We start from the raw sequence: 288,358 nt of genomic DNA on the forward strand, positions 1-288,358 counted from the left end.
TAGGCAGCCTCTAAGATGCCTCAGCAAATTTAGATAAATGAATGGGTCATCTTAGCAATCGCTGACATTATATACTATGTAAGCATGCATGAAACCATGAAATTGTTTAGTCGTTCATTTTCAGTTACCAAAATGCTTCTATAGGTACAGATTAGAGAAGGGCCCTCTTAAAAGTCTCAGAAGGAAATTTTTCACCATGATGAATGTATGTCTTGAGACCTCACTCAGAAACAGCTTTGATAAACAGCTTGATCGAATAATTTGTGCCTCTCCAAGAAGATTTAAAAAGTCAAACACACAAAAGTCGCAATTTATCTGCAATGCTAAAGCATTATATCATCCATAGATTTCCTAATGGCAGAGCCACTCCAGTCAACTGAGGCAACAGACTTAGGAGAGTCCAGGGCCCAATCCATCAAGGTACCAGCCACCTTATGTGCAAAGAGCACCACTGGTTCCAGCAGAAGTCAAAAGGACTGAAAATATCAGCTTTGCCAGAGGCTTGAAGAGTTCACAAGGTTAGGTATTTAAATAGACCAGCAGTCCCACTAGAGTAACACAAAATCAAATACAGCTGAAGGATCACATGGAACAAACCCTTAGCTGCAGTTCATGTGGGTATCTCATTCCAATGGGAAGGTACATATTAAGATCCCAAAGCCAAATGAATTCCTTATCAGTTCTGTGACTCAAGGGTTGTTACCCACATGACGTTATTTTAAAGCAGGCTTTAAAATAAAACTTCTTTGGAATAAAAATCATATAATTACAACCTGTAATTAAGATGTGACTTTAAAATGTGATAAAACGTTCCAAGAAAATATTCAATTAACAATGCATCTTCAATATCCCCAGCATCCAGCCCCACACACCTTCTGTACTTGGATGTCCTACTTTGGTCCTACACTATGGCATCTGATACCAAAATTTGCAAATTAATTTGTAATTTCACTTACAAGTAACTGAATCCAAATGAGTACTGTGCCCAGTTTTTACATTGGCTAATACCTTTCACTTAAAACTGGGCAATTAATGTTGGAGAAAAATGCAATTAACAAGGAAAAGTATCACAAAAATATAAAACTGTGCATATTTCAAATGTGTACAGCCATATACACATTCATTATTTTCCTGAGTCAGTCAGCAATTTTTGAAGCTTTTAAAAACTAGGTACGGTTTTCATTGCTGGTGCAGTTCATTATGGTTAGAAATAGGGACTGGTGAAAATGACCTGTCTGTGTATCTTGAAACTCACCCTGAAACACTGTCACTTACGTTTCACCTGCATGCCACAGCTGGCAGCGTCAGAAGAACTTGTGGGCAAAATATTACAGGAATGCCAACTCCTTTTCCCCAGAACACAACTGTACTAACGAAAAAGACACACACACACACACACACACCAAAAAAAAAAAAAAAAAAAAATACAACAAAAAACCAAACAACCCAGAAAAGAAAAATAGGTCAGCATGATCATCTTAGGCACTAACACAGTATTTTCCAGAAACTTTGTGAGAGGATGGTCAGATTTTTCTTAAAAAACAGTGCAAGCATCTCTGCTTTTTGTTCAGGCAGCTCCAGACATTCAAAAATACATCAGCGATCTTTCATTTGTATAATCACAATTTTTATTAAAAAGACCCCAAACAAAACAAAACACAGCTATTCACCAGTTCAAAGCAAGTGTAGAGGAACTTAAAACACATCTGTTTGATCAGCCGAAAATATGGAGGCTTTGTATAGATCTAAGGAGTCAGATACAAGTATTCCCTCTCTACTGAATGGGAAAAATACTGTTTGCCAGTTTAAGGTAAACATCCCTCGACCAATCTATAACATACATGTTAAAGATTTTTTTACAGTTAGTATAGCACATGTGACTACCATTTCATCTGAGAAGTTGATCAGGATGAATCACCCATTGTCTAGAGCACAGCAAGTAAAGCTGATGTCTTGCTCCATCCCTTTGTGAATTGCCCTCAGCCAGCCCTCATAGCACTCCTCTTCACACCTTCCTCCCCAATGCACAAACACCCACAGGCATGTCCATTTCAATATTCACCTCCTCCTCCTCCTAGCTCCTTTTCCCATATTAGGATTGCTGGGGAGGACCGAACCACTGCTGCGCCCTTATTAGATACCACAAGATTGCCACGGACAGACGCTCGGTTTAGACTGAAAATACAAGTTCGGTGTGCTGTGAGCTGTCGGGTTACTACACACAACTGTGATTCCTCCCTTCCAGGACCATATCCTTCCAAAGCAAGTGGGCCTTCTCGCTTGGTGAGAGGCAGACATGTCCTTTGAGCACCTCCTTAGCGTGAGCTGCACAGATGTTTGGCACTTTGGAGGCCAAAGCTTTCTACCTCTTAGGCTTTCTTGATACAGATGAGGGCACCAGTGCAGGTATGCTTGCATGCCTTCTGCTCTCCAGTGCGGTAAAGCATAAATGAGTCAGGGGAAAAGAGCCATTGCCAATAGTTTCAAGTTGTTAGCACTTTGCCTGCTCTCCTTCCTCCCTTTAGTCGCAACCCTTAGGTATGCCAGGTTATGGTACTGCTAAAGAAGCCCCTTATTTTTAAGAGGTCAGCACTGTAAAGGGCTGTGCGTGTGGAATGTGCATTTTAAGCCCTGCAATGAGTTAATCCTTCTTTCACGAAGACTTCGGAGGCCTCGGAGGGCAGGAAGCCAATAGAAAAACACCTCCAGAAACCTCCACACCTTTAAGATTATGAGAAGCAACTTCAGGCAACCTTGGTCCAATGTGAGCTGAAGGCATTGACGCAAATCCCTGGCCTGCCTGACAACAAAGGTGTGAGCATACCTGCTTGTACACCCCGTGTGTATGTGCACTTTTACAGATATAGCACTACTCATTTCTGCTCAGTTTCAAGAGGCAAGGACCGACATTTTCCCCACCTCTCTTTGTTTGAAGGATGGCCACCGCAGGAGCCGATGCCTCCACATGAACCCCACCCCTGACTTTGCCAGGCTGCCCTCTCCCACTTAATGCAGCGGGAAGCCCAGGGAGCACCGTCACTTTCCCCACGTATTAAGGTAAAAAAAAAACAACCCTAAAACCCACAGACAAACACACCAAAACAAAAGCTCTAATGGGCAAAACCCGACTGCACGACTCGCCTCAGAGGCCACCTCACCCCACCCCGCCACCAAAGCACCCCGGTCCCGCAGCACAGGAGGGCACCCCATGGGACACCCCGCGCGCACTGCCGGCGGGGGGGAGGGGGTGGTGGTGGGGAAGCACCCCCTAAGCTGTGGGGCGTCGCGCCTCTGTGTGTATGTGTGTGTGTGTGTGTATATGTGTGTGTCTGTGTCTCTGTGTGTGTGTGTCCGCGTCCGTCCCGCGGGATGGCGGCCGGCCCGTTCCCGCCGGCGGGAGGAGCGCGCGGGGCGCGCGGCGGCGGGCGGGCTCGGTGCGGCAGCCAGCCTGTGTCAGCACAACTCCGGCAGCGGCAGCGGCAGCGGCAGCGGCAGCGCCGCGCGGGGCCGGCGGGAGGCGGCCGCCGGGACGGAACAGCAAATGCTATTCAGCCCGAGCAGTTTCAAGCCGCCCATGCTGGGGAATTACTGTAGTCTAGCTACGGCTCTTAGCGCTGGCTCTGTGTGTGCGGGGTGTGGGGGGGGGTGTGGGGGGGAGTGTGTGTGTGCCTGTGCGCGCGCGCGCGGGCGTCTGTGCCCGCGTGTGTCTGTGTGTGGGGGAGTGTGTGTGGGGGTGTCTGTGCCCGCGTGTGTCTGGGTGTGGGTGTGGGTGTGGGTGTGGGGGGGTGTCTGTGCCCGTGTGCCGCGCGCCTGCCCGCGCGCGCCGGGCGGGCGGGGGAGCCGGGCGGCCGCGGGGAGTTGGGGCGCAGCCCCGCGGCCGCCTGAGGAGAGGGGCGGCGGGGGAGGGGGGGGGTTGGGATCCAACTTTTTCCCCCCTTCAAAAAACTCCCTCTTTGTGAGTGTGCACCCCCCGCCCCCTGGTAGGACTCTCCGAATTTAAAATAATAAAAAACCCAAACGTGTTTTCGGGCAGACTGACAGCCGGGGTCAAGAAACAGCTGCTGGAGTTAATGTTTCTTCCTCCCACTCCGTCTGATGGCGGTGCCCTGCCAAGACGAAGTGGGAGCGGGAGCGCGGCTCCTGCCTGCCCGGGCCTGGGGGGCGGCGGCAGCAGGCACGCACATGCTGCCCGCGCCGGTGGGCAGCGGCCGCCAGCACCGGGCCGGGGCCGGGGTCGAGCGGGGGAGGCGGGAGGGGTCGGGGGGCTGCGGGGGTGGGCACCTCCTCCTGCGGGGTTTTTAATTTTCCCCCCCCCGTTCTTCCTCCTCCAGGAACTGGCAGGCGCAGGGAAGGCACTGCGTCTGCTGGCGAGGGCTGATTCACGCTGCAGATCGCTGGCCGAGAGGGCTGCCGGGCACCCGGCCCGCCGTCGGACCCCGCCGCCAAGTTCGGGGCGGCCGCGGCGGCCTTTGGGGCGGCCGGTGGCCCCCGGGCCTGGGGCTGCCCCGGCGTCCCCGCCGCGCCCCCCGGGGCAGCTGCCGGTGGGTCACCCTCCCGGCGGGCGGCGGGTTCTCCAGGGTCCCGTCCTTCCTCACGGGCCCGCGGGGGCTGTCCCCGCGGCCTAGGGGCCCCAAGCCCGGCCCCGGCCTGGGCCCTGACCCTGGCCCTGGCCGGGCACCTGAAACCCCACCACCGGGCCCCTGCCACCGGGCCGTGGTGAGGTCTGCTTGGTCCTGGTGGACCGGGAGGTCGATGCCTGTGGATGGGCTGCAGCGCTGGCCCTCCTTGAAAGCACAGCATTTTGGGTCCCGAGAGTAATTCTCTGGACACATGCTCAGAGGTCAGTTAATCAACTGAAAAAATGACCAGTATCTAACAATTCCCACTTAGCAGCTCAGCACCTTCTGAAGACCAGGCTCCTAGGCAGGAACGTGAGGACCTACCTTTGAGCACACATTTATGAGGCATTTCATGTCAGGGAGCAGTAACGTTCCATCACTCTTGTTTTTCCCACTAAAGATGAGGCTACCCCTCCACTCACATTTTTGATCGGCATGTCAGATCAGCCCCGCTATCAGCAGAGTTAACGGTTGCCAGTAACTGCAGTATGCTGATACTTCATCACCACATCAGCCACTGCTGAATGTCATGACATGCTTTACCATGTTGTGACACAGCTTCATCATGTGAAGGTGTAGTGTCAACTGTTACAGTTTTGGACCTTGGCAACGTTTCTGCATTCACCATTGCCACAGAGATGTCTATTCATAAAAAAAATAAAAACTGCAGCATGAGCACTATTGACATCCTGCAAACATGGCTTGCAAGAGACTCATTAAAATCAGAGCTATCCAGTAAGCTCTGCTGCCTCCTGGCAAGCTGGCCTATTTCATTTCTTCCTTAATTCCCTGTCCAGGACGGTTCACTATTCCAGCCTATTGCTTTATATCATTCTGTGAACTCTGCTCTGGCTGCTGCTTTTTCCAGACTGGTCCACTTTGCTCTTCCTGCTGTACTCTCCACACAGCTCTTTGCCCAGCTCCACTACTTGCTGCTAATTAATGCCTGATTTTATTTTCTTTTTCTATCTAGCAAAGATAGCACTTTGATTTGACACACACACATATATACCAACATTAACTCTTCCCCTTTCTGTAGGGTGACATGAAATCCAGATGCTGAAATACCTGTTCAAAATTCTTATTGGGTTCAGTGAGATCAGGGATTCACATGGGGTACCTTTAACATTTGCTTTATCAAACAGATGGGTGCCCGTAACTCTAACTCAGCCTTGCTATTTCAGACTCACCCATTGCCCTAACTCAGATACACCCATTACCCTAACTCAGCCTTCCTGTTTAATCCTGATGAAACACCTGTACGTATTTTGTTTGTACTAACCAAGGGCTTTTCTGAGCCAAATCCTTGCTACTGCAACCTATACAAAACTGAATTATGTTTCTTTCTTTTTTCAAGTTTTTCTACAACCTCAGAAGAATTAATGTTTGGTCTTGCTATTTAGAGACTTACTGCAAGCGCTCAAGTTGCCGTTCATGAGAATTAGCTCCTTGGCTGTTTTCAGCCATCTTCTTTTTTTCATGCAAATAGCTTCCAAGCGTATAGCTGCTCCATGTCCAATTTTTTCTCATGCACAAATAACGTCGCACTTGGACCAGCATCTGGAGTTCAGATAGGGAAGAGTCTGATCTGGAAAATATAGGAAGCTCTCAAAGAAGATCTTCAAAGGTATTGAAGGTCATGAGAAGAAATCATTTTTAAGTCTTCATGCCACAGCACAGTGATCAAGCACATAAAACCCCTGAGTTCAGGAATCTGAGGTTGGAAAGAAAGGTTTCTCAGGCTGGGGAGACACAAGCTATGACATGCACTGCTTCAGTCATACATTTGGAGGAGCTCTTTGCAGTGGCTTTTCGGTCTGGCTATTTATGAGGAATTGGTGGACTGCATGTAGGCAGTCCTAATGCCTGATGCCAAACAATTCTTCATATTACGCATGTAGAAACTAGCATAGCACAACTGAAAAGTTACGGGGGAGCGTGGGACCCCTTTTGAATATTTTAGTGTTTTCCGGGCCTCTAAGGGTTATTCATAACTAAAAATCAATCATTTTAAGATACCGTTTCCAAAAGATATATGATCTTGTTGATGCTGTGGCAGGAGCTAGGCAGCGTTTTGGACAATTATGTCTGCACAAGGATCACTTTGTACTTACTTGCTATGCCAATGCTGATTTCATGGTTTGTTGCAGAAAAAAAATTGAGAGCTTCTGTTCCCACTGCTTGATACATAAGGACAGTGGAACAGTCACTGAAAGTGAAAGTTTACAAATTCACTACCAGCGAAATAAAACATTTTACCAAGCCATGTGATTTTAGATGGGGGAACACGTTGCCACAATAGATAACTGAGGTCAAGAATTTTACAAGCTACAAAAGAAAGCAATGTTTTTTATGAGTAGCAAGAACATTCAAAACTGTAACAGATAAACTAAAACAAACATATACAGAGGAGTTATAAAACCTCAGGTTCCAGATCATCACTCAATCTGAGAATAAACAAGTGAGATACAGACAGATACTAGGCAGATTACTGCACATCTTTGTTGATGTTCCTTGAACTTTTATTTGAAACATCTGATTCTAGCGACTACTGAAACAGATGAAAGAACAGAAGAGAATAGAGATCTGCTTCCTAAATGATACACCTATGTTTGTTTTGAACTAAGAAGAAACTTCAAATTAATGAGTTGTTTCAAACTGTGTGGTCACTTTCATCTGCTAGAAAATACCTACCATGGAGACATACTCTTTCAATTACATGTGTTGGTGCACATGACTTCGGTTTCTCAAGCTGAGAGACTAGTATTGACCCACTTTACATCCACCAAAACATTTATTCATGTAACAGATTCTGATTTTACAAACTTGGCTTTTACTTCGATGGCTAGGAAATAATTCATCTCTGTTTCGGGACAGAAACAGTCTCACCGACAGTGCTAGGCCGGGTTACCTCGGGATACGGAAGCACAAGTTACTGCAGGGTGAGTTAGGGTGTGCGTTTGCAACAGTCAGCTCCTGTGGTGGAGCTGGCTGTGTGCATGTATAAAATGAGGGTTAAGCTGCCTTGAATTACCTCACTTTTATCCCCAAGCAGAAATGTGCACACAAGCTGTTACCGTGGAGTGGCTAGCACACTCTAAATTCACAGTTATGGCTTTCACCTGTGATCAGGGCTAGGATGAGGTTTTTCCACCACACTGAAGTGCCTACCTACCACACTTCAAGGCAAAGGTTACGCACAACCTGCGTTCATTCCTCCCACCGCAGGACAGAGCAAATGGAATAGGTGGGGACGTCAGCCCATTGAAACCGGCAAGCAGAGCCATGGTAGCCTGAGATAACGCTGTACCCAACGGCCTGCCTGCCGCTGTGCACAGGACAGCAGCTACTGTCAGCTATCCTGGTCTGCAGCCTGCAGAAATTCTGCAGGCTGCCGTTGGCAGGATTGTTGACATGACTGGCTAAAGGCCAGCTGTATTTCTGCCACCGTACAGCCCGCTGCCTCCCCCATCCTGCAGTCGTTTGGCCGTCCGTTGGTCCAGCTGGTCCTGCCCACTATCGCTTGTCTTGGGTCTGCACCCTTGTGTCAGACAGATGCACAGCAGCGTTGTCAGGGAGCAGCCCAGAGTGTCTTTCTGATTTCTACCCATCTTTACACCAAGTGAAAAACAACAAGAGAGAATTGAAAACAACTAGTCCTAACAGGGTGTTTTTCAGTATATCTGACTGTGCTGCTCATATTTACGCCAATGTAGACAACAGAAATGTGCATTTTAGCACTTCTAAAAACTCAGCCCACTGCTACAGGGCACAAAGCTGTTGCTTATCCAATCTGGTTACTCATTACTGAGATTTTTGCTGTGATTACAAAGGGCGACAGGGCTACTCACCTTTTGTCACTTCACTAAACTAATGCTGTGTGCTGCATGCTCTGGTACATTTCCACCAACTCAGAGTTTGCTCTAGTGTCCATAGGAGGTTTGTCTTCTACTGGCCTTGGTTCTGTAATTTCATCCACCGGTTGAAGTTTCAGCAGTGTTCTTGGACACTAATTAATCATTGGCACGGACTGGTAAGGCAAGAATTCATGGTTGGCCATGGGGTGCTTTACCCTCCCATTCTCCTGAGGCTGCCCCCAGGAAGAGATGGGCAAAAGCGGCAGGGTCGTTGTGCTGAGTGAATGAACGGAGATAGTTTTAAAACGACCTAAGGAACTTAAGTGCTGTGCGCCACCACCACATGCATTTCCTCAGCGTTTGTAAGCAGCCCTCCCCATTCCCAACCCTTGTTCCCGTACCGTACCGCCCTGCTGCATTGTGCTGGCACAGCTGTTTCTTCGGCTGTGGGCGGCCCAGGGGCGGGAAGAAGCAGCTGGAGGGGTTTGGGGAGCTGCTTACGCTGGCATTGGCATCTCTGCCACCAAAGATCCTTCGAAGGTGCTCAGGAAGAAAGACCCTCCAGTTTTCAGTTTGCATCTGAGTCGCCCACATATTTTCTTCTGAACTTTTTGTAGGCGATAGCTGTAGTATTCCAGATGCCAGGATATGGTCATTGTTGGTAAATGCTGGCTTATTCATGGCAACTGCTATGTATCAGGTTTTATTAGAAATGTAACATAAACTGGAAGCATTGAAAAACAGCAACAGCAGCAATTATGCATGTGATCATCACAGAGAGTTTGAAAACCATGCTTCAATAAAGCCTGAGTAGAGAGAAAGCAAATTCTTCCACATGAATATGATTTGCTTTTGGTTTTACTAAGTGAAGGTAATTATCAGTGGCATTAGGACGTATTATTTTGATATTTTTCACATGATTTTGTGACAAGGAGGGTTCTGCATTATGAATAACATCTTCTGCTGATCTTAAAACCACTACCATACTCTAGCTAGTAATGTTCTGGAAAAATCCCAGAAAATGGGAACCTGTTTCCCAGATTGTTAGAAAATTTCCTGAGAAGCTTCCAAACCTAGTCTCTGTCATCTACAGGAAAAAAAAAAAAAAAAGAAAAGAAAAAAAAAGATATTAATTAATAAAAGTTCCTCTTAATATTTGATCCAGAGAAAGTGCTTAAGGCACTTTCAGAAGACAAAGATTCTCATGCAGCTGATGATTCAATGGAATCAAAATATGGGTGGTTTTTTTCTTTCTTTAAAAACATCTGGTAGAAAATGTGCTTTCACAAGATGCTGAAAGGCTCTCCTAAGTCTCCCCAAATTTTTCCTAATAGCTTCCCTAAGTATCTGTGGAGCATCAGTAACCCAGGGAATTTTAATATTGTGAAATAGCACAAATTTTCACATTTTCATTATTTCCTCAAAACTGGGCCTTATTTTAACAAGCATTTCAAAAATCACCTCTCAATTTAGCCCCTAGTTCAGCCTACTATTTTATATATTTTTCAGTAGAGTTCTTGATGACTTCTGATAACATTACATTATTTCAAAGGAATCTTTGTGATTATCTCCCCGTGCAAATATCAGAAAAACAAGAGAAAAAAAAGCATCATCCATCTTCAAAAAAGTAGAGAAAAGGCAGTGTCAGAATTTATTTTTCACGCCCCTTATGACAGTTGTGGCCAGGTCAGAATACTGCCACTGACGTGCCTTTTTGAACTGATGGTGTGGGCTGCCCTCAGAGGACTAAGTGAGCTGCCCAGGAATCAGACGAGCTACAGGTCAGTGCATTTGTACCTTTTTACTGGCTTCGGTCTACATCTGTATTGTTTTCCAGATTTGGTCTAGGTCTATATTAGTCTGGGGCTTAAGCATCTGCTTAAGTCCCCATCCTTTGTAAAGCCTACGTATTGGCTCGCTGCTGTGCTGCTAGTCTTGAAAAAGCCAGATGGCTTCTGCGTGCGGAGGAGCTCAGGTGTAGGTGCAGAATGTCTCAGGCTTTGAATCTGACTTACGCTGAGTACTGACGCATGGCGTGAGCCGCTTGGCTGTGAGACTGATGCCCGCAGCCAGGCGTGACTACAGAGGGCAGGACAGTAAGCAGTCAGTGCAACCCCAAATGTCAGGATTAATGCTTCAGCCCATCCTGGAAGAAGTCCCATTTATCCTTCTTTCAGTCGTGGCCAAGGTACTTGAACCTCCATGGAACTTAAAATTTTCCCGTTTGCTGTAGTAATATGCAGAATTCGGGAAAGAACTGCTTACTTAGCAGTGAAATAAGGTCTTTGGGGAAGAAAAGCCTCCAAAAAGTAGTTTACATACCTATTTATATTATCTAGACCTCTGACCTTCCTGGTTGTAACCCAGACATTCCTCCATGTGTCAGTCTGATTCCCTTGAACAAGAAACTTCCTCTGTATGAAGGCTCCTTTTTAAGCCTGCCAAGTTTACTTGATCTGCTGTTTTAGCCAGCCCTTCCCTTTCTTGCTTCCAGCCACCTGCAACTTAGCTGGAGAGGAGGAAGCATCTTCAAAATTAATTGTTCTGATTTGTCTTTGTTAATTGGGATGGCATAGGCTTGCAACCTCAGTTACGAGGACATTAAATTAGAAATAATGAGAATTTGTTACAAGAATCCATGTGTTTGTTAGAAAAGAAGTTCATCTCAAAGGCCTACAAGCAGAATAGCTAGGGATATTGATAACAGGGTTATAGGAGGGACAAGGAGGAGGGTGAAGGCATCTACTTAATATCTTGCGATTCTGTACAGCAAGAAGTAGGGGTATTAACAGGAAGAACTGAAAGTCTCAGGGCTTGATGAAGACTGCAAGTTAATTGGCATAGCAGGCACTTGTTCAAGTAATTTACATGACTGGAATATTAATATGGAAGGGTATAACTTGCTCTGGAAGAGTGGGGAGGGCAAAAGAGAAGTAGTGTTTCCTTGCATATGAGGATTATACAAGAATTGTTCGGAAGTGCAGGGTGGGAGATAAGATAGGTGGGTTATAAGTTTGTGGGTGAAAGTAACAGGAAAAAATGAGGGCACCATCACAGCATAGGCTTTTGTATGCCACTGAAGCAGGAAGATTAAGTGAATGATGCTTTTGTAAACTGATACAATTGTGTGAAAGCACTGGACTTGGTGAAATGCAGAAATGTAACTGCTCTGGACATCTGGTAGGAAACAAGAAAAATAGGACACAAACCAGCAAGTTCTAGAAATGCATTGAAAACAATTTTACAGAGTTGTGGGGAAAAAAAGGAAGCTCTTCTAGATGTTATTCAAGCCAACCATTGGGGACTGGTTGAGAATGTGAAGATGTAAAGCAGCTTGGGTGAGACTGACCGTAAAATGTCAGACCTCCTAGTCCTTAAGCTGGGAAGACTAAAAAAAAACAGTGGACATCAAGAAGTCATTATTCAATAAATACATGGAATTACAAAGATTTTCTGGGAAACAAGTCTGAGATATCCAATAGATTTGACAGTTCCTTTAAAAAGTTTATATTAAAGGCAGAAGCGTAAACTCTTCCAATGCAGAAGCACATTGAGAAATTAATGCAGTTAAATCAGGAGTGTTTTAATGACTTAAAACACAAGAAGAGAGTACAGGAAGTTGGAAACTAGGTTAAATTACAAAAAAAAAAAAAAAAAAAGGATAAAAACATGAGGCTAAATTGAAAGGGCTGAGACAAAACATGAGATACAACTAATGAGAAATATAAAGCATAGCAGGAGGGTATTCTAAATGCATTGTAGTAGGAAGAAAATCAATGGAGGAAGTTGGTTTGCTTCTCAAACGAAAGTAAAAGATACTGATGCTAAAAAAGCCTTTTCTTTTTTTTTTTTTCATCTTAACAGCAACAAATCCCATGATCAGACAACAGAAGCAATTAACACTAAAGATAAAGGGGTAAGAACTAAGACTACAGTTGGTAGGGAAAAAAAGTCTTGGATACCTGAAAAACATGAGCTGTATTAAAATGGGTTGCATTTGGTGAAATTCAGCCTGAGTATTATTTAGAGATCTAGCTGTGGCAATTGCAGCATTATTATTAGTTATTTCTGAAAGGGCAATGCAGGATGGTTGAGTTCCAGACTGCTGAAAAGGGGCGAACAAGTGAAAGAAGAGAAACTCACAAAAAATCAGTCAACTTCAGTCATGGGCCAATTAATTAAACTATTTATGGGCTTCTAAAAGACAGCAAAGAGATAAGTAGCAGCCAACATGCATTTGTTAAGAGTGAATAATGTCAGACCTATCTAATTTTCTTCCATGATGGAGTAACGGGCATCAAGAATAGGAAGAAGCAGTAGACATCATACATCTTTGACTTCAGTGGGCTTTTGTCACTATGCCATATCATTCTCACATGCAAGGTAGAGAAACATGGCTACATGAAACTACTAAACATCTTACTGAAAATGTATTTTGAGAGCACAGGTATCAGAGGTTCATGATTAAAGTAGAAACACATATCAAATGGGATTCCACACTGGATTTTTTTTCTGGTCCAATACTATGTAGCAGTTTTAGTAATGACTTAGATAATAGAAAAAGAAACGGAAACGTTTCTGTCATCTGAAGATAACAGCAAGTGGAAGGCACAACAGTCATGTTCAAGAACAGGGCAATAATTCAAAACTTTGTTGAAAAATAAGGAAAATTTTGAAAAACAGGTTGAAATTCAGTCAGGATAACTGCAAAATTTCACTCCCAGGAAGTACTAATCAGCTACACAGGATAGATTTTGTCCTGCAGAAGGAAATACCAGAGTTGTAGTAAAACAAAGTTTAACAAGACTCAAAAACATCAGGCTGTTGCAAAAAGATGTGGACACTATTCAGGGACATATATTTGGGAATGTCATCCTCAAAACTTGCTAAGCAATCCTTCTGCTTTACCCGGTGCTGACAAAGCCTCCCCTGGTACACTCTGCGTAAGCTTGCGCTCCACAGTTTGATAACAATCTAGAGAGAGTAAAGAGACGAGCAGGGAGAATGAGGACTAGAAAACTTCATCTGTGAGGGAGGAGCAAAGGAAATGGGGTTGTGTGGTCTACACAGAAGAAGATAGAAGCATGGTACGAAATTTCAAATGCCTACAAATTAGCTGTGGAAGAAAGGCAATGCATTATTTTCCATGTTCACTGGATTAAATTGCAGGTAGGGAGATGAAAATTAGGTATTAAGAAAATTTTTCTAACAGTAAGGCCAGAGAAACACTGGAATAGGTAGCTTAGGATGAAGTCTTCCTCACTAGAGTTTTCTAGAACAAAGTTAGGTGGACCACATATACAGAATGATGTATCTGGAACTGATTCTGCACTGAGGCAGCAGCATTGTCTAGAAGATATTCCATTTATTTCCTATGACTTGTCTGATTGAACACCTTTAAATTATTGTGGGAGAGGTGGGGCCAGTCAAGTCAGGTTGTCTTCATCTGCCTATTCTTTTTCAGTCATTTTGCTTTAGGTTAAACTAATAATGAAAAACTACAGTAACCGGATCAACATACTGAAGCTACTGCAAACCCTCTCCAAATCTGTGCAGCCCAATGACTGCTGCACGTTAAAATTTTAGAAGTTGTATACTCATTTTTCCCTCTACATAGATTCCAAGGTTTTAATAAATTTACCTGAACAAATGCAGTAGTTTTATTTAATCTGGTTATATTAGTCTCGTATGAGTGCCACAGATCTCCAGAGCTCCTTCTCATTGACCATGGTACATGTATTAATGAATGAATGAAAAGCTGATGAGCTTTGGGCCTTCTTTGCTTCCCTTCCCCTCTCCTGTCCACAACGCAGCCCGTGATCTAATAGAAACTTTACTGAGAAGCAGAAACCTCCATGTAAGTGACTGCCAGTCTGTTGCAGAGGATAGAAACATATGGCTAGGTTGCAGAGCTGTATGAGGTGCTGAAAAGAATTCCCAGGTGCAGGGAATTCACTAAAGGACAAAAGCATGTTTGCTGTTAAGAAATTTTATTCTTAATATTTGTTATTTGTGACACTTTACTGAGGTTCAGTGGCAGCCGATATTAAAATACATTTAATCACTAGTGTCTACAAAACAACATGTGACTTAAATTACATGTGCAAAGGCGTAAGCCACAAATAATTAGTCTGTTGCCTTTCTTGAATCAGGTAGTAGCTAAAGTTTATAACCCTGCAACTTGTGCCTGTGAGGAGAGAAACAGATGCAGGAGCTGGCAACTCTGGCATGATCTGGTTTGTTTGCAAAGAATACACACAAGATGAATGAAAAAAAAGAAAAAGATTTTTTTCTTCAATTTTCCTTCACACTATTCTGCAAGTATCTGATCCTGTGCCTGGTGCTTCCGTGCTGGTAGCTTCCCTGCTTTTTTGCCGGTTGCATTCATAGGCAGGAAAACAAAAATCAGAGATTTGTAATTCAAATAATGCCCAGCCTCTATACCCCCTGTGTTACAAGTACATAAGCTCCAGCCGGCAATGCAGTACAGCCTTATTACATACCTGTGTTCTTCATAGTGGCCTCCGTTTAAATTACCCGATTGAACAACAGCAATCAGGTAATTTTAACAGCTTCTTTACATTGCACCACATGGAAGATGCCTCTTAAACTGATCAGTTTTAGCTACGCTTAAATGAACCGGTAACACCGTGTGTTGCCTGTATTTAGATGCATCTAACAACTATTCACAACAATGATGGAAAAAAGTGTCCGGAATTGTGCGGGTTCGGGCAAACGTAGCTGCACTGTTCACCCTGGGCCTGATCCAAACCTCACTGAAGTCTATGGAAATATCCCCGCTGATGTCAGTGGGTTTTGGATGAGGACCAAGGCTACTCCAGCATTTGCTCAGATCTTACGCTGGTAGTTCTCCCATTGAAGTCAATGAGATTATTCCCTGGTATAATAGAGCTCACTGTCAGGAAGATTTTAATGATATTCAACCTACATTTTCCGTGTCTTCATATCACCCCATTATTCCTAGTTATGTTTCATTATCTTCTTATTTTCAGGGACCAAATCCTAACCTTCCTCAGGCAAAACTCACACTGACTTCGATTAAGGAAGCAGGATCTCACTGTCATCTTTACTATTTGGAGGCTGCTGTAATGCCCCCCCCCCCCCCCCCGATGTCATCATATAGGCAAACCATGCATGGTATTTTTGCTTGTAAAGACCACAGTACTGAGCCTATGGCAATACTGAACAGGAGAGAAAAATGAAAAGATTTGCCAGTATAATTTCAAGACATACAGCAATATGAATTTTTAAATAACATTTGATCTTATAAAAACATTTCATCATCTTTCCATCGAACATACATCCTCAAAGCTACATAAATATCTGTAGTAAAATTATTGTAAGTAGTTTCTTTGATTAAGAACTCAACATTTGTGGTTTTGAATAGCTTTATAATTTGCTGTGGACAAGACAGATAACACGATACCTCTTTCTCAACAATAATTTATTATGTATAATTTGGCCTTTCTGGATGGTTGGATTGGAATGTGTCCTAAACTACCAGAAGTTAAATACTTCCTATACATACAAAAAATGGTAATTTCCTATAGAACTGTATTTGAAGCTTGGATTTTGTTTGCAATTAAGACATCACATATCTCACATGGTCTTCATGCAAATAATTTTTTTCACACCTACAGTTCTGTTAGTTTAAAAGGCTGAACTCTGGCAGTGGAATCTCGTTATTTTCTCCTCTTGGTCTGCAGTGTGCCAAAGAAGAGTATGCAGAGTCCCTTTCCCTCCATCTGGTCATGGGTCAAAAAAGTACCAAGACTGGGGACACTACCGAGGCAAACTGGTTAAGATGGTATCTGCAGCTGATGGGCTAAAACACTACAGCACGTCAGCGTAGAGCAGCAACGAGCCCAAAATCCCCTGGTCAGGTGTCACAGCTAGCTGTAACTTTATTGGGTTTTAAGGTTCTTGGAAGAAGAGCCATTTTTTTGCCTGTGTCTTTTCATCATTGCCCCACAGCAATGGGCACTGAACGATGGGGATTCTATAGCAGTACAGCAACACTAAGGTTAATATTTATAGTAAATAAAATACCAGCTAAAAGAAAGTGTATGGACATTACACAGCACATAATGAATACTCCAAAATATGTTCCCATCCCTGATACCATGCGCTTCCCTATTCTGTTGTGAAGAAATGGTATCAGTTCCTCCATGGGGCACCCTAGTGAGGACATGATTTTTTCCAGTTAGGGATATCAGCTATACCCAAACAGTTATGGTAAATCACTTTTTCCCTACATGCTACATTTCCCCCTTTTTTTTTATCATATCCTGCTAATTAATCATTGTAGGTTTACATGTATATTCCCTTTACTATTAGATATATTAATTTTTCAGCAACTGCCCAGACATGACATACATTAAGATCAAAAATGTAAAACATTATCGTATGCTCAATGTTCATAGCCATTGTCCTTATTTGCCCTGACCACTCTAATGTTTTTCTGGTTTACAGCAAATGGAGATCCATTTGTTCAGACCTATTCCTTTAATAACATAAATCAAAACACTCTAATGCTTGTGCAGTTACGGAATTGTTCAGGAACACGGCTCTGAAATTCAGCATATTCAAGAGGCATTTACTCAGACTGAAGAAGTTTGCTTCTTTATTCCAGCCCATGTCTCCTTTTCAGATACGAGAAAGCACAGATAACTAAGATGCAGAAATGCACGCTAAAGAATGACCTGAAGAGCCCATCTGCATTATCACTTTTAGTTCAGACCAGTTTGCTTTTCAAGTGGTTCTCCTAATTATCCTTACTTGCCATTCTTCTGTTTGCATCATGAAGCATACAAATAGTTTCCTTTCAGATAAAGCTGAATCAAAAGATGCACTCTAAGAACTCATCCAATTTGTTTCAATACAGTGTTCTGTCCACGGACCAGATTTGGGTTAGCCTTAAGTGAACCCCTGCAAAAATACCTGTGGACATCAGGTACACAGCACCAGCTCTGTTGCTCTGTAGATCTTTATTGCATTGCACTAATGGGGGCATATCATTAACTGTCTATTTCAAAGAGACCAGTCCTGTAGTGCCTCTTCTACTATGTCTTTTCGGCCTCATCTCCTGGTATTTGACCTGATCCTTCTTTGACCACATACAGATGGTGCAGCTTTTTTAATAAAATAAACCAGGAAAAAAAAAAATCAGCAGATGAGGAGGAATGCTTGTCACTGGACTCCAGGCACTGTGCTAGCTTGTTTACAGAACAACCAAGAAAAAGAACAGGAATGAAATTCACCCAAGCCTGGATACCCTGTATGAGAAGGGCAATAGCAGCTTGTTCAGAAACAGCATCAGCTTGGATGCTGCGCCATTTCTAATGTCTAATTATAACTAGTGAAATTAGACAGTCACACTGATGCATTGTGTGTACATCTATTATATATTGTAGCTACGCTCTACTAAAACAATGTCCAGTTAAATTCAGATGTGTTGAAAATCATCTGATTTTGTAATCAGCGTGATAGGAGTACTGTTTTTATCTGACAATACATAGGTTTCACAGACATGAAGTGTTGGACTATCAGCATCTCCTGTTTCCGTTAACCTTTTTATCCTCATTAATAACTGACCTACAGCAATCGGATTCACCCAAGAATTCAAGCAAATAAAACCATCCAGTTCTGTAGGCCCAGTGCTTTTCCCTGCACCGAGCCTTAGCAGAGTAAGCAGCAACATGTCTGCTGGAAACTACTTACAACTCCACAGCTTTTTACTGGATTTCTTCAGTTTCACCCACTTAGCTATTCTACCCCTGATATAATAACCTAATCCATGCATACTAAAAACCCTGTTAATATTCTGGCCCTGGAAAATTAGCCAAAAATCCAAAGAAAGATAAGCATAATAGAACACAGATGATTAACACGTATACTTAGCATAACAGACCCCAGTATCAGTATCTCCTGTATATTCTTTCCGATTCAGACTTGTTTTGTAAATCTCAAGCATGAGGTTGTATCTGATGAAACAGTAAAGCTACAGTGAAGAACCAGTGCACAAAAAATATTTGTAATGTAATATGAAAATGATGTTCAGGATTTTAATACGCTGTAATTGACCACACAGATATTTTTTTTCTGTGAAAGGATATTTTGGTATTAAAATTGTGCAGTACTTAAATAATGTGATTTTGATAATGACGGTAAAATACAATTTCTGTAATGCAAGCAAATCAAACTTTTTCTTATTCAAATGAAGTGCGTAATATGTCTGACCACTGTCACTATTATGCCTTTTAAAAAGAAACCTGCCATTAACTATTATAGAATACGATTACGTTTCAAATACATCAAAAAAACTGGTGAAGTCATAATGTAAACATATTGAAATGCCACGCTGCATTTATTTGGGAAATAACGAATCCTGTGGGAGCAAGTCAAAACTTTTTTTGTAGACAGTTTTATTACAGGTTTTTTAAAGAGCTGAACTTTAGGAACTCTTTCCCCATGTTAAGTTGAAAATTGAAACTGTGATAGGTTTTGACCTTCCAAAGATAAACATTAATTCCCATGGATACTCGGGGTTCCTTCCCTTTGCTTCTTGTGCTGTATCAGGCTTCTGAGACAAAGGGGTTTAATCTGTTAAGGATCTGACAGGAGTGAAATTGCACCAGTGGTAAAAGTGCTACTTTATTTGCGGCATTCATCCCGACTTTTTTGCTGCTGTTTGTGCAAGATGGTTGCACCACTTCAAAAGAGATCTTACAGGAATTTTGATACATGTAACAGTTAGAATGAAAGAAGCTATCTGAGTAACTTCTGCAAGTTGGTTCAGTTAATTTTTTAATATACCACATTCCTGCCTGTTTTTTTTCCTCGGGGCTCCTTACTCCTCTCCTGCACAGGAGAGCTGCTTGCTCCTTCTCCCTGTACAGAACAGGCTCCATTATGAGGCTTGTGCAGTTTCCACAGTAGGCAATGCAATCTGGGGCACCGCAGCAGCACACTTTGATGTTTTTAACTTACGATGCTTCCCTCTTTACAGCTGGCAAGTGGAGTGGTGCAGATAAATCTGCTCCACATCATGGGGATCTTTGTGTAAACTGAGGTGAGTGTTGGATAGATTATGACTTGCGCTGTGCCCCCTTTGATCTGTGCGGATCACCCCTTTGCATTTGTTCCCTGCACAACACATGCAGCCATGTACGAAGCAATTCCGTCTCCTTTGTCTAAGGCTGCTAGATACTACATTGGGCATTCTCTTCTGTTTTTTTTCAAATGTATGTTTAAAGTGGAATATATATAATGTTCCCTTATGCTGCTATATTCCATTTGCAAAGATATGTTTTATATACTGTAAATTTTACTTCTTACCAAAAATACATTATCCTGGAAGCAAACGGAGTCAAGTGTTCTCAATGTGCCTGTAATTCCTTTGCAATTGTGTGAGGTGTGAAATTCACTTGACTGTTCTTACTGAAAGATCTGAAGGGTGGGAGATAAAAAATTGTTTTACTTCTGCCAAGCAAGCATGGAGAAGTATAGATTATGTATATCTTTTCTGGAAAGAAGATGGAGGAGTAGTGGTTCCAAAACACAACCTCAGAAGAAAAAGAAAAGGACCTAGGACAAATATTTTCTTCCCACCCCCCGCCCCCCCCCCCCCCCCCCCCCCCGAACATACATTTATATATATAAAGAGGCAGTAATGGTTTATTACACCAAAAGATAAAATAAATGGTTGATTGAGATAATTTAAAGTTTAAAGTAGAAAAGGTTATGCAGAATGTCCCTGGTACAGAATTCTTAAAACAAGGTGTTTCCTGAACTCATGACAGAAACCAGAAATAATATTTTGGGGGATGGATGGAATGGTCTTTTTGATTTTTTTTTAAGGGGGATTTAAGATAGTTTTTGCTCTTTATTTGAAAATTACGATCCACCCATAAAATCAGGCAGAAAATTTAATAGTAAGAAATTTACCCATTGATTAAGTGCGGGACTCACAAGAAAATACCTGTTGGCATTGGTGATGTCGTGTTTTGTCTTCTCAGTCATTACCTTAGCGTGGCACTAGGAGGCAATCTGCTATTAGAGGTGTCATCCCTCAGACATCAAAGTCTTGGAATATTGTGATTTTTCAGCATCAAACAGCACTGTTCATGGGAAGTTTTTTGTGTGTCAGATCCCAGCCTGCATTACTAAAGTGTCCTTAGTGCCTTCCATATACCTCTAGAAAATGGCAGATGGGTGATTAAGAATGCCTTCCCGAGACTCTGACCACAGGTTTAGCCAGTCATTCCGATTTCTAATATACCAGATATATAAGTGAGGTTAAGCGAAGAGATATTTAGACAGCAGGTCTTGACAGGGCTGTGATAGCCATACTGCCTGTGCTGACAAGACGTATGTGTTTCCTGGTATGCGCAGAAGCAGACCAGCGTAAATAACCTTAACAGCGAAAATTTATGCATCTCTTTCTCTGCTGTGGACATCTCTAGGGTAGAAAGCAGCCAAAAAGGAGATGGGGTCGCAAATGCATAGTTTGGATTCAGATACCCAATGGGGCAGCTAGGTAGAATTTAAGCTTTTCATGGAAATGAACATACAGAATAATAAAAATGCTAATTCGTCAGAAGAAAGAACATGGACATTCTGAAATTGTGCAACAGCATGTGTTCATTTTTAATTTCTCTTTATCTTGGTTTGCACCCCTGTTATTTTCATAGTTGTTCTCAAAATGTATTGATTAATACTTTTGTGCCGCCAGATGTTATAAAGAGACCAAAACCACAGGCAAATCTAGGAGAAAGTCAATAGTTCTGTTTTTACAATAGAGTCAAAAAATTGTAGTATGCTATACTTAAGGCTGCGGTGATATATTGAAAAATGAGGTTGAATAAATATTCATTAGCTTGTAAATCTATTCTGTGTGCTAAATTAGCAGGTGGTCTTTCAAAAAACCTAGCCTATGTACATGTCCTGCAGGATTGCATCAGCGTGCCTACCGGTAGTAACTTAAGGTTTCACAGGCAAGACTCATGCCAGCTCCTCCTGGCTGCTGAGCGTTTGACTTTACCGCCTTACATCATTCTATTGTTACAAAAGTTCTTTTGTTGCTGTTTGGGAGCAAATGTATATTTATGTATTTCGTAATTCTGTAACAAACAGTATTTAGAAGTTTTTGGAATATTTGATGCCTATCAGAGAGGGACTCTGAGACAGAGCTAGAAACACACTTTTTAAAATGCTTCCGCAAGTGTTTACTAGAGACAGAAATTTGAATTTGATTTGGTCGCGTTCACGCTCCTTTCATTTACTTTTTGTGAATATTTTAGCTAATAGGTTTACTGTTAGGATTGTTTATAGAAACAGCATATTTTAAGTAAGTATTTAGAAAATTTCTTGAATAATATATTTCAGACTGACAAATGTAAATGATCTTACTAGAAATCTGACTATAAGCTTTACTATTTTTCATGTATGCTTTATTATGTAATCATTTAATCAGGAAGTATGTCCATGCACACACATGGTTTTAGTTAGGAACCACTGACTCCTGGGTTAAATAGTGACCAGAAAGAGGGCATTGCAGACAACACTTACTTGACTCTCAAGAGCTGTAGGTATTATGCACTTTCAGCTATGTAGCATAAATCCTCAGACCTTTCCATTCCCTTAGATGCTGCCCCTTGCATAAGTCAGTCCTAAAGTCTGCATTTCGAGTTTTGGGATGTGTTGTGACATTGTTAGGCAGATCAAAGGATGCAAGAAAATAGATACTGCACAGTTTTCAAAGACAGCATAGAATTTTGAACTGGGATCATAACATATGTAACAGAGGAAAAAATTTCTAAGAGTTTCAATTTTCAGGTCTGTTTAAATGTAATTATTTATCTACAAATTCTCTTGCAGGCTTGAAATCTTATGTAGAATTTTATCTTGTTTTCTAAAACCTCTCCACATTGTAAAGAAAAAATAATTATGTTTGTGTCTCTCTAATATAAACATAATTAACATTGGTGGTATATGGAATTAATGCTGCCTGTAAGGAAAGAGCTTCATAATTAAATCACAGATTTGCTGCTGTGCAGTTCGAAGACGTGAACTTCGCTCACAAGACAATGGGTTTGTACGCCTTATTCCATAGATTCTCATTACATGTCTTGTGTCAGCAAAATTATATTAGGCAATCTCACCACTTGCATTGGTTCACATTAATATTATTTGTAAGACAAAATGAGCCTTGATATTATGCTTCTACTCATTATCAGAAATAATTTTGCTCTAAAATGTTAATATTAAAGTTTATACATGATAACGCTACTATTTGTTTTAATAATTTCCAATAAAAACAACTACTGTTTTAGTGGCTCATTTTATTTTCTTGTATATCCTGGCAAGTACTGCATGTCTTTTTAAAGAATACAAAAACAAGTTGGCTGCAGCTCAGCTGAGAGGCTGAATCCATAGCCTGTGCTTGGTGGAGGCTTCCGTTTCAACCAGGGGTCTGGATGGGGCATGCAGGGTGGGCTACCTTTTTCAGCCCCCAAATTCTGCTCTCTTGTACTGAAACACTATGAAACAACTTCATGTAAGGCTTCAAACAGCATGGAAAACTGCTAATTGCAAAACAGAGCCAGGAAAAGAGAGGAAGACTGCAAAAAGGAGGTGGAATACAATCAGCCCCATCTGGGACATGCCGTATCAACATCAGCTCATGAAATGGCAGCTCCTTGGGTGCACAGCACCATCCTAGCCATGCATCACCTACAAAACTGTTAAGCAATAACTACATAAGATAGAATGTGCTACCGACTGCAGTTTTGTTTTGTTTTGTTTTTCTCAACGAATAACACAGAATAAAAAGCAAGTTCAGATTGCATTTCGGCATAATTAAATATATTTCAATTTCAAATACAAGAACAACTTCACTGTCCGTGCATAACCAAAGCTCTCAGCGAATATAATCCATACGCATTGCCAGATCATTCCACATTACATAATATCTGAAATACTGAAGCCTATTTACAAAAAAGAAATACTGGGAAATGTAATTGTGTTGGTATATCTTGGGAAATACATTAAGTTTTGTTAGTAGTTTAAAGGAAACTGTAAACCCTGAAGTATACAAATGTAGTTCTAATTGCTACTCGATCAAGGAATTTTCAGAACAAAATTGAATTTGAAACCTTTGTAAATTATTTTTTGGCCAGTTTAACATATTTGGTACTGGTCATTGTGATTTAGTAAACATTTTCACTATTATCTCTTTTCAGAATGAAGGAAACCATTTTGGACCCAAACCCGAGGGCTGTTCTTACCCTGTTTGGATCCCAGTAAGAACGTGAAGTCTTTCTCTTTCAGCGTTGTTTGTTTCAGTGCTGTACTTTGGCTAGTCTGGTTTATATTCCCACCTAAAATGGACAAATTCTACAGTCACTGAAATCCATCCAACCCTATCGACCTCAACCATATTCTTACCCTGATTTACAGCCTCATTATGATTTTAATGATGTAAATGAAAGTAGAATTTGCTCCTAAATCTTCACTCTAAATTAAAGAGTGTGTTCACCTCTCAGTGCTCAGGATGTGGGAGTATGCGCCTCAAACAGAACACACAGCTAAAAAGTGGCAGGCAAAGTCTCGGCTAGAGGGTGGATTTTTTTTTTAAATGTTGAGCTCACTTCTCTCCTTAGATAAGCAGGCACACATTCGCATGTATCTTGTAAAATCTTTTAACAGTTCTACACATGCATGTACAAGTGGCATGCAGTTTTTACAAGACAGACAACAAGTCTTGCTCGCATATCTTTCTGATGAGAGAATCAAGTCATCGGTCTAAATGTATTTGGTTTTACTGAAGTTGCAGGACTACAGAAAGAATAGGTGCCTGCTGGCTCGTGGTTCTTTCCCGGAGTGCCTGAAGCACAAAAATAGGTGCTCCTGCACCAGAGGTCCAGTCCTAAAAATCTGCCAGCGTGTGGTGAATGAGAACGTGGTGGTGGGTGTTTTCTTTTAAATGATTTTATTTAGAAACCTTAGCCTTAAAGCCTGATCCAAAGCTCACAGAAGAAAAAGGTCTCATTAAATTCAGTGGCCTGAATCATATCCTGAAAAAGAAAATACTATGTATCCCTTTCAGTATCTTCTATAAATTGAGGCCAGAAAACCTTTATTACTTCTAACACACTGTATATTAAACAGTAGCTATGAAGGTCTTAATATTTATATTACACAAATCCCGCTGTGTTTAAATGCGTTTTACAGCACAAACTGGCAAGTACCATAAGCAGTGCATTTACTCTGCACTTAGGCTGTTTGTAACTTGGATGTATGTGTGGCTCCTAGTAGAGACCCATGTTCCCTGAAATCATCCTCCTCTCACCCTCAAGCTGCACCTATCGCCAAAGAAGGCATTTGCCAGAACTTGCTCCAGAGGAGTCATTTCCGTACAGTCTTCTCTTAAAAACAGCAGAAAAGCAGAATGACGGGAGACGGGAACGACCCTGGGCAGCCGATGCGAGACGCTGAGCCCGGAGTTCATTCAGCCATTGCCGTCTGAATGCCAATAAATTGTAAACAGCGTCACGTATGTATCGTCAGTGGAGAATGATAGCGTGGTCAGTAACACCAGTACCACGGTCGGGGGCTGCTTGGCCGGGGACACAGATTCACCACTGCAGCAAGATCATTAGCGCAAGATGAGGCTGCGTGTCATACGGACAGGTTTGAGTAATTATGCACAAGAGGAAGAAGTTAAGAATTTATTGCTTATGTTAAATTAGGGCTGTGCGGTTCTGAGTTTATTTTAAAGCATATTGAGGCTTGATTACTTTTAGTAATAGGTGAAGTACTGCAGAGTCAACAAGCAGAAGAATTTTTAAAGATCTTACATAACTCTGGTGATATTTTTAAGCATATTAATTGACAGGTGCTTCTCACAAATAAGGAGGTGACTTTCTGGAAATGTATCTGCCCCTTCAGTATAGCATGGCTTATTTTGTAGCTTTTACTAACAACAGAATTCATCACCTGTAAAAGTGGAGAAGGCTGCACGCATTTTTAGAAGGAAGTAATCGGGAGGAAGCTTTCCTTCCCAAAGCAAAATGAAGCCATGAATACACCGGACCGGGAAGGGAGCACAATCAAAACCAGGCAACTTTCAAGTTCTGCACAAGTGTTCGAGCTCCCCATACCTTCCCCCCGCTGCAACTTGTCAGTGATGGCAGGTGCTCAGGACCCCGTTCTCTCTCCTCAAAGCGATGGCCGTACCAGTAGAGGTTACTGGCACAAGCAGAGTTCGTGGGATCTGGTGGGCACATACAGGATGAGCGCTGCCCCAGCAAGCCCACCCGGGTGGGCAGCGGCAAGCCCCACTGCCCGGCTGCCTGCCTGCAGCCCGCTCAGCTGAAAAAGGCAGCTCATGGAAAGATGGGGAAAGATCTAAGTGTTTAATAACAGTGCTGTCAGTAACCGGTTTACATTCATTTTCTCTCTTTTGCCTGATACAGCTACCCTTAACACCCAGCAGAGACGAACACTCGGATCACGCTGCATACACCCGGCTGAGCAGGAGGAAGAATCGGGTGCTGTATGCCTCACCTTGAGGGTGGCAGACAGGGCGTTTTACTGTAAATGTTTATGCATTAATACACAAAAACCTGTGTTAGTAGGGTTTTTCTGGAGATCTTAATTCTGCTGATGCAAAGTCAGAGTGAAATTACAGGTGCCAGTTTGCAATGTAGAATGCTGATAAACAACTTGCCATTTTGCAGTGGCTGGTCACATCTGGAGCCTTTTGGGATGCAAAAGTACTGGAGGATTATTGCAAAACTTAGAGACACTTATGTTACCATAACTTTTGTTTTTAACCTAAATTTGCAGATTACTTTTTTTTCTTTTGGTGGATTTTACAAGTTATATTAAACTTATTTAGCTAACCAGCTAAGTCAGCAGCAAAGCAAAAAGAGTCAGACCTATACCTCTTGTCACAAAACTTCTAGTTTGACCTTACACTGAGACAGGCTAGCATAAAACCATGGATCAGTGGATTGTGTTTCATTAATTTCAGCATATTTTAAAACTCCACAGCCTACAGTTCTCAACTCTGACCTCGCGCTCTAAGTTAGTGTGCAGTGTTCAACACCACTGAACCACGTTAAAAAAACCCCTGCTTGATAAATCTGAATTTTTCTTTTTCCACCTTTAAGTGATCATAGTACTTCCATAAAATGGAAAATCAACAGACACGTATACAGAGACGGATAGATGGATCCACAACACAGACTGCGAAGGCTATGGCAGTAAGAGTCCCTTGCTCTTGCATTTTGTTATTAGCACAGATATTCCTGCACAGGCTACATTGATATAACATCCAATATGATTTTATGTACCACTGCAGTCTTCCACCATTTTCAAAGCACTCAGTTACTCTCTCTTGAAAATCCCTGCCGAAATCCGAGAGGCTGTTACGAATTAATGTCTGTTTATAATATTGTCATTTCTATCTGTTAGCATGTGTATGGAAACACAAGAAAGGCTTGAGAAGGGTTTCGGTCTTCGTGTTCCTGGTTTTACACAGTAGTGTTTCGAAATCCTTGCAAAATTTCCATCAGGTCACTGTAGTAATAATTATGCATGTATGCAGTTAATGTTCCCTGACTGCTTCTGATCCGCTATGTCTGTTCCCTTTCTGTGCGCTCCTGTTGAGATCTTACAGTCTGGATATAACACACAGCAGACTGGTCAGACCTCCACGCCCTGGCAAACTTAGAAACCCTGCTCATGGAATAAATATTCCAACCCCAAACAAAACAAAAACCTAAATGCTAATAGGCATATTCCCCACCCCCCCACCCCACCCCCAGCATTTAGCATATACTTGTTGTGTTAGAAGTATCTGAAATGGCTTTGATGTGTTTTCTGTGATTATCCACAATTTCCTGTTACGTAAGGTATCTCTCAGGAGACTTTATACTGAAGAATAGGTTGCATTGGGAATTAGAACTAAGATCTGGCCCAGTCTGTTATTTTAGCTCACCGAGCATAACTGTTGTGGAGAGCACTGCATTTTTCCTATACTGTTTAGTGTGTTTATATAAAATATTCACTCTGAAACTGAGAATGCTCCAAATTTATCCTCTTGTGGCACACGTGATCTTTCATGAGAATCCAGTTAAATATAGGTTTTTTGCTTCAGAGAAGATATTGTCAAGTTGGGTCTGGCTTTCTTCCCCCTTCTCTTTGAAGGTCAGTGATCATTTAGGACAGTTTTCTATCATGCATTTCAAATGCTAAGGCGCTGTTTGTAGCAGGATATGGGCCATAATTTATCAGTGAATCTCAACTTGTTCTTCAGCTCCTTTCTGGTAACGTGGTGCAGAGAGGCTGGTTTCATTGAATTCCCCGTTTGGTGAAGGTAAACGTCTATAATTGGGTGACTTTAGCCCTGTGACAATACCACACACGCTACTTCTGTCCCATCAAGAAGTATTCGGTTGCACGTTGATAGCTGTGGGAAGAGAAATGGTAGTTCTGCCCCTTGACCGTGTGCTGGTCGGTGGTGTCACCTTTGGTAGCTTGCGGGGGAAGAACAGTGTGGCAGACGTAACAGTAAAGTTGGACAGATGCCCCAGAGCTCAGCAGCCTTGCCACCTCCCCCATCCGAGCATATGACCATCCTTCTTCCACTTCTGTGCATTTATCATAGCATCTCCTATCTCAGCTTCATACCTGAAAGCATCCTTGACTTTCAGTGTTTTCTTCCTACTGTCCTCTTACGGCTGCTGCATTCAAAGTCCGTTCTGCTCCTAGTTTCGTCTTACTCTGCTCCTCCAGCATGAAACAGCTTTGCACAAAGTGTGTATGTGTGAGTTCGCAAAGGTAAGCGCTCTATAAAGAAGTATCAGCACGTGCAGGATTTTTTCCATTGTTTTCCATACCTAAAGCTGCCCTTTTTGCCTTTCTGGACATTTTCCATGCACAAAACATCACGAGGCAACTCCTTCACAGTTCCATGGCTCAGCGCAGAAATATCTACGGCTTTAAAATTTTGCCAGTAAAATGTTTTAAGAGATATTTAAACCGTTAAATGTGTCAGATATATTCAGGTTTTATTAACTGAGCCAGCTAATAACATACAGATTTCCTTAGTGATTTTCGCCTTACCTATCTGCAGAAAACGGGGCCTTAGTTACCCCCGTGCTTTTTGCCTTTCCTAGTCTCCATCCCTACATTCCACCACTCGAAAGGGAACAGAGAAACTTTCACATTCGGTCAAAATGCACTAAAAAGCCTGTACCTTTGGCTGAGACATACACGCTACCTTCATGCAAACGCCACAAAACCAAGAAGTGGCCTTGCTGTACCTTCAGGGGCACCAGGCATCGGTTTCGTTATGCTCTTAGCTAGCGTAACAGACCTACGCACACGATGCAGGGTCCTTAACCGCGCTGCGTAACATTACATTAGATTTTGCTTCACTGAGGAATATTTCTTGACCCTGGCTCTGATGGCGGCAATGCAAAGCCCTTCCAACAAAGCACTGGCTCAACAGTGTCCGCCGAAAGGCCCCTCAGAGCACAGCACGGATGCTCAGCGCACCATCCTGCACTGTCAGCAGGCAGAGAGCAAAAATCACAAGGATTTACAGCTCTCTGAATACTGCTGATTCATTGACAAAACCGGAATTAAATCGTACGGTATTAGTACTATTCATAGCCCTTCCACCCCTGTCGCAGGCTGTAATATTTCTAAAGACATTGCCATTGGTGACAGAAACTGAAGATCATCTGCAAAACTCCCTCACCACCACTGGATCAGAAATCACTGGTGATTTCTTACCCACAGCTTTACTCTTGTTTTTAGGTTGGGGTTTTGTAAACTACCCAGAAATGTCACTTGGGGAACTTGATAATGAGTATGACATGCAGATTTACGGATGCCTTTAAGAAAAAAAAATATAAATACTAAAGGTTGCTCTTCAGCTGGGAAGCATTATGGATTAGTGTGGTGCAGGAACAACTGCGTCCGAGTGGATGATTTCCCTATTGCTATCCACTTGAGCAGCTCTGGGACTGGATGCCTGGATGCTATACTTGACTCTCAAGTCTTTCCTAACAGTTGGCTGCAGTACTTCTACTGCACTGGTAAATGATATAATGAATATGTTTAAAAGGAAGGGGATAGAAGGGTTAATGAGCTGTTGGCATTTCTCCTCTGTTTTGTGGTCTGCTAAGTGCACAAAATAACTTCATGCCAAATTCAGCACATTCGGGAGTCCTTATTAGAAAGAATCTAAACTTGGGCAAAGAAGATTTATGATGAAATGGAGATCCCCCTAAAAAGATGTGGTTGCAAAGAATTCAGTGATAGACTGTTTGTGCAAAGGAAAAAAAAAAAAAAAAAATCTGTCTGGCTTTTAAGCTCCATCCCCAGGAGGGGAGCCCAGGACCGGGTGTCAGCCCAGGGGCTGCTGGGCGAAGCACGGAGCCCCAGACCGTAGCCAAGTTCCTGGCTGGTGACATCCCTTGGGATTGCAGTCAACAGATCTGGGGAGATCTGGAGCTTTGAACTGTGCCCACAAAACTGTTCTTCCTTCTGGTCTGGTGATGGTCTAAGAAAGCAAGCGGCAGAAAGCGTCCTGGGAGTCAGGTAGATGTCCTGATCACTAGTCTGCAGGGTCATATTCACCGTTTCTACACAATACTCCTGGAAGCTGACATATATTTCTGGGCATGTGGGGAGGTCAGTCTACCTTCCAGCTAGCTAGGTCTCTTCTGTCCCTGCAATACGCTGAAAAAATGTGGCTAGAGCTGTATTATTGGAAGGGTCTGATCCTATGTAATATATCCCTGAGAATGCTTTCCAGGGGCAGTGGAGGGAGCCTGGATGGAAAGACAGGTGGTTTCCATAGCACAGTGGAAGTTAAGGCGGGAGATGTCGAACAGGGCTATGTGGCGCCCGACAAAATGTTGAGTCAAAAAGGAACTGGCCTGTGAGCCCATAGCTGATGGCAGCTGGAAGAGGGTATCTTAGACCACAATATTCTGCTTAGCACTTCAGTCCCAAGGTATCCTTTTTTTTGGACGCCTGCATACATCCTCTACTAAACATAGCCCATCTAGTTTACATAACGTGTTGAAGAATTAAAATGCTGTGCAATTAGTATTGATACTGTGATATCTCAGGCAGGATCAGGGCTGCATTGTGCTAAGCCCTTCCAGACGGCTAGATAAAAGTCTCTGATCCATAAAGTAGACAAGGCATTAGTAGAAATACAACAGCTACAGCTGAAAAAACAAAGAAAGCTGCAACAACAGCTCACGCATTTGTCCGTGCTGAAGGGTTGACAGTCAATCTCACGTGGCGCAGAGAAGGGGACTAGGAGAGGTGGCTCTGCTTGGCCTCACAGAGCACTAACTGTTATTACAATCACTATCACAGTCAGAGGAAACTGCATCCATTTTACTGTTGAAACGTACAAAATGTCCAAAGCTTCCTTAGCATCCATTAACAGTTAAATATCTTAGAAAGTAGAGGACGTGAGCTTGCTGTCGTTCTTCAGTCTCAACTTGTATTGCTTTCAGTGGCCATTTAACCTTGATAAAGACAGAAGGATCCAGGCACAATGTTTTTTAATTACAAGTGGCATTTCTAAGCCTTCTGTGGTCAGCACCTACTCCAAAAAAGTGACTTCATTTTGGACTCTGGCAGTACGGATGTTCTGTGTAAAAGGCAGACTGCAAACTAGTTTCCATCCTGCTTTAATAATAGGTTCACAATCCAAAAAGGAACTTTAAACACTTTAATATTCAGACTTAAAGCTTTCCTTCTGTAAAGGGGTTTATAACCCAGCAATAAAAGACTGCCTTTGAAAGTTGACTTAAAAGGTCTTAGGAAAGCAGTGGATTTTTTGATTTAAGCTTCCAGTATTTAAAAAAAGATTAACCATTCAACAGGGATAAACAAATTGGAAGCTTGCATGACCAAATCTGCCCTGACTAGGTGATAGAGTTAACCTCCTTTGCACAGTCAAAACACGCAGGATGCTCCAAAGCACTTTCAGTAGCGCTTCTGGCAAAGTGAAACTGATGGAGATTGATGCTGCTGGGAAGAGGCTCTGTGGAGCACGGCACGAACCAAGCTCTTCCGCAGCTGCAGACCTGGCCCTTACCAATGAGGGCAAAGGCATGAAAAGCAAATGGGAAAGGAGAGGTGCCATGCAAGAAACTGAGAGAAAGAACTGAAATGAACGCTAAGATCTGGTTCCTACATGGCAGATAGCCAGAAGAAATATTTTTCTACTGGGTGGATAAGGGCTTGTCTTCTGCTGAGGTGTAACCAAACCCCTCTGAGACTCCTGTGAGCTTTCAAGGAATTGGCAGGGGCCAGGGGAATCCATGTGAAAAAAATGAGGTTTTATCCAAATTAGATGTAAATGTTCTGATGGATGAGCTACCTACCGTTTCCTCTGAGAATGTCATAGGACATTCACTGTTAGTTTTCCCGTTATTTCAACTACTTATTTATTTTATTGATTTCAACCCAGTTTGCCTAGTGATACCACGTTCTCCACAATCAGCTACTCTGTATAAACCCCAAGGATCCATCTTTCACTCAGGAAGCTCCTACTGGAGTCAGCTGCAGTATTCCTGAATTGACTGGTAAAGGCCATTTGTATTTGTATTGTTATGGGCTCTAAATGCTGGTACCTTGCCAAACCCCCGTGGTTGCCTTTTAGCCAAGCTATTTATGCTATATATATATATATATATATATGTGTGTGTGTGTGTGTGTGTGTATAAAGCCATAAATTCTATCACAGCAGCATCAGGACATTTTGCTTTGCTTCTTCTCTAAAATTACCTCTGTTTGTCAATATTTTTTCTTAGGATGATGCTTTCAGGATGAAATGTAAAATCACAGCAGAATATTTTATTTAATGGTGTAGTGTCTCCTTTCCTTGACACAGAGGGACAAATCAGTCTTAGGATAGTTTGTGTTCTTTCAGGATCTCTGTCTCCGTTATTTTACCTGGTAGACAAACATCCTTTTAGGGGCTCTCACCCTTTTCCCAACAAGGCAGGTGGGTTTTGCTTTCATTACCCTCTGTCCCTGCAGCCCTCTGAGCAGGACAACCACAATCTTCTCACTGACTTCCAGGAAGGTGGCACGTGACTCTCACCATGACACCAAGCCCCTGTCTCAGGTGATGGACAGGTTGCATGTCCCCTGATCACATCAGCAAGCTAAGTTCCAAGGTTTTAGCTCCTGAGATTCCACTGGCACATCTCTGCTCCTTTAGAGCCCCAACCTAACAGACACTTTGAAGACGCACAATTGCATAACAGACAACGTCTAGCATTCAAGACTCCTAAATTAGCACAGCATCTGATGAACTTCAAGACCTTGTTTGTACACTTCTCCCTATTTCATGAAAAACACTTCAAAACTTCCTTTCTAAAGATTTATAATTTTTATTTTCCTAGGCAATTGTTTTCCCCTATCAAAAGCCTCATACTTTCATTTGCTTTCCACTGAGTTGTGGAAAGCATTTCTGTTTGAATTTTTGTGTTTGCATTTTGTGTTTTTATATTCTCATTTGCTTTTATGTGTTTGAATTCGAAAAGGCTCTCTTCAGTGTCTTTAAGGCAGGTACTGCTCAGAGAAAATAATTCTTAAAACTTGTAAGGAACTTGGGCACTGAACCCAAGATTCATAAAAGGTCATATCTATAGACAAAACACCGAAGAATATAATAGTGGGGCAGAAATCAAAATTGAACTTGAAAGAGGTTTAAAGAGAGTGAATACATTGTATGCTATTGAGTGAAACAGGAGTTACCTTAAAGATGAGTCTGGTGTGTTGCTGCATGCAGCTCAATCAAGTGATCACAAAAGAAGGAAGCAAGGAAAACAGAATACCATCCTGGCAGACTAAAGCGTAAAATAACTGTTCCTTGAATATTGGCTGAACGATGCAGAAGTGCTCGGCATCCCGACTTAACATTCAAGCTGCCAAAAGGGGTGAACACGAGTGTGATGGACCCACATACTGCTTTTGTACGGGGTAAGTGCCCCGAGCTGCTGTTGCACAAGCGAGTGCAGTGAGATCGCCTGCCCACAGGTCCTCTGCTGCAGCTGAAACAGCAGCATTGCTCGCATTATGTTGCATCTATATGGCTTGTGCTGTAATTGGGGAATAGCTTGCTTTGACTAAAATGGCTTAAGCAGCACATGCTGAATCGGGTTGCCTGCCCGACCCTTGGAGGGGCTACAGCAACAGGGCACCTTGCTACGGTGCTGGTTTCTCCAGCTGGTAAAGCTGCAGCTGGAAGAGGATGTGCCCACAGCCTGCCTTACCTGCTCCTTGCAAAATGTGCTTGGTCAGCCGGGTTGGCGGCTGCTGCTTTTCTGCTAGATCCTAGGTAGTGAAGAGATGGTCTTTTCTGTGCAGTCAAGTAATTCTTCAGTGCCTTGGAGAGCCATTGCACCCATGCGCAGATACACAGGCAGTCCTTCTTTGGGAAGTAATTGTATAATGATTTCTATGGTGACAAAGAGTGAGAACATAACTTCAAGACATTTAGAATAATAATGTGCCTAAGCAAATGAATATTTTAAAATGCGTTGCTTGTGCATGAAAAGGTCCTAGGCAACTTCTGGCAGTCAGGAGAGATAGCCTGCCATAAACATCCTCACAGCAGGCAGCTACTCAGTCTGAAAATTAATTTCGAGAAAGACAACTGACCACTGAGCAATTTTAGCAGTAGTTTTTGCTGAACCTTTTGTGGTAAACAATGTTGTTAGCTGAGCACAGAGTGACTAGACTTCAAAATTAAGAGCCAGGCCTATAGGCAAGCGTAGAAATACTGCTCTGCCCACGGTATGCCAGAGCATCCTTCATCATGAGGCACACTGGACCCTGAGTTCTCACAAGTGCAGCACCCAGAAGAGTAAAACAGGCAAGTTTTATATGTGATACCCACTTACGCTCATCTGCTTGCCCAAACTGTTTCTGAAAAAATAAATCCTAAACTACGTCCAGTAAATCAGTTAAAGACATGGGCTTAAAAACCTATCTCAAAAGATTTTAACAGTTTGTGAGCAGTAAGCAAATGCTTTTGCTACCTTGGGTCTGATTGTAAGGCTTCCTTGGGAAATGCAGTTGGCCGAATTCTAGTTCAATCGCAAGACAAGAGCAAAGATACATATTTATATTCAGGGAAAGATGCATGAGGTTATTCTTGAACAGGAAAGAACGGAGTGAGTCTTGCCTTCTCCGAGTATTGTACGTGGTCCTATACGAACTGACTTTTCTCACAAGTCTTGAGAGAAAACATGATAACATGAAGAAACAGTTCAATAGCTTCAGAAGATTTAGCTAGGGAATTACACGAAACATGTTGAGTATTTCTATGCCTTTCACTTTGGCTTGGTCATTTTTAGCTCAAGTCTTGACATAGTTGGCTTCTAACGTGCACTTAAACAATGAATATAGAACATATTTTAAGCTCTGATATGCTTTTCATTATATAAGAGGTTTTCTATATTTCAGATAGCTTGGACAATGTCACTAAACTTGTCAGATTCCCCTCCTGCTTCTCATAGACTAACACAATACTGTTGAGTTAGGCTTCATAGTCATGCAGAGAAATATCCAAATCTATCCAAAAGACTGTTTACATTGACATCAGAAGGGATGGAAAACAAATCACGACATTTGTATTTGTGTTAGGAGTCAGATACTGCCAAAACCATGGAAATCCGTGGCAACACTCCATTGGATGCTAGTATTTATAAACACATTTTTTATTTTTAAGCAGGCCTGATGTGGGGATCTTGAAACAGTTTATTATTCCCTTACTGTTTTGACTTCTATCTGCCCAAGTACTTCTTGAATGAGAAGGAGATTGTTGGGTGATAGTTGTTGAAAAGGTATTTATACATGTGGTAGATTCACTGCAAGGGGTTAAGAGAAAGATTTTCTCCACACTTTCCCTCATGTCCTTCCAAAATTTTGAAGTTTGTTATTTCCTAACTCCCTAGCAATAATGCTACACCATGATCCTTCCAAAGGGAGGCTCACTCATGAACAGACAACATGATCAGACCAGCTACATCTGAATTTAACATTTCTTGTTTCCCTAGACATGACGAGCACCCATGGAGGTGAAAGGGGATTCATAAAAGACAGTGAAAGAGGAATAAAGTGAGTGGAAATAAAGGTATGTTTTAAAATTTGTTTTTAAGGAATCAGTATGTGGGGAGAAAAAGAAATGTAATCTAAAATGGACTCTCTTTATTACTGTGTGTTTCTTTGCTGGAATAATTTGTCATTCCCATTAAGATAAAAGTTACCTTTAATACTGACAACTTTTCAAAAAAGGGACTATGTTTGTCAGAATTGAATAGACCCAAACATCAGTGTCGAATCCAGAAAAATTCTCATGAGCATCCACCGACTGATGATGGAAAGTGGAGTATTTGGGAAGTCACATCAAGTGCCTACTTCTGCTTCCACTTAAGGCAATGGAGGGCCAATCTTCAAAGAATGGTAGTCTTACAAAAGAAAGATCAGGGAGCAAGCTAGCGTACGGAAATGAAATGGCTCCCTGATTCCTGAGTATTTGGGCAATTGAGATACCCTCTTCTAGTGAAACATTTTTATCCCCACAATCATATATGACATTTTTTCTATTCTGAGATGGAACACTTCAGGCTTACAAGAAATTTCAATACACTGAACAGAGGATGTCTAAAAACTGATGTATGACCCAGAGTTTTGTCAAGAATAGATAAAATAACTTAGCTTTTCAGAAACGTTAATAAATGCCTTGCTAGTCTGGCATAAGCTTGTTGAACTCAACATGCTGAAAGAGATTGAAGCTAACTAAAAATGGCATTAGAAGGACCAGATATACAGGAAAATTTAAATGGTCTGTTTCAGAAAAGGTTTGTGATAGGACAGATGTGCCAGTCTCAGGATTGCTACAAGGGTTTTGTACTGGGCAAAGAGAGTAATAAGAAACTAAAAAACTTTTGGCATTTCAACTTTATTGAAAAAGGGTACAAAGGAACCACCTCTGGATATTGTAAAACTCACAAATAAATTCTTTACAGCTGCACAAGGAAAGGTAACAATGAGAGCCCGATATTTCATTCCTAGCACAGTAAAAAATCCTATTACAGCCAATGCAGTTATGGGTGCACCAGCTGTATTCTGGGAATTCTATATAACTCCTGTCTATTTCTCAACCAAAACCCCTGAGGCCAGCTTGCAAGATTAAAAAGTCCTCCTCTTTCACATACATGCCCTTCCACATCCCTGTTTGTTTACCCATGTCTGGAATTAAGTAAGTTGTCATAATCAGAGACGATGCTCTTCCAGGCCAGGGAGGAGCTTCTCAAAGGCTGCCTTCCTACCTTGCGCTTTTGTATATTAGCAACAGTCATATGAAAAATGCACATCTTCCTTCATTCCCTGAAATCTATGCCTTGGGATGCACGAGTCAGACATACCTTGTGCTGCTGGAAGAAAGTTCTGGGGCAGGGTTTAAGTGTGGAAGATAATTAAAAAAAAAAAAAAAGAAAGAAAAGAAAAGAAAAAAAGAAAGAAAAAAGAAAAACGAAAGAAAAATAAAAGGAGATGTAAGAAATTAAAACGTCTCTGCTTCTCAAGCCCAGTTTTAAATCACCAGGGGAAAAAGGCTACCACAGGTCAGGTAAGCGTCATGAAGCTGGGCTATAAATTTTGACCTTGGGTATGAAAAACAATAAAAGAAAGATATTTTAAATAACACAAGTAATCTTAAATTTCAGGCTTCTTACTCAGATATCCTAGGAAACTACCATGCCAGCCAGACTACCAGCAGTAAGTATGTGGAGAACTCAACAGGAGAGAACAGATGGGAGAAGCCACTGTTTCTAATACAGCCCTAAGGCATCTCTGTTTCCTTGTCCAGGACTTCACTTTGTAACCTTCCCTGTTCCAGCTGCTCAGACCAGAACTTGATTCTCCTCATGGACCCACAGTATCACCCTTCACTGGACAGAAAGACTACCTGGGGGGAAAGCAAGTGGTTTCAACCATAAGAACCACTCTGCCTGCATAAACAAACCTCTCACAGGCCAAAACAAGAGGTGAGAAGAACTCATTCAGTTCAGCCACCAGACTTAGACATGGGAAGCGTAACTCAAGAAACCAGCAGAGGAATCATCAGCAAGGGTACTTATTCGAAGATACCCTTTATGTCCAGAAATGGAGAAGCAGGAAGCCTTTTTGAGCTCTCCGTTCAGTCCAGTCCCATGACTCCTGTAGGCTCTCACATCTCTTTGTGTGCAAAGAGCTCCTTTGTGCCAGAAAGCCCAAAGAAGGTTAACTTTGTGTTTGCCTTAGACCTAGCAGTCTCTGGAGACCCTGCATTGGGGTTGTCCTCTCTCATTCATCACACTGGATTTCCAGCAGTTGGCTTAAATAGGAAGGAATACAAATAAGTGTCCTTTAATCTAAAAAAAATTGTGATGTGTTAAACTTCAGCAATTAATTTCAATTTCTTGCTCAACTTGTTTGAAAGTGAAGCCAAAATAGATCTAGAAGCGAACAGCAGTGGAAGATGTGTTATCCAGAAACCTTCTTAGATACATCATTAAACTAAGGAATTCAGTGGCATCTTTAAAGATGTCCCCTGATCACATCAGCAAGCTAAGTTCCAAGGTTTTAGCTCCTGAGATTCCACTGGCACATCTGTGCCACTGTTTTAAAGTTCATTCATTTATGCCTATTCATTTTCAATAAACATTTAATATTTTTCTACCTTTAGAAGCCAGAAGTTATTATTTCCATACCTCCCTTTGGCATGGTGATGGCAGAGTATTTCAAAAGTATTTCAGAATGAAAGCCTGAAGATTCATGTAATATTAGTTTCTTAGTTGAATAAATAATTGCAGATACATCAATGAATTAGATTTTTCTCTCCTTAATATTCATAAGTTACTGTCATATGACACTCACTGACGTCAGTAAACAGGATTTTGAAAAATTGGGCTCTATTCTTGCTTTGTAGCACATCCTGGACTTCCACAAAGGCAATTTTAGGATAGGGACCTTATGGAAGAAAATGATGAAGCAGAAGTACAGAGAAGAAAGGGGCTAGAAAGGAGAAGGAGAGTTTGTTCTTTCCATTAATATTAAACTGTCCATTTCCCAGCTGCAGGCTCATAAAAAGGAGACTTCTTGTTGATTACCTAGTAATTCAAACCTTACAAACCCACCTCAGAACACACAAAGACGAGGTAAGAAAGGATTTTTTTATTTCGGTTTCATGAAATCTGATCCACAGCAGAGCTTGAAGAATTCACTAAGCTTTTGAACACATATGCAGAGTGGTATCAATTTCTTTTTTTATTTCTTCCTTACCAGATGAACAATATATATGAACAATATCGTGTGTGTGTGTGTCTGCGTGTGTAAACATGAGTAGCTTTTATAAATGGAAATGCCAAAGAATACAAGTAATAGTCTGGTTTCTATAAAAGTCTCTGTCTCAAAACAATCTGCTGCACAAACCCAGAACAAATCTCTCAAATAATATTCATGTGTTAACTTTACAGGGGATGCTTGCCTTTTACCTGTTTGCCTATTCAAAATAGAAACCAAGAAATATTGAGCCAAAGATGGACCTAAGCAGCAAATTATCTTCACAATCCCCCAGTACTGTTATCACAGAAGATATTTAGAGTCAAAGGGTTCTCCTCCCAGGCTTGTGCATCCTTGGTGCTGTGACACTGCCTATACCCCATTATAACCCTGTTCTACCCTTCTTTACCTGTAGAGAACCTAGAACAAAAAGGTTGCTATTTGGTCCCTCTGGTGTAGTTGTGCCTGTAACACACACATGTAACAGGGACTGAATTTTGCTGTAGTTCCTCATACCTCCCAGTTACCCATGAAACCAAAGCCAAAGGATATTGACAAGGTAAGTTCTGCTGTGCATATTACCTGAAAACAAGAAATAAAAAAGTTCTGTCTACTTTTGGTTCAGGGAAAGCCTGCATGAGAAATACGCAATGTTATCTTTTTTTTTTTTCTTTCTTTCTTACACTATCAATAATTTTTGATCAATTTTCCTTGTTATTTTGCTGGATTTTTTGAAAGGTTCTGTGGATTATATTCCTGTAATGGTTTTGTTCATTTATGAATCTGTAAGCTCTTGGAAGTTTAAGAGAAAAGAAACGTATATAAGTACAAGTTAATGAGTAATGCTGTGGTTTGCTTCCTTACTTTTAACACTGCTATTGGCCCACTGTTAAACAATCAGTCATATCTGATACAACTTTGATTTGGTATGTGCCAGTGTTTTTAATCATCACCACCCTCTCCTTGGGCCCCAGGTCCAAAACAGGGTGAAATATTACCAGTTTTCAATATAACTATTCTTACCTGAACATGAAAACCTCAAATAGCTCATAAAAAGCAGAAGAAGCTCAAATGCTGGTGTTGAAACCAAGTGAAGTAAGATGGTTTTCAGAGTCCGCTGGCACAGTTAGTACTTGTTGAAAAGAAGAGCAAGCCTCCATAGATATATTTTGATTTCTATGATTCTTGAGATCCAGAGAAATTAGCTCCTTTGAATATTAAGCCTGCAATACAGGCCAAAATGATCTCCATCTTCCCTCATTTATACACATCAAAGAAGGCAGAAAAGTCCCACAGAACTGCTGTATGTTTGAATGTGTTGATAGAGCATGGGTGATACGGTACACCACTGGGATGACAATTCACCAATATGTGCTCAGTAAATATGTGGAGAGAGAGAACCATTTTATTCATCTTTGTGTTAAGTATGAGCTTCTAATGTAAAGACCTACCCAGAGAATAGAACATCACATGTGTTTGTTTTAGAAGACTGTGTAAAGGTTTGCCAAAGCTGTCACAGTATGATAGCTTTGGCCATTTATTTTCCCAGATCTTCACTTCGAGTGCTCCTGCTTGCTTGGGAATCTTTGTTTTTTTGTGAACAGAATTTAATAAATGTAAAAAATCTTGAGAGTTCTGAAGAGGTTATTTGCAGTAATCATGCTTAACTGCTGGCTAAAGCCAAAGTCTTTCTACCGCTACACCTGTGCAACCCAAGGCCTGCAGCTCCAGGCCTACAGCCCACAGTATGCAACCTCATCGGTATAACTTCACAAAATTGCATTTTGACTAATCCTAAAACCACAAGAAACAAATGCGCTAAATAATCCTTTGAAGTCGACAGCAGACTGCATATGTCAAACCAACTCAGGAATTATCAGCAACTTCATACTGGGTTCAGCCTTTTTCTGTAACATATTGCTGAGTGTAGTGACCCTGAAAATAAAAGCAATTTTGATTCTGCTAACAGCAGTTTTGATTCTGCTAATGTGATTTCTGGGGTGGGTTTTTTTTTTAGCATAGCACTAAATGCTAAAACTGGCAGCTCAGGCACTACAGCAGTAAAGAATTTACTCACAAATCCCTGCACCCACATCACGCAAGGATAGATCTGCCCATGCAGAGCTTTGTGGAGGATCGGGGTCCAATTTAGCCTCACAGCCACCTATATGCCCGGTTGTCAAGCTGGTTTTCTTCTAGTTATTGGCACATACAGCACAAAGAATCACATTCCTGATGTGACACGTCTCTGAACCAGCAATGGTGACTTTCAGCTATCCTTCAAATGATTAATAACTGAGCTACATACCATTTTCTTTTCTCCCCCCCCCACTCCCCTCCCCCCCAACTGGGTTGTCTGGTAACATACTGTTTCAGTCAGATGGCTTAAAACAGCCAGTTCTAGCCATGCTAACCAAAGAACCACATGCTGTGGGTGTTTACGTGTATGTCACTCATCATTTTAACCCAGTTAAAAGTAGCGATTCCAGTTCTATAAGTGAAAATAAGTGGCTGCGGGAAGAAGGGATACTGTGTCTGAGCTATTCTATATGAGAGGCAACATGAGTTCAGCCCTTAGCCAGTACCAGGGAAGGCATGTACATAAGCATCTGTGGGTGAGAGCTAGCAAGAGAGATGTTGTGAAAGCCCCGCTGGTGGTAATAGCATCAGGGAGATCTGAAACCACATAAGACACCAGAGAATGATGTTGTAAGAGCTAATATGGAGGAAACCAGTACTCACAAACACGTTTTTTTCCATAGTATGAACTAAGATTCAGGCTCTGTGTCGCTGTGTGCCCTTTACAGATAATTTCCAATACTCTGAATTGCAAGTGTACACAAACTGCCAGCCAGACTACTTAAATGTGCAAGCGACTGTATCATTGTCAGTGAGAGCAATAAACTAATGCAAGTTTTATTCTTACCAAGTTTTATTTCTAAGCTGAACATATTCAGGTTCTTCCTGGCCCCTTCATGGACGAACTGCGTAACATGAGGCTGCAAAGCATCCTCGCTTCCTCTCTAAAGAGAGGAGGAGATTGTGGCTCTCACTGGAAAAAGAAAGTGCAGGGGGGTAGCAGGGCCGCAACTTAGGTTTCATGGGAGAATGAGAGTGAGAAAGCAAGGACAGACTGTGCTGCAGGAGTAACTTTGGCAGATTGCAAATTCCTCCAGCTGGTTTCAGCGTACAGCAGTGCCTCTCCCTATCCTGTAGCTCTGTGCTGGAACATGTCCCCAGCACTCTTCAGTGAGCTTCTCTGCATCTCACAGGACAAGTGTCCTTTAGCAGGAAACATTCAGGCAACCAAACACTGCAGAGCAGCACGGGCTCTGTGTGGTGGTGCAAACGCCATCCAGGAGCACTGCAGAAACACTGGTGAAAGGTATCACAGAGGGAAAGAGAGTGCCCTTGCCAGCAGGAGACCTGGGTGACAAACAGGTTATTGGTAAGTCTTTCTTTGAAACTTAGAATCATAGAAGTCATCAAATACCTCAAGTCGGAAGGGACCCATAAGGATCATCCCTCTCTCCCACTGAGGTATAATTACTTTTATTTCCTCCCAACTGGAAAAGAGGGACAATTAAAGCTTTTGTTTCACATTTGTGACCCATACATTCCTCCTGTCTTCATTTTCAAGTAATGACTTAGGGCTCATCTCACTCACCTGAGCAATTCTCACTCATCTGTATGTCACAGGAATCACAGAATCACAGAGGGGCTGGGGTTGGAAGGGACCTCTGGACATCACCCAGTCCAACCCCTGCTGAAGCAGGTCACCTACAGCAGGTTGCACAGGATCGCATCCAGGCAGGTTGGAATGTCCCCAGAGAAGGAGCCTGCACGGCCTCTCTGGGCAGCCTGTGCCAGCGCTCTGCCACCGCCAAGGCAAAGAAGTTCTTCCTCGTATTCAGGTGGAACTGCCTGGGTTGCAGTTTGTGCCCGTTGTCCCTTGTCCTGTCACTGGGCACCGCTGAAAAGAGCCTGGCCCCATTCTCTTGACACTCGCTCTTGAAGACATTCATAGACATTGATGAGATCCCCTCTCGGTCTCCTCCAGGCTACACAGGCCCAGCTCTCTCAGCCCGTCCTCGTAAGGGAGATGCTCTGGCCCCTCATCAGCTTCGTAGCTTCTGCTGGACCCTCTCCAGCAGTTCCATGTCTCTGGTGAACTGGGCAGCCCAGCACTGGGCACACACTCCAGATGCGGCCCCACCAGGGCGGAGCAGAGGGGGAGGGTCACCTCCCTCCACCTGCTGGCCCCGCTCCTCCTCGTGCCCCCCAGGATCCCACAGCCACCTTGGCCACACGGGCACACTGCTGGCTCATGGGCAACTTGCTGCCCACCAGCACTCCCGGGTCCTGCTCTGCAGAGCTGCCCCCCAGCAGGTCACCCCCAGCCTGTGCTGGTGCACGGGGCTGTCCCTCCCCAGGTGCAGGACCCTACACTTGTCCCTGTTGAACATCATGAGGTTCCTCCCCACCCAACTCTCCAGCCCACCCAGGTCTCGCTGAACGGCAGCGCAGGCTCCTGGTGTGTCAGCTGCTCCTCCAGTTCTGTGTCATCAGGAACCTGCTGAGGGTGCCTCTGCCCCTTCACCCAGGTCACCGATGGATAAGTTGAACAGGGCTGGACCCAGCACTGACCCCTCCAGCCAGGCTCTGTGCTGCTGGTCACAGCCCTCGGAGCTCTGCCGTCCAGCCAGCTCAACCCACCTCAGTGTCCACTTGTGTAACTCACATGTCGTGAGCTTACCTATGAGGCTGTTGTGGGAGACAGTATCAAAAGCCTTGCTGAGGTCAAGATAGACAACATCCATCTCATCTACCCAGCCAGTCTTTCCATCATAGAAGGCTATCAGGTTGGTCAGGCATTTCCCCTTGGTGAATCCATGTTGATAACTCCTGATGATCTTCTTTTCCTCCACATGCTTAAGAGACGACCCCCAGGATGCACTGATCCATGACCTTTCTGTTTTCTGTTCTGACAGCTTTCCTATATTCCTACCAAGTGGCCTGTCCCTTCTTCCATATTCTGTAAGCTTCCTTCTTGTGTTTGAATTTTGCCAGGAGCTCCTTTCTCATTCATGCAGGCCTCCTTCCCCCTTTGCTTGATTTCTTACTCATAAGGTTGGATCTGTCTTGAGCTTGGAGGAAGTGATGCTTACATATCAGCCAGTCTCAGAGCTCCCTACCTTCTAGAGCCCTGACCTATGGGATTCCTCCAAGTAAGTCCTTGAAGAGGCCAAAGTTAGCTCTCCTGAAGTCCGGGGTTGCAATCGGATTTATTGCCCTGCTTCCTCCACACAGGATCCTGAACTCCACCATCTCACGGTCACTGCAGCAAAGATGCCCCCACCCTTCACACCCCCAATCCATCCTTCCCTGGTTTTGAGTGCAAGGTCCAGCAGCACACCTTGCCTCGTTGGCTCCTCCACAACCTGTATCAAGAAGTTATCACCAGTGCTCTGCAGGAGCCTCGTTGGCTGTGTATGCCCAGCTGTATTGGCTTTCCAGCAGGTGTCAGGGTGGTTGAAGTCCTGCATGAGAACCATGTGATCAGGAGGCTACATCCACTTATCTGTGGAAGGCTTCATCGACTTCCTGAGCAGGTGGCCTGTAGCAAACACCACGACAGTGTCACCCATGCTGGCCTGCCCCTTAATCCTTACCCATAAGCTCGCGATTTGTTCTGCATCCACCGCCAGGCAGAGCTCGATACAGCCCGGTTGCCCACTCCAATGAAGAGCAACTCCACCACCTCTCCTTGCTGGCCTGTCTTTCCTGAAAAGTACGTAGCCATCCATGACAGCATTCCAGTCATGCCAGCTATCCCACCATTCCTCTGTAATTGCAGTAAGATCATGGCCCTGTGACCAGAATGAAAATCTGCAGAATGAGGTTCATAGTTAGAAACTCCACAGAAAGATTAAACATCCTACAAAAGAAAGAAGGATTCTTCAGAAAGGCTTCAAAGCTGCCTTTGTCACGTATCTGTTGAAAAAGACCAGACAAAAGCGTCTCTTTCCCATGATATCTTGTCCAAAAAATCTTTCCACCTACACAACAATAACTACGTATAAGTAGAATTAAAATAAGGTAGTACCATTTACTGACTCAATTTCCTGAATAGCTCTTTGTTAAGAGCTGTGTGAAACCTGCCAGTTAGATTAATTGATGATTTTGAAAACCAAGAGAATGGGCAGAACTATACAGTAGTTGTATATGTTACTGCAAGTGTAAGAGGAAAATCATGATTCTGTAATATGTTACATTGTTTAAGTAAGTCTTACACAGCCACACAAGTAATGTTTCACTGCAGACATTCTTAATGTTAATCCATAACGTAACTAGCTGCAGTAAGAGAGAGGGGGAAAAAAAAAAACCAACCACCCAGTTTGTAGCTATCCTATATCTCAGACAGGGTGATATAACATAACATATGTTTTAAAATGATAAAGACTTCCAAGAATAAGATGCAGTTTCCAGAAAAATATTCATACACGCCCAAACAAAAGCAAAATCCTGTAATAACTGAATAATTGCAGCTTTCTGTATCCAAGAAGTTAAAAAAAAAAAAAAAATCCAGCCCAAACCAGCCCTTTTCAGTGGCTTAGCTGGTCAACACTCATACACAAAGCCCAGTGCTCTTCCCTAAAACCTAAGAATTAATCAGCATTATGTAAGAGATTTTTATAACACTCTAAAAATACATTGTGAATTCCTTTCCAGTGTCGGACTGAGAAGCTTTAAAGTACAGCTACCCCTCATCCCCTTTCTTAACAAAGACTGAATCTTCATTTCTGATATTAGAAACTTAAATTTGTCTCAGTATTTGTACCTCAAATCTCATTAATTACACTATTGGCCTCATGAGATATAACTGCTGCTGCTAAGAGCAGTGTTTGTGGTCAAAATGATTGGAGCAAGGGCACAGATACACAGATATTATATGTGTATAAACACTTTAAGAAAGAATTAATAACACATAAAAAATCATGACTATTTGGATGTTTTCCTGTTAATTTATCCACTTACTAAGGGAACTTTTTGTATCAATGTGATAACCTTTTGTTTGTGTGGTGCTGATAGATAATACACCATGATAGCATTCCTGCAAAGGCAGTTGTAACATTAGCCTGGCAAATCTACAGCAGAGTCCTACGAGTACCCTATTCCTTTTTGTGCTCTATTTTTCATATGCATAATAAATAAGTACTAGCACTATTTCTATATTTTCCACTGAAGGATCTCTAAGCAAAATTACAAAGTCATCACCTGAATGTTAATGGTAGCTTGGGAACCAGACCTGTAAAGAGAATGAGTTTTAACACTGTTACTGGGAACAGAGCCATCCTGCTCATGTCCAAGTGTCCATCCCTACCCTCTCGAAGTTCATTCTACTCTGCCCCAAATCACAATTTGATCTATGAACATGCAAAGCATTTGCAGTCCTTCAGACGAAAATAAATCACAAGACTGCAAATAAATCACATGAAAAAGAGGAACAAAGCATTTTCGGCTGTTAAAATCTTGTCATGGAATGCATATCCAAAGGACACTACAGCAGTCTTATCGTTGCATTTTTGGGAAACACTTCAGCATTGTCCTTTTCCAGAACACAACTTTCCCCGTACAAGACTGACACAACACTGACGTAGCCATCTTCTCAAAATACCCCCCCACCCTTTAAACCACAAAGAAACAAACGAAAACTATTGAGGCAATTTTTCTCAGGGGAGAAAAAGAAGAAAATGCAAAGAAGACTGCCTTGCCCAGGGACGATTCCATCGTTACCAGTTTCAAATGAAAGTCATGCTGACGCTAGGGCTGATGGGTGGCAACACAAAGCCTTGAACAGGAGACAGTCAATGTATCTGATGATAATGGCTCTTCAACAAGGGCAAGTAAATATCTAGGTTAAAACTGTACTCTGGATTACGATGATCCCTGATCCCGTACCAAAGTGTTAACTACTCTCTTCCTTCTGTCAGCAACTCTTTTTTTAATACATTTTACCCACAACGCAAGTTCTTCTTTGTTCTCTTTCTTGATACCTTCTCTGCTGTTCTTTCTTTGTACCATTTTCTGTTACCCGTGTTCACACTGAATGCAGTCAGTCACATGCCTAGCCTCCACCTGAATTCCATGGTACAAGACACATAAGCATTATTCAGTAGGAATGAGGGCAAAATACCTCCCTCTGGTTCACGCTTCATTAACATGCCCTTCTCAGATTTCTCCCTAGTCTTTACCCCGTTTTACCACCCAAATTCACCCCATGTTGTTCTTGTACTTTGTTTCCTTTTTTTATTCTCACCCATGGTCATTTTCACCTCCTTCATTTCCTCTGTTAGCTTCTCCTACCCTTCCATTCTCCTCCCTCGTTTTCTCCTGCCATTTCCCACTTTGCTTCTTCTCCCACCATAACCCGCTGTTGCCACCTCGCCTGACGTCCTTCCCCTGGTTTCACTGGTGTAACTTGCAAGCTGGAGCCCCGGTCCTGCCTATGATGTGCAGGCCGGAGTGACTGCTGCCAGCAGGCTGCATGGAAAGCCTAATTTACTTCTTTCATTACCCACGCCAACCACTCTTTCCCACTGACCCGTTAATACAAAAAATATAGCGGGGTGAAAGCCCAAGACAGAGAAGCAACTTTGGCACGAAATGGCTTTTTTGTTGTGGTATGCTTTAATCTGATGAATTATTGCAGCAAATTGCAAAAGTGCACATCCCACACGACCCGCACCGTGATAGGGAATCGCCTATGTGCAGCTACCAGCACCTCGGACTCTTCAGCCTCTTGTTCCTTCCTGTTGTCTCTGCTACTATGTTGCTAATTTGTTCCAGTTGCTCATTAATACTCTCTTAATCCTCCCCCAACAATTTCACCTCACCAACCGTTCCCTTCACTCTAGCAGCTCGAAATCCAGAGGATGTTTTTTTCCCCTGCAGCTCCAGCAATGATAAACAGATGCTGGTGGTCTATGCCTCGTGCAACTTTCCTCCTCAAATTTTGTGTGGTGCTTATTGTTCCTGGCCTTTGCCTGCCAACACAATGGGGAGATGGGTATATTTACAACCTGGCTGGACCAAAAAAAGCGCTCCGAGGGCTTGACATTAAACACTAAAAGCTCCCTCGGCTTACACACGTGAGTAGGTTTACAAGATTAGTCATAGGTTTGTAGAGATAAGCAGGTATCAACATCTGCAAAATTCAGGATTAGACTTCAGCAGCGAAAAGAAAAAAAAACAAAATCAGAGACCTGGGTATGGGTACTTTACAAAAAGCAAGTAATAAATGTTCCCAGTGGTTGCTCTCTTCCTATCATGTCTCTAGAGCACAGAATTATTTGCAATGTACCTTTAAAAAAATCAAAGCATTTCCTTGAATTTTCTTTAGACGATTCCCCCCCCCCCCCCCCCCCCCCTTAAGCTTTTCTAAGGCACACTGTTTTGGCTCAGGAGATGTTTCCTGCCAGCCCCCAATGGCCAAAGGCTGGCCTCAGCGAGGCCCGCGAGGCCCAGGTCGCCCTCCGGCTCCCCCAGCGCGGCCGTGTCCCCGCCGGGGCGCCCCTCCGCCCGGGGCTGGCCCTCCCGTGACCGGGGAGGCTCTGCCGGCCCTGCCCGGCCCTGCCCTCGCTGGCCCTGCGCGGGGGGAACGGTTTGACCTTCGGCGCTGAGGAAACGGGGCCGCCGGGCGGGTCCCCGCGGGAGGTGCCCGGCTAGGGGTGCGGGGCGCTCGGGGGTCCCCGCGGGCCTGGCGGGTGGCCCTGAGGGGGCACGAGGCGGGGAGCGAGGCTTGGAGTCCGAGGTGACCCGTGCTGGCAGCAGCTGAGGAGAGGGCGCCAGCACGGGCGGGAGGGAGCGGGGCCGCGCTGGGGAGCCGGGAGGGTCCGGGGCGGGCGGCGGCGGGGTGTGTGTGTGTGTGTGTGTGTGTGTGTGTGTCGGCGGCCCTCAAACCGCGGGGCAGGGCGAGGGGGCGGCTGCCGCCCGACACCCCCCCCCCCCCCGAAGGCAGCGGGACGGCGTGGGGCTGGCAGAGGCGACCGCGCACCGGCTGCGCCCCCGGCCCGCGGGGGACGGTAGCGCGGCTCTGCGCTGCGCGGCCGGCTGAGGGGAGCGGGGCGGGCAGCGGGCAGGCCGCGGGCCGGCTGGCGGCGCCGGCTGCCGAAAGAGTCCGGTCCGCAGTTTGCCGCTCGCCGCCGCGCTCTCCCTCGCCGGCAGCGGCGGCGGGCGGGTGGCGGGCGCTCGGAACAGCCGGTTGTTTAAAATCCTTCTAGAACCGTTTCTAATTCCCCCTTGCGCCGGGGAAGGGAGAGAGCGGGGGGGGCGGGGGGGGAGGAGGAGCCGAGGGGGCGGGGGGGCGAGGAGGGAGCAGCCCGTCGGGGTCTCCGGCTGTCGATCACCGCGCGAGGGGCGTGTCCTCCCGCCCGGCCGGCCAATGGGATGTGTGTGTGGCAGCGTCTCCATGGTGACGGGGCTGTTCCCGGGGAGGCTGTGATGGGTTGACAGGTGCGTGACAGTCGGAGCTCTCTGCAGGCATGTACGGCAAAGGCAAGAGCAACAGCAGCGTCCCGTCCGACAGCCAGGCCAGGGAGAAGTGAGTACAGCCCGCCGGCCCGCGCCGGCGGACCGCGCCTTGCGCGGGCGCCGACCCTGCGCGCAAAGTAACTTTCCTGCGGGCGGGCGGTGCGGTGCGGGCGCGGGCGCAGCGGGAGGCCGGCCGGCCGGCGGGACCGAGGGGGCCCGGCGCCGCCCGGGCCGGCGTGAGGGGGGCAGGCGGCCGCGGCCGCGCAGCTCGGGCAGGAGGGGGCCGCGGAGGGGGGTCCCCGCGGCGGGACAGCGGCGGCTGGGCGAGGGGGCCGCGGCGGGCGCCCCCCGCCTGCCTTCCGCGCCCGGTCCTCGGCGGGGGCGGGCGGCCGAGCGGCGCCGGGATGCCCGCTCCCCCCGCCCCCAGTTCGCCCCGGTCCCCGGGGCCCTCCGCGGGGCTCGGCGACGCAGGGTGCCGGGACAACTTGGGTAACAAAGAGCCGCGGCCCGGGGACGGGGGGCACGGGGGCTGCCTCCCGCCGCGTCCCAACTCGTCGCCTCGCAACTTTTCCCCGGGACCGCGCAGCCCGGCGGCCCCGACCCCGCGGCGCATTGTTCTCCGGGGCGCACGGCGGAGGGGGGGCGCCGCGCTCCGGCTCCCGCCCCGCCGAACAAAGGTGGTGCCGGGATGGGCGCTCCCCCCAGCTTTTTTTTTTTTCGGGTGTGTTTTTGTTTTTTTTAGGGTGTACCGGTGTGCGACGGGGCTCCCTCGCACCCCACGGCCTGGAGCCGGCTGGTGCCGAAACAGCCTGCGAAAACTACTTTTTAATTATTATTATTGTTTGCTTCATTATTTGCTCGCGGATAAAATGCCCAGCTGCGCGGCGCGGGGCTCCCTTTCATCTCCCGCCGCCCTCCCCGTGTCACCGCGCGGCGGCGGGGCGCGGGCGGGGACCCGCGGCGCGGAGCGGACCCCGCTGCTGCCCGGCCGGGTGCGGAGGGGCGGCGGGCGGGCCGGGGGGCGCCGGGTGCCTCCCTCCTGGGGCCCTGCGCTGCCCTTCGGGCGGGCGGGAAAGAAGCGGGAGGAAAACGGAGTTTTTGGAATGGACGGCGTCTCTTTAAGTTGTGCGGTAGTGGCAGCTTCTTGACGTTACCGAGGCCGGTTTAGCACGGGGAGGAGGCGGCGGCGGCGGTGGAGGGGGAGGACAAGCCCGAGTGAGGGGGAGGAGAGGAGGGAGTGTATCGGGGGTGGCTTCGGGCTGGGGAGGGTCGGGGTAAGGCTGCTGAAGGAGTCCGGAGATGGAGACCTCCGGGCAGAAACCAGGTTTGCACCTATCTGCTGCAAAAAATCACATTGCTCCAGAATCGCATCCAACATCAGCCTCAATACTCCGCGCACGGCTGATGAGTTTACCTTCAGGCGGTTTGTCTTGAATCTTCACCTAAAAGTTTCTTTTTTTGTTGGGTTTGGTTTTTTGGGTCTTGGGTTTGGTTTTTTTATTATTATTTTCTACAGCAATTTAGAGACTTCCTAATTCCAGAGACTGGCACGCATGCTTCCTGGAACAGCAGCAGGCCAGGCATCTCTGTTGCTACAGAAGAGGGAGATGCTAGGGCAAATCTCAAGTGTTATGTTTGGGAGTTTCACACATAACTTTGCAATGGAAAGGTAGAGGAAGACAGGCAGCACGGGCATGGAATGTTAGTTGCTAAGATGGAGTGGGAGACACAACTTGGGCACTAAAATCTAATCAACTTGTGGCACTTCTTACTCCCAGGATAGGAATAATTTAAAAAATAATTGCTTAAGGGGTTAGTGGAAGCACTGTTTCATTTAGCAAGATTATGGAGTTGAAAGATTTTCTTGTGCTATACAGTAGCTGGTGTTTGTCAGTACACTTGGGGAGTTCCTAAAGGGCACAATGGGATCGCAGTGTGGGACTAAATAAAACAAATCTGTAGGGCTGATGTTTGTTCGATCGGATGAGGATCAGGCTCTTTTAATTCTGCTTTAGCAAAAACTACGCAACGTGAGCCACACACACAACTGCTGTGGTCCTAGCGCTGAAACTTTAAACTGTTTTCAGTCTTCTTTCATTGTAGCTAATTTTTCTTCTGGCTTCGTGGTGCGATAAAGCACATAATATTTCATGCGGTATGAAAATGCTTAATAATTTTCAGGGCAAGCCTGCCAAATTGACCTATTGCCAAGTAGCAACTGCCCTGCTAAGTAAAGTTATGGGGGGCCTGCTAGATGGTGCTGTTCCATTTAAATACACTTTGTCTCCTGCTCATTATAACTAACAGCTGGAAATTTGAATTCCTCATGTATAGATTATTTCATGCAAAACACTGAAATGGTTTGTTCTTTTAAATCATGGACTTGACAGATGGGTAACTTCTTGGTTAGTTACAGATAAACACAACTGGGAATTTAGAAACACCAGTCGTCTTTTATTTTCCCTGCCAGCAATTGTCCTTCGATGAGAAAAAAAAAAAAAAAGCAGCCTGAAGTCTTGGTTTATGATGTGGAATACCATTATATAGTCTAAATTCCAGGTTGTTTTTGTTTTTTTTTTTTAAATACATCATTTCAAATTTCCTCTTAGTAGATCGGGTCACATCATTGCCATTTTCATATGGTTTCTTTCTGACACCCAAAAAGCTGTGATTACATTTTTTTTCTCTTTCTTATGACACTGTTTTACAACTATGCAGTGCTTCTCCCAAGGTGATGCATGAATTTTTGTTCAGCTCAAAAAAGTTGCCATCAAATTAAATCTCTAAAAAAATACAGGTTTGACTTCTGCATGCGATTATATTAATTTGAAAACCACAGAGAAAATACATACATTTGACTGAAACATTAAGTACTTACTTAATCAAGAAGAGCGGGATTATAATTAGGTTTAATTTGAAAGTTTTTAGAACAGAACATGTAATTTAACTCTGTTGTGTCTCCTCAAGGTTTTAAGTATCTAAATTTTGTAGCCAGTAACTGATCTCTGAAATCCACTTGTAATAATTAAGGAAATAAACTGAGAAAAAAAAATACACTACCTCAGGTTTGGATGGCCTAATTATATGGAACATGTGTCTTCCCCATGAGGGTGTGTGCCAGTGACAGGACTAGGGTGTGAAAATGTGTGTTGTTCAGATGTTTGTAATTAAGGATGTGATATATTTTACAGATCAGTCCAGTGCCAGATATGTTTGTAACTCACTGTAGTGCTTGCCTTTGATATTTATGTGCTTTGAGGTTATGTAATTTCTATTAAAATGAGTAAGTTTGGCAAGTCATTTGTAGTAGCCCTTGGCGATTTTTCAGTTCCAAAGATGTCATTCGTTTTATGGTCTTTCTCTTTGTCCCTTCTGCCTGACCTTGGGTAAATTATCTGTATTATGTAGTTTAACAACACATACGAAGTGTGGATAGGTGGGTTTGGGAAAAATAATATGTAATTTTATGCCAGAGAAGTACAGTATGGAACAGCTAGGTAAAACGCTGAAAATGAAGGCATATGATAACCTGTGAGATGCAGAGAGGACAAAGAGAGAAAAAAATCTCAAGTGGTGTCGTGCCCCTTCCTCCAGTTCTATAACAGCTGTGACTTAATTTTGGGTGTAGGCCATTCCCATCGCATAAAGGATGGGAAAGTTGTATCAAACAGCAGCAGTCCCACCACTTGTGCTATTCTGGGGCCAAATAAGGCTCATCTACATTGTAAAAGGAAAAAGACCAAAATTTTCTAAACATCCTCTTTTGTTATCTCTTCACAGCAAATAGGTCTCCCCCCCAATGCCTTAAAATTGGATTAATTCAGATTAGGAGCTTGAACCTGCTGACATTTCATTGAATGGTGAAACTCTGTGAACTTAATCTTGGAGAAAGAAGGACCAGACTGTACAAATCTTACATAGATTCTCAAACAGGACTTTTATAGTAATTTGCAAGTGGAACTCTATATATAATGTTTTCAGTTAGAAAATATGTGTAGAAAAGTAAGTAAAAAGAATGTACATCCTAAGGAAAACTAAATTTTGAAGGGATTTACTTGTTTTGTGTTCAGTTGTGTTAATCCTTCAATGGTCTTCTAAAGTGGTCTTTTTTGCAAGGTGCCTTTGCCTTGGTGGAGCTCAGCAGACCTGCAGATTTTGCTTAAAAACTAACTGGGTGACTAGGGACTGTGATTTACTGTGATATAAAAGGATGCATGATCAAAATAACAACATAGAAGCAAGCATTAGAGTTGGTTATTGATTATTTTTCAGCTTGGTCTGGGAGAGGATGTAGAGCAAGTGAGAATTCTTGATGGCTGCTGTCATGGTATTCTTACTCCTTTTTTTTTTTTTTTTTTTTTTTGCATGACCCTAGTTGTAAATGCCACCTAAGTTTGATCTTGGCCAGTTGGTCACATGGAGGAAGATGGGCATTTTTCTTTTCCACTTTGCTGTTGCTTTGAAGAAAGAAGAGGTCTCCTTTGCAGTTTCTTCTCAATTCTGTTTTGGGTGGTTGGCCATTTGGATGTACAGCTCCTTTATATGTGGGTGCATAGACATTTCTTCCCAAAGTTGAAAGTGGAGTGAAATTTATACGTCATTTTCTTGTTGATGCCAATAGGGTTCTCTGTAAACAGAAAAAACTCACCAGTGCTTTCTGTATTTGATTCTGCTGCTGTTTAGGAAAACAGATTTCTGAGGACTTTTGGGGATTTGTGGGTTTCTAGACATATTTGTGAGGGGGTTTTTTGTTAGTTGTTTTTTTTTTTCTGTGAGGTTTTGTTTTGGTTGTTGGGGGTTTTTTTTCCAAATTTGGAAAGACAGCATTGCATGAATTGACATAGTTAAGTTACATTTTTCACTGTAATGTTTGTAAGCTACATAAAAATAAAAGGCAAATTAAAATTAATTGGCTTCAGTGATCAATTTGCTGCTTATCCCTGGGAAACGGTGAGCTAGCTTTTCAAGTTTCAGGTGGTGAAAGATACTCTGAATACAAAGGTGGTAGTGTAATCCAGCGTGTTTTACAGAATTTAGGTTTAATGTTTATACACTGATTTCATCCATCAGGTGTAACTTGTAAAAGTTGCAGGTGTGCTGCTCTGGGAGTCTATGGACGTAACACTTTGTAACCATTCTAGAAGAATATACTTTTTAATAAAGAAGAGCACAGAAGGGAACTTTCTGGAGATAGTAAGTATTTATCAGTATTTATTAATGATCACAGTGCTTCAGGTACTCCCTCATACTGCACAGTTATCTTAGACAGCATACAAAGGTGTTTCAGATAGTGTATATGCTGCAGTTCAGGCCACTAAGAATAACTACTGTTGCAGTGGAGATTTAACAGGCACTGACAGACTGAACGGTAGGTGTGGTGGACCGTGGAAATGTAACTTCAGTATAGTGGTGCCCTGAAATACATATCAAACTTAAAAGTGTACTGCTTATAGCAGGGGTGTTTGTTTCCATACAGTTAAGGACTTCATTGGACTGACAAGAATCAAGGAAAAAAAGAAGCTTCAGTTTCTGCATTGCTTCCTCTACACAGTTGGTCTGCTCACAAAAGGTTTGAGTGTTTTGTCCAGTGCTTTTTTTTCCTGGATGGTGAACTTCATGAGGTGTCTGATGCTAGCTTTTGTGGGTTCTGTAGTGCTGAGCAGACTTCTGCTGCTGAAGAGCAAGGACTTCTGGAGCCCACTGGGTACAGCAGATGCACTCTTGATGACAATGAGCATCATTCGGGCTTGCCTAAGAGGTAATTAAATCTTGCTGGAGGAGACAGTAGTCAACAGAAACCAGCATATATTAATAATTCATTTTGCTTAAATTATAGGCATATGATAGAGTTACAAGTATTACAGTAGCCAAACCAGATTTTCTTTGCCAAACTTTCAGTGTTTGGGTGGAAAAATTGTAATGGTGTATGTAAGCCTTGTGCTGGTTTATTTAATTTCTTTGTGTTAAACAGTTCAGCTGAAGTGTTTTGGCTCACTCTGAAAATTAGGCAAAGTAAAAAATGTGTTTTCCAATGTTTCAAAAGTTCTCATAACTTTTACCATGGAAGACCAATAGTACTCCTCTCCTTTGAAACACTTGAAATCTAGTTGAGAAGGGATGAGGGATTTTATTCCAGGGTTGTGTCTTTTTCTATTTGCATGACAAAGCATCTGAATTTAGCCAGGATACAAGCCTTTTCAAAAGGATCAATTTGCATATGCTTAGGGCTTACTAACTGTAATCGCTGAATGTTTCATTTTTGCTGGGAGTGCAGTAGTTACTGGGTTCAGAGGAACGGTCTGGGGAGAAGAAATGGGGCTGGGTGTTGTTGGGAAGGAGAGTGCAAGTTACAGGCCGAGCCGTTGGAGCTGCAGTTGTGAGATGCCAGGACACAGAGCTAACAGGGGGTTGGCTCTTGAAGGAGGATGAAGCGGAGTGGAAATGGCCAGTGCAGAGAGATGAGACAAAGAATTGCTCCCTGAAGGGACTGGCATTGGGATCAGAGATCTGCATGGGAGCTGGTGCATCGTGACAAGGAAAATAGACCTGGTGCAAAACAGGGAGCAGAGCCAGGACAGTGATGCCTTCAAGGAGACAGGTCAGGAAGTGAAAGATTTTTGTTAAGTTAGGAGGAACATACTGTCCCTCCAAGTGCTAGAAAATGACCGTTCCTTTGCTGGCAGCAAAGGAATGTGTGAGACCAAGGGATAAAATGATAAAACAAGATAAAATGTACAAACACGTATGAAATACTGGACTTGACTGAAATGGCAGAGAGGTTGCGGTAGTCCTAGAATCTGTAGCTCAGATGAGATGTCGGAACTTTAAGAGGGAAGGGTAGGATTTGCTGTTCAGAAGCAGCTGGAATAGTGTGTCTGTATGTGTCAGAGTGCAATGTCTGGGTGTTGTACTTGCTTTCTCAGTAACATTCTCTTGACTTGGAAAATATGGATATATACTAAGCATTGTTCTTACTTTGTCCTCATCTGCATGTTCACTAATTTTTTTTTTTTTAACTTGCGGAAAAAAACTCTTGGTTTTTTTATTGTGCAGAATAAAGCATTGTTTTCATAATTAGTAGCTATTTGATAATTTGCTATTTTGCTGCCATACGGTATGTGCCTTATGGCTGCCTTGCTGTTTCATAATACAGCTGTTCCTAGAGAAAGAATGTGTTGTTTCTTTGGTGCCCAGCACCACAGTGTCTGAATTTCACAAACCTCTAAAAATATGCATCAAGCCACTCCTGCCTGCTTGCCAGTTTTGGAAATGGCAGTAACACAAGAAAGGTAAAAAGCAAAAATACTTGCTGATTATTGGGTGCCCAGTTTGAGCTGTGTAGCCCAGGATTTTTTTTGGAGCATTATACAAACCACTGGTGTGTACATAAAACTTCCACCATCTCTTCTTCCACTAATTTTAAGGATGAGATACCATTTTATCATGTTGGGCATCTGGAAGGTTAGGAACAGAAAATGATTCATCTGCTGTGCAAAGTTTGTTTCAGCTGAGTGGCTTACGACACAGAGCCATCCTGTGGCACACTCAGAGATGGAGGACCTTTTCAGGTGGTCTCAGAAGGACCCATCTACAGCACGGTCCCTGCCACCCCAGAGTCTGCCATCTCCCCGCTACAGCACACAGCATCTGCCTCGGACAGGCTGTGATTCAGTCCAGAGCAGGATGGAAACAAGCAGTCCCATCAGTTAGAGAACAGCTGAAGCCTCATTTTCTGGACATCTCTGTTCTTGAGGTCTTGCTGCAGTGTTTCTGTGAAAGCAAATAGCTGAAGCAACTTGTAGAAATGTGTTTTTTTTTTTTTCTTTTTGAGACTACTGTCTCTTTTTTGGAGGTGGAAAATGAACTCAGAAGTTATCCAGGGTGGACAGTTGTGTACTTACTGTAACACTCAGCATGACCTCGCAAGCCTGCTTTTCTTAGGGAGGGAGACTACAAAATAAATGATTGTATAATTCAGGGTAGCATTGTAACTGGGTAGTGCCACTCCATGAACCCTCAGAGTGCAGAAGAGGGCACAGTCCTGCACTGCCTAGCATGGTACTCTGTGAGTGCACGTAATTAGCAAGTGCTCAAAACAGTTGCTTTTAAGAGTTTTCTGCAAACCTTTTTTTGGGGCACCAGCAAGAACTCACATCACAGTAGGTGATGTTTTTTCACCATAGATGTTTGGTAGCTACAACTTCAAGGCTTCCCAGCTGTCTTAGCTGATGAGGGCTACTTGGTTCCTGCTGTGTTGGTGTACATATAGGCCAGAAAGGAGTGGTGGTCTGGGTTGAGTTGAAGCTCAAGTTTCTTTTTCTGGTGTGTGCTCAGTTGAGATTGTTCAGTCCAGACTGTTGAAGTAGTGGTCAGGTCATACATAGTTGTTGTTTCAGCTCTTAAGAGAAGCTCTTCCTCAGATAGCAACAAACACATTAATTCAGAAAACTTGATGACCTCTGTGCATTCTTCTGGGCTCTAAAGTATTTCTTCCTTCCAGTCCCAGGGAAGTAACAGATGAGAACATAAGATATTCTTTACTAAGGAACTGGAAGGTGGCAGTAGTCAAGACCATAGCGTCCTAGGTTTTTGCTTTCTTGCTTCATTAAATGCAAAAATCTAAACCACAAAAATAAACTGAAATTTTTTGTCATAGGTCATTTTTCCCTTTCAAACCTTCTGTGATTCTTGCCTCTGGACTCGTTTTTTGTTTTTTCCTTATTAGTAGTGTGTCCAGATCAGAGCATGGAACTGAGCAGAATGAAATAATTACTTCTCTTTTGAGATGATATATACTAATTAGGTTTTATATATAAAATATTGCTGCTAATATTCCCTAGAACACTTGCCTGGGTTTTGTTGCTCTTGGGTTTTGTTGTTTGTTTTTCATTTTTTTTTTTTTTAAGTCATCCATTTTGCAGTCAACATGCCTTCCAGGTTCTTTTTACAATACTGTTGCCTAGCCAATTATTCCCCATTTCATATTTGTGTATTTGATTTCTTATTCCTGAGCATAGTACTCTACATTTGTCTGTATTAAATTTTCTCTTTATTTACTGCCCTTATTTTGTTTGTGTCCCCAAAAGGGCTTATAATCTTTCCCAGTTTACCATGTACACTTCCGTATTTCTACATACAACTGATTAATGAAGGTCTTTTAATGGAATTGGCTTAGGATAGCAAGAAATTTCTTGAAACTTTCTCTCATTTTTAGAAATGTACTCATAATGACTCTTCCATTATTTTTTTCATGTGACTACACCATTTTTTTGATTTCATGAAAGCTAACTGCTTACATACACGTCATATGATAGGCTAAGAATCAAAACCCTTGTATCTTAACTTCTAGTAAGCCATCCGTGTGTTCCTCCTTACCTACTGCACAGTCTCCCTTCCAGGTAAACCAAACTGAGCTGACAGGGTCTTACTCTTGACAGATAATGTTGACTCTTCCTTATCTTTGTATTCTGAAGGTGTTTATAACTTGTTTCTTAAATTTTTTTCTGTATGTTTTTTGATAGTCCAGCTGATGTCTGCATGAATTATATTTTTTTTTAATATGTGTTTCATACATGGTATGCCATGCTAAGATTTTTCGGTTTCTTGAGATTCTTTCTAGTTTTCTCCAATACCAGACCAATGTAATATGTGTAGACATGCCAAAGTATTGACTCCTGCTCATCATGTGAGTGCTTGGACAGTCAGACAGGGACGTTGCACAGCTCATTTCTGCTTGCCTGTATCTTGGTTGCTTTTCTGTGCAGTGGCACAGCTTCATCTTACACTGTTGTGGGAGTTTGAGTTTCAACTGAAGAGCTAAGTTCAGGGCCTCTTTTTTTGTGTTTTTTTTTTCTTTTTTTTTTTTTTTTCCTCAGCAGCCTAACATCTAGTTTACTGTATATCAACTTGACAAACATCTCACAGTGATGCCCTCCTTATGACTGGTCCCCAGAAGCCTTTCCTCTTCCTCTTCCCTTTGTACCTTCATTCCCAGTGACCAGAGCAGCCTGAGCCTCTTGTGTATGAGTCATCGGCTCCTCCAAACCTCAGTTTGCACACAGTTTTGACCACCCACATCTTGTTTTTAGGAAAACCAGCTTCATTTATCATAGAATCATAGAATCATTTAGGTTGGAAAAGGCCTTTAAGATCATCAGGTCCAACCATTAACCCAGGACTTTCAAGTCCATCACTAAAACATGTCGCTAAGCACCACGCCCGCATGTTTTTTAAACACCCCCAGGGACGGTGACTCCAGCAGCTCCCCGGGCAGCCTGTTCCCGTGCCTGAGCACCCCTGCAGGGCAGGCGTTTTCCCCACTACCCGAGCTACCCTCCCCGTGCAGCTCGGGGCCGTTTCCTCTGGCCCTGTCCCTTGTTCTCTGGGAGCAGAGCACGACCCCCGCTGCCCGCAGCCCCTGCCAGGCAGCTGTAGGGAGCGACCAGGTCCCCCCTGAGCCCCCTCCTGCCCAGGCCGCCCCCCCAGGCCCGGTGCCCCAGCCCCTGCCCCAGCCCCCTGCCCGTCCCTGGACACGCTCCAGCCCCTCCGCGTCCCTCCTGCAGCGAGGGGCCCAGCCCTGAGCCCAGGGCCCGAGGGGCGGCCGCACCAGTGCCCCGCGCAGGGGGACGGGCACTGCCTGGCCCTGCTGGCCACGCTGCTGCTGACACCGGCCAGGGCGCTGCTGGCCGCCTCGGCCCCCTGGGCACGCCGGGGGCTCACGCCCAGCCCCCCCAGGCTGCTGCCCAGCCCCCCCAGGCCCTTTTCCCCCGGCCCTGCCCAGCCCCCCGGCCCAGGCCTGCAGCGCTGCCTGGGGCTGGTGTGACCCGCGGGCGGGGCCCGGCACTCGGCCTCCTCGGGCCTCCTCCCGGTGGCCTCGGCCCCTGGGCCCGGCCTGCCCAGCCCCCCCCGCGGAGCCCCCTGCCCCCCGCAGGGCAGCACTGCCCCCAGCCCGGTGCCACCCGCACACTGACCGGGGGGCGCTCGGTCCCCTCGCCCAGCCCGTCGGTACAGACATTCCCCGGGGCCGGCCCCAGCACGGAGCCCTGGGGACACCCCCTGTGCCCGGCGCCAGCGGGAGGGGGCTCCAGCCACCGCCGCCCCCTGGGCCCGGCCGCCCCCAGCCCCTCACCCAGCGCAGGGCACCCCCGGCCCGGCCCGGGGCAGCCGGGTTCCCCAGGAGATGCTGTGGCAGATGGTGTCAGAGGCGTTACTAAGCTCCACACAGACAGCATCCACAGCCTTTCCGTCACTGCTGGCAGGTCACCTTGTGACGGAAGATCAGGTTTCTCAGTCAGGCCCTGCCTTGCACAACCCCACGCTGGCTGGGCCTGATGCCCCACTTGTCCTGCATGTGCCAGGTGATGGAAATCACGACAATCTGCTCCATAACCTTCCCCGGCACCGAGGTGACAGGGCTGTAGGGCCCCAGATCCTCCTTCCAGCCCTCCCTGCAGATGGGTGTCACACTGGCCAACCCCTACCCTGCTGGGACCTCCCCGGTGAGCCAGGGCTGATGATAAATGATGGAGAGTGTTTATTGTGATAAAACAGTCAAAATGTAAATGAGCAGAATGTATAGTGTCCATTTATTCTCTGTGGGGTTTCTCAGAATGCTTGTAGTCTTCAGGCAGGTATACTGGAAGTTTTGGGTTTTAGTTTCAAGCTGGACTGATGCATTGAAGAGCAGTGACTGACTGGATTTCCTTCAGAGTGACTGATAGCATGCTCTTTCCCCACCTTGTTTCCTCTGCAAATACGGTGTAAAAATCTGGATATCAGAAATCACGCTTCTGATGGCAGGTGCGCTTTGTCAGGTGTGGTTGTGGATTGTGAGGGTGGTTGTGGATTGTGAGGGTTGTCTGGCTCCTCAGTGCTTCCTAGCATTGAATTCACAGGCTGCTTGATCCCATCTTTGTCAGGGTTTTCAGTCTGCCTTTGGGCTTGTGTTTCAGCGTGAAGTTCAGTTGTTCAGGCAGAAGCATTTAACTGGGAGCAGACCATGATATAACCAATACTTTTTTGCTAAGTTTGTGTGGTTCTTCTTGAAGTACAACCCTTGATGGTAACCCCAAACTCTCGATGGGATTGATCAAGCCTAAATTGCCAATGAAAGTACTGGTTTGCTACTTCAGATTGGCTATTTTGTTTCTTTGCTGTCTTCCATTCCTAAATAAAAGACTGTCTTTGAAAGAGGGAATTTCAATCATGAAGAAGAAATTAATGTAAGAAGGTACTGACTACACAGTGTCATGTGTTTTATATTGACTTTCATTTTATTTTCAGTGCCTTGGACTTTTGGGAGAGATTTCACCTTAAAACCAAACCCATATAACTTTTCTAGAAAGAAGCCAGTGTTTTGAAAATGCAGCAGCAATAAATTACCAGTATATGTAAATTCCAGTGCATGCAGTATTTTTTTATGTTGATATTGAAAATGCCTTGTTGCTAGTAGATGCGTTTTTAAATCCATCTAGTGAGTTTGGAAAGTTAAGAATGTTCCACTGTTCAGATAAAGTATTTTTGCGTACTTAGAGGAAGGTAAAATAGTTATATTTTCTGTGGTAATCAATTTAATGCTTATTAAAAAGTCGCAGTGCTAGTCTTGGAAGCTGTTTTTATAGGTTAAAAAAAAATTACAGCAATGTCAGTGGCAGCCTGTGTTGTCACGTTGGTCTTTCCCGGGGAAGGGCTGTACTTTCTGAAGAAAATACTTGAGTGCAGAAATGGAACTATAATTCCTTAATAAATCTGTTATTCTTGACAGTCTCAGGACAAAATGGATCATATGGCTGACAGGCTGTATGATTGTGTTGTAAATATTTGTGATTTATGAGGCCAGAAGTAGGGATGCCACCTGATGCTTCTGCTATGGAAGTTGTGGTGCTTTATCACATCCTTGTAATTGCAACAGCAAGTTTTGATAAACCAGAGCCCCTTTGTTTTCTCTGTGCTAAATGTTTTATTTACTGTTCTTGTTTCCCAACTAATCCTCAAATAGTGGGGCCAGTCTTGGATGGCTCCAATTATTCCTGCTTAGGTCAGCCTTGGAATTGAAGTGGTGGTGGTGAGTTCATAGGTGCTATTTGTTGGTTGGGAATGTGGGTGAGTTAATGAAATTTTATCAGGTATCGGGAATAATGAAGCTCCCCTGTCTAGTCTGAAACTTCCCTAGAAGTGAAGGTTACAACTCCCATTGACAGTCTTCTGAACTGTTCTAGCCCTTTAATTATTTATTGTTAAAGCCCTCCTAAATCGGTATATATTGTTTAATCTGCCTTGAAATGTGAATTGCAAGTCAAAGGCCTTTGAGTAATGTAGTGAAAAGTTGTCTGAATTTATTGCATTTTCTCTAAGTGCTTCCTAAACTTTGGTAAACCAGTTTGGTAGTTTGTTCCAGCAGTCAGTCATCTTTGGTGATGGGCAGCAGAACTGCCAGTGCCTCCTGCCACCGTTCACATTAGGGGATGCGCTCCCTTCTGCAAGTCAGAAAGACTTCTGTGATGATGCCACTGTTAATAAAATATTTATAGAGTATAATAAATGGAGAGGATGTTCTAAAAACTTGAAGGCATATATTTGTGGCCTGAGGCATTAAGTTTTGTTTTCCTGTGTGTTCATATGCATGTTGTAAGGTAACATAAATGAAAGTTGATTTTCTGGGTTGGAATAGGAAAAGTAAGTGATCAACAAATAAACACTTAAAGCTTGAACACAGGACAGTATGTAAAAGAAAAAAAATCTGGAAAAGATAAAGGAGAGCTTCTAGTCAGAAGATGAAGAGCAGTGAGAAATACAGAAATATGCCACTAGTATATGGTAATATGCTTGACAAGCAGATCTGAAAGGTGCAGCATACTGGTGTATCTGACTTCTGCTGCAGCTCCTCAAATTCAGTGTCACTTTTAATTTTACTGTCTGTACATCTAATTTTTTATAAAAGAAAGATATTTACTCTTACGAGACCAGTATCTGTAGGTGTGTAACTGCAGACCTAGTTCTACATATTTTAAAATCTTTTTACAAATTAAATGAGAGACTATAATGCAGCAAAACACAAAGAAAGCTGTATCTTATGCTTTGAAGATGCAAGACTTAAATTGTCCAGCTGTAGTTGGGGAGCCTATAAAGAATGGATGAAAAAGTAATTTTGAAAGACTTTGCAGGACATATTAAATAGATGATTAAAACCAAAGTCATACTGGAATGCTGAATGCAGGTGTATTAGTATTAATTCTAGTAATTGAGAAAGTTCCTTGTAAATCTTTCACAGTATTCCCCAAACAGCCCTGTAACTCTGTAGTTCATTACTCAAAATTAGAGGAAAAAAAGTTTGGAGTTGCCTTGTGTCAGTCTCCAATTCTGTGTCTCTGATTCTCATTTTAAAAAAATAAAGGTATAATAGGGTTTTTTTGTGTCATAAAACTATAAGGTTTTTTTTCCCTTGTAAAACAATACAACTGAATTGAGCAGTATTTCATTACTGTCTAGTAAAACTCTTACGAAGCACTCCAGAAAGTTGAAAAAGGACTCGGGTTTTAATATTTAGACTGAGCCAAAAAAACGTATTGAAAATACATAGTCATGCCTACAGCAGATTGTGGGTGTTCCTGTTCCGTGTTCCAGCCTCTCCTGCAAACACTTCTGTCAAGCAGCATTGGCCAAAACCTACTGGCTGTGTCAAGGACTACAGGAAAATTGACAGTGATGCAACAGTTAGTCTTGTTTCTCCCTCTTGAATACCATCTCGATCCTTAGTAAGCTGCACTGGTAAAATACTCAAGACATCACCCAAAGCTAAAAATCTTTGTTTCCTACTTTGTTGGAGCAGCCAGCTTTGCCCATGTCATGTCAGTGCACAGTTACCCACTAGTTACGGAAGCACACTTACACCAATCTTCATTTTCATGGCTGAAGTGCTTGAAAAGCTGAAGTCCTGTAGCTGGATGTCTTTTGGCATGGTCACAGGCTTTGAAACAAGTTGGGAGTGTTCGTTAAAAGATAGCATGGGCAAAGCAAAAGAGAAGGTAGCACAGAGGGAATTCCTTGCTAGTGCAAGACTAGGGATGATGAAGTGCAGCAGAGAGAAAACACAAAATTTAGGAACATGTTTTGGTGTTAGTTTCTGTTTAATTTCTTTTTCACAGTGTATACATCCAATAGACAAAACATAATTAGAGGCTCTCTCTGGTATAGTATATTGTTACAGAGAAGAGCTTTGCCTTGTACAAAGGGTTGTGTACTTAAGTGAGCATGCTCTTCAGCACAAAATTGGATTCTGTTCTACGTGGATTGTGTCACTAATTTGGGATACAAGTGGAAAACTAATAGAGGAAAATGAAGAAACCTAACCTATGACAGTGTCATATATGCCCCAGGATTTCTAACACCTTATTTTGAAGCATTCCAATGGGGCTGTAAAGGGAAACAAGAAACCAGATTAAAGAGACCAGCGGTGTAATTTGGCAAAGTTGTTGCTGTATATTCTGCAGCATCAAAATGGAAATGTTTTCATAATCTTTTTGCCTTTGTGATTCAATTATGGATTTCAGCTAAACTTAAAACCACTTCTATGACAGTTACTTTTTAGCATGCCTGTGACTTTCTTCAAATTTCTGGTTTTCCAGTCCTATAGCATATTTAAAGAATTAACATAACCGAAGAAAGATGACCATTATATTCTCCCAGTCTGAAATTTAGTGTACTGATTTTCCATATTGCGTTGTGTGTGTTGGTGTGTGTTTGTGTGTATAGGTCTATGTACATATGCAAGCTTGGAAGGCAATCCTGTATCTTTGTCCTTAGAATGGGCAGCTGCACGTGTTGAATCACAGAAGCAGGTTGATCACAAAAAGACCCAACAACAAACTATTTTGATTCAAATACGGAATAGAATTAGAAGAGGCATTTTCAGAGTTAACAGACTCTTGGTCCACTTCCAAGCTGATTCAGTGCCATCCTTATGCTCTTGTCCGGTCTCTTGGTATAGAACATGTACTGTGTCCTACCTATGGCCTGCATATGGTCTGTTGTGTAATAACTGCGGTTACCTCACCAAGGCTGACTTTAGATTCAGCAGCTGTGATTTACTTCTCTTTGGGAGCAATGGCAGGAGTACCAACAACCGGACTTCTTAAAGCAAAGTATTTGTTTAGAGCAATGTGAAGGAGAGCATCTGAAAACAACAAAAGCAGTCTGTGTATGTGGCATTTTTTTCTGCCTAGGAATGTACAGCTCCCCTGATGCTTATCTGGTAAAACAAGCTTCTGATTCCTCCAGAAAACTTCCATCGCTCTGTCTCTTTGGATAGTCCCCCAGCAACTGACACAAGATTATCCAAAAAAAGATTTTTTTTCATGGAATTGAATAGAATTTTTGAATAGAACTTTTGAATAAAAATCTTTTTTCTTCCCTTTTGGCAGCCCAGGTGACCTGAAGAAGAAGCTTTTGTGCCCTAAAGGTTTATGCTTCTTTGTTTTTTGTGCTTTTAAGTTAGCAGCAGATATTTTAGCTAAACATAAACACTTGAAGAGGACAGGCCAGATGTTCCACTTTTTGAAACAATAAAGAATCCATCTTTAAGTATTGAGGTTGTCTTCCTTTTTGCTTCACAGCCGTATGGCTGTTAAGGATCATAAGATTAAAGTGCCGTGTATTCTACACTAATACATGTTGTGCCTGGCTACTCAGAGGTGCCCCTTGGACCAGGTTTCCCATCCCCTCTCCAACCAGCTTTTTTGCATAGGAAAATTCTCAGCTTCTCTCTGCGTGTTTTTTCATCCAACACATAAAAGTGAGAAATTAGTTCTATAAATTGTTAGAAAAGATCCTGACATTCAGTGTTGTGATTTAACCTGTGAGTTATGCTGTGACATTCCTTCAGTGAAGATGCTGAGGTATCCTTACAGAGTAGTCACGTTTTTGTTCCTTTATGTTCAAAGTTTCAAATTCAGTAAATTCATTTTCCAACCCACAGATGCTCTGCGTCTTAATATTCTGTATTTGTCATTTATGGTCCGAGAATGTCACTGCCTGAAGTGGCTGGGATATGAGTATTTCCTAGTGGCAGTTTGTAAAATTAAGTACATTTCAGTGATTTGGGCATTCATGTAAGTGATGTCAACTAGTGTCTGCTGGAGGTCAGCAGACTTGCCCTGGTACTCTCTTTCTTTTCTGAGTTTCTGTTTCTCTAAGTAGAGACATTAGTGCATGGAAGCATGCTATCCTTCTGTCAGATGCTGCGTAGAAGGAGGTACTTCAGATGGTTCTAAAAATTGCAGAAGCATTTGAGTGTCTTTAGTGTCATATGACCCAACGTGATGTACAAGTTTCAATTGTGTGATTACAAAACGGTAGGACTGTGATATGCTTTAGCAAGATCATTGCTCTTTATGCAGTTCCTCCAGTGTTTTAAGAATTTTCCATCCCGAGTGAAGTAACGTGATACCATTGGGGATTATTTACTGGTTTAGTTGTCCTGAAAGGTTGCTGTGTTTCTTCTATAGTCGACATCAGCCAATTCTTCTGGCTGCCTCTACTCAGAATTCTGAGTGTGGAAGGCTGTTAAATACAGGTGGATTGTGCTTGCTTTTCAATACCCTGCCTGCTCACAGAAATGAAATAACTGAATGATATCCATGGGCATACCTGCAAACCCCAAAACAAAGCGGGCTCATCTTGTTCTAGGTTTGCTCATTTGACTACGTCACCATCATTTTGGAAAATAAATAAGAAATAAAGAATACAGCCCGGGTCTGGAAATCTGATTGGTTAAGAGGTTAATTTGAAGTATCTATAGCCTTTCAGCTCCTGCTGTAGGTGTTAGCAGCCTTCTGGAGGAGCATCCCACTTGAGAGGGAGAGTTAACTTCCGCAGAAGGCTCCAGGAGCAGTCATTTATTCCTTCCATCATTTACCTTGCTCTGAAGACCTTCGAGTGCCACAGGTCATCCTTCAGGGCAGGAGTACTGTGCTGATTACAAAGTTGTTGCAGTCACCCTTTCACACCAGCACTGGGGGCAGGAACTGTGTGTTTCACTGGGGCAGGGAACTGGTGTTTGCATCCAGGATTTAGGTTGCATCCCCATTCCCCCACCCCGCCACTCCCTCCAGTGTGTACTGTATGTTGATAGGGGTGAGTCACCTCTTTTATTATGTTTTGAATACTTTCCTTCTAGATGTAGTTTACTTTCTGCAGGGAAGGGAAAGAATTTATGCTGTCCTGGTTCCTTATTTTTGTCAGGGCTCTGCAAACAGCTTCCAGCTTGAGGGAGTTCTTGGTATTTTTAGCCTGAGATATTTAGCTATTTGAGCCTCTTTACGTGTTTTCCCCGATATATATTACCTTTGGGGGTGGTGGTGGTGGTGGATGGATCGTTCTTGTGAGTTAACATATTCATGAGCATGCTTGCCAAATTGCCTGCACTTACTCCCAGGAATCTAAACTCTTAAGAATTGGGGGAAGTTTGAGTCCTGGTCTGAAGTATTTGTATCAGTGTCATTGCTCCATGCTCTGACTGATGCTGCTGAAGCTATGTTCTCCCTGAATCTTTCTCTTCATTTTAGGAGGTGGTGTTTGATATTGAAAAATGTATGGAATTGATGTTCTGCTTAAAACCACTCGAAAGTAAATAAACTAAAAAGAGCAGAGAATTGTAAAGTGGGAACTCGCACTAAGAAATATAAATTCTCTGAAATTGCCTTTGTTCCTCTTTTTTCCAAGTATCTTTTAGGCAGTAGAATCCTCTGTCATATTACTAATGTTGCTGTTTCATTGATTGCCTGGCTTATGGTCTGATGAAGTTCTTTAATATTCTGAATATTGAATTTGCTGGCACATCTTGCATACACAGCATTTTCAAGTTTCTGAATAACCTTACCCTTCCATGAAATTTACATGAATGTTACTTTGAAAGAAAATATTAAAAATACTTCATATTGACCTTATTGCCTTTAAGAACCACTGTAACCATAATTTCACAGATCCTACTATCATAACTCCTCCCCCCCCCCCGCCTGCCCCTGCTTTCTTAACACAATTTCAGACTAAAGATGAAAAGCTGTCTTGTTGCTTTGATGGGGCTGTTTCTTTGTATTGAAAATAATAATCTGTCTGAATAGTAATTCTGTTGGGGTCACTGGACTAATACCTTCTTTAGGCAAATAAGTCATCCAGATTTCCTTGAGAATATTGTTACTGTTAAACTTACTGGTTGTACATTGATTTGCCTTAGTGAAATATAGGGAGTCCAGCAAACACTGCAGAGGTGTCTCTGTAGGACTAGGGAAGTGGGGGTGAGAGGGGCGGATGGTGGAAATCATGCTCAGTTTAAAATGAGAATTAAATGGCGTTTCTTGTTGGGTATGAATTGTCTGTACTGCCTTTTTCTCCTTATTCCCTCCAAGATGTTTATTTTTATGTGGCAATACATTACATTACCCTACTCCTATCCACTTAGCTATTATCTGATGCAATTCTGCAGAGCAGGGAGATGACTTTGTGCCGTTGATGCAGAGTCTTTGTCTTGAGTTCTGTGGTTGCCAGTCTGGCCTGTGGCATGTTAGAGCCGCTTGAAAGGCTTGCAGGAACCACCAGGATGTATCTTATTAATTGGGACCAGCTGGATACAAGTATGTATTGGCAAGTCTACAGCAGCCCTATGCAACCCGTTACAGCAGCTCTTCACCGCTCCACTATTCCTTTAGGGACTTCAAATCTTGCAGTAGTCATTTGCGAAGCTGAAGCCTTAAGTCTGATGTCTAGTGTGGGTTTTGTTTTGGTTTTGGTCATTGTTTTCATTTTGTCTTTTTGGGTTTTTTGTTTATTTACTCCTCATTCACCTGCTCCTCCCAAGATTGGGCAGTCACCCCTCTGTAGTTAGATTAAATACCTGTTTGAGAATCCAGTTTAATACATTTTTTTTGTTTTCGCAAAGCACTTGGAAAAATGTTTGTGTCTGTACTTACTAAGCACTGTGGAGATTTTTCCCTTGATAAGCATAACCTTTTTGGAAACCTACCATTCTGAATCCGTAAATTGTGGGGCCCTTTAAGGACAGAGGTTCTGTGTTGTACCCCTAGGTGTCAGCTGCTTTCTGTGCCTTTTTGCACGGAGGGTCTCTATGCACCTTTAAAAATGTAATTTTAGGTAAGCTGCTGTTGTTTTCCTCTGTCATTCTGTCTGCTCCAAGGTGACTGATGCTGCTGAGAAGCTGTGGAGCACCACCACCGCCTCAAGTATGTTGTCTAGTCTGTGTTGGGTCTTCTCAGTGGGACTGTCAGTTTAACTATATACTAATCTTAAGCTTTTTGACACTTAGTAAGTATAGTCAAAATGTCATTACTTTCAATTGTTTTGTAACAGGCTAGTATAATTACACTGTTGGCATCTTGGTTGGGAATTTCTTGACTTTTTTTTTTTTTGCAAATCCAGTCCTAATAAGGTTTTTTTTATTTTGCTGACTGAATTTCCTGTGCAACTTCTTTTAAACTGCCATGTGAGTTGCAGGGACCCTAAATAAACTGAGCAGCTGACTCATTATTTTTGCTATTTGTACAACTGCTTTTTCCAATGGTCCTTCTTGAATTGAAAAAGCAATACAGTGAAATAGTCGGAGGGAGGGAAGATGTTACACAGAGAAGCAGCACTGAGTGACTTCAGCTCAGTGTACAGGAAGTTTCATAGTCTTGTTTCAAGCTTAGATTTGAGATCTCCTATTGTAAAAAAGACCAGGCCAACTTTTGCTTTGCTTATGAGATCTGACAAGATCACCATCCATGTGATTTCGTTTGTTGTATTCATGGCAGCCCTGGGGAGTGAAATAAGTAGAGCAGGAATGAAGCTGTGCTTCCCTGCACAATACAACACAACAGAGCTCTATAGCAACTTGACCACTACAAAAACCAGCAGAGATTTTAAATAGATAAATAAAGTTTTATGACTGTGTATTAATGTGAAATGCACAAATCACATGCAAGCATCGCCCTAACCCTTTAGCCCATGTAGAATAAATAGGAGATAGTCTCCTATCCTGGTACAGGGCAGGTCAAGCTGAACTCAAGTTTGGGGAACTGGAGTGCTTTATAAAACCAAGTGTCTCCTGTTAATACTCAGTTCCAGACCTGAAATTTAGTCTTGATGTTGTAAAGTTTGCACCTACCTGTATGAAAGTTTCTGTGCCTTGTTCAACTTGAATGAAGTGTAAAAAGCACCCAATGGGGGGCTAATATTCCCTTCTTACCTGCAAATGTGAGAGAATGCATGTGGAAGAGAAAGGCAACAGCTTAAAGGGCTGCCAGTTGGCTATGGAAAGTTGGTTTAGAATTAATGCACAAATACATGGAATAGAAGCGTTAGAGGAACCTGTTCTCTGTTTAGGGTAGTGTGCTGAATCTTTGAGTTTGAGACTGAAATCACAAACACTAATTTGAGAGTTCAATGACAGATTTTTTTTGTTGTTTGATTGTTTTTGTGTATGTATGTATGTGTTAGCTTGATTTGAGGATGGTGGTACCACTTCAGCACGTTATCATCCATGTTATGTTCAAACCCACCTAAGTTTTATAGGTCATCTAGGCATTTGATGTGCCATGTATTAAACATAGCAAACTTCAACAGTGCAGTTGTATCAAGCCTCTAACAGAGATTAGTAACTTCATGAAACAAAAATCACATAGATAATTTTAAACATTTTTTTGGGGAAGGCTTGACACATCTTGAAATGAGAAAGTGGTAACATACTCTCTTTCTGTTTCTAATGTTTTAAATGAAGTTCTTTTACAGACTTTTGAGTGGGGGAAAAAAAAACCTTGAAAGTTTCCAGACAACGGAAAGAATCATTCTGGTCTGAGGTGAATGATGAGAAATTTCAGCCTCTAGATATATGCTTGCATCCCCTTATAATTATTTCAGTAATGTCTAAGGATGAATATAAAAAGAAATTATTGTTAGCTCTTGTATTTTGCTTGCAGAATAAATGAAAATACTCTTAGTATTTCAATGTTTTAATGAAACTGTCACTGTAGAGGTGTGATCAAACTTTCATAGAGTAGCAAATGCTGCCTTCTTCTTGAATTTCATGTGAAGTTTTTCATAAGCAAGCAATGGCTTATTTTTCGTAATAGGTAAGATTACTAAAATAGAGGTACTGAGAAAACAGTTGTCTCTGTTTCAGTAAATGATCCTCCCAATGAAGTTGAGAGATGACAGTGATTTTTTTGCATAGATTTTTAAGTGTTGTATTGAAAATAACCAAATCAAGTACAAGGTTGGTTTCCTGAATACTTGCGGTCATTGTGCTGACTGAAACAGTGTTCTCAAGTAGTCATAAGAAAATGTCCAGTTTGTCTAAAAGTTGTAACGGGGCATAAGCAAACACAGGACTGGGGATAAGCCCCAGGGCTACTGGCGTACAAACACCAAGCCACCTGCAGCAATGGAGGAGAAGGCTTTATGGATAGGGCATGAGGAGCAGGTCCTTTGGCTTTTGTAGTGCTTGGCACAGGAGTGCGTAAATGATAAAAAGGAGATCAAGGCATAGCAAAAATACCAGCAGGTCTTGAGTGTGCTTGCAAAACACAGAAAACCACTTTCTGCAAAAAAAGGAGCCCTACAGCCAGCACTTTTGAAGCAGCTTGTTCCTGGTGGCCCTTGGCAGGTCTGGAAGGGAGATGAAGTGGGGGATGGCCTGTGAGTTCCCCTTCTCTTTTGGGGGAGCGTGGTCACCATACTTTGAACTTGGGCAAGGTGTAAGGGTAAGTGGAGCATGACCGATTGGATCTGGGCGATGCAGTCTGAAAGTGAACTGGCTGCGTGCTGGGTGGTTTACAGTGAGCAGCACCCCCCCGCCCCACCCCCAACCACCCGCAGGGTGCTGTCAGAGCACTGACCTGTAGGAATAAGGATGGGAATCACTCATCTTTAGTATTTGCTTTCCATGGAGCTGGGCTGTACCATCACCACTTAGCGAGTGTGGCAAAATTGTATCCCCTCCGTCAAAACTGCCACACAAGAAACCTGTGGTCCTGGTGACAACAGCCAGGATTATCTTGCTGTGCACCAGTGGGGTCTTTGCTCTCTGTGTGTGGAGGTGGGGGTTGTGTGGTGTGGGCTTTGTGAGGAGAGCCTTTCTTTCCATTGTTGGCCATAACAGATGCTGTTGATAAAAACGTTTTTTTGTGATTGTAAGGAGGTCTTGGCAAAAAGCCTAGTAGAAGGTAAACGTCGGAAGCTGAAGGTGAAGGGCCATTCAGAGTTTGCTCGCCATCAAATTTCAACACTTCGTGGGGCTTAAATCCAGCCTGATGGCTGATGCCAGTAACAAGCTACTTTGGAAAAAAAAAAATGTATTAAGAATTACCTTTCTGTTCCATGGCTGTTGCATCTGCAGGGAGAGTTAGGGAAATTGCAGGATTCCCATTGGAAGTATTACATAAAGGCAGGCTCTGTAGGGCCACAGACTTCTTTTACTTTAATCCTAGCAAGAACTGGTGTGTCTCCAACTATTTCCTTCCCACCCTCCACCCCACTCTCGATCCCTCTGCCCCATTTCCGCATTTTTAGGGATGAAGAGAGACTTCATAGTCTGGCAGAAAATACTAGAGATTAATGTGCTTCCAAGTGCATCTCTCCATCTGTTGCAGTTTCTTGACTGATGCAGTTACAGTTACCTACCTCTTGTCCCTTACACTGTTTTCAAGGGCATATAATTTTAGGTCTTGGCCCTCTGTCGTTTTCTTTGGGGCACAAGACTTCTGAGTCTTTTTTTTTGGTTTTTAAAGTCTTTTTTTTTGGTTAAAAAGTCCTTTTACCTTTTATTGTGATTATGACAGCAAGGCTTGAGGTCTCTTGGGAGAGCGAGAGCAATGAGGAACCATTGAGTAGCCATCTTCTAAAAAGCAAGCACGTTGTTTAGGTCAGAAGCACTGTGAGAGGAACACATTCCAAAATAATGAGCAGCTTTTAACTGCTGATCTGCTGGGATTGTCTTGAGTTTCACTTGGACTTGCTTTATCTCAGTTTTGCTTGTTCAGTTATTATTCCCATACACACAACTTTTTCCCCATGTATGATTGTTGTATTATAATTTAAGGACATCTTCAAAGCTAGTCAGAGCTGCATACCTCCAGGGACTGATCTTCAAAGGACTGGATAGCTGCATGATCAAGTGCTGGAAAGTTGTATTCATCACCCTGAAGAGTGCTGAAGACCTTTTTAGTGACTCGGAATTCCACCTGGAATTGGCTTGTTGACCAAGCAATAAAAAGATTACATCACCGGTATGGGTATGATCATCTGTGAATACACCAGTGTTCTCTGCATACCTATGTCTGCTGTATTAGCACTGAATTTGCCTTGGTAGAAGGAGATCAGAAGAGGTCAGCAGAGGATGTTGAGTTCCTTGCCTCCCCAGTGTTGTCATGACGTTAGTGCTGTGTTCTTTCCTGCTGCTGTAAGCTCTGTATCTGCTCTTTGAGTTCCCACCTGGTACTGCTGTCCAGCCGGTTTCGGCTGTCTTGACCTGAGGATCTTAAATGCTTCATAATGTTGTGCGTAATCCTGTGGTTATTTCTCAGTGTCTGTACTTCCCTTGTGTTTTCTTTTACCTGAATGTACATGGGTATTGTCGCCTATGTTGGTGGTTTTCCTTTTCCCTCTCATATCTTACAAAGCAAATCATTAGTCTCTCTTTGTTTATGAACTTCAGACTTTACTCTTCTGTTCCAATTATGTAGTTGTTCCTTTGTCAGCTTCCCTGTGAACTTCATATGGGCAAGAACTTGTTTTTATCTGTTTGCTTTCACATTGAGATGGTACATAAAAGGCAGAATTTAGGTCTGAAAAAGACATTATTTAAGACAGACATGTTTCATATGTACAAAGAGCAGCCTTGTGATTCGTATTTTCTCATTGACTTAAAATAGATGAGTAATCTTGAGCTGCATGAATTAATTTTACACTGCCAGCCTTAGTTTTTGTATTTTATTTTCCCTGGTGCAGTGTTTCTTTCCTGAATGAATCCAGACTGCTGGGAACAAGTTAAGAGGCCATGCTGCATTATTCCTGATATCAGGGTTGTTTGTTTGGGGTTTTTTTTGCATGTGGTCTCACTTGCAGCTGGTTGTTGTTCTTCAACAGAATTTGCTTTCAAAGGTGGGCAGCACAAGTGACACCTGTAGCACCACTGACATGTGGATTTGATGTTCCAACAGTTTGCTTAGGTCGCGTTAGATCTACTAGTGTTTTTCAGAAAGGATGTCTTCTGTAATGAAAATTCCAAGTTTAATAAAAAAAAAAACGTGCTGCAAGTCTAAGCACTGTTACAAAGCTGTGGTTGATTACTCATTTACTGAGTTGCAGAAAAAAAACAGGGAAGGGAGGTGCAAACAGTGGTCTTGAAAACTTAAGAAAGTGTTGTTCCTTGTGTCTTGCTATTAAGCAACTTTTCTTGCATTTTGCTATGCTGTATTTGCTTTAAATTCAATGCCATTCTCATGTAAGAATAACAACATTTATAGTAAAAGCAAGTCAGTGCAGTGCCAGGAGTCACAGAATGCTTTATACATACTAAAACTAATAACTGATTTTAATGCTAAAAATATATAGAATGTCAGCTACTCTGAAAGTGAAGATTGACACACGGTTAACATACAGTCCTATTTGCAAAGTCTGTGTTTAAAACCTAGAGTGGCAAAATACACCGTTTTCCTAAAATTTTCACTCCCTGTTGAGCAAGCAAGAGATCCTAGGCAGCCTCGCTGAGGCAATCCTGTTAAAAAGAGTACTGCTAAGACTGTCCAACCTGTATGTGCCTGGAGAGGTAGCAGCGTGGTTGTGCAGGCTTTCCAGCATCTAGCGTTACCTGCATGTGAGCACCCTGGTGCTGAGCCGCTGGTTCTGGAGATGGGTAGTGCCAACAGCAGGTGACCCAGAGAAGCAGGAAAGATGTCTTGAACAGTGTGGAGGAAAACAAAAGATGGTCATAGTCCAGTGTTGGGGCAATGAGGTTGTATGCGAGTTTTATAAATGATACGTGGTACGAACCTGTCATTTTAGCTGCCTACCTGAAATGATGCATGCCAATCACAGAGCTGGAGGGTGGGATATTCAGAAGAATTTGGCATATGGACACGCTCTTGCCAGGAATTTGGTATTAAAATTTGCCTTCGGTTCATTGGTGATGGAGTACGAAGGCAGCCTACCTGGATAGCACCTCCTGTCCTCACAAAACTGGGTTGTTAGTTGCCCAAGCTGAAAAAATAAATTTATTCAGTCATTGCATGACAGAGGTATGAAAAGCGTCTTTTAATTGTGCCTAAACGTGATTCTGGTTTCACTTACAGTGGCATTGTAACCAAGTCACATATGTTTTTGGGAAGTCCACTGCATATTACTGAATTCTGAGATAAATGGTAGGATATGCTATTCGGTTGTATTTCTGTATCGTAAAATGTGTATCACTGTTAAGTTCTTTGTAAGAATTTACTTCTTAATGCAGCAGTTAAAATACTGCAGACTCTTTTGGTTGTGGAAGTGAAGGCCAGGCCAGTCATGCTTTATAGTAAGGATACATTTATAAATTGTTTATAGAGGGCTAATAAATAATTAATGTCTGTTATTAAACAGGTTTACAGGCATGAAGAGTGTGCATTATATATGGCAGTAAGCACACAGTAGAAGGTGTTAAAAGACAGTGTTTTATCTAACTGCTGCACTAAAATCCGTAACAAATGACCTTTTGTTAAAATCTATATTAAACATTTAGTTTACTTAATAAGGATTTATAAATACTTTATATTTAATACTGAATATAATTCCAGGACTCCAGCCCTCTAGTAGAACTCTGCTGAGGGGCATGAAGCAGAGTTGGCTTTCTGAGGTGACAGTGAAATCCAGAGCTGTGAATGTCTGGTGCTGTGCTGACAAGCTGTCTTCTTGTAACATACTAATAAAAGGAAATTTAAAAAACTAATTTGTATGTTTTCTAAGTAGACATAGGACCAAGTTGAGCATCAATAATTTGGAAGATAAAGTAGGGTATTGTAACTTGAGTACATTTTGAGTCAGGTTGAGAGTTAAAAATGGTATTCCTAATGAAAATTAATTTCTGTATTTAAATAGGCAGTTATGTTTTGTTTATCTTTGGTTTTAATGCAGCCGGCTGCTGATGAAAATGCAAATCTTGCATTTAATGCAGTTTTGTGTATATGTGTGCTCTTTTTTGTGAGATCTATTTCTAATTTTTTTCTTTTATTCGAAGGAGGGAATCTCTTGCAGATAAATTTCAGATTGTACTACGTTAATATGACAGAGATATCATGAAGCTTTTTCTTCCAGTCGTGGGGAAGGTGGCTCTTCATAGTGCTCCTTCCTAGTCCTTTTTTCCTTAATGATAACTGATTTTTTTCATTCTGATTAGGTGTAGTCTGTCCTTTCTCTGTTTTGGTCTGTCTCTGCTGAGCGTGAGACAGATCTGAAGGATGTTAAGCACTTAGACTTTTGGGAAACCCTTTTCTAATGTGTGTTTGGGATGAGGTTTCCTCCAGCCATTCGGTGGAAGAGGAGATTTGAGTCTCTTCCCTGATGTAGTCGCACTGCTGTATCCTCTCTTCTGTAAGCTGATTTTTCTTGTCGCTGGAATGGCTCTGTAGAGAAGCATCATGTGTGATCGAAGAGATGTGTGAAGTCAAGACTCAACTGTGAATGATTGGATTTGTCGTGGAGCAGTAGGGTACTGAACAAGCTGTATGTGATGAAGTAAGAGGGAAGATGATGCAAAGGCATTCTTGGGAAACAGTTTATAAAAACATAGAGATGTTGGTCAGAGGAGGCCCGTGGAGGTCCTGTAGTCCAGTTGTTTTCCTTGAGGTGTGTCCATCATGAACAGATTAGGTCAGCCAGAGCTTTATTTAGCTTGTCTTGAAAACCTCCGATGATGGAAGTTCCTCAACCTCTACAAGTGCTACCCAACCTTTTCCGTTTTGCCTATGTGTGTGTTATACCGCTGGAAGATAACCAAGGCGAGCATACAGCTTACTCGCTCCAGAGATAAACTGGGCAGAGATTTTCCAAGTGGACTTTCTTGTCTCAGTCATCTGTGTTCAGTCTCAAGTATTTGTGGTTTATACAGGACCCCCAAGAACAAACCAAGAAGAAAGTGAACTGTTTTTGTTTGGCAGGTGGGGAGATAATTTTGTGCAGAGGTTGGTTTCTTCCTTGTGTTGCCGAATCTTACTGAAATTTAATGGTGGAAAAGAGGCAGTTTTGTTGTTAGAGACACTCTCGTGGACTTGCGGTAACTTCTCATCCAAATGATAAAGATTTTTACAAACAGTCTGTTTTGCAACCATCATTCTGCTATCATGGTACCACAAAAATACAGTGATTTGTAAGCCCACTGATTTAATCTGTTTGGTGGTTGTTTTTTTTTTTTTTTGTGAGAAGTGAAATTTTAGGGTTTTTTTACTCCCATTTAATTTCAAGGGAACAGTTAACGCAGAAACAGGAAAGTTCAGTAATGAATCACAAGTGTTGCCTGTCTTTTCCCTTTAATGCTATTCATTGCAAGTTTAATAGAATTTTCTTCACTCATAGTTTTCTTCACAGTAATTCAGAAATCTGAATTAACGTTTATTTGGAAAAAGCATGTACATGCTGAAAGAGGGTATAGTTTGTTGCATATTCTTAATTTACCATTTGAAAGTTTTATGTAACATAAAATTACAGTTTCGTACTAATTTGATCACTATGCATTGTTAAAGTGAAGTGGTTGTGTCTGAAAAATTCTGATGTGTTCAGCCTTATTTTCTGTGTATAAAACATGAAACAGGGAAGCATAAAATGATTTATTTATGTAAGCTGGTAAAAAGAAATACATGGTTGGTGTAAAGAGTGAAAGAATCTTGCTAGATTTTTTCATCCCTTGGTACTTGAAGCAACTTACGCAGTATCTTTGGAGGAGTCTTAAAGCTTCCGCTCCTCCCTTTTCCCACCCCTGGTAGTACCAACATCTCATTACAGCTTAGTAGAGATAATGCTGGTAGACTGAAGAAGACACAGTAATGAAAAGTAAGTCTCTTTTCCCTTGCTTCTTCAGGTAGTGTTGTTTAGGGTAAGGTTCAGCAAGATAGATCTCCTGCTCTCTGCTATTTGTAACTCATATGCTGAGCAGATTACTGCTTTTTACATTGGAATCCTCTCTTTAAGAGTTTCTGGAGTAATTCAAGATGTTATTTATTTTTTCCTGGTAACAAACCTAGAGAATAAAGAAAGGATGATGAAGGTAATAAATGAAGCATAGGATATCTTGCAGTGTGTGTGTGTGAGCGTAGCTTTGTGGCTTGAGATTAGATCTGTTTAAAACCATATAAATAGCTCAAGAAAATTTCAAATAGTGTGTAAACAGCATCTTAAATATAAATATTTGCTGAATATTAATATTGATATTCAAGTGAGAAATAAAAAACACGTGAAAGCTGTGCAAGTTTTTAATCAACTTTTCTGTGTTCTCAAGCAGTTTGATCAGAAATCTTTAAAATGTCACTGAAGAAATTAAAAATGCTGCTCAGGAACTCAGCAATAGGCAAAGTAGTGTTTACATTAAATAAAGCATTTTTGAGTACCTTTTAAAGGCTAATCTTTTTTTGCACTATTACTACAGAGAATGTGGTAGGTAAATGCTTTATCACTGACCATATTTTGGAAAATGTCTTCTGAAACTGTCTTTAACAAACTACCATACCTAAAGTTCTTGTGTAGAGCTCATGAGTCCACAAGTATTTTTAAATTGTAAAGCTTTGAGTCCATTAAGACATCTTCACTATCTTTTTCCTTTTGGTCACAAACTGACAGTTCTACATACTCCTTTGCTACGCTTGGTATGCCACTGATGGTAGTCCCCAAGGATCTTAGTGATTTGAATGGTGTTCCCATAACTCCCGTCCGTAGCTGGGGTCAGGTGTGGACTCATTCAGCTATGTTAATAGGTGTGCAGTGTTGGGATCCATCAGTTTATTGAAGCATAAGCCTTGATACTCATTTCTGGAAGCTTAAATTGCTCGGCTGCAAAGAACCCATCTGGATTTGGTAGTGTCCCCCACCCCGTGTCCTGACCACGGCCCCCCCTTTTTTGTTTTTCTTTCCTCCTGATCTTTGTTTTCCTTCCAGTGCCAGCTCCTGGCATCTTGAAACCTTGTCGATGGCGTGTTGAAGCCCCCCTGTTTGACTGTTTACTCTTCTACCGCAGCAATTGCATCTTGGTAGTATGACATTGACTTACATTCTGTATTTACTGACTTGCCTGCCTATGAGGTATCAATGAAGTTAACTTAAAAACTGAATCCAGTATGGGTTATCCTATTCTAGTAATACCTACTTAAAAACCTGAGAAAATGGAATTTTCTATTTTCCAGTGTGAGCCAAATGTGAGATAACCTTTTCTGAATTGAATATGTACTGTACAGAAATGCATTTGTAATTGGTAAAAGCATTGCAGCCACTGTGTAGAATTGCACATGGTAGAACTGCAGTCTTATTTTATGCTTATGTCCTTTGTATTTTAATTTAGAAATAAGAAGTGCTTAGCTAGAGATTGTATGAGAAGTTGTTTGCTTTTCCCCCCTGTTTTGATTAAGAGGAAAGACAATACTGTATGAATTTTTCCACTAGACATGAGCAGTCAGTATGGAATCAAATACTTTGAATCCCTTTTGTCCAGTATCTGGTTTCTTCCTTCCAAAGACCAGCAAGTAGAAGCAATTTTGAGATTTGCTACTGAAGTTTATTTAGACTGCTGGTCAAACATTTGGTTGTATAGCTTCACAGCTGCAGGATTTTACTGTTGCTGGGTATTTTTTTGTTGCTGTTTTTTTGTTGGTTGGTTGGGTTTTTTTTTTGGTGGAGCAACTCTTTGTTAGCCAGATTTTCAAATCTCTCCCTTCTGTTGATGAAATTCTATCTGTTTGGAAAGTATTTTCACTATAAAAAAATGAGGGAGGATGTTGAAACTATGGGGTTTTTTATGAGCTGCATTTCAAAAGAAAATATTTTGGTAACTTTCAGTTTGGAGTCTAAGCAAATTATCTGTAAAGTTGTAAAATACATGTATTTGGGTAGCAGGCTATCCTCTGGGCAGTTTGAGAGAGGACTTGAAGCTCAGCAAACCTGTCATGCATGAACTGTAGCTTGCGGGTGGGTGCTTGAGCTTATCTGGAGTTGTAGCTGAGTGGAAATGTTGAGTAAGCGGAGGGTCTTGGCTAATCCTTCTTGGCCATGATCCAGTTTGGGGAGCAGCAAGAGACTACCTCCAGCTGTCTGCTCAGCGTGTCTGTTGGCCAAGGGGAGGAGTAGCAGGCACATGCTTAAACCCTTCTAGCAGGTTAGCCAGATGTGTGAGAATTTAGCGGACAGGTGTTGCAGGGCTGGCAGCCATATGGCAGTTGGTAGGTTTGATATATCAAATTGTGTGCAGTCGTCCTGCGGGTGAACATGGCAGTGATTTGAGAAGGAGTACTGTACATGAAGTTTTGCAGGGCTGGTTTATGTGTACTGCAAATTTCTGTATGTACACTTACACCTGTACGTACAAAGACTGTCTTTTGGCTGGGGTGGTTGCTGTTGTTTTGTTTTTCTTATTAGAGAAATGCCTTGAGTTCTTCCACCCCAGTGCCCTGTGCAGAACTTCTCACCCAGCGTTACTGTCAGTCTTAAAGCCTGCTGTGATTATTACCAGGGACTAGCATCATAGCTGCCATTTTGGAAGGGAAACTTTATGGTTCAGGCAGATGTTTAGTTGCCATCTGCTGGGCCCCGAAGTTCAGAAGGGGGAAACTAATAGTATACCCTTGAAAGCTGCTTTTCCTGGCGGCCTCAGCTGTTCGATGTTGCTTGAGCCTGTACCATTCAGTGCACTGTTACGCAGGCAGGCAGCCTTCATGACCTCTGCAAAGAAACTGGCTCAGAAGGAATGAAGGAACTGCATAAAAGTTCATGTCATCGCGTCTTCTGCAGCTCTGGAATCACAAAGCATCCAAAGCAATGACCCATCCCCCAAAACAAATACAGGAAGCCATTCTGAACTGGGCGAGGAGGGGGATGGGCTTTAGAAAAAGCTTACTTTTTTCCCCCCTTCATACCTGCATTGTCAAGGTGTTCAGGAGTACGGGAGTACACGCTTCAGCTTTTGCAGAGCAGTGGCGTTGGAAAAATAATACACACTGGTGACCCCATGCTGGCAACCCAACGAACACTGCCTGGTACCAGCAAGCTGGTCGCGGCCTCTCAGTGCTGCACCAAAAGCTGCCGTGCCTGGGGCACCGCGAGGTGCAGGCACTGGATGCCTCTCTTGGCGGAGGGCAGCGCGATTTACCCCGAGGTAGCGCTCTGCGTTCCCCATGTCTCGCAGTGCTGAATCTTCTAGCAGAGAAGGGATTGGGATTTTACTGAAGTAGAATTCATGGGATCTGTTCTTGAGAAACAGAGCCAGTGTCATGTTCGTGGCTCATCTGGGCCAAAGAAGTGAAATTTATTGGTGATAAGGATTACTTCTGAGTGGGGTGTAAATCCCTGGGCCCTTTCTTTTTTTCTTTTCAAAAGACATTTGACTCTTAAGTTCTTCCAAGTTCAGAAAACATTTTGGCTCATTTCTTAGCACTCTTGAGGCCACGTGCTCCAGCCCTCTCCCTGTAGTACAGCTGTCTGGCTAAGCTGATCTTTAACCTTTTGTTTTCTCCTGCTGTGTGTATTCCTGTTGTACTTAAGTAGTAATGATTGCTTCTGCTGTTTTGTGGAGGTAGAAACAAAGCATGCACCAGGACTTCAGAGTTCTCTACCTTCTCAGTGCTTTACACACTTCTTGCATTGAATAGTGGAATTCCCGTTCTTTGGCGGTATAGGCTTCATTCTTGCTGCCTTATTAATGTTCTTGCTCACTGAAACTCATTTGGCACTTTGCCTTTCTGCATTTGTCACTTGCGTGGTTGTCTTGTTCCTTGATACTGTTATGTGCCTTTACTTTCTTCATTGTTGTTGCACCTTTTTCTTGGACCAGTGAGTTTTTTTTGATGCAGCTGGAGTAACCTCTTAAAATTTCCTGTCTGTCTTCCATTGATATTTGCCATTGAGTTTTTTAATATAGTCTGAATTACCTGATGTTTGTCTTGCACTTTTTTCCTTCAGGTTATCTTTTTTTGAAGAAACTCTACCAGTTCCCAGAATTTTTGACTTTTGAGGTGTGTTAGCTTTACCCTGATGCTTTCAGAACTACATCTCTCCAGAAGGAAATGTTACCATTTCATAGTCAGTCATATTCATTACTTTCCACCATTACTTTTTAGATAGATACTCTGGGAAATTCATCCTCAGTTTTCTCATCACATATGATTCCCGTAAGATTCATGAGGTGACTTGTTATTGCTTGTCTCTTCATCCTTGCTTTCTCCCCTTCCTGCATGAGACCAGTTCTCTGCTTCATGATTGGTTGTGGTTCCTGGAAGTCTACTGTTTTATTCTTTTGTGCTAATGTTCATTATTTCAGCTTGCCACTGAGATAACCTGCCATCCCCGGAGTGTTAGTTATACTTAGTCTTTGACTGTTTGGTTCCAACAGGAAACTTGTGATGAAGTTCAGGAAAGATTCTGTGAGTTAAGTCTGACATGGATTTCATCTAATCCGGCCACTAAACTCACATGTCTTCTCTCCAAAACCTTGAGCCTTTTACAGGAGATCTGTGGGCAGTGGAAAGCGCCACAGCTGTATGCTGCTCACTGAAGCCACATCCTTCAGCTCTTTGTTCTTTGTGGGTTGCCATATGGCTGTGCCAAAAGTCTGGGCAGGATCAGCTCGATGACCTCCCAGGGAGATGACTGGATTCATGTCTGTTACCAGTTGTCAGCCCCATCAGCTTGTAGGGACATTGATACTCATGCTGCTGTATTCATTCAGTAACATGCCAGTTTGTGAAACCTGGAAGGGAGCTCTTGGAGCGTCCTGCCAACCTCCAAGTACAGAGTTTGTTCTTAACAGAGTTTAAAAACCTAACAGGAGGAGGCAGTGAGTGGGAAGGAGCGATACAATCTTTATTTGACTAATTATCTGCAACTGGGTTTAACTGTGATGTGCTGTAAAAGAAGGGGAGGTGGGGGCGGGTGGGAATCCGGCTGACATTAATCAGGGCTCTCACAAAGGAAACCAGCAGTGTGAGACCTCCAGCCTGTCAGTGGTACTCACCGGGGTCCTCCTCTTCCACTTGTGCACTTCGTATTTCCACAAGTGAGATTCTAATCTAGTGTCTCACCCTGCAGCCTTGCAGAGAGGACTTTAGGTTTCAGTAGCAGTGATTCCTGGTAATCTTCAATGTTCCTGACCCACCCACTGTATTTAATAAGACATTAAATCTATACTTTGTGGGAAGAGCTGGGAAAGCTACTATTGAAAACGTGGGTTCATCTGGGAGCCAAATACTCAGAAATACTGTTTTCTTCATATGAATGAAAATCAAATTACATGATGTTTGATTTGTGGGGCAGCTGGGCACTGCATGTCCAGTCAGTGCGGATCTGAGACAAGTCTAACTCATCCTTGGGGAGCTACAGTCGTGCTTCCTCTTCCTTCTCAGCCTTGTCCTGGTGCTGCTGTGAACAGGGGACGTCTTCCTGCCTCAAGGTAGGCAGCTGCTTTAGGAACAGCTGTAATATTTTAAGATACTATTACTCCACTGCATGGAGCTATTACTACAACAGCGCCACGGTAACCCCTCGCTGGCATCTGTGCAAGGTAAGATGTGGCTGCAGTTGCTGCTGGAGCTGATCAGAGGTGGCCTGGCTGGCCCTGCACTGAAGCAGGCTGCCAGCACCTCCAGTACTCTGTAGTGCATCTCACTGTGGGGTGGAGGCACTTTGACACCTGAAAGACCACCACAAACTGCTGAAGCCGGTAGCACCTCTTAACTCTTGTAGCTTGAAAAGGTATCATCTGCCTGTGCTGTAGGTGAGCAGTGCTGAAGCACCAGTTGTACAGCAGCAATATTGTCAGCAGCCTGTGCGTGCTACCAAGGCGCTGGATAGGAGCCAGTCACTGTTTTTCTGTTGGTGTATAAAATACAAATGTATTTTTTTCTTCATACATGATTTTAAAACATTTCAGTCAGTGGCGGATTTTGCAAATTAAGTTATCTTTCGAGTACAGTGGGTGACAAGTGGCAAACGGTGAGCAGTGGAACCTGGTGTTTGCAGTGCCCTGGGTCAGTGTCAGCCTGGTTTCTGCTGATACAGGGTTTTAAAGCAACCTTTTGTCATATGTAAAAAGAGTTTGAAGTCTACAAGGAAATGTCGTATACTACCTGTTCATGCTGTAGTATAACTTTATATATAAAAATGCTTTAAAGTTTGCATTTTGCTAAGGACCATGTCTGTGCTTCGCTCTACCAGTGACTCTCCGTACAGTAATAGCTCTATGCTGCTAGCTCTGCTTACTGTCAGGGCAGGATGCATTGCATTAAACTCATTAACTATAGCAAATTATAAACCGGGGGAAAAAATAGGTAAAAACCTGTTAATATCCCATTGGAAGCAGCGGGGAAGACCACGGTTAGCACCTTTATTATCAGGAAGAGGTAGAATCTCATGCATTTTTATGAAAGTCTCTATCTTACACTTTAAAGCGTGTTTTGTCATGAAACTATTTTTTTAGCTGCCGTTTAGTATGTTTTATAGTTATGGTAAGTTGGATAGTTTATATGGTTTAAGCCCAAGAAACTACTTAGAGGTTACCTTAAAAATACATACATTTTCATAAAATAGGAAATTTAAGATTCTAGCTGGCAGAAGGAATTGACAGTGCAGGCAGAGCTGTGTTAGCAAGTCCAGGACTGCCAAAATAAGCATTCCAGCTTCTTGCTGCTCCTGTGTGGCTGCTGTTGCCCTTGGTAGGCTGCTTCAGCTCACTCATCGAGCAGAAAACTGTTCACTTTTTTTGGTTGGGTTAATTTTCTAATCCCTTAGCTGGGAAGGGGAGAAGAAATGAGAGAGTACTTAGAAGAGGATGGGTTTGGTCCCCGGTGTCAGTGGGGTGTTGGGTGAATTCAGCCTTCTTTTTCTGTTTTGTTTGGGAGGGAATTGGCGTATTTCAGTGTAAATAGCTTGCCCTCAATGAGGAGCAAAAAGGACAAAGGCCGCATGAGCAGCAGATTGGCTTTGCATTGGACAACCCTGAGAATTACATGATAAAGGCGTTTTACTGCCTCTGTCTCTGCAGGTCGCCAGAGCACGAAAAGAGCTTGTCTTGCTTCCTCTGTCACCAGGTGCAGGGGATAAAGGAGGGGAGACCGCATAGATAGCCCGCATAGATAGCAAAGAACTGTCTGTAATGTGACTTCAAGGAATGATATATCCAAATGGTTCAGCTTTCTAGGCTGGTGACATCAGGCTGGGGGAGGCAGGAAGGGGGAGGGGCGGCTACAGGAACAGGATCTGTTAAGCAGAGGTAAATGGCACCTGGGCAGGCTGGAGGCGTAGAGCACAGGGAAGCTCCATAAACACCGAAAATACAAAATGAATTAATTTCAGGATGTTTCAGTCTTCATTTGTATTTGTCATTTTCAAATGAAAGTACGGCAATGAAGATTGCAGCTGCTGATACATTTGTGATGTTCATCAACTTTCACATAGGAATATTGTGGGAATAATGCTGTAGCTCTAGTGGCCCAAGAGAGCTAAGGTTTGCAGGAGGGTATATTATTTTGTTACACAAGCAAATATGGCTGCAAAAATACAGACAAACTTTCAGGTGCATAAGCCTTACTTCTTTCTTAACCATGGCCTAGGAAGGCTGTGAAATTCTACTGAAAATCTTGTGAAGGAATGTATGTGCAGAACACAGGTGCAAGAAGGACAAAAGTGGTTTTTTTTGTAGGCGGGTTTGTTTGTGTGTTTGTTTTAAAACCTAGAGGTCATCAAGAAAATCTACCTTTTGATGAAGTATTTGGAAATCAGTGGAAATTATCCCATTCAAGATGGAATCTACTGAAGAGTGTTGTAATTTTGCAGTACTTTGAATCAGTAGTAATTTCTACGAGCTGAGACCCAAGACAAAAATTAGTATGAAATTCAACCAGAGTCAAATGAAAGTAAAGTGGGCAACGCTCTGCAGTGTGATGTGTTAGCACAAACCAAGACATCCTTAGCAGATGAAAATATGTAAAATCATACCGTTAAGTATGGTGGTGCACACCACCGCAGCACCTATCTGTGATCTTTTGAAAAAGCTCAGTGGGTACTGGATAACTCCTAATGTTTGGTTATATACTGGTGCACAAGTTAACGTGTTGTTGGAAGTAGTTATGCTGGTGCTTGAACTCTACAGGAGGTTTGGAAGTAAGAGCATGTGAAATTAGAACACAAAGAATTTGTGAGTTGCAAGTGTACAGATAAACTGAAAAAAAAGCCCTGCCGTAATTTCTAAAAGAGGCAAAGGGCACTTAACTAGGTTACCACTGTTTTTAACACTTGAAGCAGTATATATAATCAAGAGGATGGTGACCAGACTTAACAAGGCATACTTGCAGCCAGGCAATCAAGTGGAAGAGAGACCAGAGGTGGGTCTACCTGCCCAGAATCACGGTAGGAGAAGGCTTCTGCTATCTGTAAAACTGGAATAAACAAGGGGAAGGATCGGTGTATTCAGAAAGTACCATTAGCCTAAAAGAAGGCACTGAGGCCACTGTTCATTATAGCACCATGTATAAGGTGCAGATATTTAGGTGCATACAAGGAGAATGTTTTCTGCTGTCTACAGCGAGAGGAAGAAATAAATGGACATGAATCATATTGAACACATACCCTTTATGTTGCCTGTGTTTGCAGGGCTGTGATGGGAGCTCTCAGAAAAGGCAGTGCACATAGCTGAACAAACATAGAGTTATCTCCTTTGGGACATACAGTTTCCGCAGACCATGTTTGGGTTTCATTTAATACCCAGGTATTTCTAAGAAAACTGATCACATTGTTGATAGAATACAGAGCACAAACATTAACAAAGATTATGTTTTGAGCTGGAAAAAACCCAGTAGGCTGGCATAAAAAGAGCAGTCTGCTGGCCTCAAGCTAAACAAACCAACATGTAAATTATATGTAGGTGAAGCAGCATGCTCGGGAGAGCTGATGTGCTGTGGGTGTATATGCAGATAAATGCAATGTCGAGGCCGTTGTTAAATGTACCTGCCTAAGCAGATGAAAAAAGCATAGCTAAATTCTTGAGTATAGCTCAGGTTTGATGCTGCAGCCGGATTGATCTTCCCAGCATTCCAGGAAGCTGGGCGGAGGTACGCACCAGTTGACTCGGCCGAGTTTGGCTTTGCGCACCAAAGCACTTCTGCACCTAGCATGGCCCGTGTGGTCTCTTGTCCCAGTCCTCTCTTACCATGAATAACTGACGGCAGATGGAATTACCTAAATCTCAGATGAGATGTATAGGAAACGATTATATGTATGTACATATGTATATATGAAAAAATGTATTAAAATTTACAGGGGAAAATTATATTAGCATATAAACATATAAGGGAGGGAGAGAGGGACGGAGGGAGGAATATGACTGTCAGTATGATCAGATAGCAGTCAAAGGGTAGTTCGGCATACATGTCTTTTAAAAATATGAAACTTTCTAAAAAAATAGTTAGCTGTCCTTAGTTGAAACTTAGAAAAACTAGCTTGCCATCAAGAGCTACAGAGTAGTTTTTAAAATACTGATTTGATTGATGGATTCAAGAAAATTTGTTCAAGAAACATCAAATTTGAGACGCTTTTAGCTGTTGTATTATATTTAAAATATGGATCCAGCACTACTTTCTCCTGTTCCAGAGAATGAGGTTTATATTTGGGATATTAAATTAGTGAGATTCCTAGGAGTCTCTGGATTTGAAGTGAAGTCTATATACCTTTTCGAAACAAACAGAAAAACCACTGCTTCTCTGTATAGGTCTAAGAAGTGATTCTAGAATACTACAAGTCTCCTGAAACAGAGGAACATTTAGGATCTTTTCTATGGAGCTACTTTTACGTGTTGCTCAGCTGTTTTGCTCTTCTTCGCACAAAGTAAAAATTATGTATGGATATTGATTTACTGGGTTTCGTTGTGTTTTTTAGTTATTATTTAAAAAACCAAAAGTTAACTGGATGGTGTGTCATATGCAGAATTTTCCATACATTAATAGTTTTAAAAAATTGAGTCTTAACAATCCAAAAATGCTAGATCTATATTGGTGATGCTTAGGTCTGGAACATTCCTGTTATAGGTAATTATTTAAATTTTTTTTTATAGCATCTAGCATCAGATGTTAACAGCATAATATCTGTTGCAGGCAGAGGAGGTGGTAGCATCTAGGGGCATTTCTGTGATGTGCAGTCGTTCACCATTGTAGATTTTGTGGCGATGAGGCAGCAATTGCTTATCATAGCGGTAGGCTGACTGTCAGTGCTGCAGAAGGCAGGTACAGCACCCAGACTGTGCCTTGACACGCTGCCAGAGCTGGGGAGCTGCAGGCTCTTGCTCCATCACATTGATTTTACAGCTTTCTGGATAATGGTTATACGCCACTGTACCCACAGTGAAATTACATACATTTTTAGTTATGACATGTGGCTAATAAAACAATGAGAGCAACTGCCCTTCTTCTCAGCTGCATGAAGCTGTGTGCAATCGTTGCCTGCTTCTGGCAGGTTTACTGGGCAGCTTTCAAGAGAAAGCAGAAGCTAATTTATTGCAATTCCATACTGTTCTAAGCCCAGCTTTTGAAGTTCATGGAAAAATGTAACCATTCTCCTTTTGCTCTTTGTCTCCTTAGAAATAACAATAAACCAAACTTGGTACTTGAAGTTCAGACTTAGATGAAGAGACAAACTTTCTCAGTACATGTTGTCTTATGTAATGGAACAAAGATACTCCTCTTTTACCCTGTATAGACAAGTTGTCTTCTGAAAGACTTTTTGATAATAACTTACCTTTAGAAATATCTGTATAAATAAATATCTGTATAAATACAGGCCTATGTTCATCTGAGCAGAGATTGAGTACCCTGCATACAGTCAGTGAAGCTTGCTGGGGTTCAGCAGGGAGCGTGACTCAGTACCCAAGCTGCTGTGCACCTGGTGCTTTCGCATTTTCACTGCCTTGAATGGGAAGTTGGGTTAAGATTAATCTTTTGACTTGGAACTGGGGAAGTTTACCACCTCGTTTTCATCAGTGGACATACTGCTGCAAAGCTTTGGTTGCAATTTCTGATTAAGCTAATTGCGTCTTCCCACCTTAACCTGTAAGAAGTTTGTTTCTACAGCACAGTTAGAGCGATTACTGTTTATTACCTGTTAATATTCTGATAACTGGTTGACTAGAACCACTTAAATGGTTCTTCCTTTGGAGTTCAGTAGATACTTGCAGGATATATGAATGCATTGTCCAATTAGAGCAGAAACTTCTGGCAAAATGCACCAGGTTGGCAAAATGAGCACTGTAGCAGTAAGAGCTAGACAGTAACTTTTTTTTTTTTTTCCCCCCAGATAGAGTTAATATATCACGAGGCCATAAGTGAATGTGTGTTGTAATCGTCTTGGTGGGGAGGGGGGAACTCCGGCCTGTGGCACATCTTAACAAAAATCACTTCAGCGCTGTCACAAATTGATTTGAAATATTTCTTCCTCACATTACTGATGGGATGTCAACAAGTATGCAAATGTGAAAATTTGACATATGTCTCCTTGCTGCTTTTACATGGTTTCTCACACCAGTTTAATGAGTAAAAACTGTTGCTTAAAATGCCACTTCAGATCCAAGTCCTTTGGTGTTGAAGACCATCTCAGTATTATCTGCTTAATCTTCCGCTGAGATGTTACATAGTTTATTAATTTGTTTATTTTACGTACTTGTACTGTAGCCTAATTTTTATCTTATTCTAGTCCTAGGCTGTAGTTAAAGTTTGTGTTATCTATTAATACTCCTTGTTATACAGTGTCGCTTCTTTTTTGGGTTTCTTTGCTGTCTTTCCTCAGAGCATCAGTTTCCACTTTTGCTGCAATTAACACAGTAAAACATTAGTATCTTCCTTTTGATCTCTGTGGTAAACGCATTTATTTCTGAATGAAGCTATAATGTTGTTAACTTCTGTGAAGACTTCTTGACAGTGTAATAACTAGGGATGGACTAGTGATTTAGATCTAATAAGACCCAATCAGGTTATTTTGTGTTGTGCCTTCTGTTTCACATCTGTTTGTGGAAGGTGGTCCCAGCTTTCCTGTCACAGAAGCCAGGCAGTCCCCCTGCCAGCATGGTCCCGCTCTTCATTTATCACAGCTGGATCAACTTGGAATCCTAAACCAGGGATTTTAAAATTCTTTTTTCTGAAATCTGCCATGTTTACCTCCTCTACTTAATAAACACAGTTGTTGCACCATTTCTTTTCACTGGTAGTATGTTTAGACCAAGATGTAATAACGCATGTCAAAGATTTGGAGATCTTGTTACAGTTTTAATTACACTCGATTAACACATCCCGTGCATTTAAGTCAAAATCTGAGGGTTATCTTTTTCACAGCGTTGAAGTATCTTTGTTTTCTGGGACCAGCAAAGACAGGCACAGGGTAGCAATGTAGACTTGTGCTGGAGCATGGCTGTGTGTGCCGTGTTTTGCAGGTAGACTCCACGAGTCCTGGGATGAGACTTACAAATCTGTCTCAGTATTAAAGTATTGCGCTGTCAGTTTGAGTATCATGGTACAGTATTTGCTAAAGCTTTCAATAGATGGCAGACCTATGGAGGTTGTGAGCCTGCAGTAAAATCCGGGGTTCTGTGCTGTTTCACTTTCCTTTCTGGGGCGGAAAGGATATGATCACACAAATCCCTTTATCTGGACGGCAGGCTTCATGTTTTGATAAGAACAAAAATGGGAATCTTGGGAGACAGATGAGATACTTCAGAGTGTTACTGGGTATTCGAGTCATCTAGGCTGCTGTAAAAAAGTCCTTCCTCTCCGTCTTCTGTGTCTTAGTGTCTTAGATTTTGTCTAAAACCATTTATTGCTTAAAAATCAATGATAGTTGAACTGGGAAGAATTAAGTCAAGATGTGACTTTTTTTTTTTTTTTTTACGTGTGCAATTGTGCAAAAGCACAACTGATGAAAGGATGAGAGGCTAGAGAGTATGTGGTCCTCTCTTTCTCCACAGTGCTTAGAAAGGCACATATCCCTGTGTTCTCTCTGAGCTGCTTTCTATTAAGCGCTGGATCATACTGTGCTCCATTAGAAGAAACAAGTGCTTTCTGCTTAGCACACTGAGCTCTTCGTTTGTTGATATGGCACATTACAAACTAGTAAGTAACTTTTGGAAAATACTGGAATTAAAAAGTGCATACAGCCCTTCTCAAGTTTCAAACTAAAACTAGTCACTTGAATGATGCTTGAATATAAATACTTTTTTTAATTTAAGGAAAAAAAGTACATTTTTGCTTTTGAAGTTGGAGAGACAGTCAAGTAGTGTGTATTGCATCTACAAACATCTGGTGCAAACAATTTTTATGGAATGCCAGTCCTAGATTTTAAAATCTCACACTTAATAGGTTATTGTAATAATTACTACTCTGTCAGTGCCATGATGACAGTTATCATGTCTAATATTGCATAACATTTTGAACAGTAACAGGAAAATAGATAATCTTTGCTTCTACATTTTTTTGAATATGAATAGTAAAATGTTTCAGGTAAAAATAGTGGTGTATTGCTAAATGCATGCAAATACATTTTACTTCTTAAAAACAGTTCAGCTAGCAAATTTAAAAGAGGCACAGCCTGACTTTCTTTTCTCTTCTTGAGCTGAAATGTTTTATAGACAATTTCCAGGCATTATTATTAAATCGTCCTTTTAAATGAGCTTTCATTTTGGAAGACTTGAAACACGCAGACAGGCGGGAGCCTCTCTGGAGAGTCAGCTGAGCAATAGGAAGTGTTCCTTCTTTGTTTTTCTAATTCACATCCCGCCTAGGTAGCCTGTATCAATAGGAATTAGTTGTTGTTGCTCCTCCCCTGTTTTGGGAAGTGGAACAGGCCTTCCTAGCCCAAGTTGTGGTGGGTAGTCATTTGGGGAATGAGTCCTCTTTCTGCAGTGAGATCCTTATTCCAGCTCTTTGGACTTGGTTGGAGATGTGCCTGGGTGCTGAAGATCAGGTTTTGGGAAGCTCCTTCGGGAGCTGTGACAGTCGTTTGTAGCTCTGTTGTCATTGGAGCTCCTAGATGCACAAGTCTGAATGAATCTGAAAATCTGTTTGCACTCTGCTTGAGAGATGCGGTTGGACTGCATGCCATGGATGGATGCTGGGATTTTCCAGATGCAGCCCAGAGTCTGCATGTTCTTTGAATAAACACAGGCTATTGTTCAAGTGTGCTAACAGCTTGACACATTCCACGTGTAAAAAATACCATCTGGAAAAATAATCAGTGTTGCTTTACAAATATGTTGTATGTACAGTAAGCACAGTATAGAGTGGGCAAATACAGAGCAGCAGTAGGTCGGTTGTTACCTCACTGGGCACTTGTCCAGATATTTAAAATATTGACATTAAGTAAATTTGGGCTTTAATAGTACTCAGTTAATTACTATTTAAACACATCTGCTCAGATTGACCTACATGTCTAGTTTAAAAATTCTGGTATAGGTAATAGATTTGACATGTTCAGTGTATAGTGGTTTGTGAAGGGCGATAGAGTGCACCTCAAATTTCTGATAATCCTTTGTTTCTGAAGAAGAGGACCAAACAAATGCACAATACTAAATATTGTCATTTCTGTTTATTTTTCAGATTAGCACTGTACGTATATGAATATCTGCTCCATGTAGGAGCACAGAAATCAGCCCAGACATTTTTATCAGAGGTATGTTTCCCCATCCTTTTTTTCCTTACACAACTCTCCAGTGTGTGCAAGTGAAATAAATATACATTGGTCTAGAGTAAACAGCAGTGACAACTGTGACTATCTGTTGATCAGCATGTATTTCTGATTCTGCGGAAGCCAGTTTGCCATGTTATTTAACATGCCTTTGCGTAACTATTTTTGCTGTGGTTTGTTATTCCTCTTCTGTGATTTACTGCCACACCGGGGAAAGATTAATCTGTTTTCTGTAATAAATGTGCATGTTAGAGAATGCATCAACGGTACTCTTTTTTGATGACCGTCTAACTTATTGTTGATAACTCCAATTGTGAATAATATACTTTTCCAAAATACACAGTGATCATGTATTTTACATCCTACTGTCATATGCTTGCAGTTCTTGTTTTCTTAAGTACTGCTGATCTCCCTTTGTATTCTCATTATGCTTCTAACCACTTCTTTTCATCTGGCTAATCCATTATGACTACAACCATTTAGGTCCTGTTTCTTAAATGCTTTCAACTGCTAGTGGAATTCTTCCCTATACAAAATAGTTACTGTTTTTCATAGTCTTTGAAAGACTTTGTATACCTCTTTTGCAGATTGAGGTAAATTATGTCTCCTCCATTTTACATTACTCTGGGATACAAAAATACCTGCATGCCAAACATATTGAAGTATTTTGGATTTATTATTGTCTTTAGTCTTTCTTTGATGAGAACATTTAAGATAATAATAACAGTTGAATAGTGAGCAGAAGTGAGGAAAAAAATAGGCAAGATTTGTACTAGGTAAATTTACTGCTTCAGTTGATACTCCCTCCAAAACCTAATAATGTTACTATGCTGGTGATGACATTTTGGAGGTGAGAGAGCAGGGTATGAGAACCCGGAGCATTGTTTGTGGTGCTTTAGAAAATTCACATAGCGGAGATACGGAAAAGGGGTAGAATTGCCATAGTATCAGTTTATGTTTATACTAAAGTATGTTTTTGACAATTGTTTTTTCTCTTTGGTAAAGTAATGGAAAAATAAGAGAAAATAATGGAGAGTATCATTTCGGCTTTCCCAAAACAGCTGTCATTTTAAATAATACACTGCACAAGATTCATTTTGCTTATTTTGTTTTTATGATAAATTTGTAAAATGAGGAGTTGGCAGCAGTATAACTAGTATGACATTTGGGTTTCTAGAAAACATTCGATATAGGGTCTTGAAGCTTAGCTTTTAAAACTAATTCAGTCTTGGGTTACAGAGAAACTCTCCGGTCTGAATGAATGTAATATGAGAATACATAAAATCTTTCAGATTGAGACTCATACTAGCCAAAAGTTGGTAAACTCAGACCAAGGACAAAATAATGATTGTTACGAAGTGTCTGTTACATTTCACACAAAGCTGTGAATTTATTTACCTCATTCATTAGCAGTGCAGAAGGGTAATACTGTGCTGACACCAGAGGCGTTATCACTGATATGGAGAACCCTGAAAAAAATTGTATGTGGGCAGACAGGTTCAGCTTGAGAAAATGGTACAATAATATGGCTTGGAGGAAATAAACTAAGATAAACAAGTTAAATGGCAAGGATAAAAGCACAAACAGCTCTTTACAATGGTAAACCCCAAACAGCTGTACCCTGACTCTGTACCCAACGTGAATCAGCTGCTTTTGTTAGAGACTGCATATTGGGTTGTGGGATGAAAACAAGAGAACAGCAGTTGAGAGAAGTGCTAAAAATGTCTTCTGGCAAATTTCTGATCTAATGAAAGTTACAACAGCCTCTGTTAAGAAACAACTGCCCTGTCACAGTGAGCTTGTTGTGAGAGTACTTAAGGTGGAGGAAACACCCAGGTTACACAGGAGGAAATTTGTGTTGGTGTGGTCGCTCCTTAAGAATCATGGCTGTTTGGGTTCAGTCCCCTCTCTACAGTTTGGGTGGATTTTGTTAAAGATGAAATAGCTGGGAGTGTAGCTCTAAAACTGCATGCTGGGGTGTAAAAGTAGTAAGCATATGTAGTCTGAGCTATATAGCAGTTAGCAGTATCTATATATGTATAAATGACAAAGGTTGGGAGTCCTTCCTTAAAGATTTGCCAGGGAACGTGGCTAAGAGTAGTGGGACAAAACTAAGAAAAGGAAAATGTAAGGTTTGAATATCATGGAATCCACTCTGCTACTAAATAACTTAGAGGTGGCTGTCCCAAGTATTGCTATATTTTTGTATTTCTTTGCGTCTAGTTCGAATTTCATAGAACTGATGCACCAGGCAAAGAGCTGGAGAACCTGTGCTGTGAGGAAAGACTGAAGGAGTTCAGGTCTTTTCTCCCTGGGGAAGAGAAGGCTGGGGGTACTCATCACAGTGTTCCAGTACTTAAAGGGTGGCTATAAAGAAGGCAGAGCTTGCCCCTTTGTAAGGGAAAAAAGGGCTTTTGAAACTTTTCAGAGGTGCTGTGTATTCTTGGTGATAACACGAGTCCTTCCAGGCCATTCCCAGTGCATATGAGGAGCAGTCATGCCTCAGAGGAGTCTATTTGAAGAGTCTGTAATAACTTTGTAGTAGCTTTGGCTTTTATTTATGTTTTTAATTTTTATTAATATTTTTACCTGCTAGCAGTTAAGCAGAAGCTTTTTAAAAGATGCTTTTTGTATCTTAAACTACTGTTACATCGTGATGGCGTGGTTAAGCGTCGTGCAGTTGGTTCATTCTGCCAGCTTGACCAGAAGTGATAATGCCTCGAGGTTACCTTTTAAAAATAATTTTTAAATAGCAAAACTATTTTTGAGTAGTTGTATTTGTATAATACATCAAAATTATGCTAGGTTACTTTGTATGGAGTGCGAAGAACATTTTTAGGTGTATGAACTACATAGTCTTCTCCTGCAGGCTATTGACAGAACTTGTACCTGCTTAAATTTTTTAAGAATTGGATGTGGAAATCAAGTTGGATTCAAGAATCAACGTTTTAGTCTCTTTTGGAAAATGCCAGCTTTACCAATGCCTCTGGCAGTATGAACACTGTATCTAACTTTTATAGTAAGCTTTTATGTACTTTTATATATATATCTATCTTTAAATGCCTTTTATATTAAGGCTGTTTAAGCATTTCTCTGAAATAATCCTATTTTTGTCAGCCATTGCTTCTGTCTTAAGAGCAGAATATGGTTTGTGTTTAAACAATTTTTTTTTTTTTTTTTTTAAACAAAATTGGACAGGAAATAGTGCTGTGTGTAGTTGTAACTGGAGGAATTTGGAGTGCATGCAACGCCCTAGTTTCCACCCAGTTTTAACATGAGACATTCTTCTGTACAGTGTTATGTGGATTTCTGCAGTACCTCCAGTTACTTGCAACAGAGCTCCTTAAGCAGTTACACAGGCTTTATTCTAGTCCAAACTGTTTAATTTTGTAGTTGAGGACAAACTAATGACTGTAGCATTAATAAAACAGTTGTGTGATTGTAGTGAAGATACAATATTTGGGAAGTGCTGCAGTGAGACAGAACGCCGTCACTGTGCATTATGTTGTCTAACCGGTGATCAACGAGGAAGGTGTGAAGTCGAGGGCAGGAGTTCTTAAACTGCATTTCCTTTGAAAAGAGTGTTAAACAAACCAGGCTTCCTAGGTGGGAAAGAAGCCACAGCCAGTGTGGCTGTTCAGGAGAGGCTGCCATCACAGACAAACCGAGCCAAACCAGCGTTACGGTTTCACTGCGTGGTGGGAGACTGGGTTATAACTGATGCTGTTTGTAGTTGCCACATCACCTCTAACAGCAAAGCGCTCCTTGAGGATTATAAAACACGGGCTGGCTTTGGTTGGGAAGGAAGACTGCCACCTGCTGAATCAGTAAAATTAGTTCTGTGTCTCCCCTGTTCCCTTCAGTGCAAATTGGAAACTCTTTTAGATCATTTTAAGGGTACTTCTCAACACTTTGATTTTTTGATCATGCATTTTTGACCTTAAAATAATGCATACCTTAGTGGTGAAGTGATACAAAATATGTCGTTTATAAAATTGTATTCAAAATCTAAAAAAAATTAATATTCAAAAATGTGTGTTTTTAGAATAAGAAAAGCTTACTTTAAGTACCAGCTATATTAATAGGTTTAATAAAGTAATATGGCCCCCAAGATTGATGATGATAAAGGCATTCATAACTACAAAATCTTTTCTTCTCTTTTTGCTGTCTGCATGAATTATGTAACACTCTTTACTCACAATGATCACAAAAATACACGCCTCATTTTTATTGTTTCGTTTTAGATAAGATGGGAAAAAAACATCACACTGGGGGAGCCCCCAGGATTTTTGCATTCCTGGTGGTGGTAAGTATCAATTTTCTTTTCCTCTTATTTTCTTGACACGTTGATTGCTAGTTCCAGCAGCTGGAAGCAAGAAATTCGGGTGAACATTGTAAAGGGATGTTAGAATGAGGATCAAGAACCATTTTCTTGTTAAGGAATGAAAAAAAGGGAAAATTAGATACAGAAAAAGATACCGATATTAGACACAGGAAAACAAATATTGCATAGTGCATTGATAAGAAGACCCCTCTGAGTGAAGGTGGCCCGCATTTTTTCTTCACCATCTTCCAGTAAACTCTGCATTTAAGAGAATGTTCTACATATCTTAAATAATTGCATTTGGAAAAAAACAAACCAGTATGTATAGAGACTATAAATGTGAGCATCCTCAGCCTACAGTTGACATTCTAGTCACAGGAACGGCATGTAAAAGTAATTAGCTGAACTCAGGCTACCAGCCTTTTTGAGAGGCAGCATGCATTAGTATGGGCTTGGTGCTGCAGCGTCTACATTTACACAGTTTCTGTCATCTCAGAAGATGGTAAACATGGGCTTGACTTGTAATTTTTTATGCATGATACCATTTGCTTATATATACTGTTGTGCAGAGACACATTTGTGTGTGTAGAATTCCCAAGGAGAAAGGAGTGCTCGAAGTCATTGCTGTTTAACCGTGGTATTTATTAGTTGTCACGTGAGTTGAATAGATCCAATATGGCTGTTTTTGAAAGAATACAAAATCACAGTGGTTATGTCCGACTGGACGAGAGGAGTACAAGAATTCACAGGTTTTGAAGTCCCATTCTAACCCAGGTGATTTGTACAGCTGCATGGAAGGTGACATATTCTTCAGTGACCCTTCTCACATAGCTTTTAGCTATGTGATGGAAGCCTGGCAAGAAGAACATGTCCCTTGTATCTCTTGATGTCTACATTATCCTTAATTTTGATTGTCTGCAGCAGAGTGCTCAAATAGCCCACAATTCCTGATCATGGTGTGGGACTAAGTTACAAAAGGATTAAGTCTAAAACAATGAAGAAACACTATGAAACTAACACATTTTATTCTTTTGATTGTTCTAGCATACACATAATTTCATTTCAGAAACTTTGTGTTATAACTGTAGTTGAAATGGGCTGGGGGGAAGGCTGATGGGGCTACCATAACATATCCTTTCCATCTTTATAACCCAAGAACGTACCCGTCTATCCCACTCTTGGCCACACACCTGTTTCTCTGGGAACTTTTGTTTAAAGCACAGTATTGGACCTTGGAAGAACTCCCAGTTTTCTCTCCAGTTTCTTGTCTTTTCATGATACTGTGAATTCATCCCTTTCCATGCTTTGTGGAAGTTAATTGCAGCAGCTGCCAGAGGGATGAGGTTAAATCCAGAGCTTCAGTTACATGCTTTATACCCTTAAACCTTGTATGCTAGACTATTTTCTTGGTCTCTACTACAGTGGTATTAAAGGAATACAGCACTGCTTGCCTCAGAGAGTCACATAGTAGGACTTGATTGCTCATAGATGTTTTAATTCTTTCATAGAGGTGTTTTCATCCCTTGGCAAGGAAGTGATATGTCTGTTTCTGTCTATGAACATAGTGTGTGTGGTGTGCACGCACCATAAAATCTGGATGGGTATTACAATGATTTTCTCACCATCTCTGTAACTTCTTAACTTGCAGTGTATTTTGGGATCTCTACTGTGCAGCTCCAGAAAGACGAGAAACATGTGAACATTCAAGTGAAGCAAAAGCCTTTCATGACTATGTAAGTTTTGTATGTACCACGCTTCCATTAGTTGTATGTATAAATGTGACAGAGAAGCATTCCTGCAGTACAGTGGCTCAAAAATGCAGATGTCAGTCATATATAGGTAACCTCTCAGTTTTCTGGGGATGCCCTTAGAATTAGGACTTCCTGATTCTTTGATTACCCAGCACCACATGGATAGCTCCTGGAGGGCACCGTGAAGATCAAAGAGCTGTCCCTTGTGTTAATGCAAAATGAAGAATGTCCTTCTGTCTCCCCTGCCATGAACACATCAGGCTGGTCACAAAGGTGCAGGGCAGATGGAAGCACAGATATGTCCCGTCCAAATACCCGTATTCTGTAGGTGCTAAAGAAAAGGCTGTTCAGTAGATGGAATTAATCCCCAGGCTTCTGTCGGGATGATACTGACTTCAAGTGTGATTGTTCTTCGGATGTTTTTGTATCCTGAAGTAGGTATTTTTCATCAGCATAATAAACAATTAGGCATCATAGAATAAGTTAAATGCAAAATCACCTGGTCCAAGAATATGTCAGCTCCTCTCTATCTGGTGGTTTCATTTTTACTGACAAAATCCTTAGGAGGCTGACCCCTCTGAGTTTCTTTTTCCTTTGGGATGTTGATGTACTCTAAAGAGGGAGTATAACTCTCTCACAATACAACTCTGAAACTGTTGAATGTTTTGCGCATCTGTCTTGGAAATACTTTCTAGTTCTACAGAAAAATATTTTTACAGGTAAGATTAAAGTTAGACTGCCATAGCCCAATGTTTTTCAAACACAAATTTGGAAAAACAGAAATGAGTTAGCTAAATGTCCATTTTCCATTTTATGTTGTCATAATCTGATAATGGCTTAGTGTCCTGCAGTATATGAGCTAATGGTGATCTTGCCTTATTTCCAGTTAGTGATTTACATTGTACACGCACCATCAACACAGTTAGAACTGTTCAGCATATTTTACTTAAGAGACCAATATCACTTTAATACCCTGTTCGTAGTGGTTAGATTAGGAGGCTAACTGGTAAAGGAGCCTGGACAATTTTGCACAGTCATGTCTGAGCTACATTGATCACTAGTCGTAATTAATGAAAACAAAAGTGTGTCAGAGAGAGGAGCAAAGTTACAAGGAAGTTTTCCACCCACAGAGGTGTTAGGGTCAACCAACTTGGTAAAGCATAGTCCTCAAATTAAAAGTGATGTAACTTCCAAGTACAATTGCTGCAATATTTTTTACCTGTTCCGTTTTAAATATACAGTTGTTGAAAAATAAAATATTTAGCTGTTGTTTTCAATCCTGGGTTTTAGAACAAGGTTTAATTCCCCACTGAAGGAGAAGCAGTTTTACAGGAATAGTTTATGGCTGTAAGGAATGACATCGGTGAATTAAATTGTGGACATCAGAATCCACAGGATGAGAGTTGACTTCAGTGGGGCCATTGTGCTCTCAAAATATAACGTGTATAGCAAAACCCAAGAATTTGGAACCTGAAAATGTTGTGCTGAAATAATTTTGAAACAAAATGATCAGCAAGAGGAAATTTTCGGTGGAAAAGTACTTGGAAGTCTAAAAAGAAGCGGGTTCCACAATTCTACAAACTCATGAATGAGTTTCATTGATCAGTAAGTTCACTCTTGAGTCTAAATTTTGAGGTATACTAAGAATTTGAGTAGATGAATCAAAATAATGTCAAGTAAAAAAATTGTTGTCTTAGCATCACCTTAGCATCACATCTTCTGCAAGTCTTGGAATATTACATGGCCTTATTGCTCTGCTCTGTCTGCTTTGTAATGTGTATTGTCATAATTCAAACAACCTGAGAAAATACTCAAATGAGTTCTGTGTGTGATGCAATTTTTTAATTGTCTGAACATTTTAAGTTACTGGATAAAGTTGTGTTTGAGGAAGGAAAAATAAAATCATGGTAGGCTTCTATAAGCACATCAATCTTATGTTAAGACAGGATGAATGCTTATTTTAGAAATAAATTGGCTTATTTCAGAAATTAATTCACCAGGTGTTTCTAAAACCCATTCTCTTAATCTTTTAAGATGACAGGAAAAGCTAGCTTTTGCATTTGTGTCACAGTTGAACTCATGTAATATCTAGCAACTCATGATGCTCCTTAGCATTGTGCTTTTTGGGTAGTAAGACAGTCTACGTCATAAGTGCCTAATTTTTAAATTTTATATGTACTTGATTATTTCATGAGTGTATTGTATGGTCATATTAAAGAACATGACAAATCATTATAAAATACAGCCAAGCATATTTCACAGCAGAGGAAGATGAATATTTATTAAGTGAAATCCTGACCCATGTTGTGCTTTGCCATTGACTCCAGAGGGGTCAGAATTCCATTGTCAGTGAAGCCCATCAGAAGGCTGGTTGCTGGATTCTGGCTCCTCCACCAGCCTGGAGGGGTCTGGTAAATCAAAACCCTGCTGTCACATCTCGGGTCAAGTAATAGAGCATTTGTAGCTGTACTGTCATATCTGAAAAGTGTAATTGTAAGTACAAAAAGCACACAAGGCTTGTTTATTAATTCATGTTAGCAATTCAGAATTTTTTATTAGGTTTGTTTTCTACCTGACTAAGAAAAACCATTCTTAGTGAAGGTGCGCATGGTCTGGTTGCACCAGATGTGTCACCTTTAACACTAAGCAGGCTGTATTAGCTGAACCCGTACCTTGTCTGTCTCTGCTTTTGTGAAGAAAGTTTTAAGAACGTCTGATGGAGGAGGAAAGAACTTGCAGATGATTTAATGATTTGTGAAATATTGCTGCCTCAGTCAACATAGTTTTGAGTCGGTCTGGAACACACACAGGTTGACTCATAAAATGGATACAGAAAGATTTGGGTTTTTAAGTTTTACAGTATCTTAACTGCAAAGTTGCAAAAATAATACCATTTGATTCCCCCAACCTTCTCAGACAATGCTTTTTTGAGAGATGAGGTGTATTTCATTATTTAGTTTGCCATCATATTTCAACATGTGCTCTGCTGGTTGTTCAGTACAATTAATATCTGTAGCTGGATTTTGTACACCTGCAGTATACTTGGGTGAGAAGGTGAGCAGTATCATTCTTGGACTCAGTCTGTAGCACTGTCCCAAAAAAGAGTGCCTGCGGAGTTTCCTCTAATATTGACTCTGCCTATGAGTCTTACCCTGTGCGTGTGCCTGTCAGTCTGTGCTGCTGAGTCTGTTCGTGACTACTTGTGCAAAACAGGAAACCCAAATTCTTTTAGGTAACTGTTATTTAAGTTTTCTAATACATATGTATATGTGTGTGTGTCTACAGGTTTCTTTATTTAGTAGCATCGCTGTTCTTGCAGAGAAAGGCGTTGAAGGTACTGTTTCATTGTGTTCAGGCTGTACTCATACAGCTTCTGATTTTTATCAAGCTAGTGAGAGGAGAAGAATCTTTCATGTCTGACAGCAAGAACATGAAGTGACTGTCAAGGTGGAGGCTGTAACTGGTTGCAGAACTAACAGTGCTCATCTTGCTAAACATCCAGCAAATAGAAGACCAAAGGCCTATTCTGTCTTTAAAAAGATTGCCTGTGCTAATCCTGAGGTTAGGTATTTTCAGCGCCTCTGTATTGTCTAAAAGGGATTCTATTTTTATTTTCTATTGAGATTCACAATTGGAATGTTTTCTTCTGAGTCAACAAGGTTTTGAACTCGTTGGGTACATTTATATATAACATATTTCAGGCCTGAAAAGACAGATGCATGTCGTGAAAGTTTGTGTGCTGGATCAGGGAGATAGCTTCTGGCCTTGAAGTTTTAACATAAATGATTTAGAATTAGGAATTGTTCACATTTTGGGTAACTCAGGAAAGAAAACTTGTGCTCACTTACCTGGCCTATTAGTATGGCAGGTGTTTTGGTAGTAGTAGCTTAGTCTTCACTGTAGAGTGGGTTTTTCTTTGTTCACATTGTCTTAAGGAGAGCTCTTAATCTCTCTAGGTAAGATCCTGTTTCTCTGCGTTTTGAACTGAGGTCCTCTGTTGAGAGAGGTGGGTTCCAATGTGCATCTTGTTCCTGTCTTCCTTCTACTTCTTCACAAGCTGAAAACATACTGGGTCAAAAAGGAAAATAAAATGTAAACTTTGTGGTTCCTCAGAGAGGAATGGATTTTTAGCAGCACACCTACCAGTGAACTTCTGATTGCCACAAGTGACCGTTCTCCTCTTCCTCAGTCTTGACCATTCATTAACGTCTCTCGACCCTGGGCTTGGAGGGGTGGTACCTGAAAAGTCCTTTCTTACAAGATGATTTTTGTACGTAACAGCAAAGATCTTTTTACAGTCTAGAACTTCTGTGCCTCTCTCATCCTCCTTACAATGGAAGTTCTTCCAGGTGGTGTTGGTACAAAGAGGGTGTCCATTAATTTTCACAAGCAGCTATAGTAAAATCTTGATTATTTTCCAGGTGAGGTTTTATTAATGTCTTCTCCACAGCTCCACACTTTTGGTATGCATAAGGGTCTCTTGTTGGTTTTTATGGCTCCCAAAAGAATGCCAGGTAATCTACAGGGTGAGAAAAGGGACACGTTCATTGCCCTGGGGACTGTACAGTCTCATAAGCTGGCATTGTGTTTCCACCTGGCTTGTTAGCATGTTTTAATAGTGAGCTGTATGATGGGGAGCTTAGCTTTACCTGTTGAAGGTTGTTAAATCAGTTCTGTCCAGATTACTCCTTTCAAAGATCACGGTGATATAAATGAAGTATTTCTAGAAGTTATTTGGCATAATGTTTGGACATTAAAGATGACTGATCAATCTCTTGGTGAGTCTTTCATTAGAAAAGTTGGATCTCTGCATTTATCGCTATATTTAATGGTAAAAAAATTACTGCTTTCTTCTCTGGACCCATCTTCCTTCAGCAGAACTAGGAGGCACTTGCCTGCTCTTAGTGCCCCACCCCCCCGATTTAGCGTTAGCCGTACTCAGAATTTGAGGGGTTATGAATATTTTTACATCTTTTTTGGACTGAAAATTACCATGAAAGGCCCATAGGAAGATGTTCTCTGAAGGTGTCGTTAAATGTTTGTTGGAAGTGGTCATAAATCTCAAGCCTTATGTTCCTATAGCACAGTGAAGCTGTATTCTGCAACTAGGACTGCTTTATTCATTAAATAAAGCAGTTTCATTAAACTGCCTTTTTTTATTTGCAAAACCCACACAGAAGTGTTTTACGCGCAGATTTTTGTTGATCAAAACACATGGAAACTTACTCTGTTTCAGGGTAACTTTTGAAAATGTATTTTCTTGTATTTCTCAGGTGGTCTGGTTTCATGCCTAACAGCAGTCACCGTCTTTTTCAGGCCTCCTTCTCTGCCTTTTGTGTTATCAGGGATGGAAGAACTTGTTTTAGCTGTTGATTTTCTTGCCTTCCTAGTTCTTGCTACTGTGATCTTCTGCAGGCAGCCTAGCTCTGGGGCAGCTTGTGCCTTCTAGGGCCTGCCAGGTTCCTTGCCGAAAACTGAATTCTAGGTCTGGTTTCCAGCTGTCTGTTTCTGTGGAGAACGCATGTTAACTCCTTCTGCTGAAAAGAGAAATGGAAACAAAAGCTCCCCGTCATCCCCAGGTGTGGAAGAGCAGGAGATGACAAGTACAGCGGGTGGTGTGGGGGGAGGGATCAGACATAATCCACAAAATGCTGAATTCATTGTCACTCCTGGGACAAAAGCCAAATTGTATTGCGATGGGATCATGAGATGTGTGGGTCTGTGAATGAGATGAACATATTACAGATCTCTGAGCAATCGGTAGCCTTCCTGCAAACCCAGGAGAACCTCTCTATTGCTTTCTTCTCTGTTTTTGAGAGTCTTCATGGTCCCATGGGCTGTCATTAAAGGCAGAGGTTCCCAGGCACAGTTCTGTGGGTAGGTGTGATTTCCTTTGCCTGAGGAGCATATGCAGTACCTTGCATAGTTTGTGCTTGGCTTGCTTTGCTCAGTAATGATCAAGGACTGTTGTACCTAAAACAAAGCTTCTGGTCTGAGTCGCCTATTAATTCCTTACATGAGTTCTGCAGACTTGTGGAAGGCCCTTTACATATTTACTGGTCATCGCTGTGTCTCCAATTTCGCCTCCAGAATACGTTCTTCAGACATGTGATTCTTCCTACTAAGTAGATACTGCCTGTATCCACATGGAGAATAGGTTATTTCTTAAAACTAGCAAAACTTTTTTTAAGTGGCCATAGCATTCTTTCCATAAGAAACATGGAAGTGAAAAGCATCTTCTTCCATACCCCGCCATTGTTAAAACAATGTCCTTTGCTTTCTGTGTAAATAGTGTTAATTTTAAAGTATGAATGAAATGCCTTTACTGCTTTTTTCATTCCGCAGAGGTCATGTCTCACTTCCCGGTGTTCAGGTATATGCATAGTAAAATGTATTCTTAAGATAGGAAAGCTAAAAGCAGATGAAGGAATCATAGAGTCATTTAGGTTGGAAAAGACATTTAAGATTATCAAGGCCGACCGTTGAAGTCTGGCATTTACTTTGAAATTCCATATCTGAACACATTAAGTAAATCCATATCATTAAGATTGCACTGGTCTATTTGAAGAACAAAATGAACAATTAATATATTAGTCATATTTTGTGCAGAAAATTCTGTTAATGTGTTTCAGAAGGGGGTGAGTCCTTGGCTTTCTCATATGTGCAACCAAAAACCTGTAAACCTAAAAACCCTGATAAATGTTTAGAATTGTTATCTTTCAGTTGTCAATTGCGTAGGAACACCAGTATCAAATGAGGTGAATGTCTTCATGGGAGGAAGGTTTGGAGAGGACAGTGTGGCTCACAATCTGAGCGTCTTGTACGATGGTATTGGCAGAACTGTACGCCGCCAAGCTTAACTTTTTCAGTCTCTTCAGCTCCTTAATTTTATTGCTTAGTAGATGTTCTTTAATGCAATTGTGTGGAAAGAATTAATTGAAAGCATGCTCCAGCCCCCAGTCAGAGTAGGTATCGCCTTCTACAAAACTGCATTGACTTGTGTCGGGATTTGGTCCACATATTTATAGATGTATCTCAAAGTGTTGCGCTGTTATCTCCAAGCCTGTGGAAGTGTTTTTGTTTGCACTTCAGAAATTTTCAGACTTGAGAAATTGGTACTTTTCTTGGACTGCAGAGACCTCTTTGGCAGGAAAATACAGATTTATTTTCTTTTTGTTTCTGTTAAGAATTCCCCAACAGAATTCTCATTCTCACATTTTCCATGCATAAGGAAGATGTGGTTGTTTCTGCTCCTACCGTCCTCCTTCATTATTCTTTCCCATAAATTATTGGATAATATAATGATTAGATTTGAACTACTGTGTGTCACAAATGCTAATTTTAAGCTCTGATACAGAAATGTGTTGTTGCTTACAGTCAACATAATTTTTTCTCTTTATAGAGGTAATTTCACAGATAAATTTGTGCTGTGCTTCTCTTTTAATGTGTGGACTAAGCCATTTGTTTCAGAGAGAAGAAGCAACATTTCCTCCCCAAAATTTCAACACTTCTCTTTTGAGTGGAGATTTAATTTTCTCAGAATTTAGAAGTAAAATGGTTAATTAGTTAGAGATAAGTGGAAGCTTCTGACAGTATAAGGAATGGCATCTCCCTTGAAGGCAGTTTAGCTCCTCTTTCATGGTTCCCAGAGGGAGGCAGTGGACATGTTGAAAGAGAGCCTCTTTTCTAAGAACCGTTTTACGCTTCATTTTCATTGAAAACAATAAGAGATAACAGCCTTTCTAATGAGGGGAGGTTTTCTGGGAATGTTCTGTGCAAAAAATAGTATTTATTCAGAATAGAGCACTAAAAAGATTTATATACACTGTATGTAAAACCATGCTAAATTTATGAACTGAGACAAACCTTTGTTCTCTTTCGCTTGGAGGACAGGGGGAATATGTAAAGGTTCAACAAGTTGGCAGAGAAGTCAGTGGTTTAAGAGAGAATGTGGAGTGCACAGGATGAGGTAGAGATCAGGAGACTAAGAGAGGTAGTTGGAATGTTCAGGCTGCTTTGAAACCTTCCCGAGTAGTTTAGTTTTTACAATACACAGGTAAAATAAGGTTATTAGATTATTTTTTTTCTTTATGTTGATAGCCGTACCCTTAAATTACTAGATAATTTTGTCCCTCATAGATGTCTCCATGAGTTCACTTCTCTGCCTTCTGAAGTCTAGGGCTTTCTTGATAATTAAAATAAAACCAAGGCACATCTGCTCTAAAGTTGTGACATACATTATTGCCCGGAATAAGGCTCCACTGGAAATTTTTGATCAGTTCAATGGAAATCCCAGGATACTGCATTTTCTTTTCCTGCTTGGTTGTCCTGATGAACAGTTATTAACTTCAGCCATTTCTCACAGTGATGTTGTTAAATGTATCTTACTGTAAAAATTAATGCAACATTCCTGATGTATTTGGAATAGAATTCTGCTGATTAAAATTTTAATTTTCTTTTTTTCATCTGCTATAATGGATTATTTGTGCTACTACAGCAAAAGTTGTATTACACTTTAACTTTCAAACTTATTTTGGAGTGAACTCAAAATCAAGCTTTCAACGGAGAGAGAATATTTTTTTCTTTTACTAATGGAAGCACTTCCTATGCATATACACATTTCATGATGTGTGTTTTAATAATTTTATATTAAAAAAGTGTAAACTTTGTGGATATTCCCTCAAAAGTTGTAGAAACTTTGCTTATTTTGAATGTATTTTGCTTCTTTAGAATGAGAAGATGCACCCTACCATGAGTTTTAAGTAGCATGTATTGAGAAATGTCCTGTTTCTAAACTTTTTTCAGTAGCTGTATTTAAAAACATGGTATTTACCACTGTTGACATACTGAAGACCATTCTTATTCTTTGCATAGCATACACAGTACGTTTTTACAGTGCTCCAGAAAGTTATTAAAGGAGGTTAAGTTGTAACTTAGTAACATTGGGAATATTAAATTGATGAACAAATGCTCTGAATTTAGAGTTAAAGATGTCCTGACATTAATCTTTAACACTGATTGTGCATAATGATTTAAATAAAGTACTAAACAAAAATTTGATCAATAGGGAACAAATGTTGGATTGAAGCGTTGCAATAGCCCACTTCCTCTGCACGCTTCTCCTCGCCCTTGGTATTCTTTCTTCTGATGCTTTTCCGTATCAGGATTTTGTCTGTTGTTTATAACGCTAAATGATTTGGGTAACCTTCCATTCAGTGTTTGCATTGAGCAGTTCCAATTTAGCTCATGAGGTTTCTCTCTGAGCTAGTTATGAGAGGGTATTTTGAGAACTCTTGAAAGGTGTGTGCTGCCTTCCATGTGTGCATCTGTATGTACTGATGCGTTTGTCTCTAGAATACAGTGCAGAAGGATACAGTGCAAGCCAGTACTACACTGGTCTAAAGCACTTCTCTCTGACACCAGATTTTGGCTAGATTTGATGCACTTTGCCTAAATGTATTCTTCTTCAGCCTCATAAAAAGTAAAAGTGAAAGCGAGAGTCTTATTTTTGCACAATATGCCAAACACAGATTTTGTAATAAGCTCGACTGCTCTGTTAATACGTCTGAGTGAGTCATTTCAGACTTGCTTAACACATGCCTGGAAAAACCAAAGACTTACAACTTCCATCTGCTCTCTAATATGATGAAAGATGAATCCTGAAGATCACAAATTGTGGGAGGCATGCAGCTCTTAATAAGAACAGCTGAACAACAAATGCCTTATGAGAGATGGTGAAAAATGAAGTAATGAGGAGGAGAGGCAGGCAGGCCTCTTGAGGGAACATGGATATCCATGGATGACTAGAACTGTCACATCCAAACATTACACTAAATATGAAATGCACATTATATAACACGAGTCACAGGGAACAGATAATAGTCTTTTTGAATTTCCTACTAAATTAGTGCCTTAATATTACAAGCAATTGTGCTAACATGGGTTCTTAAGCTTGCACAGAATGTTTTACTTGACAAGAAATGTGCAGATCTGCATGTTACAATATCTGTTTTGCAAATGAGGTTTTGAAATCTTGTTTCTTGTTTTGAAATCTTTGCATTCTAATTGTGTGAACTTCACCACTGAAAATATGAAAACCTTCAATGTATACAAATAGAGCATTTAATTCTATTGTGTGGTATTGCAGAAAAAACTATATGTGTATACATGTGTACCTAGAGAAACATGGAGATTCTGGCGTAATCAAGGAGACTCAAAACTAAGCTTGCCTTAAGGTGGAAATCTGCTTTGCACTTTGGCATCGTGGGCTGTTTATCCTGACCTCTCCTTAACTTAAGTGGAAACTCCATAGGGCTGTCACGGTAACATCCACAAACTAGATCTATGCCAGTTAGTGAGGGTACCTGTAACGAAACTGAAATGTAGCAGTCTGTAACCCATCAGAGGCTAATTTACTCTGCCAAGCAGGTAGTACTCTGCATAATTTACACCGGAAGAGATGAATGACCTGTCTAGTTTACTCTGACAGAGGAGGAGGAAGACAAAGCTCTTTATAAGGTAAGGTGTATGATAAATATTATGTTCTGAGCCATACAGAATCTGGAAAACGTTTTCCAGTTGTGCTTTTGGATCCAATTTCCATAAATGTATTGCGAAACTTACATTTTAGCCTATGAAATGTTCAAAGTGTTTAACTATAAAATAGGTAAGGGAGTATAATCCATGAGGTGAGTTTTAATATCTTTTCTGTTTTGAGGGAAGCAGAGACGTATACAGATAGGATATATGCATATATTGGAGAATGATGTTATACTTCATAAATCAATTTCACATGAGTAAGATTTGCAGTGAGATTTGTAAAGGCAGACACTTGAATCCTTGTGGAGCATGACCTCACTGACTTTATCACAGGTCTACACAGATGTTGTGATCTGCCTGTACAGATCTGATGGCAGGATCAGGGACTTCAGCCCTAATCCGGAGAATAATTTCATGGTCAAGTAGCATTTTGTATGTGAATACTGTCATCAAACTCACATATATGTTTCCAGTATCAGGAGCATAGGAAATGGTGTGAATACAGTGGGTCATTCTTGTTTACTGTCCAACTTTAGAGTTATTTCTCAATACAGAAACCAGGTATTAATTTTAGTCTGTTTTTCCCTGCATGTTTGTTTGCAGAGAGACCCTTTTCCAGTTCCCTCTGTTCTGTGAAGAAAATCTCAAAATTGCTGTTTGTAGGGACAAAACTGTTGAAGAGAGGTTCCCCGGACAACTTATATATCACTGCAGAAAGCTTTTTACTTCATCATAGTGGTTAATTTAAGTACTTTGTTTATTTTCCCACTGTTTTAATGGTTTTATGCTATTCTGTGTGCAACAACATGGTGTTTTCTGACTGCCATTGTCAATTGCTTTATTTTTCGTGCTTCAGCTGCTTTCCCCCTGTTGTTATATGGTGGACATGTGTTGGATTGAGGACTGATGGATCACAAGGGTATAGCTCCTACCATTCCTGAGTCAGATCCAGCTGCTGCCTTGCCTTTCACTCATTTAGAACAGTTTACTTCCTGCTAGTTGGATAGTTTAATTCAGCATTTGCAGTAACTGCCCTCCTTCCTTGAAAGATAAAACGAAGTTAAAAATAATCAGCCTCCTACCAGCTGTTCTTTCTCTGGCTGTGTGATGGCCGTCCCTTGAGTGCTTATGGGATCTTCTGGCCTCCTGGGTGCTAGACAGAAAGAAGGTTTCCTCTCATTGTCTGCAGGTAGATCTTTTCCTCCAGCTTTAAGAGGGAAGTTACGGATCTGTCAGCACCTTGGGTTTCTGTATTCCCTTTGTTGGTGGCCTTTCTTGGTGCTTGGCTGTGGTGGTCTCTTGAAGCTGGGCTACTTCCAGTACCTAGCTGAATACTATTAATTTTTGGACAGTTAATATGGTGCATTCTCTGTGCCCCCATGAATATTTAGTCATGGCTTTGATGCAAAGCTTCTTCCTGCTCTGTCAAGTTTGAAGTTTAATCCTATGTCTTTTCAACAGCGAGACATAGGGAGAATTGTTATTTCCTTTTCCTTTTAATAGGAGAAAAGGGAGGTCCTTTACATCCCTGTGTCTTTCCTGGTAATTTGCAGAATTTCTTCTTCCTGGAACAAAATCGGTATTGTTAATCCTTTTTGCAGCACTACAGTATGTGGAGGGTTTTGTCGAAGCTTCAGTTCCCTAAATAGTTTTTCTTAAATTGCACAAGGATCTAAGCTTTCATTATTTTTCAGAAATATCTTTTTTAGTCTGCTTGATTGCTTAGAAAACATGACCTGAGTGAATGATGGAAAATTATTAGGTACCAAAAAAAGATATTTCCCTGGTGAAGTTGACATTGCTTATATTCAGTTTCCTGAAATCCAAATTACCCCAAGAATATGGTATAGGAGGTGTATCTAAGAGAGTAATTTCAAAAGAGGTCTTTAATAGGTTTTCGGTGTTCTACCTTGTTACTAGCTGTCATCTCATAGTGGTAGTTCTAGAAACTTTGTAATTAATAAATGTACATTTTTATTACCACTAAAACACACAAACAAGTGTAACTTCCAGTTTTCTTACAATATGGTAAATATTATATGAAGTGGAATCTCTAGTTTAAGATTTTTTCAAAAAGCCTATTTTTAGTTACTTAAAATTTATTTAAACTTTAGCAGTTCCAGGTGAATTGTCTGTCCAAGGTGTTTGCTTTGGGACGAACTTTTCCCCGCACCTCCCCCCCGCCCCGTACCCTTCAGCTGAAATGGCTCTCTGAGGGTTTGTAGAGATACCTCTCAATGGATGGGTAGATAGAGTGGAGGTTTGAACAGTACTGTTCCTTTTGGTGGAACTGTTGCGTTTTGTTGAGGGGGACAAAGGAAGGGATGAGCTAGCTCAACTACCATGGCCAAAGTAATCTTTGACGATGCAGTGCTTCTGCATACTGGAAGCATTATTAGAGGCTGGCACCACTGTTTTGTAAGTAGCCTAAATACTGTATTTTTAAATAGCCTAAATATTGTATTTGTAAATACTGTGCTTGCACTCATTGTGCTTCTTTCTCCCTTATCATCCTCTTGTCCTACAAAATGGAATTGGAGAAACGGGCAGCCATCTGTGGAGCGAGGTTCCCACAGAAAAAAACCCCTGTGCATGAGCTTGTAGTTACTGAGAGATTCACTGTGCTTTCAGGCCATTTGTAGGGGAAGAGCAGAGATTTGAGATCCCCAGCGGTTGTTTGAGGAAAGTGGTGGTCACCACTGCCCTTCCCATGAAGCTGAGTACAAATGTTTGTCTAGTGTAGTTCTGGGAATGACTGGTTTCTGGAGCTGTACCAAGAAAAACTACAGTCCAAGCACCGAACTGCAGTACCCCTAAAACCTGGCGCTTTTAGGAAGAAAAATGAAAGTTAAACAGCTACAATCTTGAGTTTGAGAAAAGAGGCTGAGTAGCAGTGACACATCTCTCAAGCTATGTGGTGGTAGAGCAAGGTTTTTCTGTAATGTATTTTTAATTAAATACCTATGTTCAAATATATTGTATTTAAATCCCATGATAAGCACACAAATTATGCTGTCTGGAACCTTCACATCCTTCCAGAAGACCCTCTGCAAACTCAGTTGCAGTCTTTGAAGTGGTTGTCAGTGACAGTTTGGGTTAGTCAATGCTGCTGTGGATCAGACAGCCCTAAGAAACTGTGCATTTACTGTTGAAATAAGCCTGTGACTTAAAAACTACAAAATGAATCGAAGAGGAAAAAAAACATAACTTGATATGTTCATTTTGTGCTTTCTTCTTAATTTGTCAACTACTACGTAATAAGTCAACTGTAAAAAATAAACAAAAAGGTAGCTGAATGACAGTATGTGCATTGCAGTACACTTCAGTTACCCCAGCTATTCTGTTTTTATGAGCTGCAAGGGATTGATGTTAACAAGGTTCCTGTCTCCTCTACGCGGGGAGTGGGATTTTGTGTAAGTCAGGCCCACGCTGGTTAAAAAACAGTGCTGGCAGAAAGAGCAGGGGATGATTTGTTAATAATGTTAACTGGAAATGGCCCAGTTGACGTTATTACCATAGAGCCTAGATTTGAATGATGGTTAAAACCTCTGTTTTTGTTATGTGCTTTAAAGATATGTTTAAAGAGAGCAGCAGCAGAAAGAGCTAGTAATTTGGATTCTGATTTTGACAAATTTTAATTAATTAAATCTCAGCTATGTGTGCCTAAAGATTGGTGACAAGTTCTTGCTAATAAAGGTAGTTTGTGTGTGTGTGTGTTCTTTTTTCCCTCCCTTTTCCCCCGTCCATCCTTTTTCCTCCCTTCTCTCTCATTTGTCTCCCCCGCCCCCTTTTTTTTTGTTTTCATGTTCCTTTTATTTCTTTCTCTCCCCCCTTCCCACTCCCCCCCCCCTTCAGAATCTCTGCAGTTTATAGCAGCTTTTACTGAAGTGAGATGAACCACAGGGATGCTCCAGCCATTGTAAATCAGGCTGCCTATTTAAGAGACAGAGTGCATGTATAGGCATTAGGATATTTATCCTTTTAAAGCTCGGGGCTTACTGTCTGAAGCTATGGCTCAGTCCATACATCTGTCTGTAGTATATCTTTGTGCTTCACAAATAGGTATTTTTTTGATACAGGCGTAATAGTGGATTAACCAAAAGGACTCTGTAAACCGGTCATGTAAGAGACATGGTATACCCTGTCTCTTTCAGGAACTTCCTGGTTTGGAAAAGTTACAATAAACCTGTTCTTTCTTTAGATTACTCACAGTTTTCACAGAATTTCAGGTTGAGATCAAAGGAAATATTTCAAGAAATAGATCATAAAACATTCACGTATTGGATTTCCTATTTATTAATGACAAGAAGCTGTGTCAGAATGTGTGTTCCAACTTTACTAAATGGGGCCTGGCAAATGTTGCAGTTATTTGGATGCTGCCTTGATAATAGCAGAAACGGAATTATTGTTTCTCTGTGTGTTGTAGCAGTTACACACAACCATTACCTAAACATGTATATTATGTCTTCTCCTGGAAGAATAATTCTGTCAGTGAAGATTGCATTTTTTATAGTAACTTACTTGTTTTTGCTGAATAAGCAAACCATGGAGCTATTGAAGCTGCAAAACTAAAATGTGTCCATTTTACATGTTTCTTAAAGTTCCTGCCACACCAGATGTATCCTAAAGCCTCCTCAAGTTTTCCCCATAGTTTTAGTGCTTCTTGCATTTGAGAGTGGTTCCTTAGTGTGAAAGAGAAGGAAGTTTTGAACCTGACACTCCTGATAGCCCTGTGGCTCACAAACTCCAGTAAGCATTTGGCTGCTCTGTAAAAAGATATTTCCATGCTGTTTAATTGGTATCGCACAAATTGCCAGAGTAAAATGGAGTAGCATAATTGTTGACTGTCTAAACTTGATGATACAGGTTTTAAGTCTTCTATGTGTTTACAATATTTTAGAGTAACTTTTCCAGAATCTTACTATGACTGTCTTCCAAGAGCGTGCGTGGAGCTGACTCACACAGGCCAGCTCCGTGCTCCAGAGGGACTCAGAGGATCTCCTGAGGAACCAGTTTGGATCCCTCCAGAGCTTCACTAGCGAGGCGAGGCGTTCACCAGTGTGACATCGGGAGGTCTGCACGCAGAGGAGGGGTTACACAGATTGTCACTATTTATCATGGATCAGTTTTCTCTCTTTCTACATGCAGGTTTTGTATTAAAAAAAAATATTTAAAGAAGCTGGAGGAAAAACTTTAGCAATTTACTATTTAAACGTTTCTGAAATGAAGTTGTTTCTTTGGTTATTACCTATTGTGCCGGGCTGGCCCGGCCGCCCCGCGGTGCCCGGCGCTGCCGCCCGCCGGCGCCCCCCGCGCGGTGCCGGGCAGAGCCCCTGTAACCCCCGGCTGGTGGGGCGAGGCCCGGGCAGGGAGAGCGCTCGGCAGTTCCCTCCCGGCACAGCGGGCTCCGCCGGGGGAAGCCGGGGGCCTTTGGGGCCGGCCACAGCAGGGCAGGGCGGGGAGAGATCCCCCCGGCCCTGACACACACCGTGTGCTGCCCTCCCCCGCGGGGCCCTCCCCGGGCGGGGGGCACGGCCTGCCCGGCCCTGGGCTGCCCGCGGGCTGCCCTGCCCGGCCCTGCCCGGCCCTGCCCTGCCCTGCCGGGGGGGCTCTGCTCCGGGCCGGTCCCCCCCGGCCTCCCCCTGCCCGGCCCTGCCCGGCCCTGCCGGGGGGGCTCTGCTCCGGGCCGGTCCCCCCCGGCCTCCCCCTGCCCGGCCCTGCCCGGCCCTGCCGGCGGGGCTCTGCTCCGGGCCGGTCCCCCCCGGCCTCCCCCTGCCCGGCCCTGCCCGGCCCTGCCCTGCCCTGCCCTGCCCTGCCGGCGGGGCTCTGCTCCGGGCCGGTCCCCCCCGGCCTCCCCCTGCCCGGCCCTGCCCTGCCCTGCCGGGGGGGCTCTGCTCCGGGCCGGTCCCCCCCGGCCTCCCCCTGCCCGGCCCTGCCCTGCCCTGCCGGCGGGGCTCTGCTCCGGGCCGGTCCCCCCCGGCCTCCCCCTGCCCGGCCCTGCCCGGCCCTGCCCTGCCCTGCCCTGCCCTGCCGGGGGGGCTCTGCTCCGGGCCGGTCCCCCCCGGCCTCCCCCTGCCCGGCCCTGCCCTGCCGGGGGGGCTCTGCTCCGGGCCGGTCCCCCCCGGCCTCCCCCTGCCCGGCCCGGGGGCTGCAGGGCCGCTGCTCTCAGGCAGGCTCTCTGCTCTCTCCCGCAGCTCCGTGGGCCATTTCCCCCCCTCCTCAGCCGCGCTGCCCCCGAGGGGCTCCCGCCGTGGCTGCTGGGCCGGGCCGTGGCCAGCGCCGGGCCCGTCTGGCAGCCGGCGGCCACGGGCTCCACCGGGCACGGGGGCAGCGCCCGCGGCGGGGCCCGGCGGCGCCCGGCAGCCCCGGCACCCCAGTTAGTGTAGACCTGGAGGTGTTTCATGATTTAACCTTTCCTTCTGTGAGCTGCTGAGCACATGGCACAGCTCTTTAACCCCTGAACCCCGCTGTGCCGGGGCACTTCTGCAGCTGCTGGGCTGTGTACTGCAGCCTACTCTGCCCTTGACTACTGTCACATTGACAACTTGCTTATTTTTGGCAAGCCAGTCAAATGCCTGCTTGTAGAGCTGTAATTTTTATGTTAGTTTATGGATCAAGCAGCAGGAGGTGGTAGAAATCACCTCTTACATTTAAGCTTATGAAATATAGTGTTTCCAATAACCTAGGTTCTGTCAACTTCTGATCTCTACATGTGTGGAGAAAGAACATACATTATTTGGAAATACCAGTCCATTAGCAGAGTTTTCTACTAACTTTAGCTTGGTTTAGCTTTTCATTGTATCACTTAAGGGGAAAAAAACCCTAAAATACCTAAATGTATGCATGCAAATACATTTTAATATTAAAAAATGTTGAGCAATGCACCAAGGAAAAGTTTTCATGTGTGTTAGTTTACAAGTAGTTCCAAACTTAACTTTAGCAATCTTATTTCGGGTCCATTTTACTTTCAGGAGATTATAATTTTTCACTGAGATGTCCTTTCCAATGTATGGTGGAGGAATACAAAAGAAGGCTCCATAATCACAAAAAAGCCAGTATTTTCCCTTTTCTTTGTTTTAATAATAAATGGAAAGAGATGGACTAAAGTAAAAAATTAGTCTTGCTTAGTATTGACGTTACTGTGAAAGCAACCAGTGGTAGTGTTTAAGCAAGAAGAGTATTTTGTAAAGCTCAGGAATTTAAGCTGGTAGTTCTGATTTAAGTAACTAGCTCGAGTTATACGAGTTGCTCTTGGTTCCCCCTTCACTGATTCTAGTGCAATGATTTCCTCTACAGATCAGTGAAAAAAGACTTTTAAAATAATGCTTTGGAATGCAAACATGAAGTGACCACTGTGAGCACTTTCCTTTGTGTGTGCGCATAATAAATAAGCCAAGGCACAGATTATTCTTTTCCCTGTGTTTTTCTTGCATATTTAATGATGTTAGAGCTCTGCATTTATCTACCTTTGTTTGAGATCCTAATTTTGACTTCTCTGAAACTGTTTTAAGGTAAGTGTAGGTAATACTTTTATGTTAGCTTTGCAGGGTGCAGACAGATGTCTCATCATTGTGTTGAGTGATGTAACCAACCATTTTTTTCATAAGCTGTCCTAGTATCAGCCAGATGATACCAGCTTGCACAGGCGCAACTGACCTAACTCAGATTGAACCTGTGCACATGGGGCTGTGCACAACAGGGTAAATCCCTTCAGCTTGCTGATTCTGCTTTGCTAGTTGGTATTTTGTAAAAAAATGGTAATAAAAAAAGGACTGAAGTGCTGCTTTTTCAAGCATTCTCAAACGACTGTCTGAAAACTGGCTATCAGCCTTGACAAAACATGCAGATTTTCTTGCAAGTCTTTTCTCCTCCTTCCTTTTCTCAACCCACTGTCACCATTCTTCTGGTAATCCTCCAAGTGCTAAGTAATTTTACCTTTTGAATTTTTTCCTCTTCTTTTTATTTCCCTTTTTTTTTTCCCCCTCCTTTTAATTGGAAGTTCTTTTATGTTCCCTTTTGGTTCACAACTGCTATAAGGCAAACGTACAGGCCTGTATATTTTTCACCAGAAGCCTCATGGTGTGTTGTGCCTTCCCTCCAAACCTTTTCTGGCATTACTGACTGTTTCAGAAAACAACATCAGTTCCTGACATGCCAAGACCTCTGCTTTAATTTTTAATCCTGACCTGACAGTCATTTAGATTCATTGCCTGTAACTGCACTAGAATCAACATATTGCGTATGTTTGATGAACCATAGAATTGGTTCAAGTCTCGTTTCCAGTTACTTGGTTTCTAAATGTACTCTTCTGGGAGCTGAACAGCGCTGCCAGTATTCTTTGTTCTAGGTGCCCAGCAGTTTTCAGCTTCATATTGTCGAGGGGCTTTTGTATTGCGGCAGCTGCCGAAGTTAAACCCTTGTTAAGGAATGGAAGAAATTTAGAAATGGGCCCCATATCCAGTGTCAAACTGTGGAAAATCTTTTTCTTCTCATTTCTATGCTAGTTATAGATGAAGTACAACTGTTTTGTTCATTGTTTGTTTTCATCTGTGGAGTTCTTGGTAGCTTTTTAATTAAACAGCAAACCCAAAATTTATATGTGCTGCTTAAAGTAGCTGACTTCCTCCCTGCCCCGTATTTGAGTTCTTCAAGTGTTTGTTTGGGTTTTTTTTTCCTCCTTTTATTTCCGAAGATAGGCAGTAAGCACACACTGTGTCTCTACAGTACATTTTAAATTATTTTTTTTTAGCTGCAAGGTAAAATGCTGAATTGTACTGAGTAGTTCAGATACTGCATTATTTTTGTACTGATTTCTGGAACAAAGCTTTCATCTGCTGTTTATTATAAACGCCCTTTTTGCTTGTTAAGTTGTACAATAAATGTGCATGGTCTGGTCTTGAAACAGTGTTCATAACATGAAATCTCATTTGTAAAAATGTTTAAATCTATTGCTGTCTAGCCAACTCCAGTGTCCTGTAGTGTGGCAAAATTATTGGGAATTTCAGGTAGACTAGGAAGTAAATAAGGATGTAAATTGTTAGGATTTGGTTAATTTGCATGCCTGCTAATTTAATACCACTGTAGTGGAGATTTGGAGAGTCTGCTGCAAGATTGTTTGAGGATTGGGAGGCTGCAGAAAAGACTGCAGTTTAGACTCCCAGAACAATTGATCAAGATCTAAGATAATCTTTTAAACAGGATGAGTAATGGTATTGTATAGATTTCTGCTTCAAAAAAAAAATACCATCGCTGCACCCAAACTTGAATTTTCAAGGTGATTATTGAAAAAGTAATGTTGGAGGTAGTTCTAAAGATCTTTTTTAAAAAATCCCACCCCTACACACCACACACACCCCCCAAGCCCAATATTGGCTTGACTACTAGATTGCACTACAGTAAGATTAGAATTAGATTTTCAAGTTGTCTAAACATATGTATGTAAATATCTTATGAATGCAGGCATTTTTAATCTGTATGTCTCAAAATGGAGCTGTCTCTAATTTCAGTATTTAATTGGTGAAAGAATGTCGAGTGTATATCTTCCAGTAGTACAAGTGTTAAAAACACACATGTAAATTACATGTTGCAGAATTTGTATTACATTACTGCTCCTAATGATCAGTGAAGGAGGAGGTGTGTATTTTAAGCCTGCAACTGTGTGGTTGATGTGAGCTGGAGCTGCTTGAATGTTGGCTTGCTGGTACATGAAACTGAAGACTGAAAAATCACTAGCCTTGTTGAGAACTTGTTGCAATGAGTACTGGATCAAAACCACTTTGAGGTGAAGGGACCAGTATCCTAAGCATGCAGAAATACCTCACAAGCCTCCGGTTCTGCACAGATGTGCTCTACACCATTGAGAAGCTGGGATTCCCCAAATCAAAGGGTGGATTTCCCGGAGATAATTAATATTTTAAGGTAATTAACATTTCAGCGTTCTGCATGCTCACCCATTGTCTCCTCCCCGCCCCAGCCCCCCCGCCCCTCAATCTGAGAGCAAGGCAGAGCCTGTCAAATCCCCTGCAGATTCTGCTTGGCGGGAGCAGACACTGCAGACCCTGACCTCTGTTTGTTCTGCCTCCTGGGTTTGTTCTTCTCTAACCGTGTATTTGAGCGGACCCTTTAGGTAAACTGTGCTGTCCTCAGTTTTTTCTCTCCCATCCCCACCCCCCAACTGCTGGCCCTGGAAGTCTCCCAGCATCCGCTTCCTCCAGTCCTGCTCTCATGTAGCACAGTATCTCTACTGGAAATCCTGTGACCAGCCCGACTTCCTTTTGCTACAGATTTATCTCCCTTTTTTTTCCAGCTCTGCCATCTTTGCCACTGAACAGCTTTACACTCGGAGATAAACAGATCCCATACTTGCCATCTCACTTGGCTCTTCTCTGCTTTTGGATCCTTGCTGAATTCTTGATGTCCATGTATCTCACTGACTTCTTGAAAATAATAATAGTGTAATAATGTAGTGACCTTTTCTTTCCTTTAGTTTGCCTTTCCTTGTTCGGTTTTATTCTGTCACAGATTCAGGAAGGCGTTTTAGCTCTCCTCCTGCTTGTTCCAATGTTTCAGTTCTTTTCTCTTGCATCCTTTGTGTAATTCTTTACCTTTCTCTTCTTAATCTCCATTCCCACCTGATTGTTAACTACAGTTTTTCAGTCCCTCTTACCTTTAAGAACACAAAAAAATCTTGATACTCCTTCCCTTCAGCTACATTACTGTCTGCCACCAGCTTTTCATCTCTCACTGCGTGCGGATGGGGTATCTCTCCTTCAAAGGCATGATAGACCTTCTCAGATCTAGATTTCACCTCTTAAGTTAAAGTGAAGGGGAAGTCTTGAACTGCTCGAGTCGATTCAACTGTCCCACCTTCACTGCTGTTAATCACTTGGCTATGTATTCGCCTCTTTCATCTCCTGTCTTGCCTGATGCGTTTCAGTGTTTTGAATGGTGGCCTTTCCTCATCCTTTTGCCTCCTCTTTTTCCTTTTCACCAGCTCTCTGCTCTTTTTCCTCTTGGTATATTCAACCTTCCTTCAGTTCCAAACACAAACTCAGCTACTAGCTTTACAACTCTATACCTATTTATGCCTTTAAAAACATTTTTCCCCCAAATCAATATCCTAGCTTTTCCCTTGCACCTTTCCAAGCGTTTTTTGACTGGAGACTTAAGAGTATCTTCTGTTTCTCTCTGCTGTCTTCTTCTTTCAGTGCATGGAGCTGTAGACTTTCTGCTTGGCCCCCAGGCTTTTAAAGTTGGTATCCTCTGCCTTGTCTTTCTTATTATGAACAGATACACTTTGAGATCTGCCCTATTTTCAGTTGCTGTATATATTCTCATTCTTGTCTTTCTACACAGCTAAAATTGTCTCTGTGCTTAGCCAGTGTATTGGTTATGGAATTGTGCTTTTCTCTGGCCCTGAAAAATTTGCATTTGCTAACCAGTGTTCATCCAGAATACTTGCGTAAAGATCCTTTTTCTAACTTGCTGCTCACTTTCTGTGCTACGTGCTGTTGGTTGCCAATTCTGATTCTTTTCATTCCTTTCAGAGATCACACTCTTCTGTTACCACTTAGTAATCAAAAGTTCATCACCTACCGTAATACTGGTTTTGCCCTTCCCGCAGAGATATTCAGACAGGCATTCCAGTGCTTTCACCTTGTGTTGAAGGGAAGCTCTCTGAACGTCCTCAGACTTAGCCTTGTTACCATTCTTCAGATTATTCCCTAGAACTTTAGTGTGAGACCTGTTTTTTGTTTGCCTGGGGTGGTTTGTTTTTTTTTTTTTCCTCAAGGAAATGTACTGCTGATTTGGTTTGTCTGCTGCCTAGGTGTTGATCAATATTTTCTCACATTTTTCTTGAGTTCTCCTGGTTCTCTGTATCCATCTGTTTATAGTCCTAGCTATTATGGCAGCTGAAAAACTAATACTAATAATATTTACCTGACAGTGTAATTATTTTTGTCTTCTCAGGAAGACCAGTTTTGGACTTCTTCAGAAGCAGTCGTGCTTGGAGTTGTATAGGAAGAATATGTTCTCTTTGGGGCAGTGTAGTCCTCTTTATACTTGCGATATAAATAGCAAAAAATGTCTGGTCTTGATGTGACATTATAGAGGACGACTTGACATGCAGTACTTGAACAAACTCTTTTCCCAGAACTTCTAGTCTAATTAGCTTCTGTTCCACATCATCTTCTGAGCTGCTGCCACTGTGTCCCCTGGGAACAAGCTGTACACAGATATCTCAACCTTCCCTACCATCAGAGACAGTCCTTTAAGACACTGTGGAGAGGGACAGGACTTGAAAGACAAAGAGACTTAGGGTACATGGTGCCCCAAAAAGCAGAGTAAATAGCAAAGTGCTCCCCATTTCACCATCTGAGTTACTGAGCAAGGCACAATAAATTGTTCCTTTTGTTCACTTTCCTTTGTACTTATAAACTGGCAGATAATTTTTTAAAAAAAGCATATCTGGTTTAATTTAGTAAATTTTCCCTTTTTTTCTACTCAAGCTGAAAGAAGATTTAATTACATCTGAGAAATTTGATACCAGCATCAATTCCAGCATTTGTTCTGAGATGCACCATGACTTGCGCACTCATGTATGTTATCTTGATATCTCCCAATTACAGGGCTAGCAAGGTCAGATTTAGTTGCCAGAAATGTTAGAGCAATCTGAAGGTTATTCTGTAGTGATGTGTGGGCAATTTTATTATTAAAAGTTATTTTAGTTAGTTTTTTTTCACATCTGAGCTATTCCCTGCCCGCAAAGTCTTTCTTTAACTATTAAGATATGTCAGATGTAGGTCAGATGTATAAACAACAGAGAAAAACTGATTATAGTAAAGAATGATGATTATTTAGGTACGGTCAGGCAGTAATAAGGCAAAACCTTTGGACATGAAATAGCTCTTAATATTTAAACCAGGAGAGTGCATACTGTTTTCCCATTTAGGCAGAAAAAGATGGATTTTCCTGGATATATGTAGCTTCTTTACTTGCAAACATTGCAAACATTCAGACCTTGCAACTGATAACTTCATAGGTAATAGATGGACGGGGGTGGGGTGGGGCGGGATAAGATGTGCAGAAAAAGCTGGCAACCCCAGGAGAGAGATTTTTAGACATTAATATTGCAGCTCCTTAGGCTGGAGAATGAGTAAGCCTTATGACCAAAGATGGTGCGTGGAAGATGTATGTGCCAGTAAGTTGGTTTACAATAAATCAGAGGACTCAAGGACATACCCCATTATATCAGTATATTTTTTGAAAAAATACTGAATTCCCAAACAAAAAATTTTCTAGAAGTAGAGGTTTGATCAGTAGTGTCTTTAATAATCCAAACAATGGTTTTGCAAATGAGGTAACAGTGCAATGAAAGCTTAAATTACAGGGGTAGAAGTAGGCAGCTTCGTGGAGAAGGGCTTGAGAGAATGACACAAACCCAAGTGGAGATGACTTTGAAAATATTGTTGTACTTAATGTAACTTGAGTTTGAACAGTTCTAGCTGTTACTTAATATGCTGTTTGTGTTAGGAACTTGCTTACCAATTCACTGTTGTGTGGTATGTGCTTCAAATATGGTAGAAAAATTGGTTTGGAATTTTAGATTAATTTCTGTTTGTGACTTAACCACTTTTCTGGTTTTAATACTGTTAAGTATTTTCAGACTTCTCAGAGAAAGTCTTGTTAGCATCATTAACAATGCTATTACAGAATACAAAGTTACTATTTAGTGTATTAGAGGTTTTTTTCTGAAATTTATTGCATTTGAATTCAGCAGTCTTCTTTCAGTTCATTCTTTGCAGCTGCAAGTGCCCTGATTATAAATCAGTTCAACCAGTCTTACTCTAGAGGAACAAACTGTCCTTTTGTCCTCTGAGACTTTGCCTGCCACTTTTATACCACTTCCACACAAAGGGAGTGAGGTGATCCTGTGTCTCCCAAGAACGCAAACAAACCCCCAATCAACCTCGGCCATCGCCCTTCAAACACAACTGCAGCGTGTCCAAAACTTTGCTGTGTCATAAGTCCTGGAAAATCTTAAATCTAGTTAGACTTGTCCTTACTTTCCAGCAAGGATATTGATGGGAGGACTAATACTCCTTACTTAAGAGGAGAAGTTGGAAAAGAGTATTTCTTTAAGCAGTGAAATTCCTCCTCAGGCAAGTCCAAAGATCAAAGAAAAATAAAAAAAAATACCAAACCTAAATGCGAAGAAGCAAGAGCATGTGCATCTCTTCCTCTCTCTCATCTGTAGGAGAAACAGAGTTCTCAGGACTGGATCTGGATAGATCTAAGGAAGAAATTCAGGAAGGATTATTCCCCTAGGGTGTACATGTTTGTTTTTTAAAACAATGATTGAGTTATTTTAATACCCTGGATGTTCATCCTCATGTACAGCACAGGAAAAAAAAGAATAAACAAAGAAGAAAATATTTTCTACTCAGCAGCTTTAAAAAATGTTTTTTTATCCCTCTCTATGTAGATCTGGAAGACCTTGTCTGAGTAGAGTAGCAACACAGTAATAACAGAAAAATCCTAACTTCTGTATCATTAAAAAAAATAAAATTATTTTAGTGTAGCTTTAACCTCTTCAGTTAACTATGATACAACCTGAAAGTAAATTCTCTCCCAGAGATTCAGCTAGCAGATAGTTGTGTCTGCAAAAATATTACTACATCTAAGTGATAACTTCCATATCCTCTTTGATGGTATTTTCACACTGAACAGAAGATCTCAAGAAAAGCAATTTACCTTCTTCAGGAAGGGAGATTTGAACGTATGTTTTTATTTTGTTTTCTCTTTTCTCATGACTCCCTGTGCACAGTTGCACTAGCCAGCCTGCTGCAGTCAGTTCTGTGTCCTCCTCGAGGTCAAAGGGACCTCAGTATTTAGAAAATCATCCTGTCCTAAGTGGTGCCAAGCCTGACGTGTTCAGAACAGCGAAAGAATCCCAAGCAGAACTTATGTGTGGTTTCTAAATACTCAGCTGGAGACCTATGAACTAAGCAGTAGATGGAAATTGAGCTTTTTACTCCCTTTTTTCCTAAACTGTGAAGGAGCAGACAAACAAATGCAATAGATTCTGTGCTTTCTGTTGAACTTTAAAGGTGGGCACATCTTTCTAGAGGTTGTAAAGAATAAGTAGGATGCCTCTCTGGTCCTTTGTGAGCATCCAACAACATGCACAGCTTAAAGCTTGCCATGTCTGAGAACTAAGTAGTCAAGTGAAAAACAGTGTCAGCAGTCTACTATAAAAGTATGGTCCACTGAATAAACTAAATGATAGATCTCAGGTAAAATCATATTATCACTGTATTTCAGATGAGACATTCTCAGATTTTCCTACTTCTGTGGCCATTTCTAGATACCTCTTTCCTCTGCAAAGGGAAGACCTACCTTCTCTTGCTACACTGGAGAGGGAAATAAACTCCTATGTATTCCTCTAATTACCATTCTACAACAGAAAAAAACAGTGGAGCAGCAACATTTCAGTTACATTAGTAGGACTGAATTGTACTTCTCAGTCTTTAGATAAGGCAGCAGTTAACCTGACTGTAGGGGCAGAGATGAAAATCTCTACGTAATGGTGTATATGCATGTGTAAAAGCTTGTATTTATGAATATTTTTAGAGCAAAGAGATGGGGATATCAAAGAGGTTATCTTATATAAATATGCAGATATATATTAAATGCAGTGTGCAGTCTAACGGTACCAGCTTTGCAAGACTGAAGTAGAATTCTTCTACTTCGGAGAATTCATATTGTTGTTTCTTTTACAGTAGTTAGTTCATCGGGAGGTACATCTGCGTTGAGTTACTGATGATTCACATTCCTTCTGGGATACCTGGGTTATACAAAAATATGTAAAGTCCTCTGTGAAGGTATTCTTGGCATTGCCAGCGATACAATGGTTTCCAGTTTCAAAATCGGTGCCTTTGATGTGTATGTGACCAATTCCCTTTGTAATGCACGATCAGGCCTTTAAGAATCAACAATATATGGATTTCCTATATTACAGTACATGTATTTGCCATGCAGCATACGGAATAAAGAACACAAAGTACAATTGCATTTCTAACATGTATTTAATCAAAGAGTGCAGAAATAAATTCAGACAGTGAAAAAAAGGCAGTGAAAGTTGTCTCTGGTCTTTCCAAGTAGTCTGGGTATAAGAGTTTCATTAAGTTCTATGGCAAAATAGTAAATGTTACAAGCCATAAAGGAGGGTACTCAGCTGTTGCTATGCATCATTTTCAGTTCTTGTGTATGTTGGTGAACTCCTTTTCCATCAATAAACTGCTGGTGAGAGACGTATCAATTACTTGCATCAAGGTATCATGCATACCTGTATTCTGTGTGATGATTATGTGTAATTTTTTTATGGCATTTCATTTTTTCTATGTAAAATCACCAGCATATTAGCAAAATGTTGTAGAAATACCACAAAAAACTGTTCTTGTTTTACAGAGGAGATAAACATGCGTAACTTCCTGCACACAGGCAACCCAGTTTGACTCCTTTTTTATGACAAGTTATTATGGAGCATTAAACCATTCAGTACACAGAAGACGGAGATAGAGGGAAGACTTCCAGTTACTTCATTTTATTCCTTCACTTCCACTCCAGAAAAAAAGGATATTCTTGTAGTTAAAAATGTATATATCCACATAGGTGCAAAGTGGGGAGAATTGAGGAAAATGCTGAACTTTTGACGAATTTCTGTTTGAAGATAGTTTGATTTCTCTGCCTCAGTTCGTGATCTGTACATTGGGCGTAATTGTCCTTTTCTCAGATTTCTTGTCTCTATTTAAGCTGTAAATTATTTGTGGTAAGAAATCTCCTTTGCTTTTTGTTTATATGATGTCTCCCATAGTAAAATTCTGATTTGGTTGAGTATGCTATTAAAGTGCAAACAATGAACAATAGGTAACAATAAGCACAGGATGTCATTGCAAATTAAAAAAGCCTTAAAGGAGGCTGAAATTTATTAATGAGGCAAAGATTGCCAGTGTATACAGGATTTTGGCCATATTTCCAGTTGTGGTGTGCATTTCTGTGTGGAAGTGAAAGGAGTTGAAATCACTTGTATAGTGCAAGCAATGCTTATTTTATTCAAGTTTTACTTACTTCTTTACAGATGTTGTTAGCTGGTGGATTTAAAGCCACTAGTTTTCGGTTTTTCATCCCCAACTGAAAGAAACTAAATATGCTGCGTAATCAGACATAAATCGGAAAAAAGGATACTGATTTACCAGCAGGAAGAGCTGAAGAGTGTGCAGTCTTGTCTGAATTAATGTAATAACGCAGGACTTCAGTTAGAATTAAAGTGGGTGACTAGCACAAAACTTTTGGTAGGCTTTTTAGCACTTTAAAGAACTTCTTCAGAACAGTTAGTTGGAAAGCCAACATTATTCTAAATTTAATATTAAATAGTGAACTGAAGTTAATTTAAGGCGGAATGGCTGAGCCACCAATTTAATAGTAATTGCAGTGTAATTAAATTCAGCATCCTAGGGGGAGGTACAGAACCAAAAGGCAACACAGAAGGAGGCTAAGCTTTAGAGGAAGTGATTTAAACAACATGACATAGATAGTCAGAAGGACCCTGTAAAAGGAAAAAAACCCCAAAAACTAGAGACATGGTGTGGATGTTACTTGGGAGAACACCAGCAGTTTCTTTAAAGTAAAAGGTAAGATGGGATGCTTAACCAGTAAAGTGTAAAAAGTTCTTCAAACAAAAACATATAGAAATATGACAAATTTTCATGAGGTAAATAGTAAAGAAAGTCAATTTCAGCAAGAACTGTTCAAGGGAAAAGTAGAAGCATGAGAATGGATTTTGAAGATTATGTGGGCAAAAGTAGGAAACAAATAAAAACGATTTAAGTTTACTAAAAACAGACTGCAAACTAATTAGGAGTGTTGGGAAAGCTAAACTGAGAAATACTGCATTGTTTAAAAATTAGGATTAACCAGTAAAATACTTAGCTGTCATAACGAGCTATAACAGTAGGGAAGGGGATCTGGGCCATTCCGGGTGGTTCGGTGGGGACCTCTGTACTGTGTGTTGATGTGTAACTGTGATCCAGAACATTGATGAAGGTAAAATTAAAAGCAGAAGGGAAGATTAAAGGTGTCAGTCTGCCTTCCTGGCTGTCTCAGACCATGAAGTGTCACTCACCCCTTCTGTTGGGTCAAAAGCTAGTGTTACTTCAGAGCAGTGGTCATCAGTCCCTGTCACACCCAGCCTCTCCTGCCTCAGTGACAAGGGAAGGACAAAAAGCGTGAGCCCAGCTTGTGTTCTTAATTGCTCCTGGGCTCTGCAAGGCAACCAACAGAAGCCATTAAGGATGATACTGTGTTATGACTGGTGCCACTGTGCAGGCTTACAGGTGTTGCAAGCACATTGAGGGCAGCGCAGTCCTCCCTGGGGCAAAAGAAGGAAAGAAGCAGAGGAAATCAGGCTCCAGCGCACACAAGCTAATTTTTTTTTCTCAAAGTGGAAAAGAGCCCAACTTTTTAAAAAAGCTATGGTTTCACCTTAACAGCTGCCAGCCGGTACTAAGCCCATGACCTTTCCTGGTGAGTGAGTTTAGAGTTTAATAATCCTGACTTGTAGACAATGGCATTTAGCGTTGAATACTTCTCAGTTCTAACAATATAACTTTAACCTCCGGCTGTTGGATGTTGTTATGCTCCAGTGAGACTGGTAAACCCTTTATGATCAAAGGTTTTCATGTATGTGAGTGCCTGTATCCACAGACTGAATCATTCTAAACATTTACACAGGTAGTTTTATTTCCTTTCTCAACTCGTGCTTTTCCCAAAACTGTCCTATTCCTGTATTTCGGTTTGGAGATCAGGTATTCTGCTTTCTTTGCGGAAGTAGTAACGATGTGAAACAGTGTTATCTGTTTCATAACTAATAAACTAATAAACTCTTGAAAAATCAAGAGTAAGTGGTTAAAATGAAAGATCTAATCTTGGTTACCAGAGTGTTTTCACCTATTGAGTGGTTACTGATTCGGCATAGCATCAGTCCTTCGGGTTCAGAGGGTTTAAATTTGTGAGCTTAGAGGTGGGACGAGCATTAAGTTCATCATGAATTATAATGAATGGATTTGGTTGCAAGAGGCTGTGGCTTTATGGGAGTGGCACAATGCAATAATCAGTGTTTTTCTATTAAAACTATAATTATTTTCAAGGCTATTCACAACAAAAGACCTAATGAATAAAATTTAAAAATTATGAAAGTAGAACTGATAAAAGGAAAAGATTTCTCACCATGTACGTTTAGGCTTTACGATGCTTTGCCATTTAAAGTCTGAAAGTTAGAGCTCCAGATGCCAAAAGAGGTTTGACATTTTGGGAGATAATAGCATCATCCGGAATGGTTGGTATAAAAATATTAGAAAGTTATATTTAAGTCTCGTACTTCAGAGATGAGGCAAACATGTAACATTGGAAAACCAGAATGAAGTACAATGCCACGATCAACTTTCCTCACCTCTGCCTTCAGCTTGCTTTCAAATTTTTTGTCCCCTTTAGAGACAGGATAGGTTCTAGAACGTTCTCATGTCCATTCTGTTTCCCCAGCAGCATTGATTGGCGTGCAGCAAAAGACTTAACATCTGGCTAAATACTGGTTTTTTATGAGCACAGAGATGTAAGCTTTTTGTCCTATAGACTGTATTTTGAAGGATTCTCTGTGTCTTGATCCAGCTTTTGAAACAGCACTGCTCAGTTATAAGCAAAGAAAATGTTACTTTAACAGATGTGTCTCCTCTTTCCTCTCCTTCTGTTTTCTCTCTTTTTACAGAAGGAGTTATTTCTCCTTTTCCATATTCTTCATACTTGCTGCTTGACCCTCTGTCACTGTACACGGGCTGTTGTTTCTTTTATCTCCAGCCAGCTGCATCTCTCCTCATCATAGTCCTGTATCATACCATCGTCATATCCCTCAGATGGATTATCAGGCATCCAATACTTGACAAGTATTTTTTTTGGCTACAGTCTTTCAACCACATTTCTAAGACAATGTCACAAGTACTTTGCTGCTCGATTAATTTTTCAGTACTGAAGAGATTTTTTTTTAAAAAGATCTTGGAGTATGGCACCTAAAAAAATTAACAGATACACTGGAGGCCACGTACGTTTTGTACTTCGATTATTCAAACTTAAAATTCTTTAAAAAAGCTGAATCCACTCAACAGGCATTCTGTTAATGTTATCTAAAAGTGGGTGCATGCTAGCTTTGTGTACTGTGGAAGCAGGACCTACTTCAAGATGTAGTATAACTGCACTTGTTTCGTAACAGTTAAGTTTGTTGGGTTATGATCATTGTAGTTTATTCGTGTGAAAGTGTACTGTTTTCAGACTCTGAGCGTTGTAGGTTTGAATTACCAGATATTCTTTTATAGTACAGCGAGCTCTCACTCATGAGAACGGTCTGTTTCATTTGAAAAAGAGGTACAAAACAATTGAATATATATATATAAGATCAAATAATAAATATGGATTTCAACATCAGATTGGAATAGTGTATTTGGTTTGAGTTTATTTCTATTATTGGTGTCTTACATACGAGGGCTTATTTGATAGTAAAATCAACTTTATGATAATTGTATGTATAGTTTTATTGAAGCAAATTTTAAAGGAGAATGTTGTTTAATTACATGCTAGTATTCCCCACCATTGCTGTCAATTTACATTACTTTTGCTACGGAAATAGTTTTTAAAAGTGGAGGAATAATTTAATTCTGAAAAACCATTGTGATGGAAGAATATGCCTGTTTAATTTCAAGATACACATTTATTTTTGTTTTTCCCATGCTATTAGATTTTATTTCATTCAAATATTTCATGGTCACGCCATATCAAGTCCTGTTAAAATGTCAAAATCCTAAAAAATTAATTCTGATCTTTTCTAATAAATAGCTTCTAACCTACCTATCGTACAACGTTTTATAACATGCATAGAAGTGGCATCTCTCTATGAATTCTGTAGAAAAATACGGAAATCAAATACGAAGTTTCTGCAATGAAGGAATAGAAGTTACTTTGTGGTTAGTTTCTATTCTGACAGATTTACACTAAGTAAGCAATATAAATAGTTTTGTTCACTTGCTTAATAAGCCTTTTCAGAGCTTTCAGGTTTCTCAAGAATTATAATTGGGAAGGTGCTTTCTCTTGAAAATACTGGAAAACTGCGATTTCTGGCTGGCATATGGTGTGTACAGTAAGAAATGGTGCAGAATGTGGAGCGAGGGATACCTCGGAGGTCTGTCAGTGGCAGCAGCATGTGCTCTCAGGAGCTCTCTTTTCCTTTCTCCTTCAAGGGAAGAAAAAGCCAGTACAGAGTTTCGGCATGATGAGTTTGAGTGGAAATGTTAGCTTGACATCTGACAGTAGCACTGCCTGTAACCTGCATACGGGAAGCACATTTCCCTTCTTTCAAAATCAACATTTCTGATACGGCTGTTACAAATTTTCATCCTTCCAGCTTTCTTGTACGTACCCGTATGATAACATCAAGTGGGGTTTGGATCATTCATATTTAATACAGAACCAGCTTTGGCTTGGGATTGTGTTTTCTGGGAAGGATTCTAAACAGTTGTTCCAAAGAGTGTATTTGTTATGGGAAATAATTACACAGTGAGCTAGATTTCAAATATTACATGTTACAGAGTTTGGTTTTTTTTAAGCGACAGTAATTTTGGTGTTTGTACACTAGAGGAGTAATTGTTTGGATTGTGAGTGGTGAAGGAGGAGGTTAATTTCCTAAAGACTCTACGTGCAGTTGCTTGATAATGGTGGTGGCTTAGCCTATTAAATTATTAATGGTTTGAGGTTTTGAATATGCTCAGAGTTCAAGTCTGCCTGTGTACACACAACAGGATGCTCTTCTGTGGAGAGCCTCAGCTAAGAGAAAGCACGGAAAGGTCCTGGTACTGGAGTACGGCCACCTAATTTTAGTGTAAAATTCATTTTTAACGTTCACTGTAGAAAATAAATTTTCTAGTTTTACTGTGATACAATTTTTCATTTAAACCCTTCACTGATGGTTAGCGCCAACAGTTGGTATCTCTTAAAACTTACTTTTTATAAAGATAAAATACGGTATTTTCTGATCAAATTCATTCATTGACATAATGCAGCACTGCACCACATTTTTCTTCACTGTCTGAAGAAGTGTCTGATCATTTCGTTTTTCTATGAAAACATTCATATTTTTGCATTTTAAAATACTACTCTATATTTTGCACTAGCAGCTTGCTTTGAATGGAAAAGAAAGAGATTTCTAGTCAGGGGAGGGAAATTTTTGTTGTGGTTTTTTTTGTTTTTTTTTTTAAAGGCAATATTAATGCACAGACCCTTTGCATAATTACAGTGTAATATTTAAAGTAACTGCAGGCAGCGTATTCAAGAGTAAGTCTGTTTGAGAGCAGAGGTGAGGTGGTGCCTTGTGAGTGAAGGCGAGAAAGAAAAAGTGCTTGATTATGGTTGATCATTTATGGGAAATTTGACTGTAGAACATGCTTAAATACATTAGTTCACCAGGATTTTACAGCAGGGATTTTTGCTGTTGCTAATTGTTCATACATTGTACAGTAATTCTGATATTTTTTCTTAAAATAGCAGAAGTAGACATAATTTTGTGTTTTGTGTCTCATCTTTGAGAAAGAAGTAACTATTTAATTAGACTTTATTTTCTGATAATATGTAAAATACATTTAATGTAGAATCAGTTTGTTCATGGGATTTCCAGCATTAGCTGTTACTTCTTTTTTTTTTCTTTTTTTTTTAAATTAGAAAATAACATCATAGATTTATATTGAAATTCAAGGACATTTCTGGTTTTGGAACCTCACAGTTCTTAAGTGACTCCTGTTCTCTGAAGTGGAATTTTCCACTTTTCTATATACTTTTATTACACGACTAGAAATCCTTTTGTTCTAAAATACCTTCTACTGACCTGCACCACGAGCAATCATCCTAAAATGACCAGATGCCATCTTTTAGCATTGTGGATGAAATGTGACGTCAAGATAAATTCCTCTCTATTGTTGAACATGATTGCCTTTTTTTTTTTTTTTTTTTTCCTCCCCAGTTTTGTTCAAGTATGATTTGTTCGCTTGGGTCCTTGCAACCGAGCAGAGGTTTTCAGGGATGAAAAATAATCAGCTGTCCTACATACAGGCCTGCTGCGGGTCATGACAATAAGCAAAGAGTTTCAGTCTAAAGTTTCAAGTGTTTCTGATCACTCAATCCAGTCCATATTTTGTTGCATTCTACTTCAGCGGGCATCAGCCAGCTTTTATGCATTTGCCTCTAGTGGGCTGCTCGCCAGGGCATGACCCGTGCCCCTCTGCAACACCTTGATGCAATTAATATGCTGTATGCCTTTAGCAACTGAATGTACACAGATGTAGATCTGAAAAATCTGTACGTGACTGTACATGTTTGTTACATCATGGGTGTTCAAAATTAAGTAGGAGAGGATTTGTGTGCGTTACGTAAATACAAAGATGTAAAGACACTTCCTTGAACAATGAAGCCAGGAGATTGGCATCTTCCAGTTCTTAGCCTAAAGATACTTGCATTGTGCACTCAACCTACAGTTTCAGAGGGAGTGTGATAATAAGGGTTGGGTGCGGGGCTGGGACTTCTGGGGTTCCCTCTCAGCACCTTGTGTTGCCGTTGTTCTGCCCTGTGAACTTTTTTCCCCAAACTTGCTCTGTCTTTTTTGTGCTCCTGTAAAATGGTCTGTGCCTGTTACCGCCTCTAAAGGCGCTTTGAATTTTTACTAGTCTTAAATATGAAAGAACATACATCATTAGCATTATATATATGTTACAGGTAAGCACTGAGGGAAGCAATCTAATTTCAATGCTAACTTGCAAGAAAAAGTGCTTAGGCTGTAATTTGCAAAGAAAACCTTACCTTATTTTTTGTCTCTCAGTCTTTCGTTTCTTCTCTGTTCTGCACTACTGGAACCATGATTTAACATTAATGTTTTGGAAAAGTTCTTCTTCAACCAGGGTAGCTCAGTGTAGCTTGATCAAAGTCAAAGGAAGTATAACAATATTTGCCGTTCTGTTTGCTAGGAATTTATTTGGCGTTATTTTGATCATAAGAGCCTATGACCATATTGCACAAGACTGTTACAAAATAGTGCAGTATATGAACACAGGCATGAACACCTTTAACATTTTTTCCAGCGTTTTAGGGAAGTGGCAGATACGGAGGGGATAGAATCACTCATTTTACACTTTACTGCGAAAGTATGGAAGCCAGTACAAACCTTTCAGTTAGTATGATTTTATTTCATTTCATTTTAATTGCTGATTTTGTAATACTGTTTGGGTGAACCTGTTGTCAACCCATTACCAGAAAAGAGGCTCCATGTGGAAGACTTTTAATGTTAATTTTAGTTTCATTTTACACAGATGTTTTTCTTCAAAAGATGTCAAAGTAAACAGAATATACTCCATCTGAACATGCAGCATCTTAAATTGGTTCCAGCAGTATTCCTAATGTACATTATGAAAATAGTCATGTTCAGTAAATGGCCGTATAAGCCTAATTAGATCCCCACTACCACTTAACAGCCAAACCTTTTCCCACCTTGCAGTTGTCATACCTGTTTTTCTCCAGTTCTGTTCCAGCTCATATTAATTTTATTTAGACTGATCGGTCAGAGTTTTTGGTGTCCCAAGTGGGATCTCACCAATGGCTTCTGAATTAGCAGTGTTTTCCTATGATTACCAAAATTAATTAAAATTTTGCATTTATGTTGGCTTTCATGATCTCGTAGTCATTCTTTGTTATTATGTATTTATCTTGCTGGAGATTGATAAATTTGATTCCTTAAAAATGCACATCTTGTAGGTGTGCTATTCATCTTGAGTTTACACTTGTTAAACTTAGTCCCTTTGAGGGTCATCCTATCCATCTGTTTCCTCACCAGTGACACTCCGCTCCTTCTCTTCGCTACTGAGATTTTTCAACTTCATGAAACTGCCGAATTTTACTGGTGCACTCCTATAAGAACATGATGTCCATAAATGCAGTATGAGCCCATGTATTCACAGAAACAAGCTTTAGACCATGTTTATGCACGTGCACTGTAAACCACAATGCAAAAGTTCCGCTGATTTTCCTGTTTATATTTCTTCATATGCAGACAGTGCTTTTCATAGTGGGAAATAATATGTCACTTCCCACTTCTGCCTGTTCTGTGCTGCCTGTTCTGACTTCCAGTTTCCTTGTGTTTTCAAGTTTTCAAATAAAGGGTTTGTGCAGGTTATCTCTGATGGACCTGACATGGGCTTGACCTTGTTAGGCAGGCTTGGGTAGGAAGAGTTGTGACAATTATTTAACCTTTTTAAATTTTTGTTACTTGGAAAACTTTCTGAGTTATAACTTAAATTTTTGTAGAGGTGTAGTGAATAAAAGAGATTGTAATTCTGACAGAGGCAGTGCTTAGGGCTTTCTCTCTACAGGGTCACTGAATCAGCGGCAGTTCTTCACAGCGACTTACTGCTACTCTTCAGCTTTGGGGAGCGGGGCACCACTGTCCTGTGTGACAAAGACAGCAATGCAGTGAAAGGTTCTGGTGGCAGATTGCAGTGAAGATCCTGTTAGAATGTAAATTTTTCTTTTTCTAAAATTGCCACGTTCTTCTCCTTTAGAACTCGTGGACAACTCCTAAGCGTCTCAGTAAATGTTATCCTTTAAAGCATGAGTTGTTCATGTTGTTCATAAAATATTTCATTTTATGTACTAGGGGAATCTGAATAGTATGACATTAATAATTACATATGTAGATCTATTGCCAGAAAAAAAGTTTACTATTGTGAATTTTAATTCAGTTTTGCCTAATATTTACAGATCAGAACAAAAGAAAAGTGCCATATGTAATTAATGTCTTAATTTTACAAAAATGGTAACATTTGAAGCTTCTGACATCTGTCCATCTGTCTACATGTTCATATTTAACTCTAACCTGTTTTATAGTGTCCAACTACAAGATTTTCACTCTAGATGGATTTTAGCACAAAATCAAGAGATGAAGTCTTTGCCAGGCTGACATTGAAACTTGCACTTATGTCTGTGAGGCCAGAATTTGCAAGGAATTTGTACTGAATTCTTACAGTCCTGTTCTTTTGTAATCTTAAGTCCTTAAACAAAACTAGTAAGATTAGGTTTGGAAGCTCTTTACAATAAATTTTCATGTCGGAGCCATTTAATCAGTTCCTTTCGTTTAAAGATGTAAAAACTAAAAAACCATAAATGTGCCTTTGAAGATGGTAAAAAGAAAATTCCGCTTAATGCTTGCAGATTGTGGGAGGTGTAATGGCTAGCAAGATCCCAGTGTCAGATCAGCTGCACTGACAATAGTTGTTGGGGAACAGCTGCCAAAAATTGACATATGGTAGGACAAGAGGAATCATTGCAGAGAATTCAGGCTTCTTGGGAGCATAACCACTGGAGATTTTTGTGTGCACTTGTTTTTTCTGGATAGCTTTTGTTCTTAACTTACACAAACGTACAATACCCAGAAATTTTATGTCTTTAGGTTTTGTAAAAGAAAATAAGATACTTTGGTTCAACAGTAAATTTCCTTAAGAAATCTTATTTATTAATTGTTTGATTTGGAGCTGTAAATCTTAATAGATGTTTTTACCTAGCTGTTTTCTTTCCAGTTAAATTAGATTTTAAGTTCAACTTAGATATACCTTGGATGGAATCAGTGCAGTTGAAGCCTTCTGTTAGTTTCATGAAAAACTTGAAATATATGGATGGGTTTGTTATATTTTGCAGTCTGAAACTGTCCGTCCCCTACCGTTGTGGATTAGTAAGTTTGGTATTTTATTCAAATGGCATTTAGGGAATATTAAAAAAAAAAAATCAGAATGATCTTAAACATAATTCTGCTGCTATTCTGCAGCTGAATTTGAGACTGAGATGCACAGAGTGTGGAAGATACTGTATTTTCAGGAAGGGCATCCTGCCCTGAAGGCTGTTGTGCCTGGGTGGTACCTACGACACCATCGGGTGCCCAGTCAGCGGTGGTGGTGCCTCCAGCACACTTTGCAGTTGCTGAAACCGCTGAGCTAGCTCCTGTGCTCTTTTCAGACACTTTGATTTGGGGTGTAGCAGGACTACTGAACTGCTTTTTCCTTGTTTATGTTTTCATGTCAGTTTTTTAAACTTTTTAGCTACAGCATTGGAAGTTGCATAGGGCTTTTTAAAAGGACAGAGCAAATAGCAAAGAAAAAAAAGCACTCAACTTTTTGTAGTCTTTAGTTTAGCAGTCGGAAGTAGCTGTTTTTTTCTTAAAAACTGAATAATATTGAATAAACAGAGGGAATTGTTTTTCTGCATTTCATTCATTTTTTGCCAGGAGTTTATATGACGGTTCCCAGATTCTTCATTGTACACAGCTGACTCTGTGCTCTTTGCTCATACACTTACCTGTCAACTTAAACTTATTCTTAACTTAAACTTAAATTTAAAGTCAATGTATTCACCAAATTTAAGGTTCTAGTACAATAGATCAATTTCCTCTTCTAATTGAAAAAGAAAAAAACCAAAACCATAAATGCAGTACACAGACTACGCTTCATATATAAACAGTGAAAATGAAATGGGAAAATTATTTGAAAAATCATTTCTGCTAGATGAATTGACTTAAATAAGGTCTTACTGGAACGTACAAAATACTAGGTGAAGAGAAGGAAAATTCTTTTTACACCTGTGATAAGACACCGGCACAGGTTGCCGAGAGTGTCCCGGCTGTAGTCAAACTGGTTTGAGCAGAAAGTTGAAGTAGATGACCTCCAGAGGTCTCTTCCAAACTAAATTACTTTGTGATATTATAGGAATCTAAAAATGGGGATATTTCTTCTCACTACCAATAACACTACTAGCACTGCAAGCATTGCTGGAATCAAAAATTGTATAGATTTTAAGAATAAGAAGAAAAATAATTGGAAGAAACTGGGGACATGGTTTCAAGCTGTATAGAATTTATGGAAGGAAAAGGAAGTAGTTAGGATTTATTTCCTTAAAAATAAATAAATTAAATGTGGGCCGTTCATGAAATATAGTTTGGACTTAGTAACATTCTAACCTAGGAAAAGATACAACTGGATATTGCGTTTCTTTATTTTACTGTATTTTCTTTACAGGCAAGGCAAGACAGCCTGCTTGTAAAGCAAGTATGAGTAAGGGGGTGTATCACTGGATAGATACAGTGCAGACACAGGATAATTTTTATAACTCTTTGGTCAAATTAAATATTATCTTTGTTGCTACATGTAGCCTAAAGAAAAGCAGTCCTGAAGAAGGAGCTGGTATATCGGTTCTCATCGATCACTGTTTCTGTGTAATACGTGAAGATCCATGACTCTGTTCCTTCAAGGAAGATTTATGTGGGAGCAGTCTGAGCTGTCTGCTGAATTCAAGTGACTAAATTGTACGTCCACTTTGCGCTGCAGACGCAGAGAGACAAAAAGGGCATATTCTTTCCCCATCCCTGGCCCTAATTAATTTTATTTAGATGATTTCCTTCTGTGTAATACCTGGAAGGTATTACTTTTAGTGTGCCGCATGCTCTCCTATTCTCTCAGGCTGCCTCACACTGACCAAAATACTGTTTCTGGGCTAACCTGCCTGATATTGAGGGATTTTACGTGATGTGCTTGTCAGGAAAACTCTTGACTGGGCAGCAGCGAGAGTTTGGAGCAGTAGACCTTGAAGGGGCTATCTGTCCTCAGCCCTGGGATAGCCTGCACAGGAGAGCCACTCAGCAGCAGGATAAATGGTGTTTTTGTCAGGCATCGTTCTTTGTTTCCACACAAATCTGCAATTCTTCTTACTTTGGATAAGCTTGCTAAAGAAGTTTTGGGGAATCGTATCTCAGAGAGCTCTCCTGTCTTTTTGTTGGCTGTCTTTGAACCAGTCCTTCATCTTTGACTTCCTTACATTTTATCTTACACATTAAAAACAACTACAGTGCTAAAATTTTGCCTCTGAACACTTCACAGCCAGTTGTTACCAGTTTTCAGTGTAGTGTATGCTCCTAGAAGTAAAGCATAATATTATACTGAACTGTGTCTATATGAGTGAGAGGTGTGTGTTTATAAATATATATGTATATAAAGTCATGTAAATTTTCAGATTATTTTGTTTTGGCTATATAAGTGTAAAGGTATACAGCATAAAGCATGGCTGGATTAAATGAAAATGTGTGCACACAATCATAAAGTAAGGTTTGATATCAGAATAACAAGTCCTAATTGAGATTGCTGCAGATAATTTGCATTAGTATTTCTTGCTGTCATCACTTACAATCTCCAGCTCTCTAAATTACTCCCTTTTAGATATGATGTTCCTTACCAGTGTTCTACACAGTTTTGATTCTTAGGTTCAACTTGATGAGAAAAATGTAAAATAATGCTATTATTAAAACACTCAACCATTTCAGCAACTCAAGGTAGCTATTTGTGGACATCTGAACTTTGGCAAAGGCTGCCAAAAGTACTGGGATACCTTGGTTTCATTAAAGATTCCTTGTTATAACAAGATCAGTGATGTTCCATCTACTTAAGTAGCACATTTTAGCAAAAATTTCAGCATGTTGTGGGTCTTTAGGATTGTAACCATGAAATTTTCTCCTGTACTCCTGTAGAAGTACAGCTGTTTTATTCAACTTGGAGCAGAGGGATTTTTTAGAGCCTTGGAAGTATATGTATTTGTCAAAATCTTGCATTTAGGTAGAAGCAAAGCTGGAGAATTTTTCCTCCAATTTAAATCCATGGAAATTTAGAGGGAGCTTAAGCGACAGCTTAAGTGACAGCATCTGAATGCTGTCAGGTATTTCTGCATCTGTACTAAGTGTATTAGATCCTGCTTGTCTCCCTTGCTCTGCTGTCTAGCTGGTGAAATCAGGCTGACTCGGTTTACTCTGAGATCACGTTGAAAAAAGGTACTTGCTGAGTTTGATGTGAAATCACCTTGGATATCAGAACATTAAGACCTAAGTGGTTAAAAATATCAGCAGGGACCTGCTTGCTGATGCAATCTTGTAGTCACTTGTGAAGGGAACTATTCCTACCATATTTATCTTGAAACAGAATTACAAATCTTGTAAGTAATCATTTATTACGGAAATAAACCTAAAACAGTGGTTGTAAAGCAAAGTGCTGTAACATGGTGTGCTGAAAAACGTGTCAGTTGCTGCTGCATGTTCTGTTACTTTAGGTGATGATGTTATTTTCATCATGCTTTGTCTTGAGGTAATACCTTCATTTAAAAATACAGACTTTATAGGTGAGATCAACTTGGATTTTTTTGAACCTCACCAGAGGTGGTAATTTTGAAATAAATGGGTGATAGACAGCACAGGTGTAATTAATTTTAACTTCAGAAGACATAGTCTCCAAGTACCATTGAAACACATTATGCTGCCATTATGACAATAACAAACTTCTAATTTATTGTCACTTAAAATTTTGGCCATGTTGTCCAGCAACGCTAAAAGAAATCCTCTTGTGTTTAAAAATATTCAGCAGCAGCTGTTACTCTACCAGTGTGGGAAGAAACCCACAAAGCCCCTGAAAAGAAGAGGTTTAGATGCTGGATTTTGGTTTTAAACTTCTTTTGTTCTCTTTGTTGGATGAAGGTGCAAGAAGATTTAGGGTCAATACTTCTGCAAAACAGTGAAGTTTCAACTTAATGCCATAAAGTGTTTTCGATTATTTCTGGTGACTATCACAGTCAAAGAAAATAAACTGTCTAGGAGTAGCATGAATGAATTTAACTTCATGTCTTCACAATATTTTGCTGTTTGTGCCTGCTGACTCTGCTGGGCTAACTCATAAATGCTTCCATGAGACTGATTGAAAAGAAAATGGTTTGCAGCTTACATTTGAGAAATGTGCGTTTTGGTCCCTCTTTTTGGTTTCTTGACTGGTTCCCCTTTTTGTGTTATCATACATATATTTCTTACCTCTGCTTCCCAAATCCATCCGTTTTTAAGCTGCACTCTTGCAGTGCTGTTCTGTACAGTCCAATGTTCTGCTTGTCCCACAGAAATCTACTTTTATTACAAGCCTAAATAGATTACAGTGCAAATCTGCAGCACCAACAATTTTTACTGTTTCAAATTCTTCAGAACTAACCTTTTCTGAATGCTGGCAGTAGCAACATGCTAGGAAGGTGATAAGTGCACTAAGAATTATTTAAACCTGGCAGTTATTATTGGTCTAGGTGCCCCACCCCGTATTTAAGTCTCTTGTTCAGTTCAGTTGGCTGTTACACATTTTGAAAGTAAGCCACTTTGAACATTTGGACAATTTGAATTCTGATTCAAATAGATCAAGCCTCAAGCCAATAAATATGCAAGGTTGTATGGCACGGATAAAAACGCTTCCCCTTGGAGTGCAAAGATACAAACATTCTAAAGATGCCACATTTTTTCATGGGTGAAGGTTTCAGCATACAGAAGAGTTTTATGAAGGCAATAAGAAGCATACGTACCTGATCACTGGAAAACACAGATGATCAGAAATTTTTAAGATACTCTAGTTGCGTTGAAGTAGAGGACACCCCCCCAAAAAAAAGATGCAGCAGTTGCAGTCTAAATAATTGCAGCTCAGGTTTTTACAAAATGGTCAGAAATGGCCTGCCATTCGTAAGCTAGCAGCCAGTGAAAGAGCAGAAAGCCCCTGCTGTGAAGCATAATAGACTGCCATCCCTTGTGTTATCTCCATGGGTCCCTTGTACTTTCTCCCTCTTCCACCCCCCTGCTTTCCCAGGCATGGGAAACAACTTATTAAAAAAGCATATTTAAGTATTGGGACATCCAGGTTGTAGGGAGCATCACAGCTTTCTGCAGAAATACCTAAGCCTTCTGTAAGTGACCCAGACTGTCTTGTTATGAGGCCCATTATCAGCACAAACTATGACCTAGTCATAACAGGCCTTCAGGGGAAAGTCACCTGAAGACCGGGAATGCTTAAAATACTTTGGAATATTGAGTAGAATGATTAACTACTTGAATCAGAAAAAACTGAAAGTGACTAGGTTAAAACAGATGTGGAGAACAGTAGTTCAAATACATCTTCTACCTCTTCTTCTGGCAGACGAAGAGCCAGGCGAAAGTCCTGATGCCAACCGCCTTTGTTCTCCACTAAGCAGTGATTTGTTTTCTGATTGCTTTGTCCTCTTCAGGCACTCTAGAGCTTCTGAGGTGGTGCACAAGAGCGTGCAGTATTTGCAGCAGTACCCCTCCCTCATCTTGTTTCTAAGGGAAGTACCAATTAGTGTGGTAATTTAATTCACCGTGAAAGCCTGCTGTGTGCAGGGAGAAGTAGGAGTTCAATCTTTGTTGCTTCCAAACTGCTAAATAGCAAACGTGATATGGCTGCTTTCAAATGAAACACTTCGTGTGCTGAAGTGAAATCTAGGGAACAAAAGGCAACAGCAAAGGCTTCTGCAAGGGGTATCAGCAGCAGAAAGAAGACTGGAAAAGGTAAGCCCGCTGCTGGATTGGGCAGGGGCTCCGATGGCAAAGGACAAGGAAATGGCCGAGATACTGAATGCCTTCTTCACCCTGGTCTTTACTGGTATGACTTGCCTTCGGGAGTCTTCAGCCCCTGATGGCCATGGGAAGGTCTGAAGCAACAAAGACGTGTCCTTGGAGGAGAAGGATCGAGTTAGGGAACATTAGATAAACTAGATATCTGGAAGTCTGTGTGACCTGATGGCGTGCACCCACAAACACAGAGTGAGCTGGCCAATGTCATTGCAAGCCACTCTTCAGAAAGGCCATGGGAATCATGGTAGGTTTCTGAGGACAAGGAGAAAGAAAATGCCTCTCCTGTCTATGGGAAGAACAGTAAGGAGGATCCAGGGAGCTACAGGCCAGTCAGCCTCACCTCCGTTTCTGGGAAGCTGATGAAGTTGCGTACGCATCTTCTTCAGTCATCGGGATGGTGGGACAGAGTGAACCCTCAGCAACTCAGCAAGTGTTAGGTGATACAAAAGCAGTAGGAGTGGTTGATACACCAGAAGGTTGTGTTGCATTCAGAGAAACTTTGACAGACTGGAGAAATGGGCCTTTAGGAATGTGGTGGAGATCAACCAAGGGAAATGAAAAGTCCTAATGGTTGAAGAGGATTTAGCCCAGGCACCAGTACAAGCTGGGGACCAGCTAGCTGGGAGGCAGCTTTGCAAAAAGGACCTGGGGATCCTGGTGGACACCAAGCTGACCATAAGCCAGCAGTGTGCCTTTGCAGTGAAGGCAGCCAGCCGCAGCCAGGGAGATGTAGCCAGCAGGCTGAGGAAGGTTATCCTCCCTCTCTGCTCAGCCCTGGTGAGGCATACCTGGTGTGCTGTGTCCAGTTCTGGATTTCCCCAGTACAAGAAAAGCACTTACTGGAGTCAGTCCAGCAGTGGGCTAGCTACAAAGGTGGTTAAGGGCTTGAAGTATCTGTTGTACTAGGAGTGGCTGAGGGTGCTGGGACAGGTCTGTCTGGAGAAGAGGCGGCTTAAGGGGATCTTGTCCCATAGCTGATGGGACTAAAGCAGACGGATCAATACTCTTCTCAGTGGTACCCGGTGAAAGAACAAGAGGCAAGAAGCGTGAACTGAAACACAGGAAATTCTTTGTAAACATAAGAAAGACCTCACTGTAAGGGTGATAAGGTAGATAAGGTTGCTGAGAGGGGCTGTAGAGACCATCCATGGAGATATTCAAAACCCATCTAGACATGGACCTGCGCAGCCTGCTCTCATTGACCCTGCTGTGAGCCCCAGAGTTGGACTGGGTAGTCACCAGATGTTCCTTCCAACCTCAACCATTCCATGATTCTGTGACTTTCTGAACAACTTCAATTCTGCCTTAGTTTAGGTGGCACTGAATTGCCTGTGTGTTACTTTGTCTAAGTAATACTGCCTTATTCCGAAGTTCTGTTAGCAGCTTAAAGAAATATTACTCGGTATTGCATGCAGGCAAGTAGTATTGATCAGGGATGCTTGAAAATTTCCTGTTCCACTTCTGCGAAGTGGTGAAAGACTTTCTGTACTCTTCCAATTTAGCAGGCACGGTGTGGTGTGGAAATACAGTTAGCCTGGAACAAAAAAGTGCAGCACAAACCAGCTAGGAAGAAAGCTGAAAATGCAGATGGAGTCGAATGCAGAAGACAGAAAAATAAATATGAGACGAGATGTTTCAACCATTTAATTAAAAATAAGGATAACATCAGAGGAAATACAATGTTTCTAAGTGCCATCAGTACTCCTTTGCTCCAGATAATTTGCTTCTCTTCTTACTCTAATTTTCTTTCGTTCACCGCTTACCCTGAGTTTATAGGGAAATGGCACAGTTTTTCAGTCACTGTTAATGTTAACTCTGTAGAAGTTACTTTACAATACTTGACATGGAGTTGTCAAGAGTGTTGAATATTGTTGCACAAACAATGATGCTGGGTTTTTTTTGGCAGTAGTATAAAATTGATAGACTATTGTATATTCTCCCAAGAACCTGTTATGGCTGGGCCAGTGAGGTCCATGTCGAAGCTGAAATATCAGCAAGTTGTAGACTCTTATCTCTGTAACAAGTTCTGTGTGCTGATTGTTCAAGTCTTGTTATTAATAAAGAAATAGATTATCCATACGTGATTAATGGGTTTGCATGTCTCAGATTGTGGCTGCATAAATACAGAAAAAATAGGTGAGGTTTTCTATCTATTCCTTTTACAAAGGGTTAGAGTAATTTATAACTACTAGGAAGTCCTGAGTTGAAGCAGTGTTTTCCACAGTACTAAGTAAGTTATTTTAATAGCCATGAAAGAGAAACAGATGAAGGATTGGGGTGGGGGGGTGGGGAGAAAGAGATGTCATTTGTTTAAATACCACCCAAAGAACATCCAGTCTGTGTGCTCAGCAACAGCAAACGCGTCATGTTCCATTGGTTTTAGTATGTCTCTCAAGTCCTAGGATAGACATTCCCATAAGTGAACTTCACAGACTTCGGAAGACCCAGCAGAAATCTTGAGTAAAACTTTTTCCAGTTTTAAGTTGTTCCAAGACAGGCTTACAAAACTGCAGACTGTTTGAAGGGTCAGATTTTTAATTTGTTACCTTTGAAGCATTGTAGTTTACTTGGGTACGATATATCCTACAGTTTAAAATTTTTATTAGTCTCACAAAAGTCAGCTTTCAACAGCAGACCGTGTCAGGTTTTCATCTTTAAATATATTTAAAATTATATTCCTGTACATGTTCTCACAGAGCATCTAAACTATTATTTAAAGAAAAAGTTAAACCAGTTCCACAAAATATGTCATTACATTTACAACGTCATTTGAGGTTTCTTGAGTGTCTGTAAGAAAGGGAGGAAACTGTGGAACAGAAATCCACCGTTATCATTATTCATTTTGATAGTTACAGTTATGTAAAAAAATTTTTTTACGGAGTGTCTATGTCTAGTGAACAACTTCCATAAATTGTTATTTTTTTCTTGCCTTAGAAGTAGTTCTCATGACCTGACATAAGTTTTAAACTTGACACCTAATTTAGAGGGCGATTTTGAGCGTTGTCCTGGTTTTGGCTGAGGTACTGTTGATTTTCTTCCTAGCAGCTGCCACCGTGCTGTGTTTTGGATTTGGTGTGAGAATAATGTTGGTAACGCGCTGATGTTCCAGCTGTGGCTAAGCAGTGCCCACCCCGAGCCAGGGACCATTCAGGATTCCCGTGCTGCGCCAGCCAGGAGGTGCACAAGGAGCTGGGAGGGGACACAGCCAGGACAGGTGGCCCCAGCTAGCCAAAGGGCTATTCCCAGACCATAGAATGTCCTGTTCAGAATATAAACTGATCTATCAGCTGGCCGGGAGCTGCCAGTCGCTGCTGGGGGGCTGGCTGGGCACGGGTCAGCGGGCGGTGAGCAGCTGTGCTGTGCATCACTTGTTTTTTTTCCCCTTGCGTTGTAGTCCTCTGTCCCTCTCCTCTTCATTACAATTATTGTTGTTATTGATGATGTTGTTATTATTACTTTTACTTTATTTCGGTTATTAAACTGTTCTTATTTCAGCCCATGGGTTTTACCTTTTTTACGTTCTCCTTCCTATCCCGTGGCAGCGGAGTGAGCAAGCTGCTGCATGGTACTTAGTTGCTGTCTGGGGTTAAACCAGAACAACAGCCCATTTTAAATTTGACTGGAAGTACCATGAAGGTGTCATTAAATTTTGTGCTTGTGCAATGAAGTCTTAATGAAATACAGCCTTTAACACAGAATTCCTGTGAACATCTCCTTACAGGGAACTTTCTCTATAGAAATAAGACTGCTATTAAAGCTCTTCAGCTTTTGTTTTATTAAGGTTTTGAACTCAGTGTACCAAATGCATAATAGTCAGTAGTAAATACACATCATTTAGGTCCAGAAATTAATTGGAATGATTTATCCATTTGAAGGTGTCAGAAGATTAGCCAAAGGCTAGCATGAACACTCAAGATTCTTCTCAAAATACATTTTGTGATACTCAGTTCTTTGGTGTTCTGTGCCGTCTTCTGTGATTCACCATTCATTTTCATATTTGCTTGAAGATTCTGTAACTTCAGGTATTAGCAAAACTCATGTTGTAAATGTGTTTCTTAACATCACATAGTAATTTGTTTAAAAAATCAGGCTGTTTTTAGTTTTGTAGAATAGCAGCCGTGCTTAGCGTGATGCGGGACATGGCAAAGAATTTGTCTGTACGATTAAGGGAAATAGGGATACTAGTATAATTTGCACCTAGCAAAATGTAGCATACCTTTGGGATAGATTGGTTTCCATGACAACATGTTGTTTTGTATTTTTGAGGCCAGAAATGATGGGCAGGAGCTTTTTTATTCAGCAGCAATTAGGTCAATGTTTTGTTTTGGTTAATAAAATAATGCAGCCACATCTGAACATTAAAATAAATGTTAACCCTTTCTGGCTGTACTCACCTGGTAGCCTTACAGGTGTACCTCACTATTGTGAATATCGAAGTGGAAGCAGAAATGTTTTGATATTTTAGAAATCTGATTTAAGAGCAATTGAAAAAGCAGCATTATTTGATTTTCGTAAAAACTCATGCGCCAAAAAAAAATTATGCCTTATTAGAATGCTCAAAACCTGTTTCTAAATTGCATTATGATTTTGTGAAAGAACTATACTGTGAAAAATTTTGAGTTCACCAAATAACCACATAGAAACATAGAACATCACAAGTTGGAAGGGACCCGTAAGGATCATCAAGTCCCTGCTTTCTCCTCCTCAGTGGACTACCAGAATGTAGACGTGGTTTGTGTGCATGCCTTTCTTTAAGCTCTTTTAAAAATCCTGCCTGTGCTGGAGAACCACGGTTATCCTTGTAAATTTCCTGTAAGGCACTGGTTGATGAGAAATGTACCGTCTCCATGAGAAATTCTGTCGATCAGAATCATCACCATAATGGTCTTTGTTTTCGGCCATTAGGGCTGCCGATACAAGGGAAATGCTTATCTTGCATCAGAAGGTTAAATCCTAGAAAACCTGAAATTGTTTGCCTGATGGCCTCCTTTTATTGTGGCTGAAGTGGACAGCTAGATTGGAAGGGCCCGATATTAGGAGGAACTGATTAAGTATTGGCACTTCTTTTGCGCTGATTATCATTCAGCTTGGAAACAAATAATCTTTTTCCAGGTCTGTGCTCCTCTAATCAATTTTTTCAATACAACAGGTAAGTTCAAGCAGCTTCGGGTACTGCAGTTGCCTTAAAGCACAGTGTGAGCCTGGGCTTTTAATTTCAAAAGTCCTAATGAACCGTATTTATTTTTAATCTTTGCTCATCGACTGAGACCTATTGAAACCTATGATTTGTTTCCACAGCCTTTGGAAAGGAGCATGCACAGATACTGTGTAAAAAAAAAAAAGTAACACAAGACATTGTCCCAAATCCTTTTGATTCAATTGATATATTTCTTCCTGTAGATGTGTAGATGTGAAATTCCCATTGTTGTTAATAAGATTTCCGTACATGTATAGAACGGTGATTAAATTAAGTATTTTCTTACATAGCTGTAAAATAGATTAAATATAACACTGCAAGTGACCTCATTTGGTGGGAGTAGAATAGTAATTTTATATATCAGTTTAGAGGTGGAGAGCTGCTTTTCTGTATTTCAGAAGACTTCCATCTAATTCAGTTTTGTTAAAGATCCCTCATTTCTACAGCTACAGAAAGTGTACATCACATATACAAGCATGACTCTGCAGAGTGTCATTGTACAAGAGTCCTTGGCACAAACCCCAGTATTTTCTTGAGTATTCTCTAGCATTATGAAGGTTCTTCAGATGTTGTCAAGGGTTGTATGATTTCAGTTTCTTTTTTTTTATTTTATTTGATTGATAAAGATGTGAATTGCAGATTTGGCTTGAACAAGGTAATGCTTGTTCAAGTGAGAAGAGTATCTTGTGGATTCTGTCTTTGATTTTTGTACTTGTTCCTATACAGCAATTAGCACAGTACCTAAGCTGTGAGAAGTTTGTTGTAACTTAAGTTTCAGCATCACTAAAGCCCTCATTTCAGTTATTTATCAGGGATTCACGTGTTTCACGTACTTTGCAGGCTTGGAAGAGTAAGTGTAGTAAGTGATAACTGGAAGCTCATTTTTAAAATAATCTAAGAATAATGTTTTCTAATTGCGTTTTTAGCACTTGCTTTGCAACTTCATACCTGTTCAGTTAAAGTTTAAACTTGTCTTTAAATTAAACTGCTAAATTAAGCTTAATAATGAAGAAAAGACACTACTGATGATGTAATAATCTTGGGCACACTTACATTTTTCTTTGTCCTTTGTGTTTTACACCTACAGGAGTTCTTCCTACCTTCCTGTCTTTAGAATTGGTTAAGAACTTTCTATTCCATCTTACTTCCAAGCTTATGTAATCTTCATCTCTCCACAATTCTTTTCTGGAAAATGTCTTTAGTTACTGGCTCATTTCTTTCTTCTGTGTTTAGATTGTCATAACATATCATAACATTGTTGAATTGGAACTTCGCTTGGTAAGATTCTTCTTAACAATGAATGTGTTAGTATTTATTTACTTAATTAATTATTTAACCTGAGCTATTGTTCTTCCTTCAGTTAAGTTTTGGGTTTGTTTTGGTTTTTTTTTTTTTAAAGTAACTACAATGAACGGACACTAGCTAATAGCTTGCATCCATAGCAATAGGCACACCTTAGCAGTAGATAGAAGTGTTTCTGGGGTACATTAATTACCTCTCTAGCTAAGAGAGTGTCCGAAGTGACATACAGGTTGGCTTAAACCAAGCTAGTTTTATCTGATTAGCCCTGGTCACTTCATGATTGTATCGGTCTGATTAGAATTGCTGTCATTGGGATATGTTAATGCAGAATATCTGTAAACATTGAAAAATCTGGACTATGAGCTTGTGTAGTATTTTCTAGGGATTTACTCAACCCCAGGTGTGGTGGCTCTACAGTCATGCATGTGTCATACTTGAGTGCTGATACATGCATGGCTTGCAAAATGACAGGCTACTTGACAGACACGCTGTACTGCCTTCTGGCTTTGCTTGAAGCAAAAGTGTACAGGAAAAAACTGAATTCTTCAGTTTTTCTGATGAAAGGGCCAGGTACCTCCTGGTCATTGAAACATCCCACTGTTTAGCCTTCGAGCCCCGATCACCTTGGTTGTTTTCAAAGTGTGTGGTGAGTGGAGTACCAACGAATTCCTTTGAAAAAGAAATAATGAAAGAACAGGCTCTTTAGGATGCAACAGTGAAATAATCTTATCTAAACAAATGGCCTCACCTCTGCTTTCGAGCTTGGATTCAGCTTTCTGAGCTGGACAAGCAGCCCTGGAATGTCTTTGTGAGGCCCACAGGCATGCTTTGTGCTCATCGGTCTATTTGGTATATTTCTATTGAAAGTTTGGTGAAAAATCATGACTTTTCAAAAACTGTGCTTGAATTGTACCTATTACCCAGGGAAACTCTTGAAGTACTGTTTTTACTAGCATTTACGAGTTTCTTTTACTAGCATTTATTCTTCTGCATAAGACGAAAGTCAATCATATAGAATTGATTAAATTTTTTAAGTGTTACCACATGGTGAATGGAGATACCTTTCGAAACTAGTTTGGAGTCATTGTACAGCGCTTAGTTCATTTTAATGCGTATCTGTTGTAACTTGAATGTTAATCACAAATTAATCCAAGATCTTGCTAATTGAGATGAGTTAATATACGTGGACACAAACTGAAATACAGGAAACTCCATGTAGGCATCACAAAAAAAATCTTTTGCTGTGGTGGTAGTCGGCCACTAGAACAGGTTCCCCAGTGAGACTGTGGAGCCTCCATTCTGGGAGGTGGTCAAAACCTGGCTGGACCCAGTCCTGCTGTAGTCAGTTCTGCTGCGAGCAGAGGCATTGGACTAGACCTAGCAAGAACCCGCGTTCTTAAGAGTGTTGTAGAGGTTCATGGGATTGCAGTTGTCATTGTGCACTGGCTATGTTGTCATCTTTGCTAGTTCTTTATGCCCTCTTTTTGAGGTAGCGGCAATCACCTTGAGATACTTCACTATGCGAATTATATGTCGCTATGCATGTTTCACCCTAATTTTCTTGTATGGAAATTGGTAAAAATTGAGCATGACTTCAGTGCTGACTGCCTCCACTGAAGTCGGCTGAAGAGCAACGCGTTCATTTATTCTTCTGTGAGTCTCAGTTGAATTGTGGGTTAGCTGACTGCTTCTCCCAGAAGAAGAGAACAGGTATCTGTTGTGATGATCAATCAGAGCCAGGTTTTGGTAAAATCCTGCTTCGTTCTTCTGTCTTTTCATCATAATTCTTGAAGTTTATCCCTTAATCCTCTCAAATGAGGTTACTTCCAAGTTTCTTGGAACAAAAATCTGGAGAAGATTCTGTGGGATGTGCAGTCTTTTAATGCTCACAAAGACCTTCAAGTCCTCATTGATTCTGCAGAAAGAACCCTTAAGCGTTGGTGGTGCTCAAACCTAGGAACGGCCACGGGTGTCAGCCTATCCAACTGAAGGTGCCTTTGATGGTGTAAAGATAAATGGTACAGAGATTTTATTCTTTCCAGGAACAAAGATTTCAAGCGAATGTCTTTGAAATGAATATGATCTTTAAAGCTGTCTTGAAACCCAGGAGCCTGTTCTGAAAGGAAATCTCTCTGAACTTGCTACGAAACCACCACAGGCAAGAACTGCTGCTTGGGGGCCTGTGGAGGTCTGTCACAGGCAGATTAACATTTGTTAAAACTAGAAGAAAAGTTACACCAAGATGCGAAGCTGCTGAACCAAAAATGTTTCTCTAAGACAATGCAGAGCTGCTCTTTGGACCTTCCTAAAATTACCTCCTAACCTCTAACTCCATTTACGTACTTCAGTGAAAACAAATGACGTGGAGGACTGGTTATTCTCTGCTGTCGGGTGCGTCGCATAGGACCTGCGACCTCAGTAACTGAGTGACTTCTAGGTCATAAATAATTTTAGAGAAAGAAGTTCGTTTTTCAACATAACTTAATGTTGAATGAAATTGACTTAAATCCCATTAAGTGAGATTTAGCTGGCACAGAGGTAAGCACTGTGGATGGCCATAAGTGCACTCTATTCCCTCAAATGGTCGGAAGGTTTTAACTTTTAAAAGTTGCTCTGTTTCTTTGGAAGAATTTTATCTTAAGGGATTCCCCACCCCCAGCCCGCTTTGTTACCAGGCTGTACCAAAAGTCCAGCCTTACACACGTGTATTTACGCGGTGAGTGCATTTACTCCACTCTCTCCTCATGTGTCAGCCAGCAATACAGTAATTAGAGGGCTTTCATTTTTCTCCCTGCTGCATAAAGGAGATTTGTTTCTGCCCATGGTATAGGGTGTTTTTTTGTTGTTGTCACTGTGATCCGTAGCATTTTTTAATAAGACGCGTAAGTGATGTCCCACCCTTAACACTTCCTTTCCTGCTGCTGAGGGAAGGAGTTGACAGTTAACACACAAGGCCTCCTCCGTCCCCAGAGAGCTTATATCCTGCATGGTCTACTTTTTTTTGTTTTCTTTTTTTCAAGTACAGGCTGCTGATTTATGTTAAGATGCTCCTCATTGTTATTACTACAGCAAAGAAATGGTTATTTATTTAAATACATAATGGATGTGAGAGGTTGTAGCTGTTAGATGCCATGTAATTATGTGGTGACTTCTCAAGGAAGCTTGGTTTACTGTTTCTGAAAACACGTCAGGAAAGCCTTTAATTTCACTTTGATGATACTTTTGGGGTGGTTTTTTTGTTTGGTTTCTTAAACCTCGGATAGCTATTGTTATAATAGCCATTGCTGTAAACCTGCAGTAGTCATAACTATTACGTGCCACTGCCTCACAGTATTGTAACGGATTTAGAACAACCCTGTAAAAACAGCATGCATTTGTTTTAAATATTAGGATTTTCTGTTTCAGTTGTGTTATTTAAAGTCTTAACTGCAGTAGTTAACCTCAGTTTGGCTCAATTTTTCACGACTGTTAGATGTCTTAGTTCTGGAAATTCAGTTCAAAAGGTTTTTATTGTGTCATATGAACCTCAAACAGTGATTTAGTGCTACATAAATGCTCTGTTTATGCCTTACATAGCAGTTAAAGTGCTACAGAAGAGGTGGGTCTCCCCCTGAGATGGAGTAAAAAGTATGAGGGGGAAATGAACGTAATTTTAAATAACGGTTAAAAATATTTTCTGAGCTGTGATGAAGTCATTGTGCAGTCTTTTCTATCTTCTGAAGTAAAAACAGTGCACTCAGAAATTCAGAAATCCAAAACTGCCAGCTCTGGATTTCAAAATATACAATGGGAATGAAACATTACTATCTTTAGGTTTGGTGTGGGAGGCATTTTTGAATATTCACATCTTAAATTCAAAGATGTTGAATATCTTAAAGATAAACCGATTACTGTGCCCAGCGCTTTGGGGATCTCCAGGTGAAAAGAAACTTGCTCTTCATATGGATATTAAGTGATAGTGTCAGTACAATACGCCAAAAATGAAAAATATTACTGAATTCGAATGGATTTTGAAGCAGTTCTGGTTTTTTATAGCATACTGGAGCAATTTTCTGAACAAAAAGCATGACAGGGCACATGAAATGAAAGATAATATAAGGGTGTGAGAGTAATTACTGCTTCATTATTTCATCATTAGGAAGTCTTTTCTAGCAAGAGAGGAAAAAAAAAGATCAAAATAACAAAAAGATCAAAATAAAGTCTTCTTGCTGTCTTTGATGCTCATCTTTAAAATAAATTGTAATTTATCTGTATCTGGAGATGCAGAGTTTATGTTTTGGCTCTACAGTTTGTGTTTGCTCACTGCAGCAGAGAACTGAGTGCTTGGGACTGGGGCTGGCAGGCTCAGAGCATCACCTGCAGGGCAGGTGGAAAGGGCTGTCCCCCGGAGGATACGGTAGTTTTAAGATGCCCGTGCTACTTGAATACCTTGCTAATCTTGGGCTGATCTTCAGTCCCTTTTTCTGGCTTTGCAACATGTTATCAAAAAAACCCACACCCAGCCGGACAAATTGAATGATTTAGGATATATTCATGGTTTGAGGTAATGTTTGTTGGCTTTTAAAGGAAGAAAAAATGGTTGTTGAGGAGCGGGTAATGATTTGGGAGTTTGTGTGATGTTTAGGTTTTGTTTTGCTTAGCTACAACTGAGGAGAAAAATAGCGGGGAAATGTTCTGTGTATTTGCAGTTTACACTGCTTTAAGGACAATATGCTGGTATCAGAAACCACAGATGCAGAGGCTCTGTTATGTAAGAGGCTGCAAACTGCTAGATCTTTGGCAGGTGATTAATGACAGGCTTTATGAGGAGTGTGAAAAAACATGCTCAGCCAGATGTATATGTGCATAACGTTACAGTATATAATGTTTTGAGTGTTGCAAACATAAAAAAAGCAATCCGTTTTGTGGAAAAAATAATACATTTTTTGGTTAATTTAGTGTTAATTCCTTGCAGAGTTATTCTGCTTTTCTGTGGAATTAAGTGCTGAAATGGAATCACTCACTCACATTTCATTTATGGAGAATAAAGGATGTGAAAGTTTTTATGCGTGTATGTAGTTTTTATTTTGCTGGTGGTGAGTTATTGACTGTTCCTGTCCACACTGCAGTGTCTGAAGGCATTCTGGTCTGCAGGGCTCCAGCTTAGGTGGGGTCATGGTGAACAAAACCTGGTTAAAACTGACTAGTAGTGCTGGCCTCAGTCCAGCTTGTCTTCCTACCTCATGGAGGAATTCTCTTCAATAATTTAAACTTGTTTTGCTGTTCAAAACACTTTTGGAGGTATGTTCAGCATTGTTGTAGTCAAAGGCTGCTAGTTTCGTCTGGAAATAATAGCTGTACTTCTTGAGTGGGTGAACAAACCGGAAAGAAAGGTTTTCTTTTTTTCTCTTAAATGTTGTACACCAGCATCACTAGTAAAGCGTTTTATCTGCAATGAGTAGCAAAGGAATTTCATCAATACAGAGTAAGTGACACATTTTTGTTGTTTTAAACACAGTGTAGGGACTCATGTGATTTCTCATTAAAAAATAAGATCCTGTAATTAAATCTGGAGACTCAACAGGCACTGTGTCATGTTGGCATATTGCCGTGTCTTAATTTCCCTGGAAGACGAAAAGCCAAGTGTCTCAGCTACTGGTGAAATGTTAAGATCCCAGCGTGAAATGCACTCTAAAATGTCTTAGCGTGATTATGAAATGGTCCCATTTTGTAGTGTAAGTACAATAAAATAATGCATGTATTGTAACACTAGGAAGAGGATGTGTAAAATTAAAATTATGTAAGTTAAGCTCTTAATTATTTTGTTTTCTACGTTTTAGGTGGTGTTGAAATGAAATCTCGGCACGTAAAATAATTCTAAGCCAGTCTGTAGATGCAGAAGTTACAGAATACAAATACTGGGAGAAGCAGTGGCGAGCAGTTGCTCTTTCCTCATTAACTTTATCTAATTTTTTCTGATGAGGACTGTGTGCTGCTGTGCTTATGGCCCAGAGAGCGTACCACTAGGGGCACTTTTATTCCCCATTCATTTTTGCCTGTAAGAGTTAAGCTCAAAAATGTGGTTAATTTTTTTAGCATCATATTATATCTTAGCAACTAAACTAAATCAGAAGAGAATCGAGGAATTGAGAGGAATGTAAAGAAGGCAAGGAAAGAAGCAATTTATTGAAGAGAAAAAAAAGAAGAGGTGAAAACAGAGTAAGCAGAAAAAGTGGATTGTGAAGGTACTGTCTTGAAAATACTGGAAAGATGATAAGACAGGACACAGTGCCATTGTTCCTACCAAGAGGTCATTGTAGATGACATGAAATGCCATACAACGCATGGGCATTTATCCTGGAAACACACCCACAGGTTTCACTGGTGGTCACACTGAGGTAGTCAAAAAAGCCCAACACATGCTGAGTAGCTATAAACTCATATTTTATGTGTTTGTGGTCAAACTATTAATGAAAGGATACTCCTCTACAGGGAAGGCTTCTTCCTCTGAAGATTCTGAACAGGTGCAAAACTTCACTCTTTTGTATTTTTATTTTCTTCAAATGGCACTTGCTTACATTTTTGCAGAATCACCCCTTAAATTACCTACAGTAACTCGATTTTGAAATAACAACAACACAGCAAGAATGAGTTAAAGTAATGAGAGTCCAAAATGCGTTATACGGATTAGCTACATGGAAAACTTGACGGTTTTTACTTAAGCCTTAATATAATTTCTTTAACATAGGTCGATGCAAAAGTATTTACGTTCTGCTCACTGGAAAAGTTACTGCATTTTTTAAAGCTGAATAATGCTGAACTTTAATAACACAGTAGTGTCAGTCACTGAACCTCCATAAATTTGCTGTTTGGTATTTTGTTTATTTTTCAGCCTGTGGATATTTCCCAGATTGGGAAATCCCTCAGTCTAAAGAACATCCAAAATCCACAAACCAAACCAAACAATAAAAGCCCAGATCTGGCGTTTTATCATGCGGCCCTAAATTCAAAACCGTAAAACAGATGAACGGAGTAACTCACAAGTAAGTGCATGGAAAACATGCCTTACAAGGAGTTGTTCTGTCGCCTGGAGTGTTCTCCCAGAGGAAGTGATGGAAGCATCACTGCTTTTGAGTCGTTTAAAAGCAGAATGGACAAAACACTCTGGCACAGACATCATGAGCCAGGGTAATGGTGGCGGTGCGTTAGAGTAGCTGACCTGGTAGTCCTTCTCCATCCAGAAACTCTGTGTAGCTTTAATCATACAGCAGGCTCAGCTTCTGGTTGCTTGCATACCGCCGTTCTTTATATTAATGTGCTTCTCCTTTATTCAGGAAGTGTCTAATGGCATTTGGGGGAGTGGAAACTCATTAGCTTCCTTCCTGAGCAATATAATTTTTATTTCCTGTGGTAACAGTGGCCTCAGCCAAAAGCAACAGCCTAAAAAGCGTAGGGGGGAGGGTTGCCTGTGCAAAACATTTTCATCTCTGAGGTGAAGTGTTGGTTACAAGATAGTTTTGAGACCAACAAGCAGTTTTAAAATACGCTTTGCAGACATATTTTGAACTTTCTGCCCTGCATTGCAATTTTCTTTTTCTTAAATTGTGAGGGTGGAGGTGACTCAGAGCTGTACTAGATGGACCCTTTGCCTTTACCTCTCCTGCTGTCAGTGCTAGGCTGCCTTGCCATCTTCCACACTCCTCCTCTCACCTTTGAAGGCCACTCAAAATAAACCTCCTCCCAGGCTCCAGGTGCGGTTTCTGCAGCTGCTGGTGGGTGAAGGGAACACCTCTGTCGGTTCCTTGCAGATGGGTCTCAACAGCATCCCTTGCCATCAGAGGAGAGCTCTGCAGGTGCTGGCAAAGAGTACCCCAGAACTGGAGTTTTGAACGTGCTCCAAGCCTTCCCACAGGCACACACATCTTCCTCCTCATGCGCCAGCTATGGCACAACTTAAAAAAGTGGAGCAGCGTACCCTCGCCTCTTGTAATTTTGCCTTGGTGCTTTGTGGCAAAACCACTCTTTTTTTCTAATTTTAAAGCCTTTCTTTCCCCATGCACTCAGAACCAGAGCGTTTCACAGACGTCACAGGAGCAGGTGCTGATAGAGCTCAGGGCTGTTGAGGATGAGAAGGATTTAACAATGGTCACACCGAGTCAAGCAATAAAATGCGAGCTGTTTTTTTACGGTGCGTTATCAAGTGTGCATATATCATTGTCATGCTAAAATTGCATGCTGTTCTGTGCATAAAGGAGGATTTAAAAAAAAATAATTGGAAGGCTGTATAAATTCATCGCTCTGGCTGATAAAAATTGTGACAATGTTACCTCAGGCTGAGAAGTTAAACATTTTGTCCAAGCTCATATTGCATATATTTAAACCCAGGATTTTGTCACCTCTTCACACAATTACAACTGAGTTTTGGCCTGCTTTTCACTTGGGAAATTGCAAGTTATTTCATTCAGTCTTAGCTGTAGCTAGACATTCAGTGACCTGAAATAGATGCGCTAAATGTGAATCTTGCTATATATACAGTATGCCGTGAACGCAAGCCTATGCGGGAATAACACCAAGATGGGGCCACTAAGAGAAAAAAAAAAAACATTTGGTTATCATCCTCCTGTACAAACTCTGCACCTTTTCTCTTGGATTTCAAGGCTGGAGTGGTAACATTTAATTAGAGGGCAGATGAAATATACCTGAGTAGGAATTAGATATTCCTGCACTTGAAACTTCATTGTATAGTATCTCTTGAACCTGCTTCTTACCAAGTCATCAAAAAAAATCCAGTATTGTTTTCTTTGACCAGCTTATCTGTTTTGACAGTGTTAGGTGTCCATGAAGATTTGTGATGTTGTCCTTATTCATACCTTAGTGCTGATATGAGGTGGTTAATAGGATGACAGGAATGAGAAAAAAACCCAGGACGATATTTGTTGCTTGCAAGCTGTGAGGAGCACTTTCTGTACACTGTGGGCAGTTTTGAGGAGGTGGTGGTCTTGTTATCCATTTTAAAGAGGTAACAAATAGAGCGCTTAGAGAGCAAGAACAGCCTCTATTGCGTATGATCTTGATTAGCAAAATATCAATGCGAGCAGAAATCACAAAGAATGAGAAAACAGACTTTTTTTTGAGAAAGCAGACCCTGGAAAGTAGCTGTCATGAAGCAAAGACATGATGGTACACTGCATCGTTGGGGAACGGTACTCATAAGGGAAAGAAAATGTGGTAGCTGTTCACCTTGCATGAATCTGGGGGCATGAAGAGCATCAAGCATGCAGGTTAGCAGGTTTAAACTTTGCTGAAGTGATTTGCAAAAGAACCAATGTAACCGTCCCAGAAATCTGCATCCTGTTCCTCTTGTCAGCCCTTGCTATGTTGAGGCTGCTTGGGTAGATTAAGCAGTTAAATGAAGTACTACTTAATTATCTGCTTTTACCTGACACTCAGTTTTGTCAGCTTTTGTACTAAACACGGGTATCCCTCCCGTGGGACCCTCTGCCTGCAGAAACCTGGTTATTTTTGCGAGATGGGCTGAAGTCCGGGGGGAGTGAAAAGCCTCGAGTTGTTTCTAGGGATTCAGAGACTTAGAAGTGGAAGTGAGGAAGAAGAAGAAATTATGAGATAGATGAACTTTATAAAGTTCTGTGCCTTGGCTGTTGCTCAGAGGAAATCCCAACAAATGCTGCATTTCCCTCGTTCTGTTAACTAAACACCACGTGAATGTAAACCTTGTATCTGGCAGCTCAGCTGCTAACTTTTACAAGTGGGTCTTACTTTGTCAAAATTTCCCCCGTTTAAGATTGAAGGAAGAATGTCAGCTCTCCACCACTTACTGATGTGAATCTTATCAGCAGATAGCAAGAGCCGTATAATTTCCCGTAAAAAGTCTGTATTGCCACTGCCAGCTTCCCCAACATAATATAAGCTATTTACCTGATGGTGAGGAGCACTGCTAGAGTTCTGGTTTTCTTCAGCAGTTTGTAGCTCATATTACCTCCTGGTAGCACAGTACTTTGGACCAGCCAGGTCTCTGTAATTAACCAGCGTGGCTGAAGAAATGGTTGGGTTTTCTCTATCAGAGAGCAGAGAAACAGTGTCATAGAAAGAGGTGCTGGAGTCAGGGTGGAGAGGGAAAATGTCTCTGACTGTCGCAGATTCAGCAGTTTAGGATGGGGAGAAGGCTTCAGGGTTTTTTTTTAATTCTTATTTTCTCTTGTTACCAGCCTGTACATTGCATAGTATTTGGACTACTGTGGTTTAACCTGGGGTTAAACTAACTTCCAGCAGCTTTACGGACTGGGAGGTGTTAGGTAGGACATGGCTGTCCAGCAGCGCTCCTCCACTTCAGATAATTTTCTTCAATGAACAGAGCTAAACTGGATCGATCTGTACGTCCCTTCCTGGAAGCCTCCCTGTGTTTGCTAAGAGGAGGAAACCAGCTTTTTTATGTGTAGTGGAATACGCGTTACTGCAGCCAGTGACTACTAACATTTATCTCTAGTCTTTTAGGTCAGCGTAGGACTGTGCTGGAGCAAAGGTGACCATGGCAGTTGGGTGTACTCTCACACACTTTGTTACGCAGTTTGGGAAAATGTGCTTCCTTTTGTTTTGGGTTGGTGTTACGTGACCTGGCTTATTTCTGTAAATGATGGGGTTTACACCTGCTTTACTTCATAAAGGTTCCTTCCCCATACTACGTGCATCTTCAGTGAAGATGTGCGTACCCGTAACTCACATTTAAAGCCAATCTGTATCTATATGCAATCTATGCATGTATAGATGTTCATTGCAGGCAAGGTTGGATAGTACCGTTTTTTATGACAGGTGCCTGACTGTTTCCAGCTGCTTACAATCCTGCCGGTTTGTGAAGGGAATTTTTCATGCCACATTCCTGGTTTTAGCTGGTATTTCTTTCCTTTCGTGGGGTGCAATGAAGAATTACATGGTAAAGCAGAAGTTTTGGCAGTCAAATCAGCTGGATTTTTGTCTCTCATTCCCTGTATAGCATACGTATTTAAAATGACACTGTGAATGTTGGCATTTTGCGTGTGAGTGACCCGACAGTTTGCAGGAGGGTGGGACTAGCCCGGTGGGATAGCTGGTTGCAGAAGTGGAGGGTGGGCGTGAATCCACATCCCTCCAGGAGAGGAGGCGGATTGACTTCACTCCCCGTGTCCCAGGCTTGCTGGCAGCATGGAGGAAGGGCCATGCCAGTGTCTTGTCTGGGCACTACTTAAGAACATTAATAATAAAATAAGCAAAAGATGAAAATTTCACAGCTATGTTTAAGATCTGTACAGTGAATAGTAAAGGTTCTTTTTAAAATAACTTTTCTTTATAATCATACTTCAGAGAAATCTTTGACTAGAAATTGTGTTCTAAATAATCCAAGAAACAGCAGCTAAGAGACAGGACTGAAACGCTGTCTTTTGGCAAGAGTCGGAAATTGTTTTATTCATCGATAGCAAAGCATTCCTTAAAAATAATTTCTGCTACCCTTAAGAGTGTACTTCCAACCTTATACCTGCTTTTCAGTACTGTAATAGAATTTCACTATCTCAGCTAAGTAGAATGAACCCCCCCCCAGACTGAGCACTGGGATACAGTAAAACAGACTGTAATCCTACTTCAGATACGGGGAAGCTTTGCTTACGGTGAGGTTGTTTTTTGGGTAGGATTATTTCTTGGGGAAGGAGGAACGGATGGAGTCCTGGAGCATGCTGTCCTTGTCAGCAGGTTCGCTCTTTGCTGGGCAAACAGGTCTGCTGGTGTAAACTGAGCAAACCAATTCCCCACCCCCACAAAAAAATATTAATGTCTTTTTTTTTTTTTTTTTCCCCTGATAACAGATATACAACTTGGCTGTTAATTTATTATTATATGAAACGATGTATTGTTTATCACTGATAACAATGTATAAGATGGAGTGAACGGAAATACAGTGCCAGAGTCCAGCTCAAACTGTAAGGAGCTGTAGTTTGAGGAAAAATGAGAAGCTAGAAGGAATAGCACTATGACCACCTACAGTTACACTTCTCAGACTACTGCTGTCCTGTGAATGCCTTCCTGTATACAGAACGGGAAAAAAAACGTTTTAGACAAATAGATATCAATGGAACTACACCAAGAATTAATTAGGTCTTGCTATCCAGATCTCTCAAATGGCTTGTTTCTGACAGTATCATGAGTCTACCCTTTTGGGCAAGTCTTAAATTCATTTTACATAAGCCATGGCTGCTCAGCCTAGGGGTTATGGTTCTTTTGTGTACAGCTGAGCATTCAAGGGCCCTGTAACAGCTTACTTATTTTTTTTTAATTTTTTGGTTCAGAGTGGTGAGTAGTATGCTCTATCCTGGTGAAAATGAGGAGGTTTCTAGAGGTTAATCAACATAGTTCCTCTTAATATTTCTTCCTCTGATTTATGGCAGGTAAAACAATAATGAAACACTGTTACAGTAACTAGCTAATGGCTTAGAAATACTTCAGAAGTTACAAGCTATAAAGTGTTTACAAATGGGAATTTGCTCGTGGTGTTACAATATTGGCTACAGTATGTGTGACACTTGAAGCTTTCAATGACCAGAAATTAAACTTATGATGAATATGGTTGGAAATAGTAATCATCCATCATTTTTCTCTCCAGAAAAAAACAAACAAGCAAACAAAGAAATTTAAATTCCCTGAGTCCAGTAATTTCCTAAATTCATCAATTGAAAAAGTAGTACTGAATATTTATCCTTCATCCTCAGGAAAAAAAAGAGAAAGAACAGTTTTTTAAAGTGTTCTCCTAAAGAGGACAACATAGTTTTATCAAAAATACTCAGTAAAATGTGATAAAACATAATACACAATTTTGCTTTGCTGTATCTGTTCAGTTAGTTTCCTGTTTGTTTGTAATAAGCCGGAGAAGGCACGAAATGCTGTGAATTAGAGGGTGTTCTTTAAGATAATAACCAGTAAGTCAGTAATAAGTCGTTAGCTTTTTGGTATGTTACATATACTATGCCTTTATTGGAAAGCAACCAGAAAACTGTGCTTAACTTAATAAAATTGCTTGGAAAAGGAGGGTATGAGAAGGTGACAAAAATAGACAGTCGGCTTTTGGATTATTTTTCTCTCAGTATTGCACTTTTGGTGCATCAGGGACTGGTCACAGCTAAACATCATGGCCCCAATGTCATCTGTTCCGGTTTATTTACAGTTTTCTTAATTGGCATCACTGGATGTGATGAATTAAGCAATACTGATTTGGAAAGACATTTGACTTTCATATGAACTTAGTTGTACATTCATCTCAGAGCTATCAACTGACTAGCAGAGTCTTATTTATGCTTAGCATCACTGTGAGCTTTCAGCACGGGTTTCAAGGAGATATCTACCAAAAATCAAACATTTTCTGCTTTTTCTGCCAACAGTATGCTGCTGTCATCAGTGTTTCAAACTTGGTACCAGCAGCGGTTGTGGTTTCCCTGTGTTGTCCTCCATATCCATCCTCAGGCATTCACTGTTCAGTTTGTTTAAATTACCTGTGCATTAATGTCATGTGAACACACACAAAACTAACCTGAGATGCTGAACATTTCTGCAGTGGTTTTGATTCAACTGATCACATTCATGTACTCCATGACAGAATATTTTTGTCCGGTTAATGCGTATTTTGGTTGCATATATGAATATATGAATGCATTCTGTTAGTACTGACACCATAACTTTAAAAAGACAATTAAATTCATTTAGGTTAGAAAGCTCAGTGATTTTAAAATAAAATAATAATTGTTTTTTAATATTTTAATTTTAAAATAAATTTTAAAAATTAAAAAAATAATAATTTAAAATAAAATAAAATAAAATACTACAGGATCAAAATTATCCTTAACACCACATTAAGTGCCAGTTGTATCTGTATTTCAGTACTTGAACTTGAGGAGTGAATACATCTTAGTCACGTTAAGGTTTAGACGAAATGTAAAATGATACTGCATGTATAATACAGCTGTTTCTTGGAATTGCTCTGTAGTAGATGTCTTACGAAAATACCACTCATGATAAAAAATCCTGTATTTCAGAGAAACTGATCTAAGTGTTATTGTTTCTTAAAATGTTGCCAAAATTCTCATGACCTAATTTGTCTCTGAGGCAGGATTCAGAAAGAAGAGAGCAAGCTACAGTGTGTCTGGCATTGCTTACATTATTTCAGAGTATGTTAGCAGTTTTTTACTGATTGATACATAAAATCAGATTCAAAATTTTTGAATAATCAAGAGCAAAGCTTTCAGTTGTATCATTAATTAGAGTTACAGCAAAAGGAGTATGAGAAGTACGAGTTCCTGCACCATAGAGTACTTCCAGCAAGTGTTGCTTAGGCTTCCGACTTCTGAGATCTGGCATAAACACAAAGTTTCTTGGGTGTTTTTGGTTGTCTTTTCCTGACCTTGAACGCAGAAAAACAGTGCATCCAACATGCAGTTGCAGTAATTTGCAGCCAGTTCTGCAGTAGGATGTTTCTGCTCAGACTGTACAGCTTGTAGGACTCACAAGGGCAGGTTGGAGCTTTGTTCTTCCGGAATGCTCTGGAGACATATTTGCACTACAAAATTTTACCAGTATGAAAATTTTCAGGTAATGGTACTGATGCTGCTAATTCACTTCCATGTGCTCGCCCTGGCCTGCCTTTACTGCTGCATTCGCGGTACATCGCACACCCACCATGCATCAAGCTGTGCAGCAAAGAAGTGTGAACCTTCTAGGCAGGCATGGCAGTGCCCCTCCAGGTTCTACCCTCATATCAGGGGCGAAGGGCTGTCTTTCAGAGGCTCTGTCAGCCTGGAAATTACCCATGGAAGCATCAACCAGCTGCTGCTTCCAGCAGTATGTGGAAGGGTCACAACTCAGGGTGACAGTAAAGTGTTCGCAGGCACGGGTCGCTTGCCTGTGCTATATGATGGGGGGTGGTGTGGAGGGTGGGAAAGCACAGTGCATCTGCGCACAGAGTGAGAGGAGCATCTTTAAAAAGGGAAAAAGAATTTTTAACTGTTTCAGACTCCCAGTAGAAATAATTTATTTTCAAGAGAGAGACTCAGGCTAGCACACTTGACAGCACGGGCAAGCCTCTCTGCCTTACTAGGTCTATCTCCACACTTTCTTCCAAACCAGAGTTATTAATGCCATTCCTTCATCCTGGCACTGTTGCTGTGCTGTCAATAAAGTGTTGCTCTCTCTTCCTCTTTCATGGCCATTTTAGCATCATTAAATTCTAAGACAGAGGCTTCAGCTTGCCTGCATCATCGACACCGGTGCCAGTAGTTCAGTGTCATCTGCAGGCACTACCTTGTCCCTGCCTGCAGCTCAGCAGGGACTTCACTTGTGTGGTCTTCACAGCACAACACACCAGTAAAAGGCTCGTGCTTTGCCACAGAAGACGGAACACAAGGACACTGCCTCTGAATAAGCTGGTAGCAGGAGGGATTAAGTTGATGCTTGATGCAGCTGAAGAAGTGGGTAGCCACCACCTCTAGTAATTCAGCAGGAACTAGGACTGTCCAGCTAACTCAACAGGTTTAGGGTTGATGTAGAGGAGGTTGATGGACAAGACTTGGATGATGAGGGAACTGAGTGGCCAAGAATGGCCATGGATCTCTCATATATGTGAGGTCCAACTTCTCTTACCCATCATCAAGTAGACTTCTAAAAAGTTAGAAATATCCTTTTAGTGTCATGATAAACTTCTTACTTTGGCTAAAAGTAAGGATGTCTTGCCCTAAGTAAAATACCTGAAATTAAATGCCTGGGTTAGTGAATGAGCTGGATGAGGATTTTTGTACACAAAGCCAAGTCCTTTCTTTGTAAAATTATTTGACTGCAAATGGAATTCTTCTGTGAGCTTCCATCATAAACCACTTCTTGTCTCAAAAAATGACCCATGTGTTGGAGAATTCTCTCTGGATTTTTATATTTCAGATACTGTACTAATGGAATAACCTTTTTTGTTTGTTTGTTTTTCATTTACTTTGTGATGTCTTTATTGTGAAAACCAGCCTAAATCATGGCTAGTTTTATTTTTTTTTAGTATGGTCATCTATTTTCACATTGTCATGAGTAGCTTGGGTATAGCAAAGAATGACCACAATAAGTTTCATTCAAGTACACTATTTTAATTGATAATTTTCAAGAGTTACCATAATACGGTATTTTAGCTACAAAAGCAAATACAGTTTTCCGTTTTTAAGGAGGTAACACTGTACAAAATTATTAGGCAGTTCAGATTTTCCTATTTCATCTTTTTCATGAAAAGCAAAGGAAGCAAATTGCAAGTATTTAAAATGTCAAACTAATGGAAGTATAAATGACGAACAACTTGTAATACATGCAAAAAGAAGCTATGGTTTGCTGTGGGACTGTGAAAAAAGAACTGAATAATTCATCAGGATAGAATAAGAAAGAATATTTCAGTGCAGCAGTTGCAGGTTTGTTTATTGATCTACCTGGTATAAGTTCTTAAAACATTAATTGGATAGCACAAGCTAGAAAATGTAATATACCTAAAACACCAAAATGATTTCTTTCTGGTTTTGGGACTTTGTTGCCCATCAGGGAAGAAAATCCCAAACAAACAAACATGAAAAAAGAAAAAAAAAAAAAAAACAAAACCCACAACAGTATATTACATAATGAAAGAGAGTGGTTGAAGTTTCTGTAACACCTAAGACTGGACTATTGCAGAATGCCTGTAACTACAATATTTTTACGGTTATTAAGAGGTACTTCGAATGTCAGTAAACCTGACCTACTGTTATGGACACTAAAACGTTGCATTGTTCTGTCCCCCTTCCCACTCAGAAGCACAGAGCAGAGAGTTTTGCCCAAATGTCTGTGAACTGCATGGTGTAATCAAGTCTGAAATAATTAGGCCAGTTAAAATCGACACATTGAACACTTCCCTGAAACATCACGGCCCACAATCAAAAAATGGCCAGCATTAGTAAAGGAATTTAATTTTGAGTAGCTAGCCTGAAGCAAAGAGCTAGTTCCTTTCTGGTTGAGACCTTTTTCTCCAGAAACCATGAGAACCAAGACCGAGTAAATCAGTCTGGATCACTTGTTGTGTAATCACCTCCACGAGACCTTGCTTTTCTTCCCCACTCATCATCACAAACGATATCCATCTGATAGCACCGCTCAGATCTTTTGGCCACCCTCAGGGCAGCTCTCTGGAATGGGACTTCAGGCAGGCTTTCTGAGGAGGCTGTAGAAGCTCTCCAGCCTCACGTGTTGGCTTCATCTGCCTCCTTTCTTCTTCATCGACAAAGTTGCACAAAACCCATTCCTCCTACAAAGTGGTCACTTTGGGGCCATATCCCCTTTCCAGGAATCGGCAGCACCTCTGAAAACAATGCGTTTCATTACACGTGTGAGGTGGACTGACGGTCATTCATTGCTGTGTCTATTGCCTGTGCCCATTTCGCCGCTCCGGGAGAGCTCTGTGCTCATCTTTGAGGTTCAACGAGGAACAAAGATGGATTCCTCTGGTATCAGGGCTAAGTCAGATTTAAAAATAAGGGGGAAAATATATGCTTTTAAAAAATCCCACAAACCACTATTGAGACAATTATGAAAATGTTATCTTTAGGTATATTTCTTACAAAGCCTTGTTAGGAGGTTTAATGGCTAACTTAGATCTTAACAAATACAATTCTAATCCTTTTTCCCCCCTGTTTTAGAATAATCATTATTTCCTTCTCTCTCTCTCTCTCTTTTTAGAAATGGTTGAGTATATTTTACCATTGGTCTTTTTTGAAGTAATTTTCAGTGTGGGAAACTGAGCTCAGCAGGGCATGAGCTCAGCAGGGGCAGATCCCTGTATCCCTACAGGAGCACTGCATCCTGAGAGGTCGTTCCTCCTCCTCTTACAAGCATCCTTTCATACCTTGGGGGCTCTGGCAGAGGCTGCAGTTGAGAAGGATATCTAAGATGCGTTGAGTGCATTAGGGCACTCTGACATGCATTAATGCCTGGTATAGTTTAATTAATATGAGCAGGAGTGGAGGGAACCTGGAATGGGAGGCTTCTGAGGTCATGTATCAGAGGAAGTGCTGCTTAGCTCCTCTTCCAAGATCTTGCAACTTAACAGTATTTTGCCTGTCTGAATTCATACTGTTGAGATGTGTTTGCCCAGTGACTTATTATAATCTGTTCAGATGCTTTCTTCTGTAGCATCAGCTCCACTGGACGTATTACAGTGAGTGCGTATTACACGGGCAGTATAGATGGACACAGCTAAGGTAGCATAGGGGCAATCAGGAATTAGTGTGCAAGGAGGGATGATACTGTACTAAGTGTCATTGTTATTGGTGCCCTTTTAAAGGGCTACTCCTTCTTAGTCAGAGACTGCAGTGCAGGCTGTTTTGGACATTTTAAGATGCTCAGGCTTTTAACATCATTCATTTTCTTCATCAGTGATGCTACTGTTGTCATTCTTCATCTAGAAAACCTGTACCTATGGAAATAAGATCCAGCATACTTCACTCAAACTGTGCCTGCACCTATTCATGAGTTTACTTGACATTGTTACCTGATGCTCAGTTTAAATAAATCAATTTTGATTTAAAAAAAAAAAAAAAGCTGAAAACATTTTCTTCTGTTTTGCATTGGAAATGCAGATAATCTGGAAGTAATTAGCAGACAGTCACAGAAACCGTGCAAGAGAAAGAAAGGGTAACAAAATTACTTTCTTCTTCAGGAGTTACTTCTGTGCATTCACACCACTTGCTTATTTCCCTCTCTGGGAGGCCAAGAGACTGTGACAGACCTGAGGGGAGCACCTGAGACCTGCCAGGGAGTCGCATGGTTTTGCATGCATTAAGCAGCATCGTACTCCGGTGTCGTGAACTTCAGGCAGTGCCCAAAGAATTGCAGTGGCTAGTGGAGAACCGTCTGTATTTGCTGCAGCTTTAGGCATTGGTTTGGCTGGTTTGTGGTAGCCTCTCACAAGAAGATATTATGGTTCAGGAGTGTTTGCTACATCCAGCTGACTTGACTGGCTTTTTCTATCAATTGCATTTAAAGACTATTTTATTTAACACAGGTCCTGCAGAACAGATCTTTGCATAAATAGTGCCCAAGACCCTTTATTTTACAGTGTTTTCTAGTGAGTCAGAAGTCTTGTGCTCAGTTCTGAGGCCAGCACTTTCTGCAGTCTTTGTATTTTGATGATATGTTTTAGACTTTTGTTTGGAAGGAACACAGAGCCTAGATGCTAAATATGCTACCGCGAGTTGTTCAGAAATTTGATTCTACAGCACAGCTTAAGCCTTTGAAAAATCTGTGGTCATGAACTGAATATTTCCTTTCTGCTTGGTTTAAAAAGGTCAGCCTTTCTTTGTGCCAGTTTTCAGATCTTCCCAGCATTATTCTTAATTTCCTAGGTAGTGTGCCAAACACCTGGAAGTGCAGTTTCCAGATCTGCATCTTTTGGATATCAAGTGTGAGCATACAGGAGAGTGATAAGTTAATAAACATAAGCCATTCGTATTCGGTAGGGCAGGTATCGGCAGGTCATTAGTAGGCTGCAAGTGTGGCTCTCGGTACATTGTGTGTGCCTGAGTACTTTCGCAGAAGGTTGTGAGCATTTATAGGTGATTCAGCCCTATGCCCTACAGAAACATATTGCAGGAAGGAAGACTGCTAGAAATTAAAAGTGATTGAGGTTCCAATACATGACAACAATAACAGTTTGGCTTCCCTTTTTGTGATGATCTCCTGCTTGTAAATTGCCAGAAGCAATATTCTTCCCTTGCTTCTTCCAGCTGAAGGATTTGCAAAGGTAACTAATTCCATCCTCTGATTCACTTTTTAGAAATCCATTTCTTCTGTTCTCTTCCAAAGACGTAGCTTGAATTCTTCTGATTTGTCACGGTGGTTGTTTTGGGGGTTGGTAAAATCATAAGCGTTACCAGCAGAACCACAAGCTTTCTTTCTTGTACTGTTTGTAACGGAACCCTGTTTTGAAGCTTGATGTAGTTCTGAAAGAATATTAGAGTCTGCTGAAATTATCTTTAAAGTGCTTGGAAACTGCTGATAAGATGCATAAATTCTTTATGCTGTATGTATATCCTTGCGGATGTGTGAGGGTGTTTATACACATAATACAATAAAAAGTGTGCAAGTTACATTCACATCTGTATATAAATAGACAAACTCAGATGCAGTATTTTTTTAAATCTAGTCAAGATTTATCTAATTGATGCATGTTTGTATATCCATGCAATCTCTAGCATCCTTCCCCTCAACATGCATTTATTATTTTAACAAATCATTATAGTTGTTTAAATGAAGACTAAACACTATACAATTTTAATTTACCTTCAGATGGAACAGTGGCATTATGACATATCCAGAGAATTACTTTCTGCATTTCTGTCAGGTTTTGGGGGTTTTTTTGGTTTGGGTTTTTTTTTTGGAGTTTAATGCCTACCATGCAATGACAAAGGTTTATTCTCCCTTTGTTCTTTTCAGAGTGCTGCAGCAGCTCCCAGTCCAGTGCTAGGAAACATTCCCCCAGGAGATGGCATGCCAGTAGGTCCTGTACCACCGGGTTTTTTTCAGGTATTAAGAAAAATTACGGTTACAGGAATTTTAGGATAGAAAATCCTCCATAATACTGTTTACAAGTCTGTAGAAAAGGTCCTGTTCTAATCTCTGTCTCACTGTATGGTGCTATACTTGAGAGTTTATGTTTTTGCAAAAATGAAGAGGTGGAAAGGAAGGGTTCTCTCTGACTGACAGATATTTCATTTATGAAATAGTACAGCACAACTCATTTCAAAATTTCAAGGATAAGAAGTGGTGCCAGGTAATGAGTGGAAACTGGAAATGCTTGAACATAATTTTATAAAAATTTCTTGTGATGGTATACACACATTGCATTGACACTTTAAAGTAATATTGTTGGTCATGTTTAGCTTTGTGGTAAAGCCACGGGCCAGATTTTTAAGACGTTCAGGTTTCAGTGGGAATTAGACCTAGGCAATTAAGAATATCCCACTGAGCATCTCATTGCACACTGAATATCCCAGCCCTAATGCCTAGGAAAACAAGCCAAGGGTTTAGACCGTGTGTTCCTTCTATTAAGTTCTGTCATAAATGAAACTCACTACCCAGTAAGCAGTTTGGACAGTAACAGTACAGAATACTGTGGTGGAAAACCAGCAGCTTTTAGTGCAAGGCCAGCCTAACAGTTGTAATTCAAGACGGGACTGCTCCTGTGGGCGAGCTTGCATCTCCCCTTCACCAAAGCTGGGCTGTTCTTCTCCACACTGGCAAGCTGCGGCAGTGCAGCAGGAGCAAAAAGTAGCAGCATCTCTAGCATTGAAACAGATCTTCAGGAGGAACAGAGATTTCCACTTTGCGTACTTGATCTCACGATGTGAAAGAAACAACCTGTATTTCCAGAACTGTGATGCGGCGAGAACATTGTGATGGGACATTCTGTAAAAACCAAGTACTGAAATCCAGGCAGAGACCAGTGTCTTTCTCTTTCTTCCCTGAGATACATAGACAAAAGAAGCATACTTCATCTGGAAAAACAGAACTTTTTTATTTTATCCAGATGGTTTGTACAAAAATGGCAGGATATCAGCAGTCTTTGTTTACACTGTCTGTAAGTGACAACGATCTTTCTATGGTCTTCCTCTTCCCACCGAGGGAAAAACTGCCATCTGCAGTACTGGTACCTACATAAGGAAACCCTGAACCTGGCATGAGCGTGTTCGTTCCTTCATCAACTCAAAAACTGAGGTGTGGCCTTTAATACGTGAAGGAAGAGATAATTGGCATGTGAAGCAGAAAATATCTTACTGTTGCCAGTCACAAAATCCTCAGGAGCTGGCAGAACTGATGAATTATTTTATTTCTGTTTTCAGTTTTTTGAACAGCTGGTTAAGTAGATGTTTTTACAAACAATTTTATCTTAATATTTAATGTTGTATAAATATTTCACTTTTTCCTATTTTAGCCGACCACTCCAGTTCTAATGTCAAAGGAATTAAAATTTAAACTTACTTTCTTCTATTGTGTTTGAAGACAATTAAGAGGGGGAAGGGACACTGATAGGAGAAGTATGTGAAGTATAGAGGAGAAAGCAGCTATTTTAAAGCTTTTGCATGAGGAGGGTGTGGGAGTTTTGTTTTTAGAAGCGTGAAAAGACTTCTAGCCACTCTAGTTCTTTAAAATTAAAAGAAAGACAAGATGATAGGAAGTTAAGTATGGGTAAACCTTCCTTGTCTGTCAGTGTCTGACTTCACTTTTACTTGAAGCCCCACCAACAGCCTGCTTTTTTTGCAAGGCCTGGGATCAAAAATAAACAGGAAAATCCATTTTCCATGTTACAGTTTGTGACATTAATCAGAGCTATCATCAGTTCAACAGCATGGCCAGTGAGTCTTTGCAAGGTGCAGTTCCCAGAGCGCACAGTTTGGTCTGGACTCCTCCAGACATCACCCTTCGGTTCTCCTTGAAACTGCTGGGTCTGTGCCATCGTGTCTCGCTCTGATGTGGTGGTGCTGAAGCTTAGTTCCTTACAGTCAGTTTTAGCTGATAAGAGATCTGCTTTCCTCAGTCGAGTGGCCTTGTCAACAGAACAGACATTTTCCGGGAGATCATTAGTTTTTGCTGTAGTCATCTGCTTAGGAATATACGTAAAGACATAACATGCTAGTTAGCAAATCCAACTGCAAGTTCGATAGCAGGAACATTGATATGGTTGGGAGCAATCCCAGCAAGGGGAGCCAAGCCAGAATCCAGTCAATTACATACCCGTGTGCTGAAACTGCAAGGTGTGTATAAAGCACATAGGTACAGACAGTCCATGAGAATGCGTTGTGCTGCTGAAGTGAGTGTTGTCAAGGAGCAGTTAATATGTGGCTGTAACACCTTCAGACAGACCTGAACCTTACCGGTGTCAATTTATCTCGGGACAAGAAAATACACCGGCAGACATAGCCATGTGTATGAACCTTGAAAACTGGGGAGCATCATCTGCTGCCATAAAAGGCAGGTGAAATGACAAGCAAGACAGAGAAACTCATGATCAAACTTGCTTCATAGGTGCTTTCTTTTTATTGCTTTCTGTATACTCTTCTGCAGTTCCTCTGATCCCAGTTGGTCACAAGAATAAACCAAATCACAGGAAATACGTTCATCTGTCTTGATCCAAATACTGACGAACTTCGGCCTTTCTATGAACTGCTGGTCTTTCAGTGACGGTTTGGAATTTAGACCACTTCTAGATTAAGAAAGTGAAAATTTCTGGTTTTTAAGAGTCAGAAGCTTATAGTAACAGTGGGAGAATAGTGCTTATATCTTTATTTAGTTCACTAAGACTTTGCACTACAAACACACTGTAATATTTGAGCTTTTTGCAACCTAAAATGTATCTAGAAGGTCATCCTGGAATGATAAGGATGCCTTTTGTTGCTTTCTCAAAATGTTTGGATTGGCCTAAGCTAGAACTGTTGACAGCAGCTACCTCCCAGCTCTGCTTGGCTAACTCAGGATTGCTGGACTATTTAAAGTCATTTCATTTCTCATCAGCCCTGGCTCTTGGCTTTGCAGTGCAGCTCCACTTTGGCACGCGGCACTAACCACCAACTGGGATGTAAGTGAAATGGATGCTCTTGCTGCTGCAGTTGCTTCTTATCAGACAGGTCAGGGGAAGGTGACAACCTAGGTGGGGACTGTGCTGGGAACCAGGAAACATCACTTGGGTTCCAGATTTATTGGCACTGCTGACCACTAGCATTATTTCTGTGACCTTTATTTTTTATAAAAGAAAATAAATATATTTTATTTTTCATAAAAGAAAACAATCCAGTATGCTAGTATAGTACATGGAGGTAGAATACTGGGGGAGAAGCATGGTTTCTCAGACAGTATCTGGTAAAACTCCGCACTTGTGAGATGAGGTTTCCACGTATGTGTAGGCCATGAGCACTGATGTTAATTAGCAGTCTCTGGCATTCTACGTCTAGTCCACAAAGGTGGAGCTCTGAAGCCAGCAGTTGAATTTGCCTTGTATCTTTCTCTATACTTGTATTTTTATACTTCGGTTCAGGTGATGGATGGTGATCACTGCAGTGCTGACAGTCCAGAATGCCTTACAGTGATACAGTGAAAGGAAGGTGGTAGAGTTGTGCACAACTATTATCATCAAATAAATAATACTAGTTTTTAAAAAAGAGAATTGTTTACAGTGTCAAAGGTGAAATTTGAAAAGTCAAGAAAACAGCTTTATGTACAGTTAGAATGTGTCTCAATTTCATCGACTGGTGTGCGTGTATTTTCATGTAACTTTAAATTTCATAGCGACGTTTTTTTGTGTGTGTGTCACTTTCTTTCAGTACATAGAATAGGTGATACTCTGGAAATAAACTGGGTTACGTAGTAACTGAATCTGTTCTTGGTTCACTAGCAGCAAAGCTTGAGTGTGTGGTACCACGGAAGGAACGAAGACAGTAGTTCTGTTATGCAGGACTCTTAAGCTCCAGATAGGAGAACCTAGTCAGGCTTTAGAGTTGATTTTGTCTCAGGCTGAAATAACCAGTCAAGTGCAGTTCAGTGAGGGTGATGTCTTGCTTCTGGTAAATTGCTTTCTTAAATACGGAGCCTGAGAGAAGGATAATGGTTGGGAATCAGACTCCTAGCCTGGATGCAAAAAAGTGATGTGCAATTCCTTCTAAGTTACCCATGGTTTTCCTGGTTAATGCAAGGTAAGTGATCTCAGTTCTCTTTCTTCATGTAAAACTGTATTAGACTCTGTAAGGGTAAGATGGCTGTATGCATTCCTGAAATGCTTATCTAACTCCAGTCTGGGTCTTGAACTACATCAACAGTTGCCCATTTTCCCCTCTAGACCACGTCCCATACATGGAGCTACCCTGTGAGGAAGGCATCTAGCTACTACGTTAATAAAAAAAAAGTCATTTAGGACATTTTCTATGCCATTTTTTAGTATCAGAGTTACTCTGTTGTTGGTTTCTTCATACAGCCATCCACAGAGGTCAATGTGACCTAGTATTTGTCCCTGCTTTTGGAGTCCTGTCTGATACTGAAATAAATAGTAGGGCAGCCAGATCACTGAATAATATTGTAGTAATTATTTACCTTTGTGTCTAGTTGTTAGAGGGTGCATATAATATCAGCAAAGCTTTACAGGAGGTTCTAAAGAACTCACTGATGGTGAGTTAAATTAATCTGCTTTTGAACAAAGAGGGTTAGGTCAAGAATTTAAAGACTCAGATTTTCACATCCGGTCTTACTTCCAGTTTCTGTCCTGAGGACAACCAGCATTTTTCTCCACAGTTGGTTCTGTGCAGTATGGAAGTGTTGCTTGTGCTTTACTCTTAGATACAGGCAGAACAAGGTCTTCGAAGCGTTCAGTACTAGCCGCACTCCTTGAGAACAGCGAGATTGGCAAAGAATCATGTTTCATACTTGCACATCATGGTACCGTATGCATTTAGAAAATCAATGACATGAACATTTGGAAATACCATCATGGGAATTTTGAAGCCCGCATATGCTTTTGTTCCACGGCCACACACCAGTGTGCCCATGTGAAGCGTGAGGGTTGTGTTCAGGGGCGAACCGCTACTCTTTGGATAGTGAAGTGCTGGCCCATTTCCATCCATCTCTTCACTGATTTTCAACTGGCTAAAAAATTTGATATACTTTACCTTTGTATTTTTGCAGACTACTTATTTGATCTTTGTGGCCAGTATCAGCTTTAGCAAGCAAATAAACAGAGGCAAGGGGGAGATTTTAGAGCATGTGTTCACTTGAAGTGTTTTTAATTTTTAAACAGAATGAAAGTATTGTTTTCATATTATTTTATTTGCATTTTATTTACTGTTCTTTTTTTAACACACCTAAACACAGAGTTGGAAGCGTAGAATGGTTTGGGTTGGAAGGGACCTTTAAGGTCACCTGAGTCTAGCCCCCCTGCAGTGAGCAGGGACGTCTTCTGTAGACCAGGTTGCTTGGAAGCGCTGAGGTTCTCATCCAGTGGAATTCATGTTATTTCTCCAAGTTAGCAGCAGCTAGCACTGCTGAATATCTGGCCCTAGCTGCTTACTTTTGCACTGCAATTACAGGAAACTTTAAAATGCGTATTTATGCTAACCATAGTTATGTTCGTCTCTTTTATTACATGGTTGACAAAAGTTTGCCATGTCTGCATCTGCATAAGGAATCTGTCTGTTTTTTAGAGGCACCCAGGCAGGCAACAGCTTGGGGTTTGTACCTCACTCACCTAAGAGACACTGCGGAATAGGTAATTCACCAAGTGCCAACTGAGATTTGGAGGAAGCAGGTTGTTTGCTGATTGACAGTTCACTTGGTAATTTTTTAAAAAGTTAGATTCTGCCACTGACTATACCTTTTCACATATAAGTGCTCTTTCTTTTAAGTGCTTTCCTTTTTTCCCCAGCAAATTTGTTAAAAGCTTACTGCTAAACCTTATTTCAATAGTACATGTATATTGTAACGGCATCGTTCAAGTAGCTCGCTTCATTCACCAATTTGTGATCGTCACATGTAGTTGGAACATCAGGGGAAAAATGTGTCGACACCATGTTTGAAATACAAGTGTTACATATTGCTCTTATATAAAGGGAAAAAAAAACCAACCCAGCCCAAACCCAGCCCAGCAATGTAACGTAGGGCTGTCTTGCCATCTAGTGGCAATTGTTCATTCGCCTTTTGGCTCAATCCGTGGTCCTCAAAGGTGGTGGTTTGTGCTTTAGTAGAGCTGACCTAATGCTTTAGGAGAGCATCATTACAGTAAGAGACAGGAGCAAAAAGACCTTTTCCATTTCTTTTCCTGCCTAGCATTACTCTTTGGTATATAAAAAAGTTTAAAGAGCGTGTAGATAGTGAAAATAAGCAAAGTAAGGTGGTGACTTAAAAATCAGTAACGACACGCACCGCTCACGTTTTGAAACAGAAATAGTGAATTACTTGTATATAAAAAGAAAATAGATTCGTAAGATTCTGTGTAAGGCTGTAAAATATCTTTATAATGTACTATTTAAATGTATACTTATATTTACAATATTTGTAGTAAAGTCCTGGTATGATACATTTTAAAAAATAGACCTTGTATTATGGATTTGATGAATGCAGCATTTGATCAAAACAGTTAAATCTTTTCTGTTTATCCCCAAGGAGACTAGCAAGCAAAATGGTAATTGAGCCGTTTCCCAAGGGGCAGTGTAGAATATCTGCTCCTTTTTAGAAGTTACTTGTTGAAGTCTCCCAAAGAAATACAGATGGCACCTTTACATCTCCTCTGATTCCACAACAGCTGTGGTTAAACCAGTGCATTTGTAGTTTCGCTGAGTCCTTGTGGCTCACTTTAATGTAGCTCATATGTATTAGTACCTTTGAAAATATTACTTTGGCCAGGGATCTGCTGGGTACGTGATGCTCTGCTTCAGCCCCTTCATGCTCGCAGAACATCCTCTCTGATTGCTCATTTGAACAGGCATCCAGCAGTAAGGAAGATGTGGAAGGAGAAATCCTCCAGCGTCCCTTTAAAGCCATTTTGGAGTGGCTGTGTTGCTTCTACGAATTGTTCACCCAGGGGTTGTTTTTTGTACAAGGAATGAGGATTCCTAATTCCAGCTGCTAAATTACACGACTAAAACTAGAAGATGCAGGCATCTCTCAGGATGGTCTTTGCAGTACCGTAATACATATCTATATTGATTCAAAAATGTTTTGTTTCTTTTTAAACCCCTTTGAACTGTTTCAACTTTTGTCTTCCCCTAACACCCATGCAGTTGCCTGGTAGCACCTTTCATTGCTGATCCTCATGTTTTCCTCACTTTTTCAGCATTACCTTGTACTTTTTTTAAGAAGTAAAGTGTACAAATCATTAAGAACCACCTGGAGCTTGACTGCAAAATTAGCTAGATTTGCTACATGTGTACACCCATCCTAAATTCCAGTGGGGAAAATGAGATAATTGCAGGTGAAGGAGGGAAAAGTTACAGAACTGGGCCCCGAGCAGAGCGGATCCAGAAGCTTGGAAAGCCCCATGGGTCGTTGAAGTATTACCGTGAGTGAATGCATGTCACCAGCGCTACAAATACAGCTTGTGAGTAAAGCTAGCAGCTTTGGCAGCTTTGGCGGGCCTTGAACAGTGTTCAAAATAGAATTTAAAGGGGATCCCCCCCCCCTCGTTTATATAATTAATGTTAGTAAGAAGAATTTTATTGTACTTTTGGAATCTCTGTTGTTTGTTAAATGCGTCCACCCCAGTATAACAGACTGACACTGGGAATACTCAAGTGCATAAAATTATGCATATGTCTAATTCTTCACAGAATTGGGATCTGTGCATTTTTGTCATTGCCAGGATCATACTGTATTTTAAAATGTTTTAATTTTATACCTTATTTTGACTTTTTAGACTCTATGAAAGATTAGCATCTAGAAAGATCTGTAAGTAGTTTGTTTGTGTTCCTCTCTTTTTTGTTCATTTAAATACCAGGAACAAAGTCAAAATCAAAAAGATGAAGGTGTCCGACATCTGCTGGCTTTGATAATACTGTCCTGCAGTTGTGGTAATGGTTTTACTGCTCATAACTGTTGGAACAAATTAAAACTGCTCAGCTTGAGTAGCTAAATAAGCTCTGAGCCCACGCTTCCCCAGCCTCCTCTTCCACATCTACATCTCAAGCAGCTGCAGACCCACAGCTAGTTACAGAGTGGTGCAGAGGAAGAGCTGGATTCAGGCACAAGTCGTTTACCTAGGAGGTCTGTTTTGAACTTCATAACCTTACCCTGAAAATTCAGGTTATCTGTGAGAGAAACCTCAGACATGTAAGGGTGCTGACCATACGCCAAAACTGTCAATACATTGCTGCTGAAGTGGTACTAAAGAGTAGCAGAAGGGTTGTCATTTGTATATGATGCTTCCTTTTGCTAAGGTTAATTCAGTTCCTGTCGTAGTCTGACTCTCGCTTTTTACATGAGCCACAGGTGCTTGGGTTTGAAGCCAAAATCCTTGGATGATGATAATGCATGTAGCTTTGAAATAATATATTTATTAAATATAACAGCAGGAATAACAAGCTCCAGCTTGTCATTGTCAAAGTTGTTCCACAAAATCAATCATATATCATTATCAGGGGTAACTAGAAGGTTTACTAAATGTTAGAAAATGCTTTCTCAAGCTTAGTGATCTGTGTGTATGATGTTGGAATTCTAAAAGCAAAGTTTATCTTTTAAAAATAGGTGATACTTCTTGATGTCTTAGTTTTAGCTTGTCAGGTTTGAAATACTCTTATTTTCTGTAGTATTTGCATTTAATAAAAATTATTGTAAAACCTATTTACCTGGTTTAAAATGCATGTGGGTAATAGCCCCTCTAAAATTCTGTTTCTTTCACAATTTCCATTACATACCGTGTGCAGAACTTAGATGCTTTCTCTCCCACTTGCTAAATCTTCTTGAGCGTGAGATAATGATATTTCCCAGAATGTGAGGCAGATGTAATAACAGTACAATTCCTAAAGATCATCGATTCATTGATCATCCGAATGAGTACTACTTACTTTCTCAAACTTCTGGAGAAGTACCCAGGTGTGTGGGTAGATCCTGCTTTTAGCATCACAGAGAACTGCTTAGGACAAAAGGTTTTGTGTTTTTGTTTTATTTTGCTTTTTAAGAGGTTTTATTTCTTCATTTTCCTATGCAGAGTGTGCAAGGTATATATTGCAATATTCTGTCATATGGTGGAGTAAGTCCTGTAATTCTTGACGAGGGATGCCAGAAATGCTAGTGTTGTTGTAACTTTTGGCATTTTAGATGTGAAAAGATGGATGTCTGGTGGAAGGTTTTTGATTATTTTAAAAAATCTTTAGTTTTGCTTTATACTCTAAATTAAATCAAACCTCTTACTGTAGCTGTTTAGAGGTTACTGGAGCGTGTTGGGCTGCTCTTAGGAAACCATAAATACATACATTATTTTTTCAGGTATCTTCGTGTGAAACGTAGAGAAGAACTTACTCGTGGAAATAGGTTTGATTATCAGGAAGGGCCAATGCAGAGAGAAATCCAGGCTCAGTGCTGAGAGTCCAACACTATTTTTATGTAAAATAGTCTAAGTGGAAACAGGTAGTTTGACTCCTGCTAGTAAACTGCGAGATGTGTAGTGTGTAACCCAAATCTCTGAATTACTTTAGCAAAGTATAAAACAAAGACCTCTAGCATTTTGGTAGCCATTTGGGGGTGAAGGAAGACAAGAATGGTTGTGTACTTAACAGTAAAGTGCAGCTGAATAGGGAAATAATTTTTTGTTAAAAATAGATGATAGCCTGTCTGAGCTTCACAGAGGGTAAGTTACATGTTTGTGCTTATCAGCAGGCTGTGCCAGCACAAGTGTTGTTTTGAGAGCTAATTTAGTTTAGTCCTGGTTAGAATTAAAATGTGTTAATGAAGAGTGTCTTACATGCTGTGGTGACTGTTATGGCCATTGATGTCCGCAAAAAAACATAGAGGAAATTAAATAAATGCAAGTATATGAATTGTAAACTAACTTCGATTAATTCAATTCACACATATGTTATGGTTCACCGCTGGTATTCTTGAAGAGTACAAAACCCCATTTCAGTGAGAGTGGAAGCACACACACCAGCAGTAGTTGTACAGCACCTCTAAACCATTTTATAAAATACAGGAGTCTTGAGGAGATACACTAATGTTACATCCCAGTCATTTTTCAGTACTGCTACCGTAAGAAAGTGAAATAAAAATATCAGGCAGTCTTATTTCTTACCATTTCAACCACAAATAGGGTTTTTTTGACACTCCCTTTAACCAGAAATTGTGTTTGAAAACCAAAAAAAAATGAGTATTAATTTATTTTCAGAGGCAGAATATCTCACTTGGCAATTGAATTCATTTTTTAATGGATGAGAGGAGAACAAAGATTTTTGGTTTCCCTTCTTGTCTTTTAAGTGAATAAATGAAGAGATTCGGTCATTATGAGAATTCCCATCTGGCTTATGACCTTGATGCTGGCAGCTTGGACCCTCTCACAATACCTGCTCTTCAAGTAATAGCACAATTAATTTTAAATAATTTGTCATAGTGTGTACAAATTAATTCTGTGGTTCAGTTTTCAGCTCCTAGTGATAAGTAGTGTTTAGAGTTTGTGCTGCTTATGGTGACTGAATTACCCAAAGCAATTAATACCATTTCAGTCCTTTTCTATACTGAGTGCTAAAACTATGTTTCACCTTGTGTTTTTTAATTTGTGGTGTGCTCTCGTTATTCCCCTAAGAGATGTGCTCCAGTTAGGAGCATCATCTGCCTCTCTGGGTATTGAGATACACACTCTAAGGAGATTGTTCTAAATTTGATAATGCAGGTTACAATAAAAAAAAAAAAAAAAAGCTGAAGATCAGTTGTCACTTGGTTTTGTTTGCATCTCAACCCATTAATTTAGAGGTGTTTTTTGGGAGCCCTGCAGATCACTGCCTGGTGCAAGCAGAACCCGTTCCTCTGCTTTTTTAAGCCATGTGAAATGCGGTAAGCGTGTGGCATGGGCATCCTCTTCCAGGTCTGGATAGAGCTGTTGTTGGAGATGATGCTGTCTGTCCATCTGATCTCCACCGTCCACCACTGCCCCCGCAGCGGGGTGGTGCTGCCCCAGGCTGGGGCAGAGGAGAGGTGCGCAGCAGGCAGAGGTGTCCAGGTGAGCACACTTGCTGGTGGCCGGTTGAGCGCGGCTGACACTGTGCTGAAGCCCCTGAGACATGTCAAACACCTTCCCCTCTGTGGGATCTCCTGTAGGACTGCCCATCTGGGGCACATCCCTCCTGGGGCTTCCACACATCGCGCTTGGCAAGTCACCCTGCTGCAAACCAGTCAGCCTCAGAGGGTCTGTTTTGGCTGGATGACACTTGGTTGAGCTACTGCCCTGCTTTCTGCACCAGCCTTTATTGTAGGCATTTAAACCAGGTGTGCTTGAGAACGTACTCCTGTCCTGCTTTGACCAGACAAATACATATTTTTCTGAGCTGAAGAATCCTTTTAGTACACCCTAGCTGGGAAGCTGTGAACGTGAAGCCCGACGAGCATTGTTATTTTAAGCAACCCTGACTGAGTAAGGTGGGTTTTTTCCTGCCAGGATTCTCCTGTTCAAGCAGTATTAATTCCATTTTATTCTCCTCAGCCCGAGCTTTGTTTACTGGCATTTTTGCTCTTGTATTTTTACAGTTAGCAGATGTGTGCATGCCCCACTAACGGCAGTAATTCTTTGTGCACTACATTTATTTGTTTTCCCGGTGGGGGGTGCTCATTACCTGAGGTTGTGCTGTCCAGTATAATGAGTCACAGGGTATCACGTACTATGTATGTAATGGAACAGGTACGGACATTTATGGTAAACTCAATCTCATTAGGAATTCAGTCTCAATACAAATTGAAATGTCAGCAATATCCAGGATTAGTTGTTTGACTGTGGATTATTGTATATTTGGTAAACGGCAATTTATGTGGGGCAAAATGTAGTCAATAAATGTGATGGTATGAGTGAAAAAAGAATTAAAATGTCAGTGCGACACCCACACCCACACCCACCACCCCCACCACCCCCCCACCCCCCCCCCCGAAAACTAGTCTGGAAGCAAGGAAATTATATTCCCAGCTTTTGGAAGGGAAATAAATTCAAAGAAAAACAAGATTTGTTGAAATCTGTCATACTTACCAGAACACCATCTTTTACATGTTTTTATTCCACCAGTATTAAGTACAAGAAAACTAAAACACACCGTGTTCTAGAGTCACCCAAACAGCTAAAAACAGACAGCGTAAGAATTGCAGAACTGGCAGAGAAACATGCCAACTTCTATGCCTTTGTGTCACCAGCTTCCTGGTGGGTATTTTCTGTGAAATCACTTGTCCTGAACACTGGAATCAAAATGATGGCAGTGAGACTACTGTGCTTCAGTGTTGCTTCTTCAGAGACTTCCCTACAGAGAAATACATTATCTGCTTGTCCCCTTGTGTTCCCAGGGGTTAAGGAAAATCTTATTTTACAAGCTTTCTACGTTGTTACTACTCGCAAAATTATATTAAACACACAGTTTATAAGATACCCTTTACTCTCCCTGCACACAGTTGGATCCTTTCTTCAGCAGGAATGTAACAGAAAGTGCTGGAGTGTGTGGCACCATCATTCAGGTTCTTGCACTTCTTTTTAAGTATTTAAGAACGTGGCATGATAGGATGGTATAAGGAAGAACAGGGAGCTTACAAAATTTAACATTTCACATCCTGATTTTGTTTTGTGTAGTCTCTTATAGTTGTTTGGGGTTTTTTTTTTTGTTCTTTTCCTTTTTTAGTACTTTTCTCCTTTTAGATGGGGGCTATTTTTCACTTTAAAGTTGATAAATACATATTTTCTGTGGTGACTTATACACAAAAGGTTTTTCCTCCCTGGCATCTTTTTGTCACCCAGTTCAGCAGAAGCTTCTGCTGGTGTTCCTTTGGTCTCAGCTGTATGACAGCAGCCTTCCAAGATGCTTTTGTGATACCAAATTACTGAATTTTGTACCTGAAGGCGGTAATTACAATATACTGATGTTCACAGATGTGTTTAGTTGGCTGTTCTCCAAAAGAGTTACCAGAATCTTCTGCAGTTGCTGCAGTTTGTGTGACATGATTTCAAATGCTGGTGGCATCTCCATCTAAGTTGTGGTTAAATATGACCTTCTTGCCTGTTACTTTGTTTTCTTCATGTTCTTTTTTTCTTTTGCTGATTTTTGTCTCGGTTTCGTTTTTTGTTTTGGGGTTGGGTGTTTTGTGGGGGGTGGGTGGGTGTTTGCTTGGTTGGTTTGGGGTTTTTTTTGTTGTTGTTTTGTTTTTTTTTTTCTTTTCTTTTCTTAATACGTTAGTATGTGTGCCAGTTCCTGAACTCCATTTGAGAAGTTAATTGTAGCTTAGGGTAGTGCACAATAGTGTTGTTTACACCTCCTCCTACTCAGTGTAATGTCCGTGTTGTGGATTAGCGGGACTTGAAGGCTGCAGTAGTGACTGGAAACCCTTGAGAGCCATTTCAGCACTTGGAAATTACTGTGGGATGGAGCCACGCTGGTCATACCCTTCTTCCTCAGTCAGATCAGCTTCAAGAGACTGGTTTCCCTTAGACAGGCTTTGCAACGTCCTAACGAAGATCGGGCTCTGAAATGCCAGGTACATGGTTTGGAGAGTACTCTGCATCCTTTCGCACAGTGGGGGCTCTAGGAGATAATACCACCTGTCTTCTTCCTACCTGATAGCTGAAGTTACTGCTGCATTATTACAACTTAAATAAGGTTTAAAAATTAAACCTATCTTTTGGCATGTTTTTCCAGCTTTATTATTTCTTTCTAAATTTACCCTGTTCTTTGAAGAGTCATGTCTGTAAGCCTTGAGTAGAAGAAGGGCTCTTGCATTCTGCATTGCCGGCAGCCCTCTCCCTCCCTGCTACCTGGGGTAAGCAAGTACTTGATTCATTGGCATGGTATCTGTCCAGTCCCCCTGCTGAACTCTGAGACCAATAAGGAGTCTGTCGTATCCCAGCTGAAACCAGGACAGGGGATCCATTAAAGCTTTTCAACTATCAAGATGCTGAATTTTGAGTTGACACGAGGCTGAAGGAGCAGGCAGATATGTCTGAGTCTTCAACACGCAGAGAATTTAATTTTTGTCTTCAGAAGGCAAAGTGCTACACCAACCAGTTCAAAACTTGTGGTCACTGTTTTTACTTTAGTGCCCGTATTTTGAACCCATTACTTCTGTGAAGTATGTGTTGCAATATCATTAAGAGAAGGGGAAGAAAAAGTTTCCAAGAAGTTAAGGAAAGAGAGCTACTAATCGTAAGAAATATAAGTCTGTGGTGGTTCCTTCCTAAGCCATGGTCAATTCAACAACTCAAACAATAAAGTAAAACTAGACTGGAGGGTAAATGTCAGTTGTTCTTATTAATTACAAAGGATGTAGTGAAACAACATGTGACAAAACGTGCCTACTGCTTGAGTTCATGTCCTTCAGAATGCCTGGTGCTTAATAATGTGAGTGTGTGAGAGGCTTGGGAAAAAATGCTCCCAATGCGGTGAAAAGCTGTTCATATTTGATTTATTTTCATTTGAACGTTTGACTGAATTTCTTTGTAGTCTTGATACATCTCAGTAGAACTTTTTGTGGATAAACGTGACGTTGGTGCAGAGGGAGAAGTTTAGTAACTGGCACAAAACCAAGAATATTTATGTTTTTCTTTTTAATGGTAGAATTTTTGTGGTAAAACAAAGTACTAAATCTTGGTACAAAAGAGCATAACATTTTTTAGAGTTGTTCTTGAACATCACTGTCTCACCATTTTCTGCAATGCTATATGGACCTTTATTGATACTCACCAAACATTCGTTGTGCTTCCCAGTTGTTTATATATTTTCCTGCCTATAGAACTGTGCAGTGTTTGTATCCATGTGTCGTCAAGAACTATAGGAACTATTTGAAATTTACTAGATGTAGTCATTCATTGCAGTTCCACTTGGGTTCAGATGCTTGAGGAATAGGTTTAAACACTTCCTCAAACATGTGTAAGGGGAATACATAGGTATATAAATATTTACAGTATATAAACCTTCCTGTAAGACAGAGTTGTATCAGAGGGGCTCCTGTAGTTAATGGACTAAGAAGTCAGGTAAGGATAGATGGACTGAGTCTCTAAGTCTGTTTTGATGCCTGCTTAGGGAACAGTGCCTCAGGAAAAAAAAAAATCATGACATATATAATTTCAGAGAAGAATCCTAGACTTACTCTGTGAGGCTTTTATTAAGTAGACTTGAGACCTACCTAGATCCAGACCTTCTGTTGCGGTTTAACCCCAGCAACTAAGCACAACACTGCTGCTTGCTCACTCCCTGTGCCGCCAGTGGGTTGGGGAGGAGAATGTGGAAAAGGTAAAACCTGTGGGTTGAAATAAGAATAGTTTAATACACAGTAAAATATAATAGTAATACAATAATTGTTATAGTGATGAAAAGGAAAAAGAGAGGGATAAAACCCAAGAAACGCAAGTGATGCACAGCACAGCTGCTCACCGCCCGCTGACCCATGCCCAGCCAGCCCCGCAGCAGCGACTGGCAGCTCCCGGCCAGCTGATAGATCAGTTTATATTCTGAACAGGACATTCTATGGTCTGGGAATAGCCCTTTGGCTAGCTGGGGCCACCTGTCCTGGCTGTGTCCCCTCCCAGCTCCTTGTGCACCTCCTGGCTGGCGCAGCACGGGAATCCTGAACGGTCCCTGGCTCGGGGTGGGCACTGCTTAGCCACAGCTGGAACATCAGCGCGTTACCAACATTATTCTCACACCAAATCCAAAACACAGCACGGTGGCAGCTGCTAGGAAGAAAATCAACAGTACCTCAGCCAAAACCAGGACCTGTCAAAAATCTGAAGCAGCTACTGACCTCAGTGGCACAGCATACCCCAAAATATGGTTTGTAATTGTCAAGCATTAGCAACAATCTGAGTCACATTCTGAAAAGTGAAATTGTGACTTTATATGAGTAAGCCTCTTTCTCTCCTTTTTGCAGTGAAGTATCTGTTTCGGTTTTTTAAATAAAACATACCCAAAAAAGAGGGTTTAGGTATTTTTATAACCTACATAGAGAGGTGAACCCACTGGGAAGATAGAGGACAAGCATGTTTACATCCTACTTAAAAGGAGCAGATGTTGTGCCAATAACACACTGTTATATACTAATATTAGTAGTGTGGTTCTACATTAAGATGGGGTTGACTTGAGAGACACTGCTGATTTCCCATTTATGAGCTGTACAGCTGTAAATAAAGTTAAGGTCTCGTTTGCTGAATGAGGTAAGCCAAATCCAAGATACTAACTAGAGTGTGCTGCACTCCGTACAGTGCACTTGTCTGACCTTTATGGAAGTTGTTGAAATTCTAATTTCCTTGCACTTTTACTGCTTTACAAGGGCCTGCATGTTTACAGCTTTCACCACATGCACAAGCCTTTTTTTCTTTCTTTCTTATCAGATAATCTCGCCAGCAGAGAGTGGGCATGTAGAGCCCTCACTCTTACACAGCACAGAATTTCAAATACCTTTTTTATTAAAGTAATCTTTTCACAATTGTCATTGAACTTTCTTCTGTAGTTTGCAAACCCTCTGTATTTTAAATTGCTTTATAGTACCTGTTTTGAGTGCATGTTTGTGTAGGTAGCATTATTTCAGTTTTCATCTGATTCTAAGATGTGAAGGGTTCCATTAATTTTTTTAATGCAAGATCATAGGAATATTTCCATCACTAAGTATTAGTAAAATGATTATAATTCTTTTGCTAGATATTGCTACTATTAATACATGGGTTATGAGCATTGATGATCATTGGCATTTTAGTTTATAATGCATTGCTGCTGATGGAGCTGAAATGTGCCAATCATTTGTAGAACAGCGATGTTGATCATAGAGTTGTGGTGACCTGCCAGTGGTCCTTAGCTACAGCTGACTAGATGATGCCTATGTACGTATAGTTGTTTTTTTTCCAAGGAGTGGGTTTAAACGTACAGCAGCGCATTCGTCACCAGAGGATGCCGCTGGGAAGTCCCGGCACACTCCTTTCCTTATCTCTTGTTGTCTCCGTGGCACTGTCACGAACAGAAGTGAGGTCCTCTTCCACAATATAAAGAATCGGTCTCTTTGTCCCTGTGTTCACAGTCAAAGCATACTTTTAACACTTCATTTTCTTCTGGAGTTACAGGTACTGTTGCTTGACAAAAGGAGCCTCTTCATCTGTTTAGTCAGATTTTTGTGCCTTTTTCCTGTAGGCCCACACTTGCCACTAATCCGGCTTTTTTGATTTCTAGATAATTGTCATGCTTTTGGGTGGAATAAGTAGAGATGCTAAATGTATTTTCTGGTACTGCCATTTATTGTAATATTTTATATTTTATATATAACAATATTGTTATATAATATTATAATAAATAATATAAATAATAATTATTGTATATATCGTAACGGACTGACCTTGTTTGTGAGCTATGAAGTAGTATAGTAGTAGCCAAGGGTCACTAGAACCTCACCAGTTGCAGGATGGTATGAAGGATTTGGGTATAAATTTGGTTTTCAGAGAGGATATTTACTGTGTGAGCATGGAGTTAAATACAGAGGGATGGAAGGAGTGCATCACTGAATTATCCTGGTTAATGGAACCACCAAAGTTTGAAATATTTACAAAAGAAACTTGAAACCTGTGCCCTCACAGGTTAAATTTTGTATTGCATTTTACTGTATTATTTTGAAAAAGTGAATGGGAAGTATTTGTGGATTATTAGGCTGTTACTTTACCTCTTGACTCTCCCAAGAACATTTTCGTTTTCTATTCCAGGGTTTCTGTCTTTCCCCCTTCTTCAGTGGAAACTATGGATGTGTGATTATGTGATCTGAATGGTTTCACTGTTAATGCATTAAGTTGTTTGTAGTCTTCACGATTACTGTAACAAAGTTTTAGGTAATATCTTTTGACAGATGCATGCACTAAGACTCTATTAAGTTTACGTAGTTGTGCTGAACATTGTGGAATAATACACTAAATGCTCTGTAGAAGTATTTAAGCTGGATATCTGAGGTGTGAGCATGGCACAAGCCACACCTCCAGTGACTCAGTGTGGTGTTTCCATGCCAAGTTGAATTATTTAGCAGTATTTCTTTTTTTTTTTTTTTTTTTTTCCCCATAGCCTTTCATGTCCCCTCGGTACCCTGGAGGTCCAAGGCCACCTTTAAGAATACCCAATCAGGTAAGATTTTATCACTGATGTAGCATTGTGGTCCAGGGTAATGGTACAGTGGTGGGAACAGGGAATGTTGCCTTGTTGGCTACCAATAGTTCCAATAAGCTGTTGGCTACAAAACTCACTCCGGTCCCTCTCCACCCCATTTTATCTGATCGTTAAATAGTTATTTTTTATTAGGTGTGGCCACGCCACTCCCAGCTTGCTTTACTATGCTTGGTTAGTGTTTACAACTCCAAATTTATTCTGCATCGAGCCCGTTTGCAGAGGGAAGAGTCTGCAGAGCTGCCTTGCGTGGTGCTGCATTGCTTTGAGATGAAGGCAGAATGTCCCCATAACTGTTACACCCTCTGAAGTTTCCTAGCCACATCAAGCAGTTAACTCTGAGAGTGTTTTTAGCTAATTCTATGTAAAATGCATCACTCACTCCTATTCTTGGTTGGATATATGAAGTATGTTTATTTAATAGTAAATAGGGAGATTATTTGTGAGAAATGGATACCATGAAGTGCTCTATGGCTGTTACAGACACTCTGAGGACTTTACAAAAGCATCGAATCCCCAGTTTTCTCTCATCCCCATCAAAGGATTTGCATGCCAGCCTAACAGGAATGAGTAATGAGCTGGTGTTCGTCAGCAGAGACCTTTACTGGCCCATCTGTGAAAAGATGGTTCTGGAAGCAGATAGCATTTGTATTTAAAGTTCTCCGTAGTGCAGATCGAGGAGAAGAAAGTGGTTGTCAGCAGATGAAAAGTTAAAGATAAGCAGACAGAAAAATATCAGTGGAGCACTGAAAGAAAAACTGGGCCGTTTACAATATTGGGAAAGGTTGATAGGATAGATGAAATGGGGTTTTTTGGTCTATTTTGTATCTGTATAACATAATGTCAACAAATTCATCTTCAGCTCTGGCACAATGTTGCCAGAAGGTTTGAAGATTAGATTTTAGTGATCTGGATATATTGGGTGGAAGGGCTTCTTCAGATATTCCTCTACATCAAGCACGGTGATGTTTGGGAGCAGGTTAAGTTACCTGTACCATAGCTACTTCCTCACAAGGGAAATGGGTGACTTAATTAACCTTGCCGAAGTGATCGTCAAGGGACAACATAAGAGAGCAATGTCATTAGCCCTTCAGTTAAATACTTGCTACAGACGTACTGTAACTCAGTACAGAGTATCTTCCTGATGTTTGCACCTTTCAGTGGTATCTTAGCCAAGGACGCAGCACTGTTGGCGTTTCACATATTGCTTTGTTTCCGTTTCTGTGTTTCTGAACACTGTAAATACTGGCAGGTATAAAATGGATGTGATGAGTGCTGCGGAAGCATTGCCAACCTGCAGGTTTAGTTATGGAAGCATTTTTTTTGTTACATTGCGATATTTTCATTCAGAGCTGTAACATAATCACATAATCTCGTGAATTAGAGCTCTTGCAATTCATTTACTTCACGCCTCATTCATAAATTCCTGTTCTTAAGAATACTGCCATTACTTAAGTTACAGAATAAGTGGTCAGTGTGTGGAAGCAATAAGCTATTGTAGTGCAGCTTTAAGGCTGAAATTTTCATTAGAAGTCAGTAAAAAAACAGAGTTAAAATTCCCACTGCAACTGTTGGCTCTGTTTCTTAATGTCTTGCGGTGGGGGTTTGTTTCTTAGGCAGGGAAGGGTAACGCAGGGCGTGCATGCGCAGCACAGTCCGCGTAAGGGTTACTTACACAGTCACTTAACTGCTGTGTAGGCATAGCTGAGCTACACCTGGGCTTTGTAGCGAGGAAAGTTAGTACCTACTAAGGGCCACATGAGTCCCCCTAGGCTGCCTCCAGCACTTGATCATGTCCTGTGAGGTCGAGCCCTGTGAGGGTATTTGATGTTGGCAACGCACGGTGCTGTGCATGTGCACGGGCCTTTCTGGAGAAGTGCTATAGTATGTTACAAAGGAGCCGCAGTTTCTTACGTACTGGTCCGCAGAGTAATGACTGCATCAGTGAAGTCTTCGGCTACATGTGCTCGCAGCAGCAAATGCCTCTGTGTCATTGCGTGTCACCTGCCATTGCTGGTAGTTCCTGCTTTGCTTTTATTTGAGTCTTCTCCACGCATTTCACGTATGGTTCTTGTGTATCGTCCAGACCTCAGGCCACTGAAGTACATGTAAAACTCTGATTCAAATGACACTGTCTCAGATTATTTGTTTATTCCGTTGCTCTTGCAGTGCAACACCTTTTGAACTGTATTACCTTTGAGGTAACAACGTGCATGTTAATCATTAATTTCCTACCTCTTGCGGAAACAAACCGTATGATACTTGCAGATGGGTTGCCCTTTGTATGTATCCAAGACTGCTAGAGTATTTCCAGGTCACGAATATCTTATCCATTCCCACAGTAAGCAATAGCTGTATTGCCTGAGTAGATCTCTTTCATAACAACAGATTTACACATTCTGGATGTGTTTTCATTCTGGAAATGTGGTGGTGTTTTGAAGTGCTAAACAGCACCTAGTGGATCAGCTACAAAGGTCCATTCATAAAAACATTTTTCTAGTTGGCTGAACTATAGGTAGAAGACTATAGAAGTTAGCCTTAAACCTCATTCACTTACTATAAACCCAAAGGGCATGTTAATGGGGGGGACATAGAAACAAGGTGTTTGATTTGGACCTAGGGTAAAATAACAACACAATATAGTTTTGTGCTTGAAGGCAAGATTTAGTTAGGAGCAAGTTTTCTGACTCTTGTTATCTCCCATAGATGAACAATAAGCTTATCTTGGCATTGATGCCCTTCAAGAGTAAGGCAGAGGGGAAGATAAAATGTCCCCCACATCACAGCCCTAATTAACCATACTCTGTGAATGCTGTGTGGTTGGCTCAGTTACAGCTCACTCTCAGAGAGTATCGGTGTCTGCGTCCTGACCTCTGCAAGGAAATGTTAAAATAATGGTTAAAAGGGAAAACTATAGCAATACAAGCTGGGGATAAATTGCCACATACCCAAGAAAAAGGTGGTGTTTGAAGGTTAAATAATAGGTAAGCTAAAGTGAAAAAAGTACTGGGGGGTGGAAAAGCAAATTAGGCAATTACATTTTGGAGATTATTTATACATAATTCCACAGAAGTCCAAGACTTTGTCCATGCAAATCCATAGTTAGGATTGTAGGATATGCAAGACTTTAGTTTAGTTAGGCACTTAGGACATTTAGTTAGGGCATTTATGAAACACTTCCACATTACTCTTGACTCAGAATAAACATCTGGAAAATAAAAAATCTGCATTATGTCTTTAACATAAATTTCAAAGCATTATATGCTTTTGACATGTGACTTCTATTCCTGCAGGCACTTGGAGGTGTCCCAGGAAGCCAGCCATTATTGCCTAGCGGGATGGACCCAACACGGCAGCAAGGTGAATGAAATAACTTTTTGGACCATTCAAAAGTACTGTCTTCTCAAACCTGCATCTTTCTTCCTCTGTTTCAAAGCTTCCTGCAGCTTTTCAAGCTTTTTGCTAATTAAAAGGAAATGATTTGTTAAAGATGTTCTAGAAGGTGCTTGTGTGCTGCATGGTTTTTATAAGTTACATGATTTTATTTGCAGGGCATCCAAACATGGGTGGGCCAATGCAGAGAATGACTCCTCCGAGAGGAATGGTTCCATTAGGACCGCAGGTACCTTCCACAGATCGATACCCATTTTTACTGATGGGCCTATACTTACACTGTCTTGCTCTGGCTTTCCATCGCTTGAAGATGGCCAGGACTTGTTCTTCTAATCCCATCTGAAAATAAACTTCCTGTTATACAAAAATTAATTCAAAGTTGCAGCTGTACAGAGTTTAAAATGAAAAAAACCGGTCATTTCAATTAAGATTTGAAATTAAAAGAAGAATCCCTTAACTTGCTTGTTTCAGAAAAGTTTTTTGGTCCTGCAGCCACTTTATGCTGTAACCAAAGTGTGACATTTGTAAGGGAGACCAAGGATCGAGTAGGTGTTTCCTCATCCTCCCAGCCTAATTGATGATGCTGTTAGGGAGGAAAGGATCAGTAGTTCTAACTTAGGCAAACTCTTTCTACCAACAAAGTTCCGTAAAGTTTTTCTTTCATCTGATATTGATATAGATTTTTGGTGTACGCTAGAGATATTTTAGCGTAAAGTGAGAAGTTCGTGCTGCCATCTCTCCCCCTTGTCAATCGCAAGCATCTCTCCAGCTCCATTGTTGAGGAGTGAAGCGACCTTGGGTTGCAAGAATCAGCCTTTTCCATGGTGCTGACTTGGTCGTAATTGTTCATAGGCTCTTTCTTCAAAAATGTGAAAGTACGAGTGGATATTTGTCACTACATTTCAGCAGCAAACTAAGGTAGAAAACAAATGAATTCTGATGCATACCTGAAATATGAATCCAAAAGATTATTCTGTATTTTGTCAGTTCTCTAAGTGAGAGAAAATTTAGGCGGTGGTGTTTCATACTGGTTTTGCCAGTATTTTGTTTTACAGTGTGCTTGTTGTGCCCACACTTTGCATTTTTACTTCCCCATTTCAGATAATCTCTCTAGTGACTTCTTTGTTCCTTGGACTAGCAACTGAATTTTAAATGATTAAACAGCTTTGCCTTTCAAAGCTGTTCATAGCTGTCTTCACAATTTTGGGTCTTCTTGGTAGAAACCAGTTGTGCAGTTCTACACAACATCTGCTGTGTGACCAACAAACCATTATTAAATATTTTTGTTATTTTTCCTGTAGCACTGAAGTGTATTTACCACCTGCCTGTTGGAGGTAGAAAGAGAAGCTCTGCAATGCTGCTGTGTGAGGCTGAGCTGATATTTTATGCAGCACCATTAGTCACAGAGCAGGCAAATCTCATGCCACTTTTTGTAAGGATAATTTTTTTCCATTTTTGCTGTCTCTTAAAATCCAGTGTTTTTGTAAGATTCTTCTCGCTTGTACTGAACCTCCTTTTAAAATGGGGGGAAATGTTGCTTATCTACACAAAATTTAAGTTCGCAAATCAATCTTTTCTATAAATGGATCGTCATCTATCTTTGTATCTGGCATTTAGGATCCTCTCAGAACGCAGTTGTAAAAGCAAATTTGATGAATCTTTCACACCTACTTTTAATGCCCTCTTGCTACAGTGCTGTAAAGTTGACTTAGGTGTGCCTGTAGTGGGAGGCTCTGCTGCCTTCCTGCACAGGCAGTTGACTTGGCAGAACGCTTAACGTGCTGATACAGAAGTGCTTACATCCAGTATAGCAAGTATAGCATGCATATGCTTGAAAACTTAGGGAAGATTTACCTCCGGTTTGTATTTTATGATTCTAGACTGTTTCAAACTGAATAGCACGAAGCAAAAAGCAGTGGGTAGTTGTAAATACTTGAATCTCTGAAAAGCTCCAAAGAATTGATTTCAGGCTTTTTTCCAAGGCATAGCTGAGCTAGGTGAACGGGGTACTACCTCCAGCCTGCGGCCGCTGCTTCCCCCTGCCCTTCCTATCTGCGGGCAGGCCTCCCACACGCTCCCGCGGGCCTTCTGGTCAAGAAGAATTGAGTCATCTCAAATACTTCAGGAAAAAAAAAAAAGCTCTTGTCTAATACGGCTCATTTTGGCCACCTGATACTAGGGAGCACTTTACTGGACAGCTGCACTGTGAGATGAGCAGTGGCAGTGGTGGCTGTGACTAAAGGGCCGTAAGGAACGCGTTGGGGCACTAACTTCTGCAGGGAGCCTAGCTGCAGCTGAAGGAACATGTCTATTGCTTGTCTTAATGAAAGTACTTTTATTTTAGGATGAAGGAGTAGATTTGATTAGAATTGGCAGTAATTAGAGGTAGAAGTATGTTTGATTAGGATTCTTCCGGTCCTGCAGGTTTCCACAGAGATCTTTAACCCCGTCCCACACGAATGATTCCTGAATTAAAATAAAGAGGGGAGATACCAGGCAGACTGAATAGGGAGAATGACTCGGTCCTTCGCATCAAAATGGGAAAATGAAATAAAATGGATGCGGAACTGCTGTCTTATCGCAGTCAGACTGTGTTCCAGTAGTGCCAGTAGTGCCAGCTGGGGATGTTACTGTGCCAGCCTGCTCTAACCACCCACCAGTTACTGCCCTGCAGCTCTGACAGAGGAGCTCCTCAGGCAAAATCATCTGGGATAACCTAGGTTAAACGGGCGGTGTGAGTTAATCTGCCTGACTTCCACCCGAGCACGCGCACCAGTTGGTCTGCCGGCTGCACAGGAAAAGGCAGGAATGAGCAGTGGTAGATGGGCGGCAGCTGTGCATAATAGTGTCTTCAGATGGCACTGCTGGGTCTGGAAGAGGACAAGTTTGCAACCTCTGGCTCTGTTCTTGCAAACCAGATACGGATGGGACACTTTCAGGATTGTTAACGACGAAGAAAATTTTAAGTCCGGGCACAGAACTTCCCTTCCTAATTATATAGATCAGTTCTAGATCAGCTCTAGATAACGGATACTTGGTATCAGTCAAAGAGGAAGAGCACCCCACACACGCTTTGAATATCACTGTTGGATTTCTCCCACTGGTGACTTATTGTAACTCAGGCCAATACAGAGAACACCCATGTGCCCAAATCATATAGTTTATGCGGTTTTTAGTATTCTGTACATGAAGTAGTGTGTTTATTATTGGAAAATAGGCTGCAACAATGACCTAGGTTTTTTTTTTTTTAGTAAATAGTTTCTTGGTCCCCTTCTCCTTGCAATACGCACAGCTCTTCATTTTAAAGAATTCACTGTTATCCATACTTTTGAAATATCAGAAAAATATAGTGGGGTTAACACAGAATAGGGAGTGCATTATGATGTGAGAGAGAATGTTCTTGTATTCCTGTGAATAAGAAGAGGTATAATTTATTTTTTCACACAAATAAATACAATTAAACTTTTGTCATAGTGTCAGAGCATAAATTCAGATTTTGTAGGCATTGGGCAATTCATTTGTTGGCACCACTATGACATTCATTATCTTATTAAATATTTTTTCATATTAGTTACCATAGACTTATTAGAATTGACTGATTCGAAATGTAATAGTTGTGCAGTATGTTATAAAAGTGATATATGTCTATGTCTATCTATTGTTGTAATTCTTTCTTCTTGGGGTTAACGTTATTACTATTTTAAGTCAACAGTGGAAACACCTGAAAGAATGAATTACATTGGCCTGTCCAGTCAGCAGTTACGTAGGGATATCATTAACCTGCTGTCCTTTCTTTCCCCCTCCTCTTTGGTTTTGTTTTTTTGTTTTGTGGTAGTCTGACCCTTGGTTATCATTGCAGAACTATGGAGGTGCAATGAGACCCCCACTGAATGCTTTAGGTGGCCCCGGGATGCCTGGAATGAACATGTAAGCACAACAATAAAATCTTATAATATTTAGAAAAATCATTATTTCGTTGTAGAAGTAACATTTGGGATACATAAGACAAGGAGAACATGCTTTGATGAGTAACATGCTTTGATGACTAATAACTGCAGTTTAAGAAAGTGAACCCACAGCACTCTCCTCCTGTACAAATACTTTCTTTCACAGGTCAAAGTTCAAGTACGGGGAATATTTTGTCGGTACAGTCACCAACATATCCTTGTATACATTTTTTTAAAAAATGACATTATTTACATTTGTGTTTTTACTTTATTGCTTAAATATTTTGTAGAGAGTGGTACAAGTATCATTCTTTTCTGCAAAATAAAACCAGTGTGTAGAACTATTTATAAAAAAAGACGTAATTCAAAGAAGAAGAGTCGATGATTCTCTTTCCGTTGCTGTTTTTATTTCCATAACTACATTTATTCCCACTCCAGACAGATAGAAGAACATTACAGATAGGAGTGTAAGGTTTTCAGTGTTTCTATGTATTTCTGGGACTGGATCATTATTTGGTAAAACCTTGTGTAGACTGAGTTCAGTTAAGCTATACTGATTTATTCCAGGCATGGATTTAGTCATGGGAGTGTATTATGCCTTTCGTACCTGTCAAAGGAAAACCTTTTATAAGTGTGTAGAAAAATTTCGGATGTAAATTTAGTCTATCTAATGTAGGTTAGATTTAAGTTGAGGATTTTAGTATAGCAAGTAGCCAAACATGAGCAGTCTTCTGCAGTTTAGGTCAATCTTTCACTTGCTTGGAGTCGCTTACATGATCAGGTAAGCCTGGAAAAAAAGTAAGGTACTCCTTGTATTAGATTTCACTCTTAGGAGATGCGCAGATTTTAAGGGGCTGCTATACTAACCTTTAGCATATCACAGACCAGAGATTACCAAGTCATTCTTGTATCACGGCCCTACCTGTACTGAAGTTAGTACATTTTTTCATAACCAGCATCTTGCAAACTCTGGGACGGTCACAGCGGTCACAGAAGAAAGCATGGCAGCCCAGCTATCAAGACACTAGAATGATTTTACAACCTAAAGAAGAGAACACGTGCTTTTCGTACTCCTTTTACACCTTTGTCTTTCAGGACTGAGCTTTCATCAGATTGAGACAGATAACAGATTGAAAATTTTTATATGCTTGTTTTCATTATATCATAGATACCTGGTTTTACTCTTATTTTTGTAGGTAACATAAATGAGAGATGATAATTTTCATTTCAAGTAAAGAGTTACCAACCTGAAAAAGTAAAAGAGGCACTGAGATAGATAATACCATTTAACAAAAACAACTAATCCACCATATCCTTAATTTCTTCAGATTTCCAGCCATACCTTGAATTCTTGTAGCAAATAAAATAAAATAAAATCTAAAGTTGGGTGTTAACACTATCATAGACATCATATATTGGACTCAAGACAATTCTAGGAACCTTCCCAAGGGTAGGAATTTCTTCTTTTAAATAAATTTGATGTAGGAAAAATATTTAGATATTTGAAAATCAATGACAGTATAATATAAGCACTGCAATGTTTGTCCTCAGGAGGAGATTAAAATATAAGGAAAGAAAATTAACTTTCTAAAATAAAATTATGTAGAAGTGAAATTCAGGATAGATAAGGTGTTTGGAGGCTACTTATCCACATAAATGAAAGTTTAAGTAGGAAAAATAAGAAAACAGGTACCTGGATGACTAAAAGCATTTCTGGTCTGCCAGAAAGAGAGGATGTGGGTTGAAATACTAACATTTCCATATTTCAGCATTTAATAAGCACATTTCATCTTGTGTTGAGCCAGTAAACCTACATAGATCATGTTCTTTTAATTCAGTGATGCAAAAAGTACGTTTGCCTTTGAACTGGTATGTCGTCTTGAAGGGGACACCATGAACTGGAGCCCTTCGCTTGGGAAATTAATGAACTTCGATACAGTATATGATCTTCTGAAAACAAGATGTGAAGCAGTAATTATGAAGTAGGTAGCCGTAGCTGTCGCCATGTCTCACCAGGCATGTACTGCACTCCTGCACATTTCTTACAAACTCTGCTCCAGTTTGGCTGAAAGTGGGGACAGAATACTCTTTCTTGGTTTTAAACCAGACTTTGTACTGTCCTGTTGCTTATTACAATGCACTTTAAAGGCATAAGGGAGTCCAAAGTGCTAGTACTGGAATATTATGCTATATATAGCATATCCTGCCCCGACCGGTGTTACGTGCCGAATCGCAGACCATTGGAGGGAGCTCCATTATTGCATGCCTGTCTAAATATTTTTTTTTTTTTTGCTACTCTTGAAGTTGTCCTTACACAGAAACCTTAGTGAAGACTCGTCTCACCAGTTACAGCATTTAGGTCAGTCTGAGTGCATCCAAGGATAACTGGCAGGCAGTGGCAACAGGTGGACCCAACTAAATGCTTTCTTCGTATTATCTCTTACAATTTATCTAATGCAGTTCTAAGAAATAACAATGTAAGTCGTTTAGTGTACTTACATTTCTAGGAAACAGGATAACTATACATAAGGCTGTTGGCTCATAGTAATGTACAGTTGTCTTTACATCGCCGTATCTTTTTCTTACATGAAAATTTTTCAGTGTTCAAAGCTTTTGGATTTTTGGCAATGTGAAAATACAAAAATATGTACTCTGCAAAAAAACAGTTGCCATTTAAAATCCAGCTCTTTCTGCTCAGAAAACACAAAGGGAAGCTCTTTTGGTTAAGAGCAGGATATCTGCCAAATAGAATTTTACATTTTTCTGGATGAAAAAGTGTTCTTTATTGTCAAAAATGGCAGCAGTCAGCTTGAGAGCTCATAGACGGTATTTCAGTCCAGGAGCATATACTCCACAAATGTAGTACTGCTAAATAATTGCTTGCTCAATCATGAACTAACCCCTGTTAGATTACTGTTTGAAGCAGCTGATACATAGCCTATGTTCTTCTACAAAACAACTTTATTTTAGCTGTAAGGTTTTAAGTTGAAACTCAGTGTAGCTGTTTTTAGGAAGACTTTATTTCTCTGTGGGGAAAATGCCCTCTTTGGAACAAAATGGCAAATTTCAGGGGGCAGTGTAAGGTTTCACTGGCACTTCTTAATGGCCCATGTGACCTGCAGTGCTCGGTCAAGCACTAAGAATAAGTACCTCAGTCACGCCTGAAAAGAAAAATAATGTGAGTTTTTAACTTCAATTCACAAACTCACATCTAGATGTTTTAATTTCCCGATTGAATATATCTGCCCCTTGGGAAACTGAAATTTCAAACTTTGTTTTTTCAAGTACTAGGATCAATGCTATAAGGCGAGCTTTAAGGATCAAATGCAGCTGTAATTATTCATACCAATAGATATGTCACAAATCACTCTTATTTTGGAATCAGTATGTTCATAATGACGTTTTATGACTCTGTTGATGCTTCCAAAATAAACATTTAATAAAGTGCAGAAAAACTGCTTGCATTGCATTGAAAAAAAATGCAGGTAGCTTTTTTTTCTAATGTCTGTTTTATAAGCCAGTAACATTCGGCTCCACAAAAACCATATGGCTTTCCAGCAGAATCTGCTACAGTGTTTTCTGAGTCTATACTTAGAGCTGTCCATGGTTTCCAGTAAATCTGCAAATTCCAACAGCTTTTTAGATGAAAGGTGAGTTTCCCAGTCTCCTGATAAGGCTTGTCTGAATTTCCATGTTGCTGTACCTTAACTCAGTCACGTATCTGAGTCAGCTTTTTGTATACCTCTGTAGTTCAGAATTACCTATAGTGTGGTCACAGCTGTTTTCCATTTGATGCTTTCTGCTAGCAGTATATGTGTTACTGGAAGTCACACAAACAAGTGCAGGATTTTTGGTGAAAACAGACTTCCAGTGTTGTTACAGATATTCTTGATGTCTCTGAAAAAGCAGATCCATTAAACCAAATATGATACTTAGGAAAAAGAACAACTTTTTAAAGGGGAAGGGGAGGGCAAGAACACCTTATATTTGACTTCGTAATCGTTGGCAGAGGAGAAATTGCTGAATATTTGATGTGAGGAGCGTGAGTACGCTGTGTCCCTTTGCTTGCTTTGCCTCCCCTCCTCCCGGTGAAGAAAACAGAAAAGACCCTCACTTACATTCCTGTTTTCCAACCTTCCAAAAATAATGTCATTGGAAATAAAATCAATTTTCACTTGCTATGTTTCAGTCAGTTGTTTGAGCTAATTTCTTTATAGTTTCATCAAAAATGTAATAAAAAATAAGACTAAATGTTAAATCCCAATATACCTACTTCGTAGTTTTTAGTTTTGCAAGACTTTGAAATAGAAAACTTCCTGAACTCATTAATAAAGCCTGCTTTCTTCTCTGTATTTAAATCACTCTCCATGTCTGGTATGCTGTGGTGGGTAATGTTGCTTTTCTAAAGTTAATGAGGCCAAAATGCCATTTTATATGCAGAAGTTTTGTCATCCACTGGGCCTCTCAGTTGTCAGGGCCTTCAAAAAGTGATTTTGTCTTATTTGTAAAAAAACAGGAGTTCTTAATGCTCCCAGGAATAATTACGGTTATTGAGATGTTGTGACTGTAAACATGAAGATTCTACCTCCCATATGGCTTGGTTCCCTCAGGACTGTTAAAAGATGCAGCCTAACCACCAAACTATTTTTCTGAGCTCAACTAAGAGTGAGAATCTTAAAATAACAGCAAGAGTTGTGAGAAGAATATGCTTTCCTTTTCACCTTTCCCAATTCCCTTCTGCTTTTAGTACCCCTCTGATGCTGTGTTGGAGGTGCCTCTATCAAACAGGTCTTCTCCCTGTGAGATGTTCCTGTCCCTCCTGTTGGGGAGCTGCCACTTAGTCATGCACACACCATTTGGGCCAAGTGTAATGAGAATGTCTGAAAAGTTTGAAATTTCCATTTTGCCTGCTGTATGATAAATTTCATGTTTCTGGGTCTTCTGTGGAGATAATGTAGTCAAGTAGAAAACTTCTTAGATGCATGTCTAAACATATGTTGAAACTTTGTGTATAAAATGTCATGTTTTCAATTTTTAATATGTTATTATTTTTAGTATTAATATTTTCAGTATTAACAGGTTATAGCAACATATTATAAGGTACTAGCATCACTTCCACTAATGAAACCTTACTGTACTTGCAGTATTCTAGATCCAATAAATGCATGCATCCTCAGTTCTCCAGGAAGGAATTTTGGGTTTATGACTGAAATTACACTTCTATTGCAGTACCTTTCTGCCTTTGTCTGTACTGTAAGCAGACTTTTGTGGATTGTGTGCTAATTACTCCAAATATTTTAACAAAGGTTAGCAGAGTACAAGGAAAAACAGTCTCCATGAGAACTTAAATAATTTGGAAACTTACTTTTCACTCTTTGCAAAACTTCTGTGCCGTATTAAAATGTTGCATCTATGTAACGCAGAGGTGAATTCTGTGTGAACAGAAGGAAAGCACTTCAAGAGACCCAAATTTACAATGTCTTTCAAATTGTTCCGTTGGGAATACAAAAGGGGAATATCTGGCACTTCCTAAATTTGTACATGCTTGGGACCGGTGCAAAACAGTGCCATCTCCGCTGCAGCCTCTGGGGAAGGGCTCCTTATGGTGCCATTCTGGCAGGTCCTGTCCTGAAGGGTACAGTGCTACCAGAATGAGTCAGGAACTGAAGTGCCTTAAATGTGAGTGGCGGGGTTGTAATAAGAAAAAAAAAATCTTCAATCATCTCATAAACTGAATAAATTATAATGGTAGTGCAATGATGATAATTTTGCTATAGCACTGTAACTTGATGCAGTTATGGTTTATAAATACACTTTAATTTGTAAAAAGCCATCTCCTTCCTTACTCTGGAAACAGAATATTTTGATATGTTCTGTGAGAGCTGGTCAGAAGATGCGAATTGTTCCGTGTCTCATCTTTCATCTTCTGTTACAGGGGTCCTGGGGGTGGTAGACCTTGGCCAAACCCCACCAATGCCAATTCTGTAAGTAGTTATTTTAAAATATATCAGACATTATCTTATATTTAGGGAAACATTTTCATCAATATTACAGGACAAAAAATTCCACTTCATTCAACAAATACAATACTGCATGCTTTATATTTTTTCCTGTAACCCTGACGCGGCGCTTGTACAAGTGCAGAGCACATCTGAAGAGAGAGCTCATTGACCTGTGAATATCCAGCTCTGTTCATAATCACACAACACCTCTGCATCTTTACATCAGTTACAACACTTCCGTAACACAAAGGTTACGCTGGGATATATTTAAAAGACATTCAGCTTCCATCCTGCAAGTAGGATGAGTTGGGTCGATGCTGTCTGGCCAGCAAGCTCTACAGAATTCGCAGCCTGCTAAGTTGCAGCTCAACGTGTACTCACCTATTTTATATAACAGAAGCACATCTTCCACTCTTAACTAGAGAATATGGAATCAGAGAGTAGTTGCTTGCAAAGCATCAGATGTTTTTATATACTTTCTGTAAAAAGCAGTGCACTCTACTGAATTTCTTTGCAACAACTGCAAAATGAGGTAGTGTAGTAGCAGCTTGAAGGAAGAGGAGGTCAGTGAGGCATCCCATGTAAACAACAGCATCTGGTAAACAGACACAAAGGTAAAGTTTTCATTTTCATTCAGTGATTGTACATCATTGATACAAAAATGTGTCCCTTTTTAGTGCTGGCGGTTGGTTAAGATGGGTCTGGCTTAACAGATTAGCCTCGTTCTTTCTGTTGCTATCAATTTTTGATTTTTTAATTCTATTGATGACAGTTGGGGGGAAAAACTAGCTGAAAATACTTTCTCAGTTTTCTTTTCAATGTACTCAGCTAAAATGGATGTTAGAGTATTTTTGAACTGATAGTTGAAATAATTTCGTTCTATGAAATTAATTGAGAAACCCAGTAATAGACATATTTGTAAAAATGAGTTGGCTGAGAAGTTGTCTGTAATCATGTAAGATGCTTATGCTACAACATAATTTTGTATTTTGTTGGTACAGTTGCTTAATTCTCTACCCTGTCCTCCTATAATAGCATTGGTCTGTGCTCCTGTAGAGAGAATGATTGGAAAGGCTATCATAAAGAAGAAAACCGGATTATTCACAGGCATCTGGATTTTTCCAGGTGTCTTCTGTAACAAATACCACAATTGAATTTTAAATGAAAACAGAACACTGTCCTTTAAAAAAAAAAAGAGAATAATGCAAAGAAATAAAATTATATCTTTTAGGTTAAAAGATGTAAGAGAGTTGCTTTTCCTTTTATAGGCAAGATTTTAATCAAGGTTATGTATATATAAGAACATACAAATTCAGTCGATGCCTGGGTGATTCTGAAGTCCTACTGACTGAAATGCATGTGCAGCTTAAGTTTATAAACTTTATAAAGCATATTACTTTGGTAATCTTACAGTTTAACCTTTTACTGTAGCCTGCAGTCTTCACAGACCTTACTGTGGCTCTGCAATAAGAATAAGAAGACTCTTGTAGTAGATGCAAGAACTGGATTAGTACTGGACCTTGTAATTTGGTGTCTTAGAAGAGTGATGCTGGCGGTTAAAAAGGCATGCCTCAATTATTATGAAAAAATGGAGAGCAGATATCAGACCTCAGCCTACAGACATTTAAATACGTGAATTATGTTATTCATATTGATTTCATTAGGGGGGTTCCAGGGCACAGTAATCTTAAATGGAAATGTTTTTATTTGAAATATTGGGAATTAAATTTGGTAGTGTCTATATTGTTAGTTTTGGACTTTAACATACTTAAAATGTCAAGAAGAGGGGTTTGTTTTGACAATAATAGCATGTCTTAGGAATAAACAAATAAGTGTTAACCTGTAGCTCTACATAAGTGTATGTATGAATTCCATCTCATTGCAGAAGAAATTACAATTTTGTTTCTGTTGGTATTACAGATACCTTATTCTTCAGCATCTCCTGGGAACTATGTAGTGAGTACACTTGTCTGTGTTTGTGTTTTTTTAAGATTTTTAATATCTTATTAGATGTTAAATTTTATTCAGGCAAAGAAATAGCTGTCCAGATGTTAAGAAGAACCCTGTGTATTGGTTGAGACTGATCATCTGATCAGCACTTAGGGTTTTTTTTTGCCATCTACTGTGCATATGTTGATGCTCATTACTAAAATCATTATCAGTCTGGTCAAAATTGCCCTGAGTGCTGTTTATTTCAGTAAACATTTATATAACCTATGCAATATAATGCCTTCAATAATGAAAGACAAAAAAACCCCCAGCTTTCTTGGGAACACCATGTTGTCTGTGAGTTTCTGAACTTCTTCAGAAAAAAAGTGTTTGAAGAATTTAGACCAAGCTTTTATCTCCCCAAAGATATACAAATAGGTCCTTATAACTGACATTATAAGGGAAGTACTTAGTTTTATAATTAACTTCTGAAGGCTTGAAAATTCTTCTTTTTTTTCTTTATAGTCCATTATGGCTTCATTTCACAGACATTGTCTTAATTTATTATGGATTAGTTGGTATTGTTTTTTCTTGGTCTGTACTTTAGAATGAAATAGTTAAAACTTTGTAGTAGGTCCAGGATTAAGCTCTGATTCAAAAGAATACAAAACGCTAACCCTCTCCCTAGCATTTAACAAATGCACTTTACCTATCAACGAAATGTTTTTTGTTGGAGTATATACTGCTGATTTTTGTCTCTGTCCCAAGAGATTAACTGTATGTTTTTAGAGTCTTTATTGTTGTTGTTACTGTTGTACTTAGGTTATTTGTACTTCTGATGTACTCTGCTAAGGCATGTTGTTTCATCTGTTTCTATCGCATGTTTAGTGCTGGTGTCACAGGGTAGCGAGGGAGAAATATATATGTCTAGAATGTGTCTGTATATATATGTACATGTATATATGTTTATACATATACACACATGTATATGTTGGATGCCAAATTGCTGTGGGTCGGTCAGGTCTCGGTAGATCTCTGTTTTGATATTCCATGTTTTATCACCTGAAGGTTAGGCAACTGCAAGGCGGTGGCTTTAACCGGCACAGAGGCGGAAGCTATTTCAGAATGTGGAAATAGCAGGTTGTTCGCCGTGGGGACAGTACACCAGTATTTTTTCATCTGTTTGTGCTGCCTATGGGTTTCTCTTACTTTTGGTCTTTGTAAGAGGGATGTTGCTGCAGAGCTAGAGCTGAAGGATGGATTACAGGATGAGTTTGTTTTGTTTAGACAAAAGCAGTTTCTTTGGTCCTTTATTTAGACAATTATCTGTGAAAAAGTTTATGATTCTCAGAAGTGTCCATAACTGTAGGACTCATTTTGCCACACGTTTAGTGGAAACATTCCAAATCTGCTGATCTCCAAACCAGTTCTTTCAATGCAGAACTTCATAGATTTCCCTATGTTGGGAAGAGGCTATGTTGGTTTTGCCCTAGACATTAGTGATCAGTTATTCTTGCAGATTTTTAAGATGTTTTTTGAATATTTGGCTTCATATTCTTGTCTTTTAAAAGTATGAAATCCTAAGAAACTAGAAAAGGAGATACTATAAAAAAATTATTCAAAAGAAGCAAACCTAAGTAAAATACACATTGTAGTAGTGGACTGTTTTGGTGTACTTGCATCAAAGGTGAGCTAGGGTAAACGGCTTGGACAAAGAGGGTATTGCCATATTTCAGTGTATAGATAGGAGAAAGAGTAAAGAGGTGATTTAACCTCTTTCAGTGGCAATGATGAAACTGATGCTGGAATGGTCCATCTAGCTGGCAACGTTGAAGGGAAATCAAGAGATGTGCAAGAGATGCAAGAATGAAATAGACAAAAGATTGAGTTATTGGAGAAGATGCCTGAGCCTCTGATCAGATGTGCTCTGTGAACGGCAGCGGCGCTAGTTGGAAGAGTTGCTGCCCGATTCCTTGTCCTCACTCTTCTGCTGAAGGTTACCATTCCTTCAGGTCTGCCTCCAGAGTTCTTTGGATGAGTTACCCTCTTCGTCCAAAACAACTGAGGTTGACTGAAGCATTTAGAGAACCAGGTCCTTGCTGAAGCACTTCAGTTGACCCAAGATCAGTGGGGGGACACTTGCAGAGGGAGCTGCAAGCTGAGCTTGGCTGAGGCAGCCGCTGGCGGAGGATAGTGGTGAAGCAGCTGAGGTGGGCCAGGTGTTGAAATCTTCTTCTGCCAGCATAAATGCCTGTGCAGTGCATGTCTTGGCTGATGCTGAGAGACTAGTCGTGCTTCAGAAAGGCTCACTACATTTTGGAAAAGGAACGCATGAACTCCAGCGGACAAACAGCTAAATAAGCAAAACTGGGGGCAGTGGCTTCCAAGAGAGCAGGTGTCTGGGGACTAGGTGTGGGTTGTAGAGCTCTTAAAGCAGCTTTTTAGCCAAAGGCGTTGTGATCTGGAACTACATGCCTTGAGAGCTTAATCTGGTTAGTTTATCGAACAGTTTTTGAGAAATAATTCCATTACATATTAATATATTCTCAGAGTGAAAAGAGTTGACACCAAGAGGCTTTCTGAGAGAACACAATATACAAACAGTGTAAATGCAAATCTGAAATCAGATGCAGAAGTTAGTAGTGAAGATAAGTAACTTTTCTAATAAATGACCAGGTAGTGGATTCTACACCTCTTCATGTGATGCTGAAAAATACATATTTTTATGCAATCAAAACCGAAATCAAGTTAGTGAGCTTAGTGCACAAGTACTTGGGTAAAAAGTCATAGCCTATGATGCCTAGAGGGTCATCGATGTGACCCAAGGTCCCTTTGAATTTGGAGTCTGTAGCTCTTCAGCAGCAACGGGGAGTTTCTCACTGCTGAGGGCTGAGTACGTCTTTCAGACAGTTTTGGCAAGCCTGACCTAACACGTTCATTTCTGATTCAGTTGTGATTTGGGCAGGGAAAAAAGCTATGTGGCTGCTGGCAGTACGAACTGAAGTTGTGGTTATGCCTGGATTTTTATAAGCTGGTCTGTGGGTTTCATGGTGGAGCAAGCCTTTGTTCTAGCGTGCTTTATAAAAGACTCTGCTTGGTGACCTTGCTTAGTTCACAACCAAGGGGAAGCACAAGGTGAAGAACTGGTAGGTGAGCTCTGTACCAGGGCATGAAGTTATACAGATGTTGACTTGACTGTAGGGATGTGCTGCTGCCCCTGGGTACAGGATTTGCTGTTTCGTCTACAATTAACGGCAGGTTGATCACCAGGTGGCAGGCAGGGATGCGTCCCCATGCAGGTATTTTACTTGTACAAACCTGCAGAGGAGCGGCGTCAATCAGAACGTTACTGCCTTTGATTGTCTGAAAGTGGTGTTTTCTAGTATGTTATTGCTAAACATTTTGTAAGAAATGTTACTAAGTAGGCCATGGAGAAACAGTGTCTGTTGTTTTAAATCCAAGACTTCTCTGCCTCCTTCCAAAATATCTTGGTGAATTATAGCAAATCTCAGCAAAGAGCTTGTCAGCAGACAGGAACAACCAAACCTTTATATTCAGTGCCACTGGAAAAATATTCCTGTCTGGAACAGTATCTGCTATTTTAAAGTGTAACAAAAGGGATAAAAATACAGTAAGTCATATGGCAATGAAAATAATCATCTGTTGGTAGCACTATGTGTAATTTTTGTTATGGGAAGTCAGTATCTATTGACTTCTGTTGGCACAGATATTTTTACCAAACTGGATCTTGGTAGTTTTTCACATTACTTAAAAATATTAGTGGATCTACAAACATGGGAAGCAGGATGTTACGGTTCTGTTCTTAGAAAACAATTTGGGTGTTTAGAATAAAATTCTTAGAAAGATTCTTAAAGAACCTTAAAAAGGTTGTTTAAACAACCAGAGCAGCTTATGTCCAGTTCTTAGTCATAAACAGATCTGTAACACAGAAATACTTAAAACTAACAAAATAGATGTTCCTTGATGGGGTTTTTGGGGTGGGTTTTTTTTTTTTCAGTCTTTGATTTAGCAGTCTAGGCAAGGGATACAGCTGTACCCAGCATTGCCCTGACTTTTAAAATCCATGTCATTAACTTGAGAAGAAATTCTGTGTACAGATGTTTCTTAAAAAAAATGTAGGCTATTATACAGACAGAATGAAGATGCCTATGGCAAGTCTGCCTAAAAAAGAAAGCTTTCTGAGGGTGGTTAGGCTCTTCTGTCCCCACAGGACACCCCCTTGTTTTGTGCTTAGGAAACATCGGTTAGCCTGCCATTGCCTGTGAACAGAGTACAACAAAACAGCAATGCCAGCTGAAAAAAACAGCGGTGATAAAAGGAGGTTGAGGGAATTAAATATAACTGTCTTAAGCCCTGCTCCAAGTAATTTTCTTGTGTGACTCACAGCATGACACAGGATTACTGACGAATGGATATTCGTGAGTCTGTATACCTACATGCATCAGAAGTCTGTGCCGGAGCTTGGTGACCAATTACCTAGTCTTAGTCTGGGATGAGCTGTTCCACTAGCTTATCAGAAAATGTGCATGTTTTTACCAAAGAAGTGACTCATGACATTTGCAAGACTTTTTTTTTTTTTTTTTTTTTTTTTTACTGTGTTTGTTTTTTACCGTAGTATGTTTTTGCCTTCCATGCTAACTGACATTTTCTACTCCCTCTAGGGTCCTCCAGGAGGTGGAGGGCCACCAGGAACACCTATCATGCCTAGTCCTGCAGGTACTGAAATGTACTCAGAATGACAAAATATAATTATAAGGCATTTTAGGAAGTACACAAATCACTTTTCAGACTTTGATTTTGATAAAGAATCAGGTAATGGTAAATTACTGGGTTTATACTTTCAGGATCATTTTTTTCCATGTGCTTTCCCTTCCTCTCTCTCGCAGCTGTGTTGTAGAAATACAAAGCATTGTATCTCTGCAATTCAGGGCAACTGATTTCTTTGGCTTTTGAGCCCATCTTTTCCTGCACAATTTCAGCAATAGCAAGTTAAAAATGAAAGAAGACGCAGTCTTTATTTGCTTTTGCTATCATTCTTTGAAACAATTCCACCAGTTTGGAAATAGATTTCTGAATCTGGTGAAATGTCCCTGTAGTATCCTATGGGATAGACCTGACTAACAGGTGGCTTTGAGTGATGAGCTGCTTCCCGTGGCTGTGTCATCTGACAGCAAGGTCGCGCCGGACCAGCTGTCCTCTGTCTTGCAGTGGAGGAGTATGGCCCCACAGGAGCCACCATCATGTCCTACCAGTGATCTGTTCCCAGAACTTCAGCTGCCCCGTTGTTGCCCTAAGTAACACGGTCTGTGTCTCGCAGCTCAGCCCACATGGCGATTTTGGCCGTGCAAAAGATTAGTCACATTCCTACCAATGTTTGAGGAAACAAGGAGGAGGTGGGAGGATTCAGGATGGCTAGCTAGCTTCCCAAGGCTTAAAGATGGTCAGCTAGATAGATGTCAGCATTTCCCTCCATTGATGTTCTGCAAAGATAGGAAGGTGGAACTGCAGGATGTGGAGAATGCTGTCCTCCCCCATGGATGTCATCAGAATTCCACTAAAATGAAGCTAATTTACAACTTGTGTAACCCAGTATTCAATAGCTACTTCTTTTGGCCAGTATCTGCTTTTGTAACTTGCTTTCACCAGCTAACAGGGACCCGTTCCCTCCAGTGATGTTACAGCATCCTTAGTCCTTGTGTCCTAATGTCCTTATGTTGTCCTCTACAGCACAAGAGGGTGGGGAGTTCCCTCACTGGCGAGAACTTCTTGCACCAATATAATACCTTCATTAAATACAATTCCAGGGTTTTAAAAAAATGCAAGCTAAGATGAGGTGTGGGGCTTCCTTGTTCCTGTCATTGGTAAAAAAAGTTAATTAATGCAAGCTGGCATTTGAAAGTGAGAATCTTTTAACATAAAGGCTATGGACAGCCTGCACTTTCCCAAGCATCCAGCGCGCCGCAGTTACGGCACATCAGGCTGTCTGTGTGCAGCGCAGGTAAAGCTTCTGGTGACGGTGGTTCCCATTTTCAGTTAAAGACTCAAAAGATGTTTTAAGGCCCTGTTTTCTGAAGTACAAAACCACTTAGAAATTGGCCACCTGAGGGTTTTATAAAGGTATTTACTTGCCTCTGAGACAGCCAGGCTCCGAGGGTTCCCATGGCCCACCCAGCCCACATGTATTTTTACATGAGCCAGCAGAACATGGAGAGAGCCAGGGATGTGTGTTGTGAAAGTGTCTGGTGGTTGAAGAACTTTTTGCCTACCTCACTGAATCTAAAAATGACTTTTCTGTAGGCAAAAAGCTTTTTTTCCCTGTCTTTCTCAAACAGTGTATTTGAATGTTCTAGTGATACACAGTGCTTTGTGTATAATGGAATTATTTACTCACCAAGGTAAATTAACACTTAGAAAACTGTCTCAGAAAGATCAAGGAATGGACAAAACCTTGATTTTAACTTCCCAGTGTACATAGAAGTACGTTCCTGCGGGAGGGCGGGATGCATTCCCAGTTCCAACGCATTTCAGTGATCTGGACTTTCTTGTTTTCACTACTTTTGACTCAAAATTCCCCCGTTACCTTGTCTTGGAAAAGGAATCACAGCTTAGCAGTGTTTTTTCTGTTTGTTGTTAATCTCAAAACTCTGGTTCAAAAAGGTGGTATGGTCTTTTGGAGGCTCTAGGTACAGAGTACTAAGCTATTTATTGTTTCTGCAGATGCTATAGATGTACTGATTTCCCAGAGTTACTCATTTTTTTTTTAAATCATGCCTTCCACTTAGGGATGTATTTAGATTTTCCTTAGGTTGTTCCCCTCTCAGGGAACCTTTTCGTTACACAGCCTATCTCTGTCAAGTTCTCTTGGGAAAGGTTTTTGCCTAATTTGTCTACTATATCTGCTGGGGGGGTGAGTGTGTGTGTGTGTGCCTTTCATATGAATATTGATGAAAGGTTGTAAGACATATTGTGTCTTAGCAGTGGGGCTGAGCTGCAGATGAGAACGAATAATTTGTATCCACTAGTATTTCTTAGGCATTAGTTTCTTAAGTTCAATCAGAAGAATTATCTGGGTTCACTCCTGCATTTCAGCTCCAGAGGTGATCTCCCTTGAAGTCCCTGTGAATTGATTGCATGAAAAGGACTGAGGTGCAATATAGCTCTGTCAGTGTCTGGCAAGACCGTGAAACTCTTGGCAGAACTTAGCAGCTTGAAGCACCAGGCTGTGCCAGGATGGTTTTGCTGGTTTGGACTCAGTTTTTTCTGAAGCATTGCTCCGCACTGTACCATGAAGATACATCAGCTAAAGCTGTCCTTAGAGTGAGGATCTTTGCACAATGTTCTGCTGAATAGTTAGATCTATCCAAAATCAAACAGACTGACATGGATGAGAATCAAAAGTTTTCACGTGCTATACTAACTTGCAGTCTGTATAATGAGAAGCTGTTTATCATTTATTACAGATGGAAAACAAATTACAGGAAGTATTGATAAGAAGGAAACTCCTGTTTTATAGAGAGTATTGAAGATGAGTGAAGTAATTTGGAACTCCAGGAAGAAGGGTTTATGGAATTAAATAGTTACAGATACTTGATGATTTATAAACCTTTTAATAGTCATGCATAAAACTGGAGTCTGGAAGTAGTCACTTAGGGACCATTGCAATTATTTCTTTTCATAGCTCTGTTGTGTGGTAGCAATAGATAGAAAAGGAATGAAGACTTCCATTATATTGCCACTGTGTATCAGTGATTCAGGCACAGGAATAATATGAACAAAATTACAGGAAATGTATTAGGTGAGCAGTTTTATTGAAAGGTATATATTAGTACTTAAAATAATCTCTTATTACAGATTCAACCAACTCTGGAGACAACATGTACACTTTAATGAATGCAGTGCCACCTGGACCCAACAGACCTAATGTAAATATGAATCTAGTTATTTATTTCTTTGAATTATACAGCCTTTTTTAATCCAAACCCTACATTTCCATCACCTATCATTATAGCAATACTAACTTTTCCATTTTTATGGGTGACAGGGGACGACAGAGTCTGTCACACTAGGGTGCAACAGACTTCTGTGTATAGGACGTCATCTTAGGAGATAGCCCTAAGCATTAGCTCCCACAGCATTCAGACTTCTGTTACAAAATAGTATCTAGCCTTGAAAAGGGAGGAGAAAATTCCTGAAAGTGACCCAGTATAATGTTGCCCTGCCGTTCTGTAAAAAAGCTAAAAGTGATGCTTCTGAGAAGAAACAAACTTCCCTGTTTACCTAAATGGATGTTAAGAATGAAACCTATTGATAACAGTTGTCTCATGTGACTAATGTAGCCTAAATTTTAGCAGTTGTAGAGCTGACAAAAAAATGGATTACTGGGCAGAACTTGTTTCTTCTCTGATCTTTCTGTGTGCCTTCAGTTTTGTTATATTTCTCTGTTTACAACCATATTTCATTTAATATTGATCCATATTAAGCACTTGTTTGAAAAAAAAAGGCAGGTAGAACTTAAAAATACAGATATTTAGATATGCTAAACCATTACACGGTGAATTTTACAAAATTTTATAATAACATTCATGTCTTTAAGTTTTTGAGAACTAAATTTAAGGGTGGTATCTGAAATTGGCAGCAACTGCTCATGCTACAGAGGTAATGCAGAGTAGTCCAGCTGTCAGTATGGATAAGGCGGGGTTTGAAAGCTGTTAATCAATCACTTACATATTGAAAAGCATCATAAATTTACCTGTAAGTTCAGTGGGAGTAGAGCTAAGTCGACACTAGCAGGTTTGAAAGTCATACACAAAGTATTCAAGTAAATAATAAATTTTTCCTAAGTTATATTCCAGCCTCCAGAAGCGAGAGTTTCCAAAAAAAATCATGAAGGCAGCATTGGAAAAGGTGAACAAAAGCAGGGATGTTTTTTGCAGTCTTGACATGAAAGACACTTGACTTGTGCACTCAGAGCTGGGACTGTGCATTTTTTCTTCACTTTTGCTTTTTGTTGTTTTTTTTTTTTTTTTTTCCTGAGAAATACTTTCTTCTCATTAGCTTATCCACAGAAAATTGTGCAGTAACACCAGGTTTTAATGTCTCATCCTTTTGTAGTTTCCAATGGGGCCAGGATCAGATGGACCTATGAGTGGACTGGGTGGTATGGATTCACATCATATGAATGGATCATTAGGTAATGATAGTAAATGTTACAAACATTGTGAATTTTCAATGACTAGTGCCGTTTGCTACAACTAGTTCTCTGACATATGTGGAAGCCTTTATGTAAAAATCTTTCAAAGACTGAAAAAGCTGTATATACATCAATAAGAAGTATTAAGATACTTTTTAAGCATATGAGTTGGCATACATCATGCACCTCTGGAAGAAAAATGCTGTCTTCCATTTATATAAGAGAGTATAGTTTTAATCCAGCTGATGAAAACCAGTATAAAAGCATACCATCACAGTAACATAGAGGTGAAAACCATTATTATTTACATCTCTTGTTCTTTGAAAACCTTGGGAAGGTGTCATTGTGACATGCTGTTGCACATTCTTATCAACTACCTGAGAGTAAGTTTCTGCATATTTTGATGTATATGTTCAGCTGGTTTTATCCCAACATTTTGGTATTCTCATTTGTTCTGTACTTAGCCATGTGTCTGTTAAGTGTGAGTATTATTACTCCATCCCCATTGGAAGCTTGAGACAGGTGCACACTTTTAATGCACCCAAGAGAACATGAATTCTTATCAGGGCATGCAGAGACAGGAGGAACAGCGTACTGCCTGACGTCTGACACTATGGTTTTTGAAGGGCTCATATCAGAGGAGAAGCCTTGCACAACGCTGCAATACACACACGGCTTTATCTCCTGACTATCCCGGCAAACTCTGCTCTTACACTTTGCTGGAAGCGTGATAGACACTTGAAAGGGATTTAAGAAACAAGCCACAGCTAAATAAGTTGCATTTGTGCCTTCCTCCTCCATACCCACAAGGTGGATAAATACCTTGTTTTTATTTCTGCTCATACGCTAACGCCAGGCCGGTAGCTCTGAATACAATTCTTGTGTTACACTTCACATCTGCCTGCACCAAACAGCATCAGTCACGCAGGAGACGATGCAGGGGGAACCTTGGGCTGTGAAGACTTGAGAGCACACTTCTTCTGTCCCCCAGATCCACCAGCAACGTTCTCTTTTAAATCTGGGAGCTGGCCTGGTGCTCGCAAGAGGCACCAGCAACACTGGGCAGAGCAGTGGTTTCCTTTATGGGGAGAAGCTCAGGCAAGCTAGACGCAGGTCAGGCGGGCAGAAGCCAAGCTGCCAGTGTTGCCCCTTGCTTCTGTCCCCAGAGAAGAGCTCTTCCCAGGCATGGACCAACCTAAAGTCCATACCGTTCAAGTCCCTACCACCATCATGGGTGGAGATCTATCGCTCGTAGCCCGAAAGATGGAGGCTGTGAGACAGCAATTATGAATAGGTATGACAGAAGGAAAAATTCAAAGAGGCTATGACGAGATGAGAAAAAGCATTAAGCCATCAAACCTCATTTAGCAAACACGTTTTGAGCGATTACAATTCAGCAGTAGGCATCTATCTCATAATAGATTTATCTTTTTTCCTAGGAAAGCATGTCCCTAAAATTCCTAGATTACTTTGCATAAGGACACTTTGTGATTTTACAGCCTTTCTTTATTACATATTACAATCCTAAAATGGATTGTTGCTTTAATTAATAATGATGCACATTACATTAGATTCAAATAAATGAAAAACTATGTAAAATGTAATCACATCTTTTCCTCTCACTTTCTATAGCCTGAGAATTATTTCTTAGTTAAAAGAAAGAAATAAATTGAAACAGCTGTGGAAGGATTTTACATGTAACCAGCATTTGGCTAGTTACTTTCTCTAGTGACAGTGATGAAGTGCTTAGTCAAATTAATGATGACAGCTTTATAGGGGTAACTTCATACCTAAGCGGGAACCTGAGTTCTTTAAGGGGAGGAGGGCTGGGAGGCATCTGCTATATTTGTTTCCATGCTGCAGTTGGGAGCTGTATAACATAATCAGGTGGATAAATTGGTCCCAGTTGATCTTGAACTTCAGCTTCTTTGACCACAAGTGTTCTATTGGATATCTGTTCACAGCTGTGATGGTTAGAAAGAAATCGTTTCCTGACTTCCACCAAAATTTATCCTTTGGGCTATGTATGACAAAATAATTCTCCATAACATTTACATATCTGATGTATTTATAGAGAGAAATCATATTCCTTCTCAGCCTTAATTTGCCTGGCTAAGTATAGTAAGTTATTTCAGTCTCTCCCACAACTCCGTTTTCTTGGTTTTTTCTGATACTCCTAATTTTGTATTTGCTACTCGTCTAGAATTTATCTTTCCTGAAAATAGGTGACCAGAACTGTTTACTGTTTGTTGCTGCTAAAAATGCTTTTCTTGATACATCCATCCAAAAGTTATATTTCCTTTATTCTTGGCTTTTTCTGAGTGAGGGCTACAGCATGTGAAAAAAAATTATTTTTAATAGTCTTGCACTCATTATATTTAATTTTATTTGGTTTCTGTTACTGTGGTCCTCAGGATCGTCTGCTTTCTTCTGGAGGATACTGTCACCATCAGTATTGGTAATGCATCAAAACTTGATGCCACTTCAGCCAATTTCAGCAGTAGGCTTCTGCTTCTGGGAGCAAAGACATTGATGAAACCCTTCCAGCTGACCTTAGTGATAGTAGTGGTCTTTTTTTCCCCAGAAATATCAACTTTTACTAGGTAGCCATGATTTTGCTTTTTTTTCTCATGCTGAAGCAACATTTCCCATTGGTGGATATACCCGAGATTAACGGTGTTACCCATACACTACCATGGCTAAAACGACAGAGAGGCTTGAGTTGTGCTGGGCTGTCTCGTCCTGAAAGGATGCCATCCAGATAACCGATACAGATCAGAAGTGTGTTCCTTCATTCTTTTCTCATTTTTCGCACCAGGTATCTACACAGAGAAGGGACTAATCATATTCAATACTGACTGTAATTACTTTTGGTTGTTCTAAAATACTGCTGTTATACTATATTTACTATTTTTATATAATTATATACATAGTTATATACATTTACTATGGAAAAAATTCTGAGATTGACTTCAGCTCAAAACTAACTGAATGATTGTCTGTTTTAATTTAAGGCTCAGGAGACATGGACAGTATTTCCAAAGTGAGTATCTAACCAAATATTTAAAATTTTTAGAATGTGTCACTGCAAACATATTTTCTTTGTCTCTGTTACAAAGCTTTTTGTTATGTGTCTACATATTCTGCTTGTCAACTCTTTGGAGGCTATGGAGACAGAATATAGTATTAACTGAAAATTTTAAAAAGCATATAATCAATAGGGAGTATAAATACACTTATTCCCTACTGTGTAATAATGTATATTAATGAATGTGATTAATTACATCCAATTCATGATCTGATTGATTATGCTATAATCTTCCATACTGTTAAGACAAGTGAATATAGTTCTAATAATCAATTTTAGTTAAATGTAAATTTGGGGAAAATGTCATTAGGATGTAACATTTATGCAGTGTGTGATTGCTTTTGTCACCTCTGTAAGGCAATGTTAATATCTTAATCATTAGTATAAGTTCCTAAAAGATAGGTTAAGAAGTTGTTTCAGAAGAAGCACGATTTTCACATCACAGCTGTTAAAATAGTTGGAAATGATTGTGAGTTTAAACTGCAGGGGTTTTGCATCTATGAAAATAATCCCGTGGTTGAATGTGTCACTTCTTCCCTCGAAATAAAACTACATAAGTTATCATCCTTAATTTAGAAATTAACGAGCTGATGTGGTATTGATAAAGTGACACACATCTGTCCCCTGCAAAACACTGTTTTGTACTCTGCATCTTCAGATGTAACTGACTGACACTAATACATCAGTGCGGTCATCTCCCTGCGCTGTCATACTTTTGATCTATAAATACAGAAATTGATGAAGAGGTTGTTTCAGTTAAAATTTTGTAACTCATTTGTTTGCAGCGAAGTTCTTAACAGCCTTCCAAGAAGGAAGTATGCGTTTGTTTTGAGCGTGTCAGCCACCAGTGTGTGTCGGTTGCCTCAGGAACCGGTACCACGGTGCTGTCCCGCTGCAGGCTTTGCCGTTTCCAGTCTGTCAGAGGCAGGTCTGCCCGTGCTGCAGTCATGCTGGGGACCTTGCTGTAGGTCCCTTCTCGGGAGCTATGAGGAGATGCCAACACATAGGGAACAAAATGCTTGCCTAAATCCCCATGGATTAACACAGAAGTTTATAGTGTGAATTTGCTGAGCATGCACTTCCAAGTGTTCAAAATGCAGGAATCATTCTTCACTTAGTGATACATGTTTTTCTATCCAAAGAGGAGGAGGAGGACCCTGTACAGTTCCCCAGTTTGTGGTCTTCTGGCGGTGTGGTATGGCGGAGGGGTAGCCTGACCAGTGTACTTGGTGTATATCTTGCCAAGAGAGAACCTCAGCAAGATGTGTCCAAGACCACTGCTTCTCCTTTGAGGGAGCAGCATCTATAGCAATCCCATATTTTTATACATTTTTAAGGTCTGTAACATTTTTGGGCTCTGCAGAGAGTAAAATGACGGATTGAAATGACCATGTTGCCTTGGTTGCGCCGTGCTTAGATGTGCAGTGAGGGATTCAGTAAAAGCCTGCAATGAGATAATGAGTGTACAGCACTTTTTAAATCAATGCCCATACTTTTTGTCAGTATTTTTATTGCAAACTGCAGCATTTTTTAAGGAAAAAAAAACCCCAAAACATTTCCATGAGCTTGCCACAGAATTATTTTTAAAAGCCCGTACTCAAATCATTGGCATTAAGTATCTGTGTATGCGCTAATACAGGTATTGGGAGCTCTGAAAACTCAGATCCATAAATTTACTTGGAAGTCTTGTAATTTGTTCACCTTAATAAATAACTCATGGAAATCACATTTGATGCATATTTTTTTTTTTAATAACTAAAGGAAAAAGCTGCCAACTGTGGAAGTAACAGAGTTGTCCTGTTACACCATTTTATCTTTTTCTGAGTAGCCCTGCCCAATATTGGTAGCATCACTTCATTGGTAGCAGTAAGCGTTTGGGTAGCACTGGTGATTTTGAGTAGGCAGCGGTACATAATGCTTTTGAAACTTGGATGGAAATGTTCTGCTTCTAAGGAATAGTCGATTCCTGGGGTTGATGCATCTGCTTTCCAACTTTGTACACAGTTACCAGGATTGTTCTTGCTGAGGCAACAGCCTCCCTGCATACATCACCAGCTAGTCTTGCGGCTGGCTTTTTCACAAGTAGATTTGCAGTGATAGAAGTTGTTCACTGACGTTAACACCATTTTGGGGTGCTTGGTGTTCAGGCACAGGTCTTCAGTGGAGTAAAATGCGTTTTAGGGGATCAGGTTATCAGTTCCCAGGAGCTGTAGAAAATTAATCTAGTCTTGGTAGAATCAGCGCAGCTCACAGCATTCAGAACAACGTTTTCTAGAGAAGATTTTAATTTAATTGACTGAATGGCAAAACATGAAGTTTTTATGAACTAGATTGAAACAAGGGAAATAAGTGAACTGAAATTATGCATATTAAATAAACATTAATAACCAGTGTTTCTTGCAGTGCCCATGGAATCCGTGCAGGCATGAAAGACATACTTGATTTGGAAAAACTCGGCTAGTGCTACAATGCTAGACCCCATACTGGCCATAAAATCAGCCCAGAGGAGTTGCTATAAAACTGTTTATGTCAGGAATTTGAACCTTTGGGGCTGGCATACTGTAGCGATTGCAGAATTTCAAAGCTTTGCGCTACATGGGGTGAGATAAAATAGGGGTAAATCCACAGGAATGAAAAAAAGTGTGGGATCATCATATAAAATAAATGTGACAAGGCCTTAGTGCTTTTAAAACTTTTATATTTGTAGATTTTAAGGCCAGAAGGGACTGGTGCAGTTCCGTAGTATGAACTCCCACGTAACACAGGCAACAGGACTTCCCTGAATTAATTCCTGCCTAAGGTACGGTAGCTGTGGTTGAACGAAAGCAATAGTTTTCAACCTTTTTCAAGCTGTGGATCCCTAGTATTTCCTATACTAACTTCACTGAACACCAGACTTACTTGTCTGATGTTAATCACCTAGTTAGGCGTATAGTTCTCTTTGGTGGACATGTTGTCCAGTGATTTCTGGAGATATGGGGATCACAGTTTCAGAAGCAGTGAACTACTCTCGTAAAAGCAAAAGGGCTAAGGCAGGGGTTCTGACCCAACTCTATAAGCTACATTTCAGGTGCTAATAAAAGACTTATGCTTGCATGTTGCTTTTTATATTTACATTTGATTTTATATTTAATCTGTAAGTGCAAATAAATACACCAGGCTGAACCCGTATGCCTACTTGCCCGTTCAGGCTGTGAACGGTGGTCTTCCTTCAAGGACATACGGTGAAAACATAAATGCAGCCTCTCACTAACCATACAAAATACAAAGCGGACACTATGTCAGTGGTCAGGCATACGCGGCTGTGAATGTTGTAGCAAAAAAGTAACTTGATTTAAGTTGTGGTATTTGGTGAATCTGAGAACAACAATTTTTGTTCTCCTTGGAGGTGAAGTAAATCGGTGGAGCAGAGGAATATGCTGCAATATTTAAATGATGGGCAGTGGTCAACATGGGACTTCATGATTACAAAGAGGAGCATGCAGAAATATGGTATCAAGGGGAAGCAGAAATCATAGCTATCCCATCTTATTTTCTGTTCAGTGAACACTCCAGCATGCATCTTTAAAGTGCCAGGGTGGGATAGATAGCCTTTGTAGTTCTGAGGAAAGTGCGAAGGAATTAAGGAGATTTTCTCGTTTTTTAATGTTTGCAATTTTTCAGTCAAAGTTTGGCCTATTGCAGATTTAATTAAACTAAATGAAGACTGCATGCAGGTATTTTCAAAGTGCAAAACAACTGGGTTTTTTAAAGAAAAAATATGTATGCTAAGAGATATACCATGTCAGGATTTTAATTAAGTGGGAGTCTTAACAGTGATGGAAAGAGAATTGCCCATGCTGCAGGCGTGGTAGGGTACTTTAAGTCAACTTTGCAAAAACACCTAACTAATTGTAGTGTCTACAATAATTATGTATTAGCTGTCGAATCAGAATAATTTCTGTAACAGTTACCTCGTTTCACCCTTTCTTTAAGTAACTGAATCTTGAAAGCATTTTCTAAACATTGGAGAGGTGGTTGTGCACTGCTGTGAAAAAAAGGAATTTATTTTCAGAAGCCTTTGTATTATTATTGTTAGCATTTCAGTTACACCTAGACACTGAAAAGGCTGTTTAAAATGATGTTGCATTGTGCTCTGTGCAAGCAAATAACAGAAGTAAAGCTCCTCCCGAAAGCAGCTGTGAGCCCAGTCTAGTGGCCAGCTGTTACTGGGAGCCTGTCATCTAAAACTCGTCATCTCTTTTACCCATTAACGCTCCCTATTAGCTGCGTTCAGTGAAGGGGTTTAGCACTTGAGCCACGCTTGTGAACTGCTTGTGAAACTGTATTTTAATAAACTGTGAATGCCATGAACCCCAAGGCACAGGTTTTTGCAGAGGTCTGTGTAGACCAGATCCGTCCATATGTCTACCTTTAAGTACATACTCGTAAATCACATATGTCGAGGCACAAGATCATGAACTTCGCTGAATTTGACCGCATGACTTAATGTAGTGACAGTACCTCATACACCTGTGGCAGGCATTTACAGCTTTTCAACTTCAGTAGCAGAAGACGCAGGCTGTAACCTGAAAACAAGGGTTACAGGCAAATAATTCTTGCTTCAGGGAAGAAAACACTACCTGACAGGTTGAAATTAGTGACTGAATCATGCAGAACCCTGCAGAGGCTTATTTTTCACCTTTGAAAATCCCACTGCATTGCACAGTACATCTTAGTGCACTGCAGTATCGTTTAAAGCGTGTCCTCGGCACACTTGGTGAAGCTGGGAGAAGAACTGACATCTTCAACACTTAATCTCTATTTTAAAATCTTATTTGACAGAACTCTCCCAGTAATATGAGCATGAGTAATCAGCCTGGCACTCCCAGGGATGACGGTGAGATGGGCGGAAACTTCCTAAACCCTTTTCAGAGTGAGAGCGTAAGTATTTCTTTACCTGTTGGGGGGGGGGGGGGGGGGGGGGGTGATGGTGTCTGTTTTCACTTTGTGAATCTTTACCTCTGTCATTGTTTAAAAAAAACAACGAACAAACAGATATTTAGTGTACTTGTAATGCAGTACTGTACCTTACTTGTTTTTTACTAGGTTCTAAAATTATAGTATTGATTTGACAAAAAAGATGTGCAAAAGACTGCTAGAAGTTGAGCTGAAACTGGAAAATCTGGGATGTGTAGACTTACCGCAGAGACTCTAGAATTTTCTAGATTAAGAGGTCCGTTGTCAATGAAAATTAGATCTGTTGAGCCATAAAAATTACACCACACATACTTGGTAACGCGCAGTGGGCATTTGTGAGGCAATATCCGAGCAGCCTAAGTACATACAGTTGGCAGACGCTTACAGCTGAGTGTGTCAGTGTGTGGTTGCCCAACCTTTGACTCCTAAACTACGTGTTTTGCAGGGAATGTCTTGTAGAGGAGGATTTACATTGAAGTATGGTTAGAGTGCTAGTAGATCTCATGTTGCAAGGATGCAGTGTGCCATTAGAGCCAGAAAAAGCGAAGGTTCCCTCTGGTGTTCGTTCTGGGGAAAATGATGCTTTTTTTAAATGCAGACTGCTTTTCTTGAGGCCGCACAACAGGATATAGAATACGTCACAAAGCAAGACTACAGCATTTTCATACTCATATGCCTGAAGCTGGGTTTCTAAATACACATTTAGGTTCCTAAATAGGAGTGGCCTGGTTTTTCAGAAGTGCTGAGTGGCTTCAGCACTTCTGTGCTTATTGGAAATCAGTGCTGCCAGAAGTGAGTGCAACTTCATTAACTATGCCAGTGGTGAACTTCAGCTTAGAAATTATGATGAGTAAACGGTTTCTGTTAGATCAGAAACCAGTCAAATTGCATGGAAAATTTCATGGGAATCAGATTTTCGGGGTTTGGGGGTTTTCTGCTTCAACTAGTAAAAAGGAAGAGTTTCTGCATGTTAGCTGTTGGTGCCTTCATAAACAGGGCACATGTTCAAATCATGTGGAGTACTTGAGAAAGTTGGTGTGTACAACCCAAAAAGGCTGATATTTCACTATCTGACAAAAAAACCCAGTAACTACGGAACCTCCATGAAATGTGATCTGTGGTCATGGTAATCCTTGACTCTCAATTTGGCATATGTTGCTTTGTACCGAGGGTGGGCAGTCTGACCAGCAGGCAGGCCAGTTCACCAAACTGAGGTCATGGAAAGAAAGGCATCAGTTGTACTCAAAAGCAAATCATTGTTCTCAGACACTTAGTGGATTCTAGGTGCTCCTAGGTGGTGTTTTCCTACCTGGAAGAACCTGTTTCCTTGTTTTCTCAAGGTTGTTCATAAGACGTAGTACACATCCTAGTCTGCTTCAGGGTGTCAGTTCCTCTCTAACACAACTTGCGTTGTGGTCCTTGGAAAATGTCTTGCCTTCTGATTCATATCGCGTTCCTCAGCTACTTAGAGTAGGCATTATTGTGAAGTCCTCCCTCAGGCAAATTTGCTGTTCACCGGGAGTTTTGGTTGGGAGTGGGGAATAGCGCTTGGCTAATAATAATTTCAAAATCACAAAACACCTTTACATCATCTTTTGATTCCTTGAAGTGATTAGCCAGGTACTTTGGCTCAGATGCAGGAACTCACTTGAATGGATGCTTCGCTTTAAGCGTTTGAGCTGGTCCCTGGCTGTGGCTAAAAATAAGCCTGATCATACCAGCTTTGCTGGCCCACTGTGGGAATGCTCAGCAGAACATGATAGGAGGAAGCCCTAAAGCAGACAAACCATCAGAGACATGACAATGGACAAAATAGGCTTTACCCAAGTAGTCCATGTAGTTTACATGACAAGGAAGACCCGTCCAAAATGCTTTTTCTAATATGCTTGGGCACTTTGAAATGTCCAGCTTGAAACTTCAGCTTTGGCAGGATTTTTATTACATAACTTTTTTTGCAAAGACAAATTAATCTTTCTGGTTTTCTTTCCAGTTTTCGTAATGCCTATACTTCTTGCATTTGAACATTTCCCTCTACTTACAAGGTTTTAGGCCATTAAATTAAGTGTTTTTGCAGTCCGCAATTTTCGATTTCAAAACAAATAAAGCATACAGATGCATACTTCTAGGCATTGTGCTGTCCCATTGATTATCGTAATGAAGTACTGCTAACTTGAGGGCAACTATAGCTTGTATAAGGGCTGTAGTTCAATTTGTGTTACAATAATAGTGTAAAGGGGTGATTGAATTTTTGGTTCACATAAAGGAGAATGACCACCGATCCTCGCTTCATTCAGCTTGCTTCCTAAAATCAATAATACAGAATAATACAGGCCAAAAGCCTAGTTTAATTCCAGTCACATGTATCTTTACTTCTTTCCTCCCACAAAATAAGAAAAAGCTCTCCAAAATATTTATGTGGTCCGGCTAACCATGAATGCAGCTGGTCTACTTGAGACGAGCCACCTGCCTAGCAAAATTTCCCCCCAGCAGCCAACATTGACCAGGAAAAGGTGTGGAAGGCATAAGCAAAGTGTTGGTTCATCACACCACCCAGGTAATGCCAAAACAGTCTTTGAAGGAGTTGGCTTTATCAGCATTAGCTGTGGTTTTGCATAGTGAGAGAAGCATAACAGGGGTTGTGACACAACAAACTGAACTACGGGCTGCTACAGTACAAACTCAAGAGGAGGTGCAAAGAGTATGTTGACATTTGAACTTGTTTCCATGGTCCAGAAGCGGTTATAGTTACCTGGGGGAGGGAAAATGGTTGTTAAAATGTGGATTCCTCTTTTTTCAGTACTCCCCTAGCATGACAATGAGTGTGTGATCCATTAACAAGTGTCGCCATGAAGACCACAGTGAGTTGGCCCTCTTCAGAGAGCTACTGCAGAAGAAAATTATTCGTCCCAGTGTACAGTTTAACAAAAGGATCTCAGACACAATCAGACCCACCATTTTTTTTCTACCATCTCCCCCGTTTTGTCAAGCAAGTGGGTCCCAAACATGATTGAGACAACTGTAAAGAGTGACGTAACAGAACTGCCCAAGATGGAACTGCAAACAATTACTTGTGTATGTACATGTGTGGGTTAATGTTTATGTGTGTGTGTGTGATAAAGAAATACACACATACATACATAGACCTGCAGGACATTGTAAAATATTATCACGTGACATCTTAAGTAGAAGTAGGGACTTTTATTCCATCTTTTTTTTTTCCACGTTTACATTTTAATTATTAAAATTTGCTTTCCATCTCCCCTCCTGAACTGTCTTATGTTGCATATATCACTGCTTTATAAGTTATTTTTTAAGGTGAACTCAAATGATAAGTTCTTCTGATTTTGTAAATGTCTGCCATTATGGATAGGAATAAAATTGCTTATAAGAGCTTTCATTAACTTGTGTTTGATACCAGTTACCCTGTGAATCACAAACTGTACTGTCTCAAGAAATAGAAGAAAGCTCATCTTAACTTTTTGGAGAAATTTAATAATTTTCACCTGATATGGGGATTTTTTTTTAATACTTTGCCTTGAAAAAAAGAAGCACTGAAGGTTATTTTTTTTCTTTAATTGAAGCCTAATATCTGCAATATCTATTTTAAATGGAAGCCTGAATTTGATACAAGCTTCTCAGTTTATATAGAGTACTATAAGGTTACTTAAGTGAGCTCCAATTGCTATAGAATTTAGCAATAAAGTGTCAGGGCTTCTTCTGCCCTTTGAAATGAGTTTTCTATTTAGCGTGATCTTCTGTAGGGGTGGTAGTTAGTGGAAATACAGTAGAGTCCTTATCACCAAAACCTTTCCTAGCAATTTTTCATTATGTTTCCCATTTTCTGTGATTCTCAACTGAATTGTAACAACCCATGGTCCCAATTATAAACAGTAGTTCCCAAGCCCATTCGGAAAATCAGGTCACCCAGCTACTTGGGTGTGTATTTTTCACCACATCTACCACAGTGAATTCCCCCAGAATTTTCCAGTAAACAGTCTGGGGGTTTTGAGCCAAAATGATGGAGTAAACTTTTTATGACTACTAGCCTTGTGAGGGTCTTCTGTTTTGCCATGAACAGAAGAGCAACAAAGGTCTGGGCCAATTTATAAGAAGGTCAGCTTATTAGACCTGATAGATGGGGATAGAATGGAGAAAAGGCTTATGATCTTAAAGGAAATACTTGTGGAAGCAATCCCATATCTCTTCAGGCAAAGCTCTAAAACCAAGATTAGGGTACACTGAGTTCCTAATGCCTTCCAGCTCCCCCAAGACAACAAAAAGTTTTCAGCTGCATAGTGATCAAAAGGCTGGTGATCGGCAATGTGGACACAAAGTGGCCGAACAAAAAAAAAAAAGCCACTTACATAGGAGGAGCAGTTCTGAGATGTGGTATGTCCATGAAGTCTTGCAAGGCAATTTTTTTTTCATGAACTTGTGACAGAGCAGCATACGTAATGAGCCTGTTGTGATGGTAGCTGCACATAACAGGATATATAAGGAATACTACAATCTCCTAACTGATTTTTATTTACATATATTATATATATAATATATGAAAATAAAAATGTGTTCGACTTTTTACTCTCTTGCTAGGGGCATTCAAAGATGAAACTCTTGGAGGCTTAAAATTATGTTACAGTATCAAAGATTTTGGTAGCATTACTTTTCAGTAATAGTAACTACTTTGTTAGTTGTAAAGATAAACTAGTTAGTCATTATATCGTTTTGTGGACTTTATTCCCAGTGATTATGAAGTGTATGTGTTCATTTGCTTATCTTTGGAAAATTGTTGCTGTCTCAAAAGATGCTAGAAGCCCCTACTATTTCAAAACCACAAAATCAGATGTAGACCTTTCACCGTTGTCACTAATACCACTGGTTTCAGTGGCTATGTCCCTAGTGCACCCCGGCTTCTCCCAGAAGCACTGCATAGTCTAGGTGTCCTTGCAGCCCGTGTTTGACATCTGTATTATTCTTGGTAGCCTTCTAAGAAGGACTTTAGAACCCTTTTTCTGCCCAGTTTCAGTCAGATGGTATCACTGCTACTGGACTTAAGACAGGTGGATGTCTGGACTATGCATCAGGTGCCAAAGTCCATTCACACACCAAGTAAGTGTGCCATCAAGTGAGCTCTTGAACTGTTGGGTGCACCTGGGCTCTGTTCTGTATCTCCAGAGGAAACCCCCATGCTGTCCACACTGAGCTGGGGCTCCTGCGGGCAAGCATTGTGTCCGCTGACCATGCAGCAGTTGCCCATGGGGGCATCGCTGGGGGCTCTCTTACAGGACAGAGTATGTGCTGCCACTGAAGCTTCACACTGTGGTAAAATTAAGCAGAATCAGGGCTTAGTGTTAATCAGAGACCTTTTTTTTTTTCTTTCTGTGTTTGGCATTATCTGCAATATTTTAGCTTACAGGCACCCGTTAAGGATGAAAGTCTGACCATTAAATTGAACCTGCACAAAGGAACCCCTTAAATGGAACTGCCAACACATACTGAATATCATTATCAAAGTATGTTCTTCTAATTTATATGCAAGAGCACAACATCCTCTCAGGCACGTTATTTTTCTTCTGTAGTTCTATCAAACTCTCTTCTATACAATCTTTCTTACTGCCAGCATGTTTTTGTTTCCCCTTTACATTTCTTTTCCAAAACATTTATATCATTAAACATTGTTGCATTGATCCTGCAGCGTTAATCTCGGTAGATACATTCCTGGCTTCAAAATAAATGGGACCAGGCCCTGCTTCTCATGGCCTGTCATTCTGTGCCCTAACACTGCAAGCTACGTGGTGTGTCCAGCACTTCTCGTACCTATGTAGCCCCACAGACTGGTAGAATAAAAGATGTGCAAGCTTGCAGAATTTTAGATCTGGAAGATCTGCTTGAGTACTCACTGCATATCATATCATAGAATGGTTTGTGTTGGAAGGGACCTTAAAGATCATCTAGTTCCACCCCCCACCCCACCCCCCATATTGTTAGAATTTTAAGCAGATACAAGGAAACCAAATCATTTTGCTTTCTGTAGGGAATGCTTACATGCATGCATGAGTGAAGTTACTTACACATGCATTGGTGCGATCAGGTGATAATAAGCATACAGACGTTCTGCAGCTGAACCATCAGAAAACAATCTTACATGCTAAATACTCCACTTAATTCTAAGTATCTCTCCTTTTTTTTAATATGCCTAGAGCTTTTTGCTTCTTCAGTTGTTTTCTTTCTTTTCCTTATAAATACTTGCAGGATTTTCATCATATCCAGAGTATTAATGTGGAAAGAAAAACTATTGCCAAGCAGTGACTTTTTACTCCTTTTTTACTCATTAGGTTTCTAATGCACTAGATACCTGTGTGTAGTGTAACTGCTGCAACAGCATTATTGATAAGGTCAGAACCTGTCCAGCTGTGGCAGGAATTTTATTTTAAGTGGTGCAGGGTAGTTTTTCCACACTGGGTCTTTATATAGATTCCTCCCTTTCATATAGACATATATAGATCGTGCCTCTGTCAATGGGTCTTTCAGGCAAGGTTAAAGTAATGCTTTTTAAAAACAGAAGTGATGAAATCTTAGAGTAGCAGAAGTAGTGAGTCTTTCATACTGTGAGAACTCTGGCAAATATCCTGGCCTTGTAGAAATCAGCTGAAATTGGGATTCACTTGTTAATTTCATAGTGAAACCCGTATTTTACCTATGAAAACCTATGAAAAGGAGTATTCGTACCCAGATTTTATCTCCATGTCTAAGTCTTGAATAGACTTAAGAAAAGGGTTTAGGGCAAGGAGGAAGCCGTATGAGTCACGTGTAAAGCATGTGGCCTGATGTGCATTAAAAAATACCTTGATATTTGCATGTACGGGTTGCATTATTTTCTTAATTGCCCAAGCACGAGGAAGAACTGCAGTTGCACTCCGTGTTACCCCTCTCCACAGTGAGTTTGGTGCATGTAAACAGTGTGGCAATAACCTTGAGTCGAGTCTTTTGACACACCGTATGCTGCCCAGTGACATGAGTGTGCCTCAGCTTGACTCGGAGGCATCTGAGAGTGACGGTCCCCAGATCAGAGGGTCATCCATCAGCCTGTGGCTGAGGCCACGTTTGCCATTTTTGATTTGGAAGCCTTCTGATTGCAGAGCACAGATCACCAGTACGTCATGTACTTAGAGACAGTAACAACTCTCAGACTTGGCAGAATTCCCCCCTTAATATAGGATTAAATGCCCTGTGTCCCAAGACATCCAGCTGTTGCTTTCCCTTGCAATGGGAATATGCAACGAGAAATATGTAGGCTAGTTATTTATTTTAAATAATTCAAATTAGGAAGAGGTGAGCAGCATCTTGCTTCTTCATGGACAGCAATTCATCCGTCAGAAGCTTCCTGAGCTGCCTAAAAATCATTTGAATTTTTCCCTGTTCTGTGGCTAGCAAATGAAATACTGGATGTAAAGATGATTTGGAATTAGATGGGTAATTTAATGAGGGACCAGCTGTTACAGTATTCAGTGTTGAACATTTTGTTCTTTTTTTCCCTTTACCAGTCAAAATGAATTTTCAGTTGATACATGCTGCACTGATTTCTATTTCTCAGATCAGTCAATTATTTTTAAGTGTTACCTTCTGTTCCTAGTCAGCTTTGATTCTTTGTTGTTGTGGTGGTTGCTAAATATGGACTGGATTCTTCAAGATTTGACCCTACGCATGTGCACTTGGAGAACGCTTAATAGAGCTTAATGATGTAAAAAAGAAAAGGATCAGTACAGGTAAAATTGGTTTTCTTTTATTCACTCTAAGTGGTGATAAAAGCATGACTCCTGTCCCAAACACGCCTGGGTTTGGCTTGACCCTAAGGATGGGAATCCTGGCAAAGCACACCTTCAAACAAAAACCCAAAAAACTTGCTCATTTCTCTTCAAACTGATCACACTAAGGACCTAATTCAGGATTTAATGATACGAAACAACTATAAAAAATCAGTACACTCAGAAATAAATGAGTTAGATTTAAATTTTGGTGTGTGCAACTTCCTCTACTTTCCAGACATTATTGGCTCAGTCCTATATGCTGCTGCTCCTGCCAGTTGCCCCGCTGAAACTTTGATGAAACCACTCACGTGAGTTCATTATTCTGGTAGCATTTCACCCTGATCTGCGTGAAATATTGAAGTTTATCTGTGGTGTGGCATTATTTGGCAGGTGTATAAACTGAGTACATAGAGAAAATACAGAGGATGTGCTGAAATTACCGAAATGATACTTCAACCTGAAAAACAAGAAAGAAGTCCTTATCTAAAATACCGCTTTGAGTGCATGCATGCAAATTGTCTGCCAGTGTTGTTATCTTAGAAACAAATTAAAGTGACAAATTTAGAGAAAGTAAATGGATCATCTGCTCAGCACATTAAAACTCTGATCCTGCAAACACACTCACATTTGTTTGAAATTAAGCTTGCACATCGTTAATTTTAAACAGATGTAAGAATACAAGTAGTATCCTCCAGGAAAGTGGGACTGCTAATATGCTAGAACCATGCTTGATCATGGACAGTCTAGAAGCTCAAATTAAGTCTTTCCTAAACAGACATTAAAGATTTTACCAATGCAGGAGCATGTTTATATATCAATAGTTTCTTATATACAGAAAAGATTTGGCTTTCTTCTGTTTCTTAACTTATTAGACCATTGTTCGTTCACTCCTACATGAGCTATTTTTGTGAACTTGTCCTTCCATCTTGTTTTCAACTGTGCAGCCATAGTTTTCCTCAACATAGCTAACACCTTTGGAATTCTAGTCCAAACTTCTCTTTAGTCACTCTTCTTCATTTAAGCTTAAAATGTGTAAGAAAGCCTCTCATGTAATGGGAAAACTTGCCATAAAAATGTATAAAGGTTTTCTTGGGTACATGTTTTCACATTTAATAAAAATGCAATTTTCAGTTATAATTTGAAATGGTCACTTTCTAGCCACTGTTTAATTTCTATGTGGAAAAGACATCGAGAAAACAAATTGCCTTTTTTAATTATTTATTAGAGTTCAGCATCATAAATATTTGCTGAAATTTGTGGTTTTGGGGAAATTGGATCAAAACAAGGTTTACTGCCTAGTTGCTGTGAATAATACGGCTGGACTTTATGTTGAAAGCTCCTTCCACATTGCCAAAAGTGGATTGCTTAACATCTGATACATATGACTTTGTAAGAGCCTAATTCACAAACAGTAATTTCATTTGTCTGTTCCATGTTTTCACTGTATCTCATGGATGAATCAAGGTCCTCCCTAGCTGTGCAGGGTTCTGTGGTTGCATCTTTAAGAAGAGTAACCAAGTGGCCCGGCTTCTTCACAGGGTCTGGTAATGAAGGACTGGGTAATATATCTGCCAAGTGTGCACTCAGAAACAAGGTATTGGTACGCTACCTCGCTGTTCTCTTGAGAACTTGCACAGTTCTTCTTGCAGTTAAGCCTGGGGCTCCCTTAAGATTTTACGATGCCGAGACAAGAAGCTTAATTTCGCTAAGAGAAAATTTTGGCACTTTAGCACTAGTTTTCATAGGGAATCAGCACAAAACATGGGGATTTTGAAACATGATGCATTTTCTCAATACCCTGGGTGCACTAGGAAATAGACCATACAATTTAGAAGTTTGGTCTGTTACAGAGATATATACAGGTCCTCAGATTAGGAGGGAATTATAACAATAACCATGACCAAACCTAGGTTTGTCCCTATACAGTGAAATCATCAGTATTTGCTTTTGAAGTGAAGAATTACTGGTGTGGAACAAGTGCTCCAGTCCTTGAGGAGCCCAATTATCCACTGGATGAACTGGATATTTGTAGGTTTTATTTCTGTTGTTTAATCTTCATGTTTTCTTCTCTGTTGTTTGGATTTTCCCATTAAATGTACCATGCCAGATCTTTGCACAAAAATAAGAAGAATTTACTTTGTAAACATATGGAAAGTCATTCACATCTGTAAACAGAGCTCTGCTATAGAGAATTTATTTCATTAGAGGCATTGAGCATAACAACAAATAAGGAGTGGCAGTGCAATACCCTGAGAGCTCTTACTGCTGGAGATTAAGAAGGTTAGCATCTCACAGATTCATGCTTTCTAACCATGTCATAAAACAGCTCGAAACAAAAGCTGGTGTTTGCCATGCAGATTGGAAGAAAGTAAAATCCACACAGAGGATGTTTCATTGAGGTAGAAATTTACTAAAGCAATAATTTACTAGGAGAGTTTGAAAAGCATGTTACTGGTAACAAGCTTGTTAGCAGCGGAACTGGTAGCTAGGATTCAGTAGCTGCTCTCTTTTAACGCAGAGGGCGCATCCTGCAGCAGAGAGGTTGGGTTTCTTGATCTACGCAGGTTGTGGACAAGGGACTGTGATACCCACGGGCCACACCTTTTGTTACAGATGGTGCAGGTGCCCTTCCAGTGGATGTCAAAAGTCCATCTCTAGCAGGAGCACAGGGCGGGTCCAACAGTTTAGGGGGAAAGAAAAGCAGTACTTGCTAAATTGTTGTCTGTAAACATGATGTTCAAAAGCAGGTATAAGCTGTTCCCCACTCTGTTTTCATCTTTTTGACTAACTCCTAGTTTTGATTTGATTTACATTTACATTAATGGTTAAGGAAGAGAACACAAGTTCCTAAACTTGGACTGAAGTACAGACATGGAAGAGTGGCATGAGTAAAGTGGAAGTTGGAGCTTTCTGTTAGCTGCCAATCAAGGAAATTTTTGCTGGATTATTTTAAGGATAAAAAGGGTCCATACTATAAACTTTTTTAGGCTTGTAGTGGCTATTTAGTAGGTGTAAATCACAGTGCTGTATATGCTTGGAGACCAATTCTGAGGACTGTTTTTTTGGTTTTTTTGTGGCAGGTATCCCCTTGCAAAAATGTTGCAGTGCGTCTGTTTTGTGCCTGTTTGCCTAAAACCACAAAACAAACACAGTTCTTTAATGGATTGCTATACATGCAGCTGGCAGACACTTGTTTCTGGTGGGAAGAGGAGGAAGTTTTGATAGCTGGTGGGTTAGCATATTTATGTGAATTATGTAAAGCATTGGTAAACTATTGTCAACTTTGTTCACATTGCACAAGATACTCTGTGTAGTCTACTGCTGGCATTATAACCTCAGTAATCCATGCATATGCTGTAAATTCCTGTAGGTTTTGTGTAAGAAACCTTGTCACCATTGCTTACTACTGTAAATTCTTGTTTTGAAGCAAGAGGTGGCTTTTGATTGTACAGCCATGTGTGTTCTATACTGCAACAGTACTTGTTCTGTCCTCAAAACTTGCTGTTTACATATAGTTAAAGCTTTGTTAAGCACGCTTAGTGGTTTCAGAATTTATTTCAAACAGCAGATATAGAAGCCATTTACAGGAATATTAAATGTAAGAGAATTCGACCCAGTTCATACCCTTTCTGAGAGCTTGGGGTTGGATTTTAGCAGACAACAGGCAGCTGCAGGTTAGCACATTTTGTGGCTCCGTGCTGGGTATGCAGTGTATGCTTTCCAGCTGCAGGTGCCTGCAAGCCTGAGGGATCAGTCCCTGTGCAGGGAACAGGAGGGAAAGTCTCTCCTCTTGCTGTCCCCTGACAATGACAGGCTGCGAGACCTCAGCAGACCACTCCAGAAGGATGACTGCCAGCCTGCAGGCTTCCTTGCACTAAGTGAGCAAAGACACACTAGCTTTTCCTCTGGTGTCTCTTTTTTCACCCCTAAAACTGCATCAGTGCCAGGACAGAAACCCATCTCTAAGGGTATGCAGGGAGTAAAGCACTGCCTCCGTATTGTGGCCTTGCCCCCGGCTGCCACAGGCTTTATATGAGGCAATGTCTTAAGGAGAATTTAATTCTTTGTCTGTTTATCAAGATAGAAAAATAATCTGAATTCTTTTTTTAGTATTTTGTGATATACCACAAAGACCTGAAAATGCGTGTGTGTGTTCTTTGCCTGTTTCTGACATCAGAAATTCAAGTCCTGTCTGGACTGAAAGACAATGATGGGAAATGTGAAAAAGCTGGGAAAGTTGAAGGGGATTCTTACTTGGATTATTGTAAATTCTGTGTTTTTATTGATAGTTCAAATAACTAGGTTAATCTTTTGAATAAAGGCAGTCTTTGTTAGTGACTTTGCACCTTCACCCTTTAATGTAAGACTTTGAGTACTTGCAATAAATGTTCCTCACACTTCCAAGCCAATCTGTAGATAAATTCCCTGTATTTCTAAGGTCAAAGAATGTTTGTACAGATTACTTCAGCCCTTTATAGAGAACAACAGGGCAATTGCAATTCCATAATCCCAAGTATTTGCAGGTTACATTTAAACCATTAGGCAGGTATGTTTTAGACAAAGAATGACTTTCAACATCATAAATGAAACTAATGTCCAAAGCCCTGTCTCTGGAAGTTAAGAAAACCTCAGTAATTTTCCAAACCAGCAAGAATTAAATTTGTCAATACAAATATTAATGTAGAAAATACATTCAAAACTTAATACTGCCTCTGACCTTAAGCATTAATACTGGTGATATTGGGGATCTCACAGATTTTGTGTATTTCAGAACAGCTGTATTTCTTCTCAGCCTGTTCTTCATTTTCATTATCTGCAGCTACCACCAAGAGCCAATCCATACCGTACTGAAAGAGTTCCAAAGCATGGAGTTATAAAATTCCCCCCGCATCATAAATAGGCAGACATGTACATGTGTTCTGTTAGGATGAGTCACCACTCCAGCTGCAAACTTCTCTGGACCTTGTGTGTAATTTCTAAAAGCAGTTTCAGGGACGGTTTCAGAAGGGCAGTGGTCTGTATGTTGATGAGAGGTCCAACATGCTGCCTGACAGTGACCTCTTCCCAAATGGTATTGGGTCCTGCTTTGGGGGGATCACAACTATGCCAGCTGCAGCCCTTGGAAGGAGCTGTACCACAGATGTCAGACCTGCCCCTGAAGGCTTCCCTTCTTTCAAACTCCTTTTTGAAATATACAGCTGTTTTCCGCAGCCGGTGAAGTGCTGAGAGGTGTGGTGGTGTTAGCTCTGTCGCACCAAAATACAACCCTGTGTGCATTTGTATATCGAGAAAGCCTCCCCTCAGGGAGTGCTTCTGACAGCCAGTACGCCACAGCTCTGGGGATCTGGTGTTTGGAGAAGCTGCCTCATAGAAGGACCCAGCAAGGGAAACCAGGTCATAAAATGTGGCCTCACTGTTTTCTCTTTAAAGTTCCTTCAAGACTGGGGAGCTGCCTGGAACGTGTGGGTCACTAACCCCAAAGCACAGCTGGGTTGGTGCCTCAGACAAGGCTGTTACAGGCTGTGCATTGTAACGGGAGGGCTGTACCAGTACTGTACCGGGCCTCTTTCTGCTCCGCACTGTGGCCTGATTCATCCTACCCTAATTTTAGCTGCCTAAAAATTACCAGCCAAGGTCTCTTCCTTGTCAGAGGAGGGACAGAAGGAAGATGCCTCTGGAAGACTGTATTATGGCATTAACTGCCCTTTCCACTGATGAATCCTGCATGCTTTTAAAGGCCTACAATTAGGTGGAATGAATCCAGTCATTTATTTTAGTTTCACATGCCTGTACACAGAAATGTATTCATTTGAGCCTGGTTTGGGTAAGAATAATACATCTCCTAAGAACCTGAATCTGAGTGGCTTCCAGATGAGGTTCAGAATCCTTCAATCTCAAACACAAGATGTCTGCCCCATAGTTGCTATTTTCTTTGTCTTTACTTTCAGTGTAACTTGAAGTAGCTTGTTTAAACATCTCTAGAAGGTTTACATCTGCCAAGAAATAAATCCTCACCTTTATTTTCCTAAGTGGGCGCTCTCTCTCACTCCTCGCCTGCACTGATTCATTCACTGAAAGCAACACATGGAAGAAACCATTGCAGAGATGAATCAACACCAGCAATAGCATATGCTGCTTTTAAATTCAGCTGTTGGGTTGTAACTAAGATACTAATGTTCATACTTTCTAGGGATGGCTAAAGATTCCTTTCCCGAGAGCTTTAAGGAATAAATCTAGGAGCTCCTAATTTAGGATTGAGAATACAGATAGTAATGGCAGTTTATGGGTTGGTTTTTGGCTTTGTTTGTAAACTTGCAGTAAATGCGTATGATTTCACATGCTGGTTTGGAGATGAGGAAGGTGTCCAGTTTTCAGGTAGACTGGATCTTTGCAGACAGCAAATGACTGTGAATTAGCAAAGCCCATTTATAGCTGGATCCACCTCAGGCTTGTACCATACACCTGCCTTATTCTAGTTCAGCTTGATATCTTCCTCCATTAACTGCCAATACAAAATAGTAACAGCAGATGTACAGTCCTGTTGGCGAGCTGAGAAACAGCTGAAGTTTAAAAAATGCAAATGTTGTAACTTTTCACCTTCATGAAGTGTCCGCATTCTCACAGCTGAGCCTGAAACAGTAATTGCCTCTGAAGTTGCCGTGTAACTTCACAACACAAAAGTAGGGTAATTTTTTGTGAGTTTAAAGGGAGCAGTACTGATACATTTGCTTTATTTTCCGAGTTGTGAGTCATTCAGTGTTGACAATAATTTGCATCTTGTGTAGCTATGAATAGAAAAATTGAGAATAGTTTTTTATGATGTGCTAGTACAATCCCTGCTCTGCTGTTCAATATTTTGAGTGCCGAATTTAACCAAAATGTTACCTTCACACATTGTCTTTGCCTCATTTCTGCATGAAAATGGGTGTGAATGTCCAGTTACTGTTTGTGGGTTCCCAGTGAGTTCTGGGCCACAGGGAAAACAGTTGCAGTGAGAAAGTTTGCTGTGGCAGCCACTTACTGACAACTTCTCAGATGCATAAAGCCATTCTGTCTGTTGTCTGACACTCATCCAGTTTTCTCGGTGGATCACCGTGTTCTTGGATGTCTTGAGATGGGTACTGTCAGCCAATGGAGGAGAGGTGGACAAGCTCACCACCCAGGAAGGGTAGAAATATAGCAAGTAATGAGCTATCTTCTCCAGGAGTCATTTATTTTTAGTGCTTAACTTTCAATTAACGTTTGTATCTTCAGTTATTATTTTACCATTTGGTATCTTGAGTGGTATGAAGAAAAATATATGACTATATATAATTTACAAGAAATATAGGCTTGTATTGTGCCTTTGTAATTCTCTTCAGCTTCAGTATCTATAAGCTACAAGCAGACAAACTTCTTCCCTCTTGTGGGATGTTCTTTACTACATAGTAGCTGATGGCTTCATTAATACTGGCTATTTGAGTCTTCTGGGGCTAATGTTTTATGTTTTCCCAGGTGAAAATGCCATAGTATTCTCACCAGACATAAGCACAATGACATATCACTGCAGTGCATGCTGTCTCTTAGCTTCTCTCTACACGTGCTTGCATGTTGGAAACGTAGATAGGCTGCTGTATAAATTGCTACATTGATTACACAATACAGGTGTTTTTCTGCATCCCTTTTTTTGCTTGAAACTCCCGTTAACTTGGAAGTTAACAATGGCTTGAAAGGGGGTTTTGGAAGCACAAAGGATGCAGGGAGCAACTTTTCAGTAGTTTACAGGCTGCTGTAAATTCAAGTTTTCTCAGCAAAGAAATGTAGCATTTTAGCAGTAACTTCCTAGTGAAAACACTGAGCGTGCTTATCACTTAAGATTTAAGGAAAAAGTGTCAGACTGTGTAATTGTATCTCATCTGATTTTGACACTTAACCAGTAATATTCAGTGAGGTATGAACCTGTTTTATCTGTGTGTTCATGATATACCAACCAACACAGAACTGAAAGGTGAACAGCCATGTTTTAGTATCATAGCTACACAAGAAATCGCAGTTTTCAAGAGGTTCTGTTTTGATTTTGTTTCTTTATCTCGAATACATTTTCACGACAGAAGTATTTTTCTATGTAGTTACCTGAGGCTTCCTTTCACCAACCAAAAGAGTCTGTAGCCTTCTGCACTGTGAAAGGCAAGCCCTGTGGAGAAACGCGGGCTTTGCACTTGCCCAGCAAATCAGCAGAAATTTCATCCAAGCCATAAAAGCCTCTTATGTTAATCTGTGTTTATGTAATTAAAGCAATTAGGGATAGGACCTTCAGGAATAACAAGGTCTCTCTATCCTCCATTTTACTCTCTCTCTGTACTTCATAGGGGTTTAAGAGTTCTGTTTTCAAGGCTCAGCTGTATTTCTTTAAACCAGTGCAGTCTAAGCATCATGTGAGATTCAGTTTATGGAGACAGCATTGGAGCGCGGAAGATGTAGTTTTGGTAGCAAAGAGTAATGCATGTCCCTGTGGACATGGACATTTGCAAACAAATCTGATACCGAGAATAAAAAAAATCAAGATGGTACCAGTACCAGTACATCAGACTCTGTACTACAGTGGGTTTAGCTTTTGTCAATTGTATTTTATTTTGCAGGAGAGGAGTTGGGGAAGCTCAGATCACATGGGGGATTTTAGAAGTATATCACTCAACAATCATTTTATAAAGTCTAACTTCAAAATGCACTATGATTTATTACAAAAATATATTTTCTTCTGTGTGCCGACATGGTTGTTCCATTTTGTGATAAGTTAAACTCAGCAATTAATTTGTTGCACTGCCTAGCTGCATGAATTCATCCAGTGTACATATGTACCTGTGCAGCATTACTTTGGGTTTTGTATTTGAATTTGCAGTATTGATTATTATTTTTGTATTTTACTTTGCCTCTGTTATTGGAATTGTAGTAAACATAATTTATACATATGATTTTACAACTGTTTTGCAACTGAAAAGTCTTCTTTAAATTGTAAAGTTTTATTGATGGATACTCATTAAAATGGTATAAGAATTATATTAACAATTGTTTTGTGTTTTGATGCTCTCTGTACATAAATATATGTCTATTTATCTGTTTAATGGTGCTTGTGTCTTGCAATTTTGGATACATTTTAGAATAAAGTTTCATTTTACAAGAAGTAGTTGTATTTTCACAAGCTGTGTCAAATAACACCCCACCTTTTATTTCCATGAATAACTAGGGTTATGAAAGAAGCATACACATCTCTGAAACATTTATTAACTTCAGGCAGCGATGTTTGTTTCAAGGATATAGAAGTACATAGTCAACAAAGATACACAGCAACATTTTGTAGTTCATTTACTGCCGTAACTGACATGTGTATTTAAAAATGTTACCAAAAAGATGCATTTTGGAGGTGTGTCCTACAGCTGCTGATTTCATTGGTAAGAAAAGATTTGTGAAAGGGTTAACTATATCACGATTACCACATTAGTTTGTCATTTTCCAAGGAATACTAAAGCTCTCCAGTCATGCATGCACATGTTTAAATACAGAAGGAATTTTGGTGGAAACCCAAACCCCAATTCTAGATTACAGGTTTCTGTGGAATTTCAGTTCTTAATCAGACCTCCTTCGCTACCACCTTGTTCTATGGCATTTCTCAGAATAAATCCTAACTTGGATGAAATGCAGGTCTGGAGCAGTTACGCTATTAGTTGAGTGGGCTCCTAGATGTCTGTATGCTGTGCGATTGAATAGTACTTCTTGCTAGTGCTAATGGCTTTACTTTACAGAAGATTTATTCAGATCTAATATGGAGCTCATCTTTTATTAATAAAATGCCCTACCTCTTCTGGCACAGTTCCTTTACAGGCATCGTGCTGTGTCTTGTTCTTCACAGCGCTCGTGAGATACCCTGTTGTGCTGCACAAAGCTTTTCCAGTTACATTGCTTCAATTACAAATGCATGTTATTGGGAGATGATAACCTAATATCCATTCTGGTTTTTCTTTTTAAATGTATTTAAAATAGTTCTGCCCCTGTTGTTGGTTTCACTAATTCAGTTCAGCAGGAGAAGCCTCAAGCCATTAAGTGTGAATCATTTATTGACAAAAACTTCTAAAACCTGCATTAGCAAGCAACAGTTCTGAAGGGAAGTCAATTTCTTAGTTGGTTAACCAAAATTTTAAAGTTGAGCTCACTTTAATTCACTACCAGTTCTCATTTCAAAGGAACAGTTTCACCAAAGTCAGTGACTGAGTGATGTATGAATTTGCCTTTGACCATTTCTTCCTCTCGCCACAGTAGGCATCAATAATGAAAAATCTGTTGGTTCACAAAAATGCCTCCCAGACACTGCTTTCATCACATAATGTTGGTGCAGCTGCCTTCATCTGGTGGTCATGCCAGAGGTGCTGGTGTAGGCTACTGTGCCACAGAAGGTACTTCTCAGTTGGGAAACCACTGAAAAGCATAGATGTCCTCTGTGATCTTGGGCCAGGAACCTAACTTCTCTAAACTTTCAGCTGTAAAAGGAGAACAATACTGACCTTGCAGGTGTTTTCTGAGGACAAATACACCAAAGGCTGTAAAATACCCGGTTACTCCAGTGGAGACTGTGTAATAAGCCAAAGGAGTATAAGGGACTGCAGAGAAAGTATTCATTGAAGCCAAATGGAAGATGGATATTGGAGTCTGTTACCTCAGCAGACAGGGTCCAGGAAGAGGAGCTGGAGGGCAGGAGAAATGCAGCTTACAAAAGCACAGGCTTGTTTGGGAAAAGGGCATTTTAGGCTGTGAGTTCCCTCACCTCACTCTCCAGGTGTGGCTGCCAAGTGTCCAAAGCAGTGGAAGGATGTGCACTGCTCATTTGGATCCTCAGTGGCCATTCTTGTTCCTGGAGGGCATCTCCAGCTTCCTATGGACATATTTCAAATTAACATCCTTCCCTTTGAAATGAAGAGGTATGTACATCTCTGAGGTGTGTATTTCAAATACCAGCTTACCCTTTCCCTAACGGAGATGAGAGAACTCGCCTCTTGTTTTCCTACAACTCCTGCATGCACTCTAAGAGAGGTCTGCTGACCACTCACCCCAAGCATGTGATCTTCCACATTCTTAAGAAAGTTTTAGATGTGAGCAGGTTTAGATTTTACTTTTACTTCTCTGTGATACTAACAGCTTTGTAGCTCTTAATCTCACAGCAGAAAACTGTTATGGGCCAAACACCTGATCAATGGACTATATTTAATGGAGGTGAAAACTACCTGTGAAGAAAAAACAAGTAAGCATTATCTTGGAGAAATCCTGGTCAACAAGTGTGACAAAGTAAACCTGAAAACAAATTTACAAACTACTGGCTTAGGCAAAACACAGAATTAAATATATATATATATATATATATATTTTTTTTTTTTTAAGTGGAAAAATGTTCAGTTCTGTTTAAAAACTGATCCTTCTAAGATCTAGGATACATGGTGTAAGAAGGAGATACCTGAGATTTTGTCGTCTGGATTGAGTGAACAAGGAAGGAGAAAATACTGGCTGCACACTGTTTACAAATCCTGTTCAGGTAGCAAGACTCTGGGATGCCACTGCCACTTCCAAGAGAGTCTGTTTCTTCCCTTCACAGAAACCAGTCAAAGAAGGAAAGAGAAATCAGTACAAACTTATTTTCTGAAGCAACAGAATAGAAGTGAATCTAGGGAATAGCACAGCATGCTGATTTTCAGAGCCAGCATCCTCTGGAATGGAACAAGTGTAATGGTACAGCCATCCTGTTGCTTGCTAAGAGTAGGTGACGAAACAGAGATCTTGCTATAGTGCAATGATAGTAACAGACCACATGGGAAGAAAATCCCTGCTGCACTGAGAAACTCTAGCTTGGTGAGTCAGGATGCTTAAAATTCAAAATTTCCTGGTTGTTATGAGTTAAAGCTGAATCTTTAACAATGTTTAAATGAGTGACTATTCATGATATAAATTAATTTATGCATGTTTTTAATAAACATGGGAAAACTGTCATTGTAATAGTGGGTAACATGCTGTAGCTAGAGTATAAAGAGGAAAGCCTACAGAAAAGAATCTTGCTGCTCCTGCTCTCTTGAAAACCATGTTATTTACAACACCCTGGAGTGGGGGACAGCACAGTGTCAAGTTTTATGGTCTATCCTTAAAGACCATTTAGAGGTTGCATACTCTTGCTACGTTGAAGCAACGTTTCCTCCACCACCAGCCCTGCTTCAACAGCTGACAAGTGCAACCAGTGAGCATGGATTGACCTTCCTGACTGTTGTGAATGGGTGGTTTAGATCGCTTGCAAAATCATCAACAAAATTATTCGCAGAATACTTTCAATAGGGATTTTTAAAAGTGTGACCTAACAAAGTTTGATGACAAGGTTCACCTTATCACTTACTACATGGATGAAACTTACAAAGGAAAGTAGGAGTTAGAATTGAGCAAGAATGATTTAGACAGACCGAAGATGCAAATGGGTCAGAGACCCGCCTGTTGAGCCATGAGATTCAGAGCAGACCCCCTTGCTTTTTAAACTCCTGATAGAGTTTAGGTGTGGCTAGATCCAGTCCTAGTGACAGACTTGGTCAAGGGTTTGCATCTAAAGTGGATCACAAGATTTTAGCGGCACTTAATCACTAAAATTTACAAAGTGAGTCAATAGGATTTACTACAGTCACAACCATGACTTAATTATGGATTCAAGATGGCAACATTCACACTATACTTGCCATAGGGTAGATAAATCAGTTCACACAGACACTAAGATAGGTATGGCAAGATGGTAGGCTGTAGTCATCCATAAGTTTCCATTCTGGCCGCAATCTGGGTCAGTAATTTTTCAAAGTTCCAGTAACAACAGTACCATTCCACTCGGGCTACGATTCAGGTCAGGAACGTTCCAAGGCCGTCGGGGGGTGACTGATGGTTCCCGCTGCCGTTGCCCGCCTTGGCCAGGCGACAGGAGCTCCTGGTGCGGCCAGTGCCGCTCCCCACCTGGGCTGTGCAAGAGCTGCTGGTGCGGCCTGACTGGGTGCAGAGGGCTGAGCCCTCACAGGGCTTGCCGAGACCGCAGGGCAGCCCAGGGGAGGGGGGGACGCCCCACCACACAGACTGATTCAAAATCAGTTGCTCTACGCGTCCTCAGCAGTGCCTATATATTCACAGTATGCAGAGCAGCAATGTCCGGCAGCACCTTGCAAGCCATGTGAGGAGGGGGAGGCAAGAGGAAGAGCCCTCTGTGAGGTCTCCAGTTAAGAGCTCCTGAGGGAATACGTGACTGGGGCTGCGGCCACCCAGGTAGGTGTCAAAAGGTCTGTACCCGCAGTGACAGTGGCTGAAGTGACAGTGGCTCACCAGGCCGTGGCAACTTCCTACGGGCTCACCAGCCTCTGGAGACTGGAGTGTGTCTTCCCTGGGGGCCCATCTGTCGGGCTGTCACGTTGGTGACAACATGAGAGAGCAAGACTTCAAAACGAAAAAAGAAAGGAAAGAAGAAAAAGGAAAAAAGTGAGCTAGATTATAAATATTTCAGTGGGAATGCACACACCAAACCCCGTCAGTGCCACCGGCACAGGTTCGCAGTGGCCGCGCCAGCGTGGCGGCTCAGGCCGGGCCCCGAGGCGGCCGCAGGCCCCGGGGCAGCAGCCGCGGGGGCGGGAGCGGGGCAGCCACGGCCCGCAGCCACCCTGCCTGCCCCGCGCCCCGGGCCCCGCTCCCCTCAGCCCGGCGGCTCCTTCCCGCCGCCAGAGGCGGCGATTCCCCACCCCAGCCCCGGGCGATGGGGCGGGACCGGCCCGCCCCGGCTCGGTAGGCAGCGGGCAGGCCGGGCCGGGCGGCGCTGCCTCTCCGTGCCCGCGGGAGCCTCGACCGCCGCTGCCCCCCGCACTGGCGGCGCCATGGCGCGGCGCGGGGCGGCGGCGGGCGGCGATGTCTGCATGTGCCAGACCGTCTTCCCGGCCCACGCCAACCAGCGCGGGGAGCTGAGCGCCGGGCAGCTCCTCAAGTGGATGGACGCCACCGCCTGCCTGGCAGGTAGCGGGACGGCGGCGGGGCAGGGGGCGGCGGCGGGCGGGGGAGCGTCGCCTCAGGGCGGCAGAGGCGCCTCCACCGCCCTGTGCCCCCTACCCCCGGTCCCCTCAGAAACGCGCCTTGAACTCGCCGGCTGTGCCCGGCAGCCTCTCCTTTCCCGAAAAGCGGTGGCCCTGTCCCCGTATTTCCTGTGAGGGGCGAGGAGGAGGCGACATTTTGCCCTGGGGAGCCGGGGGAGGGGGCGGCTGGCGGGAAGGCGCAGCCGGGGCAGCGTGCGAGGTGCGGGGGCTCACCCCGGGGCAGCCCCGGGGCTGGGGGCGGCGTCTCTCCGGTGAGCGAAGAGGGGGGTGGCGGGGGCGGTTAGGATGAGGAGAATTTAAAAAAGAGGGCAGGGAAGGGGAAAAAGTGATGGGAGACAGAAATACTGGAAGAAAGAAGAGTACTAGTTTAAGAATATCGGCGCATGGGTGGGGAAAAAAAAACAACCAACAACCACAAACCCCAGCAGCGTGCAGAGCTACCCTGTTGTCTGGTGTCACGCAGCTTGGAAAACTTTTTAAAATCTCCTCAGCGAACTTCTGAAAGCAGAAGCTTCATCTAAAGCCCTAAGAAAACCCAAGGCTCTGCCATCTCTGCTGTCGGTGAACTCCGTTTCCAAGTACAGCTGCATACATTAGCAGTCCATAATGAGCCTTGCAGAGAATAGCGGGTATATTTGGGGAACTCATGTCTGGATGGCGTCTCCATGCAGCATGGTGACCGTGGTGCACTTACTGCGTAGGCGCATGCTGCACTCAGTGCAGCTTTACGTAACCCACTCTTCCTATATAGAAAGAGTTGGGATGCTGCAGAACTTGCCCCACACAATAACCCAGAAACTACCTAGCATGTAGCAACTTCCCAGTATGATCACATTTTTTTTAAGACTTATTTTAGCACGAAGGACTCATTTGATTTCAGCCCGTCAGTGATTTACCCCTTAACACTGCTTTTTGTCAAGAGACCCTGAACTGATCTCTGCAACCCTTGAACTCGAGTCCCTGCTCTGAAGCGGCAGAACCCTGTTGCTACAATGGTTTGTCTTTGGTCCCTGGACTTTGGTTAAGCTGTGATGATCTTCATCAGCTGCGAATCTGCTACTGGAGGTCACTTTCATGGTTGCTTTTACCTGGTTAGGTTTAGAGCAGCAGCAGTCATTCATGACACAGGGCTAATCCTGCTGCACACAAAGGTTTTTTAACATCTTTCCTCGCTTTGCTTTTTGTGTCACAGCAAACTCAAAATACCAGACAGGGATTTCTTTGGCTTTACCGTCTTTCTCCCGCATTAGTGCCAGCTGGTACCGTTGCAACGCCAAAGCTTTGCACCTTCCTCATTTCATATCCTGCTGCTTTAGGTGTAATCCACCTGGCTAGCTGCTTCCTCGCTTTTGAGGCTATTTATGACTACCACCATCTTACTCATCACTTTGCATTATCTATCACAGTGGTGACTCCAGCCTCTTACTTGTCAGTGACCTCTTCCCTTTCAACACAGTTTTTTGTTTCTGATAAGTGCCTTCATGTGTTTTACCTTCATATTTTCAAAGGGAGCTCCTCAGATACTGATATAACTTCTGCACCATCCTCTAACTCCTTCAAGTTTTTTCTTGTGATGCTCACTAAAAACACTGGGCTGCTTGGGAGTGAGAACTCCTCCCTGTTGCGCAGGGCTGTGTTCTAGGTTTCCTGCTAGTCCTGTTTTTTGCCTCTGTCACTCAGGAAATTTTTGGGAGCAGGGGCTCACTGTGTTTAAACAGCTCCTAGTGTGGTGGTGATCTAGGCTTTGACTTGGAATTCCTGGTTCTACGGTCAAAAAAATAATAAATCACGATAACTTGCTGTAAAAAGATAACTAATGGACTATTAATTATTAATAGTAAAGATGATTACTTTCTCCAGATTAACTTTCATAATTAGTACTAATAGGGTGCGTTATTTTTCATAAACAATAGGGAGACAAAGGGGGAGATGAGGAACATTGTTAAAATTCTGTTAAAAATGTTTTACAATAAGTAAATACTTGGGTTTTACTTGTTAAATCTTGTTTGTATTTGTTTTTATTTAAGTCCTGTGTTTTAGTACAGTGCTGAGGACATGTATTTACCTGCTTTCCACTGCCGGGACCATGCTAATAAGCCAGTAAATCTTTCTCTCACGTCTGAGAATCCTCAACTGACATGAAACTTCTACACTGGTTTACCATAGCTGATACTCACAACAGCCTGTTTTGAGGGAGATGGCAGAGATTTCTGTAGACTTCTGAACACTGTGACTCCTTTTGTCCTGCAACACGCTTGTTAGTGCTCTCTTACCAGAATGTTCATTTTTAGAGAAAGACCTTAAACAGAGCTTTTCAAACCAAGCAGGATCATTATTGTCATCTAGTCTCATCTCCTGATGTTACCCTTATTTCATGGTAAATACTAACTTTAATCTTACTTAGATTCTTTTTTTCTAAGGGGTCCACTGCAGACTTGTATTAGGGTGATCAAAAGAGGAACTGGGATCTGCTGTGTTTCATTTCTGCCTCTGCACAAGTATATAGGTGAATAGCTTGCGGAAAATGCAATGTGGTAATTGTGTGCCCATGTGTCTCTTTTGAAGCTGAGAAACATGCTGGTGTGTCTTGCGTGACAGCGTCTATGGATGACATACAGTTTGAAGAGGCTGCCAGGTACAAAACCAGCTAACAACAGTGAAGTGTTTACATTCTAGAGATTCTTATTTGGCAGAGATAAACTGAGGCATTATAAAACCTGAGATAGCAGGCCAATAAACCCCAGAGTCACAGAGTTAAGTCTCAGAATTGCTCTTTTCTATCTGTGATAGCCTGACCCACCTAGAAAACAGATCAAATTCACAGGTCAAAAATAAACTGTAGTTACTTTGACTTGGCAACCTAGATGCCAGGTGAGAAACTGATGAGCCAGTGACCTTTGGCTCTAGTTAAAAGTGAATGCTGCAGGCCATTACTTATCTCTGTTAAATAAGGACTACATACCTATAACAGTTATTGTATTTTTCTATTATTGCAAGTGCTCTTTGGGTCTATATTTTACCATCTTTCTCTTTCAGCTCTTCTAGAAAAATGAGTTCTTGTAACAAAACAGAAGTGATTTGCATTGGTGATCACCAAATGCTGACTGAGTCTACAAAATCATACAGGACTTAACTTTTCTTTTAACCATTTTTCATTATCTTTCAAGGGATAAAAGACAATGTAAGAGGAAATAGCACATTTATTCCTAAACCGTATGTTTACAGAAACTTAAAGGCATTACTTTGTAGGTTTTGTGTGGTTTTACACCTTGCAATGGGGAAATTAATGAGTGCTTAGGTAAGATGGACCTGGTTACAGAGGCCAATGCGCATGCAGTTGTCTTGACTGTGAACCAAGCAACATTGGCTGTTGGGTGTACAGCTGATGTCAGTTTAAAACTTTGTAGTACACAAGTGTAAAATAAGCATCTGCTTGCACTTCTGAACAGCAAATTTGTAGAGTAGTGACCATTAGGATGAGAGCTATAACCAGTAACAAAGAAGTGAACACAGTCATACTGAATCTAGAACTCAAAAGAATTTCTTGGTCTCTTTTACAAAATTAGTTTTGAAGTGTTTGTCCTGCCTGCAGTTATTATGTGTTTTTAATTTTGTCCTTAGGAGAAAATCCTGTCTTGAAAACTGTAATCAGAGAGTCCTACAAGTGAAATCAGGGTAATGTTTTTCTTTCAGGCATAATATTTCAGACTTCAGTAGCTTCAGAGCGATTTTCTCTTTTGTTTTCTGAGAGCAGAACAGAGCCTCTAGAATACAATGAAAATACTTTTCCTTCCAAATTTGTTTCCAAATATGTCTAGTTCTCCTACTTGTGGTGCCAGTGTTTCATTTTTAACAAGGATTTAGGGTACAAACCTAGTAACTGTGAAGTGTTTTCAGTAATTATTTTCCAGCCTCCGGTCATCTTTAACAACCTGTTTGTAGCTCACTGTGTAATTTTCTAATTTTTTCCAGATCTTGTTGAATATACAAACATCTTGCTTAAATAAGAAAGCTCTTGTATTTCACTGTAGTACATTAAAAAGATGTAAGTTGCCTGCTGTAAGGTTTCATTTACCTAACTCAGGTTATAAAATGTTCTGTAAGGATTAACTCTTCTATGCATATTTCTTTTCAGTTGACATGGAAATTTCCACAAATCTGTGTATGGCAAAACTCAGTTTTATGTCATGATAACAAATACATCCCTCTTCCTTCTCTTTTAATATGCAGCAGTTCAGTGGTAGTAAGAACATCCAATTTTAAATAACATTTATTTAAATTTTGTTAGTGCACCATATATGAATCATACTCGGTTCATTCTGATATATTTCAAAAGCTTTCTGCCAGTTACGAGTGGAAGCGTGGTGTTCTGTGCCTTCTGCCCTTAGGTATCTAGTTAAATACCCAAGCTGATCAGCTCTCTTGGCTTAAATAAATCAGTTTGTCCAAAGTCAGAATATATGATACAATGTAAAGCATGTAATTTTGAAACAGCTCCTGAAAGTATATCAGAAGACATTTCCCCATCATACTGTCTGACCATCTCAGTTCTGACACCTTTATTTTCTGATATGGCCAGGGACCCTGGAGGACACTTTTCTACAATGAAATGTGAGTGCAGCTGTATAGACTGCTTGGAGCACAAGCCAATCAGTCAAAGTATCTGATGTCTGTGAAGTCCAAGCCCACCTTATTGCCGTCCTGGCATCTCAGGTTGAGTGAGATCACATCCAGCTTTGTTCTGTTCCCACCCTGCAGTTTCCTCAAAGGTGGACAGACCCAAATTTACCTCTCTCAACCTCTCTTATGCAATGTTCTCACACAGAGGAAGAGAGGTCACCAGGACAGCGTCACTGACAAAGGTGAAACGAACAATCTTTGTACGCAAGAATAGCACCCTGCCAGTAAGCCTGAGATTGAGACCTCTGCAGCCTCTGCTGGGACCTCATGGACAATCTGGCATCACGATGTTCTTGGCAGAGACCATGACGTCCTCTGCAAACATCTGTGGAGTCTCTGAACTCTCCTTCTTTTAAGGAAAGCCTTGCAATCACTATCAGCATGTGTTGTGTTCAATCATATAGTTTATCTAGTGAATATATTGTCTTTTTTCACCTTGTATTTGTCATTACCTCTACTGCCATGTTACTGTAATCCTCTTGGGAGTTTTATGACAAATAAGAGAGTCTTCAGAGGTGTTTCAGAATACTTAGTTCTGTCTCTAAGCTTTCTAAAGCCTTTTTATGAGACCATAATGTTAACTTCTTTTCCAAACTTAAAGATAAATAATTGTGTTACTGTTCTGAACATGTTCTCCTCTTTGTAAATGAGCTGGTGGTTCTCTTAGCTGTGCAGTTTAGAACTATTACATTGATTGTGCTTTTTCTTTGCAATGGATGATGGAAAGACTTCTGAATACGTTCTTCAAAAGCTAATGAGGGCTGTGTATCTGCAGGTGGTCTTAATTCTCTCCTCTAACATTTTTCTCCTCTGTCTGCTCAAAAGCTTCCACTTGTGTTCTTGAATGTGAACAAGAAAAGAGAAAGTTTTTGTGTAGTTGGTGGTTCCTGTCTGATACTGTAAAGAAACAGGTTTCCTCTTCTCCATTCTAGTGTTTGGTAACAATTTATTTGAAGTTCTGGCATTGAGAAGCAATTTAAGAAAAGCCTTACCTTTAAGTGTCAAAACTCTATTAATTAAATTAGGAATAAATGCTAAAGATTTTTTTTTTTAATAAACTGGGATCATAACTCTGCCAAATCCTGAGCTGTAAATGCCTGTTTCACAGGTGCTCAAGTGGTCTGAGGTATATTTTGCAGTCTCAGATGTAGCTAGCTGTACTTTGCCTGCTCTGGGACTGATCTTTAGCAGCTGTAAGTCAGTTTTAAATTCCCTGAAGGTAGTGGCTGGATGCCCAGTTGTTTTGGCTGTGGTTCTGACTTACCATGCACATCGTGTCCTTTTACTGCTCTGCTCAGTAAGACAACTGTAGGGGAAGCAGCCCTCTTTCCACCCTTTCAGCACTTCTGTGTGTTAAAGCATTAGGGGTTTGAAAACAAGGGTTACTCTTGTTAACAATATATGTATTTTATTTAATATATGCAGGTACTTTAGAAATCCCAGAAAGAAAGAATTTATTTTCTCATTTAAAGTTGATGCTATGTAGGTAAAAAGAAATAACTGTGTTTAGGTATTCTGTGTAGGTAAATGGGGAAGAGTAGTTGTTCATAGGTATGCTATTAGGACAGAAGTGATGTGCTGCAGCCCTGTTCTTGGCCAAAACTTGGAATGTGAACTCTTTCCCCATCCTTCAAAGATGTTAAAGAGCAGGTTTTGTCCTGGGGTTATTTCCTGATATGCATGTATCTGTATGCTGGAGAAGGCACATGGAGTATATATTGTGTGGTTTTGCAGCTAGATATACTGAGTGATTTAGTGTAATTCCCAGCAAGATAAGCCTTTGAGCTAAAGCAGAAGCTAGGCCAAAATTTCTTGGAGGACGTGGGGCCTGGAGCACACTTGATGTCATACAGACACCAGCAAGAGGAGGGAATGCTAGTATTAAGCTTACGCAGTTTTCTGAGTGACTAAAATCACTATTGAGCATGATTGAAGTCTGGCTGATGAATAACAGAGCCAAAGCTTTTACAGTTCATTTTTAGTACAGTTTGGAAGACAGACTGATTAATGAGATTTGCTTCACTACTATCAGGAATACCTGGAGGAGCAGGTTCAAGCCTTTATTAAGCTGCATGATTACATACCATACGATGCTGTTGTCTTGACAGGGTTGGACAAATTATTACCATCAAAGCAAAGGTGAACAGAGCATTCAAAACCAGCATGGAGGTAAGAGATCATCACTCTTATTCCTAACAATATTTAAATTAGGAGAGAGGTGGGAGGAGTGGAGGAATGCAACATGGGTCCAGTCTTACTTGTTTCAGAAGGAGCTTTGTGCAGCTATCTGAACAATGACACTGCCTAATGAAATTCTGGTTTCATAATAACTGTTATAGTTGCATGTTTCCTGTAAAATCATCCATGTCAAATTAGAACCTGGACACTGAAGACTTAAAATCTCTGGCAGGTGTAATGGACAGGAGTGGTGTTGATCCAGTCCAAAACTATTGGCCTCTGAGCAGTCTTAGATCAGAGCTTGGGTCCACTGAATAGGTGGAGTTCTAAGTATTTTTGAAACTTCTGATACCAAAATATTTATCTTAGGTGTATGCATATTCTTACTCTTCATATTGTAACAAGTATGCAATGCATTGCCCATTCACTTGAAATCAGATTTGAGCCTTAAAGGTACTTTTCTCTGCATTGCACCCAAGTCCAATTCTCATTAGTACTAGTCGGAGTGATGTATCTCACAGAGAAAGTATTCCAAAAGGTTCTAAAAAGTAGAAAAAAATAAAAAAAATCAGAAGCTTTGATGCATGTCAGGCCTGTTTCCCAGGATCAAATACAGTGTTTCACCTTCAAGTGTTCCACTGTGTTTTACACCTTTATACAGACTTTTTGCTGACACAGATCTGAGAAACATTCAGATGGGAACTCCAAATGGCACACAAGTAAATGGAAAGAGATATCCATAAACCTAAATCTAAGTGTCTTTCCAATTTTTTATTTTACCTTACAAGTGATGCTAGACAGACATACACAGTTGTACTAAAAAGCTTTTCAGAGCTCAGCAAATCTTGTGATGTTCTTTTGTGGTCAGAGATATATCAGTGATAGCGGAGTAGGATTCCTACCTTTTTTCTTCTAGGTTTAAAAGATTGGATGTGATTAATTTTATAAATACTGCACCATTTTGTTTCAACTCAGCTGACGATGTAAATACCTTTTTTGTCTTCTTCCTCCACTGCCTCCTTCCTTGTAGGTTGGCATCAAGGTTATAGTACAGGACATTTTGACTAATGTTGAAAAAATTGCAAGTGTGGCATATGCAACATATGTAGCCAAACCACTGGGTGCTGGAAAGGTATTCTTTCTGTTTTCTTCTGTGCTTGAAGTTACTGGGACTGAGTTTCTTTGAAATAACACAACTTTTCTCCTTGTGAAACACATGAAAATGTTCATACCTGTCTACTCTGCTCAGTAATAGGAAAACGGCATGAAGTCCAGACTTCATTGAGCTATTTTTTTCCCCCATATCTCTGCTCTGAAATTGTTAGGCTTTTTTTATTGTTTCTACTTTCTCTTGCACATTTGCTAGTAATAGAACTGGTGTCTTTGTAAGGGCTGCAATATTGTCAGAAGCAAGCACTAGGAGAGAGATCCCTGTGAGTCTGCACTGTCTCTCTCCTTTTCGGAAACTGATCTATATACTTTGAAATCTGCAAGCATATTGGTGTGGGGCTTCTTTATCCTTCATTTCCCCTTTTGAGGAGGTTATTCAGACATCACTATTCAGATAGAAGACATTATTTTTAAGCTAGCTTCCCATCTAAATTAATTCTTTGCCATTTATGTTAATTAGTTTTCATGCCAATTTTATTTCTTCTTCCCAGTGTTTGGCTCCCTGGAGGCATTTAGAAATCAGTCACGGTACTGTTAGCCTAAACACTGCTGTGCCAAACAGGCACAGTTCTTTTCAACTTTTCATACAAGAAAGGCAAAATATTCCTCAGATCCTCTTAATAAAGTTTTTATGTAATATTCTACGGTGTTGAACATGAGTGACTAAAATCATGTATATGAGTTTCCTGTTTCATTCAATGTGTTATGACAATGCATCTGCCCTTTTAACATCCACTGCAGATTGGCAGAGAACAGTCATCCCATGAGCAATTAATATATCCAATAATTTCTCCTTTCTTTTCTGCAATGATATACTACAGTTTGCAGAAGAAACAAATCAGAACAGTTTTACCAATATTAAAGTCCGGCTTGTCTGTGAAAGTTTAGTGACTAAATTGGTTAACCTGAAAGCACTAATATAGTATAAATTATTGTTTGATATCATATTCGTGGCATCAACCTAGTTACCTTTTGCCCACATTTCCAGGGAGGTTAATTCAGGATTAAATTGGTCATGATTAACTAAAATCAGGCTTAAGGCAGGAATGCCCCAGAGGGAGTCTGAGGCTTCAGTTCAAATTCCATCACAAATTAAAGTCCTGGAGAAATTAAAGAACATTTTCCAAATCCACTTTTCTGAACAACTGTTGCTAAAGTTGTGTAGAGAGCCAGAGTATGTACTCACCATTTTAATCTTTTGGCTGGGCCTTCTGAAAAAAGGAAGCTCTTGAGAAGGGCCAGAAAGGAAGCGAGGAAACTGCAAGAGGGTTTAAGTGAAGACTCAAAGACTGAAAAATATTAGCAGCAACCACTGCAGGACGCAGAATGTTGAATTTGTCTGTTTGTAGGGCTTCTGCATTATTTTAAGGTTTCTGAGGCCAGACCGTGTAGACAAATCACACAAGTGACTGTTCTGTGGCACCTCTGCAGTATTTATCTAAATGTAATAATATTCTTAAGCCAATACACGTATGGAATCAGTTTGTCATTGAACTGACGTACATGGGAATTTGCACTTAGGGGAGAAGGAGGTCTGATCTGGGCAAGAGAAGGGTGCGTGTCTGGGCTCAAGTAGCATTTTGGGTGTAAATCTATAGTCTGAAGCTGCACCAAGCGCTGAGTGTTCATGTGTTCCTCCTCACCCACAGAAAACCAGTGCTTCTTGAAAACTGGTCCTCAGATAGATGAATAGGCTGTGTGACTATGGAGTGAATTGTGAAAGCCAGAGTGGACTATTTGTGTTGGGAGGAGGAGTGGGCTCTGGGAAATGATTTCCTGTAGACTACACCACTGATCAGCGCAATTGGATTATTTTTCTGATAGAAAAATTCAATACTCAAGGCTTCGTATTAAGACCTCCTTTTTTTTTTTTTTCTTTTTTCCCCCCTTTTTCTTCTTTAAATGAGAACTGCCTTAAATTGTGTGTGCTGTCATGGATGTTTGTATTTGGAAGCTAAAAGCACTTTGTCATTGAATTTTAACAAATGATTCTGAAAGGATAATGCAGAATCTCTTGCACTTTAACTCTGCACTTGTGTGTATTAATAGAACTTGTCATCTTAGTTGATAGCAAAAGGTTGTAGAAAATGCTTATGCCATTTGAAGTTCAAAGTGCACTTTGTTATGATTATGGCATTCAGAACCTTTTTTTTTTTTTTTCATTTACATAGATTGAATTAGATCCTGTAAAGCTTCTGTCTACGGAAGACCAATTGGAGCACACCCTGGCTATTGAGAGAAGAAGAATCCGACTGGGCTATGAACAGCTCTTTCAGAACCTAATGCGGGAGAGTAATAAGGAAGGTGATTACTGTGGTCAGCATAGAAGATGAAAAAAATTGCTTAGGGGCATCTGGAAGGGAGGAAGAAAGCAGATAAAAGATCTGAGTAGAGCTCCTTGGGATTGTGGTATCACGTAGAGAAGTGTGTGCCAGATTTTTGAGGGTATGTAAGGGAGCTATTCTAATAGAGTGGTATTTCTTTGTCTTTTAGAAATTCCAGATTTAAAAATGCAGGATTGAAGGCCAAGCATGCATTAAATAGGTGTGAAATGCAGGCCTTCATGCAGGTTGTATGTGTAAGGTTTAACAGTTTACACAGAACTTTGCAGCACTATAATAAAATCCTATGACACTAGTTGCAATGTAGATAGAAGGATAAAATTCACTCAGGTTTATGGCTGTGTCTTTGCAAGAAAGTGCCAAGAACTATGCTTACGCTGTGAGATCATTCCCAACAAGCAGAAGAAACTTCATTACATGGAGGTCAAAACAGGTAAAAAAAGATTTAAGCTCCTCATGACCAAATCGGAAAAATTGAGAGGGGAAACAGGTTTTCCTTTATTTCTGATACTTATCTTTGTTCTTAAGGCAGTTGTGCTCAAAAGTTTCTGTGTTCCCCTGCAAAAGAAATTATTCACAACAGTTAAGAAATATGCTGGTATTTGGAAGATCTGAGCCGTAACTCCGTGTATAAACAACAGACGTTATGTGGGTTTACTGAAGAAAGATTAAACCTGTTGTAAATATAAATTCTAGTCTTAACAATTTTATAAGACTGTGTAGAACGGAAGAGACTTGTTTGCTACAAGCAAACAAATTATTTGTCTTCATGGTAACTGTCCCACAGGAGACAGCTTAATACCACGAAAGACAAATCAGAGGTTGATGACTTTTGTTTCCACTGCCTTGTCTGGAAACTTCCTCAAAGGATATCATTGTTAGCACTAATTCACCTCCTTAAAGAGGTGAAACAAGCAAAATAGGGGAAAGAGAGAAGAAAATAGTGCATGTAAATTCTGCCAGTCAACAAAATAGGTAGAAATCATATCCAGAAAGGGAAGTTTGTCTCCTGAATGAATCTTACGCAACAACTTAAGTAGGTCCAAAGTGCGAGTTAGTCAAATGTGCCCACATAGATATATATATAATCATAAAGTTAGTTAATTATGGCAAAAGTCAAAAGTACAATTCAGGTCAAGTAGCTTCTAGTGCAGATGCCCACTTTGAAAATGACTGCTGTCATCTCATGCTTAAATCTGTTCTTGCAAAGTAGAACTGAAAAAACAGGGATTAGCGTGAGGACGTGTGGCTAAACATTTGAAAGTGGAATTGGAAATATTCAGATAGTGGAAGGTGGTTACTGATTCACATCCCATATTTCTCTCTTTTGTGTGTTCTGTATTGTCTCTGGTAATCACAAGATTTGTAAGAGATTATGAAATAATCGTGTCATACTCTAACCTTAATTAGACACATTTGCACAGATGCCTATCACGCATGGTAGTCAAAGTCTATGAAAGGCATTTAAATAAGTGATAAACTGCTATGACAGCATCAGTTAGAGGTCATGCATAGCAACAACCATGAATAATCACAAGCATGTGCTGACGCTGCTGGCTGCTTGCATTCACAGCGAGCCAGGTTTCACCGTAACTGCTTCTGACACAGCTTTAAAGGATATAGTGAGAGCTGAGAAGGATCACTCTGCTGTGATTGACTGTGGGGTGCACCATTCCCCACTTCTTAACGTCTTTTGTAAAGCAGAGCAAATCTTCAGCCTCTTGCTTCCCTTGCAAAGAACAGAGGTCTTCTGCATCTTTCTTTGTTCTTTTTGTTGTGCCTGGAGAAAATTGCACACTTTAGTAACAGGGGTATTTTCTTCTTGGTTGTCAGTTACTAGTTGAAATTATTCATTAATACATTGCTGCCGTATTTCAGATATCTTTGAAGAGGAAGGTGCAGTTTCAACTGACCTTACTTATGTACAGAGTATTGAGCTTGTCCAGCCTCCTCATGCTAACCATCATGGAAACACTTTTGGTGGCCAGATCATGGCTTGGATGGAAGCAGTGGCAAGTATTTCAGCAAGGTACTTTTCTACATCATAGTCTTTGCATATGGTTGTAAATGGATGTAATTGAAATATTATATCACAGGGATTGAAGGAGGCTTTTGAACTATTTATGTGGTACAGTTCCCACAGTATCCCACACCACTGTGGGAGTCAAATATTATTCTTCTGTTACACATGCACACCCTAAGGCAAAAGAAGCTGTTATCCTCCTGAGAATCTCTGCAGAAAGTCAGCATTGGACATAGGAATAGAAACTTGGCCTCCCCGTAGTTGGTGCAGTGTTTTAAAAGCATAGTTGTTAAGTCAGGATAAAACTGATATTGACCCTGTATCAATTGATATCCAAAAATGAATAGCCTTCTAAATCTTAGTCTGCAGTTCCTTATGCTAGAAGAAAGAATAAGTCAGAGAAGAAGGATCAAAAGAAACAGATCCTGTGTTGTTGGTGTGCACACAGAATGGATGTGTAATCATCATCAAGTCACAACTTTTCAGAGTCCCACATACTATGGGTTGTAATATTTTTAGCAGTTTAAAGGGCTCTGACATCTTCAGGTAATAACTATATAAGTAGTTTTGTGACGCTGTCTAGTGCTGCTTCTTACTGTGGCCTAGAGATAAACTCATTTAATTTCTCTTCCCCTGAAATTAAGCTGTTGTTTTTCTCCCTCCTTGTTCTTGGACGCTGTACAAAGCTTCTTTGTAAGCAACACTTGAGTTTCATTTTGAATTCTCCTTACATAACAAGTGACCTAATTCACTGCAGGGACGTTAGTAATGTTTTTTTGCCTTTTAACTTTAATAATTAAATGACTTCTCCATTAATTATTCATATAGTTTTGATTTGTAGCCAGTAGTTGTACTGATAACAACAGATTTTTCTTTAGAGGTTGGATAAACAGCTTGTTTTAGTAACATTAGAATGCACTGACCTTACCCTGGTGTGTCATTTCATTGGCTTCAAAGGGATTGTTTCAGATTTTTGCCATAATATTGTCCACAATATTTACCTGTTTTCATTTCATAAATTTTACCTAGTGAGAGTCACATTTAGGTTTAAAAGGAGAAGGAAAATATCAGCAAACCAAGTACTGAAAAAACTTTGAGGTAATAGATGTCAAACATGATTTGTCATATTGAAATTTTCAGAAATAATAGCTGTTGACAGAGGCTTGTGGAAAACAGAGATTTTGTAGTTTATGCATGAGAAATAGCTAGTCTCGCTACAAACCTTTTGTGAGGTGAATCACAATTAAACCTGACCTTCGAAGGTGCCAGTTAAGAGTTGCTACCTTACAGACCACAAACTCTGATGGAGGAACTGAAGAGGAGGGCTAACCCTTGACAAATGATCCTCTAAGGGCATTTTAAAGGTTACTCACCCTCCTTCTCCCCTCTCCCTTTCCCACCCCCACTTACTTGGCTGGACAGTAAATGAAAATCTTGCAGATAGCAATAAAGCCATTTGAATATGAATAACATTATTTTGATGTGTACCTTCTTACTTCTTACACTTGCAAGTAAAAGCATTCAGGGCATAGTTTTCCAAGAAAAATGGAATATTTAGGCCATATTTCTGTTTTGTTCCTCTTATTTCAATACTCCTGTATTTGCATCTTTATAGTGAACATTGCAAATAACATCACCATTTAGCATTTTAGATCAGAAGAGCAAATTATTCTTAATGAAATTACAAAGTCATTTGAATATATTAGTCTATTAAAAAGATGTACCAGTCAATTAATTAGCTACAGATAATTGTGTGCATTTAACAATACTGGTACATTAGTTTGCGGAGTGCAGCCGAGTTAAAAGCTAGGAACACTGCAAAGCTGTATTTCCAAGTTGAAAAACTGCACAATGAAAAATCTGTTCTCAGATGTGTATATGTGATTCTTAGTGAGGAGTTTCGCACACATGCATGAGGAGAGAGAATGTCTTTTCAAAGTCTAAAAATAAATGGCATTATTGTATATTGTTCCCTATTCATGTGATGCACAGAGATTCCAGTAAAGAGTCGGGGGTTGACTATGTTTAGAAGTACTGAAGAAACCTGATTTTTGCCCGCTACAGAGAGCTTGCAAACTAGATCCCAATTCCACAAACCCTTAAGCTGTATCTGGACTGCAGGGTTCTGTTTTCTGGAATATCTGTGAAGGTCAGAGAAGTGATGAGTTGTTGAAAGTCCCTAGCGTGGAAGATACAGTATTGCAAAACTTTTCCTTCAGCAGTATAACTGGGTTTGATCAGGTATATATCTGTTTGTCCACTGTACTGGTCCAAAGAGCAGCTTTGCTAGCACACTCATGGGAGGGCTACTTGCCTGTCATGACCTTCTGCACTAGACCCGCAAAGTTTTACCAGAGTGGCTACAGCCTATTTCCCTAGCAGTTCAAAGAGATCCAGTAGGACACCCCAGCTGTACCTGACTATATGTAATTGAGCACAGTGCAGGATCAGGTCTGAAATAAGAAAAGACAGCTGAGGTGACACACTATGCAATTTGAAGAACAAAAGGAACAGAATTACTAAGATTTGTGTGTTTGTAATACACTGTTGTGCCCTTTGAAATACAGACAACAGTTCTGTGTTTCTGAATTCATGTCATTAGTTCAACATTGTTCTATCCCTTTGTATGTGCAAAGATGAGTTTCCCAGCTCAGCACCAGTAGTGAACTGCACATAATTTAGTAAAACAGAGCAAATTAAAAAAAAACAAAACAACCAAAAACCCAAATCTAACTGTGCATTTGGAAATCATATTAAGATTTTTATTTCATATAACGCTAGCAGAAAACATCTGACAAACAAGCAAAAAAATACAAATATTAAAAAGACTAGATAGACTGACATTGCTTTGCTTGAACACTGTTTTTGGTGCTCAACATTTCTGCTCAGGTTTCTTTTCATTGTTTAAAAGACTTTATGATCTGGCGTTTTTATGTACTGAGCAATATCCTACTCCCCAAGCGATCATACAGAGATTAATGAAACTCTGTGAAGTAAGTGGTTACTCTGTAGGTAAGGGATTCATGGTCTGGCTCCAAAAGAAAGTAATACCAAACAGCAATAATTAATTAGTTGGTGTTTGTAAAGTGTGTTGAGAATGAAACAGCATGACATAGGTGATACTATTATGACTGAGGATTGAATTAATATGCTCTTGGAGCTGAACATAGTAACTGTATTTCAGTGGGTTATGGAATAAGTTGGTGTGACAGAGTGATCTTCTAGGTTGTGCAAACCTTACTGCTCTAAATCACTACTCACTTCAAGCCTAAGGAGGTTCTTTAACACCTTTGCTTTCCTTCTCTCTTGCTTTCTTTTTCAGCCGCCTTTGTCGTTCATATCCCATCTTGAAATCAGTCAATATGTTTAAATTCTGGGGACCGTCCGTCGTGGGTGACCGCCTTGTCTTCAATGCAATTGTGAACAATACATTTCAGAATAGGTAAAGCTCTTCATCTGATTGTCTTCCCTGACTTCCAGGGAGTTCTGGATAGTTCTAGCTGTCAGTAGGATTTGTGGTATTGAATGATGATTTTTCAGCTGGAGTTTTGAGGAATATGTCTGTATCTATAACTATCTGTCTATATGTGCTTTTGTTTTACTTTTCTCAGGGAAAGTTTTAAGAAAAAATTATTCTCTGATTTTCACTTTCTATTTAAAGATCATTTGTAATCAAATCCCAGTCATGCAAACTCAAATCATAAATATCACTCTGAAATTCAGGGATTTTGAAGGGGTGAATTCATCCTATAGCTTTGATTCTTCAGAATACTCCAGCTTGCTGTCAGGATCTTCCTGGCTTGGCATGGGTTGACAGATCTGGGTTCTATTTATTGCTCTTTACTGGCAAAATTCATGCTTTGTTTATTTCTTCCCAGTATTCATTTAGGTGTATGCAGAGGTGAGGCTTTGCCAGTTGCATTTTGGGATAAATGGCTACAGCCCATGCTGAAATTTTACCTTTAGTTGAGTATATGGTCGCTGTATGCACGAAACATAGCTCTAAACATGCTGAACATGTGCTCCTGGAATTCCGTGGTGTGCCTGTTGACCAGTCTTGCACAGATTCTGCCTGCTAATAGTTACTCTCTCTTTCCCTTTTCTATGCATCTGCTGTCTCCTCTGCAGTTTTAGGGCTACTGTTGTGTTTGCCTCACAGAGAACGGCTCTTGTCTGACCTTTGCCAAAGGGGTAGCACCACTCTGCTAGGCTATTTCCTCATGTACAGGAACTGCGCTTTGGATCAACAGACCCTCTGGTTATGCCAGGGGTGTGACACAACTTAGATGGAGCGCTGTTCCAGCAGGCGGACATAGTCAGAAGTTGCAAGAAGTATAGCAAGACAAACCACAAGAAGGCAGAAGCTAAAGTAATTCCTTTTCCAAATTCTGTACACGGGACAAAAGCTATCCTGGCATTGCTCTTCTGTAGCTGTTTTCTTTGTAGGTGTATTTGGTCTGCGAAGAGTGCTAGCAGGGCATGTATTACCTTCATACTATGCTTCTGCTGCATGTCAAAGCAGTATCATCCTGTTCACTTTTGCTGTCTGTTCTCACAGTATGCTTTACTGGTGCTCGTATATTGCTACTTAGCTCAATTTTTGCTCTTTTTGTTAATGCTATTTAACTAGGGCCACCTTTTATTTTATTTCTGAAATGTGTCTGTTCAGACTGAGCAATTTATTTTGTATGGCACAGAAGGTATTTGAGTCAGACTTCCTGCACATAGGAAGGTATACAGCAACTCTTTTTAGTATGTCTCAGGGCTGCTTCTGTATCACTTGTAGTAGCTCAATAATTAATTTAAGCTTTTATTTCAGTGTGGAGGTTGGTGTCCGTGTTGAGGCTTATAACTGTGAAGAATGGATCAAGGACCAAGCACGGCATATTAACAGCGCATTTCTCATTTTTAACACTGTAAATGACAAAGGAGAGCTGCTCACCTTCCCCAGAATAAAACCTACTACAAAGGTCAGCTCTCATCCTCAGGAGTGGGATGAATGCATACATGAGTTTATGTGGTCCAACCCAGAACACTGCATGTCACACATCCAGCCACTATAACCTTGCTGGGAAAGCAAGGACTAAGCAGGACACTGAAATGCATCTTCTTGCAGAAGAGAAAAACTCTAAGTGAAATGTTTGCCTTTAAGAGATTTGCCATTGTTAACTTCAGCCATCCAACTCTGAGAGGTGTAGTGGAAGGTACTAATCATTAGAAATTCTGTAGTGATTTGATGGACAGGGAAGAAGAATCTGCTTTTTGCAGATGTTTTTGCCTGTCTATGTCCATCTTGTGTAATCTCCACTGACTGTAGATGAAACTTCTAAGTGTTCAGTGAACAAAGTTATATTTATAAGCCCTTAATGGAGATAAGAAATAGAGTTAATAAACACGTCTGTAGGAATAAATTCCCATGATGTGGGTAGGCTTTCCAGTTCCTTTGATGTGGAGAACTCTGCAGGTGTTTCCCTGAAAGTGATGCATGAAACACTTAGAGCAGTTTGAATACTATTATTGATTATTTGCTGTGATGTCACCTGTCATTAACATTAATGACGAGATTTTTAGAGAGCCAGCATATAAAGAAATGAAACAAATATTTAACATCAGGGAACTTATGTTTTATAAGATGGCAACAAGTAGATCAAGGTGTCCTATCTGCTAGCTGAGGCAGTAACATTCACTGCTGCCCATTTCAGGCTGTTCCTAGGGGAAAACCTGACTATTCCTCTTGAAAAAGAAAAAAAAAAAAAACAAACCAAAAAAAAAACCCCATAGCAGCTTAGCTCCTGTCAGAAAAACAGTGCTTCCCTTAAAGACCTGCCTAGAGAGGCATCTGCAAGCTAAGCATGAAGACAAGAACATGTATACCCATTCCTTGAGAGTAAAGCAAATGTATCTGGGAAAACTAGTATATGTTCAAGGTAGTTCAAACTTTCTGTGGCCATTTGATTGAAAGTGACAGCTGCTATGGCAGTGCTCTACAAAGCAGGCAAGACATGTCTTTAAAAAATATTAGGTAGTCCTTGGTTTCAAGAAGGCTGAGGTGCCCTAATCTGGAGATTCTTCTTATTCTAGAAGCTACATGTCAGCTTTTAAAAGCTGAGGAAGCTTTTCCAAAGTGGCATATCCTTCAAGATTACAAGCCCTATTGACCTTTAATACAGTGTGGTGTGATGTATGCTCTAGGGTCACTTCTGGGTTTCAAAAAATTCACCCTGGCAGAGTAATAATAAGGGAAGAGAAAGACTTGCCAGCTTGAAAGGCAGATCATCTCTGCTTGCACAGTGCTTGCTCTGTGCCCTAGATCCATGTGCACTAAAACAGGAATTCTTCCGTGCTTCCTTCATGCTTTGAACCTCAGATGATGATGAATTTGATTAGTAGTTTATTTGGTGGCTGTCACATTTAGAAATAGTAGAATGTGTGTGGTGCACTGCCCAGCTGCCACTGGTTTAGGACCAAAAAGAGAGGAATATGCTACTGTGATACAATTTTCTTATCAGATTGTTTTTGCAAACTTAAAGGAATATTGTCACGTCAAAAGTAAACCACTGACTCGGGTTAATCTGGGGAAAGGCCAATGTACAGAGTAAAATTCTTTATTTATTTGTAATACACCTCTGGCATTTGTCCATCAGTAATGGACAATGGACAAAAGAAATAATTTTTAGTTTTCTTTTTTAAAACTGTGTTCTAAAATAATTGGATGCATTACTGTCTGGTTTACTTTTTATAAAGGATGGTTTGAGGCGATATCATGGAGCTATTGCCCGAAGGAGAATTCGATTAACCAGGTATTGTTGAGTTACAATGAGAACTTGGTTTTGAAAACTGAATTTTTAATATATCCTCTAAAAAAGTGATCATTTGTTAAGTAGTCAAAAGTCTCCTCAAACATAACAGTTATGTTGGTTAACTTCGCAAGTAATTTTGCCTGAGTTGCATTGAAATTATTGGAGGCTATTTGTCTCAAAAATACTTTGTTTTATAGATTATTTGGTTTCCCTCTCTTTCTTGGAAGAAAAAGGAGTTGTTGCAAACCTGCCTTGCAACAAAAAATGGATTAAATTCCTGCAAAGTATTTAGAAGACACTTGAGCCTATAAAAGTTATTTGGTTTAGCACATATAGAAGAAAGTGTGAAGAACCAATTCATGCTATTATTCTTCTTTCTAATTTTGTTCTAGAAAATGCATGCTGTCCGCTAAACAAGACAAACCTTCTGATCCCTGGGAGAGAAGCAACCAGGTAATCCGTAGACCATGTCCTATTATTTACTTGCATAAAATAGTGTATTTGTACTCTTTTGGGATGTGTAAAACAGTTGTACAGGCTATATCCTTTTCCAAAGTGGACATTCTGCACTTAAGTGTTATGATAGTTATGGAAGAATGGATAAATATGTAATAAAATGAATGTGGTTTTTTTTCTCCTGAAAAAAAGACAGTAGATTCTTCACTGTTGATTTAAGAGTAAGTTTCAAACAAAAACTTAAAGACAGACTCTTTTAGCAAGTGGTCCCTTAAGCAGCTGAGCTATAAAGTCTCCTGCAGATTTATATCCCAGTGTCCCCAGTTTTTTAAAAAGCTGAATACTGCTATAGAGGAATTGGGGGTGTGTGGTGGTGGTGGTGGTGGGTTTTTTTCCTTTATCCAGCCACTGACTTTCTCAAAAATTGCTGTGAGGAGACCATTTAGTAAGTGCTAAAAGTGTGGGGTAAGACCTGGCAATATCAACAGACAGATGAACAGTGAAATAGTGTAAACTTTGTTTCTATGGGAAAGAGAGGTGAAAACATATGTTTGTTCCTAAATACGCTGCATCAAGTGGTATGTGTTTCTGGTTGGGATGTGCTAGGCCATAGAATGTGCCTGTGTCGTGTAATGAATAGTGGTGAATCTGAATTTAGATGGATTTATAGACACCCTAAATGTTGTTCCAGTGTGATTTTTTTGTGGTTAAATTTTCCTTGCATTTAAGATCTCAGTGGCTCCCAGAAATTTTACTGGGTCTTTTCCCGTTGCTTGAAAAAATAAATGAGAATTTTAATGCAGGAAGTGATTTGCTGTTAACAGTGGCATCTTCATTGAAGCAGCATTTCTTTCATGCAAAACAATAAATACAAATATGCACACCATGATAAAAATGGCTTAAAGATTTATTTAATATTAGATTAAAACCTGTCATTAAAGACTCTAAGGCTGTGTTCTCTTTATACAGTGGTTAAATGAGAACTCTATCCACTGTAGTCAAGCATAAATAATGGATAAATTTGCACTTTCTCTGCTCTGACCCTGCTGTGTAAGGCAATTGCCAAGATAGACCACAGCTTGATAGCATTGAAGAGGTTAATTTTCTAGTAGATTTCCATTATTTAGGAGGAAGCTGAACAAAACTGTTAATTTAGTGGTCTGAGAGGTTACCTGTATTATCTATTGTGGTCACAGTTCTTCCGCGCTCCTTTATAATTGGAGAAGCTGAAAGTAATATTTAGTTGTTGTTTAATTAGGGTTGTTTTGCCGACAACCATGTGAGCACGTAATCTAGCTGTTGAAAGCATTTAATTCAGAGATTACTGGACTGGAAGGAAAACACTTATGGAAAAATACACAATTTTTTAGCGGTTGAGAGGTAAAAATAGCAAAAGAGCATCCCATTTCTGCAGTGTTTCATGAAATGTACCTTTACCCCTTTGTTTTCAGAAATGTATCTTATGTTTCAGGCATATGTGAGTTACAGCAATATAGCTGCACTGACACACCTGGCAGCAAAACCTGGATGGGAAATAACCCGTACACTGGATGATGTAAGTGCATATTTGTGGAACAGCTACACAGCCACTTAAGTTATGTTTCACCGTAAGAGATGGGTGGAGAAAAGCAGTGTTTTACATCTGTAAATAAATACATTGGCTTGACAGTGTTGGTTTTAGTGTGGCTAGGGCTGAAAACCGAAACTCCGAGGGTCTCCCTGAAATGCTGCAAATCAATCTCTGATTGTCCAGAGTGCTGTGCAACCTGGAAGTTCCATGGTGGAGTTCCAAGATGGTCTGAATGGCTTGTGAACATAGGACTTGGGATCCCAAAAGGACAGGCTTGCCAGCAACTGAGCAGTTGAGCTTGTTAAGCAACACACAGGAGAGTGTTAAAAGAGAAACTTGTACCTCATTTCTGTGAGGTGTTTTATTTGCCACAACTAACGCGTTTCTGTGGTTTTGCTGTATTGTTTGATTCCAGCAAAACACCAAACTCGGATGTCTTTATTTAGGCAGTACTGTTGATGATCTGTGGTGCGTCAAACATCACTGCGATAAGCAAAAATGTGCATGGCAGTCTTAATATACTGTTTTCACCAACTTTGCAGCATGGGAGATGTTTCTAAGTAGCAGTGATTATCTTGTGCTGGTTCTAAGTGGGCCCTGCCAGCCGGCAGGTGGCAGCAATTTATATGCATTACTTTTCAGTCTCTGTCTTCTTAGAAAACCAGTTGATTCTTTTTTATGTATGTTTTTCCTTTCAGACATTTTCCTTTCTGCCCTTTTTCTATTAAAAAATAAAAAAGCCTGAAAGCAAAGCACCTTTCTGTTCATCGATCAGTGCTACTATAAGCTCAAAATCTTAAGGCTTGTGTAAGCCAGTTTCATGATAGGAAGATGTTGCTAAGAAAACCAATAGCAAGATCATTTAGCTGGGAAAACTCAGTTTTAACCTAGTTGCAGTGCATGTGTTCCAAACTATGGAGAGATATCTCTTAATGTTTGGTTTCTAAAACACAGTTAGTGACTGGCAGATTACTTTAAGATCATGTAGATTGAGAGATGTTTGGGGACAAGAAAAGGCTGTTACTTTTAGTAACTAATCTTTCAGTCTGACTTCCTGCATGTCACAGGCTATGAAAATTCACTTACTGATTCTTGCATCTAATCAGTAAGCTACTTGAGTAAGAGCATATATTAATCATAGGGAAATCCAGTGACAGCAAGTCTGCCAGTTCCAGGTGTAGGTTGTTCCAGTGGTTAATAACTTTCAGTAAACACTGTTGTGCCAAGTAAATGACAGACAGCACTCACAGTGGAAAAAGGAAGCCTGAACAATCAGACTGAAACATTGAACATTACTTTCAAGCCTCTGCTAAGACTGTATTAATATCCATATGAAACTTCCTTTCTGCATCCACCGGCACTGCCACAATCTCAGTTTCTTTCTTTACCCTAAATGCTGGAAACCTGTAACAGAACCAGCGCCAAATGTTGTGAAGAAATTACTTCATACAAAAACCCCAAAACCAATCCACATCATGGATGACATTTTAAAACAGCGTGATACTATTTCTCTCTCTCAGCAAGCCACCAGGTACCTTCTAGTATTACTGGAGTCTGGAACTTTCTCCCCTTTTTGGATATCTTAAAATCATCTTGATAGTAATATCTGCTTCTAAGCCACTTAGACATTACCTGGTGGAAAACAGTAAGTAGCTGTTTTTTAGCTGTTCTTTCATCTAATTTCATCTTAAATCCAGCAAAATCTCGGGCAGGGTATAGAATGCAAATCACACTGATGTTGTCAATGGGTGGAGGATAGCCATCCATTCCCATTGTGATGGAAATTTCTGTAGAATTTGGCATTGCAATCATTAGATATTCCTCAAAGAAGTGGCAAGGATCCAGGGTAGTACACAGGATTGTATGCTGCTTCAATTGTTGTGTACCATTTACACAGTTAGTAAGTCTTCTTTCTTATTTAGCATTTACTTGCAGGCATGAGATAGACTGCTGACCAAGTGTGGATGCCAACAGTAGGCAGAGGGCACGCCTGTCTCCATGTGTGACTGTATGCTTACCTCTAATTTAATGCACTAGGGGAATTAGATTTGCTCTTTGGTAAAGAAACTGAGAGTGAAACTGATCTTGGACTTTACCTATATAGCTCCTCCAGTCAAATTTAGATATGTGCTCAAATCCCAAAGTGGTATAGATGCAGCTCCAAGAAGGCTTTCTGCCAGCTCCAGTTAATAAAGTTTACTATCTTGACAAATATTTGTTTGTTTCACCTGTCACTGTTTCATGCTCACTTTTGTCACTTTTGCAAACATGAGCACAAGGGAGTATCCCTTAAGAAACTGTATCTAGCTCAGAACGTTACGTCATCTTTCTTTAAGCACTGCAGGCCAGCACACGCACATCATACCAGTCTTCTGTTCTCTGTGCACATGCACCAGCTCTTAACCCTTGTACTTAGGGTACACAGCAGCGTAGACACAGAACAACTACGTAGCCTTCTCTGACAGACATGGGTAGCAGCATCTTCAGTCAAACAGATCTCTCCAGTGGTTATGAAATGGTTTCTTGGGAGAAACCGAAGGAACAAGTAGTAGGAATCAGGTGGTGCTGATCAGTGCTCTGCCTGAAAGCAGTTGTACTATGGGAAAGGAGACCGTCAAAGACATTAGACTTAACTGCATTTTGGGATGAAATATTCTAGTAGGTAGGTTTTGCAAAGCAGCATGTGCTTCTCTATATGCAGAGAATTTGTTCCCTTTTCCCTGGAACTAGAATGACCCCAAGCTGACTGACAGATTTTGAAGGTAGTAAGTGGCGCTGTGAGCTCTTTGACATAGAGCCACAAGGCTTGCAGGCCTACAGTAATAACCTAGCCTTGCCAGTGTCCACTTAGCAGAGAGATGATTTGACAGCTGCACCTCCTACTTTGTTTTGTGATTTTTCAAGTCCAGAAGACTCCTAAGACACCATGATTTCTTTTCTATGCCTTACAGCAATATTGATCCATGCATCCTGAAGCTGGTTTCTAAAGCTTTTAGGCCTTTTGTTTTACGCCAAACTTTACTTCAGCAAGATGCTTACTGCATTAAGTTGGCGGTTCTCCCTATTCCAAAACATGAAAATATGAAAGCATACAAAGTTTGTTTTGTCGCACAAATGCTCTGTTAACCAAAAGATTGTTAATTTTCGATATAGCAAAAAAAAAAAAAAAAGAGCAACAGAGGTGATGAAGCTTACAAATTTTGTATCACTTAAAAATGAAATTCTGTTAAAACTTTCTAGGATTTGAGAAGCGATTTAGCACATCAGATTAAACGTTGGGAATAAATTCTACTAATTCTAAGCACTCTCTTCTACCCATTTACTTCCATTATATAGGGTTTATGAACATGAACAAGCCCTTCTTTTGCAAGGATTGTTTGTACATTGTTATATACAGGTTATTCCTTTTGAATTCTCTGTGTTAGCATTTAGGCCTATGACTAGAAATAGACCCAAAATAATCAAGACAAGATACTGCAAACGTGGGACAAGAGAGGTAAAAGTAGTAGTTTTGAAACAGTTTTTCAGTATGTTCTGCGTATAACTTTTCAGTATAACTCTGCGTGCTCTGCTTCATAGTAAAGAATAGGGGAGGAAAAAAACCTATAGAAATCTTGGATAGGGAAACGTTGAGTCATATTAGGGGAAGGTGGCATAGGCCAACTGGTTTGCATGGACAAAGGGAGCTGAAGTAGTTGAACACTGCTAACTACTAATTAAAGACAAGCTACTGGACTGCATGGGTTGGAGAGGTGGATCAAGGAAGTAACCCATATATCATCCAAAATCATCCCTCTTAAATCTTAGAAAGTGCTTTTGTGAAAGTCTGGTCCCCTTTGGATGTCTTTAGATAAGCTCTCCAAAGCTGCAATGTGTAGGATTGCTGTATTTGTTCCAAAATACGTATGGCAGGGAGAGAAGTTGCTTGTTTTGTCTTATTTTGATAGTCTCACACATAGCGCAAGGACACTCGTCTCATCTAGTGCGGCCTCACTCCAGCTTGCTGCTGCTCACTAGTGTCACATTCAATGGATTCTAGTCTGTAGTTTCCAATTTCTGGAAAGCTTTAAGTAGACATCACCTTTAGGTACTTTACATAAACCTACCTCAATAAAGTGTCTTCCACTCCTTACTAATAAATTGTATGTTACCTTTGCTTCCTGTCCTGTATTTATGCCATATTTCTGAAACTCAACCAGCTGGAAGGGCTGGGTTAAGAAAATGGTAGAATTCTGGACTGCTGCTGACCTGCCCAGGTTTAAAAAGTCCAGTCTCCTGTCACCAATCACTGATGCCAAATTCACAAAAAGAATTGTATGAGGTCCTCACATTGCTCCACCAGCTTTCAGAGTTAGTGAACTGAGCCCTCTGTGAGGAGACTTTCTGTAGCAAGGCTGAGAAGAGGCTTTTACCTTCATTCCTAAGTGGATCTTCTGTTGTTTGTGAAACTGATGACATCTACATGGTCCTGACAGAAGAAAAATACATTGAAATAACTCAGTTTTTTCCAAGGCAACTTCAGTATGAAGGGTATTTAAAGACTATATATGCATAGCATGAGAAAGAGTTTATACTGGCCTGTAGTTCCACAATTCAGTTCCACTTGCAAGCTAATTTAGCTATTCTAACCAGGTGTAATTAAAACTGTGTGAAATCACAATTTTACATTGTGTATTTTCATGTAAAACTAATCTTCAATACTCATCTGCCTTTCATCTATCAGATACAATGTCATAGGTACTCCTGAGGAAATCTGCTTAAGTCCTATACATGGAATGCTTGTGTTAAAATATTTATAGTAATCATTCTTTGGTTTTAATATGGTTTTCACTTTTTTTCAGATAAAAATATGGACTCATGAGGAGGGTGATATGCTGTCACTCAAAGTTGAAATGCAAGTGAAGATACCGTCACATCTAGCTTTCTCCCTTTTGTCTGACTTCAGATTCCGCCAACAATGGGACAAACATTTCTTGTAAGAACTTACTGTTCTTTGAGACTGTTCGAATCCACTGACAACTAACCTTTTCTGATACAAGTATTTTTTGAGATGTTGGCACTTTTCTATGTAATTAAGAAGAAATTCCTGTAACAAGTTGACATTAAATATTCTTTAGTTAAAGTATTGGGTATTTTTACCTTAAAAATAAAAATTTACTTCTCCTTAGTCTGATTTTGCCCAATTGCCCTGGACAGTCAAAAGAGAGAGAGCTGGGACAGAGGTTGCCCTTTTCTGAAAGGAACACAATTCCATGCCTGAACATATGTGTGTTAAAAGGTTTCACTTCATTAAGTTGTATATAACTTGAGTTGGATATATTGTGCATGCTCTCTGTCAGATGTAAGGCAAAGCTGTGGACTCCTTCACGTTTGTATTGATTAGGGCACTGATGCTTAGCTTCATCATACAGTCAAAGTAAGAAATCAAGAAATGGGTTTCCTCAGAATGCATATTTAAGAAAAATAACATCTTATAAAGTGTATCTGAATTAGAATGGGTTTCAGAATTGCTGTAAAAGGTGTTTCGGAGTTCTTTTTATTGACCCTATGTGATGTAGAATAATGGCTAGAGACAACTGAATTGATATGATACTGATTTGATTTGATGAATATACTCTTAAAGGAGTCATTCTATCCTGAAGGATTTTTATCAGAGGGTGAAAGTGGAAGCTTAAGGATATTTGAAAATTTACAATCTGTGCTGAATTTTTGGCTTGTAACAAATCAAATCTGAAGAAATACTATGCTGATTTCCCATATCTACAGCCAGAAATCTTAGCTTTCTTATGACTACCATGAAGCCTGATTAGCTGGTCAAATGGAATACTGGCTCAGCTGTGCTTATTGCTGAGGCAGTATAGGAAAAAAAATGAGGTTTTTTGTAGTGGAAACTCAGAGAGACCAATCAGTACTTCAAGACAGTGAAAGACTGTGCCCTACCCAGGTGGCCCCATCTGAATGAAGTAGAACACAACTTCAAATAAAATGTTTACTGACCGTCTCTCCTATACTATGTCAGGTGGACAACGTTTGGTCATTGAGCAAGCTTGCAAGTTAATGTCATTCCAAACAGGAATTGACAGTATGCAGAACATATGCTTTTAAGCACCTCCACCAGCACCTTGCAGCACCTCTTAACAATTCTGTGGGACAGAAAAGTCATGTCAGATGAGGTGATGCAAAAAACCTGTTTTTCACTCTGCGTTCCTCTCTCTTCCTTGCTGCGTGAACATGAAAATTTTAACCTTGATGTTAGGATGGTATATATGTTTGTACTGTATTTCATTAAGAGATGCTGTTGCAGACAGCAGGGTCTGTATGTGTGTGTTAAATGTATTTACAGAACTTGTGAGGTCCTACAGGCTGTGAATGAAGATGAGAAAATATATTATGTTACGTCTCCACCCATCACTGGCCATAAACCCAGAGACTATGTGATTCTTGTATCTCAAAGGCAACCCTGTAAGCCAAGGTGAGTATGCAATTTCAAGTCTAACTGTGATCACTTTGGAGCCACAGGTTTGAGTACTGTTGACCTTTATCTGGGCCTGTCATGGGTGAAAAAGGTTATATTTTATTTTGTAAGAAATTACAAATATAGCTATAACGTAGCTATATTATAATAGCTACGTTAATGCCTGAGTTTATACAATCGGATCTGTTTTGCAATGTGAAAGTGCAATGAAAATTCAGAGGATCACAAATTGGTAACGTAGTCCAGCATTGCTTCTTTGATAGTGACTCTTAGGGAGTGAGCTATCATTAGGGAAAACAGGCCAGAATTCCAGACAGGCAATTTGGAAAAACATGTGTCCCAGAAGGCCTGTCTGTGCTGAAGCACATAACTGGGAGTTTGTTTCTTTGTTTTAAATGACTTTGTAATCCCGTTTAATGTAATTCAAGGAAGTGTTTGGCCTTTCTTGAAACCTCGGTGTGACACATTTATTGTATCTGTAAATTTTGCTGCTGAATTTCGTTTAAAATGTCCCTTGATCAGTTTAACATACACTGATTTTTTTTCCATTAGTTCTTGCATAATGAAACACGGATAAAGGACCATTTGGTGTATCTTATCATTCATTATTTTCAGCTTAATTTCTTACATTCAGTAATTCTTCATGTTAACAGAACACTGCTTGTAAAAGGCAGTATTATGTACTGTGCTTGCTTTCCCTCCACCTCACCCCCCCATCCCCCCCATCTGGTAACTGAATTATGTTTACATGTGCTGGGGCCACACTGTAAATCCTCTTAGTAAGAGTTGCTCCTAGGCACTGGTTCCGTAAACATGGGCTGTGGAGAGCGGGATAAATTAAAATAAAGGTGTTGTCTGTGGATGATTGTTCTGTGGCTTTCCACAGAAGTCCCCTTGACTGGAGTCTGCAATAAAGCCTTAATGTGACTCAAGAGAGCTGAATCTTTTAACCTGCATCTGTAAACATAGAGGAGCTTGTTTGCCTTCATATGAAAATGACGTTTGGTATAGCTTGTGCATACTCTGTAGTCATTTACATGTATCTTTTTTAATAGTTGAAGAAATGTTTGATTCTTCCCCTTGTCCTGCAGTGAACCCTACATAGTAGCCGTTAAGTCAGTTACCCTCACATCTATGCCACCTTCTGAAGAATACTGCAGAAGTGAAATCCTTTGTGCCGGATTCCAGATCTACAGTGACAGCAACAGCTCCTGTACAGTGAGTAGTTCTGCAGACCTCAGCTGTGTCTCCTTTCCTGCAGTATTACATGTGTGTATAATCTCATTTGAGCTGACAGTCTAGAACAGTAACAGCAATACAACAAAAGAATGAGTCAGTTTCCCCAGAGTTCAGCGTGGTTATAAAGACATTCTTTATTCCACAAAGTGGAAACTTGCCTGACTTTGGCCAATCTGAATGTTAGGAATGAAATCTAAACTAAGCACGGGAGATGAGCAGGCATATCCAGAGAGTAATTAATTAAGTCTTAAAATATTGTTCTAGAAAGTGTGTGTTAAAATAGTCTCTGGTAGTGTCCATCTCTTTTCACTGACTACAGTGGAAGTCCAAGGAATTCTCTCAGACGTTTAACTTTCTTATGTCAGAAATTATGCAATCTGAATCCCATCTCTGGGACCAATGGCAATGTTCCTCTTTTGTTCTTTTCTGTGGGAAGGCTGTAGCTTTTCATTAAAGAAAATATATTTCTGACAACAGTCAGCAGCTCTCAGTGGCTTGGATTCTTTTTTCAGGCAACAGCTTTGTTCATAAAGCACGTACATTTAACAGGTTACACATAATGTTTCTTGCTGCACTGCTGTGTACATTTGCCTACAGATGCTCAAGGACCTGGCAGTCGTGAGGGCACTGAAATCACTAAAGTACTGTAAAAAAGGCATGCTCTTTTTGCTAATTATTGCCTTCAGTTTGAGCAGCACTATGTGATTCTGTTTGCATCCATAAATACTCATCTAGGCTTTGCAAAAAAGTGGCTGAGTATTGCAATCCATAGGCTTTTATGTTTCATTTATTTTTTATTAAACAGGTGTGTTACTTCAATCAAGTGACATCAGGTGTTATGCCGTATTTAGCTGCAAATCTTACTGGCTCATCAAAATCCATTGAAGACACTGCTTTGGAATGTATAAAGTTCTTGGAGCTGAAAGACAGCAAGTGCTGAAGTTAAAAACAGATTTCTGAAGAGACCTCTAAAGATTATCAAGCAGTACTGGTTTATATTCCTGCACGTACGTTGATCATTTTTCTACAGGTTAGTTACTTTGGATCATGTAGTCGATACTGGGCTTGATCCTGAGAATATCTAGTACAAGCATTTTCTATCAAATTAAGATTAGGCTTTAGGTTCTAAATTCAGTTTTTAATTTCAGAAAAATTAAGGGACAGATTCTGCTTTTGATTGCATTAATGGATTTCATATAAGTGGAGGCGGAACTTGGCCAAGTAGAACTGTATCTCATGAGACCATTTCACTATTTTAATGTTATATCGCACGTAATGCCATCCAGTCAGTTTTAAATCAGTAAATACCATCCTGTGTAACTTAAAGAGATGTGGTGCTACTAAGTAGCTTATCCAGTGCTCTGACCTGGTTGTCCAGGTTCTTGCATACCTACTAAATAATAAATTGATTACACCCCACATAAGTTAGTGTTTGCTCATTGTATTGGGTCTGCCTGAGCCCCACAGCAGCCCTCACAGCGCTGTGCTTTGTATTGGTGGCTAGAAAGGTGGTGACAGCACACCAGTGTTTTGGCCGCTGCTGAGGAGCACTGGCACAGCACCCAGGCTGGCTCTTCAGCATTGCCCCCCTCACCTGGGGTGAGCAAGATCTTGGGAGGGGACACAGCCAGGACAGCTGACCCAAAGTGACCAAAGGGATATTTCAAACAATATGGTGTCTGCTCAGGTATAAAAGCCAAGAGAAAGGGGGAGGAAGGCAGGGCATTTGTTATGTACAATGCTTGTCTTCTGGAGCAACCACTACATGTACTGACACCGTGCTTCTTGGGAAGTGGCTGAACATCGCCTACTGATGGAAAGTAGAGAGTAACATCTTTTGTTTTCCTTAGTTTCCATGTGTGTGACTTTTCCTGTTGCTTCATTAAATGGCCTTTATCTTGACCCACAAGCTTTTCATCTTATTTTCTTCCCCCCCAGTTCTGCTGAGGAGGGGAGTGATAGAGCGGCTTGGTGGGCACCTGGCATCCACCACACTGATGTTTGTACATTATCTGTTAATACTTGTAGTTTATCTGTGACTTCCAATAAATTTCTGTTTCTGAGGTTGCAAATCCTGTATTATGGTATCTCTGAAATGACTCGAGATACTGTTCCAGAAAGACTGCTTTGTAGTGATGATGGGGACTCTTGGCCTCCTACAGAAGTGCTGTAACTTCCAGCTGGCAAGCTCTATGCAAGACTGTTCTGCTAGGGGTGAATAAATGCAGAACAGTAAGGCTCTTGGATCCACTCCCTCACAGATGAAAAGGGAGAATATTTTCAAAGGTTTTATTGTGGTGGGTCTGCTTTGTTTTCTGCTCTTATTTTTGCTCAAAAGAGCCTTGTTCAGAAAAGCGAGTATGATCATCAGCAGTTGGATCGTAACATGAACATGGGGGTATTAAGAGAATCAAAGCATGTGAACCAGAGCAGTGCCATTTTATCTTGCTGTAGTCTCCCAATTAGTAGAGCAAGAGCTCTAGGGGTCTTCTCCAGTTCCCACGTGAACACATCTTCAGTTTAACCTATAACCGAATCAAAGCTTTTATCAGCCATTTACAGGTTACAGCAGGCCAGCACATTTTGCATATGGCATGTCTGCCATGTGCAGCAGAAGAGGAACCACAGGGAGTGCTGGAAGCCCTCTGGGTGTACTAGCACCATGAGTCACCTGGCCTCTCAGCAAGATTAGTTTAGCTTGGGTACAGTCTTGAACCAAAACATTAGTGAATACAGCTGCTGTTTGCTATGCCTAGCGAAGGCTGGCCACACAACACAGGGATATCTTTGGACTACTAATTAAGTAAAGCAGGTCCAGGTCTTTGGCTATGGAGGAGAGACTAGATCTAGCTCCTGATTTTGGTTTGTCATTTTTATCACATGGGTAAGGTGCAATTCAGTCCAGGGAGTGAGAATCACAGCCTCAAGGCAGCCCCCTCCAGAGCACGCAAACCACCGAGGTTGTGCTTGCCTCCTGGCTTGGCTGGTAGTGGAAGGGTCCAGACCCCCTCTGTGGACCAGGAGCTCAGCTCTCCCGAGTCCTGCCCACGCTTGTTTGCAGATGATGGCAGACAAGCGCTTGAGTGGGCGTGTTAGTCTCTGTGGTCCCAATTTTTAGTGAACAGAGACACCTAATGTTGAGCTCTGAACACCGCATTAGTGAGAAAGAGCCCGAACGCTGCCTGTGCCAAGCATTTCACACCAGCTATTCGGGTGGCGGCCTGTGCAGCGCAGTGTGTAACTTGCCTTTTAGAGACACTTAGACACTGAGCTCAGCTGTGGGGCTACTGCAGGGGCTATCTGGAGAACATTATTTGGCGTTTTTGAATGATTAGCTTTCTGCTGAGCTCACGCCTGCATGAGCAGATCTGCCCTCTGCCCCTGTGCTGGTTTTGGCTGGAATGGATAGAATTCATGGTCTTTATAGTAGCTGGTCTTGGGCTGTGCCTTGGATTTGTGCTGGAAATAGCGCTGGTGATTCAGGGATGTTTCTGTTACCGCTGAGCAGCACCTACAGAGAACCAAGGCCTTTTCTGCCTCTCACCCCACCCCACCAGCAAGGAGCTGGGAGGGGACAGAGCCAGGACAGCACCTGGACAGCTGACCCCAGCCGACCAAAGGGATATGCCATACCATATAGCATCATGCTCAGCATGTAAAGCTGGAGGAAGAAGGAAGGGGGGGCGGGACGGACACCCAGCATGTCTTCCCATGTCACTGTTACATGATGGAGCCCTGCTGTCCTAGGGATGATGCTGATGGGAAGCAATGAATGAATTCCTTGTTTTACTTGGCTTGCATATGTGGCTTCTGCTTTACCTATTAAACTGTCATTGTCTCGTGACGAGTTTTCTCACTTCTACCCTTGCAATTTTCTTCCCATCCCACCATGGAGGGAGCGAGCAAGTGGCTGCATGGGGCTGAGCTGCTGGCCCAGGTTACACCACAGCAGCCCCACACGCCAGGACCTTGGCTGTTGTAGTGCAAAGCACTGTAAAGCTGGGCCATGCTCCAGATGCAGCCATCACATGTCTTTGGGGGTGTAATGGGGAAAGGTCTTTTTGACACAGAGCAAGGATTGTATTTACCAGCCTCTGTGCAACTTAAGATTCAGGTTTCTGGCACACAAACTACTCTGCTGAAACTCCAGTTATTCGCCCAGCTTCTGAAATGTGTGGGTACAGTGCACCTTTACATGCAGCACCTCTTATAGGTGCTGTTCAAATAGCTTTCAACTACACATCCCTTTGTGAAATAATGTAAAAAGAGGTAAGTGGGTACATTTAACAAGTTGTTTTGTCCAAAAGTCCCTGTAGATTGCTAACCAGTGCAGCTATGAGTGTAGCGCAAGGATTTCACTGCCTGCCTCATTTTCCTCAGCAGTCACTGAAGCAGAGGACAAGAGGGAGGCATACGTGCTTCCACCCCCATGCAAGCACATGTGCAATTACCTGAAAACAGCTGCTGCCTTTACACTGCCAATTCTCACAGAGACTGTACTCTCCAATTGTCCAAGTCTGAAGAAGTCCATTTTTTCCCCTCAGAGGACAACAGAGCAGTTGTCACGTGTAGGAGCCCAGCAAGTGTTTCCATAGTGCAAGACAGATCAAAGCCACAGGTACAAAACACAAGGCTGCCTTACCCAGCGGTGGTTGTTAGGCTCACTGACCTTCAGAGGAGCAGTAGAAGGAGGATGAAGAGAAGGCTGGGCTCAGAAGCTCGGCAAGCTGGATACTAGCATGCCCTGCTTCTGCTCCACTTTGAGAACAAAGGTTAATCCACCGCTTCTTGTGGGACTTCTTTTGCCACAACTGCCATCTCAGTTGTCCTGGTTTCACAGTCCCTTTCACCAAGCAGAAGTGACAGTGATCAGCTGTGGGATTAACGAATTTCCTTCTTCTCCAACTTAGGTGTCATACAACACGCAACCTAGCAGTTTTGACAGACAGCCCGTCAGTGGGGACACTTCTGCCCCGCACTGTAGTAGCACAACTGGGTGAGCACACGTTACTCAGAGCCACGGACCTGCCGCAGCCCATTTCCTCAGGAGGAGAGGCTGTACTCTGGAACTACAGCAGGCACACCACACCATCTACCAACTCCTTATCTGGGAAGTACTGTACTGCTAGGAAAGTAAAGGTGAATGGCTTCAAGTTCCTATGGGTAAGAGAACACATTACAATATCAAGGAGTTTTTGAAGACAAGAAATAGTCTAAAAAGATGCTTTTTAAACAATACCCCTTTCAATCCTATGAGTAAATAAACAATTTTTAAACTGGGATAAAGGTCTGTTGCAAAATGTCCACATTAAAGTGATACTGCTTTGAGTTTTGATCCAGTAGTTACTTAAAACACTGTAACTGATCTTTGATTTCATTCACATCCACTCTTCTTCCACATTTAAATGTGTGCCCTGATTATTATAAAAATGATAAATACGTGCCCTCTCTTAGTTAACTTAATGTGCCTTTGTATCCAGAGCAGAACCAGGAAACCTAAATTAAGAGCAAGTATATTCTTCAGCAGTGTTTTATTAAAAATAATTAACAAGTACAAATATAAAATATATCTGAACAATTAAACTCCTGTATTTGTTTTTTGCTGTAAGAAAAACCATGTTCCAAACCCATGGTTTCAGTGGCTGGTCCTAAGCACCTCAGAACTCGGTCCTGACCTCTCGTTTGCTACCTGGTGTTCCTTCTGTGCTCTCACAAAGGCCATCAGGCCACTGTCATTGAAAGGGTGAATTAATTCTTCAGCAGCAATAGCTTTATCACCGTGTGCTTTCCCTCAGGACTGTTATTACTCTGTAATGCAGGCTGAAGCCTTCAGAAGGCCTGATTATTTCCAAAAGGAGAAGGTAAAACCCAACCAGAACATAAGACTCTTTAGAAAATATCCACAATCCCTTTCAGAGAAACAAAGAAACAGTCTTAGTAAGATCAGTGTAATTGTATTCACCTCCGATAACTAAAAGCAGCGCTCTTAAGGTGACAACACTGACCACTGAAATCCAGTGGTCATAAACCCCATGATAAAACACACATTCCCTGTTTGATTACTGCAGCCACGTCCCTGTTACAAGAAGCAGCCAATTTCCCTCTTCATACAGCTAGCAGTAAGGGAGAACGTGAATCAGAGGGAATGCTGTATTTTGGCAGATATATGAAAAAATAAAATATCCACTTGCTGTGCTTTTGTTGTTCCCAACTTTTCAGTAAGCTAGGTGAGTCTGGGAGGCAAACTGGGAAAACAAGGGGGGACAAAAAAAAATAGTTTAGCAGCAGCAATCTGCTTGATCTTCTGGAACCAGCAATCCACTCTGTGTAGTCACTACTCTGGAGTGCAGCAGTGCAGGCTAACCACAGGTTAGAGCAGAGGCCTTCAAAACGTCACAACTCTGGGTACTTTCACTTTTGGTTTCTGCACCTTTGGCGTTTCTGCAATTTCTTCATAATCTGCACTCATTCCAATGGCCCATCGTCCAACCGTAACCTGATCTGCAGAGTGAGACACAAGAGGTTACGGGAAGGCTAAGCATTACCATTACATCAAACTTTTGCATTTCAGGAAGATCCGACCCGCAAAGGGCCTGTTATTACTTCACCAAAGATCTGTCCATGTCATTCTGGCCCTGAATCCAACTCTCCTTACAAAACTTTTTTTTTTTTAAATGTGTTTTGTAAACACCCTTTCTTCCCCCATGCGGATTGTCAAGGTTCAGAAATCACTACATTTTTTTTTCCTATTGGACTGTCCAAAGAAACATTAAAGTAGTATGCAAATGATGCATTAGCTCTCACATGAAGTCCAAATAACTCTTAAGATGAACATTTCAGAACAAGTCGAGGAGAGACCCTCTCTATTATAGATGAAAAAACTCAGCCTGAGGAGACACAACAGAGCAAAATCTCCGTTTCCCAACTCACATCAAGTCATTCCACCTGAAGAAACAAGCCTGTAGTGCCTAAACTTCTTTGCAGCTACCAGCTGTCTTCCTGTAACTTAAAAGTACTTTGCATGATGCAAAATTGTTCCAAAGAGTATTACAATTCTTACCAATAGTGTCACAGTTCCAACTAATTGAAGTATTAACGAGCAATAATAGTTTTGAAACATTAGCATAAAGGCTAAGATGTCCCTTGAGAAATTAACAGCAGCTGTCAGTCTTCATTATGGACATAAAACTTAAAAAAAAAAAAAAGAGAAGTAAAAAAAAAATTCCAGTTCTGCTTCACATATAATTTAGAACCTTACCACCAAAGAGCAGAAAGACTTGCACTGGACTTCACTAACAGCTGAAGAGTGCCATTTCCTGCAACGGCTGGCCCAGCTTTGAGCAACACTGTTCCTTACAAATATTTCTTTTCTCCTACTGCATCTGTACAGGTTTTTGATTTACAGAAACCGTTAACCACACAAAGGTAGTTTGCCATCCATGTGGTGTGCAGAAATCCAACAAGGGCTACGTTACAAACTTTCAACTCAGCAGTCATCTGAGTGGTCACCTCCCAGCAATCTGCTGTGGCTGGTGAGTTTGGGGAAATTTTAGAGTCTTTTCATATCAAAAATTCCACCATACCAGTTAAGACTCAATCTCACTTGCTCTAAACTAGCAAAGCAGCATACATCTAGAATGTTACATACGGTCTCAGATGCAACTATGAAAGATCAGATACAGAAAATGGCTAAAGTATAGGCCTCTATTGCATCCACAAGTATTTCTTACATAGATACCATAGAAATGGTATACTATTAACCCAAAAGTTCTATAAGCCATACAAAGTAGAAAAATGCACAAACAAGTCACCACTTCAGCAACAGATTCATTCTTCAAACCTGTTTGACGCTTTTGCCTGCCTTAGCACAGCTTTTTTGGTATATATAACATACTTTTCCCACCCACACGAGGAACATGCAAGCAAGCTGCTTTATTAGCTGGTGAATCCAGATGGACAGATCTCCTGACTCCTCTTTCTCTCCCGTCTTGAGTGACTTGGAACATTTGCCTGCACACGCAGCTTTTACAAGCTGCTAGTACCACCACCTTGCAACCAACATTGTATTTCGTTCCACCACTTCACAGAGAAATCATCAAGAGAAGAAACTAGTTTTGTTCCACAGCTAAGTTATGAATAGCAGCATAAATACTGGCTAACAAATACATATTAGCTCATATTATCTTCAGAAACCCACATGCTACATTGTTTTTTTTTAAAGGAAGGTTCAAGTTTTGCATTGCAACGTAATGCCTCCTCCACATACCCCTTAATATAAGCACTCATTCCCAAAGGAAGGTCACCTTTGCTATTTGCAAGTTCTCTTTTCAAACTATTTTTTTCCTGACCAAAGTTGGGCAAAGCAGTAATTAAGTATTACTTAATTGTGCACTCAAATTTCACTCTGTATACTCCCCTGCATCTCACCCGCATTCTGTTTTTCCGGACAGTCTTTTCTGAAGTGCTCCACAGATCCACAAAGTCTGCATCCACCACCTGGTAAGAGAAAGTTGTTGCTCATCTGGGAAAATCATGAACACCGCCCCCCCCCCCCCCCCCCCAAAAAAAAAAAAAAAACCCCGACCCTCCCACACTACTTTGCTCTCACTCATATACTGAAAAATCTCATTCTACTTATCTTATTTACAGGTTGCCACTACAGAAAAGGAAATGTCCCTATCGAGAGGTCTGTGGTCCTTGGCACAACGTTGTAACATTGTGGAGCGGATACGCAGCCAGCTTTGGAAGCCTGCAAAGACAGCTTCCTCTGCCTCCGCGTCTCTGACAGACAGACAGAGTTGTTTGTAACCATACTGCTCTGTAAAGCATCACATACTACAGATTCCAGTCACCACATACTGAATATTTCTGATTTGTTGGAAGCTCTCTTTTTGAGAAACTAAGCTGAATTCTGCTGAAATCCATACTCAAAGAACTTCTTAAATTAACAGGTGCTCCTGAGAGGCAGGAAATCCAACTGAGGTACTGTGATACAAAATATAAATTCCACTCATAATCCAAACATTGAAAGTAAAGTGATTTTTCTTCCAATTTAACTGTGCTCTAAGATCACCCTTTTGAGTTTACCAGATCTCAAGTTTGTACTGGGAGACAGAATGCTATGTGTTAGTGCCAACAGCAAAACAGGGCAGAGCAGATTCTGAGTGAAATCTTCAAACCTGGATCACATTTCTCAATAAATTCTCTTAAACTGAAGATGTCCTCTTTCTAGTGAGAGCCCTTGTTTTGTGTGGACCACTCCCAAAGTCTTACGCTATAGTACAAGAATACATTTTTATCATGTACTTTCAGTATACGTACATACAAATACACACTGACTATGTACCTACAGCCTATTATGATTTTGTTCCTTCGTGTGCCTCTAGATATTGCAATCACCAGCAAGTTCACATACTTTGCATCTCATATTGTCATTTAACATTGTTTACAATTAAAACAGCAAGCCCTAGGTAATCAATATTCTGAATTCCCTAGAATTAATCTGCTTTTACCAACAGTAAAAAATATGCAGAAATTCCTTTCAGTCAGATCCTCATTTGCTTGCAATGTTACTTTGTTCCATATCCACTAAGTATGAAAAATGTGTTTTGGTTTTAGTAAATTAGTACACTCACCTTCAGCATACAATCCTTTGGGATTATCTGGACATGACCTTGACAGATGCCCCATCTCACCACAGATGAAACATTTTGCATATGGAAATGCCCCTGCAAAATCCCACACAGCTTATGATCCACATTAAAAACTTTGTAAAGTCACAGACAACTGTGAACACACTATAATGACAATATTTTACTACACTCATACTATAAACATTACACTATCAAGTTCGTTGTTTTAATATCGTATTCTGTTAAATGTATTAAGCTATCTCCTCAAAACAGTTAAATTACTAAACCGGAAGGCTTTTCTTTCAGTAGTCAGAAGACTCAGACCAAAGCATCTCAAGAAATACAAACTTCTGAGACATACCAACTGCTGGATCTATTTTTGCTTTGCATTTGCTGATGTCATGTTCTGTGGATCCGCACCGGTAACAGATTCCTGTACCCATATCTTGACTTTCAAGTACTGCAGGACAATCAGCAACACCATGGCCAGGTTCTCTACAGTGGAAACATACCTTTGAAAATAAAAATTAAGGTATATGCATTTTCAAAGACAGTTAGCACAGCAAAACACAGTGTTTACAGGTAGATTACTAAAGAATTTACTTAGCAGATTACCACCTGTAGCCAGTAGACTTCTACTAGACCACTGTTTCTCATGGCTGAAACCTTGAGTGTACTATGAGATATGCACCTTCAATGTTGAGATTTGTGGTTACACTAACATAAAAAGACAAGATTTTGTCAATGGCCCTCAAAGACTTGAAAATTCCAGTCTAACAAGGCCTTCCAGCTTTTCAGAAGGCAAACATATCACGGGATTTTTCTCCCCAAACAGCTAGACAGAACAGATATTACACCTCAATCACGAAACAACTGTCAGTGGTCTATGCCATTAAACTGTATCGTTATGGGTACTCTTCTCCTTTTACCAACACCACTGTATAGGGTATTCACCCACCGGCAACCAAGTGCTCTGGATGAATGACAACACTTACTTTGACTACAGCACAGCTCCCCAAGATTTTTAAGTACTACTGCAGTAAGTGCTTAGGTGAATACAAGAAATGTTGCACCAGTCCTACGATTTACTCATTAAGAACTTGGCTATCCCAGGTTAATTAGTAGTAACTCTCTTTACTATGTTGCCAGTTACACTCAGCACAAATTTATGCTGAATGCATTTAAGTCTGTGCTGAGAGAACTCCTTTTAGACAGTCTCATTACAGTCTGCTAAAGATCTCACTCCAATTCTCAAGCAGAAGACACTGCAGAAAGAGGCCCCAAAAAAGCAGGAACATTGTGCTGGCGAATTACATCTAGAAACGCACTGAATTAGTTTCACCCAGGAGACAGGAGGGGCTGTGAATCCATCATAAGCTAGCAAGCACAGTGTTAAACCGAAAAAGCCATGCTAAAGGCTAAGACTGAAGCCGAATATCATTGCTTGTTTCAAAGTCGGGTTACTTAACGTTTTATAAACGTGAAACGCCATTTAGTACACGCTATGGGTCCAGCAGGTACGGCACTGGCCTCCTCGCTGCACCGCCCCTGGCAGCGCCAGCAGAGCCCAGGGACTCCGCATTTCCCAGAGAGCTTCTCCCAAGTTTTTAACCGGCTGCCACGACCAGCAAACCCACCCCCCCGACTCAAGACAAAACTCACCATGGCATTTTTCTTCATTTCTTGCCTTTTCAGCCTCCTACTCTCCCGCCGCTTGTCCTTTTTCAAGGCTATGGCCACCTCCTTGTCCAGCCCAGCGCCGGCTGCTTCGGCCGCCTCGCCACCCGCCGAGCTCTGCCTCAGGAACGCCGCAAACCCGTTAACGTCTTCGTTCAGATAATCCTTTTTCTTTCTGTTCTTCTTCTTCCTCGTCTCTTGCTCCTTCTTCAGGCAGAGAGGGCCGGGGCGGCCCCCCGGCGCCACCATCTGCTCCCAGGGGGTGGCAGCCAGCGCCTTTTCGCCGGGCGCGCCGCTCCGGCGGGCCCACCTGGTCATGGCAGCGGCGCGGGCAGCTCCTGGGGGCGGCGGGCAATGGGTCAGGCGGCAGGCAGTGGGGCAGTGGTGCAGGCAGCGCCCCGGGCAGCGCCCCACGGCTTCCCACAGGGCACGGCCTGCACCCACGGGGCGGCCGCGATGCCTCAACCCCGCCCGGCCCCTCGCCCGCCTCCTCAGGCGGCGGCGGGGGGGGGCGACTTACCGAGCCCCCTCAGCCCGCCCGAGGGGCGCCCCGGCAGCCGTCCGGTGCCGGCAGCGGAGGGCCCGGCCCCACGGGGCCGCGGGGAGGCCGCTCACCCGAGCCCGCCGCGGCAGCACAGACCGCCCGGCAGAGCGGCGCGCCGGAAGTGCAGCGGAACGCACCCGCCGCGCCGCCTGCGGGGAGGGCGGGCGTGTCGCAGGACCGACACTGACGTCACTTCCGCCCGCCGGGCTGGCCCCTGTGGCGCCGCGCCGCCGCCATCTTGAGGCCCGGCTGTGCGGGGGCTGAGGCGGTGAGGCGGAGCCGCTCTCCGGAGGGAGGTGCAGGTGCTATTGCGAACGCGCGGGAGCGGCCGCCGGCGTCTCCCCGTGGCACAGCGCACCGGCCGCCGGCCCGGCAGCGGCTCTCCGCCTCGCCCCGTCACCGTAGTGCACTTGCAGGGTCGTGCTGTTTCCCCCCCCTTTCAGTCGTGCTGCCGAAACGCTTGGTGCCGTGGTGCCCTCACCTGCTCGTTAGCGTGTGTGCCGTTGTCCGTACGGCCTCTTTGAAACGGATGTGCCCCTAGTGCGAGCGTGCACCTGCAGTGTGTTCAGGCACTCCGAACCGCCTAGCCCGCTTCCAGACATTTAACTTTATTGCAGAGGTAAACCGAGTTGTGGGACATAGCCCTTTGCAGGCACCTGTGCCGCCCGGGGAGCTTTATTTTGTATGGGGGATGCGAGAGGGGAAAGACGGGCTTTTGCTTCGCTCTGCATGCACGCTGCAGAGATGTACAGAGCACACGCAGGATTTCCTCACCACTCCTTTGACGTGCGGAATTAGACTCTATAACTCGAAAGTTGTAAAGTAGGTATGTTTATTGCGCGCAGGTGCGGAATTAGACTCTATAACTCGAAAGTTATAAAGTAGGTATGTTTATTGCGCGCAGATGCACGGGGGATCGCTCCTCCACAAGCGTGCATACCCGAAGTGACGAACCATCTCACATTTATACAATGAAACAAATGAATATTCAATTAACGCCTATACATATTCGTTACCTAAACCCCGCTTCGTATGTTAATTAGCTTATCAGTCCGTTTCCTGGAATGTGGTGGTCTTGCAGGTTTGTAGGTGATTCATGTTCTTGTGACCATCTGTGGCCATCCCATCTTCTCCAGCAAGGAGACTTAGCACTCCCTCCCTCTAGATAGCATTGGAATATCTCTCATCCTTTTCTCATTCTTTTTTAAATAGCCCCTTTGTTAGAGGAAGAGGGGCAGGCGTCTCCCCAAAACTGTAGTTGTCTCCTCAGAGCTGTGTGCCTATGTGACCAGACACCGCACCCATGACCAGTCACCATACCCACATTCCTTGAGCAGACATATACAATCACAGTCAATGTCCATTGTCCCCATTTCACACTATTTCTCCATATCACCTTAGCGATGCACTGAGGGACGTACGCTCTTACCCTGCTTGTGGTGAGGTTGTCCTCTTGGAAAGAAGTCCAAAATTTGTTTTGTTTCTTGATCATCTTTTTCCTTGCTCCTCAAAGTGGTCAAACCCTGCGACAGGCTTCCTGGAGAGGTGGTCGATGTCCCACGCCTTTTCAGTGTTTAAGAGGCATTTGGACAATGCCCTTAATAACCGTGCTTCAACTTTGGTCATCACTGTGAAGTGGTCAGGCAGTTTGGACTCGATGGCTGTTGTACACCCCTTCCAGCTGAACTATTCTGTTCTGTTCTCTTGTCATTTTCTTCCTACCTCCTTTCCCTACCAGTATGTACTGAGGAAATCTCTGCTGACATTTCTTCCCAGCCCTGCACTAGCAGAAGGGATTGAATGGGCAGTCATGTCCCAGCCCCTGTCACCTTGTTGGCAGGAGGCACATACTTTCTGATGGGGGTAGAGCTCTGGGTCATATCCAGATCGTTTGACCATCCAGGTAAATTTGCAAAGGGCAAGTGTGGTGGGATTTTTGTGAAAGGGTTGTGTTAATCCAGTTTCACTGGGTGTCCACAGGATGGCAAAACCCCACATGTCTGACCCTGGGGAGGCTGAGACGAAGCCCTCAGTCTGAAGCAGGATGTGCTCTTCAACTAAATGGCTGCAAATCCTTTTGAGGTGAGCAATACCTGTTCATTTCCCTGTGGATTTTTTTATCCTACTTGAACTCATTTTCAGAAATGCCTGAGCTGTTTTCCTTAGAAAAACAAGCTAAACCACAGGATCCTGAGAACAGTAGTACTCCCTCAGAGCAGATGTCCATGGCCTAATACTCTTGTCTCTGAAGTGGGCAACCATAAACATCATTAAAAGGAAGGCCTACAAGCTGTGCAAGTCTACTTGTGCCAGGGTCCTGGGGGTGTGCATTGCCCTCAGTGGCTGGGACTGGCCTCCCCTGGGACCACCAGCACCCCATCTCCTGCCAAGGACACAGGGGATGTGTCTCAGCTTAGCCTGGGCCCTTCAGTCCCTGCCTGAGCCATGTTGTAGATGTGCCCATGCCTGCCCCTGTCTCGTGGCTGGGCCTGGGCCCTGCCCTGCAGAGAGCTGCTCTCCTGGAGGGACCCCTCAGACCCGCTCACAGCTTCTCACTCCAGGCACAGCACAGCATGACAGTTCTGTTCCTGGTGTTCACCATAGGTTTAATAACAACGATGTGACTGTTATTTGCCTGAAACACCAGGGCTTCCTTGGCTCCAAAAATGCTTTCAATGACACAAATCACAAAGGTTACAAGTGGAAACGGGATTTTCTTTTATTCTTCTGAACCTGTTACAGAGCCAATGCTCACAAGCATTAAGACAACACACGTGTAGCCAGGAGCAGGCTGGTGAATCCCTCAGTTCAGCTTGAAAAAACATCCCTTGCAGCCTGACAAAGGAAAGGCACAGAGCCACGGAAAGAAGCAGCAGAGACACAGGCCAAGCAATGCCTGCTTGCTGAAGAGTGAGAGCTTCACGAATCAGGGCTGAAACTCACCACACAAAAGAGCAAGAAGAAGAAGGTGGTCTGTGGTGCCACAGGGTATTTTCCAAAGTATGGCACGTATCGATGACAAGCGCACTTTTTGTCTTCAGAAATGTGCTCTGCCACTGTGCTTCTTGGCCAGGGATGCATGGAAATTGATCTCATGCCTGCCCTGCGCTTGCCTTGCGTGCGGGGAGAGCTGGAAAGGGGCAGCTCCTGATGGGGCAGCGAGCCTGAAGCCCTGCCAAGCAGACACTGTTTGGCAGCAGGCAGAAGCCCTGGGGAAAGGGAGCCGAGGGCAGAGCAGAGCTGGCTCCTGCCAAGGCTTGCGATGGGCAAGAAAGCCAGAGCGCCAGGGCACCGGGGTGCCTCGGGGTTGTGAGAGCAGTGGGCAAGAACCTGGCCGAAAGGGCCCCGAGGAGCCCTGGCCAGGGGCTGTGCTCAGTGCTACAGAGGAAAAGCAGCAACCCGCGGGGGCCATGCTGTGCCCTGCCCCCCACCCCCCGGGAGCCTCGAAAGCTTCGTGGGGCACCAGCAGCAGGCACCTCACCAGAATGGCCCTGCCGAAGGAGCCCTGGCCAGGGACCCTGCTCAGTGCTGCAGAGGCAGGCAAAAAAACCCTGGGCAGGGACACTTGCTTGCCCACTGCGGGGGAAAAAAAGCCTTCCTCCCCCCAGCTGCAGGGCATGAGAGGCCATCTTCGTGGGGCATGAGCAGCAGGTGGTGACCTGGCCCAAGGGACCCGAGGAGCCCTGACAAGTGGTCGCGCTCAATGCTGCAGAGGAAGGCAAAAAACCCCCGGGGGCCAGTGCCAGTGTGCCCCGGGTGAAAATTCCTTCCTGACCCCAGGCAGCGCGGGCGATCGGCTGTTCCCTGAGCATGTGAGCAGTACCTGCTTCCTCGTCCCACGGGCTGGGCACGCCTCCCGGGAGATGCCCAAGCCCTATTCTACCTCAACCCAGAGCCAGCTTCCAAGGGTGACCAAACAACCCTGGCCTGAACGACCCTGGGGGGCAAGAATCCTTCCTGTGCCTGGCAGGGCACCAGTGGGTGCTCCAAAGCTCTGGGACTTCTGGCAGTATCTTTGCGTCCCATAACTCATGGCCACTGCCCCTGGCTTCATGAGGAACGAGGATGGCAAGCTCTGCAGTGCTCCTCAAGAAGATAGTCCCTTGGTGTTGCCATGGCTGTCCAGCTGAAAAGACCTGATAGCCTTGGGCACCTCCAGGTGTTGGTGGTTCTTCTCATCCCCTGAGGGGCTTGTGTCTGCTCCCTGAAGGCCGAAGCGAGATTTCCATCCATCAGATGAACTTTGAACATGGCCCTGCCAGAATCTGCCCTTGCAGCAGAGAAGCTCCAGCAGCCTCATCCAGTGTTCTCCAGTCTCCCTCCCTCAGCCCCCAGGGAATCCCACCGGCCCCTTGAGGCTTTCTTCTATGTCTTCATGCCGGCCCCAGGCCAGCTCTGGCAGGGGGACACTGAACCATGCCCCTTTTGTACCCCCGGGGCACTGTGACTGCTGTGTTGCCAGGTTATAGCAGTGTGACACGGGGGTGACACAGGGGTGACACAGCCCCCCCACGTGCAGCCCAGCTCCTGCCCAGCACCCCTGGGAGGAAGGGCTTTGGGGGTGCCAGCCCTGAGGCAGCTCCTGTGCCCAGGAGGCCCAGGGGGCTGTCCCTGCCCTTGGTGGCCATGCACAGGGCACAGTGGCTGGTCATCCCTCTCCATCCATCTGGACGGCCAGACTCTGTGAAGGGCATTTACACCGGGATTTTACACTTTACATTATATTTACATGCAGGCTAAGGAGCTGGGAGGATGGTGAGGGGTGGCAGGAGCTGCTCTCCATGTGCACCTTTGTCTGGGCCAGCTGCTTCCTCGGCTTCTCAGAGTGGGGCAGGTGAACAGGCACCGCAGCTAGTGCCGACGGAGCGCCTGTACCCTGGTGTGTAGGGGAGCGCCGTGCTGTGCTCCCGTCACAGCGCAGGGCGACATTGCTGGCGTGCAGCCAAGGAAGGGCAGATGGCAGAGGCTGGAGCACTGCCACTGATGAGCCTGCTTGGTGGCTTGCTGAGTGCGCGTGGGACAGTCCTAACCTTGGGCTGGTGGCCTCTGCTGACTCCTCCCCGTATGCAGCTGCACTCGCAGTTTTGACACTAGCGTGCTTCACGGTACACCAGACTCTTTGCAGATGGGGAGCAGTGCTGGTGCAGTTATGCCATTTTAAATGGTTGTATTGTTCAG

The 288,358-nt window shown here is 41.1% G+C and overlaps 3 protein-coding genes and 1 long non-coding RNA gene across 8 annotated transcripts; 2 read left to right on the forward strand and 2 right to left on the reverse strand.

The window, feature by feature from the left end:
- The first annotated feature begins 49,280 nt into the window (after positions 1-49,280).
- SSBP2 (single stranded DNA binding protein 2) lies at positions 49,281-227,237 on the forward strand. 5 transcript variants are annotated; one of them, XM_080372561.1, is made up of 17 exons: positions 49,281-49,484; positions 93,244-93,316; positions 97,576-97,637; positions 99,304-99,388; positions 169,549-169,638; positions 187,845-187,904; positions 191,237-191,303; positions 191,495-191,565; positions 195,172-195,263; positions 201,219-201,267; positions 203,206-203,241; positions 207,897-207,951; positions 211,087-211,157; positions 212,347-212,425; positions 215,440-215,468; positions 220,338-220,436; positions 223,270-227,237. In XM_080372561.1, exons 1-17 carry the CDS (start codon positions 49,426-49,428, stop codon positions 223,297-223,299), a joined length of 1,107 nt encoding a protein of 368 aa, XP_080228687.1. In that variant the 5' UTR covers positions 49,281-49,425; the 3' UTR covers positions 223,300-227,237. The 5 variants fall into 5 exon arrangements, with proteins under 5 accessions (XP_080228687.1, XP_080228688.1, XP_080228689.1 ...); XM_080372562.1 differs by having other exon boundaries at positions 195,196-195,263; XM_080372563.1 differs by lacking the exon at positions 169,549-169,638.
- A 10,199-nt stretch (positions 227,238-237,436) lies between these two features.
- ACOT12 (acyl-CoA thioesterase 12) lies at positions 237,437-276,701 on the forward strand. Its single transcript, XM_080372554.1, has 15 exons — positions 237,437-242,317; positions 244,960-245,029; positions 249,183-249,243; positions 250,283-250,384; positions 252,594-252,726; positions 254,643-254,793; positions 258,110-258,229; positions 259,607-259,757; positions 261,532-261,587; positions 261,980-262,040; positions 263,515-263,598; positions 268,455-268,588; positions 269,957-270,085; positions 271,180-271,306; positions 272,133-276,701. Exons 1-15 carry the CDS (start codon positions 242,182-242,184, stop codon positions 272,265-272,267), a joined length of 1,650 nt encoding a protein of 549 aa, XP_080228680.1. The 5' UTR covers positions 237,437-242,181; the 3' UTR covers positions 272,268-276,701.
- Positions 276,702-277,265: 564 nt separating this feature from the next.
- ZCCHC9 (zinc finger CCHC-type containing 9) lies at positions 277,266-283,286 on the reverse strand. Its single transcript, XM_080372574.1, has 5 exons — positions 282,622-283,286; positions 281,321-281,471; positions 280,963-281,055; positions 279,755-279,823; positions 277,266-277,828 (listed from the first exon to the last, which is right to left on the reverse strand). Exons 1-5 carry the CDS (start codon positions 282,952-282,954, stop codon positions 277,713-277,715), a joined length of 762 nt encoding a protein of 253 aa, XP_080228700.1. The 5' UTR covers positions 282,955-283,286; the 3' UTR covers positions 277,266-277,712.
- A 768-nt stretch (positions 283,287-284,054) lies between these two features.
- LOC308056757 lies at positions 284,055-284,576 on the reverse strand. The gene is made up of 2 exons (XR_013924956.1): positions 284,477-284,576; positions 284,055-284,445 (listed from the first exon to the last, which is right to left on the reverse strand). It is a non-coding gene; the product is annotated as an uncharacterized lncRNA (long non-coding RNA).
- Between the last annotated feature and the right edge of the window lie 3,782 nt (positions 284,577-288,358).

This window comes from Falco punctatus, assembly GCF_963210335.1.
Source record: "Falco punctatus genome assembly, chromosome: Z".
Classification (NCBI taxonomy): Eukaryota; Metazoa; Chordata; class Aves; order Falconiformes; family Falconidae; genus Falco; species Falco punctatus.

Bases quoted from the DNA above. Each gene is read 5' to 3' on its own strand.
- ZCCHC9 (XM_080372574.1), bottom strand. From the start codon at position 282,954: ATGACCAGGTGGGCCCGCCGGAGCGGCGCGCCCGGCGAAAAGGCGCTG. The intron at 281,472-282,621 runs GTGAGTTTTGTC...TTATTTTCAAAG, and splicing joins AAATGAAGAAAAATGCCATG to GTATGTTTCCACTGTAGAGA. The intron at 277,829-279,754 runs GTGAGATGCAGG...CTCACTCTGCAG, and splicing joins TCCGGAAAAACAGAATGCGG to ATCAGGTTACGGTTGGACGA.
- SSBP2 (XM_080372561.1), top strand. From the start codon at position 49,426: ATGTACGGCAAAGGCAAGAGCAACAGCAGCGTCCCGTCCGACAGCCAG. The intron at 49,485-93,243 runs GTGAGTACAGCC...TTTATTTTTCAG, and splicing joins GACAGCCAGGCCAGGGAGAA to ATTAGCACTGTACGTATATG. The intron at 191,304-191,494 runs GTGAATGAAATA...TTTTATTTGCAG, and splicing joins GGACCCAACACGGCAGCAAG to GGCATCCAAACATGGGTGGG.
- ACOT12 (XM_080372554.1), top strand. From the start codon at position 242,182: ATGGCGCGGCGCGGGGCGGCGGCGGGCGGCGATGTCTGCATGTGCCAG. The intron at 249,244-250,282 runs GTAAGAGATCAT...CCTTCCTTGTAG, and splicing joins CATTCAAAACCAGCATGGAG to GTTGGCATCAAGGTTATAGT. The intron at 258,230-259,606 runs GTAAAGCTCTTC...CTTTTATTTCAG, and splicing joins AACAATACATTTCAGAATAG to TGTGGAGGTTGGTGTCCGTG.